The sequence below is a fragment of the Eulemur rufifrons genome, chromosome 12, assembly GCF_041146395.1.
Source record: "Eulemur rufifrons isolate Redbay chromosome 12, OSU_ERuf_1, whole genome shotgun sequence".
NCBI lineage: Eukaryota > Metazoa > Chordata > Mammalia > Primates > Lemuridae > Eulemur > Eulemur rufifrons.
Window position 1 is genome coordinate 5,369,746 of NC_090994.1, and position 285,954 is coordinate 5,655,699.

General features: G+C 48.5%; 5 protein-coding genes across 13 annotated transcripts; 3 read left to right on the plus strand and 2 right to left on the minus strand.

Moving 5' to 3' along the window:
- Positions 1-456: 456 nt before the first annotated feature.
- On the minus strand, positions 457-36,095 carry EPHX2 (epoxide hydrolase 2). Of its 3 annotated transcripts, XM_069484829.1 has the most exons (19): positions 35,911-36,095; positions 32,834-32,918; positions 30,990-31,149; positions 29,646-29,836; positions 28,078-28,200; positions 26,597-26,671; positions 24,022-24,117; positions 23,432-23,510; positions 20,825-20,859; positions 18,875-18,901; positions 17,870-17,955; positions 16,455-16,566; positions 7,949-8,020; positions 5,838-5,871; positions 3,955-4,057; positions 3,108-3,177; positions 1,260-1,340; positions 871-929; positions 457-694 (listed from the first exon to the last, which is right to left on the minus strand). In XM_069484829.1, the coding sequence occupies exons 1-19, from the start codon at positions 36,009-36,011 to the stop codon at positions 616-618; spliced, it is 1,668 nt and encodes a 555-aa protein (XP_069340930.1). In that variant the 5' UTR covers positions 36,012-36,095; the 3' UTR covers positions 457-615. The 3 variants fall into 3 exon arrangements, with proteins under 3 accessions (XP_069340930.1, XP_069340932.1, XP_069340931.1); XM_069484831.1 differs by lacking the exon at positions 28,078-28,200; XM_069484830.1 differs by lacking the exon at positions 24,022-24,117.
- Positions 36,096-41,500: 5,405 nt separating this feature from the next.
- CHRNA2 (cholinergic receptor nicotinic alpha 2 subunit) lies at positions 41,501-53,723 on the plus strand. Of its 4 annotated transcripts, none has more exons than XM_069484834.1 (7): positions 41,501-41,886; positions 44,621-44,778; positions 45,775-45,995; positions 46,375-46,419; positions 47,002-47,111; positions 49,845-50,856; positions 51,906-53,723. In XM_069484834.1, exons 2-7 carry the CDS (start codon positions 44,706-44,708, stop codon positions 52,029-52,031), a joined length of 1,587 nt encoding a protein of 528 aa, XP_069340935.1. In that variant the 5' UTR covers positions 41,501-41,886; positions 44,621-44,705; the 3' UTR covers positions 52,032-53,723. The 4 variants fall into 4 exon arrangements, with proteins under 4 accessions (XP_069340935.1, XP_069340937.1, XP_069340933.1 ...); XM_069484836.1 differs by having other exon boundaries at positions 44,624-44,778; XM_069484832.1 differs by lacking the exon at positions 41,501-41,886 and having other exon boundaries at positions 42,914-44,778.
- Positions 53,724-54,161: 438 nt separating this feature from the next.
- Positions 54,162-163,836, minus strand: PTK2B (protein tyrosine kinase 2 beta). Its single transcript, XM_069484837.1, has 31 exons — positions 163,702-163,836; positions 105,573-105,813; positions 86,666-86,844; positions 86,039-86,126; positions 84,798-84,877; positions 76,965-77,027; positions 76,734-76,788; positions 76,189-76,329; positions 75,751-75,825; positions 75,039-75,140; positions 74,212-74,329; positions 73,640-73,679; positions 73,202-73,248; positions 71,940-71,990; positions 71,454-71,551; positions 70,668-70,752; positions 70,348-70,448; positions 69,992-70,107; positions 68,338-68,438; positions 68,087-68,176; positions 67,023-67,227; positions 66,687-66,795; positions 65,413-65,478; positions 64,070-64,195; positions 58,885-59,031; positions 58,699-58,734; positions 58,321-58,345; positions 56,984-57,030; positions 56,191-56,328; positions 55,884-55,964; positions 54,162-55,204 (listed from the first exon to the last, which is right to left on the minus strand). Exons 2-31 carry the CDS (start codon positions 105,774-105,776, stop codon positions 54,989-54,991), a joined length of 3,030 nt encoding a protein of 1,009 aa, XP_069340938.1. The 5' UTR covers positions 105,777-105,813; positions 163,702-163,836; the 3' UTR covers positions 54,162-54,988.
- A 7,364-nt stretch (positions 163,837-171,200) lies between these two features.
- Positions 171,201-189,020, plus strand: TRIM35 (tripartite motif containing 35). Its single transcript, XM_069485103.1, has 6 exons — positions 171,201-171,665; positions 182,778-182,873; positions 185,419-185,649; positions 186,563-186,585; positions 187,421-187,539; positions 188,381-189,020. The coding sequence occupies exons 1-6, from the start codon at positions 171,231-171,233 to the stop codon at positions 188,956-188,958; spliced, it is 1,482 nt and encodes a 493-aa protein (XP_069341204.1). The 5' UTR covers positions 171,201-171,230; the 3' UTR covers positions 188,959-189,020.
- Positions 189,021-225,524: 36,504 nt separating this feature from the next.
- STMN4 (stathmin 4) lies at positions 225,525-231,440 on the plus strand. Of its 4 annotated transcripts, none has more exons than XM_069485104.1 (6): positions 225,525-225,537; positions 226,079-226,174; positions 226,766-226,846; positions 227,260-227,468; positions 228,359-228,550; positions 231,381-231,440. In XM_069485104.1, exons 1-6 carry the CDS (start codon positions 225,525-225,527, stop codon positions 231,438-231,440), a joined length of 651 nt encoding a protein of 216 aa, XP_069341205.1. The 4 variants fall into 4 exon arrangements, with proteins under 4 accessions (XP_069341205.1, XP_069341207.1, XP_069341208.1 ...); XM_069485106.1 differs by lacking the exon at positions 231,381-231,440 and adding an exon at positions 229,237-229,257; XM_069485107.1 differs by lacking the exon at positions 226,766-226,846.
- Positions 231,441-285,954: the final 54,514 nt, after the last annotated feature.

The window sequence follows — 285,954 nt, forward strand, 5'->3', positions numbered from 1 at the left end:
TGTTCCCAACACACAAAGTCGGGAGCAAGGGCACGCGGCTGGCTGTGGCCAGTGGCCACTCCACGGGACAGAGCACGCAGACCACCGCCACCTCCCAGGAAGCCCGGACAGCGCTGGTGTAGATCACACAGCGCCTGGGCCACCAGAGCAGGGCTCAAGAGCAGAGGGAAAGTGTCATTCTCTGAACAATTGCTCTGCCTTCCCAAGAACACAAAGAGCAACATCACTGTCACCTTAGCTTTATTGAATAAAGCATCCTCAACGAGACTGAGATGCTTCAAAATCAACGGCTGATTTTGCTGCAAAGCTGTCAATTGGTTAGTCAAAGACAAATCACCACCTGGCCACCCCATTCTGTCCCCCCGACAGGACACTAATGGTTCCTAGAGATAAGGGACAACGTATTTATACCTGGAGGATTAATAGCACCTGATTTCTCCTGGATCTAAAATGACATCAAATCATTCAAAGATAATCACTCTTTCTCATAAATCTTTTCAGAACAATGCTGCTGGTCACCACAGACGCGCGCAGGGCCACCTCTGGACGTGCAGAACGGTGCCCCAGCAGACGGAGGCATGGGTGCACACGCTGGGCGTTGGCACATGCCAGGGACTAAATCTTCGAGACCACCAGCGGGTTCCGGGCATCGGTCTCCAGCCACTCAATGAGGATCTGATTCAGCTCGGCGGGCCTGGGAGGGAGACAAAAGGCTGCACACACGTGTCTGGGCCCGGCACCCCCCCGCTAGGGCCGAGGGGTGACGCCAATGGCCGAGCCAGGCATGGCCGGCACAATCAGACCGGGAAGGCTCGGTGGCAGGTGAACAGGAGCCCCGGCCCCCTCCCAGGGACCCCCCAATCTCCTTACTTCTCCATCTGCGTCCAGTGCCCACAGTCCTTGATGTGTCCCCTCTTCAGGTGGGGGACCTGAAAGAAAACCCCGGCCGAGGGTAAGCGGCAGAAGGCAGGTGGGTGGGTTTCAGGTCAGCGCAATGAGCCGTGGGGGTCCGTGGGGGACACCTAGCCCTCTGCTCCCCGCAGGGCCCTGCGTTACTGGGAAAGGAAGGATGACTGAAGGGGTGACCATGTCAGTCAGGGTTGCTGCTGGCAGGAGGTGACAGTGATGTCACCGAGGAAGCCCCTTGTCAGGGAGGTGCCCCAACCGCTGTCCCCTCTGGCATGACGGGGTGAGTCCTCCCCTGCCGTTTCCCCTCTGGGCAGGATGCACTGAGACCCCCGTGCGGGGCCAGGCCTCACCCAGTCCTCCATGTGCTTGGACATCTGAGGATGGAGCACAAAGTCCTTCTCCGCCGTCACCATCAGCGCCGGGATCAGGATCTGGGGATGGAGAGCAGGAGACGGAGCGGCCGGTTCCCTTCCACGGGGGCGGCCTCCCTGCCCCCTGCTCCCCAGGGGAGACCCCCGCCCGCCGCACCACCGTGGCCCTGGCTTTGCGTCTGCCGGACTTGGCACGAAGGCGTCATGGTTCCTACTGGAGATCTTTAGAAGGACAGATTCAGCAACATGGTGACACACACGGGTTTGCGTGTGCACATATGTATAAGTAAGAACGTGTGCGCTCGTGTCTAAGAGCGTGTGCCGGCCTGCTCTGTGTGGCCGACGCCATGAAACCGAACCAATGGCACCGGAAGGGAGGAAAGATGCCCTTGAATGAAGGTCAAGATTCCTCCGTTCTCTGCGTTAAATGAACGCAAGGGCGGCGGACATTCCAGCCAGTCACCAGGGACACGAATGACTTCCCTTCCACCCACGGGCAAAGGAGGGGAACACGCTGGGGCCAAGGAGGCCACGAAAGCCTCTTTTACTGTCCCTGTGCTCACACGACCTGCGTCACAACGCCCAGGCGGCCTCCCCGGGGCCGTTTAAGGAACCTGCGCTATTTTCCGCTGTCGTACGAACGGTGTCTGTCTCACCACAGGACCCGGGGGAAGGACGGGAAGTGACTCTGTTGCTGAAACTAATCCTGAGGCTGCTGAGAGGTTCTGTAAACTCTGGAATGTTCTGAGCTAAAAGGTAAAGCAGTGGTGGGAGCGTGGGAGGAGGCAGGCGAGGAGGGAGGTCACCGCAGAGGAAGCGGCTTCCCAACCTTAGCGCCATCGGGGTTCACCTTCCCGACGGCCTTGTCATCGTGTCCCTCCATGCGCTGAGAGACTCTATCTAACTGCAGTCACAGATGACAGTGATGATGGTGACAAGAACATTAATTGAACTACCGTGTGCCAGGGCCTGTTCTTGACATTTTACATGCATTAACCCGTCATCCCTACACAGCTCTGTTCTTGTCGTTTCCATATTGCAGAAGAGGCGAGAGAGGATCAGAGTGGTTAGGCGCCTTTCCCCAGGTCCCACAGGAATTAGACCCCGGCTGACCTGCTCCTCGGCCTACTGTTACCCACCAGGTCACATGCTCTGCGGCCTCGAGACCTAACTTCAGGAGGTCAGGGCCTGATCTGTTTTGTTTGCCAGCCCAAGGTCTGGCACGCTGCCTGGCACGTAGCAGGCGTGGTCACTCATACTGCGCGGCCGAGATGGCCAGGACTGCCGAGTGGGCTGATGAAAGCCTGGCCACCTGTTATGTCACCGGGGAAAACGTGATTTCCCTTAGGTTTTCACTGTTTTTAATGTAAACTGGGGCCTCCACTACCCTCTTTGCAGACCCACAGATTGGAACCCATCTTCTGCTTGACAAACAAGGACACTGAGACCGAGACTGACGTGTTCAAGGTGATACAACCAGAGGCTAAAGCCACGTCTCCCAGAGTACAGAATGCTCCTCCCGGGTTGGGGCTCCGCTGTCCACCCTGGGCCATCTGCTGCCCTGGCCTGGGGCCCCGCCGGGAGACCTGGAGGCTGCAGTTATGTGGACACAGCCCTGCCGTGTCCCCCACGCCACCCTCTACCATTCCAAGGGAAGCACCAGCATGAAAGAAGAAACCCTGGAGTGGAGTGACTCCCAAACCCAGAGGGAAAGGAGGAAGCCAGCAGGTCTGTCCTCCCAGCTCTGGCCTAGGGTCTTATCAGGTTGGGCCAACGGGAAGCCCCGAGAGTGGCTCTCATGGCAACGACACTGAACGCAGCTCTCACCTTCCGTCCCAAGCCTTTGCAGCCCCACCGCCAGTTCCTCTCCATGTTTCGGTACCAGTTTAGGGGGCCTCTGGGGGAGGGATGAGAAAGTAAAATTAGGGCAGCTCTGGGCAGACGGCTCTGCTGCAGGCCCCAAAGGGAATCCGCTCTGCACGGAGCCGGGCGTCCCAGGAAGAGCAAAGCTTTCTGCAGGGGCAGAAAACAGAGCCCAGGGCTGTCACCTCACTGTCCAGCACATTTGCCAAGCTTGACTGCTCGAGGCCCTTGGCAGGGACACAGGACTCCGCCGAGAGGGCCGAGAGCCTCTGAGGGCTTTAGGGACAGGCGGGAGCCGGCCCTACAGGACCCTCCGAGGGATGTTAGAGGGCGGGGAACTTGCTTTATGCCCCACATCGTCCAGGGGCCACTCCCTGCCCCAGGGAGCCCAGTGAAAAGGGACACTGGGAGGTTATGCAAAGGTGTCCCCTCCCAGCTGGACAGTGGGAAGTGGTGCAAAGGCACCAACATGTATGAAATTTTTGAATTTCTTTGTGTTTTTCTGAAGAAAGAATCCAGAGCTGTCATCTGATTCTTGGAGGAGTCATGACTGAAAAAAACAGTTAAAAACCTCTGCCTTGCGGGCAGCCCACAAGCATAAGGGGAGCAAGCTGAGCTACCCCAAGTTAGAGCAGGCAGAGCACCGTGAGGGGGTGAGCCTCCCAACACTGGAGGCATCCAAGCAGAGGCTGGCCCGGCACTCATGAGGGCCGTGGTGGAGGAGAATCGAGCCTCCCCCTCCCCCCGGAGAGCTGAGTCCCTCTGGGCCGACGGTCTCGCATCTGGGTCTGGGGCCCTGTTCTCTCCGTACCTAAAACCAGACTTCTTGAACTGCTGCATGTAGAACTGGATTTCCTCCTCGGTGACCATCCTGCTGAGGCTGGGCTCGTCTGGGGTCTTCACAAAGAGTCCTCCTGCGAAAAGCCACTTGTGGATTCCCCACCTCCGGGCCAGGCACCTCACGGCCCCCACGGCCCCTCTGAACTTGTGTGAAGGGCCTCATGTGCCTTCTTCATCTGTGCTCTCTTCCTTCCCTGCAGCAAGCCTGTCTCCTCGAGAGCTCTGAGCCCAGACCTCACGGTCCCCGCGCCCCAGGCCTTGACGTCATGGGCTGTCACCACTGCTCCAGGACAAACCACAGCCACCCCTCCAAATACATGCATACAGCTCTGGTCGGGGAGACGTCCACTGTATTCCAGGCCCTGCTCACCGCTAGACTAAATTTTTCTGGACGGCTGAACTATGTCCCTTTTGAGATCTCTCCATGAGATTCTTGGAATGTTCACAAGTGCTTGCTCCACTTTTCCTCTTAGGAAGAAAATCTAGGCCGGGGGTACCTATCCGATTGCCTCCTGTGCGCCTGGCAGGCCCTCCTGCGGTGTCCTCGCTGTCCTTGCCTTCAGGGTGGTCCCTGGTCCCCCCCGGAGGATGACCTGAGATGACAGCTGGCAGCCCCAGGATGACTGCACTTCACAGGGCACAGCCCCAGGGGGTATCCACCCCGGTGCCCGCACAGGGCTGGCACCATTCTCAGACTCAGGAAGCCGCGAGAACAGGAGCTGGGTGTGTGGTCAGGCCGTCTCCCCAGGGAGCAACCCCAAGCCTCCCGACAGGCCGCGCTCTGGTCCGCTGTGCCTCAGTGCCCCTCTGCAACACCCCAGCTGCTTCCTCCCCTCACGCCTGCCGGCCTGTGTCCCCATGAGACCACCGGCTCCCTGAGGGCAGCTGCTGTGCTCTGTGCATCTGGGCATTGTGGCTCCCAGCCCCGGCCTCCCCAAGTGTGTGCTCAAAACAGCTGGGGGATGAATGAGTGAATGAATGGACAAGCCACCGTGTGAAGGTATGAATAGAGGAACGGAAGCAAGGAGGGGAAGGAGGAGACGTCCTTGCAGCAGTGACCAGAGCGTGGCCTTTAGGGTCAGAGGAGTTTAACTCCAGCTCGGCCTCTCTAGACAAGTCACTTAATGCTCTGAGACCCATTCTCCTCATTTGTAAAGTAGAAATAATAATGATATTTTAGGGATGCTATGAGGATCCCTACGTATGTATCTGAAGGCAGCTAGTCTAGCGTTTGATACACGCTGTCGGTGCAGAGGCAAGGGGCTCCCGGCATCATCACTAATAAAAACACAAGTGAATAATGTCAAGGCCATAGTGTTGGGGATAAAATAGGGTTTTATGGGCAGCGTGCTGGATCCAGGGGCTGTGGGAATGAGCCCCAGTCTGGTCTAGACTCCGACTCCTCACTCACACCCAGCCCAGGAGGGAAAACAAGAATGGGGCTCGAGTGAAGGAACCGGAAACGACTGGGACATGGAGCCCGGGTGGAGGAGAGGCCAGAGGACCATGACGGAGAGACCTGGGTAGGGCCCGGCCCACGCTGCCTTGCATGCACGGGTGACCCTGCAGAGGTCAGTTCTCTGTCCTGGGCTGGGTCCTTATCAGTGGAGGACAGGGAGTGCCCTGGACAAGCTCTAAGACTCCTCCAGAAAGATCTGGAATCCGCAGATCCCTAGAGGAAAGGAACTGGGGCTGTGGTCAGGCCTGGGGTTAGAGTGAGCGCCGTTCACCTTGAGGGCTGGAAGGTTCCGGGCTTCTGCCCATAGCAGGCAGAGGGAGAAACATTCATGCCACGTTTGGCTGGTTCCAGATGTGGCCCTCCCATCTCCCTTCTCTCCTAAGAATGTTTCTTACCCATTTCACGGACTTTGTGCACAGATAGAACAGTCTGTAGGAAGAACAGAGTTAGAAATGATGTCATGGGGGGAGCCAAGGAAAATATACCGGAATAGCTCACCCGAAACCCCTGTCACATCGAAAGACCCGTGAGTGCCATACAGGCTAATGTGCTAAGCTCCCGAGAGAGCAAGGGGCCTCCTCAGGAGTCACAGTGAAGAGGACGCTGGCTGACAGCCAAAGCTCGGGGCCAAGGCTGCCCCAGAGCCCTCCCAGACCGTGGCAGTGCAAGAACTTGGGTCCATCAACCAATGGAAACAGGAGATGAGACCTCCGGCCTCTGGTGGGTGAGGAGTTAGGACTGAGATGCTCCCTGCCCCTTCACAGTGAGTCCAGTACATGTGGGAGCCTTGGTGCACTGAGGAGTTGAAGGGTAGACTAGAAAAATATCCGCCCATTACAACAGAGAGATCAAAGGAGCAGTAGGAAGAGGACACCAAAAACAGCCCCCCTGGGAATTCATAGCTATAGGCATGGCTTCACAAGTGCTTGGATCTGAATTTACACTGTCTGCGTGATCTGGAACCCTCGAGGTGTGAAGTGAGCAACGACAGAGTGAGCCTGGGCTGGTAATGCCACCAGGGTGCCTGGCAGAAGGAACCCTAAACCACGCAAGAGGGTCATTTCCTCAGTCCGAACTGAAGCAGATTGGTATGGATTAAGTGTTTCTGAAGATGAGCTCACAAGCCAGAATTACAAAACTCACATTCTCACACATATACTTGCCCATAGCAAGAGACAGGAAATGTAGCAAATAGTAAAATAAGACTCCCCAAATCATAAAATAATAGAACATGCAGAGAGAGAGAGAGAGAATAATAAATGAGTATGCTTAAAATTTTTTAAAGACATAAAAGAAGAAATTGAAAAATAAGAATAGAACAAGCCTCTATCAAAAGAGATCAGAATGATTTGAAAAAGAACCAAGGGCCAGGCATGGTGGTTAATGCCTATAATCCCAGCACTTTGGGAGGCCAAGGCAGGAGGATCACTTGAAGACAGGAGTTCAAGACGGGCCTGGGCAACATAGCAAGATCCTGTCTCTACAAAAAATAAAATAAAAAAAAAATTAGCTGGGTGTGGTGGCACGCACTTGTAGTCCCAGCTACTCTGGAGGCTGAGGTGGGAGGATGGCTTGAGCTCAGGAGTTTGAGGTTGCAGTGAGCTACGATCATGTTACTGCAGGCAAGCCCAGGCAACAGAGTGAGACCAGACCCTGTCTTAAAAAACAAAACAAAACAAACAAAAACCACTTTCACAGATTAAAAAAAATAAAGCCCTATTCATTGAAATTAAAAAGAAAATGTCAAAGATGAGTTACCCTGCAGATAAGACATGACAGCATGTAAGACCATTAATTGCCTGAAGACAATTAATATACAATTAATAGACATGAGGTCCTTTCTCACAAGCTATGACAGAAACTTGTAAAAGAAAATAATTGTCAACCTAGAATTCTATATTCAGATAAACATTCTTCAAGATTAAAAGCAAAATAATGACATTTTCAGGCCAAAACACCCTTGAGTTAACCAAAACCACTAACAGATTCTTATTGAGAGACCTACTAAAGCAGGTACTTCAGGAAGAAGGAAACTGAACTCAAAGTGAATGAGAGAGACGCAAGAAGTGATCTGCAAAGAAACTAGAAAGCTTGGGACAGTCTCAGCAGGGCACTGACTGTATATAAAAAAACAACAGTGACAGTGACTGCCGACTCATGAGACAGGACGGTGTGGGTGACCAACTTACAAAGCATTCTAAACTCCTTTGGTTGTTCAAGAAAAGAGTTAGAGGTATCCATTAGTTTTGGACTTGGATGAGTCAGTTATGCATATTCAAATAGCAATGGTGATAACAGCATCATTTCTAAACTGTCGCTATTACAATCATTCTCCAATCTCGGTGACAGTGAGGATGTGACTTTTCTCCCCTAACCCGCAGAGAGGGGACCGCAATAACCCTGACTGTAGAAGTCAAAGAAGAGAAGGCCAGGGGCCAGTTCCCAGGCCCTGCCACACCCCAGGTGCCTGCTTCCTGCAGGGCAGCCCCATCCGGACCCGCCTCACCTCGTCACATGCTCTGAAGAAGCTTTTGAAAGTCCGACTCAGGTTCTGTTCCAGTTCAGCTTCAGCCACTCCCTGAAACCATCAATAAAGCAAAATGAAGGCCCCTTCGAAAATCTTGGAAACCGTACCCCTGCCCCATCCGACAGACAGCAAGGAGCACGCAAGCTCTGCCCCACCCAGCCCAAATCTCATTAGAATTGCATTCGTTTGAATTTCATCTTGAAAGACATGTTTTTATTTATTTTATTTTTTCTTTGAGAGTCTCACTCTGTTGCTCAGGCTAGAGTGCAGTGGCATCAGCCTAGCTCACAGCAACCTCAAACTCCTGAGCTCAAGCGATCCTCCTGCCTCAGCCTCCCGAGTAGCTGAGACTACAGGCACCCACCACTATGCCTGGCTAATTATTTCTATTTTTAGTTGCCCAGCTAATTTTTTTCTATTTTTAGTAGAGTAGGGGTCTCACTCTTGCTCAGGCTGGTCTCGAACCCCTGACCTCAAGCGATCCTCCTGCCTCGGCCTCCCAGAGTGCCGGGATTACAGGCGTGAGCCACTGTGCCTGGCCCACACATTTTTAAAGAAGATTAAAATAAAATGCAAGATGCTAACAGTGGTCCCCCTGGGAGGTGGGTTTATGGATGTCGCCTTCTCCTATGTTTTTCAAAATTCCTACAATGAGAACGTGTGACTCATAACACTCCCTTGGAAGGGACGGAGTGGGGGCTGACGGGTGGTAAGAAGAGAAGGGCTCAAGGATTCTGAGAATCCAAGTGGAAAAGCCAAAAACTGAGACAAAAGCTATTCCATTCATGCATCTAAATTTTGCTATAATAACTTCAAAACCAACTCCTTGATTTGAGCCAAATCACAGACCATCAGACTGCCAGTGGGTTGTCTTCCTACAGATAAGGCAGCAAGGGTACCATTGTTAAAGAGCTGGGACAGGACCCCTACTTGCCCACCTCCCCGGTTTAACACATTGTGACTTCCACCAAGAGCGTCTACTTCTGTTTGGCCTTCAACGCCGGACCCAAACCCTGCTTTCTCCATAAAGTCGTGCCTTCTCCCACCACCAAAGGATAGCTCCATTCTTCCTGGATCCCGCAGAGCCTGGGTATGCTCTCCTGGGACCACCACCGTTCCCAAAGAGGAGGATTCTAAAGCCACATCTACAAAGGGTGACTCGTGGTCCTCGGTCCCTGCACATCCTAGAGGTCACCTTTTTGTGTTCTGCACATCACTCCCCAAGAGAGCTCGGGATCTGTGTGACGGTAGCACAGAAAGAAAGGAGACATTTATCACCGGGCGGTGCTGGATCTCTGGTTGGAGACTTTCTGATGAAAGTCTGTGTGTTAACTACACTCCCCCCATTTTGCAAGATTCCATTACAGTGGAGAATCGATGGGGCCCTCTGCGGCGGGACGATGAATGCCAAGGCAGGCCACGGCCGAGGGAGGAGGCACATTGCAGTGACTGATGCAAGCCCTGGTCAGCCTTGCATGCTGCCCTCGGTCATCATTCTTATTTATTGAGAGCTGTCCCCGCCCCAGAAACAGTGGCTGTTCACGAGCTCGGGGATGCATTCCAGCGTTTGGAGGAACCTGGACAGGGCTTTGCCCTCACATGATCTTGAAAAGAGCAAACGGATGCTGACAGGGTCAATAAAAGATCAAAGAGAGCAAAAAAAGTAAAAAAATCAAAGCAGCACATCAGATGGGCAGGGAGAATGGGATAGAGGCGAGGGTCCGGAAGGGAAGAAGATAACAGTGTTTGTGCTCCGGCTGTGTGCCCAGCTGAGCACATCCAGCACTGATCCACGGAGGGCAAGGCTGTACTTTTAAGTCCCACAGAACAATGACAAATTTCCTATCTGTCCAGCTGGATAGGGGCTCCTCCTTTAGTGGTCCTGGGCATGGACATTAAAGGATGAACTTTAGAATCCAACACAGTTTCAAGCCCAGGTACTGGCACTTAGGCTGGGCGACCTCCTACCCCCAAATTTCGGTATCCTCATCTGTAAAATGGGGGGTTGGTAAGGATTAAATGAGATAACGCCTGCTTCTTACAAATGCCTAACACCTAGGAGGCATGCTCGTAACCATTATTCTCATTATTATCAATATCTCTAGCACTAAAGTTACGGAATTTCATCCCAATTGTCTGTGTTTAGACCTGGTGCCCTCACCAGCCTGGGAGTTTCTTAGGGGCATGCACTATCTTATGTGTGATTTTATTCCCATCGCCGTGGCAGGGTGACGGTAGATCCCCAACAAAGGTGAGATGTTGGCAAAGAGAGAGGGAAGGAAGAATGGAAGAGTGTGGGATGCAGACTTTGCAGGCCACAAGGCTTGGGGCTCCTGTTTTTCTGCCTCCAGGGAAGGAGCAGGTTGTTAAACAGCTAATTCCAGCCAAGCAGCACCCTGTAGAGCAAAGTCTGCTGGACAAGTCTGTGCTGTTGTCACCCAAACGCTATCACCTGGGGCAGGCACACTGAAGACAGCTCTAGGTTCTAAATTAAGCACCCAGAACAGAGCCTTAGGAATTCCATGGCGCCAGGAGCTTTGTCTCTGGGTGCTCTGAGGTCCTTTAGGGACAAAGAGTTCCTTAGAGCCAACTTGGAAACCGCGTGAGTGACTTGGAGTGAACCCAACCTCAGAATTCATCGGCGTTCCAAGAGTGGCCTCTCTCACCACCCACCCCCCTCTTCTCTTCCCCTCTTTATTGTACACTTAAAATCACAGACGCTTGTTAGAAAGAAACTTTCAGTTCTCATGTCCTTGAGTGTCTATGGCTTCCCGATCAGTCTCCCTCGCTTCCCCCATATTCAAGATACATATTTCCGACTGAGAAACACATCCATCTAGATATCTTGTCACACTCTCTCAATGTGACAATTAAAATTAACCTTAAAAGCCAGTAAAGGTAAATAGAATTTTTGGGGAAATATGGTTCATTCACATCCCAGGGGCATCACACTCTAATGGAGTGAGCTGAATAGTGGCTCCCCCCAAAAGATATATCCAAGTCCTTACCCCTAATTCCCGTGAATGTGACCTGATTTGGAAATAAGGTCTTTGCAGACATAACTAAGAATCTCAAGATGAAATGACTGTTGTCCTTACAAGAGAAGGAGAGGGAGATGAGAGACACACAGAGACACATAGGGAAAGGTCATGTGAAGACAGAGATTGAGCTGAAGCAGCTACAAGCCCGGGAACTCAAGGGGCGCTGGCAGGGTGACGGATTCTCCCTCACAGTCCCTAGAGAGAAGCAACCCTGCTGACACCTGACGTTGGACATCCAGCCTCCAGAACCGTGAGAGAATAAAGTTCTGTTGTTTTAAGCCACCAAGCTTATGGTAATGTGTATGGCAGCCGCAGGGCACTAACACAGCTCTCCAAGGAGTGTCTTGATTTGGGGTGGGGGCCGTGGGGGAGGGAGAAGGGACCAGGGTCACATCACCTCAGGCGCCGTGGGGCCACACACCCACCAGGGCGCAGCAGACAGAGGGGTGGGGTCACACGGTGCCCTGCACTTCTCTTCCCCCCACGCTCTGTGCCCCGTGGACATATCCAACCGCTGCCAGAGGAGCCCCAGGACGGCAAGATGTGATGAAAAAGACCCAGTTTTGCCTACACTTTCCATGCACAGTGCAGACGGGGGTGGCGTTCTCAGTCCCGCATTCCCAGGGAGGTCCCCCCCCAGGTGGGAGGACCACGGGACGGCCTCCGCCATGTCCTATAAACCTCCTCACAGCGACAGCTGTCCCCCTCACCACCCCAGCCGAGTTTCTCCTCCTTAATCTTCTCTTTTGTACTTGCCAAGATGTAGAATACGTCTGCCGGAGAAGGTGCACTTAATTGCGTCTATTGTCTCATTGCCAAGGCAGTGGAGACAGCCGCTTAAATCCAATTGCAGCTTCCGCAAAGCCTGGGCCCAGCCCGGCCTCCAGCCTTGGCGCTAACAGCGAGGACGGTCCAGGAGGGACGATGGAGCCTCCCACGGAGCAGGGACTGGGGCCAGCACCTCGGCTGCATGTCCTCTGTCTACCTAGACAACAGTGACTCGGATTCCTGTGAGACTCTGAGACAGAGATCTCTAAAACAGGCCAGAGACACAACACGCCTCAGGTGTCCCTGAGGTCAAAAATGCTAGTGGATAGAAGCATCCAGAATCTGCATAGAAAGAGCAAAGTGCCTACCTTTGACTGTTGTCCGGCCAGACAAGAGAGAGATGGAGCATCCAGACCCAGGGTGGCTCTGAAAGGACCCAAGGCACTTGGTGCCACCTCCACATCTGGTGGCCCTAACTCTCGCTCTCCACAGCAGCAAAATAATCAAAATGATGTCCCTCAACAGAGGATTGGTTAAATAAACCATGCTCCACGTGTATTACGAAGCTCCATGCAGCCATTAAGAAGAATGAAATAAATCTGTATGTGCTGACCGGGAAATCTGTCCAAGAGCCAGTAAATGTTAATCTTTATGGAAAAATTATATATACCTACATGTACATACACACACATATTCACTTAATAGCATATTTAAAAAATGTTTGGAAAATACCAAACTATCAATAGTAATGCTAGTAGCTTCTATATGGGTAAAGGGAGATTTAAATTTTTACTTTATATAACTCAGTGTTTTTTTAATAGCAAGCATGAATTATTTATAATGATAAACAAAAGCCTAAAAAATAAACCCTGTAACTAATTACTCCCTGTAGCCTAAAAGAGCTCCCGTGTTAAGAAAGACTCAATGCTTCGAGGGAGAAAGAAACTCATTTGTGGATTTTGGGGTCCCCTTCAGCCAGGTGAAACCTTCTCCGGTGACTCCCGCCTATAATTCCCTTTTCCTACACTTTCTCTCTGTTCCCTTGTTTCTCATCTGGTTAAATAAGTACTTACACAAAAGGGGGTTTCGGTGCCTGAAATCTGCCTCTAGCTTGCTCTATGGTGACACACAGACACACACAAAAACACACACACATGCCTGCCACCCACTCTTTCCCAAAGAAATAAAAATACATACAAAGAAATAAAAATGGAAGAAGTAAAATGGCACAGTGTCAGGAGGTGGGAGAGGGAAAGGTTCTCGGGCTATAACTAGACGTGTTCTGAGTTGGGGGTTAAGGGGCTCTGAGCTATCCCCCAGGCTGAGGACTTTGAGAATCCGAAGAATTAAATGCAACAGGTGTCAGAGCGCCTTATCCTCATTCCTTTCTGACTGTGCAAACGCAAAGCCTGTTATCTCTTGCAAGTAAGAGGCAGAGGCAGGGTGCTGGGTGCACCCACCTCGCAGGTGGAGCCTAGAGCCCCCAGAGTGCTCCCTGGGAGATGCGGGAGACACCATAAATGCCTCTTCCTGGCTGGGGAGGAGGGATTCCAGCACCCTCCCTGCACCAAAGAGCTGCTCTACATGTTGTTGGTTTTATTTATTGACCTGAAGTCAGCTTAAGTTTGATGCTATTACCTGTTTGAAAACCATTCGAGACCAACCTTTTGCGGATGTGGAAACTGAGAGCCTTGCACACTCGCTCCTTAGAGAGTCGGTACCAGACAGGCTGTGCACGATTCCCCTCCAGACCCAGCCCCCCGCCGTCACGACACGTCCCAGCGGCTGGCTTCACCCCAAACTGGTTGCTGGGTGCCTTTCCAGGGCCAGACCACCAATTTGAATACCTAACGTTTCCCTGCCAAGGGGCTTTGTTCTTAAGAACAAAACCATTCCCCAAACTCTTATTGCAGATTTAAACCCGGCTGCTACCACAGAACAATAGAGGTACTGATTTTTCTACAATAATTGTAACGACCTTTGAAACAAAACACTTCGTCCTTACTAGGGCTGCAATTACTAAGCATTTTTCCCCCGAAGGTCACTTTTTCAATCAGGACTTTGAACTTTATCAGGATTTGTTCCTCTTTCTTTGCTTAGATCCTCACAGCACACAGAATAAAGTCCAGGCTCCCCTGCAGTAGGGCTTAGCGAGAGGCACGTGGGCTTTGTAGTCTGACAAGCGTAGGTAGATAGCCTGGCCCGATCACGTGTTTGCTCTCTGGCCAGTTAACCTGCCAGAGCCTCTGTTTGCTTGGCTGAGAAGATAAGAAAGGATTCCACAGGGTGGCTGTGACGGGTGGAGTCACCTGGCACACAGGCGCTCAAAAAAAGCAGTGGGTACAACCCAAGTGTCCATCAACAGGTGAATGGATAAACAAAAGGTGTCATATGCATATCATGGAATATGACTCAGTTTTTAAAAAGAAGGAAATTCTGACACATGCCATGACAAGAAAGAACCTTGAAGACATTATGCCAAGTGACATAAACCAGTCGCAAAAGGGCAAATACTGTATGATTGCACTTATGTGAGGTCCCTGAGGTAGCCAAATTCATAGAGAATGTAGGGTGAGGGCTGCCAGGGGCTGGGGAGAGGAAGGATGAGGAGTTAGTGTTTAATGCGGACAGAGCTTCAGCTTGGGGAGACGACAAATTTCTGGAGATGAACGGTGGTGATGGTCACACAACAGCGTGGATGTACTTAGTACCGCTGAAGAACAGTTAAGCTGGGAAATTTTATGTTATGTGTATTTTACAATTTTTAAAAAATAAAGAAAAAAACGTTTCAATGAGCTAAATACCATTGCGAAACACTCTAGATGTGGGGTATAAATCTGGGCGATGCCTGTGGGTACTTTCTCTGCCCCGCTCTTTTTTTCTTTTTCTCTTTCTCATCGTTTTGAATGGAACATTCGTAACACTTATTGGTTGCAAAACAGCGATGCTGGCAATGTGGGTGAGGGGTTGACCATTACAAATATGTTTCAGTGTCAGAAATGGTTTGACTGTTTCTCGTGAAGAGTTAATATTCGTTAATTCATCTAGCTGATACTGATGCACCTTTTGTCCAGCGCCAGTTTCTGCAGGGGATATGGAGATGAGTGACCCCCAAGGGCCTAAAGTATCCTTGGGGGGTGGGGAGAGAGCAGACAAGGGGAGAATCCGGCAGCAAGAAGGACACCGGAGTCTGGCTGCCCACAAGGAAACAAAGTCACTCCTTACCGGTAGGAGAGAGCGCTGGAGCCGGGAGGATGAGTAGGACAGAGTGGGTGGATTGAGAGGCCCTAATCCGGTATGACTAGTGTCCTTGTAAGAAGAGATAAGGACACAGATAGGCACAGAGGGGCGACCACACGAGGACACGGGGAGAAGACGCCGTCTACAAGCCAAGGGAAGAGGCCTCAGGAGAAACCAGCCTTGCTGCCACCCTGACCTTGGACTTCCCGCCTCCAGAACTTTGTTATGGCAGCCCCAGAAAAGTAAGGCACATCTGTATCATACCCATCCCTGACGATGCAGACCACCTCGACCGGAGTACAGACGTTTCCATTCCATTCAAGGCAAAGGAAGCTCAGAGCTCCCCGCACACCAGGCCACGGCAAGGTAAGCCCTGGCCCTGCTGTAGGATGTAGGATGTGATGCGTTGAGCATCTTTCCAAAAGGCTGTGGAGGCTTCGGGTGCCTTCCCGGAGGAGGTTACTGCCTGAAGCACACGGGTGCCAGTTATCAGTGAAAATCATCCTGAGAGCAGAGTTACTCGCTGAATGGAAGCTGGGACGGTCCTCACCAGCGTGGCACCTCCTAATGGGACCAGAGGGTGGAGGCTGGGAGGGGGATGTGGGGACACCTCTCATGCTCCTTGTTAATCAAATCCGTTTCTTCTTCTCTCTTTGGTGTGAGAAGGAAACGTCTTTCATTCTCTCTGGAATTATCCAGACGTAGCTGGACTTTGGACTCCAGAGCCTACAAACAGCTGAGTATCGGGCGCCCCCCATAGAAGAAGGCAGCTGGCGGGGGCAGGGGGGGCACCAGGCCAGATGACATTGACTCCTGACGCTGCTCTCGGTGAACTCCAGCCAGCGGTGGCACAGACACCCCAACACACATATCACCCACCGTCCAGGGGGCATCTCGTGGCCGCGGGCTGATACCTAAGCCCCTCTCACAGTCTCCACAGCATGCTTGGGACCTGCCAGCTGCAGGACTCTTAGGCCCCGGGTGCTGCAATCGCAACACTCCTCAGTGGGCAGAGACACCAGTTCCCCACGGAGAGGCCCAGAGCTGTCACCAAGAGAGGTGGGTGTCACCAGCCTCTCGGCCAGAGAACTAGTACGGGGCAGCTCTTAAAATGAGCCCTGGGCTACGTTCCCCATTCCACAATTTCAGAGAAGCAGGAGAACCTGGTGTACCATCCCTGCACCCTCCTCCTCCCCACCCCCAACACACACCCACACGCACGCACGCACATGCACGCACACACGTGCACAAATGTGCCTCCACCTGGAAAGCACCAGCCGAATGCTGCAGCCAGTGTCACCCGAGCCCATTTGTAAAATCATTTCTGTCCAGTGCCACGGACGATTACAGGGCCCAGAGATACGCAGACAGGAAGGAGGGAGGGAGGGGAAGACAGACAAGAATGCAGCATCGCAGCCCCCAGGGCCCACACTCACTGGTTCTTGGAAGTAGAGCTGGTAGTCAAACACTGGGTTGGCTTTGATACTCTCCAGGGGGTGCACGCTGGGATTGGCCGGGATGAAGGGAGTATTCAAACTGGCCACCGCCCTGCGGAAATAAGCGGCAACAAGACATGGACCCTGTGAGGACAGTCTGCAACAACCAGAGAGGACCGTGCATGTCAAAACTGAAACTCAGTGCGGGAAAATGCTGTGTCCGGGGTCTCACGTGGGCAGTGCGTGGGAGAATGGGACCCGAACTCAGACTTTCTGATTCATAGTCAGTGTTTTATTCCCACTAAACCGCAATATTTCTCACCTACTTGCCTTAGGACTAGACACACACGCGTCACGTGCACTGTATCAACCTGATTAGAATATGGGGACACTGGAATCTCTCTCTAGTTTTTAAAAAGGCATTCATTTTTTCCCTCCCTTTATTCACTCACTGTGTCTCCTCTGGGTTGAGTTTAATTCTGTGCTATAGACTAGGGGAGAGAGAATATAAAATAAATATAATTTCTCTCTTCAAGGAGCTTATTGTAATCTAATAAGGAAGAATCAAAAATATACACACGATTACATATGGGACAGACTACGATACGAGCCATAGAGTAGCCACGGGAGTTCAAAGGGATTCCTGGCTTTGGGCGTCATGGAAGACCTTGTGGACAAGAGAGCATTTGAGTTGGACTGTAAGGGTGGGGAGATTCGATTCTTTTCAGCCTTTGATATAACCCTACCACGTGAGCCGGAGTGAAGCTGGACAAAGTTCCCTGACGGTTCTGGTCTTCTAAACTCAGCAAATACAAGTAGCTGGATTAGTCGGGGAAACACAGACGGCCGCTGAGGATGGTGTTTATCTAACTTGCTGAGACCCGAGGCTGAGGCGGGAGCTCAGCGGGTTTTAACCGCAGCCCCCAGTTCAGACGGAGGGTGGCCGCACAGACCGGTGGGGTGGGAGTTACGGCTGCCCCTCTGTGGCTGAGGACACCAAGGCCTAAGTGAAGGGATTTATCCCAGCCAGGGCAGGGCGAACTGAAGGCCACATTTTCTGACTCCCAGTGCAGGGCTGAAGTCCTTCTTGGGGCTCAACTCTACAAACCCGACTCCCTGGCTGCCTCACCCACACCCCTCAAGGTCAGCCATGACTCGTCTGTGTTCCCACTGGCCACTCGGGCCCCAAATTATTTGTCCCACTGCCTGTACCTGGGACAGAGGCTGACTCCTCAGACTAGCTCATTAGGCCTCCTTGTTAATGTGTCAATGAGCACTAAAGAGCTAAGGTATCATCACCTTCCTGAATCACCCACTTGTTTTCCAGAAGTTTTCTGGGGTTAAAGATCCGAGGAACAATTCTCATGGGAATGCAAGCCCAGACCCCCAAACGCCTGCTGCTGAGGCCTAATTACCTCACTCTGTCGGGGTAGAAGAGAGCCATGCTCCACACCAGCATGCCTCCCCAGTCGTGGCCGATGAACACGGCTTGAGAGAGGCCCTGGACGAGAAGGAGAAGGAAGGGAACCGAATGTGGGCAGGTTTCGGGAGTGAGGGGCTGAGAGCCCAAAGACCTCTGGCCCCAAGAGGCCCAGCCCTCCGCCAGCCCCTCGATGCGAGGGCCTCCTCCCCGACCCACGGCAGCTGCTGCTCTGAATGTCCAATATCCACCCTCCACACCCACCCCCACCAGCCCAGCCCCTCGCACAAATGGCCGGCCCATTAGGTCTCTGAGCCGACCAAGGCCACGGGCCATGGGTTCCTCCTCCCTCTCCACCTTCCCACGAACCCAGTCTTGTGTCACCCTTTCCTCCCTTCTATCTTAAAAGAAGTATAACTTATTTCCCATGTGCTCACATAGGTCTTTCACTGGATGATTTTGATTCTACCCACCCCACTCCCACTCCTTTGGGAGCTCCGCTCCTTAATTAACCACTAAACGTTCAAAAGCTTCTTTAATCTCTCTCTTTCTGTCTGCACTTTCCTCTCTGCTGCTGCTACTAACAATGACAACATCGGCTCCCCTTCATTGAGTGTCTACAGTCACACGTCACTTAACGACAGGGACATCTGAACAACGCAATGTCACAGTGTGCACTTACGCCCAGGTGGTACCCCTGCTACGTTCCCGGGCCTGAAGACAGAAAAGGTCTCTACCCCTGTCCCCTGCAACTTGCTCTTCATTAAAAAACAAGAAACAGCTTGTCTCCACACTGTCCTCCAAACACTCCTTGTTCTTTCCACCTTTGTCTTGGTGACTCTCCCGGCACACCCTCGGCTGCCCCAAAGTGTGCCTTCCCCGCCCTTCCATCCTGCTCCTGGCACTGGCAGCCGACACCCTCGAAGGCTTAGACCTTTTCTCTAATCACCCAGGCCCAAACGGACTTCTCCAAAGATATCAGTTCAAAGTAACTACTTACCAGCTTATCCAGGAAGGTTACCATCTCCTAGGGAAGAAAACACACAAACACAACCAGAAGTTGTATCTGCTCGCCTCAGCCTGTGTGGTGGGCTGAACTGTGTTCCCCCAAATCCCTATGTGGAAGCCCCAACCCCTGTACCTCAGATGCTCACTGTGTTTGAAGATAGAGTCTTTAGAGAGGTGATTGAGAGCCCCTATGGGGGGCCCCAATGCAATATGACTACTGTCTTTATAAAAAGACATTAGGACACAGACATGCACAGAGGAAAGGCCACTTGAGGGCACAGGGAGAAAGCAGCTGTCTGCAAGCCAAGGAGAGAGGCCTCAGGAGAAACCAGCCCTGCTGACACCTTGACCTTGGGCTTCTAGTCTCCAGATCTGTGAGAAAGGGAATGTCTGCTGTTGAAGCTGCTCAGTCTGTGGCCTGGGCTGGCTCCTGCAGGCTTCCATCATCTCAGCAGCCTAGCAGGTGTCCCCCTGCCTGTCCAGCATGCTCTCAGCAAGGAGGCTGACTCCAAACACGCATGTGCATTGCTCAGTGTATGTTAGCACGAGTCCCTAGCCAGGCCACATCTGCTGTAAGATGGTGACCCCGGCCTCTTTCCTGGAATGGGAGGGGAGACAAGTGCCCTGCAGGGTTCGCCCGTGTTGCCCGAGCATTGCTACCGGGACACCGTCCCACCCCCAGGACAATGTGCTGCTGCCCCTCGTCCCTGACACAGACAGTGGCTTCTCTCACTGAGCATCATGTCTTCAAGGTCCGTTCACGCTGAAGCAGGTGTCCCACCTCCCGCCTCCGTGTGGCTGAACAATCCTCCACCACTCGGACCGACCACATCTTCTTCGTCCCTTCCCCAGCCACTGTGAGTAACGCTGCTGTGAATGTTCAGATCTGGGCTTTTCCGTGGACACACGCGCTCCATGCTCTGGGGTAACTAATTAGTGTGTCGCCGGGGACGCATTAATGATTCTCACAGAGCAGAACCGGAGGGAAGGAGCAGCACGCTTCATCATGTCTGTTTCTGGTAAAAGGACTTTCTTCAGGAAAGCAGTGCTCTTAAGTGACCCAACGTACGTGTCTTGGGGACAGATTTCGACAGAAATAATCAGGGTCACGTCCAGGTTAGTGCACAGAAGTAGGAAGGGGCAGTCCCCACGGTCACCGGTGACACCTTGGCAGGACTTCGGAGGACACGTGAGCATGACCAGGAGCCTCGGAGCAGAAGAGGCCAAGACCGGGGAACCGAGGAAGGAAGATCAGAACTGACCAGAAACAGCTTTTACCGTGTTCCGCTTCCGAAAGGCCACAGCCAGTGCGTGGGACTGAGGACACACGGGACAGAGTTCCACCAGGGCTGTGACTCCGAGATGGAGGCTCTTGTGATTCTGGTGCCACCAGTGGCATTGCCAGTTTGCTGGTCAACCCCTCCCCTGGCCCCTCCAGCCCCAGCCTTGCCCTCAAGCTGAGCGGAGGTTTGGGTGGCCGTCTCTCCTCACGTGGGCCCAGCCTCCCCTGCGAGCTCTGTGGTGAGGGTCCCCTCTCCCTGGCAGTGCCCACACCTGTCTCAGAAGAGGAACTCCATCCTTGTCACAGTCCACACACTGACTCCCTAGGTCTGGCCAACCACAGCTTTACGGAAATAAAGTGATTTTTTAAAAATCCTCTGAATGGAGAAGCAGTTAAGTACAGAATTGCAGGGTTCAAATCTGGCTCTGTCACCTCAGGCAATGACTTTAACCTCTCTGTGAGGACTTGACACACAGTCAATGCTTTATACGTGTTGGCTATCATTCCCAAATATCATTCGACTTTCAGTAAAGTCTACAGCCAAATGCTACGAAACGAAGCCTCCCCCAGGTTTGCACGGACACCTGAGCTTCCGGCTTATGTTGACAAGAAACCCAGAATGGAAAAGATGCTACAGATGTTGCCCAAGATTCTTCTTACCTTACATAACTCTTCCATGCAATATTCTTCTATTTCTGCAATTAAAAATAAAAGGAATATATTTAATTCACATGATTTAAAATATACCAAAAAACAGAAGGGTGCTTTTGCCAGAAAGAAACGAAATCCACAAAAACATATTAAACCGTTAGATTGAAGTGGTCCCTCTCTCCTATTTTTGCTGGTGTCACTTGAATGTGTGGTGTCATAGCCGTGAAATCATTGCCAAAGCCAATGTCAAGCTTTTCCCCTGTGTTTTCTTTCAGTAGTTTCATAATTTCAGATATTGTATTTAAGTCTTTAATCCATTTTGAGTTGATTTTTGTGGAAGATAAGGGTCCCAATTCACTCTTCTGCATGTTTGCCCACTACTGTTTATCCACTGTGTATTCTTGGCACCCTTGTCAAAGATCGGTTGACCCTGTATGTGTCTGTCCACTTGGCCCTTGGGGCTCTTTATGTTTGCAGCATACTGTTTTAAGTGCTACAGATTTGTAACATAGCTTGAAATTAGGAAGTGTTATTTCCAATGCCTCGAGCTTTACTCTTTCTCGGATTGATTGGGCTATCCATGGTCTTTTGTGCTTCCATAGGAATTAGAGAATTGCTTTTTCTATTTCTGTGAAAAACTCCACTGGGATTTTGATAGGGATTGCATGACCTCTGTAGATAGCTTTGAGTTGTATGCACAGTATAGACATTTTAACAATAACAGCATTTCCAGAAGGCAAAAGGAAAAAGAAAGAACGAGTGAAAAACAGAGAAAACAGAAGGTTATTAAAGAAATAACTCAAGAAAAGTCTGAGCACTGACAGATAAACGTACCTAGCAAAGTGGATGGAAAAGAAGACCCATATCAGAGCAAAATATCATACAATTTCAGAACACAACAGATAAAGAAAAGATCCCCAAAATGTCAAAAGCCCCAGTGCTCACACAGAGAGACTTCCCAGCTGGGGGTCAGAGTAGGACAAAGCCTTCAAACTTTTAAGGACAAATGATTTGCAACCTACAATCTATTGTCAAATGATACAAAACGTATATACAGGTGATCTGAAATGTAAGCGTATGTATTCTAAATAATCCTGCTTGGCATTAGAATTCATTTCATATATGCCCTTTCAGCAACAGTTAATGCCTAAATTATGTTTTTCTTAAAAAAAAAAAAAAACAAACTTTTAATTAGGGTAAGACCATAAGTCTCATATTGCCCGGAATAGTTCCAGATTATATGTGTTCTTAATAGTGTCTCTTTTGCTTTTAATAGTTTTCCAGTTTGAATATTAAATTATGTTACTGAGTTATGTCTAGAGAATTCAGAGAACACAGCAGTATACGTGCATAAAAATTAAACATTTTAGTAATTAAATTTAAAAAAAGACAGAAGCCCTTAGCTGACTTTCCTGGGGGTTTAAATGAAAGCTTTTCTTTGTTTAAAATGCTTCTGCATCATTTGAGAGGCCACAGCAGCTGCTGGGTTGATGGGTGCACCACGACATTTAGGGAATGACCACGAGACACTCCCCGGCATGACATACCCAGTGACCCGGTAGGTGGTTGGTCACCTGTGTGACCAAGAGCCCCAGCCCAGGTCGACTGGCTTCAAACCGCACAGCCAGATGTGCTGGATTTGCTTGTGGGGGAAGCAGCTCAGAAAAGGGGTGAGCAGCTGCCGACTGCGTCGCTGACACTTGGAGGAACCAGGGACTCCGGCCACAGCGGGCTGCCTGAAAATTCCTGCCTCCACACTTGAGGTTCTTAACAATTTTGGGCTGAAGAACCCTCTGAAATTGATAAAAAACAAAGGACTCTCTCTGCCAGGAACATGCTCATAAACCCACACGTTGTCCCAGCGTCCACAGGCCATCTGGTGCCCACCCGGGATAGATCCCACTGGGATCCACAGGTGCTGGGCTGAGAATCTGCCCTGCGAACGACCATGCGACCCAGCAGTTCTACTTCTGGGCGCACCCAACAGAACTGACAGCCAGGACACAGACAGGTGTCTGCACACCCAAGTTCATGCAGCACTATTCACAACAGCCACAGGTAGCGGCAACCCACGTGTCCATCGGATAAACAGACAATAACATAGCACCCAGCCTCAGAGAGGAAGGAAATTCTGCAATATGCTGCAGTGTGGTTGAACCCTGAAGACATCATGTTTAGTGAAATAAGCCAGACACCAAAGGACGAATACTGCACGATTCCACTGACATGAGGCATCTATAGGAGACAGAGTCATAGAGAGAGGGGCTGGGGGGAGGGAGGACTGGGGAGTTATTGATATTTAATGAGCACAGACTTTCAGTTTTGCAAGAAGAAAGTCGTTCTGGAGGTGGATGGTGCATCCTATGTCCCACTTCCCCATGACTAGCAGGAGACTCCCTCGGGGACAGGCCTTTGGGGTTCCTGTATTCACTGCGAGTGTGGGAATAGGGACATATGAGGCCCAAAGTGCACGAAAACAGGCACCGCAGGACAGGGGAGGGGTGAGGTCAGGCCCTCTTAAAGGGCTGCCAGCGCTGAGCTGTGACTGGGGGAAGCACAGTGGGGTGGAGAGCTCGGACAGTTAGAGGCATGACCAACAAAGGACAGCTCACCCACCGGGAGGAGCAGACGACTCTCCGTAGCCTTTCATGTCCACAGCTAGAACCCGGTAACCCGCCTGGGCCAGAGCAGGGATCTAGAAGACAAACAGTTCAGGCACACTCCAGGGGGTCTCACTGGTCTTTGGTGAACACTCCCTCTATCCCTGTTCCTGTAAATGTCTCGATCCAAAGTCCCACATGGAATTACCTGGTATCTTCACAGGAGGCTGGAACGAGCCCACCTGGACAGAGCTGCCATGGATGGTGGCAGGGTTTGTGCACTGCATAAATGCCACATCTAAGAGAGCACCTTTCTAGCAAAGCCCTTGTAGATGTCTATGTTCACTACAAAGATTTCCCAGCAGGTGGCGTAGAGTGTCTTGAAGAAGTCTGCCCTTGTTCTAACGTGCAAAGGAAGGTACCCCAAGATCTAGCACGGCCCTGAGATCTGAAGCCAACATTTCTGAGGCATCATGGTCATACTTGGAGACAATAATGCTTTACTGTCAGGTTTCAGCTCCCTCATGACATTCCAGGCTGGTCCACACCATATGGACTCCCCCCGCCGATCCCCAAGCGGGGTGCACCTTCCCTGGTTTTCCTTACCTGGTACCTCCAAGAGAACCAGCTCTCAGGAAATCCATGGCAGAGGCAAACGGCAGGGCCGGAGCCCAGCTCCACAAAATGCAGACGGACCCCGGGCTGTGGAGGAGAGAGGGGAGTGGGATCTCGCATGACCCAGCTTTCTCAGCTAAAGACCCCGATTGATGTTAGATGAAGATGGCTGAGGACAGACACTGGCCAAACCGTGCAACAAAAACAGGCGGCTTTCATTGTCACCTAAGAAGCCTGAAGAGAAGATCATGATGTTGGAAAAAACTAAAAACAAAACAACTTTGCCTTCCTCTCTGCAACACCACCATACTGTCAGTTTCTGGTGCTGTTCTGCTGTGTTTTCAAGATTTTAAACAGGAGACTGATTTTGTGCAAAGCATAATATTCGTGGTAATGTGCAAAATACAATGAGTATTCCATTAAAAGCTGTTTACTTCTTAAATGTGAAATGTGTTCAAGCTTTGCTATACCCGTAGTCCTTTCGGGGGCTCTGGGAGTGGCAGAGATTGCTGGGGCTCAGCCTTCCCGTGGAAATGCGTGGGGATGATCAGAGTCACATTACAGAAATTCACCTGGAACAATCCCACTTGGCCGTATCTCAGGTGACTCCCAGCCATGACCCGTGCTGGAAGTTTCGTGATTTGCAACAAGCTGTTTTGCTCAAGAAAACATTAGGTGGGCATTTTGCAAGCCCTCCCATGCACGACAGTCTGTTTATCAGAATTTGTTTTGTAGTCTCCCCATTAGCACTTGGCAAAAGTTAACTTTAAATTCTGTCCTCTTCACACTGAAGAACGTTTTCGTGCCTACGTCTGTTCTAGCATGGATGGAGACTAAGCAGCTCGCCTGTAGCTCGGCAAGCGCACGTGCTTTCCCACCCTCCCTTTTCTATACGTTAAAAAAATGGCCACAGACCCAGAACACAAGAGAGATCTATTATCAACCCAGTTCCAGCTGCATTAGAATGCAGCGGAGATCAATGCACCAGCACCCGAGAGCCTGGCTCAGCTGGGAACCCCCTCGGTTTGGTTTCGCTGCCCCAGCTCTAAAAATTCGGGATGGGGGCGGAGGATGCGTCATGCAGTTCTGATCACACTCCTGCAAGGCCAGATGAGGAATCTCTTGAAACTGGCTGGACAACAAGCTTGGGGAGGATTCCCAGAATAACCCTGTCCCTGGTGGGGAAGACTACAGGTCACAACCCAGCCCCCAGCCCTGGGCAAAATGCCCCTCACTCCCACTCACTCCCACAGAGAAAACATTCGCCCCTTCAGGAGGGACCGCAGTGACACGACCAGTAGCTTTCAGTCCCAGAAAAGCCCGTTCTTACAGTCCCAATCCCACTCAGCCTTAGATGCCCACTTTGCATTACGGGGCTGCCTCCCCCGCCACTCTGAGCACTTCTGGGCACAGCCACTCCGCAGGGCCTCGTCCTGTGCTGCAGCCACAGGGCTGTGAATGTCCGTCTCATTACACCGCGAAATCCCTGGGGTCAGGAAGGCGCTGCATGCTTCTGGGCACTTCCCTCTGTGCCGGGCAAAGCGCCAACGCTCAGTGTCTGTGAGGCTGTGCTCCCGGGCAGCACGCCTCCAAGGCCACCGGCCCTCCTGCTCCTCGGCTACTATTTGTGGAGACGTGGGTGCTGGTACTGTGCCCCGTGGTCTACGTGCACTACTGCACTTCGTCACTCAATCCCTACTGGAACCGTGTGGGGAGGTGCCACCATCGTCTCCTCACAGAGCTGTTGGTACTGAGAATCACAGTGACAGGACGCTTGCCCAAGATTGCGATCGCAGTTAAGTGGCAACGCCAGGAGTCACGCTGGGTATATCTGGCTCCAGAGTCACTGTCTGGCCTTGTTTGCTCACGAGCTGACCCACAGCTTTAGCTCCATTCCCATTTAAATGGGGCCAATGACAAACAAAGGAAGATCCCTGAGTGACACCACGAGGATGTCCCAGAGCCCTGCTCTGTCCCAGGAGGCCAGGTGAGCTCCCTCAGCCGGGTCAGGAGCTGGGGCCCTCTGCAGGTGGCCTTGGCCCTGCCATAGCCCTGACCACCAGGCATTCAATGGCCTTTGCCCTTCTTTATCCCCAGTGTGGCTTCCTTGAGGACAGGTCTGTCTTGCTCACCACTGCACCCCTCGTATCTGGCCTCTGCCTGGCTCAGAGGAAGTGCTCGATAAATACCTGTCGGAGGAAAACACATTCTCCCCAGAACACAGGCCAGACACGCATACGCCACACAGACGTGCGCACGCGTCAGACAGACGTGAGCAGGCATCAGACAGACAGACGTGCGCGTGCGTCAGCACCAGGCTACCCAAGGCCTCTAGGCCTGATGTCCGGTGGGGATCTGGCCACACCGGCTACACTGCTCTTCATAAATCCGATGTGAAGTCCACGTCTTCTACTGATTTTTGAGGAATGAGACTTGTGGGCAGTACTATTTCCTTATAAACAGTAGATGTTCAACTACCCTCGATATTTAACAAACGTCTCTGCTGGTCATTGCAGGTGACCTGGTTGGAGAGGACGCAGCCACCTCAGAGGGAGAGCTTACTCACCTTTACCTCCACGTACCCGTGGCTCATGTCACTTGGATTGCAGGAGGTGGGCAGAGGGGCCACAATACCGAGAAGCTGCAAGTAGGAAAGATACAGTGAGAGAGAGAGCCGCAGCCTCCTTCTGTGAGATGCTCCCAGACACTCTGAGTTTCCAGCGCCCCAGGGGACCGGCATCAGGAGGGACCACCCCACGTGGTTTAGCCACTGGTCTGCCCACGGGCACGTGGTTGCTTCCGCCTTTCCGCTGTGTGAGTAAAGCTGCTGTGGACGTGCGCGGGCATCGTTCTCTGCTGCCGTCATTTATTGCAATCAGTTTCCCAGAGGTGACATTGACAGCAGTGGGATGCTGGGCACATGGAAGTGGCTGTTTCATTCTGCCTGAACCCTGGTGCCGGACATGCTGTGAATCCTACTGCTGGATTTGTCATCTTTCATCCTGAGGTGTCACCTGAGAAAGAACTGGCTGTCCTCAGTGACTCAGTTATCTGACCTCTAAAATGGGGATGTAAATGATAAAATCAGAAGGGGACTCTGTTTGGAGACGGGGCCTTTAAAGAGATGATTAAGGTAAAACGAGGTGACAAGGGTGCACCCCAATCCAATCTGACTGGTGTCCTTAGAAGAGGAGGAAACTAGGAAAGAGACAGGCACAGGGGACAGACCACGTGAGGACACAGGGAGAAGAGGAACACCCACAAGCCAAGGAGAGAGGCCCCATTGATCTGGGACTTCCAGTCTCCAGAACTAGGAGGAAATAAACGTCTGTGGTTGAAGCCACGCGTCTGTGGCACCTTGTTATGGCAGCCCAAGCAAACCAACAAGGGTCCCCCTGAGACAATGGCTGTGTGGCCTTGGGTTAGCCGAGCACCCCAGCCCCCTGCCCCCTCCCCTGTGCTGACGGGACCCGGGCGCTGTGCCATGCAGGAGCCTGTGGACTCAGTGAGCTTGTCGATCTTAGGTCACCCCAAAAGCACAAGGTGCCTCAGACCCGGGGGGGTAGGCAAAACCCTATCAGCCTCAGGATGTCATTAAGGGTGTCCTGTCCTCCTCTACAGAGGCTTCCCTCTGACTGCCAAAGGCTGTGTGCTGGGTGGGGCTAAAGGGTTGCACCGAGTGCCAGCGGCAGGCTCGGGCAGCCCAGCAGGGGCTATGCTCCTTAGAGAAAAACTTCTCAATATTTACTCTGAAAAGCAAGGTCAGGGTCTTTGAATGTCCCACCATTGTCTTGGTCCCCCGACTCTGGCACCAAGACTAGTCCAAATTCTTGCTCTCAGAGCATCTGTTTCCCTGCGCATTGACTGCAGAGAAAGAAACAAGATGTTCTTCAAGGACATTGACAGACCCCATGCAGAGGGCACCTGGGGTCACGCACACAGCAATGAACCCCACCGACACTGGCTTCTCCACTCGAGTTTTCTCTGCTGCGTATGCACACTCCAGCCGAGTGGCGGGAAGCCTGAGCCACTCAGAGGTCAAGTTACCTGGGTCCCAGTTACTTTCTCCAGCTCTCTCAGGGCCGTGTCTGTGTCGCGGACCAGGATGGTGACCATTCCCAAGTCCCGGGCCGGCTTCAGATTAGCCCCGATGTCATCTAAGAAAACAACCTGAACCCAAAACAGCATGGGGGAGAACACCAGAAAGAAACACATTAAATTGTAAACGGGTTATTTTATGATAAAGAGATGAAAAATTCTTTTTCTTTCAATGTAACCGTTTACTCTTAAAACTGAAAACATCTAATTACATAAGCATACACATAAAAACACAGATAAATATGTAATCACATATACCTATTGGTTTCAGCCAATTCTGAATCTGCAAGATTAGGAGAGGATAAACCCTTGTCAAGACGGCACTTAAAATTCATCTGGGAAAATCAACAGGTGTGAATAGACCAAAAAAAAAAAAAATGTCTGGAAAAGAAAATTCTAATGAGTGCAGACAATAAAACAAATTAGGAAGCTACAAAAGGTAGAAGAGTTTGGTCGTAGAAAAGAAAGAGACAAATCTATAAACTAGGAGAAAGTGTAGAAATAGCCTCAAATACAAATGAGAATTTGTTTCTAATGAAGGTGCCAAAGATGTCCAGTTAGTGAGGAAGATTATTTAATGGCTTTGGTATAACTGGTTAACTGTCTGGGGGAAAAATTGGACCCTTGTATTACATCTTGTCCCAAAACAGATTCTGAATGGATCAAAGATTTACATTTCAAAGGAAAGAAAGAAAGAAAAGACAGACCCTGGGAGTTACAGAAGAAAGCATGGGTGAATTTATTTACAGTCTTGGACAAGGGCAGCCTAGAATCCGAAGCAGCTCACCCAGCCCAAAAGCCTGCTCCATCCGTGTACACACATAGACTCAGAGCGCTGCCTGCCCACTCCAGGCGTGGAGTAGGGCAGGATCAAAGTCCAGGAGGGGACCTTGGCGTCAGGGATGGTGTCCAGTGGGGTTCCCAAGGAAAGAGCCCAGGGTTTAGGGTTTGCTCTGATCAGCTCATGGGGGAGGCGGGGCCAGCCAGGGAGGGTCAGAAACAGGAGAGGAAGAAATTTAATCCTGGCCCAACCACCTTTTGAAGAACAGAGCAGGGAGACGCTATGAGAACAGCACTACAGCGGAGGTGGTCTCTGGAGTTAGTATAAGGACAGGCTTCAGGGGCCTGTTAGGAGACCGCAGCAGAACCGGGGCCCATCCCCTCTCGCCCTTTGCTGGGGGACCCTGACTAGCCTTGTGGCCTTGGGAAGGCCTCCCAGGGTCCCTGTTTCTTCACAAGAAAACCAAGGCAGCTGGTCTAACAGCTTTTGACGATGCTTGTTCTGACCAAAGTCTTGTGAGAGCCACACAAAGGGGACAGATGCTCACCTCTGATGGAACTTTCTAGATGTAAGGATGGATAACAGTCCTTTAGGAGAAGTCATGGGCTGGCAGAAGCAGACCTAGAACTGTGCTGCCAGGCCCCCCAGATGTACCCCACCTGCTCACTCCTCAAGTTTTCTTTGGTTGCAATATCTCTGGAACATTCTTCTCCCCTGGAAAGAAGGATCTATGTACCTCACTGGGGCTGGCCTTCAGGGTGTCCAGGGCAAACTTGTAGATCTGAGGGTCAGGCTTGGCCATTCCGATCCGACACGACTCTATCAGGAAGTCAAAGTTCGGCCTCAGCTCGCACATCATTTGGGCCAGGCCGCCTCGCTCGGCTCGGTCGTCCAGCCAGTTGTTGGTGAGGATGCAGGTTGTAAATCCTGTGCGAAAAGCCACCAGTGAATGGACCAGAGCTTTGCCTTGGGATGTCCGGGGTGCCCCATGGAGCCCTCAATAATGGGACTAAGCGGGGTCCTGCTCACTTACGTCAATCTCCTTTCACCCAGCTTTCAAGTGACAAGGGGGAAAAATCATCTTTACCCATAAACACCTGCTGACACAGACATGAGAGTGAGCTGGGGTCATTGAGGGCTCTCGGAAGCCCAGATGGCGACACTACCACCCCTTCCTCCCTACAGCTACGGAGCAGTGTTTGGACATTGTCAGCTCATTTGCTGCTCAGTGCCTTGCAGAGGACAGGACAGATCTCGCTGTCCCGTACTCACAGATGAGCAAACAAAGCTCAGATAAGTCACGAGCTGCCCAGACACTCACAGCGAAGGTCCCGTGTTCCTTCTAGCCTATGCTGTCGCAAACTCTGCTCAATTACATTTCAAAACATCTGCCTTGGCTATGGGACTGGGCTGTCATCTCCAAACTGGAGAAACATACACAGAGATAGCGTTATCCACTGGCTTTATCTGCCTAACCAGCAGAGGTGAGAACCAGGAGGTGCTGGAAACAAGACCGGGGTGGTTGATGGAGGGATCCGTAATCCGAGGAAGGAATTATTGATGTGGGGTGGCTTAGCCACACCAGGTAGGTCTGCTGATTTGGGAGTGGATGGTTTCCAGTGTGCCTAGGAAGTGTCAGTGCACTGACACTGAATAAATGCCTATGGGTAAACATGATCTCGTGTCTTAAACCATGTGACATCATCTGAGCCGATGTCACCGATGTCAGCCAGCTCATAGCTCAGCCACTCTGACACCCAGAGGCTGAGGAAAATCACAGTTGCTTAAAAGGCTTTGTTTTTTAATCACTATGACAGAAGTTCAGTCATTACTAGTGCCATGGAAGGAGAGAATTTTGCTCACAAGACAGTCACTGGTACAAATCGCTTCATTAGATAAAATTCTATCACTTTTCCAGCTATTCTACTAATAATAGTACTGGGTTTTGCCATTTGATAAAGCTTGCTTTGGGGCCATGTTTTAAGAACAGCTTTCCAAACACACGTAGTTGGATTCTGACCTAACCCTCCCGAGGATTCTGTGTGGTCGGGCCAGAGAATGGCTGGTATCAGACCCTTACCCTTCTTTCTGAGAGCGACAGCTGCCTGGAGCATGGGCCGGTTGATCTTCCTTGCTGAAATCACCCTGCCAATGATTTGACTCATAGAGAAATCCTCAGGGAGGCGGATTCCAGAGGCCTCACAGTGTTTCTTGCGGTTTTCTTCCATGAGTGGCGCCCACTGTCAAAGTGAATTGATGATACGATTGGTACGACCACTCAGAAAAGCTCTGGCAGTATTTACTAAATCCGAACATATGCATTCCCTGTAACCAGGCAATTCCTCTCCTGGGCACATACCCACTGGAAATGTCAACATATGTTCCCCAAAACACATGGACAAAAATGTTCAGAGCTGCACTATTCCTAAGAGTACCAAACTGGAAACTACCCCAATGCCCACTAACAGCAGCCTGGACAGACTGTGGTGTATTTACACACTGTGACTGCACTATTCCTAAGACCCTGTCTTAGTGGGTTTGGGCTGCTGTAACAAAATACCAGAGGCTGGGTAGCTCATAAACAACAGAAATTTATTTCTCACAGTTGAGCCTCAGCTCACACATCAGCTAGGCCAGGTTGCCTCTCTGGGAAGTCCAAGATCAAGGCACCTGCAGATTCAGTGTCTGGTAAGAACCCACTTCCTGGTTCAGAGACGGTGCCATCTCACTGTCCTCACCTGGTGGAAGGGGCCAGCTAGCTCTCTGGAATCTCTTTTGTCTTGTTTTTGTTTTTTATTGAGACAGCGTCTCGCTCTGTTGCCCGGGCTAGAGTGTCATGGTGTCAGCCTAGCTCACAGCAACCTCAAACTCCTGGGCTTAAGCGATCCTCCTGCCTCAGCCTCCCGAGTAGCTGGTACTGCAGGCTCGTGCCACCACGCCTGGCTAATTTTTTCTATTAGAGACAGGATCTCGCTCTTGCTCTAGCTGGTCAAGAAACTCCTGAGCTCAAGCGATCCTCCCGCCTCAGCCTCCTAGAGTACTAGGATTATAGGCGTGAGCCACTGCGCCCGGCCTCATCACAGTTTTCATTCACCATTTGCCATCATGTGTGTGTGTGTGTGTGTGTGTGTGTTTGTGTGTGTGTTTTAAAGTGACTGCAATACTCCCCACATTAATACTACATTTGCCTGCGCAGAAGCAGTGGGTGTTTGCTATCATGGTGGGTCCCAAGTCTTCTGACAGAGTGATGGGTGGCTATAATTCATAAAATTAAAAAATACATACATTAGAATGTTTTATCTGTATACTTATAAGTAGATTCCCAATAGCCTTTCTTCTTAGAGAGGCACTAGTTGAAAATTCAAGTGGTGATTAGATCCTGGTTACTTTGTTAAAAATAATTGGTGTTATGCTAACAATAATAATTACTATTTTTTAAAGCACATAGTATGTGCCAGGCACCGTGCTAAGCACTTTCTATGCTTCACAACAACCGACGAAATGGGTGGTGTTATCACCCCCATTTTACAGATGGCAAAACTTAGATTTGAAGAAGTTAAGTAACTTGCTGTGGTCACACCGTCTGTAAGTGGGAGCCCTGATTCCAAACCTGTCCACCCATTAGATGGTTATTGAATTAACAGATCTGGTGGCCCTGCCCTAAAATAGTTGCTCTGGCTGTGGTCGCTTTGTGGCGTACACCTTTGAGGGGCTGGAAGTTTCCCTCTGCTTGGCACAAAAACTGCAAACCAGTGTTAAATGCCTCTTCTTACGTCCCCAGGCCTTCCAGATCAGCCTGGTGAGTCCCGTGCTGTCAGGGCTACATGGGTGAAGAAGATGTGGCCCTGGGCTCAGTGAGCTTCCAGTCCGAGCGTGTAGGCAGAGAATGCCTGCCCAAGGGGGTGTGTGCGGTGACCCCCTCACCTGGGAAAATGTGATCTCTCCTCTCATGAGGCGGGCACTGGAACCATCCGGGCCTCCTTTCTGGAAAGCTTCATTCAGAAAGCCTCTGGGAAGACACAAAGAAACAACATCTTGAGCATTCCAATGGCTTCATCATGGCAGCGTGTGGGGACAGACACTTTGTAGTCCCTGAGAAACCGCCACTAGAAAGCCAGGCTGCCAGGGACTGGGAAATGCCAGCGCAATTCAGGTTGGACTCTTCATCGGCGAGGAGCCACCCAGCTGAGGATACGTGACCGTAAACTAAATGATAAATACACTCAGAGAAGCAGCTCATGGGAAACCCCTGGCAGAAACCTGGCAGAGTAAAATGGGAAAGCAATTAAAATTATGAGCCCAAAGATGAGATCTGTTTTGTTGACCTAAAGGAAAAAGCTGAGGCAAGATTAACATTGAGAGTTTATTTGGGCCAAAGTTGGGGACTGCAGCCAGGGGGCCACACTCCAAGTTGCCTTGGGCAGGGTGCAGCTTGTCTTACAAGCAGATTTTTCGAGGCAAAAGGGAACAACAGGGAGTGTGGGCTGACACAAAGCTGTCTAGCAAGAACTCTTGCTGGTTTAGAGACAGCATTGATGAGCGATTGGCTATTCACTGTTGAACTATAACGTGTGCGTTATGGGGTCCAGGGTGTGGCATTTAAGGGCCACTTGGAGTCGGTTAGTCTGGAGCCTGCACAGCCAGCAGCTTCAAGAGGTAATTTAAGGGGGAAAGGGGATGTGACTGCTGTCACATGTTAAATGCTGCTCTGTTGCCCGATAATTTAAAGGGGCTCTGGCATACCTCAGATAAAAAGTTGTGGGTTTTTTTTCCCTTTCTCCTGTGGAAAGGCAAATTCTTTCAATAAACAAACAATAAGAATTCCAGGTCAGATCACAGGACTCAGGGGGGAAAATTTCTCTGGACTGAAGGAAGATTTGAGTCCTAAGAACAAAAGCACCCACCAAGTAACCAAGTACCAGGCAAAATTAATGAAAACAAAACAAAACAAAACAAAAACAAACCCGCAAACCACAGCAGGCATATGTTGGAGAAACGTCTCAATTCTTAGGATAAAAAAGTGCAACAAACCACCTAGCAGGAAAACAGATTATACACAAAAGAAAAACGGTTCAGACGGATACCAGTGCTCTGAAACTTTAAATGTCAGAAGATTGTGGAGCAAAGCTCACCAGACATTGAGACAAAAACATACAATGGCCAAAACAATTCTATCCCCAGAAACGACTTATTCTACAAGCGTGAAGGCAGCAGAAAGATTCTCAGACGTGTAAAACTAACAGTTTACTACTACATACCTTTCCTGGAAAAAATGATTCAAGAAAGATTTCCAGCCAATTTAAGGTAGATCAAAATTTTTAAAAAGTCTCAGGGCCAGTTGTGAAGAGGTAATTTAAGTTCTCAACTGCATGGAGGTTGCACCCGATGACTCAGAACCTGATTAGTGTACCTCATACAATTTTCATTCAAAATACTGACTCTCATTTTTAACGAGTTGGAAATTCAGCAATCACTTTCTTATTATGGTAAAACATACACACCATGAAGTTGACCACTGGAACCATTTTCAGGTGTGCGGCTCAGGGTCGTGGAGCACATTCACACTTGCACAGCTGCTGTGCAAGTGTCCAGAACCACCATCCATGTCCAGAACCTTCCATCCTCCCATCTAAAACTGTACCCGCTAAACAATAACTCCCCATTTCCCCTCCCAGCAATCATTTTAAATTCAATTATATTGCTTACATTTTGTAACCTCTTCGGTCTTCCACCAAATACTACCTATATACGAAATTTAACGTACACTGTTAACTACTATAATCCGTTTGTGAATTTTACCCAACTGAACTCCTGAAACTTAGCATTATATCTAGAGTCCATCAATTTGTCCCTCAAAGGAAATGTCCCAAAGGAGGAATTATCTTTCCTATTCTGCATCACTTGAATATTTTATCATTAGAATTTTTTTTTTTTTTTTGAGACAGAGTCTCACTCTGTCGCCCAGGCTAGCGTGCCGTGACGTCTGCCTAGCTCACAGCAACCTCCAACTCCTGGGCTCAAGTGATCCTCCTGCCTCAGCCTTCCTAGTAGCTAGGACTAAAAGCACATGCCAGCATGCTTAGCTATTCTGTAAAAAAAATTTTGTAGAGATGTGGTCTCACTATGTTGCCCAGGCTGGTCTGGAACTCCTGGCCTCAACAGATCTTCCCACTGCAGGCCTCAGTTTTCCAAAGTGCTATGATTACAGATGGGAATCACAGCACCTGGCCCAACTTTCTTTCTTTTTTAACTTTTTAAATAAATATGCTTCTCTCCTCTCTGATTGTAGGAGTACTATATGTTTGCAAATTAAGAAGCTGGAAAATAACAAAACAAAGTAGAAAAAGAAAATCATTCATAATCCCACCTGGAATTAATAATCCCAGGGATATTTTGGTATATTTCTTCCAGACATTTTTCTACATGTAGCTGTTTTCCACAGCTGAAACCATAATGTATACATGGTTTTACATTCTGGTGGGTTGGGTTTTTTTCGTGTATGGTAACAGACATTTTCTGATGTCACTGAAAGCTCATCCTGAACATCACATTTATTGGTAGATGCTTTCCCATTTCCCAGTGATTAGGCTTCGGGCTGTTTCTGTAGTTCGCTATTATATTAATTAAAACTGCAACCCACACCTTTGCACAGAACTTTCTCCTTCTAAATCTCAGCGCACGTCTTCAAGACCCATTGCCTTAGATAACTAATCAGGCAGCAGATAGCTCAGCGAGTAATTCCTCTCACTTTTGGAAAAGTTCAACATAGAGGGGAGTTTTGGAGCCCTTGACAAGTTTAATTACTGAGCATTTAGAAAGACAATGGCTCTAGTCACCTACACTGGTATTTCAGGGCCTGGTAATTGTTTTAATGGTTGGCAGGGCTCTCGCCCTGAAGCAATCTGAAACCAGGGCTGACGTCCAGAAAGGCCACTTCGCGGCTGGGATCCCGCCTGCAACCGCACCGACCAGGCGCGGGCGGCGGCGCCGGGTCCCCTTACCTGGGCAGCGCCAGGGCCTCCTCGGTGCGGCCCAGGGCGCCAGAGACCCCGGGCAGCGCCAGCACCCCGTCGAGGTCGAACACGGCCACACGCAGCGCCATGGCCGCCTGGGACGGAGCCTCCCGCCGAGGTACCAAGTGCTCGGAGAGGCCAGTGATGGCGGGGGCCAGGGACTGCGGCCTCCCTCTCCAGCCCGGCCACACCCCGGCCACGCCCCCTGCCTAGGGCCTGCTCAGGCCCCGCCCCGGCCCCGGCCCCGCCTCGGGCCCGCTCAGGCCCCGCCTCTGCTCCCTCCGCCCCTGCCCTATTCTCAAACAAAAGTCCAGAGTCCTCTACCCCCACCTCCCTGCGCATGCTCTCGTAGGACGTGCTTGAAGAGGTGGACCCTGGCCCGGGCCTCCTGGACAGGCTGAGCACTGGAAGGGAACGAGTGTGTGTGTGTGTGTGTGTGTGTGTGTGTGTGTGTGTGTGTGTGTCTTTGTTGTGTGTGGTCAGACTCTTTTTCACCCAGTATTTACATCCTGTGTTTGCTTTGATTGGCATACCCAGTAAACTAATAGCTTTGCTGCCCAACTTTTCTAGTCTCAGGACACCTGTTTACAGATCCCCAACTATCCTGATGGCTCATTTGGGCACACTTTCTTTGCCAAGGCCAAATGTGTTCCAAAAATAAAATATGCCTCTGGTGTGATGTGCCAGCCCAGGATACTTAGATTCCAATCTCTTGTGGAATGAGTCTTAGAAGAAATACATTCGGGCGATCATTTTCCCTTTGTACATTCTACTTGTAATCACTGCTGCCTAAAAACGTTCGAGGTTTGTATTTAATAGCCGATTTCCACACTATTGGCTCATTTATGTTCCTAGAAAAACTAAAACCTTGGTTGGGAGTCCTTGAGGTGTGCTTGTGTAGGGGATGTTGGAGCCCTCATGCCTTTGTGGTGTAGCTCTAGGAGTTTAAAAAATGTGCTTTTACCTAGTGCTCCAAGTTGCCGAGAGCACAGCTCTAGACAATGAAGACATTGTTCTTTTCTTATTGTTGTTCGAGACAGGGTCTAGCTATGTTGCCCTGGCTAGAGTGCAGTGGTGCTACTGTAGCTCACTGCAGCCTCAAACTCCTGAGCTCAAGAGATCCTCCCGCCTTGGCCTCCCAAAGTGCTAGGACTACAGGTGTGAACCACCATGCTTGGCCAAGACCTCACTCTTGAATGTGTTGTCTGTGAATTTATTCAAGATATTCTCTACCATTTAGCTTTGAGAATGTTGTGAGAGGTTGTCAGATAGCTTACTGAAATCCAGAGGTCTAGGACAGTCTTTAGGTCTCGTGATCATCGATTGGGTCCACAAGAGCGCTGAGTTCACTCTGGGATGGTTTGTTCTAGGGAGGCAGGCTGACCCTTCTCTTGCTTCATGGTTTCCAGCTGCCTGGGGCAGGGTAGCAGCTTTTAGTTCAGTGGTGGTGTTTTCTGGGAGTCCTTCCTAAACATGCAGCCTGGAGCTCACTCTTCCATTCCCTTCAAAGATTTTGTAGGCTCCTAATCTCCCATCTTAAATTCCTTTCTTCTCTTTCTATGTAAAATAGCTACAGTGATTTCTGTTGCCTGCATCTGAATTCTGCATCTGGTACAGTATTGTTTGTGAATACATAAATACTGTTTATAAAAGTAGCGAAGTGAGGAGGAAGGACATGCCTACAGAAATGGATTTATAAATCCTTCTTTTGGGAAGAAAAATAAGAAACTTAGAAATATGAGACTCCGCTTTCTTCTTTTGTTAAGCTATCACATGGACCTTTTATTTATTCAGGAGCAGTTAACTAGTAAATAGCTCTTGTCTGGAGTATTTTATTTTTTATTTATTTTATTTTATTTTTATTTTTTGAAACAGAGTCTTGCTCTGTTGCCTGGGTTAGAGTGCCATGGTGTCAGCCTAACTCATAGCAACCTCAAACTCCCAGGCTCAAACGATCCTCCTGCCTCAGCCTCCCAAGTAGCTGGGACTACAGGCATGCACCACCATGCCCAGCTAATTTTTCTATTTTTAGTAGAGATGGGGTCTCACTCTTGCTCTGGCTGGTCTGAACTCCTGAGCTCAAGTGATCCCCCTGCCTTGGCCTCCCAGAGTGCTAGGATTACAGGTGTAAGCCACTGTGCCCCGCCTGGAATATTTTATACCTTGTGAGTTACAGAACTTTCTGGCTGAATTGCTTAAGCAAAGATTAAAGGTCTCAATTGCATTTTACTGTGCTCTGTTCTTTTTTATGAATCACGCTGCCCCTGTGTTTTCTGCTACCCAAGGTACAGGGAGATAAGAGCTTACCCAGCTGGGCTATGGGAACTGGATGTCTTTTTGCAATGTAAAGCCCGATCCCTACGTCTGGTAATTTTACTATTTATATACACATACTGTGGAGTACTACTCAGTGATAAGAGAGAATGAAATAATGTCATTTGCAGTAACTTGGATGGAACTGGAGACCATTATCCTAAGTGAACTAATCCAGGAATGGAAAAGTAAATGCCACATGTTCTCACTTATATGTGGGAGCTAAACTATGGCTACACAGGGCACACAAAGTGGTATAATGGACCTTGGAGACTCAAACAGGGGGAGGGAGAAAGGGGTGAGGGATGAAAACTCACCTATGGGATGCAATGGACACTACTTGGTTGATGGGTACACCAAAAGCCCAGATCCCACCACTGTACAATGTATACATGCAACAGAATTCAACGTGTACACCCTGAATCTAGCAAAATTTTAAAAAGGAAAAACGAAACCAAAGACACTGGCTTTCTCCTGCCTGGTTTGCCTCCCCTCCTGCTTGGTTTCTTTGCTGGCTCCGCAGTCTCTTCCCTGATCTCTAAACAAGAAGCCATTCCTTGGGCCGCTTCTCTTCCTTGTCTACAGTTGCTTTCTTGGCGATCTCTGCCAGTCTTCTCTTCTCTAAAGGAGTGTTGCAGTCTGCTTCACGTGTGACGCCTGGCCACAGTCAACTGTGGACGGCTACGAGGGCTCTGGTTCCCACGTCAAGATTGCTGCAGAGAAGTGACCACTGCGAGGCCCCCCTGCCCCACCTGTGCCAGAAATCGCAAGAAACTTCTTCCTCCTCCTCCCCCAACAGTGTCTTTCCTGTGGTCTCTGCTGAGAAAACATCGCGGGCACTTTGAAGGAGAGATGCTTAAAGAGACATACTGGACATGCCACAAATTGATAACTGCCCAGATGGCTAAAATTCAAGTTCAAATTTTGATCCTGGGATTTGCCCAATGACTGGGGCAAAATGAGACTTTAATAATTGCGTAGGATCCCCTGGCGAATGCCACGGAGCCTCCCTTGTCGATGGAAGATGCTTCTTCTCTTTCCAGATGAGCTTGTTCCTGCCTAAGCTGAAAATCCTGGCACATCTGTAAAAAGGAAATCAAAGGCTCAGGGCCACCCCCTAGCTCCTCATGCCAAAGGGAGGGTAAAAGTTCAGGCCCCTATGAAGAGCTGGCCCCACAGGTTACTCATTAAGGAACTTCCTTGCTGACGTCCCATAAGCAAGAACATACAAGTTGCACCTGCGTCCAGCACCTAAAACTAAAGCCTGTTGGATCCCACACTAATGACGAATGACATGTTTATCTCACAGGTAACAGAGCTGGAGACAAGACAGGATCAGACATTCTTCCACCTACCCAGGGACATCTACATAACTGATGCTTCCTTCACTCCCTTATTTTGCATAAAATGTAAATTTTGGGGGCCTCACACAGATTTAACTGCTTCCTCATCACCTCCCCACCCACTGCCTGCCTTTTCCCTTCTCCCTGTAGGGCTTTAAAATGCTGAAGGTTCCAACCTCCCCTTTGGAAAAACAGCCACACCTCATCTGTGGTTTGCGTTTTTCCCTGGCACGTCCTCAAAATCTTGGCTTAATAAACCTCCGTAGATTATGATTTTTGCCTCTGTCATTTATTTGGGTTGACACATCCTCGCCTAAAGGACACGCACCAGATTAGCTGGCTTTCCACACACCCCACCCTTCCACCGCTTTCTGCCTCTGGGCTTGAGTAGCTTGAGCTGGAGTCGGGTTCCCACATGGCCCAGCACGCAGGTTCCAAGGAGACACCTGGGAAGAAACACAAGACTCCCCCAATCTCCGCATGACTCTGCTCATTTGTGTTCACAATCTGGGGAAAACGTAGATGTTAAGGTACTAGACCAGAGACGGAGAGTTGAAGTAGAGCCTGGCTGACCAGGAGGGTGGGCTTTCTAAAGACTTTGGTTTAGTCTACAAATTGGAACAGCCGGGCAGGGTACGAACAGTTGCTCAGTTGGTCACCCACCTAAGGTGAAGACGAGATGCCAGAATTTAGTGCAATGTGACGGGAGACTCAGGGGAATAGGGATGTCGGGATGAATTTCTTTATGTACGACCTGCTCCCCATCCTAATAAGAAAGTTCCCATGAGCTACTTCTTTTTCCAAGGCCTTGAGATGTGCGCTGGTGAGGGAGGACCATTACTCGACTGCAGGGGGGGTGAGGGAGGAGGTTTGGACCTTGGGTGCTGAGACTTGAGTGAGCGAAGTTTCCCAGTACTTAGCACGTCATCATCATGGATCTGCTAACGTGTGTTTATGATTTTTTTATATTTTATGTCTTTTAATTTTCTCAAAAGCTGGTCGTAGCAACCACATGCGCGGGTGTAAGTGCAATGCACGTGCGCATGTGTGTGTCTGCATGTGCCGTGCGCCGTCCCGCTGTTCCGGGCACTTTGTTCATGCTGTTACCACTCATTCACTCCTCCTAACAGGCCTGCAGAGCAGGAGCCATTGTTCACGTCCCCCTTTGACATGCGAGGAAACTGAGGCACAGGACGTGTAAGAAACTGACCAGGATCAGAGTCAGAAATCAAACCTCAGCGGTCCCTGTCCCCGGACTTTGCTTTGCACAAAATAAGGGAGACCAGAGAGCTTGAGAGGGAGGCAGAACCCAGAGAGATTTGAGGGTGGGGCGATGAGCTTATTTAAGGCCCGAGGGGAAGGACACGGCAGGGAGGGGAGGGAAGGTCCGAGGAAGTCGGGCTGTTAATAGATGGGTGCCCTCAAGGTCCCAGGGGCCAAGATTCACCGTGCATGGAGGAGGAACAGGATTCCTGGTTTGATATGAGAGGAAAATGGGGCTTCCCTGAGAAATGGAAGGCAAGGTCACCTGCGAGGAGGCTGAGGAGGTGGCAGGCAAGTGACCCAGTGGTCCTGTAGGTGACTGGGTGGGGGAAGGGGGTCCTACAGGAGAGAAGGGGCAGAAGAGGACTGTGGGCTGGTGGCCAGGGACAGCCCAGGTCCCAGGAGCGTCTCCCCTGCCGCTCAGGGGTCCCAGGCAATGATGCCGGGGCACAGGGTCCTTTGGAGCAGGGAGCGAAGCATCACAGTAAGTGGACAGCGGGAAAGCAGGTCTGCGCCTGCCTGTCCCCACTGGACACAGACTGAACAGTCACAGGCTCCTCCTCCTGCTCCTCGTTCCCCCTCCAGAGAGGGGGTGTGTGAGAGAGAGAGAGAGACAGAGGGAGGGAGGGAGGGAGAGGAGAGTGTGAGCCCATGTGCTTGTTTGCTAAGCCCTTGGCCCCTCCTGGGGTCAGGCTTGGGTTTTACCTGCCCACTCCTTCGTGCCGGCTCTCCAAGCTGCCCTCCTCATGAAGCCACGAAGATGTGGCACCTGCAGGAAGCCCCCTCTGGCTGTCAGAGCCGGGCAGCCCCCGGGGCACTGACCTCTCTGCAGAGCTTGTCCAGCCCACCAACCCGCCCACAGTCTCCCTCATCTCAACAGGGTGTCTCCCAAACCCTCAAGCTTCAGCCTCTGACCATGAAATGAAGTGACTATTCTGTACCTGCCACTCTGTTTCTGGGGGGACTTTTTTCAGCTGCCCAGAATCACCAAGCCAGGACGGCTCTCTGCAGCCCTTGAATGGCCTGTCTTCTTCTGTGACCACAGGTAAGAAAGCTGCCCCAAGGCTTATGCTGGGGACATTGTGCATGTGGGGAGATTGTGCGTGGGGGCCAAGGGGCACCAGCAGCTTCTGGGTATCAGAAGGGGGTTATGTCAGAATCCTGGAAGTCGCCTGCTCCTAAAAAAATTCCAGCCTGCTAAAATTTTAGTCCCAGGTGGGGCTGTTCAGAGCCCAGTGACATTAACACCTCTGGGCTGGTGTGGATCGCTGGCTCTTAGGAGTAGTGACTTTACGGTATCTGCTCCTCTGTCTTTGTTGCTACGATTCCTTCTTTTGTTCTTTTCGTTATTCATTCAGCAAATATTCTATATGCTTTGTGAAAGGCCAGCAGGCACTGATGGTATTTACTGACATGGGAGGGAGCAAGTGCTTCCTTGCTGGGTTGTTCTGAGGCCGGACTTGTTGGCGGGGGGGAGGGGGGGGTCCCGCACCGGCTGCTGTAGTAGTTCAGATGACCTTTAAGATTCTACGCAACCTTGAGCTGTTAAGCTTCTGCCATTGATCAAGTTATTGAGCGGAGCAGATACAGAAACTAGAAACATGTTCCCTATCCCCTAAGCACCTCTGGTGAAATTATTTGGAAGAAGAAACTATATTATGTCCTCTAATTGAGGGGTTTCTTTGGGGGTACAGTATTGGCAATTGTGCCAGAGCTGGGACTCCCGTGCCTGGTTGGGGGGGCAGGGGCTGGACAGTTTCTGGATGGTAGAGAAGAATTGGGTGGGTTCTAAGAGAGGAGAACATGGCCTGGTGGGTGAGAAGTTGAAAAACCAGCTGCAGTAGGAAGATGAACAGGGAAGTGAGCCCAGATTACCCTGACTGCAATGGAACCAGGATTCAGGTGGGGGGGAGAGGCTGCAGTGAGTGCGGGGAGTGGGGGCACGGAGGGGGTGGTCTGGGCAAGGGCTACAGCCACAATACAAGCCCGACAGGGTGCTGATGTCTGAGTGCTTTACATATGCAATGTCTTTTGCACAAGCTTCTCTGTGCACCTCACTCACCCAGCCCCACTGCCACTCCCTCCCCCAAACCTGCCAATCCAGCCACTCAGAGGGTCAGAATCGGCAGCTTTTTCTCTTTCGACACCTTCCTAACCAGAGGTGGAAGGTTGCTCTAATTACTGTCAATTACCCAGAGCAATTCCTCCTTTGGTTTCCTGTGACATATTAATGAAATTATCATAGGGAGAGAATCACAGGGGATGCAGATTTGAGGCGTCTTGTTGGAATAAGTCCTCTAGAGTCACGCATCTCATTTACACATGGGACAGCTCTCCTTGGATCTCTAAATGATGTAATTTCAGCATGCCTGCATTCCTGTTCTCACTAGTGGGGAGAAACCTTTCTTTTTATTACATGTACTTGGTTGAAACAGATCACAGCCTCGGAATTTGTGGCCGTGATATTGTTTGGAAGGGTGAGTAAGTGCATCTGCACCTGGAGGAAGCTCCTAGAACCTTAGATCCAGGTGGGCCCAGCTTTGGGGTGGGGGCTCTGTCCCCTCGTCACCCGTTCCCCACAGACCTCAGTCCTGACCGTGACTTCACAGCGACAGTCACGGTGCTAGGGTCTGCAGAACACAGGCAGGTACTGGCGGAGTTGCTCATACAAAACTGCCCTCCTGGTTAATACCACATTATAATTTATCACATTATAGTTTAGAAGCTGAAGACCTTAGCTTGAATCCCAGCTTCATCACCTTGTAACTATGCGGAGACTTGGGCAAATTGGTCAACTTCTTTGAACATCGGTTTTTTTATTTATATAAAAGCAATAATATCTCTTCCCCACACCCTCCTGGGGGTGAAGTGAGGTCCAAATGAGGCCAAGGTGCCCTGTAAACCTGAAAACTACACAAATGCATGTTGTTCTTAGGAATTAACATCAGAGGGGATCCTGGAACCCTCTTTGCCTGCACTTCCCAGCCCTGTTTCCTAACATCTAAGGAAAACAACCCAATCTTCACACCTGTGCCATGGTAGACGTCAGCCAGTGAATGCTATAACTATTCTTTATTTTAACAAGCAACAAAACTTCCAGGTGGTGGTGATATACAGGTAAATGAGGAGGGGATGGGACACTTGGGGATGCTAAGTCCTGCAGGGTAGGGGGGATGAAAGAGAGAGAAGGAACCACACAGGGGGCTCCCTGGAGGGCAGGAGTTTGAATGAGTGCAGGGAGCAGAGGAAAAACTTCACCTGCTCTGCAGGTTCCCTTGGGTGTTAACAAAGTTTAGCCTCTGGTGGCAATACCAGGATCTCTCTACTCAACTTGACTTAACAGATGCTTACTTAGAATCAGACTCAGGGAAGAACTTCCCAACATGGGGAGTTATAAAAAGCCTGGAAAGGATGCTCAGGGGACTTCAGGTCTCCGTGGATGGCTTTGAAACCAATGAGGCTAAATAAATAAGGTCGTGCCTCACATTGGGGGTGGATGGATAGATGAGATGCTAGAATTTTCTTCCTTCTGATGCTTCTCTACCGTGTCCGCTCAGGACCTCGTTCACTCAGGTCTCTGTCCCTAGCGCCTGGCATGTTCTTGGCCCTGAGAAAGCATGAGGTGGTGGAAAGATAATGAACAAAGGCAAGAGTGAGCAGCTGGATTATGGGTGCAAATGTCTGACACAGTGTTGCTCCCTAACTTCAGTGGCCAGCCGTGGTCTCCTTCCACGGACTCTCTCAGACCTTCCTCCTCCCCTGGGCTCCTCTCAACACAGCAGGTGGTCCGAGCACAACCCACAGCACAGCCCCGAGCTGCCGCCTTCTGATGTCCAGGGGCAGCCGGACCTGTCCTCTGAAGCCATGGGCCCCTCCCGTTCTGTGCTCCTGTCCTTGAGGAGGCTCAGCCTGTGCTGGCTCCTGCTGACTCCGACAGGTGAGTGGGTGTCACCAGCGAGACCTCATGTCACACCTGTAAGCTCGCAAGCTGTTTGGAGGACTCTCCTGCAGGTGGACTCATTGCAACCAACCGTCAAAACTGCAGGGGACATTAGCGGCTGTCAGCCGGGTGGCTCATTCCACTGGGAGAAGGTGGGTGAGGAGGATGGGAGAGGTCACAGCTCTGACATTAGCAGCTGTGTCACCTTGAATGTCCCTGAGTGTCAATGATCCTCAGCTGCAAAACACAAATAGTATTGTGGACCTCCCAGGGCTATTGTGAGGACTGAATGAAAGTTTGACCAGCATCGTGGACACAGCAGGCACTCGGGGCACATGCAAGGCGGCTATTGTCACTGCTGTGCTTTCTGTCCCAGATGGTGCTGACGCATTTTTCTGGATTTTGGAGCCGTAGTTCCCAACTTGCTCAGGCAGCAGAGCCCTGAAGTGGTGAAGCTCTTTGCAGATCACAGTGAAAGCCAACAAGAGAGATACCAATTTCCCAACGCTTTGCCAGCCTGGTCAGACGTGGCAAATGCCAGTGGCTTAAGAAAAATCGAGGAGATGCCTGACGTGGCAGAGGGTTTCCCTGTTAGCGGTAATGGCCCATCTGACAAGTGGCAGGAAACAGAGGCCGCTCACCCCTGCCGGGCTCACTGCCATGCCCAAAGGACCCTTCTCCCTGTAGCTCCCCCTACTCAGACCAGGCGTCTCCCCCATATCACCATCCTCCTCCAGGCTCCTCAGTTCAGGGCTGAACCTTGTCTCTAGGTCTGAGTGTCCCCACTTCCCTGTGTCTCACCCCTCTGCAGCACCTGTTCCCCACTCTTTCTTGATCTCTGTGCGGTGCGCTCTGAACTGTGTTAAGCCCTGATAGATATTATTCTATTTAATCCTCAACAGTGTTCTGCAATAGGGTCTGGATCCACATCCCCATTTTACAGATGAGCAAACTGAGGCCCCGTGAGGCTGAGTGGCTCTGATTTCACGGCAGGTGGAGAGGAAACCCAGCATCCACATCCCCCAGCACTCGGAGACACCCCCTCCTCTCCGGGTCCCCTGGTGCCGGCGCAGCGAGGCTCCCACACCCAGGCCGAGGACCATCTCTTCAAGCACCTGTTTGGGGGCTACAACCGCTGGGCGCGCCCGGTGCCCAACACCTTGGATGTGGTGATCGTGCGCTTCGGGCTGTCCATCGCCCAGCTCATCGATGTGGTGCGCCTGTCCTCCCAGCCCTCGCCCGGGAGTCAGCCCCGAGACACACGCCCCTCCGCCCCCCACTATTTCTCCAGGATTCTCCCTGGGCCCCAGCCCCGCCCTCCCCTAGACTTTGGGGGCAGGGCCAGCTCCATCCCACCCCCAGCCCTGGAGCCCCTCCTAGCAGGGCACTGGTTGGCAACAGTGCCTGTGTGACCCTGGAGACTCTGAGTAAGGGTGGCAGTGCCGGGAGGGATGGCGGGTGGGCTGTGCTTGGGACGCCATGTTAGAGGGTCTTCCCGTGAGCGGGGGCCTGAAACAGCCCCTGCCACTCCTCCCTGTTTTCTGGGGCTGGGTCCCTCCCTCCAGCTGTTCTTACTCTCTCTGTTCCCCCCAGGATGAGAAGAACCAGATGATGACCACCAACGTCTGGCTAAAGCAGGTGAGGGCCCGTCCCCTGGCCCTGGAGGGAGAGGGGCGGGAATCCATGCAGCGCGGTCACTAACCAGGGGCCAAGGAACAGCAAGACCTGAATTCACAGTTGACCCTATGGTTGCTCCCTGGGGTATTCCCAAAGCCAGCCTGCTGCAGGGTCTGAGAAGTCAAGGAGGTTCTTCCTAGCTGGAGGGTGTGAAAAACCATAAGCCGTGACACGCTACAAATGGTGACTTCACTACAGATGAGTGAAGTGGCCACCGGGTCGTCCAGCCAGGGAAAGGCAGGATGAGGCATAGACGCAGGACTCGAGTGTCTGACCCACGCGGTGTGCCCGGGACCCTGGCTACTAAAGTCGGGGCAAAGCGAGAAGGTCGGGTACTAGGTCCGAGCCCTTTCCTGGCGTGGCAGCCCCTTCTGTCCCTCGGGGCCGGGTGGGGAGCTCTGGGTGCTCTGAACCAGCGGTGTGGCCCAGGTTCGGGGCGCCCCACTGCCCAAGGCTTGCCCAGGCCCCCTTGCCCCTTGCCCCTGCCCCCCCGTCCCCCCCCCCCCCCCCGCGGCACTGGTGACCGACCCCGCTCACATGCAGGAGTGGAACGACTACAAGCTGCGCTGGAACCCGGCCGATTTCGGCAACATCACATCCCTCCGGGTCCCTTCGGAGATGATCTGGACGCCCGACATTGTCCTCTACAACAAGTAGGAAGCCGCTGCGGTGTTGGGAGAACCCCCAGAGGCCCCCAGGAGGGGCGGGTACATGGACCTGGGGTGTCTCCCTCTCTGCTGCTTTGCTGAGTGTGTCTGCGCCCACCTTCCCCTATTCCTTTGATTTTGTTCCCTCGCTCACACCCCAAGACATACTGAGTGCCCACTACGTACCTGTGCCTGGCACCGCGTGAGTGGGACATAGGTTTGCCAATCCTGAGCATTCCTTGAAAAATGTGCTGCCGGCTCAGAAAACAATACCTTAGGGCTGGAGTGTTGAAGGATGGCTCGTTGGAACAGGTAAGCCGAGCCCTGGGATAACACCCTGGAAGGGGACAAATTTACTTTTTTCAAAAAATATTATTTTATAGTTGTCTTCAAGAACAAAAGGACCAATCTTTGAGCATAATGACTAGAAGATAAATAGAAGTCGTGGGCATCTAAAGAAAGCCCCAGCAGACAAAAATTAAATTTAATTTAATTAAAAAATAAATAACATTTTTTAAATTTATGAGACAGGATCTTGCTCTGTTGCCCAGGCTAGAGTACAGTGGTGTCATCATAGCTCACTGCAGCCTCCAACTCCTGGGCTCAAGCTATTCTCCTGCCTCAGCCTCCTGAGTAACTGGGACTACAGGGGCATGCCACCACTCCTGGCTAATTTTTTTTTTTACTTTAGAGATGGGGTCTGGCTACGTTGCCCAGGATGGCCTCAAAATCCTAGGGTCAAGTGATCCTCCCACCTTGGCCTCCCAAAGTGCTGGGATTGCAGCCATGAGCCACCGAGCCTGGCCTAGATAGAATTAACAGAAATCTAGAATTTCATTTGTGTGTTTAATATCAGATAATCCTTCCTTTAGAAGTCAAGCAGTTCAAATTAAAAGGTGTTTGGTGTCATGTGTGTCTAAAAATGTTTTATAAAGGCATCAAGGAGCACCACTTCCTTGAGATATGAGTAGGTACGAAAAAGGGTTCTGTGGTCAAATAATTTTGGGTGATGTCATATATTGTTACTCCCGCCTCAGTCCTTTGGAAAACGGCAGAGCACAATAGCATTTTAAATGTTGTTAGAAGTTCTGCAGCAAAAAAAAAGCCCATCCAGCCCAGCATTCCCCAATTCATTTGACCCTACTTTGGAAATGCTATGTTTAAACAACGAAATAAACGGGGGAAAGTCCCACATCTGGTTGCAGCATCCCCAGATAGGACAGGTGGCTCCCAACACCATCCAGTTCCACCAGGCCTCAGCCACCTCGCTGAGCACGTGTTCCCCATGGGGTTACGGGGCAGGTCTCCCACCGCAGGTGTCCAGCGTTTGCGGCTTCTGCGGGGCTCACGGACCTCCCACCCCACGATGTCTCTGTGCCCCGGAGGTGGCACCCAGGGTCCTTCTGGTTTCTGCTTCCTGTGCCTCTGGCAGAGGCCAGGAGCAAAGTCCCACAGCAGATAGGGCTCGGAGTTGGAGGATTGGGTATTTAAAGGAGTTAGCAGGAAGGTCTCCTTCCGCCAGGTGGGCGCATGCTGCCATCTAGTGGTCACTGTGTGTGATGACCAGCGTGCCTCCCCCCCCCCCTTTTTGTTAATTTAAACTGTTGCACCTGAAGCGAAGTATTTGCTACTCTCTTTCACAGTTGCTGTTTCCAGCTTGCCTATATCTCTACCCTGGAACTACTCCATGGGAAAAAGTCTCCCTTCCCATGTATTCTTTGGATTCCCCGCCCTGGGTTTAGGATTGACTGACGGGTCACCACTGTTTCAGCATCCTCAGAGTCCTTGTGGGTCCTTGGACGCCCCAGCCTCACCTCCCACTGCTCCCTATATTCTGTGATCCTCCCCCTCACCCCCCGCGCACCCTGTGAGTTTTGCCCCTCCTACCTGTTCCTTGCTCCCTTGGGACCCTCTGCTGGTACATTCTCCACCTGTCTGTCCGCCAAATCCTACCGTGGGTCAGGGCCCTGGGCAAACGGCAGCCTTCGCCATGACCCGGCTCACCCAGCCAGGTCTGGGGCACGCTCCGTGCACCCTCACCCTGCTGCTGCCACGCTGCCTCCTGATGCCATATTGGTTCCTGCTGTGTCCCATCTCCTCCTGGCCCCTTAAGGGCAGGGGTCTTGTCTCGTACTCCTCTTCCTGCGCGGCTCTGGTAGAGGCCCTGGTGGGCAAGGCTGGCTCCAAAATGCATATCACATGGGTGGATTCGGGAAGTATCTTCACCAAAAAGACCTTAGGTCTCTTCTGAGCAGGGAGTGAAAGACTCCAGGTGTTAAGGAAAGAACTCCCACCTGAGGGGCCGACTTGCCATCTGCTACAGGAAAAAACACATAATCATAAACAATCACTCCAAAACATGAAATGAATAGAAACAGGCAATCAAACTCCTTACACCCCATGGTCACAAATATGTATGTATGTGACCACCATATAGATCATACATATAATAGTTTCACATGCTATATACAACATCAAAATGTTAATAGTGGTTCTTTTAAACATTCTTAGCAATTTATTCTTCAAAATTTCTACTTTTGTAATTAAAAAGATGGTCGTTGGAAAGACGGCTCCGGTGGCTATAAACATGCGTGTGTTGGGAGAGACTCACACGTGTGTTCGAACCCTGACAGCCCGGCCAGGTCTGCCTTTGTCCGTGGGCTTCCCCCGCTGCTGGCCGTGTGCAGCCCGGCTTGGGCAGGAGGTGTGCCGGGCACCCAGGTCCTCTCCTCTCCCCAGTGCAGATGGGGAGTTTGCGGTGACCCACATGACCAAGGCCCACCTCTTCTCCACGGGCATCGTGCACTGGGTGCCCCCGGCCATCTACAAGAGCTCCTGCAGCATCGACGTCACCTTCTTCCCCTTCGACCAGCAGAACTGCAAGATGAAGTTCGGCTCCTGGACCTACGACAAGGCCAAGATCGACCTGGAGCAGATGGAGCAGTCGGTGGACCTGAAGGACTACTGGGAGAGCGGGGAGTGGGCCATCGTCAACGCCACGGGCACCTACAACTCCAAGAAGTACGACTGCTGCGCTGAGATCTACCCCGACGTCACCTACACCTTCGTCATCCGGCGGCTGCCGCTCTTCTACACGGTGAACCTCATCATCCCCTGCCTGCTCATCTCCTGCCTCACCGTGCTGGTCTTCTACCTGCCGTCCGACTGCGGCGAGAAGATCACGCTGTGCATCTCCGTGCTGCTGTCGCTCACCGTCTTCCTGCTGCTCATCACCGAGATCATCCCGTCCACCTCTCTGGTCATCCCGCTCATCGGCGAGTACCTGCTCTTCACCATGATCTTCGTCACCCTGTCCATCGTCATCACCGTCTTCGTGCTCAACGTGCACCACCGCTCGCCCAGCACCCACTCCATGCCCCGCTGGGTGCGAGGGGCCCTGCTGGGCTGCGTGCCCCGCTGGCTCCTGATGAATCGGCCCCTGCCGCCCTTGGAGCTCCACGACCTCCCGGACCTGAGGCTCGGCCCCTCTTACCACTGGTTGGAGACCAACGTGGACGCTCAGGACAGGGAGGCGCTGGCAGTGGAGGACAGATGGGCGTGTGCCGGTTACTCCTCGCCCCCCACTGGGGCCCTCCAAAGCCATGGTGGCCTGCACCCAGGGGTCTCGGGTCCCAAGGCTGAGGCTCCCTTGCAGGAGAGTGAGATCCTGCTGTCACCTTGCATGCAGAAGGCACTGGAAGGCGTGCACTATATCGCCGACCATCTGCGGTCTGAGGATGCTGACTCTTCGGTGCGTGGGGGCTGGGTGAGGGGCCAGCCTTGCGGGGGACCTCCTCTCCCCAGGTGTGAGCTCAGGCCAGCCCTCCCCTGAGAACCCATCATGGCCCTTAGGAACCTAGAATAACTGATGAGAGGGAACGTCTAGCTGGCAGCTCTTGGGACATTTATTGGCAGGGGCAGGTTCCATGCCACAGGGGCCAAGCGTGCCCAGCTTAGCCTAACTGGGAGCCCACGAGCCAGAGAGGGAGGGCCGCACAGCCTCACCATTGCCCTGGAGGTGGGGGTACTATTTCAGGAGAGGCCCAGCAAATGAGCCCGGCCTTCCTCCTTCATCCTGGGTGGCCTCCTCCTCTTCCTTCTCTTTGTTCATGGGCTTTGGGCATTTTGCGGACTGCCCTGTTCACCCACAAACCCTGTAGACTCTCAGTTGTATGGGGGGCGGGGATGGGGAGGAAGCTCCAGAATGATTAGGTGAGGCCACTGCCCCATCACAAAGCTCTTCTTATCAGCCCAGCAAGGATAAAAGGCCAGGAGGTTGTTACGGGGTGGCCTTGCTGAGTAGATAAGAAAATTAACCATTATCTAATCCAGGAGCAGTGTGGAGTCCAGACTGCCCTGCCTGGGCTGCGAGCCCAAGGTCCACAAAGCCCGCTGCCCTTCCCCCAACCCGCCCTGGGTCACACACACCTTCACCTGCCCCCTCCTCTCCATGTCCTGCAGGTGGGGTGGGTGGGTGGGGACAGCAAGGTCTTCAGCGTTTCCTAACTGTTGCATTTAAACTGATGCTGTGCTGAAATCCCTAGCTGGTTCTGCCACCTCCTGTGTCCCTGGTGTCCTTTACCTGCAACCTGAGAGCACATGGGGAGGCTCTGAGCCGTGTGGAGGGGATGGGGTGGGATAGGAATCACCAGGGAGTTGTCTGAGCCTGGAGGCCACCCTGTCAGTCCCCTCCACGGCCCTGACCTTCACTGCCCAGGTCCCCTGTGGTCATCCTTGCAGGGGCCTTGCGCAGGGGGACACTGCCCCTCCCCGTCATTGAGAGCCCGTTTCCGCCTGCAGGTGAAGGAGGACTGGAAGTGCGTGGCCATGGTCATCGACAGGATTTTCCTCTGGCTGTTCATTGTCGTCTGCTTCCTGGGCACCGTCGGCCTCTTCCTCCCTCCGTTCCTGGCGGGAATGATCTGACCCTCCCTCCCCGCCATTGCTCCCAGGTGGCCCCGCTGGCCACGTTTTGACCACCTTAACTGCAGCTGCCTCTAGAGTAGCGTCCGGGGTGGATGCCGTCTGCCTGCAGGTGCCTCTGCTTGGAGTCCTTGCACTGCCCGGTCACCGGGGACTTCTCGGAACACTCCACCTGACGTCACTGCTCCGAGTGCCCAGACGCTGCTGGGTGCAGAGCCCTGTTCTGGGTGCCGGGGAGCTGGGAGAGGGAGGAGTTTGCAGAAGGTTAGGATACGGTGACAACAACATGGGGCAGAACCAGATTGTGCTTGAAGAGGAGCACAGCCCCTACGCCGGGGGCCAGGCAGGGCTGCCGAGGGGGCGGGGCTGGGCTGGAGAGGAAGGGGACTCACAGGAGGGACTTGTGGGGAAGCAGGGAGGGTGCCTGGGGTGAAAGGGCTCTGAACAGCATTTTGGGTTCAGGAATGAGCCCCAGTGCTGGGGACAGCAGCTGGGGGGGTGGGGCTCCGTTGCGGGGAGCACTGGGAGGAGGCTGGAGAGGCGGGTTGGGGTCTCTCTAAGCCAGGCTGAGCCCTGCAGGGTTCTGAGCTGTCGGGAGCAGCAGGAGCATGACAGGCTCTTCTGGAAAGGCAGGGCCTGCATGTAGGTGGAGGCACAGGCCAGGTGCTCCTGGAGGAGGGATGGGTGGACGGGTGCAGGTGGCTGGGCCGTTCTGCCCACCTGGAAGCGCCTTGGGCACCCCCCAACCTCCCCTAACTGGCTTCTCCTGACATCTGCTCTCCATTTCCTTGCCGCAGAAGGGCTGAGCACCGGCCGGGCCCCCAGGAGGTTTGGGGGAGCTGAGTGCCACTGCCTGCAAATCACTGTCCTTGAGCGTGCAGTGGACAAACTAGAAACACCATCCTGAGCCGCTCCTGACTCAGCTCGAACAGGCGGCATGTCCAGCCTGCCCTCCCTGCCCACACCGTCTGGTCCCTGGTCCCTGCCCTGCCAGCACACCTCACGTGGGAGTTTAAGATATTTGCTTCGGTTCCTTTGACTCTGAACTGCTCTAGGGCAGGGCCCCTGCCTTGTGTTTGTCCTGGCGTCCAGCACTCAGGACGTTTGTTCTGAGTGGTTAAGGGGAGTGAGCTGGGTCACTTTGGACCCCAAGACCACTGGGTAGATGGCAAAGCTGCAGGACTGTGCCCTTCCCAGCCTGTCCCCCTCATCCTGTCCTTCCCAGAGGCCGAAGATGCATCCGACCTGCTCTGAACACTTTGGTGCAGCCTGTTCTTGCACCTTGGACTGAACATTCCAGGGCCCGCGGCTGCCTGTGGATTGGGGAAAGGGGGGTCAGCCTGGGGCCTCTCCTGAGCTCTGTCCAGCCCCCGAGGGTGGGACCTCAGCAGTGAACAGACGTGGGCACGGGGTTCTGTGGACAGTGTGGGGACTTCGGGCAGGAAACTGAGCAGGGCAAGCTCCTGGTTGCCTTTCAGTCTTTGGGGTCCCCTCCTTCCCAGCCCTTGCATGCTGTTCCCAGACAGACTAGGGAAGCCTGTCTGCCCGTGACACCCGGCCCAGGCCCCCACTCCTCATTTCTCTCCCACGATGCTCCACACAGGGGCCATTCTGGCCTCTGGCTCCTGCCAGCTCCTGTGCACGCAGCCCTGGCCCTCCCCTTCCCTCGCCTCTGGCCTCCCTGGCCCAGGCTCCCAGACCTGCCCTCCTCGACCCGTGATGTGCACGTGTGTCATTCACGTCCCCTGCCTGTCGTGCATGTGAGTAAAGAGATGAAATGAAGATGAGTCCGCTGTTCATTCAACTGTGTGGCCCCTCCTGCAGCCACACCTCAAGCATCATCAGCGTCACCCAAGCCCCTCCAGAGCCCGAGTTGTTTTGGGGCCAGCCGGGAGAGGAGTGACACATGGCATTCCACCCACGACCATGGAGGGGACCACCCTGGGTCCCTGGTGGAAGTTGCCCTGAGATCAGGTGCCCTCCACTGCCCATGCAAGAGCTAAGGGTCCCCACACACCCCTCCTTGGCCGAGGCGCAGTGCTGGTCAGCCCCGGGTCTGCGTGAACACAGTGGCGGTCACCATCTCCCCCAAACGGCAGATCAAATCAACAAAACAATCAAACGAACCACAAAGCAAATGGCAATGATTTTAATTCAGCCACAAGTCAAATAGAAAGACGATAAAAGAGTGTTCTGCACAAACACGTGAGAAAAGGGGCAGGTAGAAGGGAGAGGCGTAAGAAAAGAGAGGAGAAAAGAAGAAAGGGAAGAAAAGGGAAAAGGAGAGAGCGGACTCGGCCCGAGGCCCAGACTTGGACGCGTCTCTCGCGTCTTTCCCGACGCTGGGTTTGCTGAGGACGCAGCGTCCTGTGCTTGCCCACGCTCCCAATTAGCTTGTTCCTGGCCCGCATTCCAGGATCCCGCAGCAGGGCACACGGCTGTCAGTCCAGACCAAACTCACATTAAATAAATTCCACTATACACTGTACAAGAACGCCAGGCTCTTCCCTCACCTCACCAGCCCCCCGAGCGCACGAATAAAGCCCCTTCCGGGCCCCTCTGTGCATCAGGGGACCTCTGACGGCTGAAGAGGAAGGAGGAGGAGTGGCTTGGTTCCCAAATCGGCCTGCCACCTCGGCCGCTGGGGCCACCACGTGACATCCCATGCCCCCCCCCCACTACGAGTGCCCAGCATGGGCCAGGCTGGGATGGGGAGGGCTGGCCGGGCAGCAGCAGTGTCCCCTCTGAGCCATCTTTGTCACTCCCCCCATGTCCACAGCCCAGGGTCCCCTCTGTCCAGCTGCAGCCTGGGCAGCTCAGTCTGGGGTGGGGTGGGGAGAGGGGGTCGTGCAGAGAGGCCAGGCCTTGCCCCCAAGGAGACCCGCATGGCCGAAGGCAAGGCAGGGAAGGTACACGACAGGTGGGGGTGGAAGACGCAGGCAGGCAGCCCCCGAGCTCAGTCACTCTGCAGGTGGGTGGGCCAGGTTGGCCAGAACCTTGGCCTGGTCCACGGCGTCGAGCAGGTTCTTGGCGTCCACAGCCAGGGTGTGGGAGGCTGTGAGCATCTGCCGCTTGCACTCCTCGCTCAGGGAGGTCACCGCGTTCTGCTGCGCCAGCCGCATCTTGTTGATGAGCTCCGCCAGGTCTTTGTTGAGCAGTTTCTGGGTCCCCTCAATCTGTAGGCAGAGCACACGGGGGAGGCTCAGGGTCCGCAAGTCTCTGCCTGAAGGACAGGGCAGCTGTCGGGGTGTCCACCTGTGTGTTGGCTGAGGCCACGGCAGTTCCCTGGGGGCAAGTCAGCCCCCAGCCTGGGCTGAATCCAGCGCCCTGTGCAGGCTGGAGCTGGGTCTGCAAGGACTGAAATCACAGACACCCCAGACCCAGCCCAGCCTGAGCCAGCGGGACAGACCCTCCCTTCGTGGCAGCGTCCCCTCGAGCCGGCCCAGCACTGGAGTGAACGGTCAGAGGTAAAGTCGGCAGTCTACCGTCAAATCAAGAGGTCAGGGACTGCTCTGTTGACCGCTATATTCCCAGCGCTCACACGTTGCTGAGTGCAGGCATACCCTGGCGATACTGTGGATTCGGTTCCAGACCCCTCAATAAAGCGAGTACTGTAATAAAGAGTCACATGATCTTTTTGGCTTCCCAGTGCATATAAAGTTATGTTCATGCTATATTGTAGTCTAGTAAGTGATCAGATGTGTTGTGCTGAAGCCCCTGCCAGGGACTCAGAGGGCAGAAGTGAGGCAGCCAGGTGGCCCTCCTGCACCTCCAGAGGGAAGCACACCTAGGGACAGGTGGAGGTGCAGGAGAAAGCAGACAGATTTCGGCACCAGCTGGGACAAGGACACTCACTTCTGTCCGTGAAGATGATGGCAAGGAAGGCAGGAGGTCGTCCACGCTCCCGATGAGCTTCCGCAGGGTCAGCCCCACGTTCTGGGGAGAGAAGGAGGCAGGGTGACCGTCACCTCTTGCTTTGGGAGGAAGCCACATTTACCTCGGGGAGAGCACTTCTGAGTGGTGCCTGCCCCGAGACTCGACTCCCCCGGGCCACCGTGCTCCAGGGGCGTCTGGGGGCTGGGCGGCAAGGAAGCACAGCCCCTTCCCTTCCAGGGCTGAGGGGAGCAGCCTCCACCTCCCCTGCCCCAGCTCCGGCTCCCACCTTCACCACGACGACGTAGCCCTCGGGGGGCAGTTGACAGAGCTCGTTCTTGAGGTCCAGCACCGCCCGCACCAGCTCCATGACGTTGAGGTACACCTGGTCGTCGGTCCGGTCCAGGTTTGCTGTGGGCTGGATGGCCTGAAGGGGGAGAAGCAGATGGCAGGGGGTGGGGTGAGTCGGGGGACACTGCCACTCTTCACGGGCAGGTGCGACTGGTACTAACACAGCCACCAGCCCGATTTGAAAGGACTCGTCTCTGGAATAGTAGTGCCCTGTCCTGGGGGTGCCACCCTCCCTTCCACGTCCAGGACAATGGTTTACCAGCCAGGGAGCCTGAGCAAAATACTAGTGGCAGCCTCACGCCAGACCAGCTGAACATCATCTGGGCACGGGGGACAGGTTGTCTCAAAGCTCCTCAGGTGATTATAATGGACAGCCCAGGGCGAGAACCACCGTCCCACCCCAGGGCTGCTCTAAGGACAGCGGAGTGCTCGGAGCCAAGGGGAGAGGCTCAGGAAGGAAGGCCCCCCCCACCCTGGGGCTGGACTGGTGAGCTGTCCTCCAGGCTGGGGAGGGGCCCCAGGGGTCAGGAGACTGGTTCTTCCCCTTGGGTGTTCATGAATTAGCTGTGTGGCCTTAGGCAAATTGCCTCCCCTCTCTGGGCCGCCTCTATATAATGAGGATCCTGGACTAGATTCTATCTGAGCAACTGTGACATTTTCACAATCCATGGTCTTGAGCCTCGTGGAACTCTGAATTGAATGTCGTCAACTTCAGCAGAGCCAGCACATACCTGTGCACCCAGCCGCGGTGGCTTCTGCGGGGGCCCCGTGAACTCCACTGCAATGGAAAGCATGGTGAGTGGGGGGCGGTTCTCAGCACCCCAACCCTTCCCTTGGTGCCTGCTGAATCCCTCTGCTCTACCACCAGGAAAGCCCAGGGATGTGAACCCTAAATTCCAGGATGGCAGGGGAAAATGACCTTCTGGTCTCCCTGGTTTTCCAGTAACCAGGGACAAGCACTGCTGGCCCTTTAATAGAAAGAAAAAAACCAAAGCCATGGCCAAACTGGAGAGATTGCAGAGGGTGTCAGCAAGTGCTCGCTCCCTGGTGGGCACCAGGCCCGAGAAACAGCACACTGTGGCCCTGCGGTCCCTGGGGGAGAAGCCTCACACGGGAGTCAGCAGGTGTCTGTGGGGCCTGGGGTGAGGTTCTCTAACGGTTGGCCTTGAGCGTTTGGGGCTGAGGAAGTGGGATAGCAACAGAGCCGGGCTATTTCTCCCGTTTTGATGAGCAAAGACACACACATGCCCGAGGAGCCGGAGCCACTGGAAGAGCGAGCGCAGAGTGAAATTCAGAACACCTCGTTCTACCCTCACCTCCAGCTCTGCCACCTGGGGCTGCTCACGTACACTCCCTGGGCCTTAATTTTCATTTGTAAAATAGCAGAGTTAGCTCAGAAGAGACCCTGGAGCCAGAATGCATGGGTTCAAATGTGAGCTTTGCTAATTACTAGCTGTGTGACTTTGGGCAAGTTACTTAACCATCCTGTGCCTTTGTGCCAGGCCCGTGCCTGACTTGTGTTAAGTTCTCTGTGACTGTTGTCAACATCATCACGAGCCCCACCCCTCTAGGACCCAGGCAGCAGCCGGGCTCACTGCTGGCTCTTCCCTCCCGGCCTTCTGCAGAGGCTTTGGAGACCCTGCGGCTTGGCTTCCCCTCCCGCTTTCTCTCTTCCATCCCTCAGGCCTGGAGAAGATGAGCGTGAACCGGGAAAGGTGGGCGGAGCTACTTCATTTTCCTTCCCAAGGAGACAGAGTGAGTGGGAAATACAAAGGAGGAGAGAAGCCCCAGCTCCTCCGGGCAAATGCAGGGGGGAGATGACCCGAGAAGGGACGGAGAGAGGAAGAGGAAGGTGCCAGGTAGGGGGCAAGGGGTGTGGGTGGCAGAGCAGCGTGGTGGCTCTCAGCCCCACAGCCGGCCCTCCCTGCACTCTCCGGGTTAAAGCAAGGCAGGTGCTTCTTAGAGTCACATAGATGCTGCCCCCGGCCCTGGGCAATGAGCAAGGACAGTGGCCCTGCCCAAGAAGCCAAGCAGAAACCCCCCCAAAAGGAAGGGCAGGAGCACTTACTGTAGCCGACCTCCTTCTCCGGGGTCTGGAAGGAAGGGAGGAAAGAGAACCTGTCACTCAGACCGCTCTGGGGATAACCCACTCCGCCCTTCATTTGTCCCCAGTCCCTCCATTGTGTTTAGAGATTAGAGTCATTGTGGGGGGTGTCTGGGAGCTCCTGACCAGAAGGACCCTTCTGGGAGGCTGAGGGGCCCTGTGGCAGGCCACAGTGGTGCTAAGGGTGCGGGTCACACGAGAGCTCGGAAAAGAGCTGCGTGGAGGCCGGCACGCGGGGAAGAGACATCTCGGGGGCGGGCGGGAGCCAAAGAGGAGCTGAGCAGGCCTGCGGTGGGAGGCGGGGGTCCCATAGTATGGGGGCCTTCTCTCCTGCTGACTTACCAACGGGGACTTGTCGTTCATGTAAACCATGGGGTCCTGCAGAGAAGGAGACCAAAGCAAAGGACTTAGGGTTCCAGCACTGAAAGCACCAGGAACGCATTCGCTCCACCCAGCCGGGGGGTGTGGAAGAGGACGCGGAGGGACGCAGGGCACGGAAACCCCACCCCGGGCTCCGCACTCGCTCACCAGGGACTTCTCCTCCTCCCGCAGCCACTGGTAATCCAGCACCATCTGCTTCTGCTGCTTGTCCAGGATCTGCCGCATCTTGATCTTCTCGGCCTCCCACAGCTGCTGGGCCTCCTCTCGGCTGCTGGGCCGGATGAAGTCCTCCTCCTGGAGCACGTCGGGGACAAACGAGAGGACACAGTGAGCTCCGCCCTCAGACTCAGAGGAGGGACCGTCCTCTGAAGAGCCTCTCGAGAGCCGCAAGCCTCGGCCTCGCCAGCTGCTTTTTTCTTGCAAGTTTGCTCCTAAACCCTCAGCCGTATATGCAGACAGTTGTTACCCGGCGCCAGCCTCGAGCGCATGCCTGTGTTGCCACGCGATGCCACGCCCGAGGACGCACTGTTTAACATGCACTGCATTCTGACGATTACTGACCTGTCAGCGACATTGTATCCTCTGGTGACTGCCCTAACATTATTTTGTCAGTGGGCATTTGTGACGGTTGCCGTCATTTAATAGATTTAAAAATGCAAAGCCAGCCTTCTGGAAACCCTTTGGTGCTTATCTCCACCTAAACAACCAAGGCAGCAGCTCTGGAAGCTTCGAGAGGCCGTGGTGCTGTCTCTAGCCCCACAGTGTGCAGCCCCACGTGCGTCTGGCTGAGCAGAGCCTGGAGAAGGAGCAGCAGCATGCACCCCTCGAGCATGACTTCCTAGTCAGACACACTCTTTATTAAGACAATAGTAATAGCTTGGGTTAAACAAAGGTTAGAGAAATGCAAGAGCTAAGAGATAAAATGAGAGCAAAATTTAAAGAAATGTAGCTTTATAGCTATAAGATAAATCCTTCCTCTCCCTAGACTTATTAATGTAACCCTTGTTTTAAATCACCTGTGAGGCTTTGGACCTATTCATAGTTTCAGCTGCTGGTTTGGAAACAGAAGGTATTGCATGCCTGCCTACTTTCCTTCAATATCTCTAGGGTTCATTTGCATAATTATCTGCTCAGTCCCTCCAAACTATTTTGCTTTTCTTCTGCTGCCCATGATCACCCTGGCTTCCTGGACTGGTGGAGGAAGCATGTTGTTGGCATCCTCTGGATTGCACAGAGCCCAGGGGTTGCCTTAGCCTGAGGCAGGATCCTTCAATAACACCCAAAATACTAAAAATGCAAAAAATGAGCAAGGGATCAAGCTGGCAGGGCTCTTAGTTCCTTTCCTTTGAAGTGGCCATTTACATACAAGTCATTTGCAGAAAATGCTAAAAATGATCTCTAGCGACTTCTAGCAAGCCATAATCCCTGCTAAATCTCTTAAAAGTTTCCCCACTAAACCCTGCAAAACACACTTGAATATTATAATATGGTTCAAAATAGTTATATTGGGATATTTTTCCTAGTGCTCATTGAGCTTCAGTCACTGATCTCAATTTGTAATAATATTTTTCCCCACAAGTTAGGCTTCTTGCTGGAATATTCTTTGTTCACTAATCTATTCAATAACTATTTATTAAGTAACCGCTATGTGGCAGGCAGAGGACTGGGTACTGGAAGGACATTGATCTTAAAATTTACAGAGTTTCTGTTTTCATGGAGCTAAGTAAATAACAGTTAGACCGGGTTAGTGCTCGACCTCAACACTATTGACATTTGGGGCCAGATAATTCTTTATTTCAGGGAAATTTCCTGTACATTGCAGGATGCTTGGCATCTTCCCTGGCCTCACCCACTAGATACTGGTAACACCTCCCAGTTGTAACAAAAATGCCTCCAGACATTGCCAAATGTCCCCTCAGAGGGAAAATCACATTCGTTGAGAACCACTGAGCTAGACTTTATTTTAGAATACATTTCAGAATGTAAGAGTATTTTATAATTATAGAATTGTTAAAAATAAAATAGGATTTGGCTGGGTACGGTGGCTCACGCCTATAATCCCAGCACTTTGGGAGCCTGAGGTGAGAGGATAGCGTGAGCCCAGGAGTTCGAGACCAGCTTGGGCAACATAGCAAGACCCCACCTCCACAAACATTTTTTAAAAATTAGCTGGGTGTGGTGGTACACACCTGTTGTCCCAGCTACTTGGGAGGCTGAGGTGGGAGGATCACTTGAGACCAAGAATTCAAGGCTGCAGTGATCTGTGATTGTGCCATTGCTCTCTGGCTTGGGTGACAGAGAGAGACTCTGTCTCTAAAAAAATTAAATAAATAAATAGGAAGAATTTCCCAGAGGCTGATGCTCCAAAATGAGGAATATTTAAGGCTATAATAAATATCCCCAATTAAATGTCAACACCTGCAAACACAATGATATGGTGGCCCAGGCTATTGACAAATAGTGACAAACAGGAACTAAGTGTCAAAAGTTCTAAATATAAAGTTAGGAATTTCTAGGGAAAAATGTACGGACTGAGGAAGACCAGGCTGAATACTGGTATGATGAGTTACGACTAGAGTCGACAAAACACTACACAGTTTTACAAGTGCTGAGAGATTTCCACCACTGAAATGTCTAACATGCCCCAGGACTAATTGTCCTAAATATTTTAACAAACACATGTGGAAAGACTTATTCTGATATCTTCCAATTTCATAATAAAACTCCAGGAGAAAATGAAAAAGCATTTAATCTTGTAAGAGCTGCCTGTGCTGAATGCACCTCAGGTATTCTTATCGGGGAATGGCTACTTACATTTCTTATTACACTGCACTCTTAAAAGGAATCAGTTATTTTTGGTGTTTTGTAATGACTCTCATACGCTGTGACACCTGCCACAATTAGGCTACGACCCATCCTGTCAGCCTTATTTTCACCTGCCCAGGTTCCCTTCCCTGTCCTAGCCAGGCAGCTCCCACATTTGCCCTGTGGTTTCCCAGCACTCAGTCTAGTCTCCTACTGATACCTCTGCCTCTTCCATTCCCTGCATCCCAATTTCTTCCTGTCCAAATCTTCCCCCTCCTTCAAGACCCAGCTGAAAAAAGCAGCTGGAAGGAATTATTCTCCTCTCTGAACTCCCACTCTGTGGCACCTACAACCTCTGGCTTGCAATAACAGGTAAGTGTGCACCTGGCCTCTTCCCTCTGGCCGACTGTAAGCTCTTTGAAGGCAGAACCGCTGGGTTCCCTCTTCAGCACCCAGGACAGTGCCCAGCAATCGGTACAGCCGATGTTGTGCTGTTTATTGAAAGTTATTGTTTTTTTTTTTTGTTTTTTTTTTTTTTTTTGGTTGAGACAGAGTCTCACTTTGTTGCCCAGGCTAGAGTGAGTGCCGTGGCGTCAGCTTAGCTCACAGCAACCTCAGACTCCTCGGCTTAAGCGATCCTACTGCCTCAGCCTCCCGAGTAGCTGGGACTACAGGCATGCGCCACTATGCCCGGCTAATTTTTTCTATATAGATTTTTAGTTGTCCATATAATGTCTTTCCATTTTTAGTAGAGACGGGGTCTCGCTCAGGCTGGTCTCGAACTCCTGACCTTGAGCAATCCACCCGCCTCGGCCTCCCAGAGTGCTAGGATTACAGGCGTGAGCCACCACGCCCGGCCGAAAGTTATTGTTTTAAATCTCAATTTGTGAAGTCTTCGAGAGGGAGATTGCTGCCCTTCCATCTCTGGTGTGGCATCCCACAGACTCCCAGATGAGTCAGGCTATGAGCCAGTAATTAGAAAAATTGTTTTTTGTGGGAAAAACATCTCTGAATTTTTGTTAATGCTTTCACATGCTTTGCAGGGAGCCTATTTTACCTTTTCAGCATTCTGCCTGGACGAGACTTTCTCAATATTTCTGATCTATATCATAAAATGGAGTTTATATTTTTAATTTTTTTGGGGGGGGTTATTTAAAGACATGCTTATTATGTTCTTTCAGGGAGATTTTCCTTATGGCAATTACTCATAAAGTCCTGACACAAAAGGTCTTTCTTTCCTGCTGCACAGTCTGTCTTTATGGAGCTGAACAAAGTCCTCAGGGAGACGCAGGGCTTAAACAAAGGCAATGTTACCCCTCGGATGTGCCAAATAGCATCATTCTAAAAGAACACATTTTCAAGCAAAACTCAGTAAAACTTAATTAATTACGAATAAAGAGTCAAGGGCAGGAAGGGTGGAGGAATTGAGCACAGCCTGAATTATATAGTACATGCCTAAAAATGCAGTTTTATTACTGTTAAGCATATGGAAAGATAAAAATTGGTTCAATTAATGGAAGAGAAAAAAGCAAGGGAGGTCAGGGGAAATTCATTTCACAATAGTTCTTGGTGCCTGGAGCCCTTAAGTTATCATGTTTGTTTCCAAATTTTTCTAAATTAAGGATAATGGCATAGAAGGAGATCAACCTCTTTGCCTACAGTTTTTAAATCTATTGTAATAAAAATGTATTTTTTCCAAAAAATTTCAGTCCTGTGTACTGAACATGAAATATCATATATGTATGTATATAGAGAGCTAAAATAGTCAGAGTTTTAGTGTGTTTTGTTACTCGGTTTAGTAAAATGCATCACGTGTTCATGGCAACTGACCATAAGGGGCATTTGTATGCAGGAGGACGGCTGGGAGCCTGTGCTTCTCTAGTTACAAGTGAAAGTGTTTTTGTTAGGTAAGACCTGACAATCAGAAACCAGTCCATGAAGCACTCAGGGCTTTGCGGGCAGCTGACAAGGAAGAGGTGATGGGGACGGTGGCTTAGCTCCCTGCCTATGTCCACACTGGCCCCTAAGCTCCTTCCCAGCCAGCAGCAACCTTTACAAATGCAGCAAGAGCAGCTGCCGCAGGAAGCCTTTCCTTTGACTGAGGAGAGATTTAGCAAGCAAAGCCAACGGGCAGGCAGGGTGGGGCGGAACCCCCAGGATCCTTTAACTCCAGCACCAGCCGGCTTGGCAGTGCTGTGCCCATGGGACCTCACGCCGCCCTGGACCACCCTACCCTGGGGGCTCAGGAAAGGGACAGATTTTTCAACATCAACCACAGCACCTGCGTGGACAGGGGCAGGTCTGGGTCCAGCTGGTGTCCCGGGGAGCAGAGCCTGGCTTGGTCCCCAGCCTCTGCTATGTTTGCAAAGGGAAGGGAGTCACAGAGCCCCTCGGTGGCCTGACAGGAGCATGGCAGCACGGAGGACACCTCCTGAGCCTGAGGACACAGGGTTCCCGGTGTCCCAGGCCACCTCCCACCAGCAGCCTCCTCAGTCCGGGCCGGGACCAGCATGCAGAGCCCTCTTACCCGCATGCTGTGGCGCTTGAAGACATTGTGCCGGTGGAGAGGTGGGGTGTGCAGCGAGTTAACGGGAGACGGGTACTCCATAGGGCTGGTGAGCGTGGGAGAGCTGGCACACAGACCCTCTGGGACCTATTCAGGAGACGCAAAGAAGCACAAGACACGGGACAAGGCAAGAAGGGGGACGATTAGCTGCTACGAACACGAGCACAAAGACACGATGCATGGGCACTGCGGGGGCACGGGGCTTGCTCCCCAGGGGCTGATCAGGAACACAGCGCGGCCTTTCGTTGGCCCGGGCTGAGAGACACCCCTCCCGCGGTGCTCCACTCACGGGGCCGGGGGTGGTCCCCACAGGTCACCGACCTGCTGAGACCGGGTCTCCTCCCTCAGCATTCTCCGGAGAAGAGTTATTACGCTTCAGTCACGTTACAAACTGGCAGATATGATCAGCCCACGGATTTATATTTATATATGAAATTTTTTTAAAATTAAAAAAACGAATCTCTCTTTTGAATGCCACATAAGGGTATGTTTCTTTTTTAAGGACATTGTCTCCATGTTTTGAATCAAGTCTTTTTCTCCCCATGAAGAGGATTTATTAGTTCTTGGACAGGCTCGCTTTGGCACTGGGACATGCCCTTGAGAAGAAATCTATGACCACGGGACAGCACTTTTCTATAAAGAACACCGAATCAGTGCGCAGGGTTTCTGTCGGTTGAGGAGCCCCGTTTTTGAGCAACGACTCTGAGCTGGGGGAGGCAGGAGAAGACATGAGAGGAGACCGGGCTCCCTCTCTCCTAGATGTGACAGGGCCACATAGGGCAGAAACGTTCTGAGTCGGGGCTCCGCAGCCTGGGCAGAGTCGTGGCTGGCGAGGACAGTGGTGGGGAAAGCTCGGGGAAGCCATGCCAGCTCTTCAGTGGCCACCCTGGTTCTGGCCACGGCCTCTGCGGGGAGCCCCAGGGAGTGACTCTGTTCTCTGGAGAATGTCATTGTCCCTGGCTCTCTGGGACTCCTTCTCAGAAGGCTCTGCTCAGGGTAGGAGGCTAGCGGGGGGCTTGGACACGGGAGGTAGCTGCAGGCAGACATGTGAAGCAGCAGACACCGTAGACAGAGGGACTGGGCGTAAGGCAGGTCTTAGCTGAGGACAGCCTGGCAGGTTGCATTTTTATTTTTCTGATCTGAGCTTAAATTCTGTTCTGGGTGCCAAGGAAGAGCTAACGCAGGCCATCTCCACCACCCCAGTGGGTGCACACTGCTCCTCGAAGGCACAAGAACGGAACTTCAGAAAGGACCTGGAGGAGGGATGCCCGTGAACTTTCCAAGCCCTCTGCTTACACATTTACCTGGAATTGCAGCTTGGGAGCCAGAAGGTTGGTTTGCGGAGGGGGTCTGTACTTGGGCCGGCTGGGCTGGAGAGAGAACACAGAGGTGTGTCAGTCCCTGTCTCTCTCCTCGAGTGAACACAACTCACAAGGGGACATCAGGTAGGAGGCAGCTCAGGCTTGTTCAGAAGGAAGGAGAGTTGAGGGACAAAGTTATTAATATCTAAAAACCACTCTGCATCTACTTACTGAACATCAGTTGCCCACTGAGTGATGGGACCGTACAGAGAGGCCACCTCTCTGCCCCCCAGGGGGTCGCTAATTGGAGGGGTTAAGGATCTGTGTGTGTGTAGCCCCCCTATGTGTGGGAGCACCTGCCAACTCAGAGACCCACAGCCACAGACACTCAGAGGTAGGAGGCCACCAGGGGCTCAGGCACTCATGGAAGGTTCAGAGCTGGGCCTGAGGGAAGGGGCAGGACGTGCCAGGCAAGAGGGACTGGATTGGGCATTGTTGGGGACTGAATGTTCATGTCATCCCCCTCGATTCATATGTTGAAGCTCTAACTCCCAAGGTGGTGGTATGTGGAGGCTTAGGCTTTGGGAGATGATTAGGTTTAGACGAGGTCATGGGGCGGGGGTCCCTGCAGTGGGCTTAGCACTCTAATGAGAAGAGGAAGAAAGACCAGATCTCTCTCTCTCTCTCTCTCCCTCTCTCTCTGCCAGGTGAGGGCACAGCAAGGAGGCAGCCATCTGCAGGCCAGGAAAAGAACCCTCACCAGACACCAGCACCTTGACCTTGGACTTCCCAGCCTCCAGAACTGTGAGAGACAAACGTCTATTGTTTCAGCCACCTGGTCTGTGGTATTTTGTTACAGCAGCTCTCGCTGACTACTACAGGCACCATCTCCTGGAGGCCACCCACCTAATGGCAGTGGAGCCCTGGCTCCTGGGCCCAGGGCTGCCATGGAGGACAGGGACACAAAGACTAGACCCAAGGGGCCCAGGACACTCCCCATCTGTGTGTCCTCAGGGGATCTTATTTGTCCCTAGAAAACTCCTAGAAGTGCGCAGCCTCTCCAAGGAAGCTTTTGAGGGATGATTCTTGACGTGCTGTCCCACAAGGTGCCTGTGTCTCAGATGCCACCTGCCAGGGCACTGGTGTGACAGGCTTGGTTGAAAGGTCCGGAGAGGATGGTAGGAGCATCCTGCCTACACAGTGAGTGGGGACTGAGTCAGACAGTGACCTACCTCTGCTGTGACTCACAGGACCCACGAGGCCAGAACTTGGCTTACCTTGGGTGGGGGTTCCTGGAAGGCCGTAGGCTCCAAGATTTTGGGGGGTCGGTAGCGAGCATTCCTCTCTTGCTCTATGGCAATGTCCTTCTCCATCTGATAAATGTCACTGCCGAGGAGTCAGGCCAGATGCGGGGAGAGAAACAAGGTCAAAGTAAGATGCCTCTCAGGGGCTCCTGTTTGTAGAGGAATAGCCGGATCCACTTCTGTGTCCATCTCCCTGCAGAGTGGCCTGGGAGAGCCCTCCGAGACAGGCTGGAACGTGGGCCCGAGGCCCTCTCGGTGCTGCTGACAAGCAGCCGTGCCCTCTGCCTGCAGCCTTCCACCCCTGCTCACCTGAGGCTGCACACGAGCTCCGTGAAGCGGGGCCGGTCGCTGGGGTCGTAGTCCCAGCAGCGGGTCATGAGGGTGTACAGCACAGGCGGACAGACGTCGGGCTTGGGCAGCCGGTCCCCTTTCTCGAGCACTCCGATGACGTCCTTGTTCTCCAGCCAGAAGAAAGGTTGCTTCCCAAAGCTCAGGATCTCCCACACGCACACGGCTGGGGGCAGAGGGATGCTCAGGCCCAGGGACAGGCCAGGGACAGGCCGGCCCACCCCGCAGGAACACTGTGGCCTTCAGTGCTCCGTCCCAGCCAGGGAGGGGCTCCTGCATCATCCTCTCTCTCCCCCCAGCACCCCGGGCCTTGCCTGCCCTGGCGGTCCACCCAGGGGCTGACGGCCTGATGAACCAAGGCCTCCCCACCTCGGCCCCTTGGAGCTGCAGCTCTTAGGGCTCAGGAGGTGGCAGTCAAAGCACATCACTGGGACCCCCAGTGCCTTCTCTTAGAAGGAAGTGAAGCCCCTATCAGAGAGCTGGAGGTGGAAGCTTAGTGCTGACACTTGTTGCCCATGCAATCACGGGCAAGCCCTTGCCTTGTCCCAGCCTCAGTTTCCCTGTCTGGAAAATGGGAGTGATAATTATGAGACTTTCCCGGGCGGCCGCGGGAGCACTAAGTGGGACCATGTGCAGGCTGGTGCTCTGTAAGGGGTGACCGACCACACTCTCCTTGGTTCTCGCCACTCCCTGAACCTCCTCTCAGAACAAACCTCAAACCTGTGACTTTGACATCCCTCCACGGTGGCCCCACGTTAGTCCCGGGGGCTGCTTGGTGGAGCCCACACTCATCACAAGAGCCTTTTCCAGGAAGGTGACCCTGTTCGGCCTAGACCAGCCCTCGGTCCATGTCATCCCCACTGCCACCAGGCTCCCCATCTCTGGGACTTCTTAGTGGCCACAGCAAAACAGGACCCTCAGAACCTGGGGAAGGGCAGTCCCCTGTTCCCTCCACTCCCCTTGTGGCCTGGTCACAGAGGGCAGAACCCAAACCCTTTCCCACGCCCTCCCCAGTCACCACTCACCAAACATCCAGACGTCGCTGGCCGTCGTGAAGCGGCGGAAGTTGATAGACTCTGGGGACATCCATTTGATGGGGAGACGAGTCACAGAGGCTTTAGGTGGGTGAAGAGGTTTATAGCAGTTAATTAGGGAGAGAGATCTAGAATCACCCAGAGGCACAGCTTACTCCCCAGAGACCCTTGGCCTGGGCCGCCCAGCCACAGGCTTCAGTGACCCTCCCAGGGCAAAGCAGGGGCCAGAATGTCCCCCTCACCTTTGTAATATTCCTCGTCTTCAATGTACCGGGACAGGCCAAAGTCCCCCAGCTTCACACACTCAGGGGAGGCCACCAGGATGTTCCGGACAGCAATGTCCCTGGAAGAGGGATGTCAGGACCAGGGTGAGGCACTGACTCCCTTGGGAGCAAGAACACTTTAGCGAGACAGAGTGGCAGAGGACAAGAGTCCTCTGGGGCAGGGACCTGGTCGCTGGAGCAGAATCCTGCAGCTTCTGTGGGTCGCTGTCCCCACCGAGTGGTCTTGCTAACGCACAGCTCAGGTGGGAGCCCGGCCAGCTCTCTGCCCCGACACACACAGGACCTTGTCATCTCCTTTCCTCTCGCTGCCGGGCTGTCTCTTGTCACCCTTCTCACGAGTCTCCAGCTCAAAGCACTGGCTCCCTATGTGCCCCTTCTGTGCCTATATGGTCCCCTGGGCTGGGGAGGCTGTCACCTTGCTGATTCTTCAAGGACGAACCCCAACAACTTCCCTGGCCACGGTCATGTCCTGCTGTTCTGCATTTCTGTAGGACTGTGTAGGCTTTTCTTATAGCAGCAGCCACAGCTGACCTTGATGGAGCACCTAGGATCCTACAGAGCTTTGCATGCCCCACGTCATGACACAGAGACCCTCAGAGCCCCCCGGTGCAGGGAGGACACCTGGACAGACCTGAAGGAACCTGCCCAGCAGGTCAAGGTGGAAAAGGGTGCAGCCCAGGTAGCCTACCCAGACCTGAGCTCTCACCCCTCCCAGGAGATGCACTACTGACTCAGTTTACCCCGTGCTTGCCTGCAGTGCTTCTTACAAGCAGACTCCACACCTTAACAACATTTGTTTTTGTTATTGAAAAGATGACTTAAAAGCATGACAACTTCAAATGAACAAATGATTAAAGGAAACGACTCTATCATCCCACCACCTTAGCCCAGGACTGTTGATGTCTCACGTTTGACCCTCAGGCTAGAATATAAGCTTCCCAAGGAAAGGGACGGTTGTCTGTTTTGATCACGACTTTGTCCCAGAGCCTAGGACAGTGCCTGGCACCGAACTGGAGTTCCATGATATTTATCGCATGAGTGAATGCTGGTTTATGTCCCCCAGTGTGACTCTGCATGGAATCAGGCACAAGGCCACTCAGCTGACATCAATGGTGGGGTAAGAGCCCTGCTGCTGATTCCCCCAGGGGGTCAGGTTGCTGTGGCAGGGACAGGAACAGAGGCAGGTAGAGGAGGGACTGACTCCACGGCCACAGGGAGGCTAGGATTCTGCAGCCCAGGGGTGCTGGGGAACCAGGGTGCTGTCCAGGCCGGGACCCCAGGATCTTGCCGGCGCTGTTCCAGCCCAGTCCCTTCTTCCATGTGCCACCAAGTGCACCAGCTGGGGGACAGTGAGAGCTGTGCGAGGTGGGAAGCACTGTCCTGGCACTCACAGGGGAGGGGCCAGAGGTACTGAGCTACCATGGGACACCTCAGACTTCAGAGAAGCATGGGGGGCTCTTTCAATTTTACCGATGAGGAGGTGGGTTCAGAGGCTGGTGGCACAGGTGGGGCCAACGCTGGGACCCCAACACGGGTCTTTGCAAGCTCCAGCTCTGCTCACCCAGACGCCTGGGTGTAGGGGAAGGGCTCGGCTGTCTCCCTCCCTCCCTACCTGTGCACGCAGTTGATGCTCTCCAGGTAGGCCATGGCCTTGCATATCTGCAGCGCGTACAGGACCAGGGTGAGCACCTTCAGGGAGCTCTTGTTTCGCTCCAGGTAGTGGCCCAGCTGCAGGAAGGGGAGGTGCCATTAAGACCCCTGGTGCGGCACCAGCATAGAGCCAGGGGTCCCAGATTCCTTGAGGCCCCCGACCCTTCTCGGCGGGCAAACCCAAAGCCGGCAAGATGTTCCAGCAATTTCCTGTACAAATGGGGCCTCTAGGCTGTTTCAGCTGAACAGAGAAGCTGGGGAGGAAGGGCCCCACCCTGGCCTAGTGTCCTTGTCCCCTTCCTGCCGCTTCCGGCTCACCTCCCCATAGGAGTACAGCTCCATGATGATCCAGGTGGGTTCCTCTTCGATGATGCCGATCAGCTTCACGATGTGTGGGTGGTCGAGGTTCTTCATCATCACTGCAGTGGGGGCAAGGGGACCGGCCGGGACGGCTCAAAGTCCAGCACGAGAAACATGCTGTGCTGTCCCAGCTGGGAGACATGGGGGAGTAGAGCCCCCCGACAACGTGGTCCCAGCACTGCTCACACTACCCCCCACCTGCTTCCCCGATCCCCAGGCCCGGGACCCTCCCACCTTGGAGGCCGGGGGTCTCAGGGTCCCGCCCAGGGGACGCCTACCTGCCTCGCTCATGAACTTCTCCTTGTTGTCCAGGGTGCAGTCCTTCTTGCAGGTCTTGACGGCCACGTTGGTTTTCTCCCCTTTCTGCAACAAGAGTGTGTTCAGGGCCCTGCGGTCCAGCCTGGGGCTCAGAAGAACATGTCCCCTCCCAGCCTCACCCTGGTCTTCCCATGGATGTCACCGCCAGCCAGGGGAGGCAGGGGATGTCCTCTTCCTATTTCTCTCTTCTCCCCTTTTCCTCTCCTCTCCTCCCCCACTTCCTTTCTTCTGGGTCAGCCTATGCTAGAACCGGACAAGTGACTCTAGCCTCTGTCTGCACATGCAAGGACGCAGGGGCCACATGACCTACCTAGAGTTAGGGGCATGGGGCAGAGCACCTGCAAGGCCACTGTCAGATGGCAGCCAGGCCTCTTTCTCTCTCGTTATTGTCAGATTTTAAATTCTTTTTGCCCTTTTCCTGGGCTTGGCCTTTCTCCTGGGCCTGCTAGAAGCTCGACTGTAGAAGCCGGCCTTGCCCGGCCCGTCGGTGGCCTTGAGCCTAACTCTGCCTGGGGTCCTGCCCTTCCTTTCCTCTTCTTCAGGTCCTGCCTCCATTTCCAGCCTGGTATTTTGTTATCCTTCTTGGAAATGACCCCTGTCTGCGTCGTTCCCTTTGTAAAGACTGTCGTGCCAGGCGGACAAGGGGCCCCACATTGTGTGGCCGCCTCCCACCCGCTCAGATTCGAGCTCCTTCTGGCCTCACAGCCAAGTAGAGGAGGAGTGTCAGGGAAGTGCATGGAACTCACGTGATTCGTGTAGACTCCTTCATAGACCTCCCCAAAGAAGCCTTCCCCGAGGATACGATTCAGAACCACGTCTTCACGGGCGACGCCGTACTGTGGACCTGCAGCCGGAGGAGGCAGAGGGTCACGGAGCACCCAGACCAGCCAGCGTCCCCTGGAGAGCCTAAGTGTCACCAGACCCCCAACAACACCTCAGCCACGATCCAGAGGCTGGGCTGGGAAAGAGTCTAGAAGGTTCCATCATCCCGTTCCCCCCAAAGATTGGGTCTCCGTTCACATTCTTAGAATCCCCACCCAGCTCCACAGGTACAGGAAAGGTCAGTCAGCACAGGGAGATAAAAGAACAATCTCGGCTTTCAAATCAAAGGCACCTGTCTGAGCCACACACAGGAGGATACATATGAAGAAAAGGATGTTCCCTGTGGTGACATGTAAATCCTCACGATGTCATTTCATGGGTGTGGTCACTGTGGTGGGGTCAGGACCTACCTCCGGGCCTTCGCAGGGTCTCGTCGGGAATCTCCGCGTAGATGTCTGACTCTGGAACGACAGGAAGATGCCGACGGTGGGCACTGCCAGGAACCAGGTGCGTGGCTCCCACCTGGAAGCTGGTGGAGCCACAGGGGCAGGGTGGGGGCAGAAGCCAGGCGAGTCTCGGGCTCCCATCCAAGGCTGCAGAGTGGCCACAGAGCCTAGGGGACCTCGGCTTGAGCTCCTGCTCCCCACTTCCCAGTCGTGTTATTTAGGGCAAGTTGGTTACTGTCCTCTAATCTCAGTTTCCCTTTATGTAAAATGAATGTCTCTGGGGAATGTTGTCAAGATTGAATAAAATAATACCTGTTATATTTTAATACCATTACAGACTGAATATTTGTGTCTCCCCCTGCCCTGAAAATTCATACATGGAAGCCCTAACCCCACTGTGATAATGTTAGGAGGTGGAGCCTTTGGGAAGTAATTAGGTTGTGGGGGTCGAGCCCTCATGATAGGATTATTATCTTTATAAGAAGAGAAACAGAGACCAGAGTATGCACTTTCTCTCTCTCTCTCCACCATGGGAGCACACAGTGAGGGACCACCATTTGCAAACCAGGCACAGAATCTGCCAGCGCCTTGATCTTGGACTTTCCAGCCTCCAGAACTGTGACAATAAATGTCTGTGTTTTTTTTTTTTTGTTGTTGTTGTTTGTTTGTTTGTTTGAGACAGAATCTCCCTCTGTTGTCTGGGCTAGAGTGTCATGGCATCAGCCTAGCTCACAGCAATCTCAAACTCCTGGGCTCAAGCCATCCTCCTGCCTCAGCCTCCCGAGTAGCTGGGACTACAGGTGTGCACCACCATACCTGGCTAATTTTTCTATTTTTAGTAGAGACAGAGTCTCACTCTTGCTCGGGCTGGTCTTGAACTCCTGAGCTCAAGTGATCCTCCCTCCTGGGTCCCCCAGAGCACTAGGATTACAAGCCTGAGTCACTGTGCCTGGCCATAAATGTCTGTTTTTAGGCCACCCAGTCTGTGGTGTTTTGTTACAGCAGCCCGAGCTGACCGAGATAAACATGGTGCCACATAGTAGCCACTCAGTACACGCTAGCCGTTATCATTCATGACATTTGTCTGCCGTCGTTGGGAAGTGACAGGGGAAGGTTGTTTTTCTGTTACTCGGAGGAAACCCTTGCCACTGTCGTGAGAGCCGGCAGCGGTAAGCAAGCAGAAGGGAGGCAGAGGGCACGGGCAGGGGACAAGGCGGGCAGCTTACCGATGCTGCAGCTCTCTGAGAGTTGGGAGCGCCGGGCCTCCAGGGATCTGCAGGAGGAGATGAGAGGGCAGGAGCTGGGAGCTCAGAGCCTGGCCGTGTTCCCCTGGGCAGCCTCGGCCCACCGTCTCCACCCACCCCATCTGGAGAAGCAGCCCATCCTGATGAGCACCACCTGGGAGCACAGCCCAGGCTGCAGGGCCCCGGAGGGGAGGGGCCCGCAGTGATTCCCCAGGGATAACACCAGGTGGCATTAGGACATCGCAATATTCCACCAAGTATTTACTGGGGGCAGGGGGGAGGGCGCCCTTGTGAAAGCCGGGGGGGCCAGTGTTCTGGAGCCCAGGAGCCAGAAACTGCATGTGGGGGACCAGTTTGTTCTTCTCTCGGCAGACACAGGTGGAGCTCGGGCCCTGTCCTCTGCCTCCCCGTGGTACTCACAGCATGGGGATCTGGGGCAGGCTGTTCCGCTTCTCACCGTCTGGGGAGAGAGGAGGGAGAGGGAGGCTGGAGGCGGGCACAGGGGCCTGGGTGGGCAGCTGATCTCCTCATGGCTTCCACATGGGAGGTCCCCCATCTGCCTCTTCCATTGTCCCTTAGCCGCAGAGTGGGGGCCAGGGAGGCCTCAGGCCACAGCTGGGGTCCTCCTGCAGGCTGCCTCCTGCCAGACTCCACACGCCCCTGCCCAGACCCCCATGTCCTGATTCCAGCCCCAAACAGAGACATACAGGAGGGACCAGTCACATTCTATCACTGGCTTTGCACTTCCTGGAGAGACAAACACCTCCAGGAGCTGGCCTCCGCGTGGCCCTTGACCAGAAGGGCTGGGGTGGAGCGTGGACAGGGCCTGTAGCCCGAGATGGGCCCACAGGAAGTGTCCGGCTGGGCCAATGACAAGCCTCTTTATCCACTTATCGGTTGACGGCTTAGCATCTCCCACTCTGCCTCTGGGGACTTGGCTCAACTGTGCTGCCACCCACAGTCCTGACACTTTGCCTTTAAGTGGAACCCACCTTTCCTGGGGTGGACGATGAGAGAGCCTCCGTGCTCCCCCTGCAGCCGGCAGTAGCCGTCTATGAGGTCAGCCATGTTCTCAGCCTCCGCAGGGGACGAGGTTTTGATGGACAAAGCCTGCAGGAAGGGACCGGCCACAGTGAGACCCCAGAGCCTTGGCTAGGGGCTGCCCCCCAGGGCTGGAGGAGGACTGCTGGACATGGCACCCACCCCCGCCGGGTGCCACCCACACCTCTCCCAGGCTCGGCTCCCTTCCTGCGGCCACCAGGGGGTGCTCTGTCACCCCAACCGAGCACCCGGGGCTCTCCGAAGGCAGGTCCCAGGCCTGGTTGGTTTCCTCTCTGAACACACAGCACAGTGTGCTGTCCCTAGCAGGTGCTCAACAAGTAAAAGCAGAAACTGAGAAAAGGGAAGCGGAGGGAGCAGTGCAGGACAGGTGCACAGAAGGAGCGAGAGGAAGGGCCTGCAGTCTGACCTCTTTTACCCACACAAACCCCACGCTGCTGCGGGCTCGGTTTCTGGGTCATTGTTCACTTGGCAAAGCTTAGGCCTCTGGTTTGTACCTGATTTCTGGTCACCTGACCTACCCTAAAAAGTTTCCCCATTTCTTTCCTGACAATAAAAAAAAATATCTCCTGAATGTCTTTATAATTTATCTACCTCCTGGCGTCTTGTCTAAGCACTGGGTGGTTTCTTAACAAGATCCCCCAAACCAGGAAACTCCTGGTCTCCTGCCCACCCTGGTCAGCAGCCTGAGCAAGGACCCCCCACCCTGCAGTGACGCCCCTTGGAGCGCCCAGGTGTCCCTGTGCCCAGAGATGCTCACCTGGGGGGCGCCCTCGATGCCCAGCTGCAGCACCGCCTGGCCCTCCTCCAGCGGGAGGCACCGGATAGACCTGATGTGCTTGAACTCGGCCAGGCAGGTGGGCTGTGGGGAGGGAAGGGGCCCTTCAGACCATCCCACTGCGGGGATCAGGCCGTGCAGACTGGTCAGGGGCGGGGGCATGGTGGGCGTGGGGCAAGGAGGAACTGGGAGTCTCTTGTGGGGGTGGCAAAGAGAGAATCAAAAACCATTCAGGCCAGAAGGACCGTCTGGTCCCAGCCCCTCACTTTGCAGGAGAGAAAACAAGGTGGGGAGAGAGCCAGGACGCGCCCAGGGCCATGTGTCAGGTTGGCAGTAGAGCCGTGACTGCACCCAGGTAACCCCCCAACTCCCAGGGGAGTCTTGCCCCATTTGGCCATTGAAAGAGCAACTCGTCCATCCAAGCCAGGAGAGTAACAAGGGCACCGTCACTCCTGCTTTCCCGCCCCACGCCCGTCTCGGTGCCGAGGACAGTCACGGGCGGTAAAGAACCATCTGCCCCAACTGTGATGCCCAAACACCCTCACCCAGCGGCTCACTCCAGGGCACGGCCTCGGGAGGTGTTTGCTCTCAGTGACAGGGACAAGGACAGCATGGGTCAGACAGGGCAGGGGCAGCAAAAAGGCGCAGACATCTCTCCGCCTGGGCTGGGTAGGGCTGCCCGGCCTCTCTCTACCTTTGCGTCTTGACTGGTCAGCTGGCGGAGGCCCTTAGGGCCGATGACTAGGTCCACGGTGATGTTCCATCCTTGCTGGAATAAAAGGGGACCAGACCGTTGCCCCAGTTCTGCCCACTCCATCACCCAGAAATCTGGAGGAAAAGCCCACTGGGCTAGACGAAGGCCACTGTCTCCTGGGCCCTCCAGCTCCTTTGCCCTAAACCCATCGACTTCCCCCACCTGCCCACCTCCCGGAGCTGGTGGCCAACACTTCAGTCCCCGTGTCACACAAGTGGATCGACATTAATTCCACCGCAGGCAACTCCGAGAGGCCCTGATGCTCGAGGACCCACAGCTAGTTTGGCCTCTCCCGGCCCCTGGAGTTAGGCCCCGGCCCCCTTTCCCGAGGGGCTTGGGATTCGGGTCAGGGCGAGGACAGAGGGAGCGCGTCCTCACAATGAGTTCACAGCGATAGGTCTCCTGGTCGATGTTGGCAAAGCCGGCGAGCGTGTTGAAGAACTTCATGACGCACTCCTCCTCCCTGAGCGAGGCGTACTGCTGGAACGTCTGCTGGATCATCTTGCGGAACTGCTTGGGCTGGGGAAGGGGACGGGGTCAGCCAGGCCCGCTTCCCTGGGCTCTGACTCCTTCCCCCGGGGTCTCACTGCTGGGGGATGGTCCCCAGGGCCTATGATTGCAGTGGCCATCTATGACCTAAAACACCCCTGTTGCCACGATGGCCCTGTGAGGGAGGCAGGGTGGCATCCCAGAGCTCGGGCCACAAAGCCCACAGGCCTGACATGGGCCGGGAGCCTGGGCTCATCACATCCCAATTCCCAGCCCCAGAAGGGGCCCAGGACGCACTAGTTGTCCTGTGTCCTGATGTTCAAGGTGGCAGATGCCCTGGCTTCCCCCAGTGTCCCAGGCTGATCCGTTCAGCTCTAGCCTTGGGGCCCAGCACAAAGGGGTCTTTCTGAGCCCCCACCCACTGGATTCCTCACCTTTAAGTTCTCCTGCATCTGCTTTGGGAAAAACAAGTCCAGCCCCACTTCCTTTCTGAAAGAAGGAAAAAAAAAAAGCAGCATTTGACTCCCTCACCCCCACCCCAGGACTTCTGGCCAATCAGGAGGAGGCGAGAGAGCTTGGGGACTGGGAGAGGGACCCTGCCTGGCTCTGGGGAAGGGGTGAGGGGAGAGGCAGGGCAGGGGGCAGGGCCAGGTCCCAGGACTTACTCCAGGAGCTCGAAGTTGGACTTCTTGTCCAGGGCGTTGTGGGGCATGTCCTTGAAGAACCGCCTGGAGAGAGAGGGAGGGTATGGGGAGGGTGGCTGATGGCTAGGGGGTGGGGGGCATCAGGACCATGCACCCCGTGCCCATGGGTCGGCCTGGAAGCCCCTTCCCCTGCCAGATGTGGGAATTCCCAGGGGAGGGAGGAAGTTATAAAAGTCATAAAATGTGACATTTAAAAACTGAGCAAAAAAGGAAAACCCACAAATTTCATTCCTAGAAAAGACGTGCGTTCTGGGAGACCCGCTCTAGGACTGCACAGTTGTTGGGCTGAGGAAGAAGAGGGCAGCTCTGTGAACACATGGCCCGAGGCAGCCAATGCTGGAGCTACCGGTTCCGGAACACACCTCCACCTTCAGGTCCCGGATTCCCTTTGTGACTTCTTTTTCATTTATTTGCTGTCTCTGAGATATTATATGTGTGTATGTTTTTCATGTTCACCTAAATAATTATTAAATGCAGTACTGCTCATATAAAATCTTTAGAATTCATAGAACAGAAGAAAATGAAAATAATCTGTAGTCCTACCACCAGACGTGACGTCTATTAATATTTTAAATATGTTCTGTAAGTCCCATTTCTCCTAAAAATGTGTGTTTTGATAAAGATCTTTATGTATTTTTATTTGTAGCAATTGTGTTTTAAGCTGAGACCGAGTAGCCAATGTCCTCACATGAGCCAGCCTCCCTTCCCTGTGTAGGTCACTGTGTCTAGTAATTTTATTGACTGTTGTAGACATTGCCCTACTATTGATCTTATATTAAGGTAATTCAGTATTCCTTTAACCCAGGTGTCCTTATAGACATCTGGGAACAGTTTTGTGCTGATAATATCATAAGCAGAGACAGTCAAGTAACTTACAATTCAAAAGCAATGAATTTAGACAGTTCATTGTGTTTAGAAAATAGGAAAATTAGATCCTCACTTTATACTCCATCTAGAATATTATACTCTAGAATATTTTTTTATACTCTATCTAGAATACTATATACTCTATCTAGAATATTTATTCTAGATGAATTAAAAGATAAATGTAAATGATTAAGCCATTTTAAAACTAGAAAAATTCTCGGAAAGTATTTCCAAGTCATCGGGTCAAGAAGAACATCCAAAGCATGAATTCATAGAAGAAATCCCCAATAAGAACTTAAAACATGGAATGTTATATACTTAACAATTTTTAATAAATATTGTCTTTGAAAATATTTCCAACAAAATAAATAGTTCTCTCTTAACAAAAATATCATCCCAACTTTAGAAAAATAAATGCATTGGAAAAAATGAGAATAGATCTACCCTCTTAGTGGAGGTCATCTCTGGTTCATTGAATTCCAGGTAATTTTTAAAGTTTTTTTTCCCCTCTTTTTTTTACGTGTTTCCAGTATTCAACATTGAACAAATATTACCTGTTTTACTTGAAAAAAATTTAAGGCAGTGAGTTTAGTCAAACCATCCTCATGTAAATCATCGCATAATCTATGTTCACTGCCCACCCAGGTGGTCTGCTCCGTGGCTACACATTTACCTGGAGACTAAGTTGAATCCCTTTCTTAGATGCCATTTATTTTATCAGGAACTTCCTCTGTGGTTCCCCATCCTTGACCCCTGGGGTTCCCAATACACACACACCAGGTCATCCTTCTCGATTATTTCCCTTAGAGGAGCAAAAGCGATGCAAAGTAAAAATGAGAATAAAAAGGATGGAATCCTGTGATCACAGCACGATGAAACAAGTCGCCTTTCTAACTGGGGCAAGGTGAGTTTGTTTAAAATGCCATGAGGTGGAATGGAGGGAAAGCAGAAGATAAAAAGTCTGTTATATAAAATTTTTCTTATAGAATCTAGAATGACTACATTTAAATGAACATTAAGGAGTCATAACATTTTACGATGGCTCAGTAAATATTATTGAATTCTCGTCTTACAATATTGAAATATATTTCTGTCTTCTTCCAAGACAAGATCCAAGAATAGAAGGTCCGAAAACATGTTCAATAAACTAGGACTAGAAGGAAATCAAGAAATGAAATAAAGAATGTGGCATACCTACAGCAGATATTTTCATTTAGTATAGGTTTGGGATTTGGGTACCTACCCTGGCTGCCAGGGTAGTAGATATGAGACCTCATTTAGGGCATAATTTATTAAGCGAAAACATTTGCCTTAAAGGACAGATTTCATTACTTAAAAAGTTTGAAAAGCTAATGATTAAAAGAAAACTAATATCCTCAATATTCTTTTTACCAAAAATAAGAAGCCAATTCCATATATATTTTTTTTCTCCTGTTACAATTTTGGTAAGTACCAATGGCATAACATTAAAGCACAATTCAGTAAAGGTGATTGTTCAAAGTTCTAACTAAACATGGCCTGAGGATACAGCCTTCCGATGATCTCATTCAGTGGTTCTCAACTGGGAGCAATTTTGCACACCCCTTGTCAGCCCAAAACATCTGCAATGTCTGGAGATATTTGGGTTGTCATTCCTGGTTGGGTGGGGGGTGCTATTAGCATCCAGTGGGTGCAGCCCAGGGATGCTGCTAAACATCCTACAATGTACAACTGGCCCCCGCGACAAAGAATTTACCCAGCCTGAAATGTCACTAGTGCTGAGGTTAGGAAAGCCTGGGAGAAAAAACCCTTTTATCCAAGGAGAGAACTTAGGAAACTAAGAAGAGTGGCTCTTCCCTACCTCTACTTTTCTCTACTGGGTGTCTGACAGAGGGAGTCAAAGATGGCACCTGAGAAGGAACATTTTAGCTGACTAAGGGCAGCTCTGCAGACTTAGAAGTCAGAGGACTGTAGGGAGGGAGGGACATTCAGTTATAGGACATGAGGTGCTCATCTAGGCTGGAGAGTGGCTGCAGTAAAGACCCCAAAGCTCCCCACAGCCAATCGTGGCAGCTTTAGAAAGTGTCCAAGCCCAGTGTTACCTGGTCACCCTCCACATTCATAAAAACCTCTTATAGGCAGGATGGCCATCAGCAATCCCACTGGGCTGAGTGAGCTGCAAAAGGTACTTCTAGGTAACTGAACAAATAGGCTTGCTGTACACAACTCTTGGCAAATGGCCACCAAGGATGAGGACTTTAGTTCTTTCAGGTTACCCATTCATTCAAATATGTGTCACGCTCTCGTGTGCCAGGCAAAAGGCAGCACCAACCCTGACTTCAGGATTGGATGGGATTTCACAATCTAGTATTAATACACGGAGAACATATCGTCTAATGGAGCTATGCATGGCATGGCGGGTTCGCAAAGGAGGCAGAATGGGGTGAGGATGGAGCAGAAAAGGTTTCAGGATGAAGAGACCCTCGAGCTGGCTGGGGAGGAAGAGTAGATGGCCATGCTGTGTGCAACTGACACTTTCCAGGCCTGCTCTGAGGTTTCCTGTGAACGTACGGGGCAGGCAGGTGACACTGCCCGGTAAGTTTTCCAAAGAAGAGTTTGCTAGTCTGAAAAGGAGAACGGGAAGACTGTGCCAAACAGAGGGGATGCGGCACCCACCCCGGGGCTGAGAGCTGCTTCCCAGCCCCAGGCGAGAGTGGTCTCTGACGGTCTCTCTTGGCCGCATTGTTGAGTGAATGGATGAGATTTGACACTCGCAATGAAAGAATGCGGAGGCCTGGGATATTTAAACAGTAAATTAAAGGAAATTAGGCTTAGCTAAATGGAAGGATGAACTCATTTTGAAATTAACACTGAGAAATTAAAATGCATGAAAAATAACAGCAATTTTAGAGTGATTAAGGAGGCAGTGAACGGGAAAATGTTTTATTAGGAAAAAGGAAGCTCAGCAAACACACCTAGGGCATCCCAATCTCCTGAATCCTGCCTGCTTAGCTCACTCGCTATGTCCCCGAAGGGCCTCACAGATCATTTACAGCCTTGCTGTTGACAAAGGTGCCCAATCCCTCAAATGTGCCACAGTCTGAGTGTTACCAACATTTAGAGCCATCGAACGTCACTGGGATGTCTGGGAGAACCAGTAACATCGCTAATCAGAGACGCTGCTCTCCCCAGGGAGTGAGCTTCTGTGCTGAGTGTCATCTTAGCTGTCAGCCAGGGGCACTCAAGTTATCCCAAACCTGCCCAACCGCCATCCTGGAATGAGGCTGCGCCTGCTAGGAGCGCCCTCTGGTGTCTGGCTGGGGGACAAGCCTGCAAAGTTGAGCAGCTAACACCAAGGGGACAGTGGAGTCTACTGGCAGGTATAGGCCTGTGACTGGTACCCAGGTAAGAACAGCAGGAAATAAAGAAGCATCTTTGCAGTTGGCTATGTTTGTCTTCTGAACAGCAGTAGAAATATTAACATGTTATCAACATTTGGAAATTACAAGCCAAAATGCCTTCTGAAGCAAAGCAAGCTGAATGTTCTTCCTCTAATCTTGACTTACTATCAGTTACGACTTAACCAATCATGGGTTACACATTTACTCCAATCTCTTAGATCAGAGCATTCTGGGGCTCTGCTGGGGGTGGGAAATGGTCCTGGGTGTGCCAGGTTAAGGGAGAAAAATTGTTTGGTTCCTCAAAGTGGGCAGGTACCAATTTCTAGCATATAGGCCATGAATTTCAAATTTTAATTTACAAGAGGATAGTTAGATAATATATTCGGCATTTATAAACCACCTCCAATAAATCATTACAAATTAATTAGGTATCATTGTAACGATATCACATTCTAGAAAAGGCACAAGTATGGCAACAATAAAAAGGTCAATGGTTGCCATGGTTAGAAGGGAGGGAGGGATGAGTAGGTGGAGCAGGGAGCATTTTTAGGGCAGAGAAGCTCCTCTGTATTAGGCTACAATAGTACAACACCAAGAGTGAGCCCTAATGTAAACTAGAGACTTCCAGTGATAATTACCTGTCAATAGGGGTTCATTGATTACAAAGAATGGACCCCAGGGGATGGGGGGTTGTTGATAATGGGGGAGGCTGTGCTTGTGTGTGGGGAAGGGGTATATGAGAAATCTCTGTACCTGCTGCCAATTTTGCTGTGAATCTAAAACTGCTCAAAAAAAGTGTGTTAAAAATAGAGAAAGAAATAAAATGAGGGTAAAGATAAAAAAATTGGTAAAAAAGACAATTATTGAACACTTCCGTCCCTGTCACTGTTCTAAGTACTTTAAATATATTAATATACTTATTTTTCATAACAACCTTGCAAGGTTGCTACTATTATTAATCATTCCCATTTTACAGATGCAGAAACTGAGGCACAGAGAGATTAACTGACTTGCCCAGAGTAACACAGGAAACAGAAAACTCCACTGAGGATTCATTTCACTAATCTCATATCTCATGCATACATCATACCATTTTCTTTAAGCTAGGAAAGAATATATATATATTTTCCACTGGAGACGCCATATATCTGTAGGCAGGTAACCCAATCAATGATGTTAACAGGACTATTGCCCATGATTTGTGGGTAAGCCTATACTCTGGAAGCTTTTCAGGCAAGAGACACAGCCCTGGGAAATTCTGCCTTATGGCCTGATTTTCAGAAATGTGTCTGACTCTCTCTTGGCGAGAAATAGTTGTAACTTGCTTTTAAAATAGCCCATTATAACATAGAGCTTTGCATTCAACTTTAAAAATGATCAGGCCTGAAATCTTCTATTAGTTTTACAGAGTAGGTACGTTTCCTACCTTCTCCCTAACGTCCTATTCCCTGACCCTCGATGGTCAACCGGGAAGAATAGGAACCTCTCTCTGACTCTGTTCCTCAGACTCGGGAGATGGGAAACAATACGCCTCTTTCATAAAACAAGCGTGGCTTTTGGAATGATCCTTAGTTGGTTCGACAGCAGACATCACAGATTGCACACTCCCGACAGGACTGTCTGCAAGAGCCACGTCCTGGTGCTGAAGTCAACGCCAGTGATAGTCTGGGATGATCGGAGGACACGAGAGCATGAACAGAATGCTCGTGGGTCTTCTCCATGCTGCCATGTTACTAGGCGTGATGACTGACAGGTGACCTAAATGATGGGTGTCTCAAAGGGAGACTAGAGTCCTGAGTATGAGACCCATAAACACAAAGATAAAGATAAGCTTTTCCAAATTGTCTAATTTCAGAGAGGAAGAAGAGACTGTGGGATGTGTAGGAGCCGCGTGGTCTTGGAAGGCACAAAAGGGCTCAGGTAATAAATCAACTTCACATACTGCCCTTGGGCCACCAGCACTGAACTCTTAAGATCTCCACAAATGGCTGAGAGCCGGGCTGTCCTCTAACCGGCTACGGCGACGGTGGCTGCAGACTTCCTCTGCGTAGGGGATCCAAGTGCCACCAAGTGTGAAGCCGTGGGGAGCCCCTGAGGCTGCCCTTGACCTGTTCTGTCAGAAATGCCTATAATCTCAGATGCTGAAATCTCAGTGCGACCTCACTTTCCCATCCCATGGCTCTTCCCCTGTGGGGGGGCCCAGGATGGGCCAGAATTCCCCAGCTCTGTAGAAGCAGCAGCAGAGTTCTACTCTCTATCAGCTTTGAGGCCACAGGCAGGGTCAGGACCGCCCTGGAACTGCATTTGCAACTGACCAGAAGGAATCCTCGGCCAAGGTTTCCCTGGCAATGGTCCCGAAAGCCCTCCCATCCCCCCTGTGAGGTTCACTGCGTCCAAATCCCCCGGGGTTGGTGCAATATGCATATGCTAAGGTCCACCCCACCCCACCTGCCAAGCCAGAGTTCCCGAGGCAGACGGGGGCAGGGGACCTCTAGTTTATTAAGCTCCCAGGTGATTGTGATTTGCGACCAGATGTTGAAACTACTGCTCGGAGACAGATAAGAGGTAGAAAGAAGGGGAAGGGAGGATGGAAAGGGGTGTGTGTGGTGTGCGTGTGTGTGTGTGTGTGTGTGTGTGTGTGTGTGTGAAACTGAGTGAGGCTGTCTTGATCAAGACAGGGCCAGGGCACAGGTCTAGCCTCATCATCCTCCTCTGTTCCAAACAGCAGTGGCCCCTGACAGCCAGGAATATGGTCTCATTTCTTAGACTACCATTCTAATGATGTCATCCTAATGATGTCATCCTAATGATGTCATTGGCCTGCCATTGTACTGATGGTGCCTTCTGCCATCAGCCCCAACTCCCAGTCGAGAGCCAAGCCCACGATTCTCCAGTCTGTTCTTTTCCTTCCACTGATGCCCGGACCTAGACTGCGTCTCCCCCTCCCCTGCCTCCATCCCCGGCCATTTGAAGTTTCTCTTCCTCCCAGGAGCAGTTAAGGACCCTCCTCCCGATGCTGTCAGGATTAAGGCTCCTGCATGGAGTCTGTTTGGCACATGCTCACTGTGCCTCATATTATGAGGAATTGTACACACACCTGTCACCCCCCAAACATACGTTTGAGGGCATCTCTGGATGATTTATGAATTCCGCACATATGCACCGAGTGCCCCCTGGAGATGGGGACACAGCAGTGGGCACGGCAGGTGGAAATCCCTACATTCGCACGTCCCCCCGAATCTAGCCCGGTGCTCTGGGAACAGCTGCTGAGTTGCGTGAACAGTAGCAGAGACGATCGGGGGACAGAAGCAGCGAGCAGCCCGGAGGCCAGAGCAGTGGCCAGCAAAGTGGCCGGGGGAGTCTGACCAGAGCGGGAACTGGCCCTGCAGCCCCGAGGACCAGGTGCCGGGCACCTCCAAGCCTTGCCCTCTGTGGGCCACACTTGCCCCCTTCCCTGCTCTCACACACCCACTCTTGCTTCCCACCCTGGATGCCAGCCAAGAGCCTGGCACAGCACCCTCCCAGGAGGGCCCTCGAGGCCACGTACCTGAGCTCCAGACAGCCCAGCTGCAGGGCCATGCCCTCGCTGACCTTGCTGGCGTAGCGCTGCATGTAGTCGTTCCGGAGCTGGCGAGGAAAAGGGCCCAGGGTTAGACTCACACCCGCACCCCTGCTTCCCTGGGCGGAGGCCGTGGACGAGGAGGGGTTCCTAGAACACAGTCCTGCCCCGCTGAGGCTGAGCCCTTGTGCACACCGGCCTGGCCAGGAACCAGCACCGGGCAGGGACAGGAGGCTCCCCCAGCTCCGCCTCCCTCTGGAACCCAGGAAGAGGTCACGGTCATGGGGCTTTTGAGGCACTTTCACACACGTTCTCTCCCTGCTCCACTTTGGAGAGAAGGAAACTGAGATTTGGGGAGGAGCCACGAATTTATCCAAAGCCCTGTTGGTAAGTAGTGACAGATGTCATCAGCTGCCCAAGAAAAGCCTGGCTCTGTCTCTGGCAAGCCAGGAGGGCGATGAAGGAGGGATTTGAGTCTAGACAGAAGGTCACAAGGGCCCCTCCCGTGGACACTGCACTTGCTCTGTGCCTGGTGCCGTGCTGGGCACTTTTTTACATGCATGATGTCCAGTGGCACGTCGGACAACACAGCAACCCCTGAGAGCTGTTAGTAAATTTTCAGAATTTTTGCAAGCACGTCGATGTCCTATCGGTCGCTTGAAATAGGCGGTGGTGGGAGTGTGTACATCATGGAAATTGGCAAGTGCTACACTTCAGAGAGCCAATTAGCCAGCACACTGCCAGTGATGCCATGTGGTCCTCACAGCAACCCTACAAAGCGGGTATTCATATCATTGCTATCCCCACAATGATTTTATAGCAGAGGAAACGGCTTGGTGCAGGCAAAGGAAGTTCCCAGGACGCCAGGTCAGTACACGGCAGAGCCGGGCTGCGACGCAGCTGTGTGAGCTGCAGAGCTGGGACGAGCGCTACAGGCTTCTCTTTGGACCTGCTCCTGCTGCGTCACCAGCCAGGTCTCCCGGGCCACCAGGGAAGTCCAGGAGAAGCTGGGGGGCACACGGGGCAGCTTAGCCAGCACTGACATAGCTGAGAGAAGCAGGGTTGGAGCTGCTGACCATGGACCCAGGACACGTCTTCCAGAGAAGCTTCCTAGACTGGGCCCTCGAAATCCGGGCTTAGCCTTTCCAACTGCCTAGAAGAGGACGGACGACACTTGGCATTTGGGGGCCCTGGGACCCTGGGGGGCGGGAAGATAAAGTGCTTTTTACCTGTTGGTAAAAGTAAAGCAGCGTGGTCCTGTCTTTCTTCAAACTCTCCATGAAGTCTTCCGGCAAGTAGCGGATCTGAAGGTCGTACCTATGGCAGGACATTCACACTCTCTGGTGACACTGGGAAGCTGGGACAGGAATCTAAGGGAGGGAGTGGGACCCCCAAGGGCAGAAGCAACCCCTCCCCCAGCATGCAATGGGCTGCCATGGGCTCCTGGCCACCCATGCGGGACTCGTTTCTTCTTTTCCTCCTCTGTGGTTGGGCAGAGGATGGCAGAGAGGCCAGCAGGTGGTGGTCGCAGCTAGCCCTGACTGTCCATCTCTTCTGCCGCCTGGCGACTGTCTGCCAGGTTCACAGGCTGCCCCCCTGCCCTTCCGGTCCCCTTCCGCACAGCACCAGTAGCAGCCTGCCTAGAGATATTCCCAGATATCTGCCCTGGGCTGGGGATACGCTGAGAGCCCAGGTTAGACCTCGGAAAGGACACGCATCGGCTGCTGCAGGAGGACTAAGCCTAGAATGCCACTCAGATTTTCCAAACACGCTGAGGCTGGGGACTGCTCTGAGGGCTGACCTCCCAGCCCCACATCCGTCTTCTCCTGTCCCAGAGCCCGGGGCTCATCTCCTACCTCCACTCGGCTTCCACGTGGAGGCACTCATACTTGTCCTGCACCTCGCCCACCGTCATCTGCGGGTGCAGCCAGTGGATCTCGTCCGACTTCATGTGCTTCAGCCTCAGCCCGTAGCACTCGGCCAGCTGGATGTTGGGCCCGATGCGGCCACTCAGCAGGATGGAGGTGATGATCTCCTGCGGGGAGGGAGGGGAGGGACACGACTCAGCGGTGTTCCCCTCTGGGGGACAAGCTGGGGCATCGAGCTGGGGTTTTGAGCCCTGTGCATTGGACTCTGAGGATGTCCACTTAGCCGAGCTGATTCACTGGATGGTGGGGCGGGACAAGACAGAAAGACCAGACCTGCATCAAGAGGTTAAGTGCCGCAATCCCCACTCGAGAAGCGCGGTCACAGGAACGAGTGCTGGCAAGAAAGCAGGTGCCCTCTTGCTCCCACCTTCTTGCTAACCAGAGCTAACAGGCCACTCAGCCTGGTGCCCTAGCTTCCTGGCCTAGAGCCAGAGCTGGATGGACGGGGACAACTGGGCAGCTGCCGGGAAGCCCCTGTGTCAGTCCCTGCCTCGTTCTGAAATCACTTTGGTGCCATCTGCACTCGGTTTCTCCTGCGGTTCCACATGCAGTTGGTGAACTGGGTCCCCTCAGATGCAAAGTTAAAAACCCAAGAAAGCACTGACCCGGCTCTGCTGGTATCTTTGCAATGTGCACATCACCAAGCCTACACCACCCCAGAGACTGAATAATGCAGAGTAGGTGCTGTCTGACCCGAAAAAGGAAAGGGGCTTAACTATGCAGATTTTATGGGTTTTTTTTTTTAATATACCTCCCAAAAAGGTGTCGAATTTAGTAAATCAAATGTAATCAATTCTTTAACTGGAACAAAAAGAAGGAGTTATATCCTTTTTCTCAGAAGCAGATCTGCTCTTCCCTCTCTCCGCCAGGAAAAGGTCACACTAATATTTAAATACCAGTCTGAAGGAATGCCCAGTTGTCTGTCTACCTGGGCACCCATGTGTCTTGGTCCGCTTGTCCCTTGCCAGCTCTCTGGGACCCCATGGAGTCGGGTACCCAGAAGACCCTCAGCCTGAAAAATCCCTTTCCTGTTAAAAAAGAAAATGCCCATCAGGGAAGTCGACGACTGCTCTGAGACAGATGGGGAAACTGAGGCACAAGATGCACATGTGAGCAGTTGTAACCAATCATGCAGGAATCAGAATTCTCCTCAGAAGGAGGGAGAAGGCTGTGACCAGTGGTACCTCCACAGTGAAAGGGACAAGGGTAGGAGGAAAAGTTCAGGCCCATGAAAGTAACAATTTTGTCATCATTGCCACCAGTTTCTCCTGACCTCTTGCACTGCTCCACCCACTGTCATCCTGTCATAAGACCCAGAGCCCCCATGTCACTCCTGGAGCTCCCACCTCTGGTGTTTTTACACTCAGAGCCCTCCCCTCCCCTCGTTGAAACCTACTTGGCTAATGTCTCATCTCCTTGGGGCTGGGACCCCTGTGTGGTTTATTACTGAAAATCTCAAACACATGAAGTCAACAGGAGAGTGAAACAACCGCCTGCGTACACATCGCCCAGTCTCAGCGATGACCAGCATCCTGCCCCTTGCTGCATTTGTGCCACCACCTGCTCCCCCATCGTGACACAACTGTGACTATTTTTTCACAGTTCTTCTTTTAACGTAAAAGTCATATACATTAAAGCAAACACATTTTAGTGATACAATGTTGACACATGAATACACCTGTGTAACCCATATCCTAGTGAAGATATAGAACTTTCCAAATCCCTAGAAAGTTCCCCCATATTTCTGTCCTGGCCTGTTGGGGACCGGGCTGCAGAGCTTTGCTGCTCCAGCCCCTGACCCTGCCAGTCAGTGGAAAAATTGTCTTCCATGAAACCAGTCCCTGGTGCCAAAAAGGTTGGGGACCGCTGATGCAGAATATACTGTTCTGTGTCCACCATTTTTCATGCAGCATAATGTCTGAGACCATCACATTGTTGCATATATCAGTCATTTGTTCCTTTGTACTGATGAGTAATATTTTACTTTATAAATGAACCACCATCTGTGACACCTGGGCTATTTCTAATTTTTGGCTATTGTGACTTAAATTGCTATAAACATTAATGTACAAGTATTTTTGTGCATATATGTTGTCCTTTCCTGTGGATAGATACTGAGGGGAGAAATTACTGGGTCAAAGGTATATAGATGTATGTTTGACTTTATAAGAAATGGCCAGATTGTTCTACTTTGTGTTTTCGCTGTGACATGAGACGTTTGTTGCAACACATCTTCACTAACGTGGTGTTGTCAGTCTTTTTAATATTAGCCATTTCAGTGGGCGGGCATATCTCAATGTGCTTCAATCTGTACCTCGCTGATGACTGATGACATTGAACATGTCTTCACGTGCTCATTGGCCATTCACGTGGCCACTTATTTTGTGAAGTGGTTGTTCAAATCTTTTCTCCATTTTTTTTTTCTGTTGTAGTTTCATTATGGAGTTGTAAGAGATTTTTATACATTCTAGATAAAAGTACTTTGGAGGATATATTTCACAAATATTTTCTCCAGGTCTGCAGTGTCCTTATTCTTCATTTCCTTATCAGTGTCTTTTGATAGAGTCTAATTTATCAAAAATTTTCTTTTAGGGCTAGTACTTTCCGCATCCTAAGAAATCTTTGCCTGCCCTCAGGTCATGAAGATATTCCACATTTTCTTTTATAAGCTTCATACTTTTAACTTTTACTTTTAGTTCTGTGATCCATCTTAAATTAATTTTTGTGTATGCTCCAAGGTAGGGGTCAAAATTCATTTTTTAAAATATAGATCTACAAAATAAAATAAAATAAAATATAGATCTATAGTTGTTCAGCATTGGTTATTGATGTTCCTTTTCCAAATGAATTTTCTGTCTTTGTCAAAAATCATGTTGCCATCTAAATTTCCATCTATGTCTGTTCTCTCACTTCTGTTCTCGATCTTTGTCTGTACTGTGCCAATACCACACTGCCCGCATTTTTGTAGATTTAGATGAGATCTTGAAGATGAATGGCGTAAGTCATCTGCCATTTCCACCTCCAAGATTATTGGGATATTTCCGGCCTTTACATGTCTGTATAAATTTTAGGATCAGCCTGCCACTTTCTGTGTTAAAACTGTGATCTTAATAAATTGATAGCTTCAATGGGGGAGAATTGATTCTTCCAATCCTTGAACATGTCATACCTCTGCATTTATTTAGATCTTCTTTAGTTTCTCTTACGTTTTATAGTTTCAACATGTAAGTTTTATAGGTCATTTGTTAAATTTATTCCTAAGTAGTTTGTGTATCCTGATGCTTCTATAAGTTAATATTTTTTTAAATTAATTTTTTATTTTGGGGCTCACCCACTCTGTGATTTTCCTCCAATCTTCTTGCCGCTCTGCCAGCCCCCAGGTTCTAGCCTCAACCCCACAAGCTAGTAGAGCTGCAGCACTCGCCACCCCCCCAGGCCCCCCCAGATTGGAAAGCGCCCTCAGGCCAAAAGCCACAAACTTGCAAATCTCCTTCATTACAGCTCAGCTCCCAGAGAGCAGATTTCCCTCTGGTTTGGGCACTCTCCACTGCCCTCAGAGAATTCACTTCTATATTGTATCCAGATTTTCATCATTGTTTTCTGCAGGAAGATTAGTCCCACCAAGCTCTCCCTCCATTTTTGAAATCTCTGCGCTATTTTATGAACCAATCTGTGTTCTCTGCACATGGGAGAGGGCTGGGGAGCAGAGAGCCCCTTTCTAGGCACAGACAGGAGTATGAACCCCGGTGCCAGACTGCAGTAGCGCCCTCTCTGCCCACCACTACCGCCTAGCTGGGTGTCCTTGGACAACATATGGAAGCTCTTTGCATTCCATTTTCTCATCTAGAACATGGAGAAAATAACAGAACCTATTTGAAATGGTTCTGTGAGGATTTAAATTCATTAGATAAAACTCCTTAGAACAGCACTTGGCTCAAGATAAACATTCAAAAAACAGAAGAAAACAAAACAACACAACGCCGGCCTTATTTTAACACAGCAATCTCTTGCCGAGGCTGGTGGTTTGTAAACCAGATTGGGGAAAACAAGACAAAATTCTGTTTTTCCCTGAAGATTGGAATTGGAAGTATTGGTGGAACTCATGGCTTTAGAGATAGAAAGGGATAGAGTCAGAGAGAGAGAGAGAGAGAGAAAGAATATGAACTTTGTTCACGGAAAGGGCTTAGGAGCAAGACACTCTGTAGCAATTGCAAACCAAGCACTAAGTTGCAGTTTCCAAACACTTTTCTCCACTAAAAGAAAAATCCAAGCCTCCTTGCTGAAATGGCTGATTCTAAAGTTGGGGGGGAAAAAAAGAGTACAAGATGAGAAGATGAGCCTGGAACATTATTTTGTGCCAGAAAAACAGGAAGTGTTTAGAGAACATTGGGGACACGTAACAACGCTACAGAATTAGCCTGAGGGACTCACATGGGCCAAATCTGGGACAACTTAAGCATTAAGATATGTGATGATAGGAATGGATTATATCTCGTCAAATAAAAGAGAATCCAAGAGTGATAAATAAGTGGGGGAGAAGGGAACGTTCGTGCTTACGTAGTATGCCAACTATTAGACGTAGAAGAAAGGATGGAAATAGAAAATTATCATTTGGCAACGAGCTCAGTGTTGGTTGATTCAGGCAGGAGTCATCAACCGATGGTGAAGCTGGAGGGTGAAGCTTTGATGATGGGGAGGATATTGACATGGTCTCAGTGCCCACCCCCTCAGATGCTAATCCCATACAAAGGACAACTGGAGGACAGAAGTAACCAGATCACCAAAGTTAATGTAACCCGTGGTAAAACAGACAAACACAGTGGGCTTCCTGCCTCAGTGCACCAAGAAGAACACAGCGTCATTTCTGAGATATTCCTGCCAAGAGCTTGTGCCCCGAGTCTCGTCATGAGACCCAGAGACCCAGAGTGAGAGGTCTCCCCCGAGACCTATACACAAGACCTAAGGCTTGTGCTCTTTCATATTGGGGGCCCCTTCCGGGTTGGACAAGACTAAAGAGATAGAACAGCTAAATGCAACGTGTGCTCCTGGATCAGATAGGAAATAGCAGACACTGCTGGGACAGTTGGTGACATTTGGATGGAGCCTATGGGTTGGGTGGTAGTGTGAGAGCAACACTGACTTCCTGATTTAGATGAACGCAGTGCGGTTCTGCAGGAGAATGTCCTTGTTTGGGAGAAACGAAGCCTGGAGCACTTTGGTGATAAGGCGGCTTTGCCACAGCTCGCTCTCAAATAGTCCAGAAAAAGAGCCAAGATAACGGGCATGTTCGTGTGTTCGTGTGTGTGTGTGTGTGTGTGTGTGTGTGTGTCTGCTTAGGAAGAGATACAGCTAGTAACATGGCCAGTGATAAATTCGAACAACTGGGGAATCTGGGAGAAGTCAATATGGGAGTCCTTAGCACTGTGGGTTTTTTCCCCTTTGACTTTTCGATAAATTTGAAATAATTTCAAAATAAAAAGAGAGAAGGGACTCCAGTGAGGAGATTCCCAGGCACGTGAGAGGTGAAGGAACCAAATCAGGCAGACGGATGAGATTTGTGTCAGCCGGACAGGGCTTTGCAGCTGTCCCCCGCCCACAGTCTCTGCGAGGGGCCAGGTAGAAGCCAGACCTTTGTTTCGCAGTTGGTCAAACTCTCCAGGGCACGGCCTGAGCAAACATTTTTCCAGATTTTTTTTTTCTAAGAAGCAACCAATTTTGGTTGTATACGTGGTGGGGAAAGGTTAATTCTAGGTCCTTGGGGTGGAAATTCTCATTAAGAGACTTTTCACCTAACAGGTTTTCATAGGAAGGTAGGTTTCAGCGTTCAGGAAGAAAGAATGCGGGAATTTTCTAAGCATGAAATGCACTATTTGGAAGGCTGGCTGGTGCAGGGCAGATTCTTACGAGCGAGGCATTCTTTCCTGAGGGGTAACCTCAAGCTCCTGGGGACAGCTTTATCAGATGACATTTCTACCTACCACCAAAGTCACCAATGCTGGTATCTGATGTTGTGTCATAAGGAATTGGGTGGGTCTTTGTTCTTGGTTCCGGCGTGGGAGCCTCTAAACCTCTGGAATTTCTCAAGGGATCCGATTGCCTTTGTGGTTCCGGGTGGGTTGCTCAGACCACACCTGAATCTGTGCTAAGCAGGTGACTCTTGGAGGGTCCCTAATACTCTCAGGATGGCCATGCAGGAAAGACCAACCAGGTGATTAAGGTTGGAGCTTTGAGCCACATGATATCAACCCAATCTCCAGGGAGGGGAGGGGAGCTGGAGATTGAGTCCAATCAATGATTCAGTCAGTCAATCAATCAATCAATCATGCCTACGTAATAAACCCCAATAAACTGGATACCGAAGCTCAAGTGAGCTTCCTGGTTGGTGACACCTCCTGAGAACAGGGAAGCTTCATGTTTGGAATCTCTCAGACCTCATTCTGTATGTTTCTTCATTTGGCTGGTTCTAATTTATATCCTTTATGATAAAACTATAATTGCACATATAGCACTTTCCTGATTTCTGGAAGTTGTTCTAGCACATTATTGAACCTAAGGGGATAGTGGAAACCCCCAAATTTGTAGGCAGATGGTCAGACACCTAGGTGGCCTGGGGACCCTGGAGCTTGCAACTGGGGTCTGAGCAAAGGGGAGTCTGTGTTAACTCCAGAATTGCCTGGTGTCAGGATTGCATTGCAAAGGGTGCCAATCCTCCCAGCACATCTGGGGGAAACAGGGCTGACGACCACAAGTGACACAGAAAGAGCACTAACTTTGGAGTCACACAAACCGGGGCGTGAATGCAATTCTGACATGTACTTCCAGCAGGATGACAAGTTCCCCGGGTCACAGTCCCCTCCCTGCAGTCCCCCAGCCTCATCATGTCAAGGTGCACAAAGGTTTCTTCATTCAAACCATCAGCAACCATCGGCTACACATGCACCGTGCAAAGCGCGCTTAGGGGCTCTAGTGCACACACACAGGGCCCTCGTCTCAAGGAGCTTATACTTGGCAGACAGGAGGAAAAGCATGGCTTGAATTTAAGGGGGGCCCAGAGTGCAATAAAAGAAAGGTGAGCGTTGAGGTCTGAAATCTCACCTATTTTGTACGAGCCCCCCCCTTCCTCGCTCTGAGCTCCCCTGATATTCCCACAGCTTCTCGGGCAAACGGTGCCAGCAGCCAGACCAGCGCTCCACCCACAGCTCATGAATTGCCATTAGTGAGTCAATATTTCTTTCTCTATTAATAAATCGCTTTTCAAAACTGACAGTCTAAGATGCTTATCTCCTCACTAAATTGTCATATGTAACACAATTAAAAAAAAAAGACTGTCTTGATTTTATCGGTTGCTTTTTAGATAAGCCCGGGCTGCTTTTTTGCCGCAGGAAGACCTTTACTTCCTCCCAGGTCAGGCACTGAAATGCAGGCTCCCAGAAGCCTGGAGGTTAAAAGCCTTCAGGCGCTCTGCTCGCCTGCAAACACTGGGATTTCCATGGCTTTTCTTCCCGCTTGCTTGCGTAACACCGATTTATTTGCTTTTTCAAATAGTGTAGAGACCCCAAACTGCCTTTCCTCCATCCCTATTCTCTGGCCTTTCCTCTTATGGGTCAGAAACAAAGAAGGAACAAGGACGGATTGGCTTGTCCCTGGGCTCAGGATAGTGTACTTTCAAAAGTAACGTGGTCATTTGAGCAATTAATGGTTCAATTCCCTGTCCTTTGTCAGTAGTCGTCACGTTTTGTAACTTCGGTAATCTCCATAGTCTAACTATTTTCTGGGCACATGTATTTTTTTTTTCTTTTTTTTTGAGACAGAGTCTCGCTCTGTTCCCCGGACTACAGTGCCGGGGCGTCAGCCTAGCTCACAGCCAACCTCAAACTACTGGGCTCAAGCAATCCTCCTGCCTCAGCCTCTTGAGTACCTGGGACTACAGGCATGCGCCACCATGCCCGGCTAATTTTTCTATATATGTTTTTAGTTGTCCATATAATTTCTTTCTATTTTTAGTAGAGACGGGGTCTCGCTCTTGCTCTGGCTGGTCTCGAACTCCTGAGGTCAAACGATCCACCTGCCTCGGCCTCCCAGAGTGCTAGGATTACAGGCGGGAGCCACCTCACCCGGCCTTAAATTTTATTTAAAAAGGTGTCACTCTGAGATTGAGGACAAAGTCGAAGCAGGTGGCTTTGGCGAAAACCCTCATTGTTTCCTCATTTTCTGTATGAGAGGGTAAGACTCAAACTCCTTAGTGCAAGGCATGAAAGGCCCCTTGGGAGTTTCCCTACATGTTCTTTCCAGTCCTACCCACCTCTCTGCGCCCACCTCCCAAGTTGCTCTCTTTCTCTGCCCAGCACAGCTTGCTCTTGCATTCCCCTGGGCCGAGCACAGTCTATTCTTCCTGCCTGGAGGGCCCCAGCTCTCCTCTCCCTCCTGTCCCCGTCTCCTGGTGAGATCCCAGTTACCCTTCAAGGCCCAGTCAGCACTATGGTAGCCTCTGGGAAGTCGGCCCTGACTCCTGTGACACGGTGTTTGTTTTCTCCCTTGCATTCCCAAGAACTTTGCACATACATCTAGTAGGATAACATTATGGGTTGAATGGTTCCCCCCAAAAAAGATATGGAGTCCTAATCTCTAGTGTCTTAGAATGGGACCTCCTAGGGTCTTCGCAGACTAACAAGTTAAACTGAGGTCATTCTGATGGGCGGTAATCTAACATGACTGGTGTCCTTATAAAAAGAGGGAAATTTGGACCCGGGGAGACAAGCATGTAGGGAGAAGATCTGAGTGCTGCGTCTGCAAACCAAGGGACCCCAAAGACTGTTGGCAAATGACCAGAAGCCAGGAAGAGGCAAGGAAGGGGTGCCCTACAGGTTTCAGAGGGAGCAAACCCTGATCTCGGATTTGCAGCCTCCAGAACAGCGAGATGATATGTTTCTGTTGTTTTAAGCCACCCTATTTGTGGTACTTGGGTATAGCAGCCCTAGCAAACTAATACAGACATCCACCAGCTAGAACTAAAACAACTCTTTGTGTCTGACCTTGGATTAGACAGACATGGACAGTCGTTTTAGTTCCAACTGGTAAATGGTTATGAAAATTTAAAGAAATTTAGCTATCTCGACAGTGATCCCCCCATGAGATCTCCCCTCCCCCAAAGAGATTACAGTAAAGATGTAAATCAATTTCCAATTATTTTTAGATGACAGACTAACATATATATATATATATATATATATATTTTTTTTTTAAATGGGACACTGTACTGAGACCGGCTTCAAGGTAAAAGCAACTGGTCGGCTTTACGTGGATTACAGACGTGAAAAGCGCTTAGCACAGGGCTTGGCCCAGAGCAGGTGCTCCGTAAGTGACATTGCTGTGACGGGCAGATGAAGGGAGCAGGGACAAGCATGACTCCAGGGCCAAGTCAACCTGCGGAGGTGGTAAATTAACCCAAGAGTCTGTAATTAAGACATAAGGATGTGAGCCTGAGCTAGAGTCCAGGGTGCTTGGGCCAGAGCCTCCTCTGAAGCCCCTGCCTGGGCGGGAATAGGCACCTTGGGAGACGCACCTATGGGAGTAGCCGCGGCCAAGGGAAGGGGAGGGAGGTTGCCAGTAACTTCCAACAGCTGTTTAGCACTCGAGAGGGGCACGGGCAGTTAGAGAAAGCAGTCTCCGGGCAAGGAGGCCTGAGGCTCTTTGCGAGCTGGAGCCAGTGCCAGGAGCCGATGGGTGAAGGACAATTATGAGCTTTGGAGGAGGACCAGGCCACGACCACGGCTGATCCAGCCACGCCAGCCGGCTGCAAGAAATAATGCAGAGAAAAACAACTTCCCTCTGCCTGGAGCAAGAGTCATGAAGGGTTTTATGTTCCCAGGGCAGAAGTCACTCCCAGCAGGCCCCTCCCCTCCCTCCTGCTGTCCGTGCAGACAGGGGGTAGAGCTCCCAGAAAGTTAAAAAAAAAAAAAAAAGAGAGAGTCAAAAAGGTAACCAGAAGTCTTCTCTTTAATTGATTCGAGCAGAATGTAAGTGATAGCTCCAAAAAAAAAAAAAAATATTCTGTGAAAAATGAGACTGTTCCGTCAAAACTTCTGATTTACTAATAAACCACAAGAAACGGCTCTGAAGGCCAAGCTGAGATTTAGGAGAAATGCAGAACAAGAAAGATCGCTCAGGAAAGTACCAGGTGGATTTCATGTGTTTATTCCCCTAAGTCCACCTACTAACGTGTCTTTAAGCACATCGACTGCCACGTGAGTTGTATTTAACTCAGGCTGGTTTTGAGCCCGTGGCGAAGTGAAGCAAAACCCTGCAATTGGTTCATGAAAATCTTACTTGTTGATGTTCTTGTTACAAATAACATCGACAATTTAATTCTTAAAACATGGATTGCATTGCATATAATGCATGCACAGGAAACAATAAAAAGTAATAAATTAGAAAGGACAGTGTTGTTTTAATAAAACACTGTGGCCCCAGGGAAAATTTTTTTTTTCCTAGTGTGGCAGTCAATGTATTAAAGCAATGACTTTACGGTTCTTTTGGGCAACAGGTACAGTTCTTTATAGTTCTGTCTGCCTCAGGGCGGGAGGGGAGCGTGAGGTGGGTCACTTCAACGTGACAGGCAAAGTTTTATTTCTCACGTGGGGGGATGGGCTGAGGGCAGTGGCTTCACTGTAATGCTTCATACATTGCATCAGTGAGTAGCAACAGGGCACCACTGACATTTGGGGCGGGGGAATTCCTCGTTGTGTGGGACTGTTCACCTGTGGCCACAGCCTACTGAATGCCATGCCCCGCGCCCCAATCATGGTGGCAAAGTTGACAATGTGCCAACCAGAAAAAGCCCCTACATACGTCCCAACTCCACCTTCCAGGAGGTGTGGAACGGCCCCCAGGGAAAATTGCTGACTCACATATTGGGTGCCTATTTTCTTCTGCATATTCCAAAAAGATGACATGATAAAGCCTTTTAATGGACACCCAGTTGTGTGTCGGGGGTGTGCAAATGTGTGCAAAGTGTTCACGCTCACCCCCGTACATCTGTGTACATGGGTCTGTGTGCACCTGAATCGGGGCCAGTGACAGACACGGGGATCCTAAGTGACGGCTGTAGTGGGTGGGACGGTGGTCCCCAAAATACATGTCCATGTCCTGACCTCCAGAACGTGTGAGTGTGACCTCATCTGGTAAAAAAGCATCTCTGCAGATGTAAGTTAAAGGTCCCAAGATGGGATCATTCTCGACTATCTGGGTGGCCCCTACATCTTTGTAAAAGGCGCACAGAAGAGACACACAGAGAAGACGAGGCAGAGATTGGAATGACGCAGCCACAGGCCACGGCCACCCGAAGCCACCAGAAGCTGTAAGAGGCCAAGAAGTCTCCTCCCCTAGACCCTCCAGAGGGACCGTGGCGCTGCTGACACCTTGACTTGGAACTTCTGGCCTCCAGAGCTATGAGAGAGTCATGTCTGTTGTTTTTACCCCACAGGTTTGTGACAACTTGTGACGGCCACAACAGGCAACTAACCTAATGGCCACCCTCATTCTGAGTTCTTGACACACTTAAGGCACAATTCTAAAAAGGCGAGTAAAGAACTAAATAACAAAAGTTATCATAACTTAACACTCCGAAAGCGTTCGTTTTGAGGCGATAAAAGTCTCTAACAAGGACAGTCAGCAATGCAACCATCAGGTTAAATATAGACACAAAAGCCCAGACACCTGACTTCCAATTTGTGGATGGACCGAGCCCAAGTGTGTGGCTGAGCAGAGAGGCCCCGAGCGCCACATGTTTGCTTTGTGTTGGCCTCTGTAGGTGTCTGCGTGGGTGGGCTGGCCCCGGAGCACACTCAGGAAGTGGGGAGGGGGAGGCTCTAGAGCATGTACCTTGTTTTATATCACCATGAGCGTCTCTGCGGTGTTAGTCTGTGGTTTCCTGGCTGAGCTCCTTTGTCTCATGGTTCCAAGGACTGTTCTCCAGCACGGGAGGCCAGCCTCGTGCCATTCCACTGACTCTCCAGAGGAACCTTTCCTTTCGAAATGGCAACTTCCCGGGACAGGTAACCTCTCCCTCCCTTCCTTTTGCAACCTTGACCTCGAGGCCTTGCCCAACGATTGCTCCTCCAACCATGGGCAGCCGCTGGCCCTGTGTCTCTGTCAGCTCAGGTCGCTGTAACGAATTAAACAACGGACATTTATTCCTCGTAGTTCTGGAGTCTGGGAAGTCCAAGACGAAGGTGCAGTAGATTCGGTTCCTCTTTCCTGGCTTACAGGGGGACAGACGCCTTCTCCCTGTGTCTTTCCATGGCTGAGAGAGAGCGAGCACGCCCTCGTCTCTCTGCCTCTGCCTCTGGGACACTAATCCCATGCTGGGGGCCCCACCCTCTTCACCTCTCTGGACTCAATTACCTCCCAAAGTCCCTGCCTCCGAATGCCATCACATTGGGGGTTACGGCTTCAATACATGAATTTGGGAGCGGGGTTGGGGTGAGGTGGGGACACAAACATCCAGTCTGTTTATATTTATTTATCTATCTATTTTTTAGCCAAAGAAACTGGAATGTCACAACCATTCAGTCTGTGACACCCTGTGTCTGGTGAAGTCATAGATTTAAACTCAAAGTTACCTGGGCTGAGTGTCCGACAGGTATAGGAGAGTCTACGGCAGGGCCAAGGGTTTACAAAGCCAGAAATCTGCCTCTGGGGGATTTTCTGGAAGGGATTGGGTGGTGTGGAGGAGAGGGTGGCCTGGACAAGCAGGGGCAGAGCAGGCTGCACGTGGGAACTGGACTCTGTCTCCTCACGTGCCAGGCAAGCAACACCCCGTGGCCACCCGCAAGCTGGAGACCCGGCCGTGGGTGCAGGGACGCATCTGAGCCATCGGGAAGGGCACAGGTTTGCTTCAGTCTCTGTCCCCCACCCCGGGGATGTAAATGCGGATTCTGAGCGGGGTGATGCTTCAGGACAAAACAAAGATGAATCTTGAACACGGCTTTGCAGCCTGTAGAGACTGGCCGAGGGACAGGGTTCTGGGTGTGGGGGCCCCTTGGCATCTCTGCACCACACCACATCCCAGACAGATGCCTCCTTTTCTGCTTAATGCCGTCCTGGGCGAGGGACAGACGGCCCGACGATGAACAGAGACGGGCACAGGCAGAGGGAGGGAGCACCAGGGACGGCCGGGCAGTGCGCCAGGCAGGGACCATGTCATTTATCCTCCGAATCATGATCCTTTTGAGATTGGCAGGGGACACTGTTGAAAGCTATCCCTGAACAATGTGTAGAGTGGAACTGAGACAAACCAGGACACATGGTTTGGTAAGAAAAGAATGGAGAGGGAGAGAAAGAAGAGAGAACAACGAGCATCAGAGAGAGGCCCATGCGGGCACATCTGGGTGCTGCTCTGACAGTTGTTTTCCAAGTCACCTTAAACCCTTTCCCAGACAAACAAATTAGCACATTAGAGAAAAATATAACGATATAAGCCTCTGCTTGCTACAGAGATTCAGAGCTCCCCAACAAACACAAATATCAAAGAAAAGAGAAATGGAAAATCAGGAAGAGCGAAATGCATTTCTCATTTGGCACGTGGCTTGATTCTCTTCTACACCTGCCCCATTTCTGTTTGGTCCCAGACACAAGGGCCAGTGCTTGCTACACAGCTCCTCAAAGCATGGAGAAGTCACCGTGAGGCATCTCACTGGCACAGGAGGAAGCTGAGTATAAAGGCAAAAAGGTGAAATCAGCAAGCGTGCACGGAGTAACTGTGTGTTGGCCACGTGCTACCGCAGGGACAGAGCCAGGCGGCTCTCGATCACTTCCAATGGATCAGACACAGCTACGTGGGGGTGTCGGAATTCAGGAGTGTTCTTGTGGAAGGACATGTGCTTGGCAAATCTGAAAGGGCTGGCAGCATTTTGAGTACTGGGAGGATGGGGAAAGAAGATACGGCGCTGGAAGTACAAAAATCCATCCAAGGGCGAAGCCAAGTTGGGGGAGGAGTGTGTGAGAAGAGGTCAGGACACAGAGGGAGGGAAGGGACCGTGCCAGGAGAGTCTCTGGCAGGGAAGCAGGGCCTGGACCCCAACCGCTGGACACCCCCGACACTGTGCACAGCACAGCAAAGCTGGTGCTCGACATTAGAACAAGTCCTTCTGTTTGATGTGCTTTCACCTGCTGCTTCCTGTCAGAGCACGTGCCTGAGTTTCTAAAGGTTCATTCATTAGTGTGCGTCAATGTCAGTCTCGCTCTTGACTGGGAAGCCCGATGAAAGCAGGAAGGGCGCCTGTATTTTGGGGTGTGCTGATATCCCAGGGCAGGACAAGCGTGGTGCCACGCACACTGGGGCACCCCATGAACATTTATGGAAGGGACCATGGAATTATTCCAGACTCTTTCCCAAACGATCTCATCCACAGCCATGGCTTCAACCACCATCTAGAGACTGACCACGCTCAGCTGTCTCTGTCCGGCCTGGTCCTCCAGAGTCAGGCTTCTGACAGTCTACTCAACACTTCCACGTGAAAATGTTAAAGCATCTCAATGCCACTTGGCAGGTCCAAAACTGAATCTGTGAACTCCCCACTCCCCAACAAGCTTCCCCGCCAGTGTTTTTCATTTTAAAGAATGGGACCCTGTCCACTTGAACCAGGGCTGTCAGCCTCTTCCTCATTCCTGTATCTCCTGGCCAGCACCAGAGCCTTCCATTCCCATCTCCGAAATCCTCGGGACTACAATCCCTTCTCTGTGTTGACCACAGTGGTTAAGAGCGCAGGTTCTGGGGGTAGGGGTGCTTAGGTTTAAAAACAGGCTCCACCACTTACTGGCAATTTGCTTAATTCCTCTGTATTTAATTTCCTTATATATGAATGTGATAATAATAGTACTGGCTTCATGTGGTTCTTTGGGGAAGTCAAGATAATGCATATAATGTGCTTTCAGTGTCTTAGCTATTATCACCACCATCATCATCATCACCACTGCTACCATCATCACCATCACCATCATCATCACCATCATCATCACCATCACCATCATCATCTCCACCACCACTATCACCACCATCATCATCATCACCATCATCGTCTCCATGGCTACAATCCTAATTTAAGCTACTGTCATCTTCCATCTGGATCACTGCAATAGCCACCTAACATCTCCCCACATCCATTCTTACCTTCCTCCAATCTACTTTCCATCATGAAACTCAAGGGATCTTTAAAAAGTACATCCTCATGTCACTCATAGATTTAAATTATACCAGTGGCATCCCATAAGATATAGAGGGAAAAAAACAAAACAATGAACATGATCTAAATAGTCAACGTTAGGCAACTCTTAGCCTCATACTGCTACGTGCCTCCCCACTCCAGGACCTTCACAGATGCTGTTCCCTATGCAGGGAACACTGTTCCTCTTGTCTTCTCCTCTTTCCTTCTCTTCATGATCAAAACCTCTCTGAAATGTCAGTTACACTCACTGTTTCCATTCTTCAACCCCTGCACAGCGGCTTGTGTCCCCGTCTCTGCACTGTGCAGCCCGGTAGAGGGTTGTCCATGGCACCTGTTGCTACAGCCATGAACCTATTTCTAGCCTTATCTGATGTGACCTTTCTGAGCGTCTGACACTGCTAACCACTCTTTCCTTAAAGCTCTTTCTGCCTTTGTCTCCTCAGACTCTGTTCTTTGGGTTCTCTTCCTCTTTCTTTGACTAATTCTTCTTTTTCCTTCATTTGCTGCTTTCTCTATCGGCCCTTTAGAAGTTGTTTTCCCCAGGTTTCCTAATCGGAACTCCTTCTCTCTTGCCCTGCTCATCCTCCGTGGGGGAGCCCACCCATTCGTGTGGCATCCATTGCATAACGACTCCCAAATCCTTGTCTGTGGGTCCTTCCTCCCTCCTGAGCCGCAGACCCACGTTCCTCCATGGGGGTGTTTCACAAACACCTCAAACATAACAAATGGAAAGCTGAAATCTCAGAACACCCTCCCTTTCTCTGTTGGGATCTCAATGAATAGTACCAGGACTCATTTAGTGGCCCAGGCAAAAGCTTGAGTCATCCTGTCTCCTTCCTTTCTTTCTCTCCTTACATCTAGTTAATCACCAAACGCCTTTGACTCTGACGCACTCAGCCCTGTTGACTTATCTGTTTCTAATGCCACTCCCTCAGTGCAGGTCCTCATCATTTTCCTCCCACGCTGTGGCCACAGCTTCCCAACCCATCTTCCACTCTCTAGTCTTCAATCCTTGCACTGCGACCAGAATTTAAGGGGAAAAGTTCCCTAAATGATTTCCTGGAGAACTAGCAGTCCAACTTTTAAAAGAAGGCTTTCTTTAGGCAAATAAGAAACGGCTTACTTAAGAAAACATCACCTCTGTGGCCTTTACTGATTCACCAGCCTATTTAAGGTTAGGAGAAGTCTTGATGCATAAGTACCTGTTCAGAATTGTTCAACCATGCATTTTCCAAACTTCTTTGACTACAAAATCCCTTCTCCAGGGCACACTTTTTTTTAACATCTTGCAGAACACCATGTGCTGTTTTAAAACACAAATATAATCATCTTACTTATCTATTTGAATATAAGATAAGTGGGTACACATGAAAAGAAGACAATCTGAACTTGATTCTCTGGGTGGTTAGAGACGCTTGGCTATTCCTAAGTGGGTAATAACTTATTTCTCACCCAGTCAATAGCTTCCAGTTGTTGAGGCCCTACTGTGTGCTGGGTGAGCACAGGTATCCTCTCTAATCTTTACAAGGCTATGGGTGGGCATGATGCCCGAGTGAGGAGACTGAAGCCCAGATGGATGCAGCATTAGGTCCGAGGCCACGCCACCAATAAGGGTGGAGCAGCATTTGGCTGTAAGTCTGGGTGGTTTTAAAGCCACAGCTGTTTCTAACAAGCAGGTGACATTTTGCCTGCAGGAGACAGTGGAAGCAAGAAAATCCAGAGAGTTTGGACATAAATTCCTAGAAGGCAGTCCCTTCCTTCCTCTCTTCTCCACCCCAACTCCACAGTGCCCCAGCTGACATCGCAAATATGAGCAGCCATTCTTCTTAAAGCCGGGGTCTCACTGCCCGTTCTGTTGGCCTGTTCCCCCACAGACACCCGGCAGGACCCCACAACTCCAGGAATCTCTCTCCCCTGCCTAGAAACTATGCATTGTTCTCTAGTGTCTGCCCAACTCCAAATTTCTCAGCCTGATCTTCCAAGCCTTCCACTATCTGCCATTAACTTTCCTTTTTGATCTTGACTTGAGATATTTTTCTAAATATCATCCTTGTTCCGGTCAAACCAAACAACTCACTGTGAAGCAGCTTCCCTGCATCTGTTCACCCTGTTCCCTTTTCTTGGAAAGCCTCTTCCTGTCCACAGCGTTGCTGCTGTAGATACTACCCCTCCTTCAGGGCCCTTTTCCTTGCGAATTCCGTGCAGCAGATCCTAATCTGAACTAACCAGATGCTCTCTGTTTTTCAGCACAAAAGGGCAATGTGCTGCCCCTCAAACTTGGAAATCAGGTTAACTTCTGAAAACGCAACTGGTAAAACTCACAGTGGCTGGCATCAGCTATTTGCAAATATGATACATCCAAAGGAAGACACAAGAAGTGGATAGTTAGAAAGATATGAAAACACCCTCCTGGAAGAAGGTGGCTGGAGGACACAGTTACTCTCAGGACCCAATTGTGCCTTCATATCGGAAACCAGAGATGAACAAACACAACCCTAATCAAATCAATTACAGGAAGCAGAGAGAGTCAATGGAGCCAAGATGGTGACCTAATCAATGACATTCTATGCTGCTGTGTGCTGTAGCAGATGGAAGGCAGCTGGGGCACAGCAGCACCGATCAAAGGAGACAGCCACTGAATTTGGGGACACTGGCTTTTAGGACACAAGAAGGGTTGGCCATGAGATGGAGATAGCTCATCCTGCGTCCTCAGACCTGGTCAGTTTCCCCCAAAGTCCCTGCTTCCTTTGCTCAAATTACAAACCCACTAAGCAACCTTCTGAGAGCCAGTCTGGCTGTGGCTTACACCACTGCAAAGGGATACTCTGGGCAGAGAAAAATATGTCCTCGATGTGTCTACACAGGATGCTGGGAAGGTTTATGAGGTAATGTGTATAGAGAGATTGACCCAGGCTCCACCTGGTTCAATAAATGCAGGTGATTAAAATCAGTCAGCATGTTGGAACTCTGCTTTTGATGACAATTTTATGTACATTTGGTTAAGGTGAACTGGCTTTCTGGTGTCCAGGGGCCCTGATGCAAGTGGGTACCTGGACCTGCAAAACCAATTCCGTGGCCCTGGGTGAGATGAGCCGACTGAGCTGTGGCCTCAGGTGGGGCCTGGTCTCCCTCCCCTGGCTCAGGGCATTTCTAGCTCATTCTCAACCTCTAAATGCCCCACCAGCTCCCTCCTGTAAATGCCCAGCATGCAGGTCTCACACTGGTTTTGTTTTATTTTTAGTGCAATTGTTTGGTTTATATCTCATTCCAATCCCATCAGAGTGAAAGCTCTTTGAGGGTGGGAGCTTTTAAGTCCCTTGCAGAACTTGAAATGCCATAAATACTTAAATAGAAATGCAGTGGCTCAAAGGCCAAATGAGTGATCCGGGGCTCAAACACTTGTCCCCCAGGCTCCTGGCGGGGTGGGGGGGTGCAGCATGTGGAGAGGAGGCCTGATGCTGCCAGCTGAGCTCATCTTTCTGCTGTCCCCTCAGCCCCTCCACCCAGGGGCAGATATGGGAGGGACCGCTAGGCTGACCAGAGCTGCTCAGCTGCTTGGGAAGGAAAGAGGGGGACAGACACATGGATGGAGCAGACGCCCCCACACCTACCCGGATCTCCGTGTGCACCGTGCATTTGACCAGTTTGAAGTTCTTCCCGGGATTGAAGCTGTTGCTGTAGAAGCAGATCTTGAGGATGCGCACGTCTTCCTTTTCCACGTCTACCGGTACCACCACCATGGGCTCCGGGGGGCCTTCGGGCCGGCGTAACGTGCCCACCTTTACTCGGCTCAGGGGCTCGGACACCCCAGACATCCTCTCAGACAGCAGCTAGGGCCGGCACATCGCAGTCCTGCAGAGACAGCAAAGGGTCAGCCCTGAGGCAGACAGCACCCACCAAGCTCTGAGACTGATGCAAATAATAGATTGTCCCATTCCACCAAACTCCTCTTAAAGGCATCTGGTCATCTTAACTGGGGACACGGCAGCAGGAAGAAGCAGGTTGCAGAAACACCCAGGTATCAAATCCAGACTTCGTGTGAGCTCTCTCTGGGGGAAGCCCCCTCTGCCTGTCACAGTGCCCCCCTACACCGGTGCCTGGGCAAGGGGCCCCCACTTAGCAAAAGCAGCTGTGAGAGGAGGCAGCCACAGCATGGTTCCAGGCACAGTTGAGCAGAAAAGCAAAGAGCAAGACAGAGAAAACAGCAGGAAACGGGGACAAAGGGGAAAAGCAGAGAAGAAACAGAATTGGAGAAGGAACGGCCCCGAGGGAACTGGAACAGAGCAGGCAGGAAAGGGCCCAGGTGGAGGGTCAGGCTGTCAGCTGAGGGCTTTGTCTGCCCCCACCCTCAGCTGCCAGCCAGAGCATTCAGGGCAGGAGGCCTCAATCCCACAGAAGCTCATCATAGAGAGCATCGCTCATCACACGCCGGAGGATTCAGGAGGAGGAGAGCACTGTCCCAGGAGCCCAGCATGGAAGGTCATTCTGCAAGGTGGGAGGGGGCTGGGCTGGGCCCCTAGAAGACCCAGCCCAGTTCTGATGACAGCCTGCTTTGACACAGATGCGGCCTACAAGAATCCTACAGTTCACCCTGAATCCCAGCAAAACTGGTCTTGGCCTCTAGATCCAACACAGGGTTTATCTCCCACTGACCTAAAGCTGGAAGAGTCCCAAGGAAGCAATGGAAGTTCTAGCTCTAGACTGGTGCTGTCAACCTTGACTCCCCATCAGAATCACCTGGGAAGCTTCAGGAAACACTAAACCCCGGCCTTATCCTCAGAGAGTGCCATTGAATAGGTTTGTGCCGAGGTCTGGGCATGGCTATGCACGTTTCCTGGGAATTTTCTAACACTTGGCCTGGGTTGGAAACTACTGTTCTAGAATGAGCTTGAGTCTTATCTATCTTATAGAAAAGTATCCCCTTTCTAACATGCCTATGGCCTACAGGCATCTATTTGTATGAGCTAATTTGCAGGCAGGGGCCTTCATGTTGCAAAACAGGTGTCTGGAGAGGTAGGAAGTAGGGTGGCACATGGTGTCTGTGCCCAAGGACTAGATCCTACCTGCAATGGACCAACTGTTTGCTTCCTTCCCAAATTCATATGTTGAAATCCTAAACTCCAAGGTGATGGTATTCAGAGGTGGGGCCTTTGGCAGGTGAGTAGATCACAAGGGTGGAGCCCTCATGAGTGGGATTAGTGCCCTCTGATAAGGGACCCAAGAGAGCTTTGTCATCCTCTTCCTGCCACATGAGGACACAGTGAGGAATCTGCCATCCGAGACCCTGAAGAGGTCCCTCACCAGACCCCAACCATGCTAGCACCCTGATCTCGGACTTCTGAGATCTTTCAGTCTCCAGGACTATAAGAAATAGAGTTTTATTGTTCATGAGCCACTCCGGGCACCGTGTTATAGCAGCCTGAGCTGGGACAGGACCCGGAACTCAGGCACTGCCCGTGGAATCCAAAGGAACCACCTCCCTCAGGCCATCTGGAACCCTGGCGTCAGCAGTGTGGTCACATCACGCTGGTGGGAGCATGGACTCCGGGCTGGAAGGAAGAGCATCGGACCCACATCTGCAGTTTATCCCACGTGGCTCCCAGGCACCCACAATGAAGGGGATTAGGGTGCTGTCTGCAGCTTTGGGGGCACAAAGTGGTGTCCCCCCCAACCCAGGGCAGCACTGTCACCCAAAAGGTGCTGGCTCCAGGGAGCACGTGTGAGACACCCAGGGATCCCTGAAATGTCCTGGGGAAGAGTTCGAGAGGGAATAGGGAAGCAGGAATGATACAGCAGTGAAATTCAAGAGATCTGGCTGGTGAGACCTAGGGAAACTGCATTTTCACATATTACATGTGTCGTTGGCTGAAGAGGAGAGAGAGAGAGGGGGGAGAAGCTCTCCCCGAAAGGCAGACGTAGGATCAGGGATGGAGCAGGTGAGGGAGAGGCTTGCACTGAGGAAGGAGGCCAGGGCACAGCCTGGCAGGGGCGGGAACCTTCTGAATCCATGTTGCTGCAGTCGACGGTGTGGTGAGATGTGGTGCCTTTGAACGGGAGGAGTCAGGAGGATGGAGAAACTATAACAAGGATGTAGAGCAACAGGAACTCTCATTTCCTGCTAGTGGGAATGGAAGATGGCGCAGCTACTTTGGAAGACAGTCTGGTGGTTTCTTCCAAAGCTAAGCACACTCTTGCCAGACAATCCAGCCATCGTGCCCCTGGGCATTTACTCAAAGGAGTTGAAAACTTATGTCCACACAAAACCTGCAGCGTCACCCATCATTGCCAAAACATGGAGCCAACCAAGATGTCCTTCAGCAGGTGAAGGGATAAATGAATTGTGGTACCTCCCAGGCAATGGAACATTACTCAGCACTAAAAAGAAATGGGCGATCCAGCCATGAAAGGACATGGAGGGACCTTGAATGCATGTTACCAAGGAGCCACTCTGAGAAGCCTACGTGTCGTAGGGCTCCATCTACATAACATTCTGGAAAAGATCAAATGACAGAGACAGTAAAAAGATCGGTGGTTGCCCGAGGTCAGGAGGGAGGGCGGGATGAATAGGGGCACAGAGGATGTTTCAGAGAGTGACACTACTGCATGTGACACTGGAATGGTGCACACATGCCATTATGCCTTTGCCAAAACTCAGTACAACATCAGTACAACATCAACACTGATCCCTGCTGTAAACTGTGGTCGCTGGTGATAAGGATGTGTCAAGGTGGCTTCATCAAGGGGAACAAATATACCACTTGGCAAGGGGTGTTGACGGTGGGGGAGGCTGTGCCTGAGTGTGGGCAGGGGGCAGATGGGGACTGTCTGTACTTTCCACTCAATTCCGTTATGAACCTAAAGCTGCTCTAAAAAATAAAGTCCATTAAGAAAAAAAAAAGTGACAATGTGAAACCACAACCCGATAGCTGCTCCTCCTCCCCAAGCCTGACTGGGCAGAGTCCAGCCCACCCCGGAGCAGCCCCCACCCTGGCCTTGGCCAAAGAGAAAGATTCATTCTCTACGTCTGGCCGAGCGCAGCCTGTCCAGACTGATGAGCCAGCCGTCACCAGCGTGCCTGCAGGACCTGGTTTCTGATCCTCGACAGAGCCCTCTGGCCCTTTGTTCAGGAGCCATCAATGGTAGTGGCCAACCTGGCTCAGGTAGAAATGTCTCAGCAAAGTCATTTCGGCCCCCTTCAGCCTGATGCAAGTCCCTCAGTTCTGCCTTTAGCCCTTTGCAGCCGTCACCTCTGATGTGGAGATTTGTTCCCAAAATAGTTACACCTGAAAAACTGAAAAAGACTCACCAGTGCTATGCACAACAGTCGTGGGAGGTGGGCAGGGATGGTGATGCCCATTTCAGAGATAGGAAAACACATGCAGGAGGGTGTATGTGCTTTGGCCAAGGGTTTGTGCCTGTGACGTAGCAAACTTAGATCCCAAGGCAGGTTTTAATCCAAGTCCACAATTTTCCCCATTTCCTCAGCTGCCTTGGAAGAAGGTGGTATTTCCCCAAGGGTGGCACAAACTCTATAGAAGAACAAATGTGTCGACCCGGCATTGAATGTCCCTAGTCCATGAAGAATCCTAGAATGTCCCTAGTCCAAGAAGTCCATGAAGAGCCCCTCCTGGCTTAGAGAGCATCACCCTTCCTGTGCCCGGTCCTGGAAGGACTCGAAACTAGAACCTAGATGTGGTCAAAAGGCCCAGGTCAGAGAGGGAGCCCACATCTCTACTGACACTTGGCAACTTCCCCAAGGGCACCCGAAACTCCGCTCTAGACATACAGATCTGGCATGAGCTCTCCAACCTCTCTGACTCGGAGTAACTGAAGGGTGCTGGGGAAGGAAGGCCTCCGCCTCCCGCCGGCAGGGTTTCGGGAGATCATTCTCCGCAATGCCACGCCGTCTTCCCTCACGCTCCCTCTGCCCGTGTTCTGGTCTCAGCTCGTCTAACCTCGCATGCACAAGTAACTTAACCTTTCCCGGCCTTATTTTCCTCGCTTATAAAATGGGGATGATGCTGTCTACCCTGTTTTCCTGACAGAAGTGTTGTGAGGATGAAGTGAGACAACCTAAGTGAAAGTTTACCATAAGCAATAAGGCAGGATGCACATGGAAGGCTCTCTCCTTGTGGTTACTACTTGTTTATTTTGCAAAATCTCATCTGACTACCCATGTTCCCCATATCTTGTTCCTCCTGCCAGTAGGTCTCCAGAACAACAACAAAAAAAAGTTCCGATTTGCAGCCTTTGCCAATTTCTGTGGTGTAAATATTCCAACCTAGGCTGATTTCAAGGTGCCAACGTATGTCACTGGACGCTGAGTTTGGAAGAGATGAGAACAATCTGCTGACTCCAGCTCCCATACCTGACAACAGAGCTTGCCTATTCCTCCAAATTTTGCCTGGTTATTTGAATTTCTCATCAGTAGCTTGTCACTGACCTCTGATGATCACTAAATCCTCAGCCACTCAACTTGTGAGCCGAAAGCCCTGCCCCTTTCTCCAGACCTCCTTCCTGGCTCTCTGAGCCCTGGCGACTGCTTCTCCCTGCATCCTGGTCTGCCCCAGACCCTCAAGAGGAGTCAGAGGAGACTACGTCCCGTGGTACTAGCAAAAACCCTGGCTCTGAGCCATCCTGGGCTCCAGCTTGCCTGGCAGCCCCCAGATCTGCCAAAGTCAAAGTCAAAGAAAAACAAACACAAGGAAACGGGCTCAAATTAAAACAGGAAAAGTTTTGATTGGCTATAAGAACTTCTTGGCCAAAACTTGAAAAGGGTACTAGAGGAGGCTGGACAATCTCTGAGTCCCTGAGGTCTGCAGGAAGAAAATAAATGATGTTCTTCCTGATTGGCAAGACATTTACCTGCCTGAAGGAGGGGGAACCGAGGCAGAATTCAAGTCCCTTTCAGATGCCCCAGGTTTTAACTATACACATGTGCTCCTGGCATGGGGAAGACGCGAGGGTTACAGGGATCGACATCCCAGGAAAGCACAATTCTTGCCCCAGGAGATGCTGTAGGGTCACGTTACATTTACCGTGTTCAATAAGAAGCTTGGCCCCTTGGAGAAACACACACAAGAGGGCACTTTGGGAGTCCCAAGGGTAACATGCATCGACTGGAGGATTGAAAGTCCTGCCCTTGATTCGAGGGAGCGTGGAAGGGAGGACCACGAGTCAGAGGTGGCGTGATGTCGGGGAGAAGGCACACACGTTTGACGCATTGAAACCTGGGTTGAGACCCGTGTCCCCAGGGCTGCCATTCTATACCACTGGGGCGTTTCTCACAATGGGCTTTGGAGGGAGCTGCACTGTGGCCCCAAGGCTCAGCCATGTGCCTGTTGTGTGACCTCTGTAGGCCTCAGTTTCCTCTCTTGGGACGTGAGGCTAATGTTACTCATCCTGCAGAATTTTCTGAGGAATCAGAGGTTACTTCCGTAAACTCCCTGGCACATGGTTTTTTTTTTTTTAATGCCTGTGATTTGGCAGAAGAAAGAATTGGAAACCGAATACCAAGCTCCATTTGAAAAAGCTAAACTGGCCTCGTAAGTGCAGGACCAGGAGGCCGTGGCAGCCCCTTCTGCCCGTGGTGCTGGGAGCTGCCTTTCCAGCAAGACCCACCTGCCCACCTGGAAAGATGCCCATCCCTGCCCAGCTCGGGCACAGGCCCACTGTCTGTCCTGACAGCACCACAGACCTGTGCTCCGTGGAAGGAGGGCTCGCAGGGGACAAAGTGCCAGCCCTTGGCACCTAGCAGAAGTCAGAGTGTCACGAGACGCATACTTTATTTCCACTCTGTCTCTGAGTCACTTCCCCGGTTGTTTCCACATCAACAAAATGGGGAACGCAGGCCTTTCCTATTGCAAAGGCTTGCTGAGTGCAGCCACTCAGCTAATTGGCAATGACCTTGCAGTCTCAGGGAGCCATGCCTGTGTTTCTGGGCAGGGCTGGGCCCTGCTGGCTCCAGGCAGCGCCGCCCTTTCCCCAGCCCAGCCCCCGCAGGCGCATTCCGCCTGCTCCAACGCCAGCATTTGGTTAACACCTTCCCTCCTCTCCAACCTTCCCTCCCCATTACCTCGCAAAGGAAGGAACCTGCAAGGTGGTGATTATCGCCAGCTATGATTCAATGTAATTCAAAAAGCATTTGTTGAGACTCCACCACGCTTTCAGCTTTCCACCTCCGCACCCATTAACCGCCCGGAGTTGTTCTGTTGCCGGCTCTTGCCAGCCCTGAGGCCGGCTAAGGGGGGCTGGCTCGCAGGGGGCAGGAGGGGAGCAGCGGGACGCTTACCCTGTCCTTTCCTATTAAGGGAACCCCTGCTCCTTGCACTAGTTCAAGGCCTTTGATCCCTGAAGCTGGCTCTGCTCTTCTCTGATGCTTCAAAAAAATCACACTCACTGCGCACCTTAATTGCCAATTCATCAATGGCTTTTGGCTGACCTGTCTTCCTTCCTTCCTTCTCTACTTCCTTCCCTCCCTCCCTCGCTTCCTTCCCTCCTCTCTTTCCCTCTCTCCTTCCTGTGCTTGACAGCCACACCAGACCCTGGAGCTGTGAAGACAAACAGAAGAGGGAAGAACGTCCCCATCCAACAGAGACTCATAGGCCAGTAAAGAGGAAAAAGAGAAAAAACCAAATCAAAACACACAAAAACCAGCCACCCCATGATATGGGCTCGAATGGGGCTCTAAGCATGAGAACAGAGCGTCACAGAAGAGGACATGCCCGCTGGGTCTCAGGACCCCAGGACAAAGCGACCCAGCGAGATCAGGGAGACAGGACACAGGGCTGGTGAAGGGGTTGGGCTTGGGGTCGTCGGGAAATGTGATTAGGAGGAGGTAACCTGCTAAGTAATTTGAACTTCAGCCTGTGGAAGAGCAGAGATTCATTTTCAAAACATAAATCTGGCACGAGGGTGACCCAGGAGGCAGCAGGGGCACTTAGGACAGGAGCCTGGTGTGCCTGTGTTTAGCCACCGCAAGCCAGGCAGAGGATGCCGTGTGGTTTGTAGCGTTTGCTGATTCCTTTGGGGTAGAATATTTCCACTGGCTGATTTGAAGCTGCCGGCGTGAGCACAGCACTGGGGAGAAACGGCTCCATCGGCTCCTGAGATTGGCTCCCGCACACCACCGCCCGGACCGCGAGAGACCCCGGGCGAGAAGGACAGATCCCGGGTCCCTGGCCTTCAGCCCGCCTCGGACCCTTCATGTCCCCTTGGTTTCCGCAGTGGCATCACCAGCCAGCACTTCAAGACAGCGAGGCACGTGGAAGCACAGAATTTCACAGTGCGCCCTCCCTCCAAGGAGCCTTCCTCTCCAATCCCCCGAAAGTGGGAGTTTTCCAAACCACACTCTGTCGTCTTTAAAACCCCAAACTAAATTCTCTCCTCTGATTTCTCCCCTTCCAATCATGATCTCGGCTTTTTCCTTTTCTCCCAACCTCCAGCTCCTGCAAACCTCATCTCCCTCCCCGAGTGGGTTACAGAGTTGGTTGTCGAGCAGGAGAATTTGGCACAAGGATGAATCAATGCTTCAGTGGGTGCCTGGCTGAGCTCATCCCCATTTTCTCGAGAGGTTAATGAGGAGGCCACGTGACAGGCAGGTGAATGCGCAGCTGGTCACACTCCTGACGATCCAGGGTCCGTGTTGCCCTGGAGGGCTGACTGTCGTTGAATTGTCCCCGTTCACACCTTCTAACTGGGTCCGAAGGAGTCTGTGGTCATCCCATTAGAAGCACCAAGTTGAGCACAGGCTTGAGAAAGGTTATGATTTTAAGAGCCAATCAAAAACATTTTGGAAAGCCTCACAGGCTGGCAAGACATGCCAAGTTTAACAAAATGTAACTTGTGAAGTAGGATACGTGTGATGTTCTTCACGTACATTTACAAAAAAAAAAAGCAAAACCAACAACCAGTCTTCCCCAGTCTGAGATGACGAAGATGTGGTTTAGCAACAGCATGAATTAAAAAATAGGATTTGGACAAACTGTAAACTCACTGTTAGTCACTAGGATGTGGCTGCCAAGAAAAGTTATTGCAGTGTTAGGGTTACTAGAAAACCCCTAAAAGAAGGCTGGTGATTTCCCCCTGGCCTCTGCACGCGCGTGACCACACGTGAGCCATGCAAGCTGAGGGCCCTGGGGTTTGAGAGGCCGTGTTCCAGGGCAAAGGCATTCAGAGCCCTGGGATCTTGGGGACCGTGTCACATGGCACAGACCCTTCAAACTAAAGGCAGAAGCGAGTCCTGGGAAGGCAGGGTGGATGTCTGGTTTCAAATGGTTGTAGGGCTACCCTGTCTAAGATGGATCCAGCTCCTTCATCTGAGTCAAGGTTAAAAAAAAAATGCAACAGACAGAGGGAAGGAGGGAAGAGGATCTTTACATTTTCATGCCACACTGAACATCCCTTTATAGTGTTTACACACTTGCTACCTCACTGGTATCTCCCAAGGCAGACATCTCTCCCATTTTGAGGGTGAGGACAAGGGACAGAGTGGCTTGCCTAGGTCCCGTATCTTAAGTGGCAGAGGCAGGACCAGATCTCAGATTTCCCATCTTAACCTAACAAACACAATACACAGCCCAAGTCCCATCACTGAGCCCCTGACTCTGAGCCCTGTCTCCACATATCAAGCCTATATTCGCGCCAAAGAGAACAGTCCAGATGAACATGCATTTCTGATGTGGCCCCCAGAATTCTGCTCACACAAAAACTTTTCACACATAAACTCATTAGCTTCTAGCCGTGAAGCACTGAAACGAATGCAGGCTTTTGAAATACTAACATGCGTATAATGATAGATAGGTAAGATTTTGTTAAAGTGTATTTTATGATACATTTAATAAACAGAAAAAAATAGTGATAAAAAGAAAACTTAAGTGCCTTTTTTTAATCAGAAAGTATAAACCCAGGCCTAACGGTACATCTCTTACTACCTTAAAAACAACAAAAACATCTTCTTGAACAAACGTCTCCACCTGTCAACTCCCCAATCTGCCACTCTTTGCAAATCCAGTCTACACCAAAAACTTGTTTTATGTCAACAGATTGGAAAACCATTAAACATGATGATGCCCCCACCTGTAGACTGTAGCATTCGGCTTTCATTTTAATGCGAATTGGACAAAACAGAAATTTAGATGCCCCTTCAAGCAAATGGGATGCCACCTGTGCGTGAAAAGACTTGGGAAATGAAAAATAGATGGGAAAAATTCTCAGCCATTAAAAATGCTAATAAAAACAATGGCAAGGAAACACTACAAACTTACTAAACAAGCCAAGTTACCTAGAGAAAAAAAAATAACAGAATCTTATGTTCATAGACTTGAGATGAAACTGGTATAATTGCCAGTTAGCTCGGAACTGGTTTTCTGAAGCAAGCCAGTCAAACATAAAATAACTCACATGTGCTGATCTCGTTGCCCAACTTTGGGAAACGCACCTCACGTATCTTAAGGCAAGGGGTGTGGATCATTTGCACAAAGATGTTCATGGCTGTACTATTTATAAGGGTGAATTAATGAGAGTCAAAACCAAATGCTCGGGGGAAATCAGTATCAATAATGATACACTATGATAAAAATATAAGGAGGAGAGTGTAAGGAAAGATTTATATAAAAATGTTAAGTGACAGTGAATGGAATTTACATACTGATTAGAACTATTTAATACAAAAAAAACACATCTACATTCAGAATTACATGCAGCTGAAGATCTTAAGCTCTACTGGTTGTAACACTGTCATATTGGTTAAATATGTTTTAAAAGTATGTGAAGTCTATTCCACGCGGATGAAAGCCTGTGAGTCTGCCTCAAGCTCCTTCTCTAACACGGGCTTATGTCCTGTGCTCTGCACGTGGCCCGCAGGAACTTGCCAATCTTCTCACCACAAAGCCAGATGAAGGAGCAAAGAGGGCCCTGAAATTCATCTGGATTTCTGGGTCCTCTCCAAAATCAGGATTGGGGTAAATAGGATAGGGAGATAGTTCAATGAAACTTGGCAAGAGAAGCCTGGGACTACAGAAAGTCATCCTCCACTCTGACGGTCTTCCAAGGGCCCAGAGTGTCTGGCTCTGCCTTGGGGTTCTTTGCCACTCTGTGACCTTGGTTGTCTCTCCAGTTCTGGGACCTTGAGCACACATCCTCTTCCTCCACCCCTCCATACCTGTCATTTCTGAGAAATAACAGCAGGTAACACCGAGCGCTTCCCTAGCCCAACCCTGGGCCACCGCTTCCCGTGCACGACAAGCCCATTCCATTCTAACAACAACCCAGAGGTGGGTACTGTACCCCCATCTCATGGATGCGGCAACTGAGGCTAGGCAAAGTCACTTCCCACAGATCACACAGCACGTAGAGGGCAGAAGTGCGATTCCAGTGCAGTCGGAAAGGCTCCAGGTATGGGCTCTTTACTGCCACACCCAGCAGTAATGAAGACTCTGGCAGTAGCCCAGTGTACAGGCTGCCCACCAAGGTGGGTGCATCCCATTGATAGCCCCAGGGTGATGTCCCTGGGGCTCTGGATTCTAATGGTAAAAAAAGTTACCATTAGACCAGAAACAGAACCTCAACCAGAACTTGGTCCTATGGGTTCTTTGCCCTGTCTATATGCACGTTGGCATCATTAGGATATATACTGTAAATAACTCCCAAGCCTTAACCCCACCTGCTGAATGGAGATCTCCTGGCATGGGGCCCAGCTCCTCTGTATTTTTAAATAACATCCCAAGTAATTCTTAAAATTTTTTTTAACTAAAATTGTATATATTTAAGGTGTACAGCATGATGTTTTGATATACATATATCATAAGCTGATTATTATTCAACATATAAAAATCAGTAATGTTTCTATACACCAATAACAAACTAGCTAAAAGAGAAACTAAAAAAGCAATCCCATTTACATTAGCTACAAAAAGTAATAAAATACCTAGGAATAAATTTAACCAAGGAGGTGAAAGATTCTACATTGAAAACTACAAAACACTGATGAAAGAAATAGAAGAGGACACACAAAAAGTGGAAAGACATTCCATGTTCATGGATTGCCAGAATTAAAATGTCCAAATGACCATACTATCCAAAGCAATCTACAGATTCAGTGTAATCCCTATTAAAATATCAATGACATTCTTCACAGAAATATTAAAAAAAGACTCTAAAATTTGTATGGAACCACAAAAGACCACAAATAGTTAAAGCAACCCTGAGCAGAAAGACCAAAGCTGGAGGCATCACAGTACCTGACTTCAAAATATGCTACTAAGCTGTATTAACCAAAACATCAAGGTACTGGTACAAAAACAGACACACAGGCCAATGGAGCAGAATACAGAACCCAGAAATAAATCCATGTATTTACAGATAGCTGATTTTCAACAAAGATGTCAAGAACATACATTGGGGAATTTACAGTCTCTTCAATAAATGGTTCTGTGAAAACTAGATATCCATATTCAGAAGAATGAAACTAGACCCCTATCTCTCACCATACATAAAAATCAACTCAAAAAATGGATCAAATGTAAGACCCAAAACTATAAAACCACTAGAAGAAAATATGGAGGAAATGCTTCAGGACATTTTGTCTGGGCATAGATTTTACAGGTAGGACTTCAAAAGCACAGGCAATAAAAGCAAAAATAGACAAATGAGATTTTATCAAACTAAAAGCTTCAGCACAGCAAAGGAAACAATCAACTGAGTGGAGGGAAAACCTGTAGAATGGGAGAAAAAATTTCCCAACTATTCATCTGACAAGAAACTAATATCCAGAATATATGAAGAACTCAAACAACTAAATATCAATAATAATAAAAATTTGATGAAAAAATGGACAAAGGCTCTGAAAAAAAAAACATTTCTCAAGAGAAGACACACAAATGGCCAATGCATAAATGTAAAAATGTTCAACATCAGTAATCATCAAAGACAGGCAAATCAAAACTACAATGAGATATCATCTCACCCCAGTTAGAATGGCTATTACCAGAAAGACAAAAAGCAATAAATGCTGGTGAGGATGCTGAGAAAAGAAAACTTTTATATACTGTTGGGGGGAATGTAAATTAATGCAGCCATTATGGAGAACAGTATGGAGGTTCCTCAGAAAACTAAAAATAGAACTACCATATGATCCAGTAATCCCACTACTGGGTATTTATCCAAAGGAGAGGAAATCAGTATATTGAAGAGATATCTGTACCCTCATGTTTACCGCAGCACTGTTCACCATAGTGAAGATATGGAATCAACCTAAGTGTCCATCAACAGATGAATGGATAGATAAAATGTGGTCTATATACACAATGGAATATTATTCCGCCATAAAACAGAATGAAATCCGTCATTCATGGCAGCCTGGATGAGCTTGGAGGACATGATGTCAAATGAAGTAAGTCAGGCATGGACAGATAAATACAGCATGTTCTCATATGCGCAAGATAAAAAAAGTGGAGCTCATGGAAGTAGAGAAAATTGTGGTTATTAGAGTCTGGGAAAGGAAGGGAGGAGGGGAGGGGAGATAGGGAGAAGATAGTTAATGGTTACAAAATTACAGCTGGATGGGAGGAATGAGGTCTAATGTTCTACAGCACTGTAGGGTGACTACAGTCAACAATAATTTATTGTATATTTTCAAATAGTTGGAAGAGAAGATTTTGAATGTTTCCAACACAAAGAATTGAGAAATGTTTGAGGTGATAAATATGCCAATTACCCTGATATGATCATTACCTAGTGTATACCTGTATTGAAATATCACTCTGCACCCCATAAATACCTATAGTTATTATGTGTCAATTTTAAAAATTACTAAAGCTAAAAAAGATCTACTCTCTTAGCAAATTTCAAGTCTATAATACAGTATGATTAACTACAGTCCTTGTGCAGCACATTAGATCTCTAGGACTTAGTCATTCTACATAAAAGAGACTTTGTCCCCTTTGAACAACATCTCCCCATTTCCCCACCCCCAACATCTCAGGTGACTCTGACACCCACCCAGGGAGGGTGAAGAGATGCTGGCTTGGTCCTTAACTCACATGAGAACTGAGAGACTAAATTGTGAAGCCTCTCAGCTGGGACGCTCTTCCCCCAATTCCCTGGCTATTGGCCTCTCTACCAGGGTGGAGTTCGAGAAATGTTCAGCATAGCGGCGGATCCCAGGGAGCCACAATTCTTAAATGCAGGCCCTTCCTGGATGTCTCTGAGCCTCTTATTTCAGAATATAGTAGTGGTTTCTGTTTTTACTTTCTCGTTGTTACCCAAGCCCTTTATTGGGAAATGGGTAGAAAGAAGAAATGGGTGGCTTCCATTATGCAAAGGTCAGAAAATCTGGGGGAACTTTGGTCTTTAAAAATTCCAGCCACGATGGTTCCAAAGTAGGGAAACCCTGAACCCAGTGGCAAGAAACTCCCCAACGGATAGCTCTTCCCTGGCAGTCTTCCCAAGCACTACTCAAACTGTAGCAGGAGTTTTTTCCCCCGGTTGAAAAAAAAAAAAAAAAATTAAATACAAAGGGGAAACCCAACTGAAAATTTCCTGAGCATGAAAGGTAACAAAATTACTGTTATCTTCTTAAAAGAGCCAGGGAAGAAAAAGGTCTCATGGACCCAAAGTCAGAAATTTAAACTTAGAGGCACCCTAGGTAGCCAAAGCTGGGCAGGGAAAGAAAGGACCGTTAGAGTCCTCTGCAAAACAGAATTCGGGTAGCAAGGCCCTGAGAACGGGAGTTTATGGACAGAAAACTCAGCGACATGCCATCAAAACATCGACCACAAAAAGGAATGGGTTTCCCCTAAGGTGCTGGTCTCACCCGGGTACAGAGACTCACTCACGAATTAATTCTTGTCTGTCCTAAAAAGTAATTAATAGGGAGACGCCTTAGGCATAGTAAGGTTATAGAAAAACTCCAAAAATTCTATGCATATTTCCCACACAAATGTGCTCCCATGGTTACCACCGAGTTGTGCACTGAGGGGAAAATAGAGAAATTAACACAGTTGTAGTGGAGAGGAAATGAAGTTTTCCCTTTTAATGTCAGCTTGGTTTCGATGATAACTATTTCTAAAGAATCACTTTGGCTACCTCTTTAGATATGTTAGACTCAACCTAAAAAGAATCAGGATCCTACGACCTACTTCCAGCCCCCGAGCACGGATGGTTCCTTGGCAGCCACGGTAGGAAGCGGGTAGTCCGAATCCTGGGTTTTATTTCTATAAAAATCATGAATCCAGCTACCCCCATGTCGGATATGCGTCTATGTTTGGCATAACGGTCTGCGGGCCCTTTCTTCCTTTAGCTCTTTGTTCATTGAGGTTTCTGAAGCACACAGGAAGTCAGAAAAAAGAACAGCAACCTACTTCACAGCTTCACTTCACCGCAGACAAGGCGGGCAGGAGGGGGAGAGAAGGAAGGGGGCCGGGTGCTGGTCGCCCCAACTCCACTGGGGGGGGACAGCGAGCCGGATGGGTGGGAGGGAAGTGTGGGGGTCAAGTCTACACCCCAGTTTTCATGAGCACCAGAAGGAACCAAGTTCTACTCCTCTCCTATCGACTGAGAATTTTCTGGTTACCTTATACACACACACACACACACACACAATCACAATCACCAAAGTTGTAAGGTTTTACATTCTTTGAGAGACATCTCACTTAAATCCCAGGAAGATACACAGATAACTTGGTCAAGTCACCTCATCTGTTTGACCTCAGTTTCCCTCATCTAAAAAGTGAGGGGCTGTAGTGAGAGGAATGCTTTTCCATCAACGTCTGGAGTGTGACTATGTCAGTTTAAAGTCATAGCCCAGTTCCTGTAGTGGTTTAATTTCTCACTGTTTGGCTGAAAACGCTTCAACATTTGCAGAACCCCCCAAAACACCTCACACCTGGGATTCCTTTAAGCCGGTGTTAAAGCCACTAGACTAAGGCAGGTGCATCCCAGAGCGCCCTCTCGAATCCCAAATTCTGGGAGCTGAAATCTTTAGCTGCAAGGAGAGACCTGGGCTGTTCAGGGAGATAGGAGAGAGCTGAGCAAACAATGTGAGGGAGAGGAAGGTGGTTAGGAAGGAAAGGAAAAGATAGAAAATATAAGATACTGAGATCCTGACAAAGGCAAAAACATCAACTAAGATTGTAAACTCATCTTGGTGGGAACCAGAGCTGAAGGGAATTACAGATGATTTGTTTTTACTTCCTTTATTTTACAGATGAAGAAACTGAAGCCAGAGATTTTAAGTGACTTCTCAAAGACACAGGCTGAAGTCTCGCTTGCAGGGGACACAGAAGGGTCCCCCTGGTGGGGCACAACCACAGGACTAAGGAACCTGAGCATTCGCCACCGGGTCCCTCTTCCCAGAGTAAAGCCTTGGTGGGAGCCAGCGTCCTGGTGACCCCTTACAGACTGGCTGTGCACACGACACCAGGTACAGAGTTAAGCAGAGGAGGAGGTCTATGTTTTCCAGAACCTTCTCCACCTGACACCTGCCCTGCCCCCTGTAGACTGCACTCGTGGGAGAGGCTTCTTCCAGCCTGAGCCAATGGGCTCACCTGTCCAGAAATGGCGTCTACATTTTAATGGCGGCCTTCAGTAAAAATGCCCTTCCCTCACCCTTGCAGGGAACTGGCTCTGCTTTCCCTCCTGTCTCTGGACGTGGTGTTCGTGCCTCATGGGGAGGAGGCACTCAGAAAGGGTTAAGATCACACTCTGTAGGTGACAGAAGCAGGGCTAGAGCTGAGACCTCCCCGTGGTGGCCAAAGGAAGTCCAGGGGGTCAAAGCTCCTCTCACACTGGGCGTGGCGTAAGGACATTTTTAGGAGTCTGTCCTGGCCTAGACACATCATCCGGGCCAAATCCTGAACCTCAGCGTGCCCACCCACAAAAGTCGGGCATGTTAACACTATGTTTCTGAGAACTGTTTCCGAAGATTAATGAAAATAATGTATATAATGTACCTAGTAAACGACAAATCTCTAACGCCAAGTGTTGGTCATGACCACGGATTGTCCAAATTTCTCTGGTTCCTTCAAGCATCTGCCTATTTCAATGACAGGGACCCATTTTGTCAAAAATAACCCACCCATTCCATTTCTGGGCCAATTTCGGTACTGAAGAGGTCTCGATGCATTAAAGGGGTTTTTCTACGATTTCTACCTGCAGGGCGAGCTCTGCCTCTGGAGCTGCCAGGTGCGGTCACGCCGTCGCCACTCCCACTTTGCACAGCCAGCCTCTGGTGCTCAACACAGGACTGTGGGGGCACATGAGGCTTTGGGGGTGTTCCTAGATCATTACACACCAGGATTCCTGCTGCTCAGACACGTTTTAGTCTCAACCTTGAGAAGCCCATAGGAATCAGTTTGGATGAGATCTGCTGATACCAGTGATGGCCACTGGAAGCCTCCAAAGACCTGTCTGCCTCCCAGGAGGCCAGGGCACCGGGTGGCGGGGGACAGCCAAGCCTGTACTGATACGCCTGGACCCGCTCCGTAGCTCCCTGCTCTCTGGGTCCAGATCTTGGGTCCTGAGGATTTTATACCTGAATGGGCTTTGAGGGTCATGTGCCCCTGGACCCTCTCCCTCGGCCTTGCAGCCCACACCTGTGGCTCCTGTCCCACGCTCAGGCCACTCTGAACTCTGGTCTCTGCTCCTCCTTGAGCTGAGGTGGCAACTCCAAGCTCCTTGGTCCCCACAGCACGGGCTGAGCAGACTAACCTCCCACTCTGAAGTTCTATTCTCGGCTGTCAACGCTGCCATCATTTGTCAAGTGCCTAATTGCATGGCTGTGTGCCAGCGGAGGGGATGAAGGCTCCAGAACACAGGTGGCCCCACTGGCTGCCACAGCCCACGCCCTTTTGGGAACAAACAGGTCGCATGGGCAGAATGCTAAACCAGATTCCAGTGGACGCCGTGCACCTCTGACCTCCAGCTGGGGGAGGAAGAAGGGGCCACCGTGGGAGAGGCACGAGGGGCAGGGGAAAGAACATGGCCCCAGCCCTTCGCTACCTAGTAGCTCATGACCTTGAGACGGTCAATCTGAGCGTTGTGGGATTTAGCATTGGAAAGGGTCTTGGAGATCATCCAGGCCGGGGGTTTCTAGAACCTAGGGTTTCCCCAAGGGGAATCATTAGAAATACAGATGCCAGAGAGGGAAAACCAGCTTCCCAAGTCCGACACTTGATTCAGGCCACATCTGGGACCGGATGGAGGTCTCCTAGGTCTCCTCATCCAGGCCGTATCCCAGCTCTCAGAGCTTAGGTTCTGAGTTCCCTATGTGTCCAGGACAGAGCAGGGGGAGCTGGGATGGCAGGGACTGTGTGACTGTCCCCAACTCCACACTGCCCCGGGAACCCCCAAGGCTGCCAGCGAGGCACTGCTGAGCCCATGCAGATTCTCGCAGATGAAGATGACGTGCCTGTGCCGCCAGCCCCTTCCAACCCCACAGTGTGGCAGGAAAGCACTGAGCTCCAGCCCCGCTCTGCAATGCACTGTGTTCTCATTGGTTCACCTCTCTGGGCTCAGGTCCCCTCTGTTGGAAGAGGGAGTAAGGCTGGACTCTCAGGTCCTTCCCAGCTCAATGTGCTATTGGACTTACAGCACTTCAAGGCCGGAAGGAAACACAGACATCACCCAGTGTTTCCCTCCTGCACACCTGGAGAAACTGATCCCCTCAGCTGGCAGGGCACGTGGGCAGGGCCTTGTAGTAACCACGTCTTTTAGTTCCTATGTTCAGTGTTGTGACATATGGGGCCTTGCTGACCCTAGCGGGACAGCCTCTCCCAGGGCGATTCCTGACAGGTGCTTTTCATATGCAAACCCACCCAAGCACGGCCCACCCCAACCCCCTCCTCTATGGGGGCTCTCACACTCCGGGCCATCTCCACCTGTTCTGATCCCCCAAGATCAGGTACCGGACAACGTGGGACAAGCCCTAGGCCCCAGAGCCTGCTGCAATCACTGGCACCAGGAAATCCTGAGCTTGCTCCCTCTGCTGCATGGACCTCCCCCAGGAAACCACAATAAAGGATCCTGCCTGTGTTTTCCTTGCTCCCTCTGCCTCGTGACAGACCCTGGTGCTTCCCTGTGCATCCCTATGTGGTGTGCCACGGCTCCTGTTTCTGGAGCTCTATGAGGATAAACATCTTCCTTCACGACAGCTGTCTCTGTATGCGAGCATCTCACCACACCTGACAAAACAGATCCCAGGTACCTTCCAAACAGGCCTGGTGTGGCCTGAACCTCTGGGCTTAAATGCAGTCCCCTTTGGGGGTCCACACCCCTTCCGGTCTACCTCTTGTGTGCTGTGCAAATATTCTCATTGTCTACAGGTGCTGCCCGACCCAGCAACCTCCACTTTGCCAATCCAATCCTCTCTGTGGCCCTGCTGCCCGCAGCCCTGGCCTCACTGCCCACGCACCAGGCGTTTCTCCTTCCAAGGAGCCAGGAAAGTGCGTTATGCTCACCACAAACCTGCCTTCTCACAGCTGTGGGTCCCTGCTTGGGCTTCTGCTCTCCAGGGACATGCAGAATTGCTTCAATACCTCTGTGACGTCCCTTCGGCTTTTTATAAACAGCAGCTCTGGGTTCCCTAGAGATTTTTCTTCTCCCAACTAACACCCCCGGTTCCTTCATTGTGGTTCAGAAGTCGAGAGGTCTACTTTTCACTATTCTGTGGCTCTAGAAGATTCTAGTAGGAGTAGGGTCTCTCCTACTTCAAGCCTGAAGGAGGAAAAAGCACACCCTGTTTGGAAAGGGACCCCTCCCTAGGACCACTCTGGTTTTTCATGAGAATTCTAATGTGAAATCTCTAATTTTTAAGTGTTGGATGGGATAAACATATACAGGGTGGTGAGCAGGGAAGACCTTCCGGGACTTTCCAAGCCATTTGCCCAAGGCCAATTCTTTCCAGTTGTTTGGCTACCTCCTAATTGGAGGGGACAGAGTTTTCCCACCACCGCTGGCCATTTATATCATATTTTTAGTGTTGAGTATAAGACAATAACAGCTACCAATTATTGAGCACTTTTTGGTGTCAGGCATGCGGCTAAGCAATGCATATACGCTTTCTTATGTAATAATCCCCATGACATCTTCTTCCCCTTGCAGGACACATGCACGTGCCTAGGTCCTTCCGAGACTCAAGTCACTTGAGTTCAAAACCCACATTCTTGACGCTAAGCCCCGGTCAGTGTGTATGGAAGAGCCAGGCCCACCTCCAGCGCCTGACCTTGGCATTCACACCGACAGCTGTCCAAGCCAATGGGAATGCCCAGAGTGTAGCTGCTTCACCCCTGAGAAGCCCGTGCCCACCCCCCAGCTGACAGCTCTACTTCCGAGCAGTAAACTGAGGTTTTTAAAGACTAATTTGGGAGTCTAATCACACTTTCATCTTTAAAAATAAGACAAAACCAAGAGGGGAAACCCACCTCGGAGTCTCAGTTCACCCTTTGTTCTTAGAGTTGATTTCAGTAACGGGGCAGGTGTGACACCCAGGCCGACAGGCAAGACTACAGAGCGAGAGGAGGTCGATCACCTCTGGTCTGGGGAGGAAGGAGGGCTTGAGGCCACATGCCCGATTTACAGGAATGACCACCTCTTCGTGTTCTGCAGTGGTCTTGAATGCCATGTGGGTGAAGCCGCACAGCAGATGGTTGAGGGTGAAGCCAGGTACAGCTCACAAAAGGACAGTACACCAAGCCCAGGACAGGGGTAGGAGAGGGGAAGGGCTCCGACAGACCCGAGCCCAGGTGAGAGGCTTGCTTGATCCCTGATGCCCCATCAGACCCTCCAGTAGGAGAAGGTACAAAAATGATTGACGAATAACTCAGCTTTGAGGTGGCCACATACGCAAGTCTCTTCATTTGCTCTATAGTGATCAGCCCTCCCACCCTGGGGTACCTGGGAAGCTTCCCCCATTGCCCTGCTCTCTCCTAGGAGCCACAATGGTCTGAGTTCTCCTCTGTTCCCTGCCACATCCAGCGCCCATTTCAATGACTTCACTATGACACAACTGTTCTGCTGATGACATACCAAAGTAGGAGGAAAACTGCACGGTCAGAGTGTTCTGGCTCCTACCTGAACTCCCAGGGGGTCTGAGACTCTGAGCACAGCATGTCCCTGGCAGGGACCTCAGTTGCCTCATCAGAGCAGGAGCAGCTGGCCCAGCTCTTACACTCTTTGACTTAAGTTCTCAATACCTGAACTCCTGTGTCACTTGGCATTGAGTTCTTTGCAGGTAGGAACCCCTGCAGCCCCCAATCCTAGCACAGGGCCCGGCCATCGCAGGTCCCCTACATGCTTGTTCAGGGATCCTAGGATTGGGAGGTGGCAGGGGGAGAGCAGCAGGGCAGGGGTGTAGAGGGAGCCGTCCTAGGCAAGGCCTCTAAGAAGAGGGAAGTGGAGGTTGGAAAACACTGGGAAGAGGGAGGGCATAAAGAGGAGATGATATTCCTTTCTTCTTTTAACCCGATATCACAGTTCTGTTTATTCTGAGAAGCAACCAGCTGCAGCTCCAAAATAGATATGCCGAGAAACGCCTCTAATGACAGAGAATGCTTCTGCAGGAACCGGGGTTACAGCAGCCCTTTTCCAGGGTGGGAGGAAGGAGGCCCAGGGAAGGGAGACACTCCCGGGGTGCTCTTTCCAGCCCTGCCCACCCCCCTGCCTCCTCCCTCCCAGCCCCCCCCCCCCCCCCCGGGGACTGACACCTGACAGGGCAGAACATGGCCCCAGTGGCCTCCATGGCCAGGTGGGACTGATGGCTTTCTTCTCCCTGGACCTGAATATTCCCTTTTAAGCAGCTTTTCTGAGAGCAGGAAAGACAGTGAGACTGCTGGGTGGAATGGGTGGGTTTGTTAAGTGTCTACATTACGAGTTTGTATGTGTTTGCACATGGAAGCACAAAGAAAAGTCATGCCAGACGGAGTTAAAGAGGCAGGGAGATTTCTTTCCAGCCTATTGCAGTAGAGGAGAGAGCTTGAACTCCTCTCTGGCCACAAGGAGGGCAGCTGGGGACTTATGGTGAATGGCGGAATGAGGGGTCAGAGCGTGAACAATCACTAAGAGGAACTTGGTCAGGGAGGGACGATGGCAGGGTGGGGACGTTGGGGGTGGTCTTTGCTAAGCCCAGCCCCTGCTGGGCTTAGCAGGCCAAGGATGGGGAGTCCAGAAGAGGGTTCAGGGGGTGCTGGCTAGAGTGTGGTCAGGGAGGGAGGTCTTGTCAGGGGAAGGGACGCGGAGACAGGGCCGTGTGTTTGGGGAAATAGCTTCCCTCCCCCCAGCCAGGGCATCAGCTCTGATAGGAGCCATGTGACCGTGATCTGCTCACCCCATGGCAGAGTGGATGGACGGTCGGTTCTAGGCCACCTGGCAGCTGGGAACAAGGGCAGCACAGGAAGGCCAATCGCATCCCCACAGCACGCCAGCCTGAGCCTATTTCTGCTGCACCCTCTTCCGTGGGCTCACGATGAGGAATCCAAGAGACCCTGGCAGGAGTTTCCCACTTGCAGGGGCCGATCTGGGGTGACTGAGAATGGGGAGCCCATCGTCCAAGCTCATCTCTTCTCCTTGGCTAAAAATGGACAGTTGGGTGCCCTGACACGGCACACCTGGGCTGCTCGGTCCCTCACGATCCCCGGCAAGACCTGGGACACATTTTCTGGACTTTTTGTTTAACTGGCCGGAATACCAGGCCCTCCAGCTGCCTCCTCGTGCCCGCCAGAGGGTCTCTCAGGCAGGGGCGGGCAACTCTCAAAGCCAGGACGGCTACTTGGCTCAGGTCTCACGGGACAATAGGCCCTTGACGTTATTTCCAAATGAGTCCATTCATGTCATCAGTGTGTGTGTGTTTAAAACTATTAATTGGTGAAAGTAAACATTTAAACTACATCATAATATTTGCTACCCTATTTGGGTATTTCTTCTTCTTCTTCTTCTTCTTTTTCTTTTTTTTTTTTTTTTTTTTTTAACTCAGAGAGCCACCAAACATGGAAGAGTTCAGACCTCTCTAGAATTTCTGAGACCCTGATCTCAGGCACCTTCTACCTCCTCAAAGTGAGCATTCGAATGCCAGGAGGGCCAGAGCACAGACTCCTCCTGCCCCGTCCTCTCCTCTCCCAGTGCAATTCTGTGTCTGAGGCTGCAGCTCCCACCCTCCCCACAGCCTCCTCGCACCCACCCTCTCCATCCACAGACACGCGGGCACGAACACCCCTCTACACGCTTGCAGTGGGAGCCTCAGAGCTGGTCCTTTCCCAACCTTTGCCGCATGTGCTCAGATGTTTCAAACAGGACTTCCTGCCTCCCTTGCAGACATAGCCTCTGCCACAAGAAATTTGCATATTGCAAAGACTGATCTGGTGGCGCAGGAACCTGCTGGGGAAATACCTGCCTGGGTGAGAGGTCAGGTGGTGAGGGGGAAACACAGCCAGCTAGAAGTCGCTGCCATGCCCAGGTGCCTGCTCGGCTCCCGCCTGGAACTGACCCCAGAATTTTTGGCAGATGGTGACCTGGCTGTCGGAAGGACTTCCTAAACTTACTTAGGCAAAGGCTGACCCACCAGCACCAGCACCCTGAGAACCCAAATCTAGAAGCGAGATATTACTGGGTGATTGTGCTGGTTACAAAGGAGACAAACTAGGTTAGCACAAAACCTAAGGAGCTGGAAACGGGGACATTGGTCCAAAGCCCTGCATTAAGAGAAGTAGACAGCCTGGCCCTGGGGCAGGGAGAGATGGAGGGCGGCCGTGGGAGGTATTGAGGGCAGGTCTGTCCTCTGGAACTAACTCTCAGGTCAGGGATGGAATGGAGTCCCCTGAGATAGTCTGGGCTGTGACTTGGGCCCCCCTAAGACCCAACAGCCACAGTTTGCTTTTTCAGGTTTCAGACTTCCAGTTGGTCACAGGAAGTGAAGTATGAGGTGGGTGGTTGTGTCACTTGACAAAGAAGCTCATTGGAACGTGGCGTAAAGGAGAGATGGGGCAGGTGTGCCAGGGCTGGCTGCCAGAGGCTTCATATTTCTGGGGAGTGTCAACGGAAAACACTATAAAAACATCAGGTATGACTAGTGGTGGTGTTTGGAACCCGCCTGCCCGAACGGCTGAGTCTGAAGTTCTCCCTTGCTTTATTTCCTATCTGAGTCCTCGGAGGGCCCGTCTGTGGCCTCCAACAGGAAGGCAAGTTACCAACAATTAACCCCAGAAGTCTCCACCACGAGGGTCATCTCAGGCCTTCCTGGTTTTGCCTTCTGGGAGGGAGCACAGGCTATTAGTAATAATCTTAAAACAATAAACATCTATTGGGCATGTGTAAGGTGCCAGCTATAAATAGCAACTCATTTAATCCTTAAAACAAAGCAAAGAGGTTGGTATTATTCTCCTGCCATGCTACATATGAGGAAACTGAGGCATGGGGTGATTAGAGCCACTCAATGTCACAGAGCTAGGAAGTGGCAGATGTGGCTCCTACTTCCTTAACCAGCACACCACACTGTCTCTCAAGGACATGTGGAGGGCTTTGTTACCTTGTAGAGCAATGCAGCCAGGGCTGGGGCAGGTCCCTGTTCTTGCTTTACTGTTTCCTGTCCCATAGAAAGATGCCAGGGTCAAGGTGTGGTGGGTCTCCTATTTCTTCCTCAGCCTAGGGTCATACTGCAGAGACTGGGCTTACCATCAATTCAACAAACATCGCTGAGCACCCACCCACTGGGCAGACAAGAGGGACTACCAAGGGAGCGAGGAATGATCCAGGCACTGACAGCCAGCTGGGAAGACAGACTTCTCCGCAAAGTGATGCCACAGTGCACAGTGTGCTAAGTGCAAGAGAAGCGGAAATGCAATCACACATGGGGAGTTTACCTCATCAGGAAGGGCAGTATCTGGGCTGGGCCTTCAAGGCTGAGTAGGTTTGTAAACAAGACGAGGGCCGGACGGCTGTCAGTAGAGCTGCGGGAAAGTCTGAGGCTTGCTAAGGAGTCCTTGAAAAGTGCCCAGGTTTATAGAGGTGACTCTGCCCACAGCTATGCATGGGACGGATTTGCAGGAAAAGGTCGTGGTGGCAGCAGTTTGGTGGCCAGTCCATTGATTTGGGCGGGAATAATTAGTTTCTCACCCAGCATGGGGCAAAAGTAAGGAATATGGAGACAGAAGGGCCAGACCGTGAAGGTGGCTCAACGGGGAACCCCTGGAATGGTCAGTCTTTGCAATATGCAAATTTCTTCTGGCAGAGCCTATGTCTGCAAGGGAGGCAGGAGGTCCTGTTTGAAACATCCTAGCACATGCAGCAAAGTTTGGGAAAGGACCAGCTCTGAGAGCCGATGCTGCCTGTGACCTTCTCCAGTCAACGGGAGCACGTCGGGAGGGCCCTTCATCAAGTCAGGACGAGAAAGTTGGGCAGGAAAGTTCTGTTTGGGCCTGGGGCCATCCACAGGCGGGCAGTGGAAGTGGAAGAGTCAATAATGCTTGCTTAACCACAGCTGGAGAAGTCATGGCAAAACTCTGTTGGGTCCCTGCAGCGCTGAGCGCCATGTCTCCCCACCCCCAGCCCTGTATCTCTGCCCCTTTAAGGCTCTATTTTGAAAAGTCCACCTCAAAGTTCATCGCCCTCACGAAGCTTTTCTTCATGTCCCTCGGCAAGGTGAGCTCTTGCTCCCTTTTCGGCACATCTTGCTTACTGCGAATGTGTTATGCTTACCTTTTGGAGTGACAGGTTCCCTGTAGACTGGGAAGAGTATGTTACACACTTTCCCCTGGTTGTATTTAGCACGGGACCGGCATATACGGGGCAGCCGCCACTCAGCCGGGAGCGGGGAACTGCACGGCCCTGGCCTGAGCCCCCAAAGTTCATGCTCTGCAGCCACAAGGGAGCTGGAGCGGCCCCTGGGTGCCCGTGGGAGGCACCCTTTGGCTCCTGGCGGGAGTTAGCGGCACATGGCAAGCCGGGCGCAAGCCACAGCTCTGTCACTGGCCAGTCCTGCACAGACGCATTTCCAACTATGCTGAGCCTCGGTTTCCTGCTCTGCAAAACGGAGACAGTAACGCAGCAACCGCAGAGCTGTCGTGAGGGTCCCACGCCAGGCTGTACACAGGTAGGGTGCCAGGAGAGTGCCAGGCCCTGGGCTCGGCTGGCACACAGGCTGTCCGCCAAGGCCAGCCGAGCCTGCGCAGGCGTGCTGGGACCCGGAAGCTGGGCGCCAGGTCTAATCTTAGCCCTGCGGTGGCCTGCGCATTTCCTCACTTCCTCATCTGCAGCCCTGGGGAGAGTAATCGTGGCCCATGGAACTGGGGGTGGGTGAAGTGGCCAGTAAGAATTCACATAAACACGTCCAAGAAACGCCACGTGACGGTGCCAGCTCGGCATGTGGCAGGAGCTCTGCCAAGAGTGGTCACGCAGCCCACCCCAGACCAGGCGCGGGTGGGGCTCTGGGCCTCCGCCTGACTCAGGGGATGAAGTCTGTGATGACAAAGATGGAGATCTGGCACCAAAGCATCGTGGAGTTGGAAATAGGGCAGGCTAGACCCAAATCACAATCATGGAGGCTCAGGGCAAGAGGGGCGGCCAGAGATCCCATGGTCCACATCCCAGCCTGGGTGGGCACCCCTTCTTGGCTGCCTTCTGCTTGAATTCTTCTAGTGATGAGCAGCTCACTACCTCGCTGTGTTTGCAGGCTGTTTCACTGCTCAGAGCTCTAATTATTAGAGAGCCTTCCTTTATATTCAGCCCGAATGTATTTTTCTGTAACTTCCTGGGTCTGCTGGTGATACGCAGAACAAAACCCGTCTCACTTCCACCTACTGACCTTTCAGTATTAGAAACAGTCCCTCTGCTCTTCCAGGCTTTCCCAGCCCAGACTACCTCAGTTCCTTCACACGCTTCTCACAAGACATCGTTTCCAGACCCTTGCCCTCCCTGGACGCTTCCCACAGCCTTTCCGGCTGGTTTAAGAGGGGTCCTCAGAACTGGGCCCAAGGCCACAGATGTCCCCTGGCCTGATAGAATGAGCCCTTGTCCCAGTCCCTACCCCAATAAAGGGATGTGCCCCCGGCCAGTGGGAGACCTGGGCTTTGCCCACTTCCCACCGTGACAGCGGCAGGAGTCACTGCTATCCTAGGATACCCGCCTCCGGAGCCGGTATCACGGGCATTCCCAGGTGACTCTGGCTGTGAGGGTATCGCAGGTCTCATCTGTCTGTCACAAAGAATTGGGATGACGCTCCAGAGCAGTTACCGTGCAACATTCACCGAGCCTCATTTCCACCCAGTGGTTCTAGATTTCGAATGGGATTGGCTCTCTGTCATTGACTCTCTCTGTGACAGGCTTGAGAGGTTGGGTCCCCTGCATCTCTGCAGGGAGGGCTGGGCTGCCACAAACGGGCTTTGGGCAAGGCCAGAGGGGCCCGGGGAAGCATTGGTGGGGGCCACGGAGGGTGGGGTGTTGGTTTGTCAAAGGCCCAAAGGTATCGGGAGGAGGGGCAGAGAATGAGATGAAACAGGCTGTCCCAAGTCCCTGTCCCATCCAGTCATCCCGCAGGGAGGACACAGAGTGCCTCTGCAGGCGAGGTCAGCCCTCGGAGGATCCATACTGATACCTCCCCACACCGCACAGCCCTTGTGAATCAGGCCAGAGGAGTCTGAGGTGGGGGTGCGGGACACTGCCAGCCTGGGGCTCAGCACCACAAGAAAGTGACACATTCCTGCCCTGCTGACAGGGAGCTGCCTGTGAGTCATGCCCAGGAAGTGGAGTGGGGAGGACAGGTTGGCCCAGGGGAGGGTGAAGGGGAGGCCCCAGGAAACGCAAGTTCCCGGCACTGCCAGGGGCTCCAACTTTCCAACTCCCCGGGGCCTGCCTCCAGGGTTATGTACTGGGTCAGCAAAACGACAGGAGGCTCCGGGCCAGACCTGGATTAGAACAAGCCTGCCCGGACTGGTCAGTGATTTGTGTCCATAAAAGGAAGTTCCAAGGGAGATGGGGCCTGCCCTCCCACCAGGCAGACCCAGCCAGGTTAGCAAACATCAAATAGGAGTGAGTTGGCGCGTCCAGAACATGTAGGGTGCATTTTCTTGGCACATGGGGCAGGGTTGGCTGCAGAGATGAATTTGAGGATGAGAAAAATTCCTGAGGGAGGGTGTTTGGAATGTCAGGGTTATCAGTGAGAGGTAGTGCGTGGGTGTTGGGGGGTGAGCAGGGGGCTGATAGATTCCAGCACCCTGTCAGTTTGGGTACAGAGGCCCAGGGGACTGTACCCCACTGGGATGACTGCAAATGCAGGGCAGCTGGGACCTCAGCAGCACCCAACACCCCCAAGGAGACCACCTTGGATGCCAGAGACAAAGGGTCCTTCCAGCTCCCCTAGTGCCACCTCCTAATTTTACAGAGAAGGCATCTAGAGCCCATGAACACCTGCCCATGGTCCCAGCCCCAAGTCAAGGGGAGAACTAGGGGTGTACCCTTCCCAGGCCAGGGCTCTCTCTCCTTATAAAGCCAAGTCCCACCACCCTTCCCTACCTCACTCCTCTGGCTGTTTGAAAAACCAGCACCCTTTATTTGTAGAATAACTGAGGGCCCTTCGTCCCAGCTGTCATCTGCAAGGAGGAGAAATCCCCAACTCGAGACCCAGAGGGCAAGAGAAACACAGTTTGAGCTTTTTGTCCCCATCTGGCAGGTCAAAAGATACCAGATGCAGGCCAGGTACAGTGCCTCACACCTGTAATCCTAGCACTCTGGGAGATCAAGGCAGGAGGATCACTTGAGGTTGAAAGTTCGAGACCAGCCTGAGCAAGACCCTGTCTCTACTGAAAATAAAAAAAATTAGCCAGGAGTGGTGGTGCACACCTGTAGTGCCAGCTACTTAGGAGGCTGAGGCAGGAGGATCACTTGAGCCTAGGAGTTTGAGGTTGCTGTGAGCTATGATGATGCCACTGCACTCTAGCCAGAGTGACAGAGTGAGACTCTGTCTCAAAAACGAAAAAAAAAAAAAAAACCAAAAAAACAAAAAAACAAAACAGGTGCAATGTTCTGTGGAGAAGTCTTTCACATCCTTTTTTTTTTTTTCTTTTTTAAGTTCATAGCATATATGGTGTCATTAGGTAGTTCATAGCATTTTGGGGCATCATGCCAGGGGAAATCCTGACCCCTCACCTACCCACCAAAGCCTGTGTCATTCTACTTAAGTGCAGTGGGCATTCTAATCCAAGTAATTAAAATAAAAACAAATCCAGAAATGGTGACATATGATTCAGGCAGAGGAAAAAGCAAAACTCTGTAGGGCATTTCCACAATCAAACACACCTGGAAAGCAACCCGGCCCCCCCCCCCCCCCCCCCCCGCCACCCCGCCAACTCGGTTCACAATTACAATCCACACAAGCAGCCAACCCACCTTGAGGATGGGGCAGCAAATGCAAATGATAGATTAAAAATCAAGAACTGGAGTGAATACGATAACATACGACTATAAAAAGTATAATTATAATATTGAAATAGAGCAAAAAAGTGTGCAAAGTCCAAGATCATAACCCTAATGGCTAAATTGGGGAGGGGAAGTGTTGAAAAGACATTAACACTATAATACTAATCAACAATAGTTTGGAAGATGGGAGGGCAAAGATTAGAGTCAAAGTGTCATAAAATCCTTCCAATTGGGGAAGGAGGATAATGATATTGACTGATATTAGACTTTCAATTCATGTAGGTGTTAAAAAATCAGAGAAACCATTAAGATAATAGAAATGTGATATATAACTTCTAAACCATTAGGGTACAAGAGGAGGAAATAACAGAAACACAATCAACTCAATGAAAGTCAAGAAGGTGGGAAAAGGCAAAGGTGGAGCACAGCAAACATATAAAATAATGTCATACAAATATACTAAATATATTAGAAGTCTTAATAAATAAAAAAGTTTAAATTGCCTGTTCAAAGACAAAGACTTTTAGATATTTTTTTTAAAATCCAACTATATGTCATTTACAAGAAACAAACCTAAAAGCATTAAGACACGGAAAAGTTAAAAATAAGGAGACAGAAAAATATAAACCAGGTAATCATGAAATGAAAGAAAGTTGATATTGACATATAAAAATAGCAAAGAATGTTTGAAGAAAAACATTAAAAATATGATTAGGAGGGATCACGAAGTTAAAAAGGAAAAATTCACCAAGAAGATACAATCATAAACTTACATGCACCAAAACACAGAGAATTAAAAATATAAAGCAAAAATTGACAGAGATACAAAGAGAATTGTTCCCTTTCTTCACCATAGTTTTGTTTGGCCTGAGCGCTACAGAATCGTGCAGCCCTCAATAAACTGAACCTGCAGTACTGAGCTTTGTCCGCAGCCCTGTGCTGCCCTGGTGGGATTCAGATGCTTGTACGCAGTTTACGTAAGAGGAGAGGGAAGAGAGGTCAGTGAGAACTAATGGAAAAAAAGACCGTCTACCAGGTTTAAGACATCGTGCTAAGCTCTACGTGCACCACCTTACGCATCCTGACAGAAATCCAATGAGGCAGGATTAGTTACCCCAATTCCTATTAGGAACCCCAATTTACAGGGAAGAAACCTAGTTTCAAAGCTATTAAGTAACGATTCAGAGGTCACGTGACTGGTGAGCGCTAGAGTCTGAATTCAGATCATCTGATATAATCTTTTTTTTTTTGAGACAGAGTCTCGCTTTGTTGCCCAGGCTAGAGTGAGTGCCGTGGCGTCAGCCTAGCTCACAGCAACCTCAAACTCCTGGGCTCAAGCGATCCTCCTGCCTCAGCCTCCCGAGTAGCTGGGACTACAGGCATGTGCCACCATGCCCGGCTAATTTTTTTTCTATATATATTTTAGTTGGCTAGATAATTTCTTACTATTTTTTAGTAGAGACAGGGTCTCGCTCTTGCTCAGGCTGGTGTCAAACTCCTGACCTCGAGCGATCCACCTGCCTCAGCCTCCCAGAGTGCTAGGATTACAGGCGTAGATCATCCGATATAATCTTCATGAAGCCAAAGACCATTTTCATCCCGTATCCCTAGTACATAAAAGTATGCCTGGCACAGATTAGGCACTTGATAAATGCCTGATGAATGAATGAATGAATGAATTCACATATAGCTCCAAGCCTGTGCATTTTTTTTTTTTTTATCATACCAGGGCAACTACCCTGTTATCTCACTTAATCTTAGCTATGAAGAAAGGCTTCTTTCTTCAGCCTGTTGACTACTGGCCATTTTCCCTCCCTCATCCAGAGTCGACAAAGGAGAGAGGAGAAAGCTGGGCTCTCACATTGTGCCTTAACGTGTCTCACAGCCGTCTCCTTGCGGGCTGGTGGTTCGGAAATGATGCCCCGTTAGCTGTTAAGGGAGAAGTCAGGCGCAGGGCGGCCTCACGCACTGGAGATTTGGGATAAAATGAATGTTCTATTCTCTGCAGTCAGCTGCTAGCATCACCTCCCTGTCCTACATGGCCACGAACAGACCTCTGAAAGTGACGGGAGGACCGGGAGGTGTTTAAACACCAACTGAAATGGCCCTGGAACTATTCAGATAGTGAGAAAATTCTTGGGGACAATTGGTACAGTGAACACTATTCTGGTGAGGGCACACTAAAAGCCCTGACTTCAGCAAATGTATCATGTAACAGAAACATTTGTACCCCCTGAATAGTTTGAAATTTAAAAAATAAATAAATAAACAGGTGGTTTAAAATACCATTTTTAAAAAAGGGAAATTCTTGGGGACAGAAGTGTCAGAGGAGTTTTAGACTGTAACTATTTTTTTCCTACTTTTTATTATGAAATAATTATAGAGTTACAGGAAGTTGTGCACATAGCACAGAGAGTCCTGAGTACCCTTGACTCATCGTCCCCTAATGGTGACATCATATAGTATAATATCAAAGCCAGAAACTGACATTGGCATAATACTGTGGCTAGACTATGGATCTTTCATTTTCACTAGTTTTTACATATGTTCACTCGAGTGTGCGTGTGTTTGTATAGCTACATGCAATTCCATACCCATGTAACCATCTAGGTAATCAAGACACAGAACTGCTACATCACCAGGAAAGGACTCCCTCGGGTTACCCTTTGTGGTCACACTCACCACCCCCTCCATCTCAGCAACTACTGATTTGTTCTCCATCTCCATAGTTTTGTCTCTTTTAGAATGTTATAGAAATGGAATCATACTGCATGTAACCTTTTGAGATTGGCATTTTTCCACTCAGCAGAATGCCCTTGAGATCTTTACAAGTTGTCACATGCAGCAATAGTTTGTTCATTTTTATTGCTAAGTAGTATTTCATTGCATGGATGTACCAGTCACCCACTGAAGAACATGGGTTGTTCCCATTTCTTTACTATTGACTGTAGCTCTTTAGCAAGAGGGCTAGTCCTGTTTCAGGCTGCAGAGCCTTCAGAATTCCTGGGGTGCGGCTAGGATCAATCTCCACTTTCAGTTACTATGTGTGTACAAAATGAGGAAAGGACTGAATTGACTTTTTAGCTGTGGTTCATTCCTACTGATTAAGGTTTTTTTTTTTTTTTTTTTTTTTTTTGAGACAGAGGCTCACTCTGTTGCCCCAAGTAGAGTGCAGTGGTGTCATCACAGCTCACTGTAACCTCCAACTCCTGGACTCAAGCGATCCTCCTGCCTCAGCCTCCTGAGTAGTTGGGACTATAGGTGCACACCGCCACACCCAGCTAATTGTTTCTATTTTTAGTAGGGACAGGGTCTTGCTCTTGTTCAGGCTGGTCTCAAACTCCTGAGCTAAAGTGATCCTCCCACCTTGGCCTCCCAGAGTGCTAGGATTATAGGTATGAGCCACCTTGCCCTGCCACTGATCCTTCAAGTTTAAGTGGAACATCAACTTTTCTGATAAGTCTTTGTGTTGATAACCATCTCCACAACCAGACTCTTACAGTTCTTCATAATCCCATATATGTCCTTTGCTCTGTGCCCCCAGCTGTGGCCCAGTACCAGCATGGTCAGCGAGCATTTGTTGAATCACTAGGTTGATGGCAAAGCTGTCAGCACTGTTGTTTCCTAATTCAGGCCATCCCTACCTGTGATCACAACACAGCAAGTAACATCATAAGGGCTGACAGTCATCCTTAAATGGGTCATGTTTTCTTATTTGAACCATGTTGTAATTACAATAGGGACAAGTCCACCAGTAGGGCCCTCGGGTGGTTCCAAGGTCTCACTACCATAGATAATACGGTAATGAACTTCTTAATATATAAGTGTATTTCTACAGATCTGATTATTTCATTAGGAGAGAATCCTAGGACTAGAGTTACTGAGTCAGAAGGCATAAACTCTTTTATATTTCTTAGAACATGTTGCCAAGTTGCTTTCCAGAAAGGAGCTGTATTCCTTTCCTACTGTCTCTGTAGGAAACTAAATTACTGCAGATTTAGTGCCTTAAGACGACACAAATTTATCTTTCCATTCTGGAGGTCAGAAGTCCTAAAACCAAGGAGCTAGCAGGGCTGCCGGCTATCAGGGGGGTCTAGGGGAGAGCCCTTCTCCTGTCTTTTCCAGCTTCTAGAGACTGGCACATTTGTTGGCCCCATAACATCTTCCAATCTCTCTGTGTCTCACACACACACACACACACACACACACACAGTCTTCTGCTTCTGTTGTCACATTGCCTTCTCTGACTCTGGCCCTCCTGCCTCCTTCTTATAAAGACCCTTGTGATACCATTAGGTCTAATCCAGGATAATCTCCCCATCTCATGGTCCTTAACTTAATCGCATCTGCAAAGTCTCTTTTGCCATGCAAGGTAACACGTAACATGCACAAAGATCTGGGATTAGGATGTGGACATCTTTGGGAGGTCATTATCATACACCCTGCTGCTATTAAAGTTAAGCCTTCTTTTGAACAAAAGCAAAGTCTCATCTGCAGAATTAAGAATCCAACACAGGCCGGGTGCGGTGGCTCACGCCTGTAATCCTAGCACTCTGGGAGGCCGAGGTGGGCGGATCGTTTGAGCTCAGGAGTTCGAGACCAGCCTCAGCAAGAGCGAGACCCCATCTCTACTAAAAATAGAAAGAAATTATATGGACAGCTAAAAATATATATAGAAAAAAAATTAGCCGGGCATGGTGGTGCATGCCTGTAGTCCCAGCTACTCGGGAGGCTGAGACAGGAGGATCGCTTGAGCCTAGGAGTTTGAGGTTGCTGTGAGCTAGGCTGACGCCACGGCACTCACTCTAGTCTGGGCAACAGAGTGAGACTCTGTCTCAAAAAAAAAAAAAAAAAAAAAAGAATCCAACACAGCCATTTCCACTACAAACATCATTCCCTCAAGACTGAAGGGCATGTGTGTGTGTATATATATGTGTGTACACACACACAGCCCCCCATCCCCTCCTCTCCACTCTCATCTGCATGCTTGAAGCTCTGACTCGGGTGGGGCAAAAGCAATACACGTAACCTAAACATTTGTGTCCCTGTAATATGCTGAAATAAAAAGAAAAAAACACTGAAGGGCAGTTTCAGACATAAGCAGTATAATAATAATACCATCTTTAAGAATCAGGGGTGATTCTGTGGGAAGACCAGTGCTAATGTTGACCTTGGTTCAAGCCCAGGAATGACAGACAACAAGCAGGTGGATCGGTCGGCGATATCCCACGAGCAGTCAACAAGGAAGGCAAACCCAGTTATTTCTGCCGTAGAGTAACGATTGTCAAACAGCAGGGCTGTATGTAAATGGTTTATGGATGCATGCTTTACTCGACACGGCCGCCTGTTCTTTCCGCAAAGTTTTATTTAGTTCTCAGCCGTAACATAATTACACATTGCCAACGTCTAAGCACTTCCAATGTCGCCATTTTTCCAAGTTTGACAGTCCTACCAACAGTCACGCACACCCGCTGGCCACACATCACAGGCTGCAACACCACCAACTGAAGCTTGCAGATTTATGACAGGGGACCTCAATAGTTTCATCTGTCTGCGGTGCCTCCTTCCCCTTCTTCAGAGAATTAATTTCACTTGCTTTCTTTGCAGGACCTAGTCCTTCTCCCAGGCCGACCTTGCACTTGGAGGGGGGCTGCCCATCACCCGGGTCAGCTCTTCCGCCTCCTCATCCCGGTCTGCACCACGGGATGGGGCCCATGAATTGAGCTGAAGCAAACACAAACCCACCCTCCTGGTCCAGAAATGAACACATCATCTTAGCCAAACCAACTGGAGTTCTTCTTCAGCATTTTAAAATATTTGGCTCAGGGATCGAGGCTTTCTCTGGGTGAGTGACGGGGCTGTGGCTGGGAGTGTGGACACAATTAGCAGCCAAGCTCCCTGCTTTTGGCAGAAGTTGTTCTGAAAGAGTAAAGTCAACGTGCAGAGAGAGCCAGTGATATTAGAGACAGAGGCGGGGGGCAGAGGGGCAGACCCAGAGACACTCAGCTGTGCCCACCTTCCTAGCCCAGCCATCCCTGAGTCGAGCTACTTCCTGGGGCTTCCCTCAGTTTGGGTATGTGAGCCCACAGCCAATCCCCCGTTTTGGGTTTCTGTCGTCTGCAATTAAAGAGTGCTAGGACAGTAAGTAGGAGGATGACGCCTTTCCTTTCATCTCTTGCTCCATCTTCAACAGTGGGCCCTTTTCTGCTGAGGCTATTTTTCTCTTGCTCCTGGGAAACAAAGCCACCCATAGTCAGGTCTAAATGACTGATACGGTTTAACAAGTTGGTGAGTTGGCGCGCCGTGGCTGTTCACCTTGGGACAGCAGAGCAGTGGGAGGTCGAGCCTCCTAAGCAGCCTTCCCTGAGAACAGCCCCGCCCTGGCATGCCTCACTTGCTCAAGTGCTGTCCTGGTCTGGTCTTGGTCTGCCGTTACTGGGTGGATACAGGGATGTGTCATAGTGACCAAGGTATGAATGTGTGAGTGCAGAAGAGACAGAGAGAAAGAGAGAGCATGCAGGAGCGACTGAGTTAGGGGCTATGCTTGCTCACAGGTGGGCATGAGAGGCTACAACAGGCCATGCTGGGCCTTGCCTAGCCCTTGGGAAGAAAGAAGAGGAAGGAGAAAAATTCTACAGCTGACTAGCAAACAGTAGGCGTTGCATCTAAGATGTCTTGGCAAACAACAGCACTTTCTCGGACAGGAAGTACCGTCCCCAAAGCTAAGCGTGACTCCTTGCCCTGACATGGTGGCTTCTCATCCGCCCCACTGCCCTTGTCTTGGGTGTCTGAGAAAACATAGCCTCTAAAATTAACAGTCCTACTGATGTGTAGCTCACAGCAAACTTCTACCATAGACCTTCTGGGTCTCTTTCGTAGTGGATGCAAAATAAGTATTTTTGGATTTATTTCATAGTGTATTTATTTTGCTAAATAAATATATTTGCAATTAATCTCCTTTAATCCTGAGACTAGATGAGCATGCAGCTCTCTATGTGTCTGTGTCCTTGAGGTGACTGCAGCCTTAGCTGGCTTAGGGGCAGGAGACCCACCCCCCCACACCTCTCATTCATTGCTTTTTATTTTTCTTGTTATAGAAAATGTTACTGTTCTTGTTATAGAAACAAGAGTTTAGAATAATGTGCCTCCAAATAAATGAAAACTCCTATCTTGGCTGATTCTACAGCAAAAGCAAGGTCACAAGCGTGGGCTGGCCCGGATGATCCCACTTCTGCCTCCTAAAACATTAAGAATATCACGCTCTTGCTCTGACAATCGTTTAGAAGAGGAGAGATGGTTGGGAAGCTTTTCCTGTCTTTCGCTTTTGTTTTTCACAAGAACCCATTTTGAACTTGAACTTGACCGTCCCTGTCTCATGCCTGCACTGGGGACTGTGAATTCTATAGATGAGTAAGGTGGGTGAAAAAAGCACTCTGGCAGTTGATCAAGATGTGTGTGTAGCACTTTTTAGAAAAATAGTGGGGTGGTGGGGGAGATGCCACCCTTTTGAGTTGGGGAGCACTTTGAAAGCTGAAGAGTCAGGGACAGCAGCGCTTGGAACAGCAGAAGGGAGCTGGTCAGCTGGAGAGGAGGGGCGGCCCCCCCAGTGGAGTCCCTGAGTCACCCGTGATGGGCACAGCAGAGTCGCTGCTATCAGCGCCCTGCCCAGAGGAAGTGGAGCCCGCACAGCAGCCTGAGTCATATTTATTGAAGAGACCAAGGGAACAAAAGCTGTAGACAGGAGCCTGCGCGGGGGACGGCATTCACAATGCTCTCACCATCCCCTGAGCAGTTTTTCTCTTGTTCCCTCCCGTGGATGGGCTACGTGGGAAGTGGGTTACGGAAATCAAACACCGGTTCCATTTTCACATTACCCTTTAGCGGGTGGTTTTAACCCTATAGAACGGGGCATGTTTTGAGAGATTTGCCTACTGCTGACATCTCATGTTTAACGTTTCCCCATGGAATAAGCTTAGGTTTTATGCAAAAGATAATGCTTATGAAATCACCCTGGAGATGGCAGAAATGTTGATACTTGGAAGTTTTAAATGGCAAAGACTGGTTGTTGGCTGCGTGATTACGCTTTTATTGTAAAAGATATTTCTGGAAACCCAGTTCTGGCCTGAGATGGGATCCCACTGGGAGAGGCAGAGGGAGGGAAGTCAACAGATTAGGGGCCCGGACAAGTGCTGCCCCCACACTGCCGCAGGACCTTGGGCAAGTCACTCTCCTGTCTTCTTAGTTTTGTAGTTCTATTTTAAAAGTAAATGAAACATTTCTACCATCCCAAATTAACCACACCGCTAACATCTTGGGGACTATCTTCTTGCCAGTGAATAAAGGGGTTGGACTGGGTGACTGCCATGGTTTCTTTTAGATTAACATTCTTTGATTCTATGACTTTCTATTCTATGGGTCCAGGCAGAACATAAATCATATCAAATCCTACTGCTCCTGACCAAATACACACACACACACACACACACACACATATTTTATTTTTAGAGATGGGGTCTCACTATGCTGCCCAGTGGAGTGCAGTGACCATTCACAGATGTGATCACAGCGCACTGCAGCCTTGAGCTCCTGAGCTTAAGTGATCCTCCTGCCTCAGACTCCCTAGTAGCTGGGATGCAGACACACAACACTGTCTGAAGCTTCAAATATCTATATTTTTAAAAAGCTCATTATAGCATGGGTAACAGCTGACACTTGTGCTATATCTGGCCTCCTACAACTTTATTATGAAGCAGAAGTTCCCAGCTTACTAACAGGGGGGTCTTTTTGTCTTTCCCCAGAAGTCATGCGACTGGAGTAACAAAGTCCCCGACGGAGGCTGCACCCCTCTCCCCAAGGGTTTTAAAATAGATCTTCTGGCAAAGCCAGAGCCTTGAGCGCTCTGGGCATCTCGCCTCTTACCTGCTGAGATCCTCTGTTATTAGGAGACTGCACAATTGCCTGGGGGAAGTCTCACAGAAAAGAATGCAAATGTCTCTGGAATGTTTGTTCATCCTTGGCCAGACTCCCAATCTTCAAGATTTCAATAACATCCACATTCTATTTGTTTGCCACACTTTTAGTTGACTCACTATATATCACTTATGTTTTGTACTTTAAAATCTTCTGCTTCACGCATACTCCATTTGCAAATTCTGCTCTCTTTTAGGCTGCTACTAAACACACAACCACCCTGGAAGTATCCATGACATAAACATCAAACACCTACACCAGCGATCCCTTCCCTGGTACCTCCAGCATGCATGCCTTGGGCATGTTCTGACTCATTTGTTTTCCTTTTTGGACAGAGCTACATACATTCCCAAACCAGAACGAGATGAAGCCTCCAGCATGTTACTGGGCTGAGGTTGTGCATAGCCAGGCAGTGGTCACAGGGCCCCCGGGGAACGCAGAGTAGAAGCGTCACCGCGGTCTCTCCTGACGGCTACCGGACACAGACGGCCACAGAGAAGGATTCTGTTCTGTCCACTGAGGCCTTTGGAGGGCCAGTGACTATCAACTCTGAATTTGCTACAATTTTAGGACTTCAGGGGGTTTTAGATATTTTGGAATCTCATTCCGTGTTACAGGTGCAAAAATGGAACCAGGTTCGTCCAAGAAAATTTTTCTCTCTAAAATTTGTAAAACATCTTGAAATGTGTGAAAGATATTGACGCGTATTCTCTCCTCTGAGCTTTCCAGCAACTGTGCGTGAGACACGTCAGGTGCACTTAGCTCCTTACTAGTGAAGTTAACCTCAGGGCTGTTGGGTACAGGCCCAAGATCGGACGTCCTGAGCGGCAGAGCCAAGCTGGGGCTCTCTGCGCAGGCTTCTTGCAGATGCCCTGCGCTACCTCCTGAGAATCCAACCGCAACCCAGCCTTAGCTCAAGGGAGAGCAGGGTGGAAAGGAAGAACAAAGAGGTAGAGATGGAAGGACAGGAAGGGAATATTTAAAAGGTTCTCCAGCTGTACCCCATGTAGTTTCCCTGGCTCTTTCTATTTGAACTTCATTGAATTGCCGTCATAGCCTGAGAGGCAAATAGTCCAATCCCTTTAGAAAACTAAGACCTAAAGAGGTTAAAGAAACTTGACCTAAGTCACATAGCCAGAACCACCCTGCCAAAAGGGATTGGAATATACATTTCCAGAATCTACACTCTCTGGCCTTCTCTACTGTTTCACGGAACATGACACTCGGGAATCCCCAGTGAAGCTATAAGGGTCCAGTTTTGGATCAGGACACCAGCAGGGGGTGGGAGGTGGGCCTTAGTCCCCTTTGTTGGTGTCTGGCATGGGGGCCGGAGGCGGTGATGCATGTAACTGTAAGGAACTGGGAAGGGAGAGGGACCTGAATGGGGGACCTGGGGGCTGTCCAGCAGCACAGAGGAACCCCCGAAGGGAAGAGACTCTGGGCCCTGGGAGGACAGAAGAGCTGCAAGGTGCAAGCAGGGCAGTGCCAGGGCACAGAGGAACAACCTCCAAGTGGAAGAGACAGTGGGGAGCACAGCGGCTTGGGGGGCGGGGGGACACGGGCTTGGTGCAGGGCAGGGCTGCGTGGGAGCAGAGAGGATTCTGCAAGCTGCCCTGCCTGCCTGCATCACAAGCATCCTGAGAACAAGTGCAAACAGAGAGATCCGGCCCTTCGAGAACCACCTACCCAGCCACCCCCACAAAGATATTACCCAATGCCAAGGAAAAGCCAAGCAGCAACCAATTTGGGCCCCCGGAAGATGAGCCACTATCTCTGGAGCACAACGCTGGCCACCTCTGACAGTTACCTTCCTCTAGCTGCAGAGAGAACTCAGGGAACTGTTTGTATTGTCTGCGGTGCTTCATGTACAGTGCGGGGAGGTGCGATCACACTTCCCTTCCTGGTTGCTAAGCATATCGTTACTAGGTGACAGCATCAGATGATGCACGAGGCTGAAGTTGCAGGGGGTGTGCATGCTGGAGTGTGCATGCAGGGAAGAGCTGGGAAGCGGGGTGGGAAGAAAAGCGGGTCCTGCTGATTTTGCTTTGACGGAGAGGTCCTGGTGAGTGGACATTTAGGAGACTCTTGTTGTGCAGAGGGAACAGGGCAGAGATTGTGGTACTCCCGAATGGTCGGGAACTAATGAAGAAATGTTTGAGGATTCATAACATACGAATAGGAAAAGAGCCAGGTTCTGCTTAAAACTGCTCCCAAGAACAGTCTCTCGGAGTAGACAGGATTCAGGCATCCAGTTTCACTGGTTCCAACTTTTGGGATATTTCTTTTTTTTCTCCATATGCTACTCTGTTCCCATTTTATCTGGAGATCATTCCATCTGAACAGAAAGGAACAGCTCCTCTGGTCTGCAAAACTTGAGGCCTTTCCAGGCCCACGTTGCCGGGGTGTGATGCTCCTGAAGCCAGCAGAATGGGCTGTGTGCCGGGAGCAGGAGTTCTCCATCTCTGCGGGTGCCCAAACAGACTGCACAGCTGCTGGCCATCGGAGCTTCTGGGAAGAGTGGCTTTGAGAGACACATAAGGGAGCAGGGCAGGGGACAGCTGAGACAAAGGCACGAGTGATGCAGATAAAGGGTGTGTTCTGAGAAGGCTAAAGTCGGCTTGACTAGATGACAGTAAGAATGTCATGGCTGAATTGTGTCCTCCCAAAATGCATATGTTGAAGCCATAACCCCCAGGACCACAGGATGTGACTGCATTTGGAGATAAGACCTTGAAAGAGGTATTAAGGTAAAATGAGGCCATTAGGGTGGGCCCGAATCCGCTATGACTGGCGTCCTTATAAGAAGAGACTAGGACACAGATGTTCACAGAGGGTCCACCACGCGAAGACAGGGAGAAGACCACCGGCCACAAGCTGAGGAGAGAGGCCTCAGAAGACACCAAACTTGCTGACACCTCGACTTTGGACTTTTAGCCTCCAGAATTGCGAGAAGATAAATGTTTGTTACGGAAGCTGCCCGGGTTGCTGTACTCTGTTGGCAGCTGAGCAAACTAACACAGGAATGAGGAGAAACAGAGGCTTAGACCAGATACGAACTGCAGAGGCATCCTGGGCTATGACAGGCTGAGGAATTCAAACCTGAAGGGCTCTGTGGATGGGTTTTACTCTTACGTTTAATTAGCAAGATGCTTCAAAGCAAAAAGCCCATTTGGAGAGGGAAAGACAGGAGCCCACAGTGACAAACAGGATGGGAACCAGCAGCCAAGAGGTCCTGTGTCTTGTGGAAGGTCATGTCCACTACTGGCCGTGACCTTTTAAGATGGTGACAGAATCATTTATCCAGAAGGGGAGAGCCAGAAAGCCCAGGCGTCTGAAATCCCACCTCTCCAAGGAAGAGAGGACATAACTCTGTGTTAAGTGTAGATCAGACAACAATGGGGTGGGCAGCTCCCTATTTTTGGGGGGCTGTCATATTGCAAAGCAGTCGTTATTCTGGGCTGCCGCCAAGGGCAATTCTAGCACCAGAGGAGTGTGAGTTTCAGAGAGTTCAGCTCAGTGAAAGGAAGAACCTTTCAGCAATGAGAGTTATCCAACAATGGAATGATGAATGGGGTGTTGGGATGAAACATTTCCAACAGGTGCTCAAGCAAAAGAAGAGCTTTCTTCATGAGAAAGAGTTGCGCTAGATGGTGTTCAGCAGTCTACCCTACTTTCCCCCAAATAATTCTTGTTCAATGGGGATATTTCTGGTCCTTTGTGATGCTCCACTTTTTGGGGGATGAAAGGAGATGCCCCGTCACTTTCTCCATCACTCACAGCAGCACAAAGAGCAGAAAGCAAATATGAATACTTTTAAGAGAAGAGAGGAAAAACAAAGATCCACATAACCTCTTTCTCGAGCTTGTCCCCATCTGCAAATGCAAAACTGTAGCTGGAAGAGGGCAGCCTTCCTATAACTCCTGCCGTGGACTTGAGCAACCACACTTATAGCCAACTCAGTCCTCCTGAACTTCAGAAGCACAAGCAAGAGGGAATGAGGAACATGTGGGAAGAAGAAACAGCTCTTCTGGCAAAGGGGTGAGACGTGAATGTGACTTCAGGGAGCAAGGAGTTTGGACACAGCTGGTCTGGGGTCCCAGACAGGCTCAGTCACCTGCAGCCAGTGGTGTGAGCATCTCCTGTCCTGCTAAGTTCCTCCTGACAGCCGGGAGCCCTCACCGTGGCCTCCAGGGTCACGAGCTCCTGGCCTCTTCTATGGCAGCTGCCGTGTCTACTGCACACAGGGACACTTTTCCTTGACTCACCTTCCCATTAATGTGTCAACCCTGTCATAGACTTTGTTTGTTTTCCGTGCCTGGAATCACCCACATGTCATAGAATCTGCCAACTTCTCATCTCCTCCTTTGACCAGAAAGTCGGCGAAGCAGTTCTGTACCGATCAGTCACTGAGTCAGAAGGTCGGGTCTGCAGGCTGGGAATGCAACTGCTTCCCTCGAATTCACAAGCAGTCAGATTCACCCACGCCCCACTCCTGGCTCAGCTTGCCTTGTCAGGGGCCCGGGGGTCTGTTCCCACAGAGCCTGTTCTCCAGGCCACCGAGCCCCTCACTCCATCCCCCACCACCTGGGGAAAGAAAAAAAGGCAGAGGCCAGAGAAGTGGTGGAAGTCCACATGGTCTGACCCTCTCCCGAACCTTCTCCCTCCCTCCAGTCCTCTAGGGAAGCCCACAAAATCATAAGCGTTCTGTGGGGTCTGCAACTTCTATGCCTTAGGGTGACGTGGCCAAACAAGATGCGATCACACAGAGGTGGCGGGAAGCACAGGAAGTGAGTCCAGAGCCAGCAGGATCCCTGGGAGGACCTCGGCTGCCCTGGGCAGGGGCTGGGGTTCCTGCCAAACACAATCAGGCGGATGGGGGGCAGGGCCCCAGGTGACCTGTCCATCACCCGTGTTTCTAGTAAGGTGTGCCACTCATACAAGCAATAGCTAAGTGGATGGAATACTTACTACATGCAATGCACTAACGCTAAATGCTTTATAGACACAAGTGTACAGTCTCTTTTTAATCTTCCCAATATCCCTTTGAGGAAAGCACTATTGTCATCACCATTTGGCATGTGCAGAAGCTGAGGATGAGCGGGGTTGGGCGGTGTTGGGTCACGTGGCCAGGAAGCAGAGGGGCCACACCTTGAGGAGCGCGTGCTCCTAACCCTGTGACCTGCCCACCAGTTGACGCGAAGGATTGTGTGTGTGCAAACAGGACGTTCCTCTGCCTCTCCCAGGGGACTGACTGCTCCGTGTTTAAAAGGGCAGTGATGTCAGGACCAGCCTTGCGCTGGGGAGGGGAGGTCTGGGGGGAGAAAGGAGGGGAGGGACACACACATAAACTAGCTGAGGTGCTTGCCATTTTCCTGAGAGGAGAAAGACAGGGCAGGAACTAGGAGTGCTTTCTCCAACCTGAGCGCATTTTCCTTGAGTCATGGCACTCCGAGGCTTCATGGACTCGTGGGGTCCACAGGGCAGGGGACACCGCAAGCCTGGGGACACCAGCGGCTTCATTTGAGAAGAATGAAGCCAAATGGCAAGAGCTCAAGGCTGCCTTGGGGAGAGGCGCAGTACTTGGAAGTTGCTGGAAGGGGCAGGGGGGATGGCTTGGCTATGTTGACGGAGATCGGGAAGGAGCAGGTCTGGAAGAAGTGCAGGAATGAGCAAAAATTAAAAAAAAAAAAAAAAAAACCAAGGAAGGCTCAGTCATGAAATGAAATTCCTGAGGCCGATTGAGATGCCAAAGGCAGTTTGTTGCCTGAGGAAAATATTCTTAATACGGCTCTGGGGGTGGCAGCCCCCCGAGGGGGCGCAGATTAGTAATCAGATTATTTTCGCGGGTGATGAGCCCATCGAATCTGGCACCGGCCGCATCATCTCGGGGCGGGGGGCGGGGGGTTCACAAAAGCCTCCTCTTCCCCATCGCTGGGCCTTGTGGGAACATTCCAAGAACTAGGGGCCAGGGAGGGCCAGTGTAGATGGGTCTTGGTTTTTCTTGGTTTGTTTTTCAGATTCTCATTGCGATTCAGCAGACACCGTTGGAACACCTCCTCCCTGTGACCCCTTGTCGGGGGACATGGGCACCAGGGCTACACCCTCAGGATTTATGGTCTAACTGGGACACATATCGTACACGGTAGCATAAGGCAGAAGGGAAGTCCTAACCGGGTCAGGCACAGGACGCGGGATCAGAGAGGCTGGTGAGATGACCTGGGCGCGGGGAGAAGGGCACGGCCAGGTGGCATCCGGGCAGGGTCTGCAGAGGCCTGAGAGGTGGGAATTTAGGAAGGCCAGGTGGGGGGTGTTGGCTGAGAGAACACCATGGACAAAGGCAGAAGGCTAGGGAGGGCCACTGAGCTGTCCCGGCGCTGTGGGCAGGCAAAAGGAGACACGGTCACTGTTTGGTCACTGTTCCAACCAGGGTGGGCATCCAAACCACTTCTGCAGCATTAAGAACAAAGCAAAGCAAAACCGGCAGAGAGGAAGGAAGGTCTGCCTGGGTGCGACTGCAGACAGGCACGGGAGCCTTTAAAAAGCTCCTGGACAGAGAGGGGGGATCTAATAATACACCCCCCTGAGGAACAGAATTGGAAAGGTGCTCGAGGGGCTGTCCCCGCAGGGCCCTCCACTCCAGTGGTTCTCAAAGTGTGGCTGCCGGGCCGGCAGCATCCATGCCAGGCCAGCATGGTCAAGGCCTCTGTGTTCTTCCAGCCACGTTCCTATCACGATCCTTCTAGATCTAGCCACCTCGAGACGGTCACAGCTTCCCCAACAAGAAAAGTCTTTGGTGCTTTCTCATCTTTGCATGTGCTGTGCTGTCAACCTGGAAAGCACCTCATCTTACCACTTGTTTTTTGCTTGGCACACTCCTATCCATTCTTCAAAACCCTTCCCAGGGTCACCTCACTGTGAAGCATTTTTGGCCTCCCCTTGGTAAAGTTGGTAGCTCTGACCTTCATGTCTCCATGGGGTTTGTGCCACTCTCTTGCAGCTCAGATGGCTTTACTGGCATTGCTGTCTCATCTCTCTTGTATATACCCTGTATATGCCCTAGTGCCTTGAGCAGCGCCTGGCTCACAGAAGGTGCTAAATAACGTGGAGTTGGGCTTCAGATTCACCATGTCAAAGCCACCAATCCCACACTCTCAAAAAAGGAAACACGACTTCAAGGACGTACATAGACGCCTTCCTTGCAGATGTTTAGAATCAAGGAAAACACCCACCTGCTAGGACAGGAGAGACTCGGATCTGACATGGCCCGGAAGGAAGGATGAGCTGTCACTGTCCCTGGGAACACGAGGATCCTGTCTAGCAATGGCCTAAATGTCAATGGAAGAGAGAGATGCTTCTCTGATGCACGCAGACCCGAACCCCTAGTTCAAAGCCCACCCACGGCCGTCACAAAAGCAGGGGCCCAGGCCACATCCACACTGCCTCTTACTGTCCCTGTCCCCAACCCCTAGCTCCAACCACACACTCCAGAGCCAATCTCTCTTTGCATCACCACCCTGAAGATCCTTCCAAAGACCACTATCATTCTAACTTCTTCCCTCTGCAGGGTCTGAGCCTTTTGAAGTCATCTCCCTGGCTTTTTTGCCCACGTCTCTTTCACTTCTTCGTGTCTGGCCACAGCTTCCTTTCTTATCTTCTCGCCTGATATTCTTCCTCTTTCCTTTGCTCCTTCTTACCCCGACTCCGACTCCGGGGCACCATTTGCCAGCTCAGATGTTTTCTTGAGAGGATCAAAGGGGCAGCACGGGAGAGGGTGTCTCCGTGGCAGCTGGTGGTGAGTCGTGGCCAGTGCGGTCTCTGAGATGCATCAGACTGTCCCCCCCAGAGAAGGGAGAGGGAAAAGCTGCAGAGCCAGGCCCCCGAGGGCCCAGGAACCCTGAAGCCTTCACGCTGCTGGGAAGAGCGGCAGAAGCTGCGGCCTGAACAAGGCAGAAGCCATGAAAATCCTCGTGTCGTATCACATCCCTAAAGGTCCTGTCTGGCGATTTATAAGCCTGAAACGAATCCTGCAGTCACATCACTGATCTCTGAGACTCTCAACTACCTCCAGGAAACTGGGCAGCCTCGGTTTCTCCCATTTTAAGGGAAGATGATAAAGAATATTGCAGACAACAGAAAATATAGTGTCTTGTTTCCCACCTGTAATTGCAAACCTGTTTTTAAAACAATTTTGTACATGGTTCTGGGAAATGTTAATTAAAGGCCAATGCCAACTTTCTAAGTGGAGAGATTGGTGTGGTTGCTTGATCAACCGGTTTACAGGCTTGTGTCCCTTCTTTTGTTCTTGCACTTAGTCTGTTAGTCCACTTGTCCATCCACCCGTTCATCCACCTGTCCATCCACCTGTCCACCTGTCCATCCACTCATTTGTTTTTAAATATGACATCTACTTGAATATGAGGTGAAGCTCTCTCCCTCCCCAAATTATCTGTCAGAAAAGAGGAAGTTTACATTCAAGCCCTTACATAATCTCTAATATTATGGGTTGCTTTCTCAATTACCTTATTTTGAACAAAAATATGCTGTTTGGGAAAAAAATATTAGCCTGAAACCATTTCAATCAATGCTAGTTTTGGATGCTTACAAAGGTCACTTGATGGAATTAGTTTTTTTTTTTTAAAAAAGCAGGCACAGTACAACAATATTGATTCAGTAACTTTTCTTGAGGGCATAGCCTCACAATTCTAAGTGTTGAATGTTGTTGTAAACAAACCTTTAAAGGATCATTTTTTAAAAGCAACGAACTAAGTGGTTATATTGTCGGCATAAAAAAATAAATACCTTCTAAAGGATTTGAATAGACATTTTTCTAAAGAAGATATACAAATGACCAAAAAGCACATGAAAAGATGCTCAACATCATTAGTTATCAAAGAAAGCAAGTGAAAAACACAGTAAGATACCTCTGCATCCCCACCAGGACGGCTAAAATCAAAATGACAGACAATGATAAGTGTTGGCAGGAACATGGAGAAACAGGAACCATGATGCACTGCTGGTAGGAGCGTAAAATGATGCAGCCGCCATGGAAGACAGTTTGTCAAGTTCCTCAAAATGTTAAACATTGAGTTATCTATCACACGACCACTCTAAAGCCTCTAACTAAGAGAAATGAAAACATATGTCCACACAAAAATGTGTACATGAATGTTCATAGCAGCATTATTTGTAATGGTCAAAAAGTGGAAACAACCCAAATGTTCATCAACTAATGAATAAATAAACAAAATATGGCATATCCATACAACAAAATATTATTTATCAATAAAAAAAGAAACAAAGTACTAATAGATGCTATAACATGAATGAAATTTCAAAACATTATGCTAAGAGAAAGAAGCCAGTTACCAAAGGCCACAATATTGTATGATTCTATTTATGTGGAATGCCCAGAAAAGGCATGTTCTTAAAAACATAAAGTAGATTAGTGTTGCCAGGAACGGGGGGCGGGGGGAGAAGGAGGAATGAGGGGTGGGAGTGGAGAATAGGGAGTGACTGCTAATGGTACGAGGTTTTATTTTTGGAGTGACGAGAACGTTCTGCAATTAGATAGTGGCGATGGTTGCACAACTCTGTGAATATACTAGAAACCACCGATTGTACATTTTTAAAAGGTTAATTTTATGATATGTAAATTATACCTCAAAAAAGCTGTCATTAAAAAAAAATAAACAACTTCTGGGTTAATACAAACTAGCTGGCCAGGCCCAGTGGCTCATGCCTGTAACCCTAGCACTCTGGGGGGCCAAGGTGGGAGGATCGTTTGAGGTCAGGAGTTCGAGACCAGCCTGAGCAAGAGTGAGACCCCCGTCTCTACTAAAAGTAGAAAAATTAGCCGGGTGTGATGGCATGTGCCCGTAGTACCAGCTACTTAGGAGGCTGAGACAGGAAGATCATTTGAGCCCAGGAGGTTGAGGTTGTTGTGAGCTAAGCTGACACCACGACACTCTCACTTTAGCCCAAGTGACAGAGTGAGACTCTGTCTCAAAAAAAAAAAAAAAAAAAAAAAAAACAAACAAAATAGGCGGCTCTCTTTAGAAAGTAGGGGCAATGACACACGCAGAACTCAGAGAGTCGATGCAAAAGTGTCTGGTGATGAGAAGGACACAGGGACACAGATGTCAGAGATGGGAGGGAACAGTATGAACGTTTCATAAACTGGGAGAGCTCAGGAAAAGTTGTATTTCTAAGCTAATGTGTTATGTTATATAGTGTGTGATTTAAAATGTCACTAAAATAATATATTAATTATTGTCCTAAAATGTACATACTCAACTTATCTTTTTCTATTCTTTTCTTTGTGGTTTTTTTTTTTTTTTTTTTTTTAGCAGACCTCCTCATTGGGAGAACGAGGATTTTTTTTTTTTTTTTTTTTAGCAGACCTCCTCATTGGGAGAACGAGGATGCCTTATGTTTCAGGCACACATTGTACCTATTGGATGCCAGCTTGTGTTAGGCACCAGGCTGTGTCCTTGGGATAGAACAGTGACACTCACCCCAGACAGGCTTACAGCCTAGTTACTATCAATCAAAGAGGAGATCATGTTTGAGGTCATTTTTATAAAAAGTTTGTAAAACTGATGATAACATCTTCTAAGGGTTATTCTTAATCTTTTGGAGTCATGGGTTCCTTGGAGAGTCAGAGGAAAGCTGCGGACTTTCTTTCCCTGAACATATGAATTTGCTCAGTGGTGAAAATTACACATCTTCTTCCAGAAAGTTCAGGTATGTGACCCGCCCGCATCCACCTGCCATGCCCAGGCTGGATTTCCTACTTTGAGATTGTTCCTTTCCGAATCCATCAGCACTCGGACACATTCTCCAGCTCCCATGACACATAAACAGTGAGGACCTCAAGAACCGGACACCTGGAGAAGATTCTAGATGATGTGGGCCCCAGGAGGTCCACGGAGGGTCCCAGGGGCCACTGTGGAGGGGACTCGAGGGCCTTGCAGGTCCCTTTCCCACTGAAACCTGGAGGGGTCTAGTTTTAACTGGCTTGTATTTTGGGTTTTCGCCTACGCTCCACTTTGAAGAAAGCTTTCCACTTGCCACTGGTTAGAAAGTCCCCGCACCCCCTTATTGTGCATATAAATGAAGAACTGGGAGCTCGGACAGGCTTACCCAGCTGAGCCACCCAAGAGCATATGTTGCGACATCAAGGAAGCAGTGACAAGCCCAGGGCTCCCCAGCTCAGACAGTGCCAGCTCTGTCCCCCAAGGTTCCCCAGGGTGTGAGCACAGCCTGGGGCTGAGTGTTTAGTGCTCAGAGGCCACCCTGGTGACAGCCAATGCAGATAAAGGAGCCCATGGGGACTCAACGTTTACAAACCTTGGGATGGCAGGAGCCAGAGAACTCAGAGTCCAGGGGCCATGGCAGGCTCTGTGTCTGCACACGCCGGTAGGTCGAAGTTCAGGTGACTAAAAATTGTCAATCTCTGCCTTGCAAATCTCTCTCCCATATTCCCAAAGCATTGCATCCTCTGCGGAGACTGCCTCATGTTTTCCCACTCCCTGTCCTTCTCCTGTCATTCAGCCTGGCCTAGATGGGCCCAATAGCAGGAAGGGGAGAGAAAAGGGAGAGTCAGAGGCGCAGGGATTACAGAGATTCAGGAGTGGTTTAGGAAAGGGATTAATGAGCTCCTGATCTACATCGCTGACTCCTTCTCTCTGGGCTACAGGAATCTCCACCTTCCGAAGAGGCAAGAAGGGCATCCTGACCTCAGGGCGAGAATTTAGGAGGCCTGGGCTGTGGTCCCTACCCTGTTGCAACTGGCTGCTGTGACACCCGTCGCGGGGAATGAGGAAGAGCCGTCTGGCTCAGGTGAGCCAGGCATGAGTGTGTGGGGGAAGGACGGATCACATCTCGGATCACATCTCGCCAGCCCAGGGAAAGGCAATTTTCTCCCTTTGGAACTCGAGGACACAAGGAAGGGAAACAAAATGAAAAGCGTCTCCCTGCCCTGGAGGGATGGCGCATCAGGTTGAATTGGTAAATTCTGGGAGATCAGAGGATGCAAAGAAACCCAGAGGCTGTCGTGGGGAGCTCAGGTGTCCCGGGGGTAGGGCATGAACTGAGCCTCGAAGGAGGAGTAAGTGGATTGGGGAAGCTGGATGGGGCTGGCATTCCAGGCAGGACACCGGACACGAGCAAAGGTCTGAGGGGGACCAGTGAGCAGACCAGGCCAGCTGGGGTGAAGGGCTGCATTTGGGAAAGAGGGGGAGGTTAAGGTCGGGTTGTGGAGGGCCCTGCATGGTAAATTCAAGGGTCTGGACTTGTCTGGAGGCATCGGGAGCCTCCAAGGGAACCAGAGATGGGGAGAGGAGAGGCCCTTGGGTGATACGAAGTCATATTGGGTAACAAGGCTTGAGCTGGAGCAGGGGCCACAGAAAAGGTAAGGAAGGAATGAGAGGCATGAAGAGAGAATCTGCAGGACTGAGTGATGGGCAAGATACGAGCAGAGGAAAGCGGAGGTGTGGAGAGAGGGGAGGCCACGCCAAGGCTTCCAACCTGAGAGTGCGGGGGAGTAACAGCCGCAGGAGAGAAGGAATGAGACCCACAGGAGGGGGTTGGTTTTGGGTGAGAAAAGGATGAGTGTAGTTCCTGAGCTCCTCCAATGGGAATGTACTACAGGCTCCGGGCAGGGAGGGCAGGAGAGCCTTGGGAGTCATCGGCAGCCACGTGGTCACCAGGGACGGGGCGGAGAAGGTTCCCGATTCTCGACTCTCCAAGCGGCTGCAGGACAGAGTTGCCACAGAGCAGGACACAGGCTGGCATCTAACACACACCTGGCAGGGGGGCCCCGGAGGCAAAGGGCTTGAGTGTGAGTCAAGGATGCAGGAGAAGGAGATTCGGGAAATTGACTTACGTAACCTAAACAGCCGACTGCTTCCCTAAGGCCTACATCTGCTACATCTATCCAAGCACCAGCGTCAACTCAGAGAAAGTAGAAGCGTCCAGTTGATGTGCAGACACTGTCCAGGAGCCTCGGTCATCCTGAATTACACAGTTTACTCAGACTCGGAAGGCCTGGACTACGACAGTTCTCTCCTATCTGCCCCCTGCAAGGCGAAGGTCTCTCTGTGCCCATCCACTGGACACTGGATCTGATGGCGTTCCCACCAGGTAGCCTCAGCAGCAGCTCCCTGCCCTGCAGCCTTCAGAATAATGTCCACATGGCTCAGCCTCCTGGCCGAGCCTTTTCTTGCCGACCACGCCTACCTCCCTCGGCCTTTTGCCACCCTTGGCTGAACCTGAAATGAGTCACTCAAACCAGGCCTCTCCACCTCTCTGCTTTTATTTACACTCTTCTGTGACCATAACCACCCTCCCAATTCCCACGGCATATCCTGCCTGTCCTTACACAGCTTTGCCCCATGCCACCTCCTCCGGGAAGCATTCACGGACTCCTCAGCCGGAAAGCATCTCTCTGTCCTCCAATCTCATAGCACTTGGTGCCTCTGTTGTGGCACCGAAAGTCTCCATCTTGCCCTACAGTTACTTATCTTCATGTATTACCTCCCCTGCCAGACTATAAACTCATTGAGGACAGATATCGTCCCTCAAATTTGGGGACAAAAGACTATATGCCTTGAGAGTAAAGGGAGTGGATAACGGGAGAAACAGTCAACAAACGCCTAGAATGAATTGCAAAGGAGCAGACTAAGGCTCAGATGGGTTTCATCACTTGGCAGTGTCAGACAGGTAGAAATGACAAAGTCAAGACTCAAACCCAGAATCCCAAGGTGGGAGGATTGCTTGAGGTCAGGAGTTCAAGACCAGCCTAAGGAAGAGTGAGACCTTGTCTCTACCAAAAATAGAAAAAATTAGTCAGCATGGTGGCAGGTGCCTGTAGTCCCAGCTACTTGGGAGGCTGAGGCAGGAGGATGGCTTGAGCCCAGGAGTTTGAGGTTGCAGTGAGCTACGATGACACCACTGCACTCGAGCTTGGGCGACAGAGTGAGACCCTGTCTCAAAAGAAAAAACCAAAAAGAAAACAAAAAAAGAAACTCAAACCCACATCTCTCTGACTCCAAACTCGTCTTTGCTGGGACAATGGCTATGATGTTTTATGGGGGAAGCTTCACACAGTCACGTGTTTCTCTCAATGACCTTAATCAGGGAGACAGCACCAGTTCTTCATCTTCAGGTGAGAAAAGGAGGCCTGGAAGAGGAAAGAGCTTACCCCACGTCCCTCCCGAGCCCTGGCTCTCTTTCCTCTCACCAGGGCTGAGAACCTGCCTGAGCTGGGGGCCACTGCCTGTCATGAGCCGAGGATGGGAACCGAAACCTGTGGTGAGCCACTGATGGCCGCTTCAGTTTTCAGAGGCACACACTGGTGGCAATAGCGAAGGGCATGTCACCGGATGCTGCTAAGAGCCCCCTCGAAGGTGCAAGGCCAGAGGTATCAGATCTCTTGTAATCTGCCTGGAACAGGAACTCGGGGTGGGGAGGGTGGCAAACCCGAGCGGGATGAGAGGAGCTCTGACTCCAAATGCCCCTGAAGGACACAGAGAAGTACGTCAGGTGCCAGAGGGCGTGGGGGGCGTGGGGACAAACAACATTAATTTGTTTATTTATTTTTTTTAGACAGTCTCACTCTGTTGCCCAGGCTAGAGTGCCGTGGCATCAGCCTAGCTCACAGCAACCTCAAACTCCTAGGCTCAAGCGATCCTCCTGCCTCAGCCTCCCCAGTAGCTGGGACTACAGGTGCGCACCATGACACCCAGCTAATTTTTTCTATTTTTAGTAGAGACGGGAGTCTCACTCTTGCTCAGGCTGATCTTGAACTCCTGACCTCAAGCGATCCTCCCACCTCAGCCGACCAGAGTGCTAGGATTACAGGTGTGAGCCATTGAGCCTGGCCAAGAACATTAATTTAGAAACCAAACACCTGTGCTGCTCAAGTGGCCAGGACCACTGCACGGGCCACTCTCTCCCAGGTGATAAACGAAACTCCTGGATGAACAAAGTCCCAGCTGGGGGCAGAATGCTCAGCAGCGCCCCTCCCCACTGGGGCACCAGTTTGACTGTGAGAGCTTGAGGGGGTGGTGGGGGGGTGGCGGGTGGTCTCAGAGAAGCAGGTGGAAGACCCTTAGAGAAAGAAGGGGCATGAAAGGGGGGGACCGTCCTACAATTGTTGGGAGAATCGTCCCAATTTAAAGGAAGACCAGTCCACAAGACCAGGATTAAACAAACCCAGCAGGAAGTTGGAAACCCTGGCAGAGGGGGATTCCTTGGAGCCCCTGTGTCCTTACTGAGTGATCCCGCAGAGTCCGTGTGGGCGGATTCAGAACTCAAAGGGGAGAGAGAGAACCGAGAGGGGGACACGTTAGCGAACCTCAGTCAAGCTAGAGAAGGGGTGCCAGCACGGGTATGGGCAGTTGCTGATCTTAGTTCTAGCCACGTTGACTGGCTGCCTTATAAAAGCAGCAATCACCTTAGCACTGGGAAAAGGTAAGAGCAGGGGAAGACCCAAAACACCAGGGCAGTGTCCACCTTGAAGCCCCCCCACTGCCAGCCCACCTGGAGGGTCTCCTGCAAACAAAAGTCTGCACTCACATCGAACTGCCCACGGCGCCTGGTTAGGTAGAAGCGCATCAGAATACGCAGCCTCGAGTCTGCTTGCTTAATCAAACCGTCATCGTGAGTAATAATTATAACTTGGGAAACAGTGGAGTGACTCAAAAGGCTGTCCCCTCCCCCCTGCCACCCCCTCGCTTGCTGCACACAGTGTTAGAGGCCCAGAAAGCGAAGCCACCATTTCCTCCTGCCTGTCAGCTCTGCTCGCTTTGAGTGACCACTCGGCCACCAAGGCCTGACGGGCATTTGGAGACAGTCACTTTGCTGGCTAAAGAGTTTGTTGGGCCCGCCGCTTCCAAAATGCAGTGAAGTGGGAGGGGACAGGGGGAAGTAAATACTGGTGTATCCCTGGTGCATGTCTCGGGGGCAGCACCCAGGACAAGCTATCTGCGGCCTCTCAGAAGGTGGCCTATATCCTCTGGGAAAACAAAAACAAGTGCTTCTCAACCAGCTCAGATAGAGCCCTAAGTGTAAGAACATGGGAGAGCGAACACTTATTGGATGCCTACTGTGTGCCTGTTAAAGGACTGAATGTTTTGCATACAGTCGAGGCTACTAAGTGGGTGCACAATACCATCTGGGATATTAAAATATCGCAACAGTCCACATTCCTTGGTAAATGTCCCCTGCCGCAGTCCCCTGAAGGCTGCCTCCTCCAGCCCCAGGCTCCCCATGGTGCATACCCCCCCTCCCCCAGCACAGCAAGAGGCCTCTCTGATCCTGCTCAGTCCTGTTTGATCCGTGCCCAGACTTTCGAATATTACGCTTTGATATTTGAATATTTTGAATACACTATGTCACTCCATCCTCACCCAGAGCCCTGTTGTCTTCTGCTTCCTGCAGATGAAAAGCCAGGGCTAAGTGACCTGCCCAGGGTCAGAGAGGGAGTCCCAGAGCTAGGCTGGACCCAGGCAGACGGACTCTGAGCCCTGGCTCTTGACCACTGACTGCCTGGTGGTCAAAGCGTAATGGTGCTGCAGAGATGGCCACCCCTGTCCCTGCTCTCCTCCTTCACCCTGGCATTGACCCAAACCCTACCAGAGACTCTCTATCCTCAAGCTCGCAGCACTTCTCTTTATTACCATGCGTTCAGCCCCAAGCACGTTGCCGCTGTGCAGCTCCACTCCAGAGGCACCCACGTGACCACCTTGGTGCTCCATTCACCTGGGAGGCCGGAGTCACATGGTCCAGGGACACATGGGTCTGGGCAGGGGAACACCAGCGACTGAGTGACCTACTGCTCAGGGTCCACCCCAGGCTAGTCTCCCACCCTTCCGTGTTCTCACTCTCAGTTTTATTTGTCCTTGCGGTGTTCAGGGCACATGGAGCTGCTATCGTCACCATAGAGAGCTAAATGCCAAGGGACTTAGACTTTTCCCAGGGTCCTCTGCACAATGGGACATGGCCCTTGCTATGGTGGGAAGGATCAGGCCAGCACAGGCAGGAGTTTGTGTCTGTGAAAGATGCATAATGCCGGGAAAGTTGCACAGAAGAGCTCCTTCTCTGAAAATCTTGTTTAAGTTGGACACTAGGATGAATCAGGTCCACCTGGCTAGAGATAAGGGCGGTACGATGCCGTCTGAAAGGCCCGCTTGGTCCTCAAACGGCAGCCACATGGATGTTCACTAGACATTGAATGCTACTTCCCTTGAGAACCTGCAAGGGCTCTACAGCCACATTTAGGGAATGCTAGGATTAGCCCAGTGACACACATGTCTTTTCTGCAGGACTTATCATAACCTTGACCATGCAAATATGCAAGACACATCTCCAAGTAAGGGCTCATTTGAATGTTTCATCAGCGGAACACATCTCACTCTCTCATGGCTAGAGTGTCTCTGAACACCACCTGGCAGATGCTGACCTAAGGCCCAGGGACAAAATGCTTATCACTAGGCAGGGGGATGGGGATTTAGCCACTGGAAAGAGGGACCATTTTTCACCCAGCAGTTTCCACAAGAGAAACACACTTTCCATTTCCTCTTTCTCTTAACAAATGCTTAACTCCTTCCAGGTTCTATTCCAGGAGGTCCCGAATTTGTTCCTACAAATGTTCCCACTGATGTCAAAATACGGTTCACAAGGCACTTTTACTTTGTCTCTTCCCGAGTTTGAGTTTTCTAATAAGGAACTCATTATAGAACTGGGAATCATGACAGCAAATTTCATGGCGCATTCGTCTGTGTCGGGCACTGTGCTAGGTGTTATATGTAGATTTTCTCCTTTAACTCATTCACATTTCCCTTCAGTTAATTTTAATTCGAGCCACTCCCTCTCTGCCCACCCGCCATCCTGGAGGAGAGAATGGGATATCGCCTCCCCTTGAAGCAGGTCCCAGGGAAAGGGAATGCCAAAGCTGAAAAAACAACGCAGGCTCCTCCTCCCCACCCCAGGGCTAACCTCGAGTCTCACTGAAAGCGAGGACCCTTCCACATCTTTCCCTTGAGAGCCTGGGGAGCTCGGTAAATACAAACGGAAGTACACGTTCCACACACACTCTGCGGATGCTGTTTTGCTCACCCCTGTGAAGGTCCTTTAAAAATAAATGTGCACACTCTCCCTTTCCCACTCACTAGGCAATTTACACACATTATCAGGGATCTCCCAGTGCCCTGGACAAACAGGTCCTCATCCTCATTTCACAATCTGGGGTTCTGAGAAGCTAACTGGTTATGCAGATTTGAATCCAGGTCTGTCGGGATCCAAAGTCCAGTTTCTTTCTAAAGTCCCATCCCCCTCCACCTGTGTAGGCGAATAAACTGACCAAGGGATTGATTTTTCATATATTTAACAACATGATCAGTGAATGAGCTCACAAATGGAATGCAGGAGGAATGGTTACAAGACAAATGTGTCCTGAGCCTGTTCTCAGGGCACCAGGGCAGGTCCCAGCCTTTCCTTCCCAGCATAGCACTGATCCCAGCTTGCCAGATAAACACAGGACACCCAGGCAAATTTGAATTTCAGGTAAACAGTGAATAATGTCTGGGTATAAGTATGTCCCAAATATTTCACGGGACATACTTATACTGAAAAACTACTCAGCTCTTATCTGAAATTCGGATCTGAGCATCCCGTGTTTTTATTTGCTGAATCTGGCAACCCCATCCTCACGCTGGGAAGTCTCTTGCCTGGCTCAGGTCTCCAGTGTTGCTCCAACAGGAGTTGCCATGGCAGCCTGAGAGGCCTTCCCAGGCCCTTCTGGAGCTGCCTCCACGCACCTCTGCAGCTTCCCCTCGCCTCTGCACTCTCTGGGCTCCCAACAAGCAGAGCTACTTTCAGTTTCCTGGGTGCGTCATGCTGCCTTTAGCCTCCCGTCTCTGCACTTGCTGTTCTCCCTCTCTCCTTCCCTCACCTGGCTAATCCCTATTGATCTGGGTCACTCTCCACTGAGAGTCACCTCTGCCAGGAAGCCTTCCTGGCCATCACTGACTGGCTCCCCCCACAGCCCTCCGGCACGGGCTTGGTTAGCACCCTGCACCTTCCCATGGCAGCCCCCCCCACATGCCCACCCCCCACCCCTGTGTTGCCCTGGCGAGCAGGGGCCATGCCACACACACCGTGTCTGCCCACACCCAGCCCCTGTGTCTGGCTGCAGGTAGGAAGCTAGTGAGTGCTTCTGGGATGAATGAACACAGACCGTCCCACCAAAGCTGGGTCTCTCTCGAATGTGCCTACTTCCTTCCGCCCTTCTGTCTCTAGTCACTTTCCCACCCCTGCTTCCTCTTCCTTCCCCTCCCCCCAGCGTGGTTGTGAAACGCCGGGGCTCAGGCCAGCAAGGGCTGGGGGAGCAGAGAGCGGCCAGCAGAGGGGTCCCTGCTGCACACCGCCTAGTCAGCCGGCCCAGCCCCAGCCACAGGTCCTGACAGCTCTTCCGCCTCGGGCTTCCCAACCCCTCCTGGCTTGTGCCTCCTCTGAGTCCAACTTTCTGTTCTTGTTCTCCCACTGGCCCCTTAAATGAGCGGACTGGGGTCTCACTCCCAGTTCCGGGTGTGCGGAGAAGCCATGCCGGTGTCACCGGGCCGAGGGCTGGGGCAGGTGGTGGGGCTGGTAAACATCCCCCATATGCTGCTCTGCTCGGTGGCACCCGCAGAAGCTTTGCCCACGCACAGCCTGACAGCGGGAGGCAGCGGAACTTAACCCTTGAGCTGCGCTGGGAAGGGGGCGTCCAAAGGAACCTGGGTGGCCAGCGGTAACTTTATCCGTGCCAGACACACACACACACACACACACACACACAGACACACCAGAGTTAGGCTTCTGTGCCCCTGGCAGAGCCCTGCTTGCTCCAGGCAGGGCTTGATTCACAAGACGCCCTCTCAGGGGGCAAGAAATGGCTGCAGGAGGAGCGGGGGGCGGGCTGGGTGAGGCCGGACCCCCATCGGGGCTGCGGGGCGGGGAGAAGGGAGCAGGGCAGGAGGCAGCGAGTCCAGCACAGGTTCAAGTGCTCTCTGCAACCCCACCTGCCTGCACACCGTGGCCCCCAGCCTCCCCGTCCGACTACTTAAGAGCACAAAGAGGGAGAAACACCCTTTAGTGTCACATTTACTCCCAAAATAGCACACCTCTCCCCCTGCGGAAGGCGAGCCAGCTCCGGGGCGTGCACAGCGCCCGCGGCTCCGATTTCCTGGGTGCGTCGCTCCTCCTGGGAACTCCAAGGCGCGTCCAGGCGGCCGGTCCCGCAGTCCTCGCCCCCCGCCCGGCCCTGCCACCCGGGCCAGCCTCCAACTTCTGCCCCGCGCGGCGCTCAGCCCCGGCTGGCGGGAGGAGACTCACCCAGCGAGGCGCGGCCCGGCGACGGCTCCTCGGCTCGGCCAGGTGAGTTGGGCCGTGGCAGGCACAGGTGAGCGGGGCCCCGGCAGGTAGGGCGCCCGGCTGCTCCAGAGGCTGCAGCTGAGTAAGAGGCTGACAGGTTTGTGTTCCCCCTCCTCCTCCTCGTTGTTAACCACACCCCTGCCGCTCTCCTCCCCACTTGCTTAAAGGGTGGGGTGTGTCCTCTGTGCCTGCTCCAGCCTCTTACCATAAACTCTGAAATAGACGCTGCCACCAATTCCCTGGGGCTGCCCGGCCACCTGGGGGGGTCAACTCTGCCATCCCCCAGCCCCAGATGGGATCCTCAGATGTCACTGTGCCCCTTGTGGGTGCAGATCCCACAATTCCTACCAGCCCCCTCTTCCTCCTGCTCCACCTGCAGCCTTTTTTTAGGCAACACTTCTCAGGTTGGTTTTTGCTGGAGTTGGAGACTGTTACCTGTCCTGTACTCTCAGCACCTGTGTCCCTGTCACTCCACATCCTAAAAGGGGCCCCAGCCCCTTTTCAGAGCTTGGAATATCAGGTGACTACCACCAGTGGTTTTGGCAGAACTGCTCCAGGTCCCTCAGCTCCAGGGACCAGGTCCCTGAGCTGTGACTGGGCAGGATCAGAGGGCAGTCCAAGAACAGCGGGGAAGCGACAGCCTCTTCCTGGAGCCCTGTCTGCACGTTGGTCCACTTGGCTGCCCAGACAAGGGGGCTGCTCCCCTCCCTACTCAGACCAGCATGGTAAGAACTGAGGCAGGCGCTCAAGGGCACTTAGCCACACTTCTTCCCTCTCACTAGAAAGATTCCGGACTTTCTCCTGAGTAGGAGGAGGTGACCTGGACTTGGCATACAGTCAAGGAGCTAGGGTGGACTCAGCATCACCCACATCCTCAAAGGCCCTCTCCAGAGCCCCTGCCCCAAGCTTCTTAATTCTGTGTCCTGTGGGCAGTTGGGGTCTGACTGCCAGGGCTGCCCTGTTGCACAATTCTAGAGGATGCTATTCACAGCGTGGTCTCTGAGAGTTGTGCACAGTATTTGGTGAGCCAGCACCTGATGAGCATGTCCTGAGTGCCAACACTATACTAAGGAAGCACTTAGTTTATGCGATTGCATCGAATTCTCCCCATTTTCTGAAGGCTTAGATTAATGAATAAGGCTGGAAAGTCAGTGTTTCTCAAAGTGTCATTGGTGGACTACCTGAAGGTTTTACCTGGGTGCCACTCAAGCTCTACTGAAGATCAGAACCTCTGAAGCTGGGCCCACCTGCCCCAACGTGGGATTCACGGCCCATCGGATGGGTGCTGGCACCCTTGACTGCTGGACCCCTCCCCCTCCAACCCCCTTCCTCCCATTCACCGACTTTCTGTGTTCACAGCACTCACTGGGGGTCTTGGAGGCAATGCCAGGGGCTGCACAGCAGGCAGAAGGTGGCCAGGTGGGAGACCTCAGCCAGGGCAAGTCAGACAGGTAAACTGAGGTTGGCAAGGGAGGCAGGGGGATGATGTGATGGGTAACTGACCAGGAAGCAAGGACATCGTCAGAGGGCAGCCAGCGGTGGGTGGCCCTTCCGTACTCTTGCACTCCAGAATGAGGTGACAGTGGCCTGGTGGTGGGAAGGTTAGACACCTGAGTGAGTCGCCCAGGGCCTGTACTGAGGTGTGGCTGGGAGCTAGAAGAGCAAAGCCGATCCGGACCGGCTCAAGAGAACATGGGTTTGTGTGTGCTGCTCCCGTGTGGCCATATCGATGAACTACAGCCTCATATCACCAGAACCGATTCAGGGAAAGGTGCGTTTTCAGAGGTTGAATTCTTCCGCACTTTTTTTGGAAGCTCCTAGAAGCACAGAATCATAGGCTTGTAAATGGAAAAGACCTTCAGAAGGTGGCCAACTCCGCCTCAGGTCTCTTTGTGTTCTTTTCCAGTGTATCCCATGAGGGACTAAGGTGACAAGGTCACCTATTTCTGCTTGTCACCTGCCTTTTAAAACACCTGTCAGAAATGCCTCAATTCTATTGCAATATCTCAAAGGGATGAGCCATGTCTCCTCGTGGGTTGCAACAATGACCTACTCTAGTGGAGAAGGAAAACATTTCCCTCCGTCTGCTTCTGTCTGTGTCTCAAGCTGGCTGAGTGCCCCATGGGAGGCGCTGGTTGTGGGGGTGAGATGTGTGCTTGGATCAGCAGGAAGAGAAAACTGTAAGGAAACAAGACTTTGGGCAATGTCCTCCCTCGCTGCTGGACGTTTCCATTCAGATGTCGTGCCCTTACTGCACTCAGGTTCACAACCACGCATCACCTTGCTCCCCGAACAGACCCGCCCCTGTGCTCCCCAGCAGTTTCGACAGCAGTGGACTGTTTTGACTCCCCTGCTCCCCTACTGCCCCACAGCCATGCGATCTCTGAGTCCCAGAACCCGCCTGAGCATCTTTCCTCGTCATTGTTTCCTCTGAGTCCATCGAGCCCACTCTGGTTCAGGTTGTGTGTGTCTGGACTCCTGCGAAAGGGTCCCCCTAACCTGTCCCGCACCCCTACTCTGGGAGTAGTTGGGACTGCAGCTTGTGAAAAGTGGTCTGAGCTGGCGATTAGCTTTTGGGATGCATTTGAAATGGAGGAATGGATAAGATTGTCTAGGGCAAGAATAAGAAGGAGCGGAGGACTTCAAGTCAGGCTCTTACTGGGAGCAAATTAATGAAGAGGCCAAGGTCCAATGGGGTGGGCTGATGAGTGAATTGGAAGTTAAGACATGGAGGCGGCACGTGCCTTCTTCAGAGCATCCTAACTAATATGCCATCACTTGGCCTACTTTAGGTACAAATTAAGGCAGAACCTCAATTTCCTCATCTATAAAATGGGATTAATCTACTTTACAGGGCTGTTGAAAGGACTAGAGGTAAATGATCCATGCACATGTCCTTGCTAGTGCTATGGCTCGTAGCCGACTATTCATGGATATGTCCTGTAGCAACTTTTGAAAATGGGTTCCTGAAAAAAATAATGGTTACTTTCAAATATTCCACTTCTCCCATCCCCCCCCAAAAATGTGAAGAGAGAAGAAACGAAAATAGCAGAGTTGCTAACAATGTAAGCGGAACAATGGGTACGTGGTGCTTAACTGCACCGTTCTTTCTGTAATACTGAGTATATCTGAAAATGTTCATAATGAAAAAGTTAAAATAAACGAACAGAATAAGACCTTTCCACAGAGAGGAAAAAACATAGGCTCCTGGAAATAATCCAATGTGAATCTCCTTGGGAAAAAATAAAGGCTTATTTAAGCCATTGAGAAATTGATCTGGGTCTCCGAGAGTGAGTGCGGGATGGAAAAAAAGGCAGAAGGATGTTTTTCATTTTAACATTAAAGAGCAACAGGCAGAGAGCCTCAGTGCCACAGAAGCCACGTGATTTCCATGGCGACTGGGTACCTCGGGGGCTTCCATGCGTCCCACAGTGGCTGCAGGATGCTTCTTCGGAGAGCAGCTGCCGGGAAAAAGAGCCTTCCCTGCTGCCCTGCCCGCTCCAAGTTAGCTTCATAACTTCTGTGGCTTTGGTCTTCTTGGAGCTCATCTGGTCCCCTACACACCAGGGGTAAGCTCTGAAGCGATGTAGTGACTACACAAACCTTGTCTTGCCATTGCTGACTTTGACAATCCTAAGGAACGTGTCTATCTGGTCCCAGCCCTGGACGCATCGACTAGGAAGTGGAAGTAGATTGTTGCAGGGAGATGCATTGTTAGTAGCAAGAAGAACCTCTAGAAAGGAAAGAAAAACAAAAAAAATGCCTAGCAAGTACAAGGGCCCTCAAAACAAGGCATCTGTGGCCACTAATAGGACAGAGACAAACCCTGCATACTTTGTTCACTCCTGAGGGTGTCACTTTATCACCCAGCACAGGACAGTCAATGCGGTCAATTTTGGTAAACCATGAGGCATAGTTTCAGTTATATTCTGTATCCTTTATTTTAGAGGGGGAAAAAAGCACACACTATATTTCAGAAATACTCCTATACAAAATGTTTGCAATAACATAATTGGCTGCTTAAATATAAATTTCAGGAACATGGAAAATCAGCTTTGACTGTGTGTTTTGTCCAGTTGCCAAGCTGCCTGTCTGTTCCAGAGCGTTTTGCCACTCTAGCGCCTTTGCCTTTATAGTGAAGAGCAGCAACGCGTAACTTCCCCTGTGGATGATCTAGACAAGGGGTTAAAGCCCAAATGCCTACAGAGGCCAGGCAGGGAATGCGAGGGAAGCTGGCTGGATAGGAACTGTGGCAAATTGGAGAACAAATGTCCCTCCTACGGGAGCAGCTGCTGTTCAGCTCACAAGTCTATTGCCATGCATGAAAGTAAGCTTAATGTAGCCAGATCTTCCCTTAAAAAAAAAAAAGCAAAAAAAAAAAAAAAAAAAAAAAAAAAAAGCAAAGGCAGACAGTGAATTATCTGCAAAGGAAATTAAGGAAACAATTCCACTTACAATAGCATCCAAAAGGATAAAATACTTAAGGAATAAACAACCAAGGAAGTGAAAGACTTGTACACTGAAAACTACAAAACATTGCTGAAAAAAATGACAGAAGGCATAAGTCAATGGAAAGACGTCCTGTGTTCATGGATTGGGAGACTTAATATTGTCCAGGTAGTTGCATACCTAATGGCGATTTCCCCCTCTTTCAGATTAATAATAAATAGCAGAGCCCCAAATTCGTCTTGGTGGCCATCCTTCCATCATGTGACTCAGATCAGTCCTGATTGGTTCAATCCAATCACGGTGGTCTCATTCCTCTTGCCAGTGATGAATTTAGAGTGAGCATGTGACCCAGTTCTGGCCAATAAAGCATGAGGGGAAGTCTTCTAGAAGGTTTTGGCAAAGGTTTCTTAGCTTTTAAAATGATACGTACACTGGGAGAAATGGCCCTATTTCATTTCTGGACATTGGTTCTTATCAAGATAAGATGCCAGAGCTGTCATAGTCATTTTCCAACCAAAAGGAAGCCGTAGGCACTGACATAATGAGCCCTGGAACCTTTTGCCTCCAGACTTCCTGTTATGTGAGAAAATCAACCCTCTTCCTGCTTAAATCATTTTGTGTTGCATTTTGTATATGTATAGCTTAAATGGCACAAAGAAAAAAACGTGGATTTTATTTTATGGCTCAAATAAAAGATGTCTGCAGCCAAATCTGACCCAGAGGCAGGCAGTTTACTACCCTCGGTGTTTCCCTGGTCAGTTGCATTAAGTACTATTTCTTATGGAAGTTCTCCAGCATTGCTCAGGCCTACCAAGAGCACCCCCCTCCTTGTTTCTGTGGTTTAGGTCTCAGAGAAGGTCCAAGCCATCTGTGTTCCACACCAAGCATCAGACTACAATGGCTTCCTCAAAGATTTCCTTGGTGAAAATTCTCTGATGAACAAAGTCTATTGTGTCTGCAGCTCTGGTTGCCTATTTATGAAGATGTACTGCCAGGCCTGCAGCCCACCCACTCAGCAGCCTTTCTCCTTGTCCCACAAACGCTTTTTGATCTGAATTTCTACTCTTTGTTCTTATTTTGATTTGTGGCCCCATTCAGAGTATAAGAAAAAACAAACAAACAACAAAACAAATAAGGAAAATCAGATAAGAATAGAATGAAACACATACAAAGCAATACAGATGGAATCACAGAGCAACTGGGAATGCATAAATAAGAGTACAAGGAAAGAATATGAGACAAGAGACAAGATTCTCCAGGGAAGTGCCTGGTGTGTAGGGTATTAGCTCCATCTTGTGGCTTTTTTGGATATTGCCCCTGGAGGTTAATTTTTGAACCGGTATCCATATAGCTGGAGACCTGAAAATGTGTTTGGTGGGTCATCTAGAACATTGGCTTTCAACCTTTAGTGGGCCTGAGAATCACCTGGTGAGTGTGTGAAAATGCAGGCTCCTGGGTCTATTCCCCAAGAGAGGGGAGTAGATCGAAGTGGAGCCAGGAAGCTGTACTTTTAGAAAGGTCCCCAGGTAATTGCAGGAGGTCCGTAGACCACATATAAGAAACATTGAAGGCAATATAAGAATTAGTGGTATCTGTCCCCTTGGGATTGTGAGGAAAGGACTATTCTGAGGACAAGTTTAGAAGGAAATTGTCAAGAGCTGTAAAGGGTCTGAGATTTTACCTTACTTGCAAACTAACAGATTAAGTTTGCATGCCACAGTTTCATTCATGTTAATAAAAGGTATGAGACTCCTGGTCAGAGACAAAGGACAGTTTATTCCTAACAGCAGTAACAGTAGTCAGAGTATTGTCATCAGGCCAGTTTCCTGAGCTCGAATTCCCACAAGCCTGTGTGATGAGGGAGACAGTAGGTTGCATGATAGGAGAGGAACCCTGAGTTTAGGAAATCTGAATCGTTTATAATGGGGAGTAAGTCTGCTACAAATCTGCTTGGAGGGAGACATTATTTCTGCCTCCCAAGGCTGCTCACCACAGAAACATTCTTAAGAAGACAGTTGGAAAAAGGCAGTCAGAGTCTCTGCTCTCAACATGCAGGGACATGAAACATGTGGAGAAGCAACCGTCTCCCGAGAGAACAGGAATGGAAGTGTGTCATGTGAAAAGTATTCTACATCTGAAGGCTGTAAAGTGATCAAACTGAGGCAGGAACGGGCGGTTGGAGGAATTCAGGCCCGCTATACCAAGCAAAAATTCAGCCTAGATTCTAGTTTTCCCAGCTAAACTTTGCAGAAGTCCTTAATCTGTTTTAATGGGGACCTGTCTCATGTCATGGTCACGTTCCATATTTATTTCCTGTTCCAAGTTTATCTTCACATTTCACGGAGACAGAGTTAGCACAGCCTTACTCATGAGGAAACACTGTGAAAGATTGTGACTTGTTCACTTACTCAACCACAGGACAAGAATCGGGTCTTCTCAGAGGTTCTCTACCCTCATCTGCTTCCTCTTCACCGCGGGGGGCGGGTTTAGACCGGCCAAAATAAGTAAATGACTGACACAAGGGTGGAGACAGGTCTTTGAAAAGGCAGTACATGCCTTAAGTGGAGAGAGCGCCGACGGTGCTTTAAGACCCAGCCGCTACTCCGGGGCCAGGAAGTTGGTATGCCGGGTTTCTCCCAGCTCGCACGCCTGCGATTCCCAGGCATTGGTTCAGGAAAGAGTTCCTAGACTTCACTTCCCACCTCGAGTCGGAAGTAGGTTTCCAGTGACACGGAAGCCTCACAGCGCAGTGGGGAACCTTTTCCGCGCCGGAATCCGCCGGCGCGCCCCGGACGCCGGGAGCCAGCTGGCCGGACCGAGGCACCAGACCCGCCCCGCTCTTCCGGGGTTTCCCGCGCCAACCGGAAGTGAGGCCGGAGCCTCCCTGCACGCCCCGCGCGATTGGCCAGCATCGCCGTCGCTCAACGCTCCGAGGGGAAGGGGCTGGGCACCGCCCTCTGCCGAGCAGCAGGCGCGCGGCGCCTGGCAGGTGGGAGGGGCCGGGGCGACAATCCGGGACGCCGGAGCCGGCGGCTCGGGCCATGGAGCGGAGCCCGGACGCGTCCCCTGGGCCTTCCCGCTCTTTCAAGGAGGAACTGCTGTGCGCCGTCTGCTACGATCCCTTCCGCGACGCCGTGACTCTGCGCTGCGGCCACAACTTCTGCCGCCTGTGCGTGAACCGCTGTTGGGAGGTGCAGGTGGCGCCCACCTGCCCGGTGTGCAAAGACCGCGCGTCCCCAGCCGACCTGCGCACCAACCACACCCTCAACAACCTGGTGGAGAAGCTGCTGCGCGAGGAGGCCGAGGGCGCGCGCTGGGCAGGACACCGCTCCTCGCGCGTCTGCCGCCTGCACCGCGGTCAGTTCAGCCTCTTCTGCCTCGAGGACAAGGAGCTGCTGTGCTGCTCGTGCCAGGCCGACCCCCGGCACCAGGGCCACCGCGTGCAGCCCGTGAAGGACACTGCCCACGACTTTCGGGTAAGCGCGGCAGAGCGCTCGAGGTGGCGGAGCCGGCCAGAGCCCAGCACCGCGTGGCTCTGCCGCTCCCGCCCCTCCTGGCAGCTGGAGCCGCCTGTGCCCAGTCCCAGCCCAGGACCTCCACCTCTCCGACCCCGGTTACCTGCCGGGGCTGTCTTCATCAAGGTGGGCCCAGGGGCCCGAGGTTGGAGAAGAAAGAATGTAAACAGAAAGTGAGAGCTGGGATTCCATGATGTTCTCAAGACAGCCCCATGCCCTTCTGTAGGGCCCAGGCCATGCCCTCCTCGTGCCAGCGGGGTGTGGCCCAGGCCCTTTGAGCAGCACTGGTCTGGCTAATGCCCAGGAACTCTCAAGCTTGGCACGCTCAGCTTAGAACTAGAGGAGGAGCCCGAGACCTGGCCAGGCATGTGGAGTGTTAAGATCACCCCCAAATCAGTTGCCTGCTTGCGAGCTGACCCCACAGTTTGTGTTATCTAAGCCTCTGGCCCCTGCCTGCTGGTTTATTCTGGCTTATCACTCAGCATCCTAATGCCTTGAGCTCCAGCTGCTGTAAATAAACCAAGGAGCAACTTACAGGGCAAAACTAACATGGAGAGTCCTTTGGTACAGGAAGGAAAAATGACCAGAAAATAAGGGTTAGCCTGGCTCAGCATTTTTCAGAATGTTTGACTTTAGCCTGTAGGAAGAAATCCGTTTTCCGCTGTGGCCTAGAACATCCTAGAACATATGTATCAGTTGAGTCAAAAGTTTTCTGAGAATGTCCATGGTACCCTGGCATTTTCTGTTACTTTACTTTTTAACAATTACTCAGAATGTGAAACACTAAATTTATTTCATCACCTCCTAATACATGAGTCACACTCACAGTCTGAAGAACAGGGGTTGCTGAGAGGAAGCTGAATGCATGAAAAGGAGGCCCTGCAAGAATCCCCAAGGCCTGGTCTCCAGACGCCCCCTCCTTTTTTTTTTTTTTTTTGCAATGCCTTTGTTATAAAATATCAAATGTTGGCTGCAGTTCTATACACATTTTGATGATGTTCAAGGGGAATGTAAGGGCGCCATCAATGTGCATGTCTGACAAGTAACCCTGTATTGCCCCTGTCACCTTTTTGTTTAACAGTGATCCACAACAATGCTTTTTCCCAGTCCCGCTGGCAGAAGTGCCAGGTCCTGATTTGGACAGCTGAAGAAAAGTGTTGGCCAGCCTGGAGGGGGACCGTGGATTGGGTCACAAGTAGTCCCCATGGGGCTGGCAGGGGTACAGATCAGGAGATGGGCAGGGGTCAAGGCTGCGAACGCCCAGGCAGAGCCCCCAGGTCAGGGCCAAGCCCAGGATTTGAGAGCAGTGAGCCAGGCACCAGAGCACAGGGTCTAGTGACAGCTTTCTGTGTATTCAGCTAGATGCCTTGTACTGCTAAGTCCCCAGATACTGCAGGAAACAAGATAGATGACAATTCCTAGCTTCAGGGAGCTTCCAGCAGAAACCGGAGGGACAAGGAGGTGTTAGCCAGGTGAAGGAGGGTGTTCCACGCAGATCCCCATAAGGAGGCATGCACCTGACGTTTCTCTGACGTCGTCTCTTTTGCATTTTACCCTGTAGTAGGTCGTGATAGTAATGGCATGCATATCTATAGCATATTGAGTTGCTTCTCTGTCTCCTGGTCACCCAACACAGCAGCATATGGAACGATCTGGAAGTGGGGAAGCCTGACTTTTCCAGGCACTGAGAGAGTTTCAGAGTAGTTGGAATAGGGATGGAGGTGCAGGAGGATCTGACAGGCCTGGGCCTTGGCCTTTACCCTGAAGACCGAAGTGAGCAGCTGGGGTTTTAACAGAAGAATGGTGATGGCTGAGGGGTAGGGAGGAGTCTAGTTCCAAAAGGTTTGAGGACAGTGAAAGCCGAGTGTGGTCAGCTCAATGCGGGTGCCACTCACTCATTTACTAGACCACTAGGTAGCGAGGGCCTGTCGTGTGCCACGGCCTCGTACAGCCTGGTAGAGTTCACACTGCAGCGGGAAAGCCCGTCAGTAGACGTGGTTCTGCGTGACTGGAGGAGGCTGTGGGGAGCGGTAGGGGAAGTCCTCCCCACTGTCGGCGAGAAGGGGCAGGCCATAGGCTGTGTGCCCTGCCTAGGGGCTTTTCCACTGCGTGCTGTAGGGAGCCCTGGAAGATTCTAGATAGGGGATTTTTTGATGAGATGCATGCTTTAGAAAAAGATTACTTTGGCAACTATGTGAGGAATTCAGCAAAACTAATAATCATACCAGCTAACACATTTTGAGTACCCACTGTGTGCCGGGTGCTTTTAAGTGCTCACATGTCAACAAATTGTATGCTCACAAAAACACTATGAGGTTGTGTATGAGTTTGCTATTAATGCTGTAACAAATGGTCACATAGTGGTCTAAAAGAGCATGGACTTATCATCCTCTAGTTCTGGAGGTCAGAAGTCCTGAATCAAGGTGTCAGGGGGGTTTCGTTCTTTTCAGAGGCTCTAGGGGGTAATTTATTTCCTTGCCTTCTAGAGGCCCCTTCCTCCGTCCCTAAAGTGCATCACTCCATTCTGCCGCTGTTGTCACATTGCCTTGTTTGACTAATTCTACAACCTCCCTCTTACAGGGCTTCAATTACACTGGGCCCACCCAGCTAATCCAGGATAATCTCCCCGTATCAAGATCCTTAATTTAATCCTCTGCAAATTCCTTCTGTCATGTAAAGTAACAAACCCACAGGTTCCAGGGATTAGAAAGTACACATCTTTTGGGGAGGGGGGGGCGGCATTCGGTTTGCTACAGGTAGGTACTCTTAGCTTCATTTTATAGACAGTGACACTGAGTCTCAGAGAGGTTAAGTAACTTGTCCAAAGTCACAGAGCAAGTAGATACAGAGTTTACCTGGGGCCTTGTTCAGTCCTCACTCTGGCCCTGGACTTTGAGAGAGGCTTCCCTCGTCCCAGAGCCGTGGAGACAGGCAGCTCTGGGTGTGGGTGTTAGAGGTTTGAGTGGCTGTGGGCAGGCAGAAGGTGGTGACTGAGTGCCTACTATGTGCCAGGCATGGCGTGTCCAGTAGGGGACGGGACAGTTTAAGATAGACCCGGCCTTTGTGGAGTTAGGTGGGCATGAATGAATCATCTCACTGAGAATGACATTGGTGCAGCTGACACTCCTGTGAAGGACAGTGCGGGATGTGGTGGCAGACTGTAAGAGGGGCCTGTTCCTGTCTGGTGGGGCGTGGGAAGGAGTCTCCAAGGAAGTGACTTCACAGAGAGGAGCTAAGAGAGGGGCGGCCGGCAGTGAGGGGGGTGCAGGGCGGGGCGTGCAGTGACAGGGAGGTGTTTCCAGTGAGGAATGAGGGGCTCCTTAGGGAGCTGGGGTTTTACAGTGTGACTCAAATTAAAACAAAACTGGTGTAAATTCACTTGATTATACAACATATAAGCAATAAAACCAAACAAAGTTGATAGATTAAATACAAATAAAACTTAAAATCAACAACATTACTTAAAATAATAATTATAGGGTTTCGTTCTGCTGAAATGAAACCTCTGCTCCTGGCAAAGATACTTTTGGTTCCCAATTTACTCTGTTCCAGATGATTACTTGATTTGTGAAACTTTCCCTGTTTGCAGTGCTCTGAAACTTTCATAGGATGGGATTGGCCTTCATTTGGCTCTAGCACATTCTTTACCTGCTAAGTGTATTTCTGTTCTTTCCTGAAGACAAGGAAGGTAGTGTAGCCTGATGGCGAGTAAGTTGTTAACAAAACCCGAAGGCTGGTGCTGACATGCTGGGAGCCAAAAGCGTGTGTCAGCACTCCGTTATGAGATGACTCAGAATAGGTCCATCCTAGTATTGTTCTAGGTTGTCATTAAATGAAAACACCCTCCAAATACACAGACACAGACCCACAGGGGACTGTGAGGAGATGGTTACATTTCACTAATGAGAAAAGGGAAGCTTGGACGGCCGTTGAGTAAGAGCCAACACTTACTGAATGCGCAGAACGTGCCTGCCACTGTCTTGCAAGCATTTTACGTGGATGGACTCGTGGAGTCCTCACAGCAGTCCTTCGGGCTTATCCAGATGGGGAAACAGAGTGCAGAGAAGCTGGGGAACTTGCTCAGGATCACCTGCTATTAGGTGGGATTTGAACCTGGGTGGCCGGGCGCCAGCGCCCTTAGCTACATCATCAGTCTGCCTGAAAACAAACATTTGAAATACACAGGAAAAAAGACAGGAGGCCCAGGTGATGGGCCAGCTTAGCACGGACAGAGAAAACAGCATTCTTGGTTTTTATGATGAAATTTGAGAGAATGTAGAAACTTTTTTGCCTTCATTTTTAAGGCGAAGAGCCTGACAGCTGGAGAAAGAACTTCTACCAACTCACTGGTGATTGGTGACAAAGACCAGGCTCCAAATTGCCATCCTAACCGTCAGTGCGAGGTAGCATAGCGGAAAGAACGTGGGCGTTCATCGCACTCGATGGGCGAGTGGTTACCTGGGCACCTGCCCTGTGCCTAGACCTGACGACGTGCAGGGACCTTAACAAAGTCTCTTGCCTGCAGAGCATGTGCTCCTTCCTTCTGTAAAGGTGTGCTGAGCGCCACCGTGCCAGGTGGAGAGGACCTGGAGGGGTAGGAACTGACCTTGGGAAGTGATTATCCCGGATAGTGGTAGTGAGTGCCGGCATAGAGTGTCAGGGCACTGAGAGAGCCCCTGGAGACACACCTGAACAGGACCTCAACCGGAGAGATCCAGGTGGCTTCCTGGAGGACATGAGGGGTGCCCGGGCTGAGTGTTCAAGGTGGTGTTGAGATAGTTGGGGAAGCAGGTGGGGACCAGGCAGAGGCAGTGGTCTCACGGGACAGAAAACCGGGCTCAGGCCAGGTAGATGCAGCTCTAGCACTTTCATAAGGGGGCTCAGAAGACCCTGTGGAATAACACTCTTTCTCTCTTCCCCTTACCCCTACCGTCCCGCTCTCTGTTATACCATAGAGTACCTGTCCTGTTAACCGATATTGTGGGTAACATGATTTTGTAAAGTGCTTAAGGCATTAAATATGCGACTGAAATATGCTGCTTAGGGAATCAGCTTGTGAATTGTGAGAAACTGTGTAGACCCTATGATCGCACTGTGAATCCTTTAGTGGAAATAAAAACCTCCTATTTTGTGTGTGTTTGTAACTAATCTTGAGTATTATCAGGTGATGCCAGAATCAGGGCTCATTTGCTCCCCTGGGCTTTGGGCCAGGGTGACGCTCCAGACCAGTCTCAGGCCACCAAGCTCCGCCCAGAGCAGGGAGGGTCCGTTTGGGTTCTGAACAGGCTGCACCGGAGCGCTCAGTAATGCACCGGAGCGCTCAGTAATGCCGTGTCGGCCCTTCAGGTGCTCCGTGAGCTACAGGCAGGTCCCTTGAAGCGTGGGTCTGTTTATGATCCACGAACGTTTAGGGTTAAAATCAGAATATCAAAAGCAAACAGAGAAGAATATTGTTTAGATGCATTCAAATTCGCACTTTTTATATGTAGTATTTTCTAGGTTAACCACTAAATGCATAGAAGGGGAAAAAGGGAATAAAGATGTACAGTACATTTTTTAAAAAAAGCAATAAAATAAAAATAGAATGAACAGGACAGATAGCACAGAATGAGGTGCCAGATTTAAATGCAAAATATTTCAGTGATTACCTGTTAAAAGCTTCAGTTAAATGACAGTGGTTGTCCCACTGGATAAGAAAACAAAACCCAGTTCTGTGCTGCTTAATTTGATTATCTCAATAGATGAAAAAGCATTTGATAAAGTTTTCCGTCTTTTGGTGATTAAAAAAAAACTTAGCATACTAGAAATGGGAAAAATTTTGTTAATCTGATTAAGGGTATCTACCAAAAAACTTACAGCAAATACCATATTTAAATGAAAAATCATTGAAAGCTTTCTTATTAAGATCAGAAAGACAGGAATGCTCATTATGACCAATTCCACTCAATTTCGTACTGGATATTCTTGCCAAGGAAGTAAGGCAAGAATCATAAATAAAAGATACAAGGTGAAATAGGGAAAACAAGACTGGAATTGTGTGTAGATAATATGATTTCATATTTTTCCATAACATTTCTATTGCATAAAAAATGAAAAGATTCTTTAGCCAAATTATGAGTATTAATAAGTTTAGGCAGAATGTTGAATCAGTAAAATCAAAATATAAAATCAATTGTATTTTTATACATCACTAGCAAATAGAAAGTAAAGTTTAAAGGTATGTTTATAATAGTATAAAAAATCAAGTATATAGAAAGAAATTAACAAAAAATACGCAAAAGTCTGGTAGGAAAAAATATAATACTTCATTGAAAGACATCAAAGAAAATTAACTGGCGAGATACATCACGTTCATAGATTAGGAGACTCGGTATTTAAACATTTCCGTTTCCCCCAGATTGATCTACAGAGACAATACTGTACTACTCTAAATCCCAACATGATTATTTTTGTGCAGCTTGACAAGCTAATTCTAAAATGTCTGAGACACCCAAAGGGCCAAGAATTGCCAGGACAATCTTGAAGAGATACCTCTCCGAGATCATCTTATTCTACAGCGACAGAAATTAAGACTATGTGATACTGGCGGGAGGATAACAGATGGGCCAGGGAAATAGGCGAGAAACAGATCACCTGTGATTTGGGACAGAGGTGGCTCTGCAGATCAGTGGGAATGGTGGTCTTGTTAACTGATGGTGCTGAGACAGTCACACCAGGTACAAGAGCACACTCCAGGCACCCACATTACACCTAAACATGAATGGAAAGCTGTCAAGCTTGAGAAAATAAGATACGGGATTATCTTCGGGACCCCAGTACAGAAAGGTGTTTCGTAAAACTAAAGCACACCAATCCTAAAGGAAAAGATTGATAAACTTGGCCATATTGAAGTTAAGAAAGATACATGATGCAATAGAAAATACCATCATACATCCAACCGATCAAGGACCTACATTGTGCATACATAATAAATTCCGACACACTAGTAGGAAAATGGCAGGCAACCCCACAGAAACATGGGCAAAAGACTTTACCAGGTATTCATACTTAAAAGCAAAGATCTAAGTGGTCAATAAACATTTTCCATTAACATTACTCATGTCGTATAAACTGGTATAACTGCTTTGGAAAACAGTTTGGCATTATCTACTTATTTGAAGACATCTCCCGTGGCCCAGTAATTCTACCTCTGGCAACATACTGTGGAGAAATGGGAGCACATGTGCCCCCAGGAGACAAGCACAAGAGGGTCATAGCATTTGTGTTACGCCCAGCTGTCCATTAACACTGGAATTGCATAAATAACTGGTTATTCGTACAATGGATTACCATACAACAACGAAAACAAACTTATGTATGATGAGGTAGTTGAACCCTACAGACCTTATATGAAAGAAGCAAGACACAAAATACATGTAGCATGATGCCTATAAAGTTCAAAAATAGACAAAACTAAAGTATATTTAGGTTAGGCATGCATACACAGGTGATAAAATGATAAAGAAAAGCAAGGATATACTATAAAAATTAGGATAGTAGTTCCCTGTGGGAGGAAGAAGGGGGTGGGTTGAGGAGGGGCAAGGGGCACATGCTGGGTCGTGGTTATAGGGGTGTACAATTTATAATTAAGAAATTACACATTTATCTTTTATGCCAAAGAAAATGAATTGCTGACAACAGGAGGTTGAGAGGTTAAAAAAAAAAAATTAAAGCTGAGAGAAATTAAAAGGAAGAAATTTCCTTTCAATGAGGAAGGAGATGTCAGAAAGTGATAAGAGAGGCTAAAACTTCTGAATTTTTTGTTTTATAGGCTTTTTAGAATTCTAGGTATAATTTATGTACAATAAGATGCATAGATCTTAAATGTTCAGTTCAATGAGTTCTGCTGCTATAGACACCCTTAACCTGCACCCCAAAACAAAATATAAAATATTTCCACCACCAGGGAAAGTTCCCTTCTCCCCTTTTTTAGTAGGTCCACCACCAAGAAGCAACCACCTTCTCTCACCTTGATGTTGCCTGTTCTTGAACTTCATGTAAATGAGACGATGCTACTCTTGTGTCTGGCTTCTCTAAAATAATGTACATATTTTGGATTCATTGATGTTGGTGCGTGTATCAGCATTCTGTTCCTTGCTTACTGCTAAGTGGTTTTCCATTATACAAATATACCACACTTTATTATCCATATCTTATGGATGGACATTTGGGTTGTTTCCAGTTTTCAAATTCATTAATGTTTCAAATGCATTGTTTTGCTTTATGTTTATGGGAGGAAATTTTCATTAACACACTAGGTCATTTAAGGAATTGGGCAAAATCATTGCAGAATTCTAAGCATTTATTCTCCAGAATAAAAACCGACAACATGTTTGAAGACAACAAATTTGGAAATAAGATCACATGTTTAAAAATACAAAGACAACTGGACAAACCTAGTAATAGCCCTCGTGATGAAATAGGGTGTGTAGTTTGGTGGCCGAGGGCCAGGCCTTTATAGTTGAACAGTTCTGAGTACAAATCCTGGTTCTGCCGCTGCCTGACTGTACAACTTCGGCAAGTCACTTACCTCCTCTGGGCCTTATTTTCTCCTCTGGGTAGCAGGAATCACAGTGTCTACCTCATAGGGAGAATTTGAATTAAGTAATAGATTTAAATAGAATGATGTTTGTAAAGTGCACAATTTAGTGCCTGGTGCGTAGCGCGTGCTCAATAATAACAGCTTACGAGTAACAATATAATTGTTCTTGGTCTCACCAGCTGACATCTCAGAGAAGGACCATTTTAGGATTGGTCTTTCTGATGTAAACCACAACTCTCCGAGTGATTGAAAAGTCTGAGAAGATCGAGCCCCCTCCCATCCTTACTATCCTATAGCCACCTAAGGGCCAAGGTCAAAGGGCAGCGGGCTGGGCCGTGCTGTTTTGGGGCCAGCACACCCCTGGGCAGGTGCTTCACTTCTGCGATTCTCACTTGGCGGATCACAGAAGTGTCCTTTCAGACTCTGTGACATGACTTTGTATCAAAAATCTCATTCTACAAAATAAAACATGGGGATGACATTTCAGTGATCTTGTTAGCGCTCATACTAATGTTATTTTGCTTTCTGGGTGACACATCTTAGAGATGACATAGAACAGAAAACAGTGTTTAAAAATCTGTTAAATATTCTCACTAAGAACATAAAAATGATCAGAGTGAGTAGAAAATAGAACTGGCAGAAAATGGCATCAGTCACTGTTTTGTTTTCTATAGTGTAAGAGTTAAAAGAATCGGCCCCCGAGCTGGCCCGATGGGCTGGTTCTCTGTGGCTGCATAGCAGATTTCCCCAAAACTTAGTGCCTTAAAACAAACATTTATGATCTCACGGTTTCCGAGGGTCAGGAATCCGGGCATGGCTCAGCTCTGGGTGCCTCTGCCTCGAGGTCGCGAGGGTGCAGTCAAGGTGCTGGGCGCCTGAGTGGTCTCATCTGAAGGCTCACCCAGGGCAGGATCCTCCTTCAGGCTCACTCATGTGGTTGTTGGCCTGAGAGCCTCAGTCCTTCACCGGCTGTAGGTCAGAGGCCACCATCAGTTCCTTGTCCCCTGGGCCACTCCGAGGGGCGGACACCACATGGCAGCTGGCTCCCATCTCTGTGAGCCAGCAGGAGAGAGCCAGGCAGGAAGTGCACAGGCGTTGTCACCTAGTTTTGCCACATTCTGTTATCTAGAAGCACACAGGGGAGGGGATGTCACAAGGGCATGAATACCGGGAGGTGGGGATCCCTGGGGCCATTTCTGAGGCTGCCGACTTCAGCCTGCCCTCTGGTTCCAAATGTGTCACATCCCTCCCACACGCAAAACTCCTTCACCCTCTCCCAGCTCCCAAACATCCCTTCCCATTGCAGCATCCGCCCAAAGTCCAGATGCCCATCATCTAAATCAGGTCTGGGTGGGGATGAGGCTTTTGGGGGCAGATAACGTATTATCTGTTCTGGGTAACAAATCACCCCAACATTTAGCAGCTTGAAACAAACTCTCATCTCACAGGAGGATGGGATCGCTGTGGCTGTCTTAGTGGCCACCTGCACAACTGTCCGGGTTGACACCCTGGGTCTGCCACGTACAGGCTGCAAGCCCTTGGGCTAGTCACTTCCCCTCTGGGCTTCACTTGCTCATCTGTACAATGGGGCTAATAATATTACTTCCCTAATAGGGATAATGTAATGATTAAACGACATACTTTCTCAAGTAATTAGCACAGTCCCTGGCACAGAGTAAATGCTCAATCCATGATAGTCATTTATAATTAATCGTATTAGAATTGTTACTATTTTTCCTAAGAAAACACTTGAGCGGCTTTCTCTGAATGTAGAGAGAAGAGGATAAAAGTAGAGAGAAAATGTTTGGTCTCAGACACAGGCAGTGAGAATCCACCCTGAACTTGCCGTCGCTCTTCAACGAGTCCAAGGAGATCAGAAGCAAACTATTAGAGTTTAAAAAACAAAACACACTAAACAAGAGCTGTTCGAACCTGCTGATTAAAGTATTGCGCGTGATCCAAACAGAATTAGAATGTCAGGGTATGGGGGGGTGCATATTTAGAGAAAGCGTTGTGGGAAGTGACTGAGCCCCATGGGAGTGACTGGGCTGGTCCCCACTGTCAGACCTGCATGGTAGTGACCACAGACCCATCCAGTTTGGAACATTGCAAAGGGCAACTGTGACCACGCTGCCTTTACCATTATCCACACAGCCCCGGGATGCAGGGCCCAGCTTTAGGCCCGAGCAGGACTCCCTTCTATGCTATACTGTGACCAGCACGAGAGGAAACAGGTCCCTTCTCAGCCCTGTCTCCGCATCTGAACCGGGCTGGGTTAGAGGGTTTCTCAGGGCCCCTTAGGCTGTAAAGGTCAGGACCCTACTTGCCATTCGGCTGTGCCCACAGCGCTAGGTACCGTCCGGGTTCAGCAAATGCGGTGGCGTTACACTCATGTTGGAGTGGCGTCGCCTTGTTAACGTGGTGTGTCTGTCCTCCCTGCCTGGCCTCCAGCCCTGACCTGCCTCCCTTCCTCCTCTTCCTCCCCACGCCAGGCCAAGTGCAGGAACATGGAGCACGCGCTGCGGGAGAAGGCCAAGGCCTTCTGGGCCATGCGGCGCTCCTACGAGGCCATCGCCAAACACAATCAGGTGCGTGACCATGTGGGCTGAGCGGGGGCATTGGGGCCACTAGGGCATTCGGGGGGACGGGCGAAGGTGGGCTGGCCGGGTTTTGGCTGGCATCACCTACCAGGTAACTGCTGACCGGAGCTGGCCTTCCTGAGTTCTCACAGCCTGGTGCAGCCATGCCCTGGCTCCGAGTGCGGCTTCTCTGCCCCGGCCCCTCTAAAGACCTGGGCGTGGCCATAGAAGCAGCTTAAAAATCCACCTGTGCCATCTGCACGTTGATGTAAGAGAAACTTCGGCACGTACCTCTCCTCACCGTCTGCCCGTGTGCTGAAGCTGCTGATGACCTGAGGATCATTAGCCATTCCTGTTTCCTCTCAGTCCCCACGTGCGCTCCATCAGCAGTCCTGCCCCCTTCCCCAAATCCATCACACCTGCGCAGCTCTCTGCCTCACTGCTGCCACCCTGGTCCGGGTCAGCATCACTGCTCACCTGGCCCCGTGCCCTGCTTGTGCGTCCTGCTGTCCCGGACTGGGTGACCTTGTAGAGAAACACATCAGCCATGCCACTCCTCTGCTGCAAACTGCCCGTGGCTTCCCACTGCACTTGGGCACCACCCTCACTCCTTCCATCGGACTGGCTTGCCTTGTACGGGACTGTAGTTGGGGACTGTCCATCTGTCCAGCTGGCAACACCACTTGCCCATCCTAGGCAGCGTAAACTCCTAGGCCAAGGGCAACATGGTCAGGTGTGAGGACTCTAGGATTCCAGCTTGATTAACGCTTTTCCTTTTAAGTTCCATTAATCCAGGTGGATGAAAGAAGTGAAAGTTTTGGTGTTTACCCCTTTGCAGTGAGGCTGTCACTCACAGTTGTGGGGTGGCAGTTGACTGCATGTGCTGATTTTTCCTATCAGGGATTCCACTTTCTCTAACACAGCCCTTGTCAGTCTCTTATCTGTTCTCATTTGCATTTCTTTGATTATTGGTAAGTTCTCTTTTTCTCCTTGGAATATTTGTCTTTTCTCCTAGTGGATTTGTATTATTAAAAGTGCTTTGCACATTAAGAATAATAACAGTTTGTCATTTATGTTTCAAATTTTTTTTAGTTATTTCGTTTTCACTGAATCATTTCACTTTTTCTGGTCATTTTCACTTTGTCAGTGAATCATTTTGTCACCGTATTTCCAGTGCTGTAAACATACAGATGGTCCCCAGCTTATGATGGTTCAGTTTTTTGACTTTACAATGGTGTGACATCGGTACACACTCAGTAGAAGCTGTACTTCAAGTACCCACACAGTCATTTTGTCTTTCACTTTCAATACAGTATTCAGTAAATTACGTGAGATAGTCAACACTTTATTATAGAATAGGCTTTGGCTGGGTGTGGTAATGTGGTGGCGTGTGCCTACAGTCCTACTCAGGAGGCTGAGGCAGGAGGATCACTTGAGCCCAGGGGTTCGAGGCTGCAGTGAGCTATGATCATGCCACTGCACTCCAGCCTGGGCAAGAGAGCAAGACCCTAATCTCTGAAAAAATAAAAATAAAAAAAATAAAATAGGCTTTGTGTTAGATGATTTTGCTCAATTGTTGGCTAATGTAAATATCCTGAACCTATTTTAGGTAGGCTAGACTATACCATGATGTTTGGTAGGTTGGGTGTATTAAGTTACATTTCAACTTAATATTTTCAACTTACCATGGGTTTGTTGGAACATAACCCCATCATAAGTTGAGGAGCATCTGTATCGAACTTTAAATCCAAAGATGAGATTACTAACCTGCCATTGCTAGAGCACACATTTTGAGTTGTTTTTCCAGTAGTTGTCATGGAACTATATTTATGATATTTATATATTTAACTTGATTAACAGTCTTCGCATATGAAACCTCTTATTTTCTGTGTATTTAATTATCTCATTCTTTCTTTAAGCCTTCTCAGTTTCATGTTATGCTCAGGAATGTCTTTCTCATTCCAAGCTAAGAAAAATATTTCTTTGCTTTTTCTTTGATTACATTTACAGTTTTGCCTTTGCTTTTTTAATGCTTTTTGCGGTTATGATTTGCGGTGTATGATTTTACCTGTAGGGTTCTACATGTGATTTCTTCTGAATGTGGAGTTTCTTTACTAAGAATCTGGAAGTCCGGGCCGGGCGCGGTGGCTCACGCCTGTAATCCTAGCACTCTGGGAGGCCGAGGCGGGCGGATCGCTCAAGGTCAGGAGTTTGAGACCAGCCTGAGCAAGAGCGAGACCCCGTCTCTACTAAAAATAGAAAAAAATTATATGGACAACTAAAAATATATATATAGAAAAATTAGCCGGGCATAGTGGCGCATGCCTGTAGTCCCAGCTACTCGGGAGGCTGAGGCAGGAGGATCGCTTGAGCCCAGGAGTTTGAGGTTGCTGTGAGCTAGGCTGACGCCACGGCACTCACTCTAGCCTGGGCAACAAAGCGAGACTCTGTCTCAAAAAAAAAAAAAAAAAAAGAATCTGGAAGTCCTTGGGCCGGGTGGGGCTGAGGCTCCCTGCACGTGTGACCTCTGACTCCCGCCTGCTCTCTGCACTAGGTGGAGGCTGCCTGGCTGGAGAGTCGGATCCGGCAGGAGTTCGACAAGCTGCGGGAGTTCCTGCGGGTGGAGGAGCAGGCCATCCTGGACGCCATGGCCGAGGAGACGAGGCAGAAGCAGCTGCTGGCCGAGGAGAAAATGAAGCAGCTCACGGAGGAAACGGAGGTGCTGGCCCATGAGATCGAGCGTCTGCAGATGGAGATGAAGGAAGACGATGTTTCTTTTCTCATGGTAAGGAGCTCCACATCTGGATTCTGGGACAGGGGCCAGATGTCAGGGACCAGCTCGGAGCCAGCGATCACCAACCCTGGCCAACCCACTCTTCCTGGCGCTTCCCGGGTGCTGGCCTGGGGGCACGTACAGGTGATGCGCTTTGTCCCAAAAGGCTAAAAAGACTAATTGGAGCAGAGTTCCTTGGCAGGCTCTTATTTTTCTCTTAACTTTCTCTTCTTCCCCCCTCCCCACCCCACACTCACTCTTGTTCTCAATTTTTGTGTCTTGTTTCTTCTTTCTACCCTTTTATAAAATGGAGTCTTTTAAGATTATTCAGTTATTTAAATTTTGGATTTAAATATGATGCCTTGGTATTCCTTCTTCTCAAGAAAAGGATGGTTTTATTCTCTCTTTAAACTAATAATATTGAGTCCATTTTTACTTCCTTTTATTGATTTCATTTCTACTTCATGAGCCATCGGTGCTTACAGAGAAGTTTCTGTAACTTGAAAGCCGGTGTGCAGATCAGTGAGCATAGGGAGGTCTCTCTGCTCCCTGGAGAAGAGCTGAACTCTCTGGAAAAGGGAGTCCTTTTAGAACGGAGTAGGCAGGGATGGGGACATCTCTCTGTTCAGGCGGGTGCCACTTCGTGGGCCAGAACTTTACCAGTTCTCTGCCTTATACAAAGCCTTGATGTCTCCTGTCTCCAAAATGCCACCGATTATGAAATCATCCACTGGGTTTTAAGAGCTGGGTCCTGCCGATTAGGAAATTGGAAGTGTTGTCTTGCCCAGCACCCAGTGTGCTTTCAGGAATGGTTTCTGGCTCCTTTTTTTTTTTTTTTTTTAAATAACAGCTTTATTGAGATATAATTCACATACTACATTTTCTCTACATCTGTGTCTCTGTTTTTTTTTTTCTTTTTTTCCAGAAACACAAGAGCCGAAAACGCCGGTAAGTTGCTAAAGCTGGTAGAGGGGATGGGAAAAGCAGGCAGGATACCAGGGGTGCAAACTTCAGCGGCCCCAGGGCCAGGCAGGTAACAGCCAGCTGGGTGCGACACAGAAGGAATGGCGGGGCCTGGCCAGGTGGAGAGAGCCCCTTCCACAGCATCCTAAATCTGGTCGGCGCTGGGCGGAGTGTCATTCTCCTGAGCGTGGAGGGTCCCCATCCACCGTGCACAGAGGGAGAACATGGCTCATAGTTCTCAGGGGGTCATCCAACAGTAGGGTTGTTCTTGGTCAGCCCCCTGCCTCCAAGAGCCCCAAGCCACACTCGTTTGTGTTGGGTTCGCAGGGCTGGATGAGGAAGAGCTGTGTCCCAGTCAGAGCTGTGCAAAGATGGAAGAGAGAGCTTGGGGCAGTAGTGAGTTCGCTGTGCTCACTACTCACTGGCGGTGTGCGAGCCAAAGCCGGATGACACCTTGTGACTGGTGGACTAGGGCACCGTTAGGGTCCCTTCCAACTCAGACATCCCATGAGCCAGATGTGTAAGTGTGATTTCTGCCCACGAGGATGGCAGCTGTGGCGAAGAACCTCCTATTTGTGTTTCTCCCAGCTGGGGCAGGGTGAGCCCTCGTACTGGATCCTGAAAGGCTATAGCAGCCCAGGGGGCCCCTGGCCTGTCTCCCATCTGAGTCCCATCCAGTCTTGTCTTGGGGAAGGCGGCCAGGAGACTTGGGACTGAGGCGAGGGAACAAGCCCTGTTGCCAGATTCCAGTTAACCCAGTTTGGCAGAGGATGTGTGGCCCTGGCCCTGGCCCTGCCCAACACCTGGTTCTCCTTCCCAGACTCTTCTGCACCGTGGAGCCCGAGCCCGTGCAGCCCGGCATGCTCATCGACGTCTGCAAGTACCTGGACTCCCTGCAGTACCGCGTCTGGAAGAAGATGGTCGGGTCTGTGGAATCCGGTCAGTGGGGGCGCGGGCAGGTGTTCTAAGCATGGGGGTGGTTCTTCATGCTGGCAGAGAGCCAGCTGGACTCGCCTCTGCCAGGCCCCACGTGCTCAGAGCTCCTTCCTCCTTCAGCTCATCTCCCGCCGGCCCTCCAGGCAGGTCTTCTGGTCCCCTTCACTCTGGCCAGACAGTCCTACCCTCCCCTGGGCTCCTGACACTCTGCCACCTCTTCAGAGAGGGAAACCAGCTTCCCTCTCTATTCAGAACTGTGTCATATATATGAAGCAAGACTTCCTTGCTCCAGGGTCACCTTTCCCAAAGGAACTCCAGCCACTGTGTCCTGGCTGTACAGGGAGGGATGCCAGTGACCCAGGGGAGTGGCACGTGCTTTTCTGAGCCATCACAGGGTCTTGGGAATGTGATGAGTCCCTGCCCATATAGTTCCCTGTGGCTGCCATAACAAAAGACCATAGACTGGGGGGCTTAGAACGATAGAAATTCATTCTCTCACAGTTGGATCTCTGCCTCCTCTGCCACCCCACCTTCTCCCCTGGGCACCTTTGTGTCCCTTCTCTTTTTATAAAGATCCCAGTCATTGCGTTAGGGGCCCACCCTTCTCCAGCCTGACTTCCTCTTAACTAATACATCTGCAGCGACCCCATTCCCAAGTAAGGTCACGTTCTCAGGGACTGGGTTAGGACGGCCACGTATCTTTTTGGGGGGCACAGTCCAACCCTTTAACACCACTCCTCAGCTCCAGGCAGCTTCCTGCGTGGACAAGGTGGGGCTTGGGGTTGGCGTGGCTGAGGGGAGGGGTGTCAGGTTTGCTGATTTCCGCGTGTCCCCTCTCTCTCAGTGCCCTTCAGCTTAGACCCCAACACCGCGGCCGGCTGGCTCTCCGTGTCCGACGACCTCACCAGCGTCACCAACCACGGCTACCGCGTACAGGTGGAGAACCCGGAGCGCTTCTCCTCGGCGCCCTGCCTGCTGGGCTCCCGCGTCTTCTCGCAGGGCTCCCACGCCTGGGAGGTGGCGCTCGGGGGGCTGCAGAGCTGGCGGGTGGGCGTGGTGCGGGTGCGGCAGGACGCCGGCACCGAGGGCCACTCGCACAGTTGCTACCACGACACGCGCTCGGGCTTCTGGTACGTGTGCCGCACGCAGGGCGTGGAGGGGGACCACTGCGTGACCTCAGACCCGGCCACGTCGCCGTTGGTCCTGGCCATTCCGCGCCGCCTGCGCGTGGAGCTGGAGTGCGAAGAGGGCGAGCTGTCTTTCTACGACGCCGAGCGCCACTGCCACCTGTACACCTTCCACGCCCGTTTCGGGGCGGTGCGGCCCTACTTCTACCTGGGCGGCGCGCGGGGGGACGGGCCCCTGGAGCCCCTGCGCATCTGCCCCCTGCGCGTCAGCGTCAAGGAGGAACTGGACGGCTGAGCTGGCCCAGCCCTCCCGGTGCCGCCCGGTCTTGTGCCACGGCCCTGTTTCTCTTTCTGCGCCCTCCCTGGTGCCGCACTCGCCTGGACGCCTGCCTCCTGGCGGGGGTCTTCCTCCCGTCCTGTCTGGTCCTTTTCCGTGACTCCAGGCCATGCGCCTCTCTCTATGTTTGTTCCCTTCTCTGCCCACAATAGGAGCCATCCAGGGGGTACCTCGGCGGGCCAGGCTCTCCCCAGAGCCCTGGCACCTTCAGGGGGGTTAATGTTTGCTTCTAGAAAGGGCTTGTTTTAAAAATGTAGATTTTATTGTTATCAGGTGCGATCAGCCAATCGTGATCAGCCAATCGTGAGACGTACTGCCATTGGAAAGATCGTTTGTCACTCACAGTTCCCTGGAGGAGAGGGCAGGCCAGGCCACAGGGCACGTAGGAAATACTGGGTTGGTCAGGAGGTGGAGGACTGGGGGACAGGGGGGTGAGAGACCATACTGTGCTTTTCTCAGGAAGGAACAGGCAGGGCAAAGTGGACGGGCACAGGATCGGCTGGCTGGAGTGATTTCAGCAGCTCTGGGCACAGTGGCTGCCGCTGGCTGTCTGCTACCTGGCGCTGGAATGGTCAGCACCAGGGAATACTGGCTTGGACGGAGAGAGCCCTGTGAGAGGCAGGTACAGGAGGTGGTGGGGGCGTAGCCCTGGGTGGCCTGGTTTGCTCCAGCCCAGGTGTTTGCTGGCCTGGGAGGGGCAGTCTCTCCAGGGCCAGTGGCATCCCGGATGCCAGAGCATCAGGGATACAGTAATAAGAAAATATAGTTCCTGCAGGGCTGCTGCCGTGACTCTGGGACAGGACCCGGGGCTCAGCTTGTCTTTTACTTTATGTCAGTATTTTAAAACTTCTCTCTTTTCCCATCAGATCAGCTCTGATTTATATCTATACCTCTTGGATGATTTCCTCTGAACAGAGGGTTCTGGAGCACTTAAAAACAAAATCTTTACAACAGTGGTGTCGGCCTGTTCCCCGGGGCCTCAGTGTCCTCACCTGTGGATGAGACAGGGCTGGACCAGGGCGTCCTTCTGTGGTTGCGGTGGAGGAAGTTCCTCTGGTTCATTCTCATCAGTCCGACAAGGGAAGGAAAGGAGGGCCCTTTTTCAGTTAGGAAGAAAGGAAAGGGCTGCCGCCCAGGGGTGGCACCTTGGTTGCTGCCCTAGACACTGTGTGAGAGGGGAGGGTGGCAGGTGACGCCTGCTCTTCTCCGCTGACTTCAACCTGCTCATTCTTGCTCTGCTACTTGCGTTTTCATCCCAAATTTCTTCTCCCTCCACGTGCCTGCAGGCTTGTACCTGTGCTTGTTCTCTCTCACACGTGCCTCCAGAGAGTTTTTAATTTTCAACTCACCGTGTCCCAGGGAGCGGCATCGTAAGAACAGTGTTAAAATTGGGGGCACATTCCTGGCCCAGGACTCGGAGTCCTGCCTCCTGCCTGTACCCCCAGTTCACAACACCGTTTCAAACAACTTATGACTCACACCTCTTAGTTGGTGATAAATGCGTACATACATTGGTTACATAAAAAGCAGGGCCAGGGAAGAAATGCCGCCCTGTGAAGCGGGTGGGTTGGGAGAGGTGAGGCTGTTGGCAAACGAGTGCATGTGCCTGGTTGAAGATGCATCAGCACTTCGGGAGCCAAACCCGTCTGAGAACGTACACCCTCCACTATAAACTACCCGGCCGATCAAATACAATTTCTATATAATAAACTTGACTGGAAATTATTTTGTCAGTTATGCAATAAACTTTTTTTAAACCTGGTTCTTAGTGTGCATACAATAAACTTTTAAAAATGATTTTTTTATTTTCACCTTAGATATTGAAAGAGATTTTTTAAAAAAACATGACAATTTGAATAGCTTAGGCCTATTTTTAAAAAAAATGATATTTGAGCTAAAACCCACTATTTTCCTTTCAGTGTTCTTATAAGCAGAAGTTCATCCATGTTGTAGTGGGTGTCTGACTTTATTCCATTCTATTGTTGGATAATATTCCATTGTATGGAATGACATACAATATTACCTTTTATCCATTCATCAATTGGTGGACATTTGGACTGTTTCTACTTTTCAACTATTATGAATAATGCTGCTATGAACATTGGCTTACATGTTTTTATGCGGACATATGTTTTCAGTTCTCTTTGGTATATACCTAGGAGATTTGCTGGATCATATAGTAACTCTGTTGAACCCTTTGAGGTGCTCCCAAGCTGTTTTCCAGTGCGGCTGCGCCATTTTTCATTCGCACCAGCAGTGTGTGAGTGTTCTGATTGCCCCACGTCCTTGTCAGCACTTGCTACTTTCTGTCTTTTACCTTAGCCATCCTAGTTGGGGTGAAGTAGTATCTCATTGTAGTTTGATCTGCATTTCCCCAATGGCTAATGATATCATGCATCTTTTCTTGTGCTTACTGGCCATTTGTATATCTTCTTAGGAGAACTGTCTTCAGTTCCTTTCCTCATTTTTAATTGGGTTGTCTTTATTATTGAGTTGTAAGAGTTCTTTATATTCCAGATACCAGTCCCTTTATCAGACATACGATTTATAAAACTTCTCTCTCATCCTGTGAGCTGTTTCATTTTCTTGATGCTGCACTTTGAAGCACTAAAGTTTTTAATTTTGATGATGTCCAGTTTTTATTTTTCTTTTGTTGCTTATGTATCCTAGAAAATCTTAATTTCTGACACTGCCCTAAGTCTGTGTATTCTAAGTTCTGGATTCTGGCTCAGGGATGGGGCAGTTGTTCTGTTGGCAGGAAGCCCTAGTCCAACAGTCCGTTAATTCTTCCCTTAAACCCTCTCCTGCCCTCGCCTTCCACTCACCCCATCTCATGCCCCTTCTTGTTACTGTGTTCTGGCGTGAGGCCGCCGCTCCCCGGGAAGCCTCCTGTAGTTCAGCGCCTTCTGCTGCTCAGCCCAGCCCATGCTCTGCGGCCAGATGCACCGTCCTTCAGCCTCCCCTGCCACCCCCTGGGACCCTGCTCCCCACCTGCCCACGCGCATTCCTCCAGGGCAGCTCCCAGAGCTCACTGTCACCTGCTCTGCCTTTGCACCTGGACTTTCCTGACTTCTGTCCCACACGCAGTTCCAGCCAGTCCAGGCTCCCGTTCTCCTTTACCTGGGGACTGTTGTCATTGGAATGTCCTGACATCAATTACTCTGGCTGTTGGGCATATTGGCTCTACCACTTACGTGCTGCATCCCCTGGGCACACACTTCACCTGCCCGAGCTCATCTGTTCCTCTAGAGATGGGGATCGCCACCCCCCGCACCCCCTCCTGGAGGTGTAATGCTGAGTTAGGGTTAGGGCGTGCTGAGCATTTCAGAAACGGAGCCACGGGAGCAGGCTTGGGAGCACCAAACAAGAGAACGTGAGGGTCCCTTGCTGACCTCCCTGGCTCCCTGTCACCTCCACATCAGCCACTGGGTATTAGTTGGTCAGAATTTGGTGCACAAGGCCATTTCTTTCTCCCTTGCTTCCTCTTGCTGGTGGAGAATGAAATTGCTCTCAACAGTTGGATGGTTGGTTCAATATCACAATAGTGGAATAGTGGGAGTCTTTCATAGCTCCTGTGGTTTGAGATGGGGCCCTGGCAGGAATCTTCCAGCTCCTCAGGGTGACATGCGAGAGCCCTCTCCATCGGCGCCGGCCACTGTTATCGCCACTGTTTACACAGACGCTGCCTGGCCTTCCTGGGCACATTCCTGGTGCCGGCTCTGTTGTCCTCCTGCCTGCAGCACCTGCCCCAGCCCCCCCAGTCCTCCTTCTTGGCTCGCCGGTACCTTCCCAGGCCCGCCCGGCTCCAGCAAGTTTTAATAAAAATGCCAAGTATTATACCCTAAACCTGATATAGGATTAATACATGCTGGCTAATTATTCAGAACATGGGAGATTCTGTATGTTGAAATTACAATTCACGATAATGACGAATCCCAAAGAAAGGTGAGAAATTGAGAAATGTTAAGTTATCTGTGTTGGGATTTTTAACAAGGACGTGTCTATAAAACTTACATTTATGAAAAATTTCAATAACATGAGAAAATGGTTTTGTTGTACTAACTGAGAAAAATAGGACTTGAAGTTATAGACACAGACATGCAGCATCCCCACAAAAAGGCAAGCAGGAGCGTGTCCTTAATTTGTGTTGTTTGATTAGATAATCCGTTTATGTGGCTGGAAACCAAAGGTACAACATGTACTAGAACAATCTCTTCCCTTGTTCAGCCCAAACACTCCGCATCCCTCCACGTAGGCAATCCACAGTGCTGGTTTGGTTTCATCCTTGCCGGCATGTTTTATGCATAGCACATACACTGTTTATAAGTATATTTTGGCTCCCCTGCTACGCTGCAGCTTAAGAACAGATACTCCAGCTCTATCCTTAAGCAGCTCAACCAAGGGGAGAAGACTCAAAGGATATTAAAATCATTTCTCTCTCAAAGGGGAAGGCTCGTCCTGGATGTTTTCATGCAGTCAGTTTAATTGGTGGATTTTGCTTTTTGTTCTTGTTTAAAATATTTTACCCTAGGATTTTGAAACAAAGAGAAAAAGCGTAGTGGAAACATTAAATCTGAGGCCTCAACATACATTTTAAAAATCTCAGTCCTCACAAAGGCACCCAGTGGATAAGAGGCTGGGATATGGTATCGGACAACCTGGGTTCACACTCTGACTCAACCACTGTGTGATGTTGGGAGAGTTACTTAACCTCTCTGTGTCTTAGTTTCATCATGAGGAAAATGGAGATAATAAGTGTTCCTACCTTATAGGGTAGTTATGAGATTAAATGAGCAAATCTATAAATACTTAGAACAGGGGTCAGGCATACACTTAGCAGGTGACAGTTTACTGTTGTCTTACCTGGCTCTGCTGCTTAAGTAACTGCAGGACTGATACAGTCATTCAACTTCTCTTCTGTACACAGGGAAACCTGGGCACTTGCATACCGTGGGGACTGCTGATTCAGGGCACTGCTGCCAGCCAATATTCACGAACCTGGGTGTTGTCCCAGAAGCTTTGCCTCATGTTTTGAGCCTGGGGAAAAAAGACTAGTGAGTCACAATGTTTTAGGCATAAGAAACGTTATTGGAGAGAGGAGCCGGTCTTGAAAACTTGCTCATAAAATTAGTAATTGATTATGCATGATAAAATGGTGTTGTCATGTTCCAGAGGTGACTGATGTATGTATGAGATTAAAGATGATGACAAATACTGATTCATGTCCGCTGTGAGGGTGACCTTAACGTCCAGCAGCGATGGAGCAGTTTGGATTGGACAGAGATGATTGTTAGTGATGAGAGATGCTGGGATTGTACCATCTCCCTTTGAGATTTTCAAAAGAAAACGCAGCTTCTGACACCGGCCTGTACCACCCATCCCTTCCCCCATCTGTGATCAGAGGACCGGGCAAGGTGGGTTCAATGACTACTACAGTCCGGTGGCCCGGGGCGGAGGGAGGCTCTCCTGCTGTGGGGCATTGTTTGTGGGTGTCACTTGGGTGGGTTTCTTCTGCCAGGGAACAGGCAGAGGAAGATGGGAGATGTTGGTTTCTATGGATACTGGGCTAGCTGGGATTTGCATAATGTAGTTCAGAGAACAGACAATCTGGGAACAATGTGGACCCAGGAGGAACATAAATGCACATGGAAACGAGCTGGAGGGTCTGGGTAGCCAGGCTCCATCTCCGCCCTCTTCCAGGGACGCTAATCTGTGTCCTCCCCTGCCCCTGCTCCAGGCAGCAGCATGGAGCCCTGAGCATGCGGGGAGGTGGTGCGTGAATAGCGCCCCCCCAAAGGCACGGCATATACTCAGGGTTCAATGGATGTTGGTACTCTACCCTCCCCTGCAAGCCAGCCATGGCTAACGCAGTCCTGCAATAACTCCCTGTTTGGTTACACAGCATTCTATGTGCCCTGTCTATGTTAATCCCCACTGTCCCCTGAGGCTCAAGAAAGGGGTCCGGGGGCTTGTTCAAGGTCACATGACTAATCAGTAACAGAGCCAGACCTCAAAGTGTCTTGGAGTTATGGTCCCCAAACCCCAAAACATCTGGGGGTTACAGTGTAAATGTGGAATCATTGTGGCAGTTCAGTTTATGAAGGCCTGGGCTAAGGCACAGGGCCTAGGGAGAAACGGGCGACGAGAAATACAGGAGGGGGCGGGATTGCCAGGCAGTGTCGTGGGCAGAACGCACCAGGCGAGGAGAGTCAGGTGGGTTCGGTGCCGTGTTTGTGGGACTTTCAGGTGGAGGCGTAGAGGAGGCCATTACATGCAGAGCTCTGCAGCTCAGGGTCTGCACAGGGGACATGGAATCGGGGCACTGACTCACCTGAGAGCTGCGCCGAGGATTCGGGTTAGGGACATTAGGGACACGAGCAGTGAACAGAGAAGCAGAAGTGGAACCAGGGGCAGGAGGCATAGCAGAAGCAAAAACAAGCACGTTGAAGGAAGAAGGGGTGAGCAGCAGCGTCGAAAGACCCAGATTTCAGGTAAAATGAGGGTGGAAAATAATTCCCTGACTCCAGTTTAAGGCGGCGTACAGCTTGCGGCCCCTGGCATGGATTTTCCCGCCATCAGTGAAGACTAGAAAGATGGGAACACCCACCACCGACAAAAAGTGATGGCTAACCCACCTGTTGGCAGAAATTGGGAGGGATGCCCCAACTCTAAAGCTATTGGAGCTGGGCTTTTAGCAGCCACCCAGAAACACTGCAAGCTACTTTGTCCCTCCCTCAGACGCCACTGAGGTGCTGATGTTGGACTTTGGGGCTCTGAGGAGGTGGTCTTGCCCCTAAGTTACTCCTGCGTTATTCCCTCTTGCTCTCAGAGAGCCTGGCCTCAGCTGCAGGGATGAAAAGATGAATCCTACCCCGGGCTCTGCACATCGGCACCACGAGACGGGGGAGCTGACTGCGGTTAGTGTTTGTTGAGTGAATGCATCCAGGAATGAATCGACCCCTAAGGAGAAAGTGAATTTGGAAAACAAAACTTGAGGTGGTGAGATCGAGCCCTACTCCTGAGGGTCAGGGCATTATTTTAATCAAGGGAGTTTCCTTAGAGGGCCTAACTCCCTACCGTTCCCAAGTTGCTTTCCAAAGTGGCCAGGAATACCGTTTCCTCCTGCTCTTCCTCTTGCCACACCCAGTCAGCTGCACGTCCCAGAAACAGCTGAGCAGAAAGGAGGGGGAACTGGCAGCATTGCGGTGCATTCTGGAAGGTCCAGACTCTGCAGAACAGAGAGGCAGAGAGAGGAAGGGCCCCTTCCAGGGTGCATGGGGGTTTGTAGTGTGTTGTTTGTGTTTTTGTCAACCTACCTTTTCAGTTTCAGGAGAGCTACAGGCATAGAAGATCCCATCTCCAGGCCGGGTGCTGTGGCTCACGCCTGTAATCCCAGCACTTTGGGAGGCCGAGGTGGGAGGATCCTTGAGCCCAGGAGTTTGAGACCAGCCTGGGCAACATAGTGAGACTCTGTCTCTACAAAAAATAAAAAAAAATAGCTGGGCATGATGGCTCATGCCTGTAGTCCCAGCTACACCCTGAGGCTGAGGCAGGAGGATCGCTTGAGCCTGGGGGTTAGAGGCTGCAGTGAGCTATTATGATGACACTGCACTCCAGCCTGGGTGACAGAGTGAGACCCTGCCCCCCACCCAAAAAAAGGATCCCACTTCCCCAGCTCCAGACAGCAGGGCCACCCCGCTCTGAGGATGAGAGAAGCTGGGAGAGAGCTGGGAACTGGGGCACCACAAGTGCCTTCAGCTGCATCCATGAATGTGGGTCTTTTGTGGAGCTGAGGGAATCTAATTAGATTTCACCTTCTTTGGTGTTGAGTCTATTAATTAAAAATGACATGAGGACAAAGGGGAAGAATTATCCTGAAGACTACTGGAAGAATATCTCTCTTTAAAAGGCCATCTGCAGCACCTGGGAGAAAGCTTTGTCATCCTGAATCAGGAGTCATCTGTATTTAAACAGGAGCAGAGGAAAGAAGAGGAAAGGTGGCCAAGTATGAAAAGGAAGTGGGTGAGATAAAGCAGAATTGCAGGGGGACTGAGAAGGTCACAGCCAACTTAAACCCCATAGAAGGACAGTCAAGAACAGAATTGTAACTAAGACTGAGAAAAACGAAGAAATGTGGAAGACAAACTTGAGAAACATTGCCAGAAGACAGGGGAAAGGGACTAAAAAAAAAAAAAAGAAAGAAAGAAAAGAAAAGAAGAAGAGATGGAGGACAGAAAATTAAAATCTAACTTAAAAATTATAGGAAAAAAATCTGAACAAATTGGAACCGAAATGACTGATGCAACCAGAGGATGAAACCGCTTATTACATTCCAAACAAATTTATGGCAAATACTTTGAATTACAGGATACAAAATAAATTCTACTAACATCCAAGACTACAAAGCAAAACAGCACAATAAAAACCTAGTTATTTACCATGGAATAAAAATCAATCTGGTTTACCAAAAGATAAATAATGGGGAAATATGTATAGAATCTTGAGCAAAGACTGTGAACCATCTGGAATTTTATATCCAGACAAGTTGTGCAAAGGTAAAATGACATTTTCAAAATGTAGGATTCAGAAAACATGCCATCAAGGAACCCTACTTGGAATAATTTAATTGAATGTGTGTTATGTTGCAAATGTCAAAAGTTATTCTTGGAAGAGGTGGTATATAATATATAATGTTAAATATAATTTAATAACAGCGATCTGATTATATAACTCCAGGTTACAGTAACTAAACCCAGAAAATTTGGAGGTAAGGGGAATAAAGTGTCTTAAATCACCATATATAGGAAAGGAACAGATTTTTAAAGAATAAATATTATTCTGTACTTCTGATATTGAGATAAGTTATATATTGAAAGGCTGTTTTGAGAGAACACTAAAACACTAGGAGACTTAAAATGGCAGCATACATTCCTTCTGAAACATGGAAAAATAGAAAAGAAAAAAGTCCACGCAGTAAGAATGAAAACAAAGGAAATAAGGAACCATAAAATAAAATATAATCATTGAAATACAAATTGCTTAAATATTCTTATTTAAAAACTAAGATTCTCAAATTAAATTTAAGAAAGCCCAACCCTATTATCAGCTACTTATTAAAAAATAATCTCAAACTAAATGACTAAATGAAGCCCAGTAGCAAGGAGTCTGGTTCCTAACAATACAGATCCAAACAGAAAGAAAATAAGACTGCCAAAAATTTCAGACAGGAATGAAAAGGAAAAGGACAAAATGAGACATAAAGGAACATTTTTTTACCGAACAAAACGTATATATGGCAAGTTCTTAGACATACACTGCAAGTTTGCTGGTATACTAATTGCCTTAAAACTCAAGAGAATCAACTGAAAATATATTAGAACTAATAAGAGATTTGGTGAAATGAATCCAAATGACATTAATTTAGAAATATGAACACTTTTTATGTCAGCAGTATCCCATTAGAAAATATAATGGAAATAATACTCCATTCATAATAGCAAGTAAAATATAATATACCTTAAATTTTGAAACAGAACTATAAAACTTTACTGAAATTTAAAAAAAATTAACTAGAATAAGCAGTCATAACTCAAAATACCTGGAGGCTTGGTTTTGAAATTAGACAAAGTGGTTTTAATTTAATTTGGGATAAGAAGAAAAGAAAGTTAACCAAAATATTTTGGGGAGTAAAAAACCCTTTAAAATGATCACTTCACTAAGATTTTATCTTAAGGAAATGAATATTTGAACATTGGAACAAGAAAATATGTACAAAAGATCCATTCCAAAAGAATTGCTTAAAATGGAAAATAGTGAAAATAATCTAAATATCCAAGAGTAGGGGAAGAGTTACATCAATTATTCCATATGCTGGAATACTATGAAGCCACTTTAAAAAAAGAAACAACCAAAAAACTAAGAATATTTAAAGACACGAGGAAGCATTTACTTGACTGAAGCTAAACGTAAAACTATAATCAGTGCAATTCCAAATTTGGAAATCTGCCATATTTTCGAAGGGAATACCCAATATTGTTAACCAAAGATATCTTTGGATGATGTGCTTGCACATGATTTTCCTTTTCTGCCCCCTCCCCTACTCCTTTTCCTCCTCTGTCTTGCAAAGTGAGAAAGCATTACATTTCCAGGAAAAAAAAAAAAAAAAAAGGTAACGTTATGAAAACCAGAGCCTGTTAGATTTGGCTATTAGGTAATGTTTCTCGGTGCCCTTGACACAGGGTTTTATTTTAAGAACTATGAGGGTATCAAGGGGAAGCCTGAACACACGAGCGAGAGGAGGTGTCACCGCTGGGCTGGGTCCCAAAGGACGGGATGAGAAGAACAAGGGGACAAAAGGAAGCAGTCGCCTGGACTCAGTGGGAATCCTGGATTGTCTTAGAGGACACAGAGTCACCTGCTGAAAAATAAGGCGCAAAGGTGTCTGGAAGGAAAAAGAGGTGACGCTGTGGAATACAGGGGTGGGGACAGGAACTGGGGCAGAACAGGCACCGCGGGAAGGGCCAGGTAGGCGGGGCGGGCGCCCACGGTGGGAAACTAGCGCTTCCACAGAGCTGGGGACATCCGGGTCCTAAGACACTTAGTGAGCAGGAACACTACTATTGGCTCCTGCAACGGGCATGATGTCACCATCATCCAATCTGAAGTCAGTTGCCCCTCCCAGGTTAAGGAATTAATTAGGAGTTAATTAACTCTTCCTAAGCCTTAGGGGCCGGCAGAAACAATGCCCTTCACCTTTTTGGCTACTCTTTGCTTTGGTAGAGGAGCGAGGAGGTGGAAATGGAAATAAACTGTGTGAGAGCAGATAGTACCAGGTTTTGTAGAGATAGGTATAGATATATTTTTAAGGTATAAAAGTAATGTATGTGCATTCAGAAATTTGAAAAAAGAATCACCCAGAATTCCACCAGAGTTAATACTAAACATTTCGATGCAGTTTCTTCCTATATCTTTAAACTCAAAAGTGTGAGGTTTGTACAGAAATTAGCTCACACTATGTTTTTTGTAGCACTTTTTATTCACTTACTGTGAGAATTTTCCTTTGACGTTAAATAATCTTCAAGTGCATAGTATTCAGTGGCTGCGAAACTTGTCAATTAAATGGACATTTCATAAGAGCATTATTTTCCAGTATATAAATCAATGTCATCAATTTTACTGGCTGCAAAGAATTGTCCTGAGTATATCATAATTCGTTTAAAAATGCTCAGGTCACTCTAAAGCACTGCTGGAATGAACACACTTATGTATACATTGTATTGTAGGACTCCTGTTCACTTAATTCCTTAGGATAAATTCCTAGAAGGAAAACTCCTGTGTAAAAGATGAAAATACACTCTGCTAGACGGCCCTTCAGAAATGTTGTAAGCAGTCCACGAGAGCGTTCAATTCTTCATACTCTGAACAGACGTGGGTGCTTCCAATCTTCTATATCTTTGATAATCTTGTACAAAATGATAGCTCATGAATCTTTTTGACTTTTTTCATTTCCCTTATTACTAGTGATGTTGACCATTTTTTTTTTTTTTATGTATCCATTGGCCTCATATTTCTTCTCTGAATTATCTGTGTTCTTTGCCCATTTTTGTTAGGATGTTTATCTTTTTCTAATCCGTTTGCAAGATTTTTAATGTCAATCTGAGAGTATTTTCTTGAATATTTTTTCCTTATGTACATAAGTGGGTATACAGTTTTCTTCCTTTATGCTATCTTTGTCAGGCTTTAGTTTCCGTGTTCTGTTACTTTTGCAGTGCCTCTGGCCAGCGTTCCCTATTTTATCTGTGCCATGAGATTTATGTAGTAAGTTCCTGGGAAGTTTAAAGAGCCAGAGACGTTATTGGAGGTAATTCTTTGACCACTTTAAAAATATCTTACATAATTATTTGTTGATTCAATTCAACTAGTTTGTTCTTTATTAAAAATTTTAATTTTAATTATTTTTAGCTAAAATAGAGTTTTAATTAAAAGTTTATTAAAATTTTTAAAATTAGTAATATTCACTTGGGTATAAATAAAAAATTCAAAAGGGAAGATAGTGAAAATAAGCTTCTTTCTCTTCCCTATTTCCTCTCCCCATAAGCAACCACTATTACTGGTTTATTGTGGATCTTTCCAAAGATATTCTAAAAAAAAACACTTTATTTTTTTATCCACAAAATAGTTACAGACTATAAATGTATTTAAAACATCATACATCTTGAAGATCATGTTTTATTGAATACATGTAGGGTTATTTAATACCTCATTCTTTTTAAGAGCTGTATAGTGTCCCACCATATGGAATTTACAATTTACTTGGTCACCTCTTTTTTACGGAAAATTAACGTTATTTCTAATATTTACCATTACAAATAATGCTACAATAACTATCCTTACACATATCAGTAAAATCAAATCATATCAAATAGTGAGTTGATTCTTTTTATTAAGCAAGTTAAGCCCCCCATAATAATTAGCATGACAGATAAGCTTGATGACTTGTGTGCCAGATTTATATTATGAATTCTGTTTTTATTGTGTGTTCAGAATTTTTTATATTTTACTATGTGTATGTGTTTGCTTTGTTTGTGCACATGTATGTGTTTCTCCTGATAACTTGGAAGGCTTTTATTTTTTTATCTAGTGGCTATATTTGTAATCATAAACTTTATTTAAGCAGTTTTTGTTCACTGAAGTCAAAGAATGCAGCCTGTATAATTTCTGCTGTTTGTAATTATTGATGCTTTCTTTATGGTTTTGTATATAATCATTTTTTAAAAAATGTTCTATGCTCTATGTGGTAGTTTTAAAAATGTGTTTTTTTTATGACCATAAACTTCTTGGTGCCCCTCCCTTGAAGGAGGGGAGTTAGTTCCCCTTGACTTAAGCTTGGGCTGGACTTAATGACTCAGTTCCAAGTAATGGAATAAAATAATTATTTTCATGACCTTTGTGTATGGAAATAAATAAGGCACACACATGAAAAACTGACTATAATGACAAGATTGATAAACTCAACTACCTGAAGTTCTGCTCATCAAAAGAAGCCATTTAAAAAATAATCATACAAACCACAGAGTGGGAGAAGATATTTGCCATACACACAATCTGACAAAGGGCTTGAATTCAGAATATATGAGGAAATAAATATAGGTTCTAGGATAGTTCTCTGCCTAGATCCCAAACCAAAATGAAGACAGAGAAGGAACATTTTCATTTATTCTATATTTTATTTCACAACTGAGAGGACCAGAAGCTTTGGGTGACAGGTTCAGGAGGGAGCCAGAGTCCTAGTTAGTCACAGCTGGGAGTTTTGTTTCTGTGCTAAAGTGTTACGTGTCTGTGTTTTGTGTGTCCGTGCATATCAGAAATAAGCTGGGACTGGTAGCTGCTCATGCCAGATTTCTCTATCATGGGCCACTGATCTCTGCTTGTGGGAAGGTACCCGGGAGCCAGAAGTATGAACAACTTTAATCTTCTAATTTTGTAAATCCACATTTTAAAAAATTGCTACAGTGAACATATATTACTTTTAAAGTCAGAAAACAAAACACTAAGCTTTATAATAAACATATGCAGAGCAACTCAGTGACCATACAATGGTGTGAAATGAAGACTACAGTAAAACTCCCATTCATTTCCAAAGTCTCTTTTCCATGTTTGTTTACTTCAACATCTAAACTTCCAACATTATCCTTTTCCACAACTTAATAATTCCACTCACTCTCCCTGTGTGTTCCCCCTTAAAAATGCTAGATTCACATCCAGCTCTCTGTTAGCTGTTCTTAGTCATTATCACCATTATGTGCTTTGGGAAACACAGAGGTTAGATAACTGTTCACCAAGTCAAGGAAGGTCTCCCGGAGGGGATGGTGTGTGCACTGGGACTTAAAGTGCAAGCAGGAGCCAGCCAGCCGGAGAGGTGAGGGAGGTCACCCTGGGCACGAGGAATGACAGTGTATTCCAAGGTGGGTGGCGGGAAATGGTGTGGCATCTTTGGGGCATCAATAGTATTTTGTTGCAGATTGAAAATAAATTCAATGTGTAGTGTGGGTGTGATGGTTAATTTTACTTGTCAACGTGACTGGGCTAAGGGATGCCCAGAGAGCTGGTAACACTGTATTTATGGGTGTGTCTGTGAAGGTGTTTCTGGATAAGATTAGCATTTGGATCAGTAGACTGAGTAGAAAGGAAGATCTGCCTTCAGCTTTGCGTGTTGAAGGCCCTAGCTGAACAAAAAGGCAGAGGAAGGGTGGATGCTCAAGCTGGGGATTCATCTTCTCCTGCCCTCGGACACTGGAGCTCCTGTGTTAGTGTCTGTGTCTATGTCCATAGCCATGTGCATATATGTATCCCATGTTCTGTTTCTCTGGAGACCCCTGACTAGTGCGGTGGGTCTGTACATGTCGGCAGGGTGGAGTGTGGAGGGCAGGAAGGGAGAATCGTGCCTGTGGAGGGCCTTAGGGCCATACTGAGAGGTTTGGACTTTCTCCGGTAGGTGCTGGGGAGCCACTGGAGGCTTTAAAGGAGGGTCAAGGTATGGTCAAGAGCAGGTTTCTCCTCTTTCTTCTCCCCAGCCCCCAGCCACAAGAAGTTATTCTCTGCATGAGGAAAGCCCGGTGGGAAGGGCCCGACTTCCACAGCCACGGTGCTCGTTGCCAAGAGACCTGCAGCCGTGCGTGGTCCCTGGAGCACCAGCCCAGCAGCACCCTGGGGAGCTGATGGCATCGCTGGGGTCCTCAGGGCCTCACCCAACCAGGGTGATGTCATGTTCAGTGTGACCTGCGTCTTCCTGCCCCAGAGACACACTGCCTGCGCCCCCGTTCCTAGGGAGCCTCTCCCCAGGCGGAGAGCGCATGCCCCCGGGCTGGGCAGGCACAGGTGGTGAGCTGAGATCCGAGGCTTCGGTTCTCTTCACTTCCCGATCGGCTCTGGCAGGGAATAGTGAAGGGACATAGGAATGTTAGGCCCTTCTGGTCCAAGGTGGTAGACTGGGCCCAGGTTTCCTCCTTCCGAGATGCCATAAAAATGACACTAAAGTTGTCAACCCACAGCAACAAAGCAAATGGACCAGGACAGTTACTGATTCTGATTCCGGCCAATTTTCCCCCCTCCCAAAAAAGAGAGCTCTGAGATGGGTCCTGTTTCCTTTCAGCCCTGTGGGCTTCTCCTCTGCAGACTCCGTTACAGCCTCCCTTGGAGTCCCACCTTAAATTACAATGGGTGGGATTCCAACAGCTCATCTGCGGAAAGGTGTTCAAAACTTGAAACAGATAATTCAGGAAATAGTAAGTTTGCTTCTGTTGGCTTGACATGAATCCACTGGCAGCTCTCATCCCCAAAAGTTCTCTCCTTTCTTCCCTTCCTCCTGGGAAGTTTTCCTGCATTCTGGGCTCAGAAACCTGCTGGATTAATTCCCAATACCTGCACATGGGTTTCTGTTGGGATGTTCCTTCCAGTTCAAGGAAAGTGGAAGCAGATGGAGACAGTGCCCTGTCTTCCTTCTTTCTTCTCTCCGGACTTTTTAAGAGCTACAGAGATTGCTCTTGACAAAGGCTTTAGATCTGACCCGGCCCAACCCCTCATCTTGCAGGCTGGGAGCATGAACCCCTCTTCCTTTCTCTATCCCAGAGAACAACGGGCGGCCCCCACATCAGGTTCTGTATCCAAATCCTCTGGTCCAGGCTGGGGTCTCCAAGGCCAATTTATTCCACTTTTGTTTATTTGTTTATTTTTTCCATGATTTCCCTAATTCCATGGTTTCTGAGCATCTGCCAGGCACTGAGGTACATGCGGGGGATAACAGGTTAATGGGGCATGGTTCTTGCCCTCGGCAATCTCATAGTCTAATGGGAGAGGCACATAAGTGAAATATATTGTTTGAGTATAGGGCCAATGTTCTGCTGAAGACTCGAGAGGAGGGGCGGCGTGGGTTGGGGAAGGCAGGGGCTCCCAGTGAGCAGAAGAGAAGGACAAGGGGGAACATATGCCCTGCCCAGACTGTAAACTCCTTGAAGGGGGCCACACAGTCATGGATTTCTTTTCATATTATCAACCTAAGTAGAGTATTTACTCCTGGGTCCAGCACAGCATAGAGTCTTGGAGTCAGAAAACCCCGGTTCATCATCCACCTCCAACACACAGCAATGTGACCTTGGCCAAGTTAGTTAACTTCCCCAGACTCATTTTCCTCATCTGCAAGATGGGATAATCATTCCCACCAGGCAGGTTTATCATGGAAATTAAATAAGGCAATCTATGTCAGGAACGTAGCGGAGCACCTGAGCTGTGTGGGAATCAGGTGCAGCAGCTATTGTTAGTGCCGTCTCAGGCTGAGATTCCAAGAAAACAGGGCCAGCCACTCCTACTCTAAAGTGAGGAGTGGGACCTCAAAGCAGGGCATGCAGCCTGTTTTGCAAACCTCAGCTGACCTCGCTCCTTTAGCCTAGAAGAGGTTGGGAAACCAAAGGGCAGAGCTGGGATTAGAGGGAGGGTTTCTCTGAGGACGTTGTTGGCGTGCTGTAATCCCACCCCAAGCTTCCGTGACCTTGGAGAATGAAGGGCATGTCTCTCTCTTACCCCAGCATAACAAACCACCTGGAAATCTTCCTATGTGAACTCCAGAGCTGGTGCTTGAGGAATCCAGCAGGGACTGGCTGGCTCCGCAGGGGAAAGGAGGCTGCTGCCTGGGGACAGCCTGCACCGCAAGGAGGGTCAGGACAGAAGGTGTGTGAGGATCCCAAGGACCAGAGCGGCCCGTGTGACAAGCTGCCTGCAGTTGTCTTAGATTCTGCCCAAGGGGGCCCCTTGATGGGGAGGGACCTCAACATGAAGATGCTGGCGTGTGCCTCCCCTGTCCTGGGGCCGCTAGAGGACCCAGTGATAAGCCACTCACCCACCCACCCCAGGGAACCCATTGAGCAGGAAGAAACAGACCCTACACTACAACGGAAGGTGAATGAAAGTCACAGTGGCTTTCTGCTGGCCATTTTGGAGGGGTTGTGTGTCTGTCTTCCCATGCAACCTTCTTTTAACACTACTGTATGATCTTCCCAGTCCCTCCTGTCCTTACACCTCAATTCTGTGGGTGAGGGGTCAAGTCGCCCCTCCCCCATTGGTCTCTGTGGGCTCCTGAGTGGAGCAGGGAGGGGAGGGGACGCTAGCTCCCTGGATCCTGCACCTTTTGCACACAGAAGCATGCAGCCAACAGAGCTGGATGGCTGGGGAGAAGGTGACCCCCCACCTCCCCGTCCCCAGCCCTTCTGTGAGATCCCTGCTGCAACATCTCTTGGGGTGTCTTCCCCTGGAGATTCTGCCACGGGGAAGAGGCAGCGCCAGTGCTAGAGGCCAGGACACATGTAGGGACACAAATGTAAGGAAGCAAACATTCCTCCCATCCCAGCTTCTCTCTTTTGTCTAGCTCAATGCAAGTGTTCTGCCATGGACAATGACCTTTTGTTCAAAGACACTTTTGTAATGAGCTCAATGGTACTGTTTCCTTGTCGGTTGCTAACCTTGATGAGCACACATGTGGGTTGTCTGCTGGGCTCTCTGCTATCCTCCCCCAGAACGGTACCCCTATTTCATGGAGACTTGCACTACGCAACCCGCCCCCTAGCCAGAGTCACCAGACACTCAACCTGACCTAAATGGGGCCAGATGGGTTCTCTTGCCAGGACCTCTTAAAATTGGGATTGATAAAGGGCTAGTCTGTCTCTCTGTCACCCCAAGCAACTGACCATGGGATGTTCAGTGTTTGGAAGCAGAGAGAGAGTCTATTATGGAGATAGAAGGAAATAGCTTTTTAGATAGAAGTGGATGCATAATAAGGGGTGTGGGGGGATGGAGGGGGAGAAGAGAGGGATGTGGGGAGAGAGAGATAACCCAGGTTCTGTTGGCTTTCCATTATTCCTGGTTCCAGCCAGCTGTCCTTTTTGTGCTGGTTTCTTTATGACATTCCTCTAAACTTGAATGAATTTCCGGTTTTTGCTTATGGTAATTTGGAGTAGATTTGTATTAATTTGCAGCCAAACAAACTCTGAATGAGATGCAAAGTGGTACTAGGAAATCAAGCTGCACAGGACTGACCCATTCCAGAGGGTGGGGACAAAAGGATTCCACCATTCTGGGAAACCAGCTGTTGGTAACATACAGATTGAAACAGCTGGTGAAATTATTGTTACTGGTTCTTGGAACTTGGACAATTTTTTCTACTGAAACTGAGGCTTTAGGGTCTTGTAAGGCTGTGTTGAAACATGCCAGGCTGTGCTTGTGACTCCCGGAGACTTTAGTAAGGTGCACGGGAAAGACGGCAAGTCTGAGGTAGTCTGACTTAAAGTGGGTAGGGAAAAAGAGGTCAGCTATGCAACCTGGCCCCTGAAGTCCTTTCTGCTCACAGTTTAGGATCTGAGACCACTTAGCATCTGTTCTCGAAGTTAATCACAGGACTTACTGAGCTGCAGCAGTTACACTCTGCAGCAACCTACATCGAGAACTAAATTTGGTGCACGAATTATGAAACAGCGAGGTTCTGGCTGTTGGAACAAGGACAGGCGGGAAAGGCCAGGGGAGTTGGAGAACCCTGATCCGTCCAGGCTTCTCCCAAGCCCATCTGCCACACCCTCTTGCAGGGCCAGGCAAGGCATGCCTCCCACCGTGAAGCGCACTTTGGGTTTGAGTGCTGCAAGAATGAGGCAAAGACAGACTTTCTCAGCTGCTCTCTACACCCTAAGGCGAAACCCATTAAGCAGAGAACACGGGCGCTGCCCTGAGGCTCCCCTCTAAGAAACCAAAGCCCCAGAGGCAGGGACAGCTCTGCCTGCTCGGCTTAGCAAGCTGTCTAGAAATGGCTTTCAGCAAATGGAGTCTCCCTAAATTAAATCGACGGGCTGCCAATTAAGGTTTTATAGGTGCTGTGCTGCCAAGAAAACCTTGAGCTTGGAGAACAGGGTCTTTAGATCGACACACATCAATCACACGGGGTGTCTGGGTCCCTCTGGCAAGCCGCAGGCCAGCCCCAGAGGCTGCCAGCTCCTTTCAGCAGGCCTCGCAGGACCACGGACAGGTCCTCCCCAGTCTCTTCCCAGCGTGGCCTGGAGGACATTGGACAAGGATGCCATCCCTGTGGGCGGAACCTGGAGTGGCTCCACTGGCTAACAAGGAACTCAGTGCAGGTATCAGCAGGTGTCACCACGTGGAGGGCCACAAGTGTTGTCTGGTGTGTCCAGCAGGAGGCAGTATGCACTTCAGACCCGCACCCCCCACCAGGGGAAGGTGGGACAGCTTTGTGGCTCTTGGCCGGCCTGTCTCCAGTGTTCTATATCAGCGGGGCTACAGAGGGTGGGTTTTTACCATTTCCTCTGTAGACCGGAGCAGTTTGGGACTGAGCTGGAGGAGGAAGGGGCATTGCCTGGGATCGGGGCCTCCCCTCCGTGCAGGACGGGAGGAGGTGCAGGTGCTCCCGGCACTGTGCTCCCCCACTGCTACCACAGGCAGGGACTCCAGGCTCAGAGAGCGCTGGCTGATTTTGTGTTCCCGAGAGTTTTGTATTGAATCTAAGAGAGAACTAATGGATTTCTTTGTATGGCCCAACTACAAAGGATACCAGCACCACCAGAAAGCAGTGACATCCTTCATGGCTTCGAGGCAACCACGAGCAAGGAGCAGCAGAGAAGGTCTGCAGAGAGAGGAGGAGGAAGCAGCCTTGTGGGGGTCGGGGTGGCGGGGGGGGAGAGAGAGAGAGCGCGAGAGAGCATGCAAGCACAACTGATCCACGATTGCCTTCCTGACTATTGTTTCTTGGGAGGGACCCTCTGCTCTGGGTTCCAGGAAATATTCCTGACTCCCTTTTGTCTTTTTTTTTCTGGTAACTTCTTATTTTGAAATAATTACAGATTCAGAAGGACTTGCAAAGACAGTACAGAGAGGTCCCAAGAATCCCTTCCTCAGTTTCCCCCACAGTTACAACAGACACAACAATAGTGCACTATCAAATCAGGAAGCCAGTACAGTGTGTATGTATATAGTTCTGTGTCACTTTATCACAGGTGTAGAGCTGTGTGACCACCACCCCAATCAAGGTACAGAATGGTTCCATTCCACAAAGATATTCCTTCTGCTACCCCTTTCTAGGCACCCCCTTCCTTCCCCGCCATTCCTAAGCCCCAGTAACTACCAATCTGTTTCCCACCACTGTCATCTCATCATTTTGCTAATATTCTATAAATGAAATCATAGTGTGACCTCTTGAGCCTTTTTTCCCTTTTATTTTTTAAACTCAGCATAATTTCCTTGAGATTTGTTCCAGTTGTTGCATGTATCAACAGTTCATACCTTTTCATGGCTGAATAGTATTCCATGATATGGACATGCCACGATTTGCTTAGCCACTCACCTATGGAGGGACATTTGGGTTGTTTCCAGTTTGTGGTTATTATGAATGAAACTGTTATGAACATTTGTGTTCAGGTTTTTGTGTGAATTTGTTTTCATTTCTCTGTTAATAATGCCCAGGAGTGCAATTGCTTGGTGATCTGGCAAGTGTATGTTTCATTTTTTAAAGAAACTGCCAAACTACTTTCCAGACTGGTTGTACCATTTTATATTCCCACCAAGAATGCATAAGAGATCTAGTTTCTCTGCATAGTCACCAGCATTTGGTATTGTCACTGTTTTGTTATCTTAGCTATTTTCATAGGTGTAGAGTGATACCTCATGGTCTTAAATTACATTTCCCTTCTGGTAGTACTGTTGAATATTTTGTCATGTGTATTTTCACTGTCTGCATATCATCATTGGTGAAATGTCTCTTTATGTATTTTGCCCATTTTCTAATTGGATTGTTTTTAAATTTTAATATATGTTCTCTCTCTTTTTTAAAAAACAAGCTTGCAAACCTAAGACTCACGGGTAGTCTGCTTTTGTCGTTAATGTTGTCACAATAATAACTCACATTCATTGAGCCCATACCTTGTGCCAAGCAATGTTCTTAGTGATTTACAGGTTTTAGCTCACTTGATAAATGTTGCTTTTATAAACATCGTATGTTGTTGTTATAAATATTAACCACCATTACAATTTAGTTTACAAATCTAATCATCAGTGTAAACAAATGGCGTCAGCAATTCGGCTTTTCTTGAATTCGAATTTGCTGAGTTGCTTCGTGTTTTAATTGGCTGAAAGAAATTCTAAGTCACTAGTGTCACAAAAGCTTGTGAGTCAGGACAACCACTTTAGGTGAAATGACAGTGTTCACATTAAAAAAAAAAGACAAAGTGCATACATATTTTAAGTAAATATATGACAATGTTCAGTTCAACAAATTCCACAGAAGAAAATCCCCCAAACTGTAGTTTCCTAAAAGAAAGGCAGAAAATAAATGCCCATTTATATTATATCATCTTTACAAACTGCATTGGTGTGAGTGAAACTGGCACATATGTGTTCACCAGATTTTCTGAATTCCCATGTGAGGCTAGGACCATGCTTCCTGAGGGCTGGAAAGAGCAGAGCAGAGGTCCCATGAGGGTCCCCAGAGTGCCTGCCCAGCTGGCCCTACAGTAGGACCGCATCTGCCAAGGGCCAGGACTCCTCTGGGCACTGGGCATGCTCCTTTGTGCCTCAGTGGCTCGTATGTTGAATCAAGTCATCGGGCAGTGACTGTCCTTGGATCCCTGGGCAGAGATGACTAAATCAGTGCCCACAGTGCAGCCAGGCAGAGCATGGGAACTCAGGGAATGGCCACACATGCCTGGTCCCAGAGTCACTGCCACAGTGCCACCTGAGCTGTGGGAGCTGACGTCTGCAGAGGCGATGTTGCAGGTGTGTGCATCACGTGCCCCAAACACCCTTTGACTAAGGTCCAGCTGCTGCATTTAGCTGAACTGAGCCCAAGTAGCTGACCCAACCCAAAGCTACCCAGGAACAGCCTCTGGTCACCCACCTTTCTCAGCAAGGCTCACGGGCATTGAGACTTAAGTACTGAGGTGTGGGACCATAATGCCCATCCAGCCTTCTCCCACCCCTCTGAACCTCCTAGTTTCTACCTTGCTGTTTTCTTTTCTGGTTTTGGTCTCTCTTCACCTTTGGACTTGATGCTTGGCACCTTTTCCTACAATAACTGGGCTTCTTTCCTCATTTCATTGCCATGTTGCCTTGTGCCACCTTAGGGGAACCCCTGGGACTCTCCCACCCAGTAAGTCTTCGGGGCGGTGGCTCTACCCAGCTTGCCTTGCTCTTTCTCTTGCCAATATTATTTTCTCTTCCCACCCAAGTGCAAATCGAGGCCTCGCCACTTGACAGCGAGGCTGTTTGCAGGTTGCCTTTCCCACCTGAGTCTGCTGCTTTTATAAATGGGCTGGGTAATCCTTTCCCACGGGGCAGTTGTGAGACTTGCTGAGCATGTGTATTTGTGTGTGTGTATGTGTGTGTGTGTAGCCCGTCACAGCCCAGTACTCAAATGGTAGTAGATGATTCTAGAAATGGAGTAGCCCTCTCCATCACCCTTCCCCCCAAACTTGGCCTCTGCTCTCAGGTTCTGATGTCCTGTCCCCTCCTCCCTGACCCTTCACAGTCAGCTGGGGGGACTCAGGCCGTGCTCGCTCCTCCCCTGGCAGCAGAGGCTCTCTGATTGGCTGCTGTCACCATGGCAACCCACTGTCTCCTCTTCCCCTCCCTCACTTTCCCGAGCCAGCAGATCTGTGGAGTTCCAGACTTCGCCGGGCTCGGAGGGAGGAGAGGCCCCCTTGACAGCCAGGGCAGCCACATGTTTTGGGTTTTCGTGGACTCTGAATTCCACATTCCTGCAGTGTGGCCTCTGTCATCTCCACACGTTGGGGGAACCACTTCTGACATCCTTAGTTATCCTGATTCCCTCTGCAAGGAGCCGGCGTGGGGGCTGTGGGGCCTCGGCTGGTGGCGTGTGGTGTGCATGATAAGCATGGGGCTCAGAGACACGCACTGAATGCCAAACAGGACGGCGTTCGTCCTGCCGCCCTCGCAGTACGGCTGAGGGGCTCACACCATCGACCCGGCACCAATGTGCTTTGGAAAGCCCAGAGGATGTCACGGGTCATTCATCAATCTGGCCACCCCCAGGCATGGCTGGCCAGAGGCAGGCAGCCTCCCCGTGCCCTCCCTCCTGATGAGAGGTGGGGGCTGGAGCTGTACGTCCGTATGGAACCCCCTGGAGAACCACACAGGGCGCTGGGCAGTGAGGCACAGGCAGGGGCTCGAGCCAGGGCCTGAGAATCTAGTCACCCCTAGCATGGTTTGCAGAGAGGACACATCTTATCCATGCACCAACCGTGATTGTCAGAGGCTCGTTCATGCTATTATAGTGAAAAAAATAATTTCAAAGCATGGGCTGAAATCAAAGTAACTTTCTGTCATTATGTGTGCTCCCAGTCAACAGGGGTGTGGCGGTGGAGGGTGGAACAAACCCTCCTTTGAAAGGGGGAGGCGATGGAATTCTGACACACGCTATAGCGTGGATGAACCTCGAAGGCCACATGCGGAGTGGAAGAAGCCAGATGCGAAAGGACAAATACAGTCTGATTCCACTGACACGAGGCCCCCAGAGTAGGCAAACTCACAAACAGAAAGTAGATCAGAGCTTAGGGGGAAGGGGAGTTATTGTTTAACGGTTACGGTTGGAAGTCGGTGGAGACGCAAAAGTTCTGGAGGGGGAAGGTGGTGATGGCTGCACAACACTGTGAAGGTACTTAACACCCCTGAGCTACACACTTAAACACGGTTAAAATGGCGAATTTCATGTTATGCAGGTTTTACTACAATAGAACGATTACCTCCCTCCCCAAGAAAAGTGAGTGAGGCCAGCCTGGGCGGTGGAGTGTGGAGATGGGGGGCACATCCTGGGGGCTTTCATCAGGAGGGTGTCCTGGAGGAGGGGGCTCACCCCTCAAATGCCCCACCCTGCTCCCTCCAGATGACCGGCTGAGGGTGATTAGCCTGCGAAGCTCACGCCAGGGGCACCCCATTCCCTGGGGCAACTAAAGAAGCCCCAGGGAAGACCCATCACCTTCCCCCAGGATCCCACCACATCCAGGAGTCGCCAGCATGGTGCCCAGCCGGTCCTCCTCCCTGGGGCAGCTCCCTGTGAAAGGCCCAGGTGGGCTGGACGGAGCGTGAGGACCCACCAGGGCTGGCCAAATGCCACGGCAGAGATGTGGCCGACACCTTTGCCAGGGTGGCCGAGGGAAGCCCTGCTGTCCTGAGACCCCTGTGTGGGGCTCTTCCCAGCTCCAGGGCTGGCGATTTCTGCAGCCCGTCCTGCCTCCTGAGTCCAGCGCTCGAACCCACCAGCCCTTCTAACATAGCCTGAAACAGGCACCGAGCCCTCCGGGAAGTTATTTTTAGGGTTCATCTGTTCTTTTTTATTTCTCCTTTAGGTTCCATCTTCTCCCACCTCCAGATATGAAAGACCTAAAGATTTTCAAAATCATCCATCATTCTCCCAGCTCGCGAAACTGTGCCTTTACCCCCATTTTCCCTGAACCACTCCCCTTTTCTCCATTGCCACCCTCTCCCGCTGGTCCTCCTGGTCCCCCAGCTGCCGAGAAAGCAGGCTCTTTGTCTGACATCATCCTCCACAACCCGGCCTGCTAAGAGTTACTCACTCAGGCAATCCCTGCCCCACCAGAGGAGACTGTCCAATTGCCAAGCAACCCGCTGCTGGCCAATCACGGAGCTCGGAGGTGATGTCATGGCGAGAGCGAGCGGTGGTGCTGATGTTGAGAGAAGCCCAGGGTACCACTAATTGAGGGAGTGAGGAAGAGAGCGGCTCGCTTCTAACCAGACTGCAGGTAAGTCGAAATGAAATGCAAATGATTCCAGGCTTCCCAGACAAAAGGAAAAAACAAGACAGCAACTGCGGTGGGGAGAAGTCGGAGGCCTGGCACCTACGGTGCTGCCTTTGGTTTCACTCCATCAATTAAACTTTGTCAAACCCTGGGGAAAATAGCACGAGGCAAAAAGAATGGCGCTTGGCAGAGGGGCGAGGGTGGGCTCCAGGTGTTACTTTTATTCCAGAGCTCAGAAGGGCCAGGGTGGGTGGGAACTGCCAGATGTCCATGGTGAGTTATTTCTGCATAAAAATGTTTTGTTGCCAAGGGAGAAAGGTTCTGAGCAGGGACCGGCTTCCCCTGGAGCTGCCTCTGACCTGGGGACCCCTTTCAAGTGGGTGTTTTACCTTTTGCTCCTCAGACACAGCTTTTCTGGTCTCTGTTCCCATTTTTTAGCATCTGTCTTTTCTTTCTCCTCTACCTTTGTGCGGGTTACTTTTCTCTCTTGGTGCTAAGGAGGCAATGAGATCATCACCTCTTCCTCGCCCCGCCCCACCCTGAGGTCAGCCTGATGCTACCTGGCCAGGGCTGGCCGGCTGGCAAGCCGAGGACTGCACGAACACAGCACTGCCACACCCTGGCTCTTGCTTGTGGCCGGGCCAGGCCCCCTCCTCGCTCAGCCCGCCGCCCTCACCAGGAGTTTAGACATTGTCCTTTTCTCATCCTGGGACCTGGGTTTGGATGTCCAGTGGCCAGCTCCGTCCCCACGAGGTGGTGCTGTCTTTGTTTTATTTCCTCCAGGAAAATACGATCAGGTGTGGCAGAGTCTCATTGTCCTGAACCCGGGCAGGTCTCCAGAATGTATGTGTGTGTGCGCGTGTGTGTGTGCATGGTTGGGGGAGGTCAGAAAGGTTCAGGCAGCCCTTGTCTGAATACAGGGATACCCCCATGTCTCAGGACCAAGAGAGTACGAGGTGGGGATGGCCAGAGGTGTCCTGCTGGCGTCCTGGGGGGTGGGTGGGAGTTGGGAGGGCGTGTGGGGGAATCTGTCTCAACTGGAGGCTGCGGCCCCCTCCAGGAGGAGGAAACCTCTCCCACAGGCGGGTGCTGGGGGGATGAGATCATCTGCCAGATGAGGAAATAATCACAGTGCTGAAGCGGTGAGAAGGCAGAGGGGGCAAGGTCTGATCAGCAGCTCCACAGAAGGGAGCCAGAGTCTCCCAGCAACACTGCCCTCTCCTCTCTCTCGCCCAAGCCCCCACCTTGCTGCTGGGAGATGTGTTTTCACCCCTCTTGGAAGCCAATGAGCACCTGTCAGCTGGTCCCAGCCCTCTTGGGATCCCCAACTCCACCCAGGCCACTCCTGGAGCAGCTTTGTGGTGAGCAAGGACCTGCTAGATGCGTCCACCATAGAGCATGCTGCCTTGCAGGGAGTGAGCTCCCTGTCACCAAGGGCATTCAAGCAGAAGTTGGATGACCACCCAGCAAAGAGTCTTTGGAGGAGATTTTGGCATTATGTTAGACATTGGTTTAGATTAGTGTTTTTTAAACTGCAGACTGAGAACTTTTAGTAGGTTATGAAATCAATTTTGTACATTGTAAATGGTACTAGTCTTAAAAATGAGATAAGATAGAGTAGGAAAAAAATCAGAACATATACCCTATAATGAGGTAAATGTTTCCTATACCTTTGTTAGTTATACATCTACATTTCCAATATATATAACATTTCCGATATATATATATGTGTGTGTGTGTGTATGTGTGTTCATATGTATCAGTGTGCATCAGTAATCATACATGCATGTATGTATCTGTATCATGACATATACATACTGGATCATGATATAAAATCTAGTTTTTAAATATATACAATATAAAATGTAGTAGGTCCCAGTCAAACACATTTGAGAAACATGAGGCTAAATCAATGGTCCTCAACCTTTTTGGCACCAGGGACTGGTTTCATGGAAGACAATTTTTCCACGGAGCGAGGTGGGGGGCTGGGGTGTCGTGGGTGGGAGAAGGTGGTGTGGAGCTCAGGTGGTGATACTCGGCCCATTTCCTAACAGGCCACGAACCGGTACTGGGTTGTGGCCCTGGGGGTTGGGGACCACAGGGCTAAATGACCTCTGATTACCTCTTCTAACCCTAAGACTACAAGCCTATGGAAAACTCCCAATGGACTGTAAACTTTTTTTTTTTAATTTAGATTTTTAAAATTTGCCATCCTAACTATTTTTAAGTGCACGCTTCAGTAGTCTTAAGATAGATGCACACTGTTGAGCATCCAATCTTCAGAAATCTTTACATCTTGCAAAACTGAGACTCAGTATCTATTAAACACTCTAACTCCCCATTCTCCCCCCGCCCCGCCCCTGCCAACCCCCATTCTATTTTCTGTCTCTATGAACCTGACTCCTCTCATACCTTATAAGTGGAATCATATAGTATTTGTCCTTTCCTGATTGGCCTATTTCACTTAGCGTAATGTCTTCAAGTTTCATCCATGTTGTAGACCTTGTGTCTTTGTTACCAGGTATAAGATAAGTGGCTAAAAGTTACAATTGAATCCAAGTGTTGTTTTAAATGGGAAACTATGTTTCTTTTGGGAGATACTTTGTTCTAAAGGACCCATCAAAGATAGAGAAGTTGGGTCTAATATCGTTCTGCTGAGCAGATTGTTGAGCAGCAGTGGAGGGGTGGTGGGTGTGCCTTGCATTTATGTCTGGGTGGATGCTCAGTATGTAGATTTCACTTTGGCTCAGTGATCGAAATCCAAGGGCCAAGTGAGGCTGGCCGCCTTCTTGCCTTTGACTACGTTGTTTTAACCACATTGGACCTTTGGGAAGAAAGTGGGCTGATTGATAACATGTAGGATAGAGCAACAAAAATTGACTGAGGACAAGAGAACAAGGTAGTTGAACAGGAAAGAGGAGCATGGGGCAAAACAATAAAAATCAAAATGAAAAAAAGGAAGGTAAGGGAAAGATTAAAAAAAAGGAGATAATGTCTATATTAAACCAACCATATAGAAGGAATGGGAAAAAAAATCAGATCTTTTTTGTTCTTGATTTTAAATAATGGCATATTTGATTATCAAGATCATAACCAAAGAAAGACTTAATTTTTCTAGAGCCCCTAAGATCTTTTCCTGGGTGCCCTTTGACATCTTTATATTATTTCCTACTTACATGGAGACTCTCATTTGGAGGCTCAGAATTCCCAGAGGTTTTGAAGTCATGGATGGGGAGAAATGAGAGTTTGGGGGCAGGGCATAGAAATTTGGGGAAATTATTTAAAATATAATTTTTTATAATGCCCTTTAGAGAACCAAACTGTTTTATTTTAGCTTGAGAAATAAACATGCATCATGCATAATTTGGTTTGCTTATTAAATTAGCATTTGCTATATTTGGAGTTGTGACAGTCTGGGAAAGGTTGCTTTTTCTGTTTTTCTTTGAGGAGAAGTAGGGACCAAAAACCTCCCCTGCCATTTAAAAAAAATATATTTTTCAGACTTTCTTTTCCATTTCTAGCCCCTCTAAGAGGACACATGGATATGTGTGTACCTCCTCTCTCCACGCCCACATATGGGTGCACATTCATGCCCCCCAACACATGTAGACTCCCACCTCACCCCCTACACACATGTGCACACACCTGTCCTTCTCCTCCACCAAAGCCCTCTGTTTTTTCCCTTTAATTAGAACTGGGAGCTGTGTGTCCACCCCTTAGGGTGCTGCCAACAGAGGTGGGTGGTGGGAGGCAGGAAAACAGGACAGATCAGAAGATGCAGGACCCTAGGGCTGGTTGCCCTGATTCATGATGGGGTTCAGGTAACTCAAGAGTTCAGGGAATGCACCGCAGGAGAATGTGACTGCAGAGGAAGGAGCTGGAGCGCAGATGTTAGGATGAAAGGCCCAGTGGGGCAGGAGGATGGGCAGAGTGTCAGCGGATCATTTGGGAGTCTGTGTCCAGACATCTGGACTGGGTGGGGAGAAAAGTCCACACTGAGTGTGTGGAAACAGGTGGACAGGGAGTAGAACATTTTAGGCAGGTGCTGTCCACTCACAGCACAAACACAACTTGAGTTTGGATCCTGGGACAGGGCTGTCTGGCATCTGCACCTGCCATCCAACCAGATACACAAGGACTCAAGAAACATACCATGAACCCTTCCTGGAAAAAAATAATTACTCCAAGAGGCACTCTAACGAACAAAAAATTTATCAAAGAAATCCAGTAAAAAGGGGACATGGTATCAGTAATGGTCATGAACAAAGAAAACACCAGAAATTATAGTCATTGTCTAATTATAATCAACATATTTATATTATCCTGGATGGAGCTGGAGCTCATCCTTCAAAGTGAAGTATCACATTGATGGAAAAACAAGCACCACATGTACTCGCCATCAAATTGGCACTAATTGATCAATGCTTATGTGCATGTATGGAAGTAACACTCATTGGGTGTCAGACAGGTGGAGGGGGGAGGAGGAGATGGGTAAATTCACACCTAACAGGTGCGGTGTGCACTGTCTAGGGGATGGGCATGCTTGTAGCTCTGACTTGGGCAGTGCAAAGGCAATATACATAACCAAAGGGTTTGTACCCCCATAATATTCTGGAATTAAAACATATTTATAAAGCTGAATGCAACTGTCAAATATTTCAAGGTTAGGGAATATGTTTATTAAGCTCTTCATTGTGTTTTTAGTAACTTGCATAGTGCACATAGTAGATTCTTACTAAAAATTTGTTGAATGAATAACATAAGAAAGAAATCAATAATGATAACGCAGAACTGAAAAGCCAGATTGTTCTAACAAAACCAGAAGACAAGGGACTGCTTTCGGTGCAGTTAACTGTGGGCCAGAGGCCTGGTTCTATTCCTCCTCTGAAACCTCAGGCAGGCACTGGACCTCTTGGGCCCTCTGTCTCCTCCTCTAAAAAAGAGGTGGGAAATGGAAACACTAGCAGTCTCCATGGCTCCTTCCATCCCTGGGCCTGCAAAATGGGCAGAAAGCTTGATCCCCTGGTAATGTCTACAAGTGTCATTGCTTGTCCTCTGCTGATGTGCAAGTGAGTTAATATATTACACTTGATAGGTCATGTGTGTGCATTTGAACAGGGACTTTCTGAGGCCGTGCCTGACTCAAAGGAGAGCTCAGTGGTGAGAATTTTAAGCATAGAGCCCATTCAAAGGGGAAGGCACATTTGGGGAAGCCTTGGGGATGAGGACATAGCATGGGGCTTTATCGGAAACAGCATGGGCTTTGATACAAGAAGACTTTGGCTCAAATCCCATCTTTATCACTTTCTATTTGTACGACTTTGAGCAAATCAAATCACTTACCTAAATCTGTTGAATGGATATAATAATATCTATTTCATAGGATTTGGGGGAATGAAATGATAAAATATATATACTCTGATTACAACTATGTAAAAATATTAGACAGAGGGTGGGGGTGGGAAACCTAAAAGGAAATGCTAATAACATGAATTTGCAAGACTACAGGGATTTATCATTTTTTCTATCACATATATTTTAAAATGCATATATGCATACATATGCACTTGGAAGTATTTGGTAAAGTGTAAATAACTATGAAATATTATTCACATTGCTGTTATTAGGAGTAAGATGACAAGGGCTTGCTGTTTTGATGTCTTTGTGTGCTTGTGATCCCTGGACCTCACACGGTGCCTGGGTCACACGCTTCACACTCCCTCCAGCAACCTTGAATGGAAGTCCACACCTCTGAACTTGACTTCTGACATGCTGATTCTTTTAGCTATATTAAATTGACAATGAAAATAGCCCCTAAAGTTCTATCTCTTTGGATTATTTGGTGCAGTTAATTTTCCAGCTGAATTTTCCTTCTCTGACTTGCCTTGTGACGTAGCTGTTAGAGCTAAGAGGGGCTCCTCAGACTCAAGACTTCTGAGTTCTGCTTTTGCCAACAGGTGCTTATTCCCCAGAAGCACAGCTGGAGCTACATTCATCCTGAGAGGTGTTAAGTCCTCTTGACCTTGGCCTACACCATCTCTTCCTCTTGACACCCTTGGAAGTTAACCTAAGGGGTGGTTAGACAATGCCAGTCCCCCAAAGCCAGTGACACAGAGTGCTCTGTTGTGCCCAGTTTGCCTCTGTATGTCCCCCGGGTCCCTTCTTGGTCTCTGCCCTAATTCCCGCTCCTCCTCCCTTTATGACACTGTGCACGTTGCTGCCTAAGACCATGACGAAGGTCCACAGTGCACCTGCAGAATTTCCAAAGGCTCCACAGCTCTGGGTGCCCATCCAGGGACCTGTTTCACTTTTCCACCACCAACAGCTCCCATGGCTATTCTAGGACCTAGCAGAGGGCTTGGCACAGAATTAAATATTCAATAAATATTGAAGAAAGAATGAAAACCACATTCATGAAAAAATAATTTATCTTCTTTTGATTTTAAACCCAAATAAGACACACACCTGCCAACTCAGAGCTTTCTGATCAGCATGAAAGATGACATGATTCCAGCCAAAAGCAAAGAAACATGACATTTAGGTGGCTTATGCAGCTTACTTCAGGCAAATATAGAACTTCAACTGGACTTGTAAGAAGATTTTAATAGGGCACAGACTTAAAGAGCTGTCTTTCTGCACTGCTTGTGTTTGGAGGATCTTAGTCAGAATTCGCTGCTCCCACACCCATGAAGTACTCGTCCTGATTCTGTGCCAGGGATCCTATATTTGTCTTCCAAAGCCCTTGCCAGAGACGACTCTATTCAAACCACTTGGACGTGCACTAGCTGCTTATCTCTCAAAAATAGTCCACATGGAACTTGACACATCCCAAGAGCATTCTCTGGGCATTTCTTACAGAGACAAATAAAATGTTTGCTCACTGTGTTGTGTGTCCACTCAGAGGTACCTGAGGGCATCAGACATGTACCCGGCAGGTGGCCAGGTAGCATCTGTGAGCTTGGTGCCCCCTGGTCATCGACTGCATTACAGAAAGCCTGGGAGTGTGGGTTACATAAAAGTGCCCTGCTGGGCCATCCCTTCTGCACATCCATTTTTCAGAGAGCTCTGCTCTGGTGAACCCAGGTGGGCTGTTCCCTCCCATCCCGGCTGGTGTTTGGGGACAGAGAAGGGACCAGTACAAAGAGGGAGAGCACTGCGTCCAGAAGCCAGAGGCTTGGACTGCGGTCCCACCTCTGCCAGCAGCTTGCTCTGCCACCTCAGGATCTCCAGTCCCCAGGAAGGAGGGCACAGGCATTTTGAAAGGAACGATTGTTCATTGTGTGGGATTGTCATGCAAGGCAGGACATTTAGACCACCCAGCCCCTGAGAACCACTAGCTTGCAATCGTCCATTCTCTCTTCTCTGACATTCTGATATTCTAGGGGAAACTGGGGGCTCTGATCTCCCCACCCCATAGGCATCTTTTTCTCCCCGCCTTCCCACCGTGAGACCCCTCCGCCCCATTCCACATCGTCACTGTCAGCCACGCCCACCTGCAGTCGAGACTTGCTTGTCCTATGTCTGGGCTCCTCGCCGCGGCTCTCATCACTCACTCACATTAATTTTTACTCATTATGCTAGTGGTTCAATTCATCAACACAATGGTGCCATTACTTGCTTTCCCATCCACAGACTCTCAGATGCTGGAGCTGGGGAAACGTGTGGACCAGCTTGTGACTGGGAAAACACTGCTGGGCCTGGTGCAAACAATCCAGTCTACACAGGTCCCCAACACTGTGTCGCTAGAACTCCCACTCGGCTCCCAGCCTTTCCCTCCTACCTAATCTTTGCCCCACACTGATGCTGCCAGATGAGCCTTTTTGCACCAGCAAAACCTAAAGCCAGGTGGGCTTCAGAAAGAGACACAGGTGGCTCAAATCCCAGCTCTGTCCCTCCTGTCTGTGTGACCTGGTATAATTTACCTAACTGTTGAGCTTCCTTGTTCTTAAAGAACCTCATAGAATACGTTGGGACAATATCTGTATTTCCCTGGTACAAAGCAGGTGCTCTAGAGTGGTGGCGATTGTTATTGCCATTATCATCAGCATCACCGTTCTCCTCTCCCCTCAGTGGCTTCCTGCCCAATTGGGAGTTCAAGTGCAAACTCCTTCACTGGTCTGGAGGTCTCTGCGATCTTCCCGTTCCCGTGTGAGCATTCTGTCCCAATGCACCCTGCATGCGGCCCAGTCCACACCCCCAGCACGCTGTCAGGTTCAAAGCCATCGCAAGGTTATAGACATCGCGGAACCACCATTGCACAATCACCCATCGCAACTTGGGGCAAGGCCCCACTCACCTTCGCCACCTGAAGCTTGAGTCCTCTCGCCACCCGCTGTGCCGGCAAGATCCACAGCACAGGGCCTGGGCTGCCTCTTCACCAACAAGTCTGTGGTCATTAAAGGTGCTGGGGAGGGAGCCCGGGGAGCCCGAGCCCGCTGTCCTGAGCTCCAGCTCTAGTTGCACGATGATTGGCTTCACGGTTGTCAGTCACAGCAAGCTTCCGCTTCTGGCAAGGGCTCCTTTGATCTTTGCTACCGCCAGGTGCAGTCAGTTCCCTGGTTTTCCCTAGGGAGCACCCAAGGGCTGGGCTTGGATTCCACCTTAACAGAAAGCACGTGAGGAGCGTCTGCGTGGGCCAGAGGTTTGCCCCAGCGCTGGGGTCTGCCCTGCGCCGCTCTGATGGCTAACGCCTCGGGTAGAATCTCTTACTGACGGTCTGACCTTCTGGCCCCAGGCCCGCTGTGGCCTCTGTTGTCTCTTAATCTTCATCCTGCTCACCTGAATTCCTGGCACTCTGTGTGATCTGATCTTGGGCATAACGCCCCTTACTGCTCCTCTCTGGCTGTCCCAATAGAGGCTTGGTGGTCCCCACTCCATTGCAGGCTATGGTTTGCTAGAAGCCCAAAATCAGGGTGTCAGCGGCGCTCTGCCAAAGACCCCAGGGGAGGACCCTTCCTTGCCTCTTCCAGCTTCTGGCAGCCCGGGCTTCCTTGGCCTGTGGCCTCATCGCTCCCTCTGCACGCGACCTTCTCTGCTCTCTGTGGATCTCGTACATGGTCACTTGCCACTGTCAGCCCACTCAGGTAATCAGGGACGATCTCATCTTGAGATCCTTAATTACATCTGCAAAAGACCCCTTTTCCAAATAAGGTCACATTCACAAGTTGTAGGGGTTAGGACGTGGATGTATCTTTTTAGGGGACACCATTCAACCCATTATATTGAATGGCCTTGGAAATGTCACTTACCCTCTTTGAGGCTCAATTTCTTGTCTATGAAATGGGAATAGTAAATCCTACCTTACGAGGTTATCATGAAAATTAAAGTGAAAGTGCTGTCACATAGTAGGTGCTCTGTGAAGCACACACTTTTATCCATGCAGGCTCCAACTCTGTGGCACGGAGGGTCTCAGTTACAAATCCCTTGACCACGCACACCTCTGTCCACCTCCTGTTCCTGCCCTGGTCTTCCTTCTCTGGCTTTCTGACCTTCTCTGTGTTGCTAAAACTCCTAGCATGATGTCTTCCATGTAGAAAGCACTTACTGTGTATTTTAAAATTAAGTCATGTTCCCAGGCCAGGCTGGCTTTCCCTAAGTCCTCAGGACTGTCGAGGACCCAGTGGCAAGTATGTAGACCCTCCACTGGTCACAAGAGCTACAGCCTAGGCCCAGCTCTGCCGCCTCAGAGCTGTGTGACCTTAGCCAAACGTCTTAACTTCCCTGAGCCCCAGGTTCTTCATCTGCAGGCAAAGTTGATGGTGCCTTTCTTGTCAGCCCAGCCCAGCCTCATGTGAAGATCGACTGGGATACTGTTGGTGTCACCCTTGCTTCTTTCTAGGGTGTCCCTTTCTGCCTCCCTTCTGTCCCCCAGGTTGAAGTCCAGGCCACTGCCTTGCCTGACCAGGGCTTACTCACAGCTAGTGACTCGTCAGTCAGCCTGGCCCTGAGCAGGGATTGTGCAGGATGGGGCCTCATGGCCGAGGATGTCACACCCGGGCACCAGGGCTGCCTCTCTGTTCAGGGACTCCCTGGTGCTGCCAGGACCAGCTCGACTCTGAGGAGAGAAGACCCATTGTCCTGGGAGGGGAGGGTGCGGTAGGGGCCTCTGGCTCCAGAGCACAACAAGAAGGAGAACAAAGCACTTTAAGGCCAGCGAGACCTCGGGTCAGATCTGCACTCTGACTTTCTAGCCCTGAGCAGGCACATGAACCCTCTGAGCCTCAGTTTCCCCACTTGTACACGGAAATGACAGTCCTTACTTGCAGGCTGTGGTGAGGACTGGAGGTCATTACTCGGAAGCAGGCATGTGGCACCTGGCAGCTACCCTGATGCAAAAGGCAGAGGAAAGAAGACGAGTATTTATTATGCACTTCCTGTTTGCCAGATGCTATGCACATGCTTTTCCTCATTTTATTTGTACAACTCAGTGCAGAATTAATATGGGTAGAGTGAGGTTTAGACATGTGCAGTGACCAGCGACAGCTAGTAAGAGAGATGGCGTCTGTGTTTGCCCCACACTGGTCTAGACCAAAGCCTGAGCTGAGGTCACTGCTCCCATCGGCTCCCCTGCCCAGCGAGCACCCACTCTGGTCTCCAGAGGGAAAACACCCTCGTTATGGAAGGAAAGGGGCGTGGAGTCGATCTCAGGGTCCCTTTGCCTGGTGAGGACACAGGCAGTGAGCCTGATGGCTCATGCCACCTCCATGGGCACAGTGACCACTGGGGTGGCCGAGGATCAAGGGGTCCTGATGACAGACACTCACTGCCACCCACTCTTCAGCCTCCAGTGGGGCCTGTCACCTTTGCCCTCTGGCCCTCCCAGATCTGCTCCTGCCCTGCCTCTCCTGTGACACCTTCTGCCTGCCCCTCCTCCCTTCCTGCTGTTTGGTCCAGCATCAACCAGCTGGAGACGGACCCCACAGACCCCGAGCTTTCTCCCCTAACCCTTGCATGTGCCACTAACACCAGGGGCCCCTCATGCTGGGTGTGGAGCCCACGTCGGTGCCCCGAGGTCATCCCGCATGCTGAGTTCCGTCTCTGCACGAGCCATGGTACGATGCCGCGATTCCTAGTGCTTGTCTCTTCTTGTAGTCTGGGGTTGTCTTAGATGGGGCCAAAGAGAGCTTGGGTCAGTATCTCAGGGAAGGGGAAGGCAGAGGGTATCTGAAGGGATATTTTAGCATCCTCTGTCCCATTCTCTCTCACCTGACACTGGGGAGGTCTGGGGTGTGTCCAGGGACAGGTTTGGGACACGTGGTTACTTTGCAAACACGTCTCAGCTAATTCTGGCTGAGGGCTTGTCTCTCAGCCTAACCCTCGCTTTGGGCCAGGCCACTGAGCGGCACAGGGAGACAGGCGGACACCTCCTGCCCACAGTTTTGGGAAGCCCGTGTTTGCATATTCTGGCGGCTGAGCCCAGGATGTTACGAGGCATCATCAGTGCAGGGAAACTGGGCTTGGCTGCGATGGTGCGGGAAGGACATTGCTGTTGGGGACCCCCAGTGAAAGTTGGTGGGGAGGGGGCCTGGACGTGGAGCAAACGAGGTCCCCCCAGAGTCCCTCCCGTGTATGAAGACCTTCCTTATGATAATAACCTGTCAGTGGCAAAATCCTGCACTCTCTTTTTCTCAGGTTTGTGACAGCGTCCTGAGCTGGTGACAGACCCACGCTGTGACTCTCAGTCAGATTCACCCACCAGATCCCAGAAACATGACCCTCGCTGGTAGGTGCAAACCTGCTGCGTATGTGGCCAGGCGCTGTGGGGTAGGCGGTTCCCCCATCCCTGCCCCAGGTGTCCACTTACAGACGCAGGGAGACGGAAGAGCTAGGAAGTCATCTCTAGATGGTGGGTGGGGTCACAGCTGAGGTGTCTTTCCTTTGGCTCATCTGTGCGGTTTTTTGAAAAATGGTTTTATGATGCCCATGTGATATTTTTGCAGTTAGTTATGTTTTCAGATTTGTGAAAGGACAGGAGGGGAGGGCACCCGCTGGGGTCAGCTGCGGCTACAGCCTGAGCACCAGGGCCATGGGGGAGGGGCCAGGGGCACAGCCGGGCCAGGGCAGTGCTGGTCGGCGTGAGGGATACACTGCAGCCCTGGTGGGCACTGCCCCCCCTGGGAAGGCTCCCGGCCTGACTTTGTGAGGGGCCAGGCCAGAGGGACGGCAGTGAGGACCCCCCCGACCCGTCCTGCTTTCTAACACTTGGGGGCAGCACTGCCAAGTGCTGGGAGGGTTCCGGTCCTCACTGCCCGGTGTCTCCACAGCCTACAAAGAGAAGATGAAGGAGCTCCCGCTGGTGTCCTTGTTCTGCTCCTGCTTCCTGGCTGACCCCCTGAATAAGTCGTCCTACAAATACGAAGGTCAGTGAAGGTTCAGGGAGATGAGGGCTCCTGTGTCCGGGGCCCCTGGGTGCAGCACCCTGACCCGGTTTCCTTCCCAGAGCCAGTGACATCAGGGCTGCGGACCTGAGGGTCTGAGCTGCGGGGGTGCGTCCCGGCACTGCAGACAGTCCCTGAAGGGCCCAGTCGGGCCTCCCCAGGGTGCACCGGATCTTAGTGTCACCTCTCTGCTTGCGTTTAACAAATCGAGGCTGCGGACATGCAAAGGGGACCCAGGCAGAGATTCTGCCCGTGGACAACATCTAGACAAGAAACCGGACTCAGTGTGAACCGTGGTTTGCAGGCCGGCAGGTCTCCTCGGGGAAGGGCCCAGTATGTTCTGAGGGTGTCCAGAGGCCAGAAGAGGAGGCTCTGTGACAGCCGCGCCATGTGGGGCTTGAGGCAGGGACAGTCCCGACACACCAGCAGGGAGTCCCGGATGGCCACGTCCTCCCAGGGGTGCCCGGGGCGCAGGCTGCCTCCTAAATTCCCGGTGAAAAGGAAGGGATGTGCCTGGCCTGGCAGCGAGGGCCGGGAGAGCTCGGCTGACCTGAGACTGTTTTCTCCGTCTAGGCTGGTGTGGGAGACAGTGTAGGAGGAAGGATCAAGGCCAGCAGGAAGACAGTGCTGACTGGAGAGAGAGAAGAGCGCAGGGTAGGAGGGAGGAGGGAGAGGCGTCCGCAGCGAGTGTCAGACGGGCAGCGGGGCGAGGGTGGACGGGGTGGGCGGTGGGGGGAAGTGCTCCGCTGTCTGTCACCACAGACGACAAGCTGAGCAAAAGCTCAACAGTCGAGAAGGCTGGTGGCAGAAACAAAAGTAAAGGCAGCCAGTGTTGCTGCAGCCATCCTGGGAGATCACAGTCCTGGGGCCCCACCCATGGTGGCTGCAGAATTCAGCCCTGTCAGAGCCCCCTGACCTTACGTGCCAGTGTGCAGGATGGAGCCAGACCCCTGGGCCCTGGCTCGCCTGGTGCCCCCAGTCCCCCACACCTGTGTGCACCTATGCATGCTTGCTGGGCACCCCCACGTCCTCCAGGACCTGAACAGCCCCCTTCCTGCCCTCTGCAGCGGACACGGTGGACCTGAACTGGTGTGTCATTTCTGACATGGAAGTCATCGAGCTGAACAAATGCACCTCGGGCCAGTCCTTTGAAGTCATCCTGAAGCCACCCTCCTTTGATGGGGTGCCCGAGTTCAACGCCTCCCTGCCCCGGCGGCGAGACCCTTCCCTGGAAGAGATCCAGAAGAAACTAGAAGCAGCTGAGGAGCGAAGGAAGGTAAAGGCCGCCCCTTCTCCTCCCTCCATCTCAGCACGAGGGGGAGGGGCTGCAGAGGACAGGGGGTGGCCCTGAACTGGGGGGAGGTCACCGTCAACCTGAAAACACTTAGGCAGCGTCTCCCGAGTGTGGGGCAGAGAACGAGGTGCCATTGAGGGGAACAGAGAAGTAAAAGCCCCTGGGCTCTAGGAGCTGACGGTTTGGTTACGGGGACAGGGCAGTGCACTGCGTACTTCCAAGAGGTGGCCTTATATGCACGGTGGCAAGAGTAAGATGTTGACAAACACTAAGGATTTAGGGAAAGCTCCAGCCCTGGTGTGCCCTCTGCGCTTTCTGCTGATTCCCACGGAAAGCTCCAGCCCTGGTGTGCCCTCTGTGCTTTCTGCTGATTCCCACGGCCAAACACTCATGCTATCTTCGTGTCAGCCTTTATCTTTCAAGCAGAACATTCTCCTACCCTGAATTCCTCTAGCACATCCTCTCTACCTCCTAGGGCACATGTCACATGCTGGCGTAGGTTTTAGTTATTTATATGTGTCTTATCTCTCCTAGACTTTCCCCCCCAGGTTGCTAGAACAGTGCCTGACACATAGTACAAGATCATTAAGTATTTGTGAATGAATTAATGAATGAATCAATATGGCAATGAGAAAAAGGACCCTGAGGATATTTATAAAAAGCCTGGAAAAAAAAAAATCAAAGCATGCGGAAGGCTCTGCAGGTGGTGGGAGAATCCAGGAAGTGTCCCTGCTTCCTGCTCAGGGGCTGGGGACCAGGCCCAGGGAGGCGTGTGTTCTGGGTGTGCAGCTTTTCAGCTGTGATGACAAAAATACACGTTCACTCTGAAGGGCTCACTCTGAAGGGCCTCTTTCTGCCTTGTGCGTCCCCAGTACCAGGAAGCTGAGCTCCTGAAACACCTAGCAGAGAAGCGGGAACACGAGCGGGAGGTGATCCAAAAAGCCATTGAGGAAAACAACAACTTCATCAAGATGGCTAAGGAAAAACTGGCCCAAAAGATGGAATCCAACAAGGAGAACCGGGAGGCCCACCTTGCTGCCATGTTGGAACGGCTGCAAGAGAAGGTGAGTGACCCTGGACCAGAGAGGAAGCTCCTGGGACACCTGTCGTCCGTGGCAAGTATACGTGGACCTGCACATCACGTCTGGGAGGAAGCAGCCTTGGGCAGGAATGGGGGTGTTTCTATTAGACAGGACCCTTGGAGAGTTCCAAGGGGATGATTTGGGAAGTCATAGGTAAGAAACATGAACCAAGCTCTGGGTTTCCTTGGGAGATATTCCGCACAGTTACACAACTGAAAGTTTTCATTGTCTTAGGGAGAGAACACCTCTTATTTTGTAGAGGAAGCCTGTCTAATGCAAGGGTGTAGGGACAGACAAGCAGTTCTACATTCCTGGTTTCATCCCTGAATGGACTGATTTGATTTAATGAAAGATGCTTTCTTGAGCTCTTGGCTCTAAGCCAAGGGTGTGATGCGCTGAGTTGCCCATTGAGCCGGAAACATGATTCTCTCCAAACCTCTTGACAGAGGCCCAGTGAGTCACAGGTCTTTCCAATATGCTGCCTTTTGTCAATAAACTGAATGGTGTCACCTAAATATGAGAAACACGAGAGGCTGGGTTGGTTCCGTGTCAGCAGAATAACAGCCCATTCTGCTGAGAACACGCTGGCCTCGTTTCCTGGGTCTCAAGACCGCCCCAGTTTCTCCTGCAGCTCCTGGGAGAGCTCCAGCTCTGTGTTTTATTTCCAGGAGCCGCCTGCTGCGCGGTGACTCCCGGGACCTGATCGGTGGCCTCGTCCCATGGTGAGCAGAGTGGTCCCCACTCCTCCTTGCCCATCCACCTAGAATCTCAGGCCCTGGGCAACAGCTTCTAGAAAGATCTGGTTTCTGCACAAAGGATCTGAGTGTTGTGTAGGCCCTGGAGCTGGCCAGCGTGTGGTGGCCCCTGCCTTCCGATGCACAGGGGCACTGGGACACTCAGCAGGGTGTCACCTGGGAGGGACGCCATCTGGGTCTGTCTTCAGGCTTCCACAGTTATTGAGAGATGATTTGGAGCAAACTCCAGAAGAAAGAAAATCTGGGGTTGGGATAGGATGGGATGTAGGCTCTCAGGCCAAACCCAAAACAAATCATTGAGGCTGGACTCATGACACAGTGTTTGAAAGACTGCAGAACACTTCCATTCTATCATCCCACTAGCCTCACAACAAGTCCATGAGGTGAGCAGGACAGGTGTCATCCTTATTTTGCAGATGAGGAAACCATGTCTGAGAAGGTCGATGACTTGCCCAGGGTCACATAGCTAATGAGCAGTGGCTCTGGGACTGGCACCCAGCTCTTTGGCTCCAAGCCAGGTGGCTCAGGGAGACCAGCCACCATTGTCCTACCAACATTTTGTCATTGAGGGGGACTCTGGAGGCCAAGGAAAGGGAGTCCAGAAATCTAGGGCACTGCCCAGTGAGCTCACCTGGGCATGGAGGTAGATTCGCAGGTGGAGAGATTGGAAAGGTCCACCTTCTAGAGTAATAGCTGTGGAGGGGATGTGGACTCCAAGAAGCAAGATGTCAGGGCAGACATTGGAGAGGACATCATCCCTCTGGGACTTTGATCCTTACTCCCCTTTACCCACTGGTGGAGGCAGGAGGTGGGGTGAGAGCTAGGTATGTGGTTTCTGCCATGCACACCTGTGCACGCTTCCTCCACGCTGCCTCCCGTGCCAGTGTTTGTGTGGGTCCCTGACCACCTGTACCAGATTCACTTGGTATAAAATTCAACAATACAGATACTCGAACCCTACCCCAGACCTACTGGCCTCACTCTCTAGGGGTAGCGCTTCCTAGGTCATGATGACACACAGCAAATTTCTCAAACCACTGCCCTAGGCATGCCACTCCTCACTCCCAGGCCACGGTGGGTTCTTGGGGCTCTCCAGGGACAGATGTGCAGTGTAAGATATATTCTGGGAACCTGGACTGCCTCAGTGGGTCTACTCTGGGCTGATTGTGTCATCTGACTGTGATAATGCCTGGCTCCGGTAGGGGCAACATTTATGAGCACCTCCTGCCATAGCAGGAGTTGCAAATACATTAGGAAGTTGCCACCTAATAGAAGACCCAGCTATGTGCACAGCGAACAGGTGAACACTAAAAATCACAGAATTTGAGAGGGGAACGAGCTTCCCACCCACACCCCTCTTTTTAAAGATCAGAGAACCGAGGCCTGATCGGAGGCGTGAGCTGGCCAAGGTCCCACAGTGAGTGGGCCTTGGAAGGCAGGTCCCGTCTTTTGGCTGCATTATGCAGTGAGACAAAAGAAGATTCTCTTACAGTCGGTGTAGGAAAGCCCACCTTTTGGGACTTGGGCAACATTCCCCAAAATTCTGCTGTGAATTTGTACTTTAAGAGTGTTCATCTTTCACCAGAGGGTTAAGGTGACTCTCGCTGAGGAGACAGACAAGAAATAAAGGCAGCCGGTGCATGGGGTTTGTAGGGGAAGCTCGCAGTGAGGCCTGCCTATTCTGTCTGCTCCTCTGGCACGAGCTACCTGCAGCGGCTCCTTGCATTAAGTCAAGCCACGAAATCAGTCCAAACCCCAGAATGGCCAAATGAGGGACGGAGAGGTCTGGGGTCCTAGGGCCACCTCTGAGTGTGTCCCCAGTGGGAGGTCGGGATGCACCAGCCCAGGAGCTCCCGGGGGCCACACCAGCAGGCCCCCGACCTGCCTCCTGCCGTCTCACCTGCCGCCTTCTGCCCCTCTCAGGACGTCTTTGCAGACAGAACTCTTCACTTCCTGCGTGGCCATTCTTTGCTTTCGGTTCTCTAGCCCCTCGGGCGGCTCCGTTTGTCCCCAGGGCAGCCTTGTGTGACCTGGCCTTTCCCTCTCTTCCTTCCCAGGACAAGCACGCTGAGGAGGTGCGGAAAAACAAGGAGCTGAAGGAAGAAGCCTCCAGGTAAAGCCCAGAGGCCAAAGAAGTTTCCAGGACAGCGGACAGCGCCCGCGGCGCCGCGTTCCAGGCAGCCTGCCCGCGGCTGCGCTCCCAGCACCGGGGTTTGGGGGGAGGGGGGTGGCCAAGGGGCGTTTCCTCTGCTTTTGGTGTTTGTCCATGTAAAGAATTGACCAGTGAAGCCATCCTATTTGTTTCCGGGGAACAATGATGGGGTGGGAGACGGGAGAGGAGGAGAGTTTGGGAAGGGGAGACGGAGACGAGCTCACTGATGTCGCAGCACTGCCCGGAGCAGACTCGGGCCCAGCCCTCGGTTTTCACATCCCCGCCTGGGCCCTGGGCGTCCAGGCGCCGCGTCGAGGGAAGGTGAAAGCCCGGGCAGCGAAGGTCCGGAGTGAAGGGCCGAGTCCCGGGCCCGGCGGCGGCTGCAGGGCCGGCAGGCCAGGCCCAGCCGGAGGGGGCGCGAGGCCCAGAGGTGCGGCTTCCGCCCTGCAGCGGGTGGGACGAGGTCTCTGTGTGTGTGTGAACCATTACCTTTTGATCATCACGACCAATGAAACATTGACTCCATGTCTCAATTCTTTATTTCCTGAGTTTGTCCTTTGGGTGATTGTTGGAATGTTCTGGAATTTTAGCCTTTACCCACCTGACGGCAGATGCCCTTTTTCCTTCCTTAATTTTGCCATCCGAGCAAAATTGTGTTGAATCAAGCCAGCCTTTGGCATAATGGAAAGGTTGTTTTTTCTTTTTCTTTTTTTTTTTAAACCCCCTTGTGGGCTGTCCTTTATTGGATTGAATGCACTGAAGTGATGAGAAAAGAAACTCAATCTTCCTTTCTGTGGACTGACATTCTAATACGGTCCCCAGGACACCATGTAAGAAAGTTGTCTTAGTCTGTTCAGGCTGATAAAACAAAGCACCTTAGACTGAGTAATTTGTAAGCAACAGACATCTATTGTTCACAGTTTGGGAGACTGGGAGGTCCCAGATCAAGGCTCCCACAGATTCTGTATCTGGTGAGGGCTCTGTCCCTGCTTCAGAGATAGTTCCTTCTTTCTGAGTTCTCATATGGCAAGAAAAAAGGGCAAAAGAGCTGCCTTAAGCCTCCTTTATAAGGCACTAATCCCATTCGTATCACCTCTTAAAGGCCCCACCTCTTCTGCACACTGTGTAGTTTTGTACAGCTTTGCAAATAAACCCTTTGGTATTGTTAGTTTTTTTTCCCCTCGCCAGTCCACTGCAATTTAGCTTTAAGAGAAGATCACAGGAGGGATCAAAGATGGCAAAAAAGATGATAGCGATGGTGACAATGGCAGCTAATTTAGCACTTGCTACGTGCCTGACAATTTTCTCGGCTTTTACACATTTATTATCTCACTTAATTCTCACACCAACTGTAAGAGGTGGGTACTCTCATCACCCCATTTTGCAGACAAAGAAATGGATGTATAGAAAAGTTAGGTAACATGCCCAAGGTCACACAGGTGATGAGTGGGAGACCAGCGACCTGAATTTGGTGGCTTGCTCCCTGAGTCCGTAGTCTTAGCCGATTCTCTGTGCTGCTTCTAGATGCTTCCAAACTAGGGTGTGAGTACTAGGGCAGTGTCCCTCATCTGTGAGTTGTGACTCATTGGATGCTGAGATCAACTTAGTGGATCCCACTCCTCTTTCTTTCTTTCTTTTTATAAAATGAACTAAAATAGAGAACAAAACATCAAAATGCATCAAAATGTAATGGGGGTATTGTTTCATGGAAATTGTGTTTCAATTTTATATTTTGTGGCTGTATGGACTGATCACAGCATAAAACTTGGGTGTGGCAGTTGAAACTCTTTGAAAGTCACTGTCTTAGCATGAGCACGAAGACAGAGCCAGGATGTGCAGCCCCAGGTGCTTTAGGAAGCTGCTGTGCTTGACAAAGTGAGAGCCACAGCGGTGCCATCAACAAGCAGCTTTTTCTGAGCAGAGACAGCAGGACGGATGGCCTCAAGGGTCTATTTGCACAAACGTACCCCATCAGCATCCCCATCGTCCCACTGGAATACCCACGGCTGGGAGGAAGCTCCATTCCTGCCACTCTCTTTCACCAAACTGCTGCACCTGACCATTCATTCATTCCCTGATAAACTGCCCTGACTTACACTCCACCCTTTGTACACGCAGTTCCCTTGCTGGGTTGCTCTTCCCTGCCTGGTTGAATTAATTCCTACTCATTCCTTTAAACTCAGCTCTGACATTAAGTTCCCTGACTGCCAGTATTTCTATATTTCTCATATGCTTTGATTACTGTGTTGTTTATTCACCTATCCCTCTCACCTGTTAGATCGTCATCCTTTGAAAACAGAAACTAGTTTTATTAATCTTGATGTCATGCCGATCCCTTTGCTAGAATTTCTGTATAGGGTGGGATTAGGAGTGGCCATGCCGTGGAAAGAGAGGCTGGGGGACTCATCTAGAAGCTTCCTTTGTACAGCACTTTACTTAAACACTGTATGTATATAAAAGATGGAGAATGGAGATATCAAGATTATGCAAGCGACTAAAACCCACCTCCAAGACAGCCCAGCCTGGGGCCCCCACTAATCCCCAGCGCCTGACGGTAAAAACTGAAAACTCCAATTATATGCTCAGCGTGGGGCCAGCTTCCAAGCCTTAAAAAGCAATTCCTGCGTTAAAACATTTTACAAAGCAGTTGGGACACACAGGAAACGATCAAGGCAATGGTTCTTAAATTTTCAATTTACATCCAAATCCCTCTGAGAGCTTGTTAAAGTGTAGATTTCTTTGTTTTAGATGTTTGCAAATGAAAATAATCGACCAGACTTATTGCATCTTTTGAGGGTGTTGCCCTGCAACCTACATTTTAGAAAGCTATTTCCCAGGTGGTTTTTTTCTTTTCTTTTCTTTTCTTTTTTTTTTTTTTTAAGATTTAATAAGATTTAATCTTATTTTCAATTATATTTGGTTATTGACAAATATATTAAATTAATATACAACAGGATGGGAAATGAGTTGTTTACAGCTATTATCTGTCCCTTCTGTTTGGCCAGTGCCCCTGCCATTCCAGCTGTGCAGCCTCTCCCTGGGATTCTGGGGACATCCCCACAATTCAGAAACTAAGGGGTTCAAGCTTGGCACCCTAGGGGGCCTCAGAGCCTCACTTCAGCACTGTAGCTGGCATCCATTCTATTGGTTAAATATTTATTTGTTTACAACTGACAGATAAAATTATACATATTTATTGTGTACAGCACGATGTTTTGAAGTATGTGTGCATTGTGGAAGGACTAAATTGAATTCCAGGTTTTTGGGAGCCAATCATGACCACAGTTGGAGAAGTTCTGCACAATCAAGAGCTAAGGCTTAGGCAGCATCTCCAAGGGCAGGAGGGGGGTGGGTCGCTGTCAACTGGAATCCGCTGAGAAGCCTTCGGGGAGCAGGCAGCCCTGCAGCTGAGCGTTTAAGGATGAGCAGACTCCGGCAGACCCAGAGGGGGAGGCAGGGCTGGAGACGCAGGGGTGGGCACTGCCAATGGATCAGGGCAGGAGCGGCAGCCGCAGGAGTGAATGAATTCGTCGTCCAGGAAGAGTATGAGGAGGGGCCCTTGGATCCCCTGATGATGCAGCAGGAAGAGGAACTGGAGCCAGTGAAGGTCAGTGTCAAAGAGAGACATGTGTTAAATTCTGAGTTCCTAAACCAGTGGCTTCAATGGGGACTGCAGAGGGCTATTTGGAAAAGTGTGGCAGCAGGTTTGGCTAACACAAGCAGCAGTGGGTGAACGCCAGAGACGCTCGATGTGCAGGAAGAGAATGTCTCAGGCCACCTTCCGCTTCGGAATGTAAATGAAAAACCTGTCTGTGATTACCTAAGCCCAGAACCTAAGTTTTCCATACAAACATATAAACCGTTAAATTATGTAATTTGCTCAGGAGTTGTTTTTCATTAACACCATTGGGGAGTGACGGAGCTCTGTGCTTAAAAACCAAAGCTGGGAGAGCAACCTGCTAAGAACAGACACATGCACTCTCAGGAACAGTGACTGCAGTTGTACCCTAACACATGATTGAGTTAAATTTACGTCCTAGCTATAAATACATAGGAAAGTATATACGTGAAGGTAGCGTAACTCGTGAATGCTAAACATATTGCGCCTTAATTTGCCTTAAGCATAACTCCAGATGTAAGTCATGGTGGCTGCAGAGACTGTTTCATGAGTGTGTGTTTAATCTGCACAAACGAAACCATCAAGATAAAGACCCTGCATTTCTCAGCCTCTCCTTCTGCTAGATCCTGTCATTTTACCCATTTCTGGGATGGAAATGGAAAAGATATGTACAACTTACAGGAAGTTTTTAAATTTAATTTTTCTTCTCTTTCCTGTCTTACGTTGGACTGAATGTGGCTATATTGGAGGGATCGTTTTGCATCTGGAGGTGGAGATAAGGAAAGCCGTGTGTACGAAGGTGCAACGGCTGGAGGAAGCCTGGATGTCTAACCCCATGGGCACCAAACTCACCTCGGACTTGCAACCTCAGCTTTTATAAAAGACTAATAAACTTTTTTTTTTTTTGAGACAATTTTTATTGTCAGCTACAATTGGATCTCATCCTATTGGATATAATTTCTTTCCTCATTACCAAAATTCACATGAAATTCTCACCTTTCCAACATCCTGAGATTGTAGTAATGCACCCAAAGCACTGGGATGGTGGATATGGGGGAAAATGAGGACCCTACCATCATGAAGCTCATTTGATTGTGCTTTGCATATAGTGTTTTTTGCAAGTTGGATGTTGGTGGCAACCCTGTTTAAGTCAGTCTATCAGCCCCATTTTTCCAACAGTCTGTGCTCACTTCCTGTCTCTTTGTCACATTTTAGTAATTCTCACAATATTGCAATCTTCATTCTCATTATTATATCTGTTATGGTGATCTGTGGTCAGTGATCTTTCACGTTACCATTGCAATTGTTTGGGGGCACAAACCACGCCCATGTAAAATGGCAAATGTAATTGATAAATGTTATGCGTGTTCTGACTGCTCCACTCACTAGCCTTTCCCCCACATCTCTGCCTTTCCTCTGGCTTCCCCCTTCCCTGAGACACAGCGATATCGAAATTACGCCAACTCATAAACCTACAGTGGCCTCTACGTGTTCAAGTGAAAGAGAGGCTCATCTCTCGCTTTAAAGCAAAAGCTAGAAATGACTAAGCTTAGAGAGGAAGGCATGGAAGAAGCCAAGGTAGACCAAAAGCAAGGCCTCTTGTGCCAAACAGTTAGCCAAGGTGTTAATGCAAAGAAAAAGTTCTTGACGGAAATTAAAAGTGCTGCTTCAGTGAACACATGAATGATATGAAAGGGAACAGCCTTAGGGCTGACATGGAGAAGGTTTGAGTGGTCTGGATTGAAGATCAAACCAGCCACAACAATCCCTTAAACCAAAGCCTAATCCAGAGCAGGGTCTCAATCTCTTTAATTCTATAAAGGCTGAGAGAGGTGAGGAAGCTGCAGAAGAAAAGTTGGAAGCCAGTCGGCACAAACTCCAGGCAGTGTTCCCTGGCAGGCTGGCGTGTTTAGGGAGCAGTACGTTACCCAGAGTGGCAGAAGACCACGTACAATGGGACTGGCAGGAGATGAGCCTGGAATGACTGGGCCATTGGGAAGGGCCCTGAATGTCAGACTCAGGAATTTGGACTTAATATATAGGTAATTAAAAGCTATCAAATGGTCTATAAAGATAAATCCTTTCACAGCCTGTCATTGAAATGATGACACACCTACATCCAGAACATCACAGTCTGTTGTCAACAAAATGGTAAAGGGCTTCTCTATAGAAATACATTATAATTACAAGTTTCTTCCAAGGGACTCAAATAATTTTATGGGCAGGAGGCAGGGAAGAAAGGAAGGAGAGAGGGAATGCGTGTGCATGTTTAATGGAAGCTCTAGATGAAAGATTAGGGAGAGAAGAAAGACTGAAGACTTGTTTTATATCAGGAAAGATTTCAAACGAATGGAAGGGAAAATCAAGATGAATTTTGAAAAGTTTAATTAAGACCATGGAACATATTTGCCTTAGGGAAGGAGAAAACGGTTTCTAAATTTATTTGTAATGAGATCTTCACACTTTCTCCCTTGGTCTATTTATGTGGCTTCTCTGTAGGTTAATGGTAATAGATACTAAATGTCTCTTTTTGATTGACTTTCTAGAAATGTTACATGTGATATTTATTTAATTTGAGATTTATTCTTTATAAATACCAAAGGAAAATTTTATAATCTTAAAATTACATTTCATACCTTGGACAAGAGAAGCAAACAAACACGAAATGCCTACTATGTGCTTATGCTCTGTCTGGCACTTAGCCTATATTATCTCATTTAGATTAATCATCACTATGACCTTATTAGATAGGCAGTATCGTATCCATTTCAAACAGCAGCTGAAGGTTTCAAAGATTGAGTATAGTAACCAGATTTTTCTTAGTAGCAGAACCAGCATTTAAATTCTAATCAGCTTGACTCAGGAACCCACATTCTTTTCAAAACACCAAGAACTTTCTGGTTTTGCCTTTCACAGGCTGAGAGCACTTGGGCATGTTGTGCTGCCCCAGTGAGGTGAACTGAGATGTGCTCTGAATTCCCAAAGGAGCTACTTGTAGGAACCTTGAATTAGGTGCATGAGGCTAAGTTTCCCATGAGAAAGAAATATGGCACTCACATCTTTTCTTGCTGGTAATTTTATTTGGATCCCTTGACTCTACAAAGAAGAGAGAATCTTCTGATGCCACTTGAAATGCCCTGGCCTTAGTGGGACAAGAAGAATAACTGAGCAATGCTAAGCCCCTTTAAGTCACTCTCTTCACATAGAAACCATATGCTTTGATGCAAGGTCAGGTGCAGAAGGCCCCGTACTCGTATGGGAAGATGTAAGAACATGGGAATGCCTTGTTACTGTGCTATTTTTAGTCACTGTGTTTCAGATATCTTGAATATATCAAATGAAACAGGATATTAATCTTTCTTTTTTCAACTTCTAAACATCAAGAAAAGTATTTGAGCACTCATGGTAATGTGCATTTAGTTTTCTTACTTCTTTTGCTCTGTGGTTATTTCAGGAAATTGTTATGCACTTCGAGCTGGAAATACCATCTTATGAGTATAAAACTCTCGGTTGTCAGGTTACGGGATTCTGGAATAGAAGATAGGAAATGGTTGGAAAATGGAACATCTTGCATTGCTCTACAGCCTGGAATTCGAGAGTTCACACATTCTTGCATTTACCTCTCCAGTCCCAACTTCCAATACTCCTTTTTGCAAAGCTCTTTTTCCTACCAGTGTAATCCGCTCATAGTCTATCCATCAAGACATTTGTACCTTCAACTTTTTTTCTTCCTTCATGTTTAGAGTGGGCTCCTCTTTCCTCTACCTGCCCATGCCCTGAGTTTCTTTCACAGAACAGCTCAGATCTCATCTCCACCATGAAGCCTTTCGTAGTTTTAAAGTGTGCCCTTCCCCTGGAACTTACGGTTCTGCTACTTCACATTGTTTTTAATCTCTTAATTTATTCACTTCTAATTAAATTACTTGAGAACAAGATTTGTGGCTTACCCTTTGTATTCTTAGCATTGGCATTTAGTGGGTGCCTGATAAATGCTCACTGATGATTGACAGGTCCTGGGGCAGCTCAGATCATGGCTCGGGGAGAGCTTCCCTTTCTGCTGCATGGAAGGCAGGAGGAATTGCGGCAGAGCTCCCAAGACCTCTGTCTCTTTTCTTTAATGCTCTCCTTACAACCCAGCTCTCTCCTCAACCTCCTCCTTCCTAGTTCCTCCTGATGCTGCTCTTTCAGATCCTGATGGCTTTGACACTGCCTTTCGACTGTTTCCTTGTCCACAGACCTGCTGGACCCTGGATGTGGTCACTGAAATACCATATGTGCAGCTTCTCCAGTTCTCAAAAGGACTGGCAATTATTATGCCTGCATGATTTCTGTAACGTGGAGACGAGGCTTTGTAGGGTTATGAGCAATTACTGATACAGTCTGTGAAGCTTTATTATAGCGTAAGAAACATAGTAAATACTTAATAAGATATTAGATATGAGTATTAGCTTTCTCTATATTCCTATGCTTTCTTCCATCTGGGGTCACTTACTCTACAGCTCACAGAATTGTCCTTATTGAAGGATATGTCAAAAGGGAAAAACCAACCAGAGACCGCGAAAAGAGACAAAAACACAAAATAAGGCTTTCAGGGCACTAAGTTGCATAGGAATGCTTGTTACCGCTTTGAGAAATATTTATTAGCATAGAAAAGAGAAATACATTTTAAATAGCATCTGCCTTGTCTCTCAATAAAATTCAAGACGCCATGGACCAAATCAAAGAGAAAAGATGATAAGAAAATAGATTAATATGAATTGGGCTGAGAGGAGGAAGAAAAAAGAACATGGAGATGCACATGATATTGGCAAGTATTTAAGGAAAATAAAAATGCATACCAGAATTAAGACATGCATTAGAATCAGTAAAATATGTAAATAAATGAATATATAACTCACCATGAATAAATGGTTCAAGTCAAGATGTGAAATTCTTCCAGAATGCAGAGGAAGAAAAGAAATAAAAAATATTAAAATGAGCAAATAAATAAATAGGATGTGTATTCTTTTAGTACAGATGATAGAAATTAATCTCAAATGAATTTAAATATCAAAGGGAATTTATGCGCTCACATAAGCAGGAGGGCTGAGAGTGCTGTGACTTCAAGGGTATCTCTAGGCTGCTGTTATTAATTGGCTGTCTTAAAAATTTTTTATGTTCACATCTATCAATTTTTTCCTTTATGGCATGGAGTTAACATTCATTTTAAAGGGAATATTTATCCACTTATTTACTCACCATTCATTGAGTACTAAAGCAGTTAAAGTGGATCTCATGAAAGCGGCGGTGGGGGGTACTTATTTTCTAGATCAAATGCATTTCTTAAAGACCAAATTTGTAGTTCTGTTTCCACACTCTAATTTCTCCTTTCCTGTCTTGGCTTTCTATTATATGTTGAGAATTTGCCACTAGGTTTGGGAATTTTTCTTTTCATTGTGATACGAATGGAAGTTTATGACTGTGCAAATTCTGTGTAGTCATGCTGTGTTTGTTTCTGCAAAGTGGGAGGATCCGTGCAGCAAGGAGACCTTGGCTTTGGTGCTGTGATAGCCTCGCTTTGCACATCAAAGCAAGCCAGGCGCTTGCAGGAGAGAGTTGTGACCACCAGGTGGCGCTCTGGCTGTTTTCATTTTGGGAGCTTGAGCAGCAGTTCTGCAAACATGAATACTTTCACAGGAGAGATTGCTACACCAGAGCTGTTCCAATTGGTAATTGGGATAGGGTTGCTATGGTGACGGGGGTCTTGGGGTGTTTATGGCTTGGCAAGAGCCAATGTCTATGAGCCATCAGATTATTTCTTTCGATGCTGGCATAGCAAGGTCATGAGAATCTGCTAAGATTGTGCAAACTGCAGTGGTCACTATTCTTTATGTTCTGTGATTTATGGGCTATAACTAGAGTTTTGAGAGTGACAGAACATACCTTTTTTTTTTTTTTTAACATGTTTATCTTATCCCACGTTGGATTTTTTGCCATTTGTGTATATGTTTTATCTCCAACACAGCGTCTCTCAATGTGGTTTTCATACAAATGTTCCATGAAGAAAGGTTCCATTGGTCTAACAAGTCTGAGAAAGATGCTAACACTCTCGGAGATTCCCCGTGCACAGCAGCGCATTAAAACCCATAGAACTCCTGTTTTATTTGCAAAAATTCATATGACAATTGAACCCATTTTAATGGAATATTCGTTAACACATGGGGAATCTATCCTCATTTTGTTCCTAAAATGCCAATAAATATTCCACTAAAAATGGGTTCAGTTGTAATTTAATATGTTCATGTAGGTCTCCCCAGCAAGATGGTGTGTTCTTTTCTTTGGCACTAACCTAGCAAAGGCTTAATGCAAAATGGAGTCTCAATAAATATTAGTGGTTATTTATGGGCTCCTAAGAAATATTTTTTCAATTTAATTATCTATCCATGAATACCATTGATTGCAATAATTTTTTGTAAATGATCTTTAATGATAAGTTTTAGTGGACAAATGAATCCAACATCCAAGACATGGTCAATCGCATTGGTAATAAGTCATTTGTAACTTAGCATAGGATTGTTACTATGTCCATGAAAAAGGACAAAACATTGAAGCACTTTTCCCTCCACTCCCCATTTATTTTCTATTTTATCACATATTCTCCAACATTTTAAGATCATTAGGTTGCCAGCAATTTTTCAGAAAGACACTTTTCACCTTGTGAATAATCAATTTGTGATCGATCATAAAACAGAACCCATTTAAAAAAATGAAAAAGCATCAAGTTTTGCTACTACTCAGTCATCCTCACTCACATTTTTTGATGTGAGTGGGTGATTTACTGTGTTTCCACACGTTTTAGGGAAGTGTCATGCATGTTTGGACCTTCTGCTAGCAAAAGAACAAGATTCATGGCACCTAAGGGGAATGCTTTTTGTTAACACCTGTGTGTCCGGACACTACACAGAAGGTGTCCCAACTCACTTCCTCTGGGTGATGTCATGCTGTTTCCATTGAGGGGGCTTCTTCTTTAACTATTGCAGCCTCTGCTTTGGATTTATTTTTTATTTTTTTTTTATTTTTTTTGAGACAGAGTCTCACTCTGTTGCCCGGGGCTAGAGTGCCGTGGTGTCAGCCCAGCTCACAGCAACCTCAAACTCCTGGGCTCAAGCAATCCTTCTGCCTCAGCCTTCCGAGTAGCTGGGACTACAGGCATGTGCCACCATGCCCGGCTAACTTTTTCTATATATTTTTAGTTGTCCAGTTAATTTCTTTCTATTTTTTAGTAGAGACGGGAGTCTCACTCTTGCTCAGGCTGGTCTCAAACTCCTGACCTGGAGTGATCCTCCCGCCTCGGCCTTCCAGAGTGCTAGGATTACAGGCGTGAGCCACCGTGCCCGGCCTCTGCTTTGGATTTAAACAGACCCAGGCTCCAAAATGTTTCCCTACACCTTACAAGCTGCACGAGATGGGAGGAGGTACCTCTGAGCCTTCATTTTCTCATCTCTGAAACGGGGATAAAAAATCCACCCAACAGGCTACTTTGAGAATAAAGTATAATAATGTCTGTAACCAAGCAGCAAGGTGCCTGCCATGTAGCTAGGCGCTCAGTAAATACTATTTCTCCCTTACCTTCTTTTTCCATTGTTTTTCTTTCTTCCAACATCACTGGCAATAAAAAACAGTGGAATTCCAGTGTGTGGGGTGAGGAGAGAGTAATGGGGAAAGACACCAACATCCAGAACGGGATCTAAGCATCTTCGCTTCTAAGTCTCTACTCATTCCAAACTCTACGTGATAGATTTTTGGAGCTGACAAATCCTCCCACCTCCCTCTCTCTGTTATATAGCCTCCCAGCACACGCAAGTGTTGGTATTTTAGGCTCACAAAACTATCTAAATGGAGCCAAGGTGTTTCAGCTGGCAGTGCTCCTAGGGGCATAGGTGGAGGCTTATTTCATTATACAATAGAAACTTGCACAATCTTACCATGTGGTTCATGCTCACTGGCCAATTTTTGTTAGATGAGTAATGTTCATGTTCACCTATTTTTCTGCGCTAGCTCCTAGTATCCAATTCCTCAGCATCTACTCACTCAGTTACCATTTTGCCTTATTCCTATGGTGTGGGCTGATTTTTCTTGGCATTTTATCTATCAGTATATATATATTTTTGTCTCTCCAGTTGATTCTAAATTCACAAGTTTGTTTTGATCAAGCCTCCAAAGCTATTTTACTCAAAGCTAGACCATTGGTTTCTATTTAGGGTATTTTAGTTACACAAATATTTGTACTAGATTCCATTGATAATCAATGAATTACTTTTTTTGTACTTAGTGGATCTCCTTAATGACTTTAATCACCAGTCTAAATAAGCATCAATGATTCACACATTCAGCTGTTCTAACAGTTTGATTATAGAGGGAGTTGTATAATGATAAAACAATTTTTCCAAAGTCATTAATTTTTAGTTTTACAATACACAATCCTTTAGACATACACTTCGATTTTTATACAAATAATCCCCATCATTAATGAGGGAGAAAGATAGCCAGGATCTTGTTCAGTTAGCTGTTTTGAGTTTACAAGCAAATTTACTGCACTCTGAAAGAAGTTGGGGATAAAGACTATAAAGAAGTTTGGTGTCTACAGCTCTGATTGTATTCAGTTGTGATGTACCTTAAGTATTGCTACTTCATTTCCCGATTAGATGGGCTACTCCCATAGTGCCTGGTGTGACGAGCGCAGGATTTTTGGCACAAAGCGGAAGTGGCTTTGAGTCCTGGCTCTTTATTAGCTGTGTAATCGTAGATGTGTTATTTAATATTTCCAAAATTTAATTTCCTCAAATTATTGTGGTGGTAATTGTACTATTCCCTTCAGAGAGCTGCTGTGAGGCTGAAATTTAATACAGTGGGCATTTTAAACTGCTGACATTGTCGTTCCTGGCTGCAGTGGTGCCGTTTGCAAGAGCCTGTCTTTTGCCCTGTTGGGTAGCAGCACAGTGACAAAACTTGAGAACGGAAATGATTGAGATGGCTTCTCGGTCTAAGGCGTAATACGATTTGAGGGTAAATTTAAGTGAAATGGTAATTAGTATCTTTCAAAAGAGCTTCTGGGAATGAACTAACGATCTAACTAAACAGACAATTCACAGAAGAATTGACTACGGTGTTTAACATGCTGTGATGTTATGACATACGTTAGTATATTGGTTTTCATCCACGGGTCCTGGCTCATAATTTGCATAATCTTTGTTATAGTGTGGGTGCTTTCGGCCTCAGGAGACAGAATCAACCTCTCTGACTTTCTCCTGTCCTCCTGTCCCCTGCCCAACGCAAGACTGTCATCCGACATGGGTCAAAAGACCCTCATTCTAGAAAGGGTTCAGGGTTCAGAGAGCTTCCGGACCACCCTCCAGGAACCTCCACCTGTTCAGCTGTCCGGAAGCTCTCTGAACCCTGAACCCTGATCTCTTGTGTTCTTACGGAGGCTTCATTACATACAGATGATTGACAACTGTGCAGAAATGTGATTGGACAAAAAGCACATCCTCTATACCCAGGAAGGCCTGTCTGTGCAGCATTCCTTCCTCCAGCATATGGGGCAGACCTTTCTAGAATGACGGTCTTTTGACCCATGTTTGCCCGCGCTCGTCACACCAGGCACTGCCTGTGCCATCGGCTTCACCGTTGTCTCAGACTTCACTTGGTAGCTCAGTTATTTTTAATTATTTAAATTGTTTTTATATCTTATTTCCCCAACTACACTATAAACTCCATGAAGTGGCATTTTATATATATAGTTGTTTAATTCTATCTATTAAGCTCAAACCCTCTGTAAGCATAGACATACTTCTCTGTACATGGATATCAATATTGTTTTTTATTGTCTATATACAAATATAGGCTTACATACATACATATACATATATCTTCCTCTCTGTCTGTATTACTAGGGAATGGTGCATGTATGGAATGTGCGTACGCCAGATAGTTTTGGAAAATTAAGAATTGCAGCAAGGCGGTACACGGGCTGGCTGATCAGCATTAACTCAGTATAAGGAATGAGTTTCAAAATGTTAGATTAAGCAGATATCCCAAGAGTGGCGTTGACAGTCCAAACTAGATCACAAACTCACATGAGATGAAGCCTCTGGAATCCTACTAATTTTGAGAATATACAATAAAGCGTATGGTAAGTTAAGGCAATGCAGCCTGTGATCCCAACTGGATGCATTATAGAGTCAATTGTGGGAGCCGGAGGGTGTCACTGAGAGCAGGGACGTCTGAGGAGGGAAAGCCGAGTGTATCGTGTATGTCACTGAGTCTGGGCCAAGCTGGGAATGATTACAGGCACATCGAGATGCAAGAGGCCAGAGTGGGACATGAGTAAAGACCATTTTGGATCTAACAGCAACCATTAGAGAACACAAGAAAAGTTCTACAATATCTGAATAGGAAATATTAGCATGAACCTTTGAATTTTTTTATTTCAAAATTACATATTTTCTAGCTTTGTCCACTTAAAGGCTAAAAATACATGACAGTTCATAATCAATGAGCACACTTCATTGACTGAGATTGTGATCGCTAAATACTATTCCTACTGAAAAAAAACCAAACAAGAATTCTAGAGAATAATTGTGTCCAGTTATGGGGAAGGAAAATACATTTTGACCCTGGGATGTTCCACTGGACCAGAAAGTAGGGTGTAAAAGACTTATAATGCATGTCCAAAACCCACAGTGGCCCCAAAAAAGGGGTTCCCATTGGACAAAGATGTGATGTTTGAATATTATTTCTTTTTAAATATTATTAAAAAGAATAATGAATGCCATTGGTTGAAACACATTGACTATATAAAAAGCCAGGAGTTCAAAATGATACTAAAAAAAAAAAGAAAAACCTCATTGGAAGGAAGGAACTCAAGCAAAAATAACATCTCACAAAAACTGGAAACTAAAAGGGAAAGATTAGACATTTATTCTGTCTTTTCTTATGAGCTATATTTCAGGGTGATCACAAAGCCTTAGATGACGAGAGAAAGAGTCATTTATTATAGAAGAGCTCCCGCTAAAAACGTGACGCAGATGACGGAGCTGTAAAATCACTGTTTTGCAGCGGTTAATGATCTCCAATAGATGAAGCTCCGGGTGAAAGGCGGATGGGAGGCTTTATAACTGGGGAAGGGAGGAGCCCAGATTGCCGCCTTCTGTATGCATCCATCCATCATGCATCGCTAAGGGACGTCTAGGCAATGTGCGCCTCCTGGCGTGATGTGATATGAAGCTCATAGCACTACCGATGAAAGAGTCTTAAAAAAAAGAATCGAAACTGAATCTAATCAGACTTACAGGGCTAGCTCTCATTTTCAGAAAACACAAAGGTAGAGAAACAAGTTAACACCATAAAGACGCAAATTCAGAACGTGGGACATTTTAGAGGTGGCTGACTTGGTTTCTTCAACGTGTCCATGACTGGCAAAGAAAAGATTAAGAAAGGAAAACTCGATATTAAAAGTGACTTCAGACCTAATAACCAAAGGTAATGAGTGGCCCTTGTTTGCATTCTGATCTGAATCAACCAAACGTAAACGACCTTTTTGAGACAATTGGGAAAATTTTTTATGGACTGGACATTGTATGAAACAAAGGAATGATGGTTAATTTTATTACATGTGATAATGGCATCGAGTTGACATAAGAAGTCGTATTTTCAGAGATGCCTTTTCAGTTGTGTACAGTGAAATGACATGGTGTCTGGAATTTGCTTTAAAATACTTTAGTAAGGAGAAAATGAATACATAAAGCAAGTATGGCATAATCTCAGTAACTGCTGATTTAGGTAAAGGATGTATGGAGGTTCTTTATTTTATTTTCTTAGCATCTGTTAACAGATAAACTAAGGCACATTTAAATGTTTATTTGAGGCTTCAGCAGTTCATAAACCAGGCAGCGCAAGCAAGACTGCAAGTGGGCTCAGGCTCCACTAAGAGGGTGCGAAGAGAACACTTTTATAAGGTGTTCCTGGAAGGAAGAAAAAGAAAGTATTTGGCTAAAGTGGAGAATCCTTAATTAGAGATGGTTTCTGACTGGTAAAGGCTCCAGTTGGAGGTTAGTTGGCAAGTTTATGATTGGTTAAAGCTTCAGTTTTGTTTTACTGCTAACATTCAGTTGGGTTGCAGTTTGCTTATGTGGGAACCCAAGGCAGTGGAGCTCTCTAAGCCTAATGCTCCACCTCCCCCATCCAATTTTTTTTTTAAACTCTTCTAAGTATGTTTGAAAATATACATAATACAGTTTTAAAACCAAAAAGTGACTTTGGAAAATAAAATATTAAAACAACTTCTGAGGAAAGTATTGAAGAGACATTTGAAAACTGTCTTGAGATACTGGTCTTAGGACAGAGGGAGAAGATTGGAAACAGCCTCCTCATTTAGGTGCAGAGTTTTTCTGGAACTTTGTTGATTATTTACTGGGAACAGTAGCACCTGGGTTGACTTTGACCAGCCCTTAGACCATCCTTTCACATAGACCAGTGGTTCTCAAAGTGTAGTCCAAAGTACCTTGCCGGGGTGGGGTGGCTTCCTGAAACCCTTTCAAAAGAATCTATGAAGTCAAAACTGTTTTCATTATAATATCAAGGCATTATTTATCTTTTCCAATTGTGTTGACATTTGCCGCAATGGTGCTGAAACCAGGGCAGATAAAATCCTGATGCTTTAGTGAGAATCCAGGCATGGCATCAAATTGCACTCCTAGTCTCTGAGTCTTCACTACATAGACTCTCAGGGAAAAGAAAAACCAGTTTCAGTTAAGGATGCCCTTGATGAAGAAGTATGAATTGCTAATTTTATTAAATCTTGACCTTTGAATAAACACCTTTTTAATAGTTGATGTGACCAAATGGGAAATATATGTAAAGAACTTCTGCTGAAGACTGAAAGATGATTATCTTCAGGAAAAGCATTTGTGTGAGTCTTTGAACTAAACTGGTTGCTTTTCTTTTTTTTTTTTTTTTCTACATGGGACATTATTTTTATTTAAAGAATGACTGACAGACAAACTATAATTATTCAGACTTGGGTATTTACAGACATTTTCTTGAAAATTAACAAGGTGACTCTGGTCACTCCAAAAAAAAAAAAAAAAAAAAATTGGCTGGATTTGTTGCCAATGATAAAAGTCAAACCTTCAAGAGAATATTTGACGTTAGAAAAATGGAATTTTGAAAACCTTGTATCTATCACTGTTAGCTCAAGTTTCCCAACTTTGAAGGCATTTCAAATGAGATCAGTGGTGATATTGACAAATGTGATTATTTTGATAATGTAATACTGAAATGTGTCACCATTTGGAAGATGTGCAGAACTTAGTGAATCAATATTTTCCCAACAACTACTCCGTGATGTTGCAAAATCAAGCATGAGTAAAAGATCCATTCAAAATGCAAAACAGACCCAAGGATGTTAAGCTATAGCAATGAACAAAAAGTTCATTGGCATAATTCCATATCCTACTTTGCTTCAAGGAAATATTGCTTATTGAACTGTTGTGTTGAATGAAGAAGAACAACTGTAATTATCTGAAAAGGATATGAAAAACACCTTCTTTTTTCCAATTAAATATTTGTTTGAGGTCCGATTTTTTAAAGTATAGTTTAACTAAAACAACATCTTGCAACAGATTGAATGCAGAAGCAAACGTGAGATTACAGCTGTCTTCCAGCCAGACATTAAAGAGATTCGTCAAAATGTAAAACAATGCCACCGTTCTCACTATTGCTTTTGTTTTAGAAACTGCAGTTATATTTAATAAAAATGTGTTATATGTGTTCACATGGGAGGGGTATATTGTTCTTTTTAAAGGAATTATGAAATATTTAAAAATTTTCTCAGTCTTAATTTCTAGTATGGTAAATATTGATGAATGTAGCTCACATAAACAAAAACTTTTTAGAAATGTGGATCAATTTTAAGAACATAAATAGCCCTGAGACCAAAAAGTGTGCGAACCACTGCTCTAGGCTACAGACGCCGCCTGGCAACAGCCCTCCACAGCTGGGAGCCCATCCCAGGGGGTGAGCCCAAAGCTCTAACTAGTAATAGAGTATTTCTTTGCCTGTAATGTCCCCTGGATGTCTAAACGTGTGTCAATAAATGCCAATTTGGAGGCACAAGTAGTTTGTGACTTTCCAGGACCTCAGTTCAAGAGACATGGGTCTTAAATTCAGAAGCATCTGTTCAGAAGCAACAGGTAGGTCAGGACTTGCCAGAATCGTGTGGGAATTTAGCAGGCGCTCAATCACATGCTGTTTTTATAACCAGGGTTTTGGCTAATTCTTCGACTCCTGAACCAAAGAACCCAAAAGGAAAAATATTTGCAGGCTAAAGATGGTTTCTCCTGATGGAGAGCTGGAACTAGAGCAGAATTTGATACACAAAATTGGATTGGAACATTTAATCCCTGCCTCTAATGGTTTTAACAAAAGGAAAGCCTTTGTTGCTATGCAAGTGCCTTTCAAAAATCAGATTGCAAGTTCTGCATTTAGACTTGACCCCCTATCTTGGCTTGACGATCTGTCAAGGGTTCATGAAATCCACTCACTCTAAATGCAGAGGCCACGTAAGCTCCCAGAGCACAATATCCGGAGGCACTTTCTGACATGCTTTTCTGCGGAGTCTCACTTGTGGGGGTGAAGTTTGCAAAGAAATCTTTTCAGTTTGTTTTGTCACTTGATAGTCCCTAAAGGGAAGCACAGTGTACCTTCAGAGGGCTGGACGAGAGCAGTCGTCCTTGCCCTGCTATGGAGCATGTGAGGCTGGACTCGTTGCTGGGAAGTAGCAAATAGAGAGGGATGAAGGCTGTGCTGGTTTAAGCTTAAATCTCTCCCTTTGCTGGGTGGTCTCTTTTTCTTGCTTTCTTTCACATAATGAGCCTAGAAACGCTGTTGCCCTCCCACTTGCAGGGGCAGGGGTGGGTAAGCAGATGGGACATGAGCCGTTTTTTCCCCCTTGCTAACTCACCCTCATAAAGGAGGAAGAGGAGGAGGAGGAGGAGGAGGAGTAGGGAGAAGGGTGGGGGGAGAGACCCGGAGCAGACCCAGAGCAGAAAGCAAGTTCTTTAGTCTCTCTGGATTAATATAGCTTCTCAGATTTCAGTGAGGACACCTTTTCTCTTCCAATGGGACGGTCTCACTAGGTGACGACTTGCTCACTCCCAGCCTGTGCCGGCTGGGGCCGGGATGGAATGGCATCCCTTTCTGCTTGACTTTCAGGTGACCCATGCAAAACACACCATCAACAGCTCACGAAAGGCTGGTGCTGGCTTTGCTTAGCTTGAATTCCAAACCAGCATTGCACATTTGCCAAGCATGGCCTGGGAGCAAGGGTTTGAATGTTTGCATTTCCCAGAAAGCAATAAGGACACTCACCTTCTCATACCTGTTAACAGAATTTCCTTCCAGGAGCTCCACAGGTGGGGCTGGGGGAAGGAAGTCGGATCTGGAATGATCTTCAGCCTTCTCAGAGCTCCCTTGCTGGGGCGCTGCAGGCCCTAAGAGGGGGAGATGATGGACAAGTAAGGGAACAAAGAATGGCAGTGGGGAGAATTCAAGCAGGACGAGGCTGGCTGGAGAGAGACAGGGAAGCCCAACTAATTCTGGGTTTTTCTGTTCTCTCCTTTCACCACCAAATTTCATCACCGCCATGTTTCCTGAGTCTACTATTTGGACATACAGTCAAACACAGGGTCTGACAGGGGGACGGGATGTGTGAGTTTGGGGTTCTTTTGGAAATACGGGGCCTCTGGCTGACAAGCTCATGACACCCTGTTCGTGCGTTCTTCACTCTCTTTTTACAAGGAACAAAGTGTGTGTACATCATTTGTATTTTTCACTAACTGATGTGGATTTGGCAATAGCTCAAATGTGCCCACTGGACAGGTTTTTATAGAAAAAGGCTTTTCACACCTCAAAATATAGGCTGAGGTGGCATTTCATTATCACATCCCACACCCATCTAATTGCTCTCAGTGACAACTCTGAATGATCATTTCGGTGACTACAATGCACGCTTCTTAGATTCTAGTCCCATGATAACTAATTCTAGCTAACATTCAGCACATAGTCCCTTTTTATTCTCTTGGCAGTTTCTTTTTTAAGGACAAAACCCCCCAAAATCCAAAGAATCATTTGACTCTGAAAAAGGCCATGTGAGAACACACTGATTTTTTTACCTCCTGCAATCAAGGTAAATGTATCCTTTTCTTGAATGTAAGGCATTTTAAAAGTGTGCTGCAGCTAGGCTGAGAATTGGCTATGCTTGATACGACTGGATTCTATTCTTATGTTTTTCATATTTATTCATTTTTATCAAAGTTGTGCATGTCCATATTTTTAAAAGTCGAACGGTAGTATAGTGTTTCCAATGACAAAGAGCAACCCCCTATCCCTTTTTTCCCCTTCCCAGGTCACTATTGATACTTCCTGGAGGCAACCGCTGTAAATTCTTCTCTTGTCATTTATTTTGATTATTCTAAAGCAGACACTTAAATTACTATTTCCTGATTTTTCAGTTTTCTATCTTATAAAAATTATCTGATGGCTTTTTATGACGGAAGCCAGAGATTTAGCATTCTTACATCATTTAACACACACACGTGCACACACATACATCCTCACAGCAGAATTTGAACACATTTTTGCTTAGATCAGCACTCAATGTGTACAATATTGTGACTATGTAAATATTGCTCTCAGATGAGCCAAGGAGGATATTACGTTTACATTTCTGTGTCAACTTTTTATTTCCCAAAGTAAATTTCCTCCATTTTTCTTTTTCTTTGGCTTTCTTAGAATTTCTTGCCATTTATGTATCTTTTGCGAACAATGCAAAATACCTCTTGATCTAATTTTTCTCGCAATCTCACCAGTTCCCACTCAGTTTTTCTTCCCCCGCTTTTTCTTTTTTTCTTTCTTTTTTTTTTTTTTCTTGATGTCATCCCTCCTGGAGTCCTCTGTATTCATTTCTAATCTGGACTGAAAACCACTGCCTAGCTGGGACCCTGGGACTTCCCTTGAAATTCCCCTGGGAATCCCCATCGCCCCTCCCTGTGTTGGATCACCTATCTTCTGTATCCCTTGGCTTAACATTTAAGGTGATACTTGATGCTACAACAAACATATTTCAAAATTTATTGGCTAAAGGCAACAGAAGTATATTCCATCTAACAGCCCAATGCTCTTTGTATGGGGGTGTATTGATAGGAGTTTGTGAGATTTTTTAAAATGTATACTTGCAATGTAGCAGAATGTCATAAGGCTACGTGTAGTTTTCTTTTTACTTTGCAATTCAAATTTTTCTTTGGCCCAGGGGAATTTTCAGTGGCTTATGTCCTGACACTGATGAAGAGGCTGTCCGGATGGGACCCTGCAAGAGGTCAGACTCCTAATCCTCTGTGTACGACACACTCATCACTGTCAGTCTCACACTTCTAACTGGACACCCGGTCCTGCTTGCTTCCAGAATTGGAACTTAAATTTGTGTAACAAATATTTAGCAAGTGTCCATAGTATGCTTACCCAGACTCTGGGGATGCAGCTATGCACAAAACAGAAAAAAAAAAAAAGTCCCTGCTTTCATGGAGTTTATATTCTTCAGAGAAACTTGGTTTTGACAAAGTGTGCCTGGACATGTGACTGTCCTTTTCTGAGCCAACCTGTGGAGTTTGATCATATCCCATAGCTCTTCCTCGATTTGGTTCAGGCACTTTTCATCTCTGCTAGGCCCAAGCTGCTGAGGTCTTGGCATGTGTCGCCAAAATAAATAGTGAGTAAAAATCAACACAGATAGAAAAAAGAAGCATTATCAGAAATTATCTGTCTGCAGCTGGGCTGGAGCTGAGTGAATGAGGGTGGAGGTTAGAGTTCTAGCGCAGACAAATCCACATCCTGGCCCCAGTGGCAACAGGCCTGTCGGGGTCTTGTTCGACAGCTTGCAAGCTGAAGATAAAGTCCCAAGAGTATTGTAGTTTCACAGTGAGGAGCCAGCAGTGTGGTTTCAGTTTGCTTAGCTCAGGATACAACAGAGAGACAACACACGGGCTTTGGCACAGTCCTCTGATCAAAGATGCCGTCAACTGCATGTTCCAGACACTCTCTCTGTTTATTCCCAGGTATCTATGGCCACCTACAAACTTCTCCTTTTAGGAAATAGGCAATAGCAGTTCTAGTTAGCTTAAGAGGACACATTTAAACATGTTTAGCCTAATAGAATACACATAATATGTAGCATATTCAAACTATGTGTATTTGGATAACTGATTTTCTGGGTTTCATGATCTGAGTTCATCTTCTATGTGAATTTCTACTCCAAGCTACATCACCTTTCTGCCGTTGCCAATGAATAATCCACTCATCCATGCTGAATGTCACTCCTTTCCATTTTTCAGCTGCCCTTGCAGGGGAGAAAAACTATCTTCATAAAATAAATACCATCTCTCCGGAAGTCACATGGCAAATCAAACTGTTTAAGTGGTGCTTGGCCAAGGCCTTGTGAATTTTGGAGGTTCCTGAACCTGTCTTTGTCTTTATAGACCATATGCTGCCTGTTTATGAAGTCCAAGGACAATACTTGGAATTCAGCATGATGAGGTGAAACGAAACCTTCTGCTCTCAGAGATAAGAGTGAAAGTACAGGTTGGTGATGCCGTTTGTTCATACGGCTGAAAAAAAAACCATTTAATGTGAATGTGGGACTTCTTTGCCATGAGAACAGGCCCCAGAAGCAGCCAAATGAGTTAACATAGCAAGGAAATTTGGGAATAGTCTAGAGTTAAAGACCCACGGTCTTATCATACTTTCCTTACTCCCAGTGCTAGATCCTGGGGTCACACCCTCCCAACCCCCGACACAGTGAGCAGGAGCCATGTCCCAAGGGGACTCCCGGGGCTGTTGGGTAAGACACAAGAAAGGATAAAAGATAAGCATTTTATTTAGGATTTTTGCATGTTTGCATATAAGTGAGATTTGTGTGTAATTAATTTACTTTTCTATAATTGTCTAGTTTTGACATAGAACTAGTCTTATAAATTAGCTCCTAAAATTAGTTGAGTAGATGCTCATCTTTTCTTGTCTCTGAAACGGTTTAATAAGAGATAGATTATTTATCTGCTCCTTGAAGGTTTAGAAAAAATAATTAATAAAACCATCTGGGCCCGATGTCTTGTGGATGGATGGTTTTGTGGGAGACTTGAGCACTGATTGAATTTTTCAAATGGTTGTTGACTTCCTCAGGTCTTTCTGTCCATCGTGGAGTCAATTTAAAAAATTTTTGTATTTCAGAAAAGAATTCATTTTATCAAATGTTTAATATTTCTTGGTATAAATTTATTCTCAGTATCTGTAATTATGGTCTCTTTTTCATTCTTAATGTATATTTGCTGCACCTTTTCTCTGTTTGTTTTTTGTTTTTGTATTTTTCACAACTAGCCGTGTTTATTTTATTAGTTTTTTTTTTTTTTTAAGTACCAACTTTTGGTTTTGGTGATTGCTCGGCAAGGTGAATCTCTTCTGTGTTCCTAACTGTCAAATCAGATGGGTCCCTACCTGGATCTGCACCTGTCACCACCATGGTATGGGGTGACCTCCACAGCTCTGCCAGAAGACGTGGATTCAAGAATGGGATTTACTGGGAAGACTTAACAGGCCAAAGTTAAGGAAGAGGGAGAAGTCGGAGGTCACCTCCATCTTTCCACCACCCCCAGCAGGATGAGCTGCCACTGCCCGGCGGTGAAGGTCTTTTTCCCCCGTGGAGCGACAACTTCCAGTTGTGGCTTCTCCTTCCATTGGGTGAGAGTGGAAAAGCAGCTTGTCACTGGGGAAGTAAACAGGACGCCAGATGCCAGGCTGTCTGGATTTGGGGGCCAGATCTGTCAGGAGTGGTTGGCAATGTTAGCCACCTGGCATCTGGGGACATTGTTACTGACTCACCTCATGGGGGCTATGAGTAAGCCATGGAAGGTGAGTTCAGGGGCATCCCTTCTGCTAATGAGAGGGGGAAAGATTCCATTTGGTTTCAACTAGCGCATTTCCGTACAGCTCAGAGCCAGCACTTAATCTGCCCGATCACTCTGTTTCTGCTTGAGATGTACCAGTCTCTCGCTTGGCTTTGGATAATGTTGATGCTTCCTTGCAGTTGAGTCAGATTTTGCTATATGTATTTCAAGGTTATGCAAACAATTACAGAAGCTCATGACTATTCTATCATTTTTGATGATTCGTCCCTCTTATTATTATGTAATATCCATCTTTATCACTATTAATGTTTTGGGGGGAAGTTAAAAAAATAACTTTTTTATTTTTCAACAGTTTTAAATTTGTGAAAAATTGCAAAGAGTTCTCGTATATACCTTACATCCAGCTTCCCCTGTTACCAACACTTTATATTAATTAGTACATTTGTTACAATTAATGGACCAATATTCATTAATTATTATTAACTGAAGTCTATACTTGCATGTTTTACTCAGATTCCCTTAATTTTTCCCTAATGCCCTTTTATAGTCCCAGGATCACATCCAGGAAGCCATATGACATTTAGTTGTCATGTCTCCTTAAGCTCCCCTCGGCTGTGACAGTTTCTAAGACTGTCATTGTTTTTGATGACCTTGACAGTTTCGAGGAGTACTGCCTGGTCAGGTATTTTGTTGAAGGACTGTCAAACTGAGATTTGTCTGATGCTTTTCTCATGCTTAGATTGAGGTTACCGGTTTTTGGGAGGAAGCCCAAAGTAAAATGCCCTTCTCCTCACATCCTATCCAGGGTACACACTGTCAGCGTGACTTATCGCTGTTGATGCAGAGCTTAACTGCCTGCCTGGGATAGTGGTTTTCAGGTTTCTCGACTACAAAGTTGCTCATTTACTTCCCCTTTTCAGAACTGTACTCTTACCCAAGGAGTAGAGAGTTATGCTCCACCTCCTCAAGCACATAGTATCTACATAAATTATTTGGAATACTTCTGCATGGGAGATTTGCCTATTTTCCTCATTCATGTATTTATTTAATTATTCAATTTATTTACATCAGTATCCACTCATGGATATTTATTTTGTACTTTGGATTATAAGTTAACACACCTTTATGTATTTTGTTGCTCACATTGTTCCAGCTTTGGTCACTAGAAAGTCTTTCAGTTGGCTCCTGTGTCCCTTTGATAGCCTCCAACAATGTAGCTTTCTGTTTTTGTTTTGGGCACTTTCTTACTTTCTGGTATTACAAGATGCTCCATGTGCATCTTGTATATTTCCTGCTCTAGTCCTAGAAGCAGCCATTTCTCCAAGGAGCCTCGGTTCCTGTTAATCGAGAATGATATTAGAAACCAAAACCCGGGCACTAGATTGGGGAGTCATTGCTTCTAGGCTGCCTCAGCTGACAGAGCAAGGAAATGCAATATTCATGTATTTACTAGCCCATATATCCATACTATCTGTAAATATTTCCATGGGTAACCGTCTGTAGCTATGTAAAGCTAAGCACGAGTTCATGCTGATGTCACCAACTTAAATCCCCTACTATGTGGGTCATTCTAGCCTTCTTCTTTTGCTTGAGATTCCACTGTATGGATATACCACAGTTGATTTATCCTTTCTGTTTTGCTGCCGAGCGTGAGGTCTCCTTGGCAAAGAACAAGCCATCTCTTTCTGTAGTCTGGCGTGATTAACAGTCTCTATGCCATACTCTGTCCCTGGTGTCTCTTGTAGCATTGGATTGATCATTAAGTGTCCCCCGGGAGCTCAGCAGCGGCACATGCTGCAAAACTGGATGATGAAAAGAGAGAACAATCGTAAAACCTAACTACTTTTTTTGTCTATAAGTGAATCTAGGGAGGGATTAGCTCTTAAATGAAATATTTATAGGTTTTTTTTCTTTTTTAAATTTTTATGATATCTGCCTGAGAAGGAAGCAAAGATATCCGCCCATACTCAGTGTCCCTCTGACATTATCATCATTATTGCCATTATTAGCATCATTATTGCCATTCTGTAAAGGTATTTTGAAGGCTCACATGTCATGCAGTGAACTGAGAACTTTAGCAGTTAGTTAAGTAGATACTTCAACCATCTAGATGTTTTTTTAGAGATGGCCCTTTTGAAAATCTGGTGAAAGCTATGGACCTTCTTTTGTAGCTTATCCTTAGAAATACATAGCTTATGCTCATGATGCAACATTTTCTATAGCATTTCAAGGAACACATAGATCCTCTGTAGCTTGGGTTAAGAAACCCTACTTGGGAAACTTACAGTCATAATAAAGTTGACAATCCCTGATTATTCCCTGATTATCCACCCTCTGAAATACAAGGCACTGTGTGTTCTGACAGAAATAGCAATGGGTACCCCACGGCTCCTGTCTCAGAGAGCTTACAGTTTTAGGGAAGAAGTAAACAAATGCTGAAGATAGGGCAAAATTGGTAAATCTCACAAAAGATGTATTTTAAATGTTTCGATGTTGTGTAGTGGATTCAACTTTCTGAAACATTTAAAGAAATATCTTAAATTTCATATTATTTTAGTCTCAAAACAGCACCATTAAAGAACAAAAGAAGGGAATAGGAGGACATAGGAAATAATAGTTTCTGAGTGTCTATTCTATCAGGCACTATGCAAGGAGTTTTAATTACATAACAGATTATTTAATACTCAAACACTTCTATGAGGTCGGTATTTCCCCCCAAATTATTTATTTCCACCTTTACGAATGAGGAAACTGTGGCACAAGTAATTTGTTAAGGTCATGTGGTGGCAGGACTAGGGCTTGGAATAAGGATTGTCTGCCTCTGAAGTTCATGTTCTTTCCAGTCGGTGACAAGTAAATAATTACAGTGTTTGGCAGCTAAAACTACTGATAAATGGAGACACTCAGTAGTTTGGCTAACACCCACCTCTATGAATTGTTCTCCAATTTTTCAAAGGCAGAATAAATTGCTTTCCTCCTCATTATTCCTAAAACACCATGTATATAGTGCTCTTTTTCTAGTAAACTTTATTTTTCGGAGCAGTTTTAGGTCCATAGCTAAATTGAGCAGAAGGCACAGAGAGTTCCCTTAGACCTCCTGCCCCCCACCCCACAGGCACTGCCTCCCTCACTAAAACCACGTCACCCAGAGTGGTCCATTTGCTACAGCCCACGAACCTACGCTGACACATCATCACCACCACCCAGAGTCCATATTTTAACGTATTGACAAAGTTGCACGCTATCACCACCACGGAATTCCAGAACATTTTCATCACTTCACAAAGAAGCCTCGTACCCACTAGTGGCACCCCCTCCTCTCGCCTCCCCTGGTTCCTGGCAACCATGAGTCTACTTTCTGTCTCTATGGCTTTGCTGTTTCTGGACACTTCATATATGAATAAATGCAATCATACAATATGTGACCTTTTGTATCTGATTCTTTCACTTCACATGTTTCCAAGACTCATTTATCAGTAGTTCGTTATTTTTATTTCAGAATATTATGGGGGTACAAATGTTTTGGTTACATGAATTGCTTCTGTACAGTTTGAGCCAAAGTTATGAGTGCCCATCACCCAGATAATGCGCATTGTATCTGTTCGCTGTGAATTTGCCCAACCCCTCTTCCCCACTCCCACCTACGTGATTCTGTTGAGTTTTACTTCCATATGTGCATAAGTGTTGATCAATGAGTTCCAATTTAGTACTGAGAACATGTGGTGTTTGTTTTTCCATTCTTGCCACACTTCACTTAGTAGAATGGTCTCAGTTCCATCCAGGAGGAATTCCTGCAAGGACGTGTTAGTCTTTTGATATTTATATGCACTAATTTCCCTTGAGTGTGGGGAAGTGCTGGGTTTTCGGGTAAGCTTTAAAATCTCAACACTTTCTAAAGTTCTAGGAAAGCTTTGCAGGAGTTCTGAAGTGGGTTAGCATGATGGAAAATGCCACTTTCAATGGATCTGCTAGAAGATTACTAATTGATGGGATAGGCATTTAATCTTGGTTGTTTTTTTTTGTGGGAAGGATGGCAAAAAATACAAGGATATATATTAAGAACCTAGAGAACCTCATGTAACTTTATGACACATCATATAACTTTTACAACAAATATAACTTAATGTGTTCACAGAGCTGTTGCCTGTGAGCAGAAACTTATTATTGGAATTGTGATAAAGACTCTGACAAATCAGCATCCTCTGTGTTCCCTGCAGGGGACACAATCGTTTGCCTTAGTTAGGACCCGGGATGGAGGAAAGAAACTGATGAACAAGACGTTATCAGCATCTTATGTTAGGGGCAGAGGATTCCGCGGCCATCAGTCACCGCGTCTCCATGGAGACTTAGCTAAATTGGGAGTCACTGGTGTAACTTCTGTTATGAATTAATTAAATTATACAAATGCAGAAAGTACAGTGAAATGATATTTCTCTCACAGAGGCTGTGTCCTTATGGCATTTTTCAGTCCATAGGTCCTCAGAGCAGCAGACACTGATGGCCAATTTCCAGGGTACCGAGGTCTACTGACAGTTGCAAGAAGGGCGATGTTTTCTAGTCCTGCTCATTTAGCTACGGTGATCATTTAGCATCCATCCAGTGAAATGACCCCTCAAACGGCTTTGACTTTGGTAAGGAGACATCCTCTAAAGTTGGAAAACAAAGCTTTTTGCATTGGCTATTCTGTCATGCAAGAAGAAAGTAGGCTGATTCAGAGAGTAGGCTGAGCTAAATAGAAGATAAGTCTTTTCTTTCCCAATCTAGCCAGCAGTTTCCTTGTAGAATGATGTGCTGTGTTTTGCTTTGAAACTTGTTCTGCCTCCTGCCGGTTGAGTAGCTGTGAGCAGGTTAACTTTTTTTTTTTTTTAATTTCAGAATATTATGGGGGTACACATGTTTTGGTTACATAAATTGCTTCTGTATAGTTTGAGCCAAAGTTATAAGAGTGCCCATCACCCAGATAGTGTGCATTGTACCAGATTGGGTTAGCTTTTAGGACTTCATCCTTTTAATATTTCTAATGAGATGGTTGTTCCCTTAATGTACTCACTCAACAAACATAAATTAAATCTTGATGATATACCAGGCACAGTAATGCACATTGGTTTCCAAATTTTTTACCACACAGATTTGCCCTTATAATATTTTCTCCTTTTGGTCTTATTATTTTGAAAGATTTGATCTACTGTGAGTATTAATATGATTTTTTTTAATATTTAAAAATAGAAGGCATTTAGAATCAGCAATTGCAGCTTCTGATTAGCTGAAGATAGAGATTTCATCCAAAACAAAGGAAGCTCACTGTTGGAGTTAGCTTTTAGAGCCGCGCTGCCGGTAAATGTTCTGTTTCCATTAGGGTTTTATTTTTTTTAATCCAAAGAATTCCAGACTTTTAATCAATTTGTTATAAAGTGTCATCTACACACAGATGCCTTATTATATCTCTTCTTGCTTATTTAATTTATAGTCCCTGATCTTTCTGGCACAATGAGAGGGACGTAGGTATCTTCAGTTGTAATGTCAATGGAATTAATATTTCAAGGAAGTTCTATTTTCATGGGTCTGATCCATTGTTTTTTAAAAAATATTAAAAGTGGTTCAAATATGTCTATTACTACCTTTGAAGGTTGCTTAGGAATCCAGGAACTTCAAGGTAGGATGGGCAAGACGGTCTTTATTCTAAACCACTACAACCTAATGATGCAAAGGATGGATGAACAAAATAATATCACTGAGCATCGTGCTTTTGGTTTTGAGTTTGTTATCAGATGCTCAGCAAAGCAGGAGATCATCTCACATCCACCTTGCTGGGTACTTATGGAAAATGATGTATCCATCCAGGAAATAAATACCCTCAAAATCTTCTCAATGAACCATGTCCTCATTTGTTTGTGGGCCAAATAGTTTGAGGGATCAGCCCACTAGTACAATCACTGGGCTGGGACGGGAAAACTTGCATTTGAAAACAATATAGTGGCAGCAGCAGGTCAGGGAAAATAATGTTCTCAAAATACGCTTGAACCTTTCGATTCAACTGAATCGAGAGTTTGCTGTTCTCCCCCTTTCACCCCACTCCATCCTCCACCCCAAAGCCCATAGTTTCCATTTCTGTCTATTCAGTGACCCCCTGGGAACAAGGAACATTTGGCTAAAGATCAGAAAATATTCATATTGAACATCATGTGAGTGAGAAGGATCTCAGGGCACCGAAAAAAAGGGCTTCCGGGTAGTTCTTCATTTAGCAATTTAATATTTTTGGAATATGTTTTATGGGCCAGGGGCTGTGGAGCATAACAACTTATCTGTTGTTCCCTTGTTCTTAAGAAGCTTCCAGTGAGACGAAGAGGTTATAACATGACACGGAATGGACAGGAGAGTGACCACTACGTCTCCTGCTGGTAGCCAAGCCATTTTTAGGAGGGGTGCTATTGAAACCAACCGTGTTACTTGGGTGGAGGCTACCTAAGAAGAGCATTTAAGTCAGACCCAGAAATAGGGTAGAATTAGGCTAGAAACGTTCAAGAGCATTTAGCCAAGGGAAATCACATGAGAAAATGACCCAATAACCTACCGTCAAATATCTTTGGTAGAATCAATTTTTCTGGTTGGGACATCCAGATCCATTTTCTTCAACACCTTGACCTTCATCTTTGAAATCTGACTCTGTTGACAAGAAGAATCAGTAAAGTCCATTGCATTTTCTCTGTAGAACAGTCAAATTGTGCATTCAAAGAAAATGAATCCCGAAGGCTTTATTTTTAGCGCAGAGCTATTCGGGAAGTCTGAAGATTCCATTATTGTTGGAAATGCCTGTCACATTTCATTTTATTAGAATGAATTGCTAAAGCAGCATTGTATCAAAGTCACTATGAACTTTGGGAGGGGATTATGGTTGATAATAATAGAAATGAATATTTAATACTAGAAATTAATATTGATCATCAGGTGTTTGCCCGGAATCATGCTAAAAGTTTTATACACATAATATTCATTAATCTCACAAAACCTTATGCAGTAAGTGCAGTTTTATGTTTTTACAAAGGATAAATTAAGGCTAAGAGAGGACAAGTAACTTGCCCAAGGCAAGTTAATTAATGCGTGGCAAAGCCAGAACTAGCACTTGTTAATACTCTTAAGCTCATCTCTAAACACACACATCTACTTGACGTTTGGCTAATATCAAGCTGAAAGATGAGCGGGGCACATCCAACGCAGCCTTCAGACCGTGCGATCTGGGGAAGTTTTATCCCCTTCCTACAATAAAGCCTCAATTAACTAGTGAATGCGCTTGGGGAATGGGCAAATTTAAATTTATGGTTAACTAAGGATTATGAAGAAAACTTTCCCTCTAAGCCTCACAGGAAACAAGACTGAATCAAGTCTTTGATCACTGAGAAGCCGGCCGTATCTTAATTCAGTCCAGCAAATATGAATCAAGCTGCACAGCGAGACCAGGGTTGACCTTCTCACCTGCACACACTGTGAGATAATAAATGTGTATTGTTTTAAGGCGCTAAGTCTGTTGTAACTTGTCAAGGCAGCGGTAGGAAACTAGCGCATTCGACACACGTTTAAAATTAAACTCAAAGGTGAATGATATGCCACCTTCTCATCTATATTATATTATAAATTACTCTAAAATCAAACACAAAACTATTAATTCTATGTATTTATTAATTTATTTCATCATCTCTATGGTTGATTTTTAATCTTCCTGGATTAAGGACGCTTGTGCATTAAGGGCACACTTTGCCTTGCAAAGCTACCTGGGGCCATCTTCCCAAGTGAATATGGCTTCCCTTCTCAGCTGGATGAGGTTGCATATGGACAGAGATTTTCATATATTCATAAGATACAAAGTTATAAAGCTTAGAACATTTTTCTCCATGACCCAGTCATCTAATCTAAACTTCTTTTATTAGCCTTGGGGCATCTGGGGATTCCAAGTCCATACCCTGTAAATAGGATTGATTTGATAACTGAAGTCCCCAGAGTTCAAGATAAGCTCTTGCCTAATTAACCTTTATTTACAGATTGGAGCTAATGAAGCTCTGAACAGCCAGCCCCGTTACTTCACGACTAGACTGGACTCCACCAATCAATATTGGTGGAGCTTCCTTCTGAGCTCTTTGCAAACTCCCCCTGTCTTGCAGGACCACAGCACTTATATTGAAATGATACCAAATTGTATTCTGCATACCTTCCAAGGTTGGGGTACTCTGCAGTTGCAGGACTGAAGTCATATTGGTGACATAAATCAGTGCTTTTACACATTGGCACAGCTTTCCAGCCTTCCACAATCATTATTGTTTATTATTTTTAAAAATAATCATGGAATGCTGTTGTCCCACAGAAAATTTGATGTTTCACAAAAAAAATTAAATAGCAAAAGACTAAAATCTGTCTTATTTTCTTAATATAGGAAGCATGTTACATTTTGAAAAATGCAAATATAAATATAAATTCATATGGGACATTCAAGTTTTCATTTCAAAAGAAAATGCGCTCAGGACTTTCTATAAAATACTTGGCATCTAGCAAAAACTAACCAGCCCCTTGTTGAAATATTGCTGTTTAGTTCTGAAGCAAATACAATAGAAGTAGAAGGAAAAAATTCCATCACAAATATAATTTAACACCTAGAAAAATACATAGGGGAAACATTGTACAAAACAACTAGAGAATATGGGAAAACCTTAGAAACTATTGTAGGAATTACATTTAGGATTGAAAAGATAGCAAAAGAAGCAAGAATTTGTGCCAAACAGGGTTAGTTAAGGGCGAGAGGGACATCTTGAAGACTTACAAAGGTTTTAATGCATAGAAAATGGAATAGGAAAAGAAGAAGGACATTTTAGACTTTTCTAGAATTGCATACATTTGGCAATGATATTTAATATTTCAGCATCTACTATCATTTTATCAACCACGTGTCTCAAAAAATGTAACGTTGTTTAGAACAGTTAAGATCCATCTACTTCACAGCTTCATTCTTGTCAAAATGTCAATACCTCAAAAATAGAATAAATTATGAGTTTGTGCTAATTTGGTTAATAAACAGATGAGTGCACAGGTGCACACAGTGGAAAACAAAAACAGATCTTCAAGAATAAGGCGTGAGGAATAAAAAGGATAAATTTGATAAATATTTTGTGAAATTTCTCAGTTTAGCTCAGAATTTGCTTTTAGGAGCCTACAATTTGAAAGAAAGCACCTTTAGGCTAGCCAAAAAAAAAAAAAAAAAAAAAAAGTCCTTAAATTGACATCATATAGAAAATTTTACCCAGGCAATCCCATTTTTGAAACAATTGATAACAATTTTTATAAGTACAAAACCAATCCAGATGTGCTTTTAAAAATGGTTTAACATCGCAAAGTTTGAACACAAAATTTCAGGCAAATTGGCCATTAATTTGATCACTAGGTGGATTAATTTCAAGGAAATTCACTTTACGGTTAATCGATGTGTACGACCCCTCCAGACAGGGCGGTGAGCATTTGGGAGCTGCAGAAGAGAGGTGATACTCTCAGAGGACAGAGGAAAACCAGCCTTGCTAGAAAGGGACATGTTTGACTACGGGGGTACGAGACATGGGAGGGAAGGGTATGTGTGCAGGGGGTGGGACTTGATTAATAAAGGACTTTTCCAAAAGGATGACAATAGCAACAGACTTTGATCTCTCTCAATTCGAAGTCACAGTGGTGTTTGTGGGAGTTGCCCTAAGGACTTCAAGGACAGGATTTGGAATATCCTCTTAGAAGGATGTTGAAGTGACACTGGCCTGAAGCAGCGTGTGTCCCTGCTGGAGGACGCGATACTGCTCTGTGCTCACAGTGTTCAAACTGAACCCGTGACCTTCGTCTTCTTCCCTATTGAGGCGCAGAGGATTAGGCCTCCCATCAATGAGACAAGCTCCAAATCACACAAGTGTTCTCTTTGTGGCCACCTAAAGCCTATGTTTTAAAAATATGGAAGTCATGCATGTTAGGTAATGAAGAATGAGAGGATCTGGAGAGGCACGAAGAAGAAAATACAAAGAATCAGTTATTGAACTTCCAGAGATGAATGTTATTTAGTTTTTGTCCTTGCAGCCCTCCCTCTTTGCCTATATTTAGCGCGTGTATATAGAGGGGCAGCATCTCATCCCATCTCGGTAGCTGAGGAAATACACATTCAGTCTATCGCACTGTCCTTGTCCTAAATCAGCGCTGTCCAATAGAAGAATTCTTCTTCAAGAAGAAAACGTCTTCAAGTCGCAAAATTTGAAAAAATGCATTTCTTTCCCACCCCAATTCACACGTATACAGTAACAAAACCTAGTGAAGGGATGGAGACACAGCTGCCTGCGTTTCCATTTGGAGAGGCATGGCCAGGTCTCTAAGCAGGAAGGGGTCGGCGCTACTTGAAAACTCAATAGAGAGAGTTTTGGAGATGGAAATAGAAACCAAGTAGAAATGTACACATCCCCAGCCGGCACATGGTCACATCACCCACCTGTGTGCTTCGGAGCGCAAGGTGACCACCCTGCAGGCGCAAAGGAGCAAGTCCAGCATCCTTCCTTACAGTCTCCTACAGGGGTCGCTGTTCAGTGGCCTCAGACCGTGAGATGCGCTCCCCCTGTAGCCCAGAAAATGAGATAATGGGGTGAACAACTTACCTGTCCTCTTAGGCAGAAGGGCTTTCTTTATTAATACACAACTCCCTTGCTTGGCAACTGTCCCCAGATCTTTTGGGTCTTGCTCTCTAAGTTCCAGCTACAATCGAAGGTACAGTTTTATCCAAGGCCACCAAGCAGCACAATGATGACGAAGAGTCACAGAAGCCTAATGTATCATTGGCGTTTCCTGGCCTAGGTTTTTAGCACCCACCACATCAGACAATTCTATCACAATTCAAAAAGTAAACCCATTATCGGTTTAGAACATACCAAGACTGCTTCGGGCCAAAGTCACGTGTACCTGACACTCCTGGAAGAACGACAGGGAAGTCCTCCCCTCCCCCTCCCCAGGCTCTAGTAGTGCAGCGGTTAACAACATGAGGGCAACAGAGGTCGTGGAACCTCTCTTTTCCCTTAGTTTCCACATCTGTAATACGCAACGATAAAAATAGCACCCGAGATCACAGGCTCATTGAATAAAGAGATGACCTGGGAGAAAGCGGAAAGCGGTGCTGCAGCCAGGCTGTGGTGGTCCCGGCAGAACGTAAACGTCCTTCCAGAGGGCAAGTGATGCTCCAAGAAAGCCACCTTAGGACCACGGGTGAAGCAAGTCGTAAATACGGCCACTCTGCAACTGCAAAAAGACTCAACATCCCGCTCTTCCGACGTATACACTGGCTACTATTTGTTTATTGTTTTTCTTAAAGTAAAAACAAAAAATCTTCATCAGTATTTGAGCTGAATATGTGATAAAATATTCTTGCCTTAACTTATAGCTTCATAAAACACCATGGAATGTGTTGCTACTCCTTTTTTGTCAATAACTTGCTCTCATCTTCTTGCCTCCAAGATAACAATTATTAGTATATCCCATCACCTAAATGCCTTTACCTCTAGACAAAATCCAACTCAGCCCTAGCCCTAGCTGCCTTAAACCCTCGCTAGAACCACCCAGAACAGACCAGAACCTGCCAGAAGCCCCCGCCCACTCCTTCCTACTGAGAGGTCCGGGGTTCCTGTGGGGTCCACCTTCCCTTGCTGCCGAAAGCCAACCAAACCTGCCTTTTCCCCAGTGAGCAAAGTGTGTATTTTGTGCAGTGCCTTTTTGGCTACTCAGAGTCTGTTTTATTTCTTATGACACATTTAATCTGGCAGCCTCTTACTGTCATCCAGCCAGTCCCTCTACCTCATTAGGCTCTCTCAATCCCCAAATAGAGTTATTTGGGGGAATTTCCATAGCAAGACAAAGAGACTTCTGGTTCTAAATGGGCATCTGGCTAATGGCCTCGAGGCAGCCTTTCCCAACTTCTTGCTCAAATGCCCCCAAAGCCACAGTGAAGCCAGTTACAAACTACGACTGACAACTCAATGCCAGAATCATGGAAGAAGTGACACTAATTATAAAGCAGACGGAGGAGGGCTGAGAATAACCCACCATGCTTTAACTCACGGCACGCCCGGGGTTGGCTCAAAAATTAGACACCATCTGCAAAAACAGAGATGAAGAGAGTTTGTACCTCCCTAACAAATGTGCCCTGGCTCACAGACCCATGTTCAGAGGAACCTACAATAGGCAGACAAGTGTTCGCTGTCCCATGTGCCCTTCTCCGGGAATTACCCGGAGTTGTGTGGTCCTGCTCTCATCTCCACCTGTCTACAACCCACCATGTTTCTCCACTCAGGCAGAGATGGAAACTCCCAGAAAACACTGGCAAAGTTGGAGAAGGAGGTGAGAGAGAGGGAGAGTATTGTACTCAGGGCACAAGTAAGGAGTCAGAAAGAGTCTTAGCAGCAGTGCATTCTGGGAGTTGTTTCATGCATTAATATTACACCTGCAGTATGCAAGAAAATCCATTGGCTCACAGGCAGAAAGTGTTAGAATGTTTATTTCTATTCCATTTTTGTTTAAATTTTTTTAAAAAATTAGTTAATAATAATAGATCAATGTGTTTCATTAATTGTAACAAATAGACCACATGAAGCTTTAGTAAGCATGCTCATAAATATTTAGCACCCTCTTCTGAGGTTTCTTACTTAATAAAGGCAAAAGTCATGTGTCATACAAATGGCCAAAAGGTATATTAAAAATGCTCAACATCACTGATTATCAGGGAAATGCAAATCAAAACCACAATGAAATACCACCTCACCCCAGTTAGAATAGCTATTATTAAAAAGACAAAAAATGCAAATGCTGGCAAGGGTGCAGAGAAAAGGGAACCCTTGTATGATGTTTGTGGGAATGTAAATTAGTACAGCCATTATGAAAACAGAAGTTTCTCAAAGAATTAAAAATAGAATTACATATGATCCAGCAACCCCACTATTGGATATTTACCCCAAGAAAAAGAAATCAGAATATCAAAGGGACACCTGCACCCTATGTTTATTGCAGCACTATTCACAATAGCCAAGATATGGAATCCACCCAAGTGTCCATCGACAGATGAATGGGTGAAGAAAATGTGGCATATATATGCAATGGAATACTACTCAGCCATGAAAAAGAATGAAATACCATCATTTGCAGCAATGTGGATGGAGGTCATTATGTTAAGTGAAATAAACCAGGCACAGAAAGATAAATACTGCATGTTCTAACTCCAGTGTGAGAGCTAACAAAGTTGACCTCATGGAGACAGACAATAGAATGATGGTTACGAGAGGCTGGGTAGGGTGGGGCTGGAGGACATGAAGAGAGGTTGGTTAATGGGTACAAAAATGCAGTTAGATAGAAGGAGTAAGCTCTAGTGTCTAATAGTATAGTAGGGTGACCACAGTTAACAATAATTTATTATATACAGGCAGTCCCCGGGTTATGGACAACCCAACTTACAGTGTCATTTGACCCTCATGAGATCTGCTGCTGCCCCAATTTACCTTATATTAGCGTATATTAGCTAGGAACTAGGAGGTATCCATAACTGATTCACTGTCAGGCACGCAGGACTGGTAAGCAGTTGATCCAAGCTCTCAAGAAGAGAACAATGTCTGATACGAGAACATATGGAAAGTTAAATGAATGTCTAGTTGGTAGAAAAATCAGTGAAGATGCAGGGCAGTACACTGTGTTTGAGAGTTTTTGGAATAAAAGTCTTTTTCTGTGCCCCTTAAAATTTTATCATGCAATCACCCATTCTGTCTTCACATACGTCTGGTTCAGACATAATGGCTCAAAATCAACTTCAAATCAAAAGTGCCATTCTTCTTTGGCTCCAACGCCGACCTCTGAAATGACTTGGGTCTCACTCCTTGGGAACCGCCATTTCCTTCTCTTATAACTGAAGTTCTACAAACCAGCCACTGCACATTCAAAGATTGATTTCTCCGGAAATACTGCCTGCTCTCGCCGATGGTGCTGTAACAATCTGTTCTTTAAATAAGTCTAAACTTGACAAACAGTAATCTTGCTAATTGGCCAATTCATGTTCAGTTTTAAGTGCACTATTCATTTACCAGCTCCAATCCTCTGCTACATCCTACCCATTTATTCTAGGGATGTGTTTTCGACTCGATTCTGCCCTCTCAACATTTTGCATATTAGCACACTCTCTTAATAACCTTTGTAGGTGTCACAGAAGAATTTCCTTCTGTGTGGAGAGATAATTGCCTTTCAATAACCTAGGTATGTTCTTTCCATTTCTTCACATACAATTTCAGTAATTAGGCTTTCTGAGCATGGATTGAGTTGGGCACTAAGGAGTTGGAAAGAGCTTTTTAATGCTTAAATTTTACTGGATCTCTATAATATTATTTGCTGGGCTCCTCGGGGCTAGACAGTTTTATTCACCAACTCTTCAGAATCCTGATGCCCTGGAGAGTTTATCTTTTATAACCATCCCCAACAAATTAGACAATTATTATTCAGTTCTGCATTTCCCGTCAAGGTGCATAGCAAATGGTTTACAGCTGATATTTTAATTGCGTTGATCCACAGCCTTGAAGTGGCATGCCATTTACAGAATCCTTTTTTTTTTTTAAAGCTATTTATTTGCTTTAGAAGCCATTGAATACTCTCACTCAGACATATTTTGAGGAGACTTTTCAGCTGCAAAGATGGTAGGCTGCTATTCTCCTTGAAGTTGGTGCTATCAGAGCTCCAGTGGGAGATGTTGATGGCACCTAAATGACATTTTCTCATAATTGATTTGATGTGAACACCTGGGCCATGTCTACAAGACATAGAAATAGGTTATAATTGGTTGCTGAAGCACAACATAAGTCTGGAAAATTATTGAATCTATTTAGGTTCATTAACTCTTTCCTTCTCTATGAATTAATTTTTATTATTAGCATTGCCCTGACATGGAAATGTCTTCTTAAAACCATATAAAATTTAACGTTTTGAATAACAAAGCAGGTTCTTTGTTCTGTTCTCTATTATTGTAACTTTGCTAGGTGATACGTGTTTTCGTAAATTCTTTGTTTACATGTAATAACATGGTAGACACATGCAACAACTTCCAGAAATCTTAAAAATCATATCATTTGGAGTTTGGAAGAAAATCAATTGAACAGTTTTTTTTTTTTTTTGGCCTCTTACAATTGGGCCAATAGTGATACATCTAACGTACTGAACCAGGCCCTGTGCTAAGCACTTTACAGATATTGTAATATTTTATTTAATATCACAGCCTTATGATGAAAATGGCAATGTTACCCTTCCTTTAAGAGACTGGGATGCTGAAGCACAGAGAGATTGAGTGACTTTCCAAAGAAATGAGTTGTGGAGCCCATGTCTGAGCAGAGAGTTCAGATTAAGAACCCGAGCCTCTAATCCTGACACTACTCGATGACATGCAAGGCCAAGTGCCTAATGAGCAGGATAAAAAGCCACAAGAAGACACATCAGCTGCGATGACAGGCTCAAGGGTGTCGTTAAAAAGCAACAGGGTAAATAAGCTGTGATATATCCAGACAATGGGACATTATTCAGGGCTAAAAAGAAATGAGCCTTCAAGCCATCTAGAGACGGGGAGAGAACTTAAATGCATATCGCTACGTGAAAGAATTCTATCTAAAAGAGCTGCATGATTCCAACTGTATGGCACTCTGGAAGAGGCAAAACTATGAAAATAGTCAAAAGATGAGTGGTTGCAAAGGTGAACCTTGATCAAGTCTCTTCCCACACCTCTTTCGGATTCTCTAATCCTCTAAGGAATAAGGAGGAAATACATATAAACTAATTTCAATTTTTTTCCCTTGGGATTCACCTCCAAATAAGCCTACCTCTTTGTTGTTGAGATAATTCTAATCAACTATTTAGCAGAAAATGTAATCATCATATTGAAAGTGAGCTATTGTGTTTGTTTCTCTCTTTTTTTTTTGATAGATTTAGGGGTACAAGTGATTTTTAGTTACACAGATTAACTGGATAATGGTGGTGTCTGGGTTACAGTGTACCCATCACCCAAATAGAGTTTATTGCAACCAATAGGTAGTTTTTCATCCCTCACCCTCTTCCCACCCTTTCTCTTCTGAGTCTCCAATGTCAATTTTGACACTCTGCGTGACCATGCATACCCAGAGCTTAGCTCCCACTTAAAAGTGAGAGCATGAGGTATTTGGTTTTCTGTTCCTGAGATATTTCACTTAGAATAATGGCCCCCAGTTCCATCCAAGTTGTTGCAAAAGACACTATTTCATTCTTTTTTTATGGCTGGGTATTACTCCAGCTTGCCACTCTCTTTCTTTGTTTCAATGGAAGATTTTTTCTTTGTTTGTTTATCTTTGTTAATTTAGCTTTCATTATTATAGCAGGACATTTTGATAAAATGCTACTATCAATATTTTTGTATTTATATTTCACTGGTTAAGTCTTTGAGCTAGAGTAAAAGTTATTCTTACAATAAAAGCTTTCCTTTGTCATCATTACCTTCCTGCTCTTGAGGATCATGGCAATGCAGAAGAATGCTTTCTAAATGAATGTGCCTTTGTTCAAGTCATAATTTTATCAAAGTGTCCAGTCTCTTTATAGAATTGAGTTTTGTTAAGCAAGTATTTTCATCAAAAATTGTATAGTAGCAATCTTAGACGGAAGGTGCTTTAACCTGTCATTTTATAAAGACAGATCTCCCTGGGGCACTCTGCCAATCGTTCCTGGAGTAATGGTGCAAAAGGAGACAGGTTTGCTTACTGAGATCTGCACGAACTTGCACCTACCCCGACTGAGGTTATCAGAGAAGGGCAAATTAAAACCACAATGAGATACTATCTTACGCTAGTCAGAATGGCCATTATTATTAATAAAAAGTCAAAAAATAACAGATGTTGGTGAGGATACAGAGAAAAAGGAATGCTTATACACTATTGGCGGGAATGTAAATTAGTACAACCTCTATGGAAAACAGTATGGAGATTTCTCAAAGAACTAAAAATAGAACCACCATTCAATCAAATATTGCATATTCTCACTTATAAGTGGGAGCTAAATAATGCGTACACGTGAGCATACAGATTGGAATAATAGACATTGGCAACTCGGAAGGGTGGGAGAGGGATGAGGGATGAGAAATCACTTAATGGGTACAATGTACACTGAGTAGTGATGGTGAACATTTTTAGTGATGGCTACGCTAAAAATGCCAGACTTCACCGCTAGGCAATATGTTCGTGTAATGAAATTGCACTTGTACCTCCCAAATCTATAAAAATAAAAAAGAAAACACAAAAAACAAACTTAGAGTGAAAATTGTTTTGTGTTCTTACCTAAATTGAGAAGTTGAGTCTTTAACCTTTATTTCAAGACACATGCTTCAAATTTTTAAAATATCAAAATAACAATATCACTATAACAAAAATATCGATATTTCTCGGTACTTAAAAATAGCGTGGAAAACCCGGTTACACAAATTACAGAAACTATTATTTGAATCGCCAGCTGTAGGATCTGTGAAATGAGTTGGCAATATTTTCCTGGCCACTCCCCTTGTTACTGATGGTAGATTTTACCATGCAGAAATTTTTATTTTTGTGAAGTATAATTTTTCAGTTTTTTAATTTATGGCTCTGGGTTTGAGCCCATGCTTTTGAAGTCTTTTCCCATCCTTTGTTCATATTCTTTGCTTCTGTGAGTTTGACTCTTTTAGATTCCACATATAGGTAGAGCCACACAGTATCTGTCCTTCTGTGATTGGCTTATTTCACTTTGCATAATGCCCTCCATATTTTATTGGTTCCTTCAAAGTCCCAAATTCCTGGATGTGTCTTTGCAGGTGGCCACAGAGAGGTGCCCAAGAGCAGCAAGCCTGCTTTCCCAGGAGTTTTGATCTCTGGCATTAAAAAAATATTTATCATTGCGTTGCTGTTTGTTTCAAGCTAATATCTGGGATTTGCATGGACCAGCAGTTCTTAGATTGCTGGGTAATCAGTGTAACATTGAGGAGTTGAAGGCTCAGGAATGGGGAATCTTAAGGGATCCCATATAAGTAAAGAGCTCAGCACAGTATCTGGGATGTAGTGGGACCTCCATAAATGTGAGTTTTCCCTTTTCTTCTTCCTTCCCCTTCCCTACCCTCTCTGTGTCCATCCCACTATTACTCACTCTCTCTTTTTCATCGAGTCAAGAAATTTCCTAGGAACCAAATTACAGACATTTCAGAGCAAACAAAATCCCACAACCAATCAAGAATCAGACCTTGTCCCATGCAAGGCTTTTCCTAAAGCTTGTGTCACATCCTGAAGCAAAAAGAAGTAGACCCTGGTGTTAGATTTCAGTTCAATCGCAGCTCAAATACTGAGCCATCAGTGGTGTGACAGGGGGCATTTCTGCATACCCCCCTGAACTGCAGTCTCCTTTTCTATAGAGCAAGGACAATACCCAACTCGTAGGATGGCTGCAAGGGTTCAGTGAGAAAACATGAGAAAGCACCACCAATAGTTCTTGTATTTATATCAGATCAAGGTGCAGGCAACAGGCTTTTGTTGGGGAGAGGCGTAGAGGGCAAGAAGAAACACTTGACCTCTTGGTAATACTAAACTCTGGTGGCCCTGTGTTTCCTTGAGGGATGGCCAAGGACACACACGATGCCCTTGTGCTCCGTGGGGTGAGCCCCTCAGGCTCAGAGAGAACAAGTCCCGCGGGGCTCAGGGAGGGACAGGGAAGAGAGTGAACATTAACTCTGCTTGCCTTTGGGGCCACAGACCTGCTGCTTCCCATGGAAATTCACCTAGGAAAAAAATCTCTTGGTTAGACCGATTGGTCACAAAAGGTTTAACTTAATATAAATACATAGTGTGTGTGTGCGCGCACACACGCATGTGTGCAAGGGTAAGGAAACGGCAAGGGGGTCTGGGACCTCTTTGCCTCTCTACTGTGTAAATCATGACCCATAAAGAAATAATTTAACAGAGTCACCCCACAAAATATTCCCTTCTAAACTCGTCTGCTTGTGTGTGTGCGCAAGAGGGCATGTGTATGCAAAAACACGTAGGAAATAAGGAAGATCCTGATTCCATTATCAGGGTACCAGAACAGAAAAGATTGTGAGAGTTATTAATGATCTCGGGGCGATAGTAAGTTTCGTTTATGCTCAATGCCTACTAAAACATAGATATATGCTTAATAGCTTGGCTGAGTGAGTCTGTTCAATCTTTTCTTGTCACAGGGTCTTTGGTGGAGCCAAGATTTCCTGCAAACATCGAGAGAGCTGGACCTGGTGACACAGACCTGGGGATCAGCTCCCTAAGGGTTACCTGTGGCAGCCTGCAGGCCAGCAGGTGCCCGCAGGGGAAGAAGACAGTCCTCTGATGCTTGGACGAGCCCAGCTTGTTCCCAATTGGACGTGTGACAGCCACTCTTCCACCTGGAACGCTGCTCCCTCAGGTCCCGGGGCTAACTCCTTGACATTTTCTTGTTTATTTGCTCATGGCTGGTTTCTCCTTCACTAGAATTTAAGCTCAATGAGAACAGCCACTTTGTCTGCCTCTCCATCTCTCTCCTTAGCTCCCGGAGTGATGTCCTGCAACAATAGAATAATAGGAACTCAACAAATATTTGCAGAACGTTGAAAGAAGGTATTATGCTTTCTTGCACCGTAAGACCAAAGTGCTCTAGACTTAATTTTTCAAGAGAAAATGGGGCAGCCACTAAAAAAAAAAAAAAAAAAAGCAACAGAGGAAAAAACACCTGAATAAAAGCATATGCTTAAAAAATCTGGCTTGCATTTTACATTTTTGCAAAGGAGACATAATTAAAGTGTTTCACTCTCCCCCTGGACCTCTGACAGCAAAATTAGCATGAAGGAGAACAGTACATAATGGGAAGCAAAGGTAAGCATTAAAATGTTGTTTGTCTCATGCAAATTGCACAATCTACTTCTGATTCATGACAAAAAAAAAAAACAAAAAAAAAAACACCTTTTTTCCCTAGAATTGATAAATGTCAGTTGAAATGCTTCTGAAATGCCTTCACTTTGGGTGGAGGCTTCATGTAAGGAGTATTTATTGGACACTTCTGAAATGCTGTCAACTACCCTAGGCACTGGGGTGGCAATTACAAAAAAGAGACCAAGTCCTCTCTCTCTCCCTGCCAAGGAGTTCACAGTCTAAGGGGTGGTTGAGATAAAGAACACAACACAGAGTAAGAAACGACATAAATATGGGTGTTACAGAAGCATGGGGTGGGGGCGGGCGTGCTGGTAGCTTCGTGAAAAATGTGGCTGTGAGTGAGATCCCGTCTCTAAAAAAAAAAATGTAGCTATGAAATAATGACGTCGAAGAAATGAAATTTAATAATGGACTTTGAGCAGGTATGAGGAGTCGGTCAATCACCACCCTTTTATCGAGAGCTTCCTCTGTACCAGAACTCTCCTGGGTTCTGTGCTTTTAGCCTTCAAGAAACTCAGTTTCCACCATGCTGGGTCGGTGAAGGCACCGAAAGGCCATGTAAGATTGCCCTCTTTCTCCACTGGGCTTTGGACCTCAGCGCGCCACAAGAAGAGTGTCGGCATTTGCAGAAACAATCAGATTGCTTCATTTTACCCCACTGGAATGCAGATATTCTGACCAAACCCTCAGAGGAGGTTGAAGAAGGAAGAGAATCTGTCAGATAACTCAAAGGCCATCCCTAGCCTCTGGCAATTTACGCCAAATCCTTTGGAAAAATCCGTGCCCTCACTCCCTGTTGCAGCAGATATCTTCCCTTTTCCGAAAGCTAGTCATCTCCCTCAGTTTCGTATGCAACTCTTGGATGGGGCCCAGGTTCTACCGAGATGGGTGGGATAATTTGATTTATGACAGCAGAGAAATAGGCTTTCAGTTAGTTTTTGAGTCAGAAGCATCTTATAACTCCAAAATAAATGGTGACAGGAAGTGCAATCCGTGCCAAATGCCCCTGCGTCAGGCTGAGTTAAAACCGTCAAATTTAAAGCGAATGTTGATAGCACTTGCTCATTAAGAAATTTGCTACTTCCTTGCTCAGGAAGGCATGAGATTGAATTCTCCAGAATGCTTATCCTCTTCCCCTTGTTGGTATCCTTGCTCAAATCTGGCTTCTTCTTGAATTTCTCCTTCCTGTCACTATGGTTTTGATTCAAGTGATTTCAGGGAGAATGACGCAGATGGGGTTAGATGCTGCAGTTGCTACCCTGGCACGGCCTGGCTGGTGGCCGCTGCAGCTCCTCCTAGCACTGCCTGGGTGTGTTGGGGGGAGAGCAAAGCTATGGACACCCCTAGTAGGGATGAGGGAACCAGACTGCTGCCTGGAAGACCTCAGGTGGCATACTGCCCTCACATACCCACCTAGTAGCAAGGACATGCCCTCTCTGCTTTGGTTTAAGGTCTTGGATTGTAGTTTATCCAATAACCCAAGAGACAAAGCTCCAAGTTCCCTGGTTAGCAGTCCCAGAGCTCAAAAACCAAAGTTTTATATGTACTTACAGGCAGAAAACATTAAGAATGCCTTACTCTGACAAGCAGAAAATATCAATGAATTCAGTGAGGGTTTAAATATAGTGCCTAACCTTATTAAGAAGAGATTGGAGATATTTGGGCCATGTCACCAAAGCTTTTAAATCAACATTATGAGAAGTAACTCCCACAGATCTTGCCAAAGACAGATATATGGGTTGGAGTTTTGACATAAAGTGGCATTTGGGAATGTACTTATGTCTAAAGGGTCCTAGAATACTAATTATTATTTTTAGTGACAGTGAATTATTATGTTCACTTAAATAGAGAGAGGAAGACATCAGTGGAAATAAATGGCAAGGATGTACCCTGTTTCATTTCCATAAACACTCCACCTCCATGAACACCATCACTGCCACAACCAAGGATAATTGGCATTATCACGGATCTAACACACCAGGAAGTCTGTTTATAGGCATGATGTGATTTAGTTACAGAAAAACTTATGAAGGAGAGATTATCATCACTTCCATTTTTCAGATAAAAATGTTGAGTTTTCAAACTGTTGTATAATTGACCTGTGGTCACACCACTAGTAAATTACAGAGCCAGTCCCAACAAGCTTCGTGATTTCGAAGACTTTGCTCTTGGACATGACGCTGCCTTTAATGAGAAGTTGTCCTGAGAAGTGGGGTCTTCCAATTTCCCTCCCGACAAGCATTTCCCAGGCTTTGGTTTGACCTCTGGTTGGGATCATACATTTTCTCCATGAGTCTCCGCTAATAGACTCATCTTATATGGACCACATGGTCTTTCTTAAAACATAAACCCATGCACAAACCAGACACCATTAAACAAATACCAGATTAAGATAGAATCTTGAATTTTGCCCTTAAAAAAATCCTTGCACAAGAATGACAAATGGCACTGCTTGGCGTGATGCTGACTTTCTCCCCTTCAGTTGTTTGCCTACGTGACCAATTCTTCCCTATTCCCGTCCTCTCTGTGAAGCCTGGCGAGGTTTGCTCAAAGCCTGGCACCGTGGAGGCTTTCTTTTTACTTCTTCCCTGGGAACAGCTGGCAGCTCTTTGTTTCCTACCTGTGAGCTGTACAGACCACACTTCTCGGTTGCAGCCTTGGGAGCCAGGAGCCAGTCTTGACTTAGGTCCAGACATTTGTTCCTAATTTGTTGATGAACTCAGGCAGTCCTCTGCTGGCCTCTGGCTTGTTTTCTGCCGGCATTATCTGCATTGAGGTTTACCAGATGCTTCCAGGGGGCCTTGCTTATTTAGGTTAAATTGTTAATGCTGCTGTCCCTCTGCTCTTCCCGCCAGGCTATGATTCTACAGCAAGGACATCTTATTCGTCAGCTCTGCAGTTCTGGTACCAGGTATAGGCCAAACATAGTGGATGAGATTGGTTCATAAAACTTGCAAGGAAGGAAGGGATAGGGAGGAAGAAAGAGGTGGAGTTGTTGTTATTATTATTATTTGGGTTTGTTTTTAATTGATTTACTTTCTGGTAAAGGTCTTTGAAGCAGAGAGAGGTTAGAGAACAGAGAGCTAGAATCCTCCACCAGACCTCTTGGATTTCCCTGAGAGACATGATTTAATGGGAAGAGCAGCAATGTGGGAACCAGACTGCTGGTGCTCAGTTTCCCAGGCCTGCCACTCACTGCTTGGATGACCGTGGACAAGTTTCTTAACCTCTCTGTTCCTCAGCTGTAAAGTGGAGAAAATGGAAGCATCTTTTTCTTAAGCATTTAATGGGGAGTGAAAGAATAACTAGAAGTGCCCACACGTGAAGGAACTAGTTTACTATCCTTGCTGTTGTTAATGAGAGAGCATTTAGCTGCAAAAATTTAAGAGACTCGTCTCCAGGAAAAACATGTATGCATTTGTTCTCTAAATATTTATCAGACACCTAATTGGTGTCAAGTATTGTGTTAGGTGTCAGGGAAGAGATGTAATCAAGACAGAAATGATATAAAATTCATACCATTAATTATACACCCAATGACTATTGGTACAAAGACAGAGCAAAGGGCTTCAATGGAGAATGAGGTGGGGGTGGGAGGGGAGCTTACCCGATCTGGGGGTTGGGTGAAGAGGCTGCCTTGGGGTCACGAAAGCAGTGAGCACTCCAGGGCTGGCGACACTCCAGGCTTCAAGGCTTGCGTGTGCTGCCCAGACCTGGCCAACTGTTCCACTGCAATTCTGCTCCAGTGCCACTGGGACCCCCCAAGGCTCAGCAGCCCTGAGTGGGGGAGGCGGTGCCCTTGAGCAGCACCCCCAGCCTGTCCCACACGGGTGCTCTGAGCAGCACAGCACGGAGGTTCTCAAAGGCAGCTCTGTGAGCAGAAGGTGAGGGCCAGAGCAGGCGTGGGACAGGACAAAGGCTGGGCACGAATGGAACTGATGGGATTGTCTGGGTTCAGTAGCGAGGCATCTCCTGGGAGAGGCCAGGGGACCAGTCCCCACCTTAGCGGGTGAAGCCGGAGCCAATACCATTCGGGCACCAATGTTAGCAAGTCTCCAGGTGTAGGTACCTAGATGCTGGTAATGTCTGGGCCATTTGTATTGCCCAAATAAGACTTCTCCAATTTTTTCTGTTGACTGTGGTCATTTTCATAAGAGCTTCAATTTCTTCCCCTTGAGCTCTAAAAACTATAGAGAGTTAAAGTATAAACCAGTCTCTTGGACCCTTCCCCATTTTTTTTATTCAGAGTGTGTAATGTCTGATAATTATCTTTTTCCCCTTTTGGTATATTAGGAATTGATCTCTGTGTTCCTTCATTTTTAGCCTGCGTTTTCTGTTTCTGATGTGAGATTGCTATGTTATTGCATATTTCTTGAGTAGGATTCATTTTTAAATCTTTTTAGCCTCTGGCAACATGAGACCTCGTTGGTATTTCTGGATCTTTATATGAACAAGATGTCAAATTCTTGATTTCACTAACTCATTTAAGGACTGGGAAGGGCTGCCTTTGTGAGCAATAAGAGAGACGTGGTTTTCTTTAAAAAGGAAAGACAGAGAATGCTAAGAATCAGAAATTATTCGTATACAATTTTGCATGGGGCTTCTGTTTTCTTCCATATTTGAAATTTACCAGGCGCCCTCTCCAAGAACATGGTCTATTTAAGAGATGTGGGCTGATGAACCTGGGAGATAATATACCTTATTTATAGAAGTTAGCTCTGTTTGCATCGATTTTATTGACACATGTGTACATATATACATTATATATGATAATTTATAATGTATATTATTTCAGAAAGGAAAATGCCTATTTTATTTACTATATATAAAAATTATATGGTGTATAATATATTACAGTATATGGTGTAATATGTAATATATAGTAAATATTTTTACTATATTACTATATATGGTATATATACATTTACTATATCATATATAAGTTATTTACTATATATATTATGATATGATATATACTATATTTATTGTGTACATAATATTTACTACAGATTAAATAAAATAAAATGGGAAGTTTCATTCTTGGAAAAGAGAATTTGAACCACTAGGCAGATACTGTGAATTAATTGGTAATTTCCTATTTGCTTTTAATTCCTGAACAGTTAATCCATGTGATCACGTGAAACTGCCCAAGTTGTGGGCTAAATCTAGGCTAGTAATATGATTTGTGGAAAAGATGCATTTAAGAAATACTGTTTCCAGAGCAAAACAAATTGATGCAAGCATAGCTGACGTTCAGGGTTGTCCTCGAACATCGCTTAGGTAAGCTGACCACGCCACCCCGATTCCCACCCAGGACTGCCACCGTCTCCTAACCTGCTCTCCAGGTAGGCTCTTCCGCCTCTGTGGTCTGCTCCTGATAGGATTATCCTTCGCTTCAGAGCTGCCCCCCCTTCCCCCCCCCCCAGAAGCCAATACTGCAGGAAGATCAGAAAGGACTTCATAGGACAAGGGCATCACTGTCTTGCACGGCAGAGTTCACGTGTGTCACCTTCTATGCCAACATCCTGTTCCCCCGCACCAGGTGTGAGTCTTCCCTCTGCCGTAGCCTGTGGCGAAGGTCGCTTTGATTTTTCTTATAGCACTTAGGATTGATGAGTTTTTGAGGAGTAGGGAATTAATTATCTTCGAGTATCCCTTCCTTTGTGCCTCTCCCCCCAGTGCCCGCCCTTGAATGAAAGGACGGAGGAGAATGGAACGAAAGGTCAAGTATGAGCGGCGTTTTTCCATCACGGGTTACCTGAGCACCACTTTGGTAAAAAAAAAAAAAAAAAATTCTCTTCTGGGTGTCTTTGTCAAGTGAAGAAGCCACAGTATGGGGAACTGATCTTGTAATTTGAAACTGTTTCTTTCTCTCCGGAGGATATTACTGCAATCCTTGAAGTTTCTTCTACTTCTCTTCCTCCTCCTCCTCCCCATCCTTCTTCTTCTTACTCTCTCTCCCTCTCTCTCTCTCTGGCTGGCAGATAAAATTCAGGACCCTCAGTTACATTTTAATTTTGGATAAACAGCAAATAAATTTTCAGTAAGCGTGCATCAAATATTGCATGGGACATACTTATATTAAAAGCTATTCATTGTTTAACTGAAATTAAATGTAACTGGATGTCCTTTATTTTTGTTTGCTAACTCTGGCAACCCTACCTCTTCCAACTTTTTATAGTATCTTTAAGCATAGGAAAAAATGAAATTCTATGGGAACTCTCCCGCCTTCGGCCCCGTTAATGAAACCCCAAACTGAACAAATTCTGAAAAGTTTCTGAGAAAAGAAGGCACACGTTGTAGGTGGAACTGGGCCATGGAATCAGAGGTCATCTGTTCCTAAGACTGGGAGCACAGCACACACACTATGTTGACTATTTTTCCATATTTTAAAAAGGGGAAAGTTGGTCTAGCTGGAGGAGGAGCAAGATAGCATCAACTGTCCCATGGAGGATGATGTGGCATCCAGTTTAAAGAAATGGTCAGTAAGAGAAATTCAATAGGGAGATGTTTTTCTTGCAGTTGATTTTTTTTCCCCTTAGGCATACTGTGGATGGCACCAGGAAGATTTGGAAGATTTGGAGTTACTGTACAAGGGCCACCTTGCACATAGTATTTCTTTTTTTCTTTTTTCTTTCCCATTGCAATAACAGCCTCATCTTCCTATGAGAAAAACAGAAACTATTAACAGTACCAGGTTTTCATATTTATTATTTTGATTTTAAAAAGACGTGCATTTCTAGAATGCTGTCTAACAGGTCAGGTAGAGACCAGCATTTAAGCTTTTTGCCCAGCAGAGAGAGCAGAAAGGATGAGGAGCCACAAGCCCAAGCAAGGTCCCTTGAATGTACCAGGCAGCGTCTCTGATCCCTACAGAGAATTCAGCATAAAGATCTCTACGACGCTTTCCTGGTCGCAGTCCTATGATTCCAGAATGATTCAGAAACATTAGCAGCAGGTTTCCTTCATGAAATTCTCCCTTTCAAAATGTTGGGTGTCCTGGCTTCTTTCCTATCTCGTTCTGCGTCTCTCCCCTTTGCTCTGCATATTCAACAGGAGGAAAAAGCTCTGCGGAAAACCCTGAAATAGCAACAGCCAAGAAGCCGACATGGAGTCTGCCAGGCTCCACTGGGCTCAGACCCTGCCAAATACTTGTCATCAAGTCACCAGCAGGACATGGGAAGGGACCAGTGCTCCAGCGGCTGTGGCTCAGACTTGTGACTGGTGTCATTACCCTCCCCAGAGAACCTGTGCCAATGAGGAAGTCGCTCAGAGAGCCCCTAGAAAACCAAAAATACCAGCTGGAGCAAAAATGCTCCCTGGAACAGCAGCAGGTTAACTGCTTATGTTCTGAATGCAGGGGAGGCGGACGGGTGTCCAGCAGTGGCCCCTCGCCTCTGCTTCCCAGAACCATCCCATTCCCATGGCAACTCTGAGGACTCCTTGAAAGAACTCTGACACTGGACCATGTCATCCATTGTGCACCGGAGTCAGTCTTGGGCACCACCCAAAATCTACAAGGGCCTAGGATTCTGAACCTTGAACATGAAATCCTGGTCATCCCAGAGGTTCCAAACTTTCAAAAACCACTGCAGTGAGTTCCATGTTCTGGCCCTTGAGATCACTGCACTAAATGTGGAATAAACTAAATGCTTAGTACAGACTGCTCAAGAAAAAAGCGGTTTCGGATTGTTGGTACCTAGAAATAGGAGTTCCATGGTAACCATTTCCAGTGTCATCAATAGTTGGACACAACCCCCTGGAAATAAGGGTGGCTCTCAACTCTCCGCGACAGCAGTTTGTACCTTCTTCTGAATCCAGTTTAGTGAAAGTCCTAAAGGGAATAATTATTCTTTGAAAGACAGATTTATACATTACCCAAAATTCATCGTATTGCATATCTTAAAGCTAACTTTACACAGACATCTTTTTCCTAACACTGAAATCCAGAATGGATTATAAAATGTTCTGAAATGTGGGCTGTCATTTCCATGAAGAGCTTAAAAAATTTATGTCTTCAAAGATACACCATCTGCAATATAAACGACAAGGCTGGCGTATTTAGGAATGCAGTGCACTGCTACTGTGGTTTCAGTTAAAGGCGGGAAATAATATGGTCCTTCTTTCTCATGGAGCCTTCCGTTTGCAGAGGACTTTTACTTACACTATCAGTTCTTTTGAAGTCTACTAACATATTGCAAAATCTATGATCTGCCAAACTTTGCACCAAGCATTAGAGATATGAAAATGACTAAAGGAACTCATCAAAGGGGGTTATTGTCCTGGGAAGAGACAATACATATGAACAGATAATTAAAATATTGTGCATGAGATGAAAGATACGTATGATGTGTTGAGAAGAAAACAAAAGGGATATAATCTAGGGTCGGGTGGGGCTAAGACTTTCTGAGGAGATGACTCTATTGAGAACTTATAATAATTCTTTGAAGCAATGTTAATATTCCTATTTAACAGGGAAAATCAAAGCTGAGAAACTCACATGAGTGCTTCTTACATAGAGCAGCGCCTACACACTTGAATCCCTATTAATGCTAAGTCTACGCTCTTTCCACCATATCTGTAACAAATGTTTTTCACTTTTACTTGCACTTAAAAAATTACCAATGCAATGAACTCAATCGTTTTTTGAAAGTGGGAATACACTTCCATTCTCCTGGGCTTCCCTTCCGTAAGCTTTGCCATCTTAACAGCATGCTGTAGATGGAAAAATCTTACTCATCAAGAAAACTTTAGTTGGAACGTCTAACAATATTAGCTTTTTTCTGTATTCCATCAGCCTATGAAATCCTCTGTTTTTTTTTTTTTGTTTTTTTTTCCTGGCAAGCAGGCTTGGGTGTGAGAATTAGAAGTAACTTAATGTTACAGCTTGGGCTTTGAGGAACCAGGACACTGACTGCATAGAGAGATCAAGTTCTTGGCTAAGTGTTGAGATCACACATCGTGCCAGATGTCAGAGTCTTTTAGGAGAAAGTTCTCCACGTTGGAAAACAGGTCTGAATAAAAGAACATTAGTGAGTTGCATCATCTGAATTTTCTTGGCCATGAACATGAGTGTGAAAGGCAGGGAAAAGCAAAGCAGCTCCTCCCATACATTTGTGAACCAGGAGATGAACGAGAAGGATTCCAAATAAAAGCCCAGAAATTGCATGAGTCCTTTGAAGCCAGACTGTATCTTGACCTAGAGTACTGAGAACGGAATCAGGCATATAAGAAATGAGAAATCCGCACTATATGTAGGCTAGTGTTTTCCAGATAGCGGCTTATAAGTATTGCTGCTAAAACTCACCAGGGAAGCAGGGCGTAAATTATTATTCAAAAATTATACATGAAGAGTGACTTGAGCACCAGTGTTGGAAACACGCCCCAATCTTGGGGGAACTTCTGTTGGAGGTAGAGCAACTGGGTCTAAACTGAAGAAAGACATTCTTAGTAACTCTGGGACCTGCCAGAGTTTTAATTCCTGAAAATGTTAACGGGAGTGAGGAATTGGCATCTGGTATCTAGTGGTTTTGACCGATATTCCTGGATGACCAATCAGATTAAAAATTTTATGTTTTAATTGATGTTTCATATTTATTATGTTTATTTCTTATAAACAGTTTATTTATACCCTTTGCCAATTTTAATGTTGGAGTGCTCAGCTTTTTTTTTTTTTTTGGTTTAATATGAAATCTGGAAAGTTTTGTCTTTTTTTTTTTTAGAGGAAGAATATTTACCCACTTGCTTGTTAAAAGATAGCAGAGGTTTCATTGGGGATATAATTCTTCTGTTCTGTATATGATTAATTAGAAGCCCCATTTATGGACTAATCCATGCTTTCCCCACACTATTTTAATTACTAAAAATCTCATACTAAAAGAAAACACTTTCTACCTTTTGAAAAATGTTTCAGAAAAGTTCCAACTTTCCAAAGCATGCCTAGTTTTCTAAGTAAGTTTTAGATATTTTTTAAACAATCGTATTTGGTTGGGATAGTAGTTATAAATTAATCTGGGAAAATTTACCTACTTTCTATTTAGACTCTATATCCAAATGCTCATCATTTATATGTTATTTTCTTTTTCTTTTATTGTCTTTGGTAATTTTATGTATTACACATTATTTGTTGCTTATAAATAAATAAAATATTTTGGGGATAAAATATTTCTCTTATTATTAAAATGCATATATATATTTATTCCTGAATTTAATTACTTTTTCCTGGAGCACTTTCTCCAGAGTTTTCAGAGGATAATAGTATAGCAAGCATTCCTAGTATTTCCTCACATCTAAACAATGGTTTGGATGAATGAAAAGTTCTAAGTTAGAAATTCTTTTTTTTTTTTTGTAAACAGGGTCTCGCTCTGTTGCCCAGGCTAGAGTGCCGTGGCGTCAGCCTAGCTCACAGCAACCTCAAACTCCTGGGCTCAAGCGATCCTCCTGCCTCAGCCTCCCGAATAGGTGGGACTACAGGCATGTGACATCATGCCCGGCTAATTTTTTCTATATTTTTAGCTGTTCAGATCATTTCTTTCTATTTTTTAGCAGAAATGGGGTCTCGCTCTTGCTCAGGCTTGTCTTGAACTCCTGATCTCCAGCGATCCTCCCTCCTCGGCCTCCCAGAGTGCTAGGATTACAGGAGTGAGCCACCGAGCCCCGGCCAGAAATTCTTTTCTTCAACAGTTCAAAAAATATCACTCCAGGCCCTTCTGGGCACGCAGTATTTAAGGTGAGATGACTCATGTCAATCTGTTTTTTTTCCTTCACAGGTAAGCTAACTCTTTCTCATTAGAAGCTCTTAGAATTTTCTTTTTCATTTTCTATTCTATAGTATATTTTCTATTCTATAGAATATTTAATTACTATAATGTTCTAGATGTGGCT

What these genes read in the sequence shown, in the direction of transcription:
- TRIM35 (XM_069485103.1), top strand. Translation starts at nt 171,231, where the DNA reads ATGGAGCGGAGCCCGGACGCGTCCCCTGGGCCTTCCCGCTCTTTCAAG. An exon ending in ACGATGTTTCTTTTCTCATG is followed by an intron (nt 185,650 to 186,562) that starts GTAAGGAGCTCC and finishes CTTTTTTTCCAG; the next exon opens with AAACACAAGAGCCGAAAACG. An exon ending in GGTCGGGTCTGTGGAATCCG is followed by an intron (nt 187,540 to 188,380) that starts GTCAGTGGGGGC and finishes CCTCTCTCTCAG; the next exon opens with TGCCCTTCAGCTTAGACCCC.
- CHRNA2 (XM_069484832.1), top strand. Translation starts at nt 44,478, where the DNA reads ATGAACAAAGGCAAGAGTGAGCAGCTGGATTATGGGTGCAAATGTCTG. An exon ending in GCTCCTGCTGACTCCGACAG is followed by an intron (nt 44,779 to 45,774) that starts GTGAGTGGGTGT and finishes ATTTCACGGCAG; the next exon opens with GTGGAGAGGAAACCCAGCAT. An exon ending in CCAACGTCTGGCTAAAGCAG is followed by an intron (nt 46,420 to 47,001) that starts GTGAGGGCCCGT and finishes GCTCACATGCAG; the next exon opens with GAGTGGAACGACTACAAGCT.
- PTK2B (XM_069484837.1), bottom strand. Translation starts at nt 105,776, where the DNA reads ATGTCTGGGGTGTCCGAGCCCCTGAGCCGAGTAAAGGTGGGCACGTTA. An exon ending in CTCCCAAGCTGCAATTCCAG is followed by an intron (nt 64,196 to 65,412) that starts GTAAATGTGTAA and finishes TCTCCTGAATAG; the next exon opens with GTCCCAGAGGGTCTGTGTGC. An exon ending in GGAGAAGGAGGTCGGCTACA is followed by an intron (nt 57,031 to 58,320) that starts GTAAGTGCTCCT and finishes TTTCCATTGCAG; the next exon opens with TGGAGTTCACGGGGCCCCCG.
- STMN4 (XM_069485104.1), top strand. An exon ending in GAGAGAGAGAAGAGCGCAGG is followed by an intron (nt 226,847 to 227,259) that starts GTAGGAGGGAGG and finishes TGCCCTCTGCAG; the next exon opens with CGGACACGGTGGACCTGAAC. An exon ending in CAGCTGAGGAGCGAAGGAAG is followed by an intron (nt 227,469 to 228,358) that starts GTAAAGGCCGCC and finishes GTGCGTCCCCAG; the next exon opens with TACCAGGAAGCTGAGCTCCT.
- EPHX2 (XM_069484829.1), bottom strand. Translation starts at nt 36,011, where the DNA reads ATGGCGCTGCGTGTGGCCGTGTTCGACCTCGACGGGGTGCTGGCGCTG. An exon ending in GGTTCTCTTGGAGGTACCAG is followed by an intron (nt 23,511 to 24,021) that starts GTAAGGAAAACC and finishes TTTGTCTTCTAG; the next exon opens with ATCCCTGCTCTGGCCCAGGC. An exon ending in TTCAAGAAGTCTGGTTTTAG is followed by an intron (nt 3,178 to 3,954) that starts GTACGGAGAGAA and finishes TCCCTCCCCCAG; the next exon opens with AGGCCCCCTAAACTGGTACC.